Source organism: Lithobates pipiens, unplaced genomic scaffold (genome assembly GCF_037356315.1).
Source record: "Lithobates pipiens isolate NorthernLeopardFrog02 unplaced genomic scaffold, aLitPip1_a1.2 Scaffold_23, whole genome shotgun sequence".
Taxonomy (NCBI): domain Eukaryota; kingdom Metazoa; phylum Chordata; class Amphibia; order Anura; family Ranidae; genus Lithobates; species Lithobates pipiens.
In genome coordinates this window covers 133,003,748-133,247,540 of record NW_027507785.1, presented here as the reverse complement: position 1 = coordinate 133,247,540, position 243,793 = coordinate 133,003,748, and the positions used below count along the sequence as shown (strand labels likewise).

Here is a 243,793-nt window from a genome sequence, read left to right as displayed (position 1 = left end):
GGCCCTCATGGCTGCTTTTTGTCATGGTCTCTCAGATACCATCAAGGATGAGATAGCAGCATGAGATATACCCACTGAGCTTGATCACATTTGCCATCCTCATTGACCCCAGACTCAGAGAAAGACTCCCTTTTAAGGAGTATTTGCGGAAGCCACCTGTACATTTGTCCCCGAACTTTGCAGTCCCACCCTTGCCTCCCTCACCTCCCATGCCTCCTAGTACCGAGTTGGTCTGTGAAGATGAACCCATGCACTTGGGCTTCACATGCCTCTCTGCAGATGAGAGAACCCTTAGGAGGAGGGAGAGATCGTGCCTTTTATTGCAGCCAGGCAGGTCACCATTTGAAGTGTTGTCCTACCCATCCAGGGAACGGCCGAACTTTGAGGTCCTGTCACGGACAGACCTTAGGTGGCGTTGTTTCATCCCTAGTTATCCAGAAGGATAAGCCCGTTACCCTTTCTTGGGCTGAGTCGTCCATCGAGATACAGGCTCTAATCAATTCTGGGGCTGCAGGCCTGTTGATTGATGCTGCCTTTGTATCGAAGCACTCGATTCCATTACAGCTGCGTGACACTCCACTTGCCATTGAGGCTCTTGACAGAAGACCTCTACAGCCTGCCCATGTGAATCATGAGACTGTTCCATTGTCCATGGCCATAGGGGCGCTTCACCATGAGATAATCCAATTCCAAGTTATTTCCTCACCTAAGTTTCCACAGGTTTGGTTACCCTTGGTTACAGAGGCACAACCCCTCTTTCGATTGGCTCCATGCTGAGGTTCTCTCTTGGTCACCACAGTGCAGTAAGACATGCTTCCAGAGGGTAGCCAAGGTCCTGTGCGTCTGTTCACTGTCCTCCCTGCCAGAGGGGTACCACAAAGGTCAGGTTTGCCTCTGCATCGGTCGTATGATTGCAGTATTGAGTATGTTGCAGATGCACTTTCTTGAGGTTTCATCCGCAAATCCTCGTCTCCTGCTGGTGCTGTTTTTTTCTTTGTGAAGAAGAAGAGGAGTGGTGAACTGATGTAAGAAAAAAAACATTTCCATAGCTCAACTCACCAACCAGTCTGCTGACCAACCAAATGAACCTGTCTAACCGTCTGTTAAAAGCAGGGGATTAGTAAGCACGCATTTGCAAATGCATGTGAAAGCTGCAAGGCCTCGTCAGGCACCCTGTATTGCTTGCAGTCCTCACACTACAAATTTATAAGTGTCTCCACAGTGGAAGCACATGCATGGAATGGATAGATGTGGGACAGGTGAGTCTGGAGGCTGCCCAAGCCCCAGTAAAGGAACAGGAGCACACTGGACACCCAGCAAGAGCACAATGACAGCAAAGGTGCCCAGTGTGTCCCCGGACCATATAAACGAACAGTAACAAAAAACTGGTCGCTGCCCACGCCCATAACTGGCCTTCACAGTAAGGAGCACATGAACTGGTGGTGAACTGAGACCTTGTATTGATTATAAGGGTCGCAATTGTTTCATTATTAACCAGTTGCCGACCGGCGCACGCCGATGTACGTCGGCAGAATGGCACGGGCAGGCATAAGGGCTTACATGTACGTCCCTTGCCTCCCGCGGGTCGGGGGCCCGATCGGGCCCCCGCCCGGTGCCTTGCGGCGATCGGTTTTCGTCCGGGAGCGTTCCGGGACGAGGGGGCGGCCATTCATTCATGGCCACCCCCTCGCGATCGCTCCCGACGAATAGAAATCCCCCGTGACATCACTTCCTCTCCTGTAATGTAAACACAGGAGAGGAAGTGATGTATTCTCTCCTCCGTGTCGGTATTTTTCGTTCCGACACGGAGGAGAGAGGATCGGTGAGTTGCACCAACACTCTACACACACAGTAGAACATGCCAGGCACACTCACACCCCCCCGATCACCCCCCCAATTACCCCTGCCCCCCAGTCACAGTGACACCAATGTCATTTTTTTTTTTTTTTTGCATTGGTGTCATTTGTGACTGTAATAACTGTTAGGGCAGTTAGAGTTAGCCCCCTTTAGTTCTAATGTACCCCCCTAACCCCCCCAATAAAGGTTTAACCCCGTGATCACCCCCCGTCGCCAGTGTCACTAAGGCTGGGTTCACATTGCAGCGGTTTATGAGAACGAATGTGATTTGCACCGCACTGCAGTGCAAATCACATCCGATCTCTGTGCGATTCGAGTTCAGCCATTCGCCGCACCCGCCGCACCCGCCACACCCGCCGCAAATTCGCACGGGACCCTTTTTTTGGCCCGCAGCAGAATCGGATCGCATGGGTGTTCACACCATGCGATCCGAGTTTGCAGATCGCACTGCGATATGCGAACTGATCTGGGGGTGTCAGTAACATTTCACTGACACTCCCAGCAGTTCGCATAGGGCAGTGTGAACTGCCGCCGGGAGGCATGCGATGCGGGAACCCGCCGCGGATTCGCGGCGTTTCCGCATCGCTCCAGTGTGAACCCAGCCTAATAAGCGATCATTTTTCTGATCGCCGTATTAGTGTCACAGGTGACGCTAGTTAGGCAGGTAGGTATTTAGGTTCGCCGCAGCTTTTTATAGCGCCAGGGACCCCCATATACTACCGCATAAAGCCCCCTGATTGCCCCCTAGTTAACCCTTTCACCAGTGATCACCATATAACTGTTACAGGTGACGCTGGTTGGTTAGTTATTTTTTTATAGTTTCAGGGCACCCGCCATTTATTACCTAATAAAGGTTTAACCCCCTGATCACCCGGCGGGTGTCATTTGTGACTGTAATAACTGTTAGGGCAGTTAGGGTTAGCCCCCTTTAGTTCTAAGGTACCCCCCTAACCCCCCCAATAAAGGTTTAACCCCGTGATCACCCCCCGTCGCCAGTGTCACTAAGGCTGGGTTCACATTGCAGCGGTTTATGAGAACGGATGTGATTCGCACCGCACTGCAGTGCAAATCACATCCGATCTCTGTGCGATTCGAGTTCAGCCATTCGCCGCACCCGCCACACCCGCCGCACCCGCCGCAAATTCGCACGGGACCCTTTTTTTGGCCCGCAGCAGAATCGGATCGCATGGGTGTTCACACCATGCGATCCGAGTTTGCAGATCGCACTGCGATATGCGAACTGATCTGGGGGTGTCAGTAACATTTCACTGACACTCCCAGCAGTTCACATAGGGCAGTGTGAACTGCCGCCGGGAGGCATGCGATGCGGGAATCCGCCGCGGATTCGTGGCGTTTCCGCATCGCTCCAGTGTGAACCCAGCCTAATAAGCGATCGTTTTTCTGATCGCTGTATTAGTGTCACAGGTGACGCTAGTTAGGCAGGTAGGTATTTAGGTTCGCCGCAGCTTTTTATAGCGCCAGGGACCCCCATATACTACCGCATAAAGCCCCCTGATTGCCCCCTAGTTAACCCTTTCACCAGTGATCACCATATAACTGTTACAGGTGACGCTGGTTGGTTAGTTATTTTTTTATAGTTTCAGGGAACCCGCCATTTATTACCTAGTCTCACTAGTGTACCCCTAAATTCAGGGGTGTCTACTTTCCAAAATGGGGTCATTTGGGGGGGGTTTGTGCCATCTTGGCATTTTATGGCCTTCAAAACTGTAACGCCCTTAGAAAGCCTGAAGGCGGTGCTTGGTTTTCGGGGCCCCGTACGCGGCTAGGCTCCCAAAAAGTCCCACATATGTGGTATCCCCGTACTCAGGAGAAGCAGCAGAATTTATTTTGGGGTGTCATTTCACATATGCCCATGGCATGCATGAGCAATATATCATTTAGTGACAACTTTGTGGAAAAAAAAAAAAAAAAAAAAAGTTTGTAATTTTCCCGCAACTTGTGGCAAAATATAAAATATTCCATGAACTCAACATGCCTCTCAGCAAATAGCTTGGGGTGTCTACTTTCTAAAATGGGGTCATTTGTGGGGGTTTTGTGCCATCTTGGCATTTTATGGCCTTCAAAACTGTAATAGGTAGTGAGAAGTGAACTCAAAAATTTACGCCCTTAGAAAGCCTGAAGGCGGTGCTTGGTTTTCGGGGCCCCGTACGCGGCTAGGCTCCCAAAAAGTCCCACATATGTGGTATCCCCGTACTCAGGAGAAGCAGCAGAATTTATTTTGGGGTGTCATTTCACATACGCCCATAGCATGTGTGAGCAATATATCATTTAGTGACAACTTTGTGTAAAAAAAAAAAAAAAATTTTTTTTTTGTCATTATTCAATCGCTTGAGGCAAAAAAATAAAATATTCAATGGGCTCAACATGCCTCTTATCAATTTCCTTAGGGGGTCTACTTTCCAAAATAGGGTCATTTGGGGGGGTTTTGTACTGCCCTGCCATTTTAGCACCTCAAGAAATGAGATAGGCAGTCGTAAACTAAAAGCTGCGTAAATTCCAGAAAACGTACCTTAGTTTGTAGATGTGACAACTTTTGCGCAAACCAATAAATATACAATTATTGACTTTTTTTTTACCAAAGACATGTGGCTGAATACATTTTGGCCTAAATGTATGACTAAAATTGAGTTTATTGGATTTTTCTAATAACAAAAAGTAGAAAATATCATTTTTTTTCAAAATTTGCGGTCTTTTTACGTTTATATCGCAAAAAATAAAAATCGCAGAGGCAATCAAATACCATCAAAAGAAAGCTCTATTTGTGGGAAGAAAAGGACGCAAATTTTGTTTGGGTACAACATTGCATGACCGCGCAATTACCAGTTAAAGCAGCGCAGTGCCAAAGTGTAAAAAGACCTCTGGTCATTTACCAGCAAAATGGTCCGGTCTGAAAGTGGTTAAGAATGCCTATCCGATTATGTTGATGACGGAGTTATTTGACCACCTCAAGGGAGCAACAGTTTTTTTTTTTTTTTTTCACAATATTTTTATTGAAAAGATTTTTGGTTAACAGAACAAAAGTAATACATACATCAGAGAATAAAGGAGAAACATATAGCCTGTAGTAATTGGTTGTAGTATTAGACAAGTAACTCCACAACAATGTTATTAACAATAGCATTAGGATAGTATAGAACGTTATCTAATGTTGATAGATTACAACAAAATATGCTCAGGACCGTAGAGATTCCGACATATGTAGTGAAGGAGAGAGGGAGAGCAGAAAAGGGGGAAGCAGAAAGAGGAGAAGAAGGTTAAGCAAAAGAGGATGGAGAAGAGTGGAAGAGAGTTGTGTGGGTAAGTATCAGAAAGGTATCGGGGGGGCCCATTTTCAAAATAGACATTTCATCAAAGGGGATATTATTAAATTATAACAATATAATCTCCAAGTTAGTGATAGATGGAACTTAGGCAGGAAACTGATCTAGCCAAACCTTCCAGAGCTGGATGGCCTTTCCCTCCGATCCCCGCTTCCGGGCGAGTAGGATTTCATATGTGGAAGTAGTTTGAAGGATACGGTATAAATCAGATATATTTGGCGCTACGGCATTTTTCCATTGTTTGGTTATAAGTGATTTAGCAGCAAGGAGGATATGGATAACCACGGTGCGGAGATCGGGAGGGAAAAGCTCTATACCTAAGTTTAGAAGAGCAAGACTTATATTAGGAGGGGTGAGCATTCCAGTGGTTGAGGAGATCAGACGAAACACCGAGTTCCAGTAACTGCTCAAGTTTTTGCAAGACCATAGGATGTGCTTAAGGTTACCTATCTCGCCACAGCCCCTCCAACAATGTTGTGAGTGATCACCGGAAAACTTGCTCAAGCGATAAGGTGTCAGATACCATCTCAGGGTAATCTTCTGGTGGAGTTCCCAGTGGTTGATGCATCTAGTGGCCTTATATAGGGTTCTGAATGCTACCTGCCACTGTTGAGTGGTATAAGTGGTTGCCAAATCCCTTTCCCACTTTATATGAGATGTGGTTTTAACAAATATTGTTTTTTGTTGAAAGAGCAGATAAAATATAGATATTCCCTTCTTTTGAGTTTGTGTGGATGTGAGGTAATTCCACGCTGATTCGTGGAGATATAACTTGTGGGATGGAAGCGACTTAAAAAAGTGGGAGATTTGACTATAAGGATAGTTATCCTGAACTTGGAACTCATATTGTTGGGCAAGAACATCAAAGGATTTTAGAGAGTTATCATGGAAAAGGTCAGCAATCGTCTCAATTCCCTTATCCCGCCATCTTTTAGTGGGAATGTTGGGAATAATGTCTGCTAGTGTATCTATGGGGACGGGGATATTGATTAAGTTTTCGCCAGGTGACGGGGCTGCACAGAGAGCCTGCCAAGCCAGCAGAGAGGCTTGTATGGTCAGAGGGAGCTGCTTGAGTGGAAACGGTTTCCACCTGTCTATTAAAAGCATAGCTGACAGCGTACTAGTAGGGCATATCGCTTGCTCGATAGATCCCCAGGGCGAGGACTTCGTATCCCGAAACCAGTGTCGAAGTTGGACAAGAAGCGAAGCCCTATAATAATCTATGAGTATGGGATATCCTACCCCACCAGCATTCCTATGTTTCAATAAGTAAGTTTTGGAGCATCTGGGTCTTTTGGATTGCCAGACATATTTAGTAATTATGGCATCTAGTCTTTTGAGATGTGCAGGGGAGAGAGGAACAGGTAGTGTACGAAAAATATATAGGATTTGTGGTAGGAGGAGCATTTTGAATGAAGCCAGTCTCCCCGACCAAGAGAGTTCTACTTTGGATAATCGGGCAGTCTCTGTAGTCAAGTGGTCAGAGAGCTGGCGGTAATTAATGTCAGCTAGCTCAGTTGGGTCAGCAACTATCCGGAGACCCAAATAAGTTATGCCCACTTCACTCCAGGTGTAGGAAAACAAGGCTTGTAAGATATTTCTAAGATTAGTAGGGACATTGATTGGTAAAATTAAGGATTTGGAAAAATTTATTTTATAATATGAAATTTGGCTAAAATTTTGTAGAATAGAATGAGCAGCGGGTAAGGATTTCGCGGGGTCATTTAAAAATAAGATGACATCGTCTGCAAACAGGTTGATCTTATGGGAGGTATTTTGGAAAGTGAAGCCAATTATGTCTGGGTGTGTTCTGATTTTTTCCGCAAGGGGTTCAATAAGTAAATTAAAGATGGAAGGAGAGAGGGGGCACCCCTGCCTCGTGCCATTCGTAATTTTAAAAATCTGAGATAATGTACTTGACATGTAAACCTGCGCGGATGGAGATGAGTAGAGGGCAAGAATAGCAGATAGTATGGGCCCAGTGAACCCAAACTTTTTAAGAACCTGAACCATATACCCCCAGTGTATCCTGTCGAACGCCTTCTCCGCATCCAAAGAAAGGAGCAGAGAAGGCGTCCGACAGGACTTCGCGTGATGGAGCAGGTCGACAACCCTTCGGGTTGCATCCGAGGGCTGTCTCCCAGTCGTGAATCCAGACTGGTCAGGGTTGATCAGGGAAGGCAGGGTGTCCAAAAGTCTTAAGGCTAGTATTTTTGCGTACAGTTTGACATCAGTATTTAGGAGAGATATAGGGCGGAAATTTGACGGGGCATCAGGAGTTTTACCAGGCTTGGGAATAGTAACTACATAGGCTCTAAGCATTTCTGGGGGGAAAGAGGCGTTTAAAATTGCTTTAGAAAAGACGTCTTGTAATGTCGGGGATAACACCGTTTTAAATACTTTGTAATAATCATTTGGAAGGCCGTCAGGACCGGGAGACTTGCCTAGGGGTAAGGTATGCATGGCTTTTTGTATTTCTTTTACAGATATAGGGGCGTTGAGGGAGGTTAACTGCGAGTGAGACAAGGTTGGGAGATTAAGAGACTGCAAGAAAGACTGGATATCATCTTCTAAGGGTTGGACTGTGTCAGGGTCCTTATCTATGTTATAGAGAGAGGAGTAGTAGTCGGCAAAAGCGTCCGCTATGCCCCTAGGATCTGAGATTTTAGCACCATCAGAAGCTCGCCTAATAAAGGGGATTCTGTTACGGGTTTTGTGGTCTTTTAATTTGTTAGCGAGAAGTTTCCCAGCCCTATTACCATGAGCATAGTGGTTAATTTGCAAAGCCTTAATATATTTATCATGAGAGTCCAAAAGCAAACCCCTCAGCTCGTAACGAAGGGCTGTCAACTTGTCCGCCAAGGGAACCCCAGGAGTGACCTTATTTAGAGCCTCAATGGTTTTAATTTCTTGAAGCAGAGAATCTAATTTGCTCGATCTCTGTTTCTTAAGCCTGGAGCTGAGTTGTAGCAAAATACCCCTCATATACGCCTTGTGGGCGCACCATAGGGTCATAGGGTCGGAGACAGAGTTTTTGTTGATATCAAAAAATTCTTGTAGTGTTTTTGTTAAAGAGGTCACATAACCGGGTATCCGAAGCAGACTCGAGTCAGCCCTCCATACAAAATCTCCCGAAGGGACATCCCTCTCCGCCACCACCACCGATACTGGCGCATGATCTGACCAAGTTATGTCATGGATAGCGGAGGAGGATGTTGCCCGCAATATACCTCTATCCCCAACAATCATATCTATACGGGAATAAGTATTATGCCTGGCTGAGTGAAATGAAAAATCCTTTTCACCAGGATGCCTACTAGACATGTGCATTCGTTTTCGTCCGAATGCATTTTCGTCCGAATTTCAGCTATTTTCGTTTTCGTTTTGACAAACGATAACGAAAGCACAAAATCCGAAAAACGAAAGATCCGACATAAATAAATGCTTTATTTTCGTTTTCATTGTTACAACAGTTCGATATAGAATAGGAGATTCGACATGACTCTGACGATAACAATCTGTCTATAGAACCTGTGGTCGAATGTGCTTAACCTTACCTCTATTAGTCCAAGATTATATAGAGAAAATATTCGACAGAGAAAAAAGATTTGACAGAGAGAAAAGATTCTGCAAGTTACTGTCCTAAAAAGTGTTTGGGGACCCGGGTCCTGCCCCAGGGGACATGTATCAATGCAAAAAAAAGTTTTAAAAACGGCCGTTTTTTCGGGAGCAGTGATTTTAATAATGATTAAAGTGAAACAATAAAAGTGTAATATTCCTTTAAATTTCGTAGGGGGGGGTTGTCTATAGTATGCCTGTGAAGGGGCGCATGTTTCCCGTGCTTAGAATTGTCCCTGCACAAAGTGTCATTTATGCAGGAAAAAAAGTCCTTTAAAATCACTCGCAGCTATAATGAATTGTCGGCTCCCGTAATACAGAGAACACTCATTGAAAGTCATTGATAAATAAATAAATAAATAAATAAAAAAAAAAGCGTGGGGGTCCCCCAAATTCAATTTCCAGGCCCTTCAGGTCTGGTATGGATATTAAGGGGAACCCTGCCTCAAATTTAAGAAAAAATTTGACGTGGGGTTCCCCCTAAATATCCATAACCAGACCCTTCAGGTCTGGTATGGATATTAAGGGGAACCCCGCATCAAATTTAAAAAAAATTTGACATGGGGTTCCCCCTAAAAATCCATACCAGACCCTTTATCCGAGCACCCAACCTGGCAGGCCGCAGGAAAAGAGGGGGGGACGAGAGAGCGGCCCCCCCTCCCTCCTGAACCGTACCAGGCCACATGCCCTCAACATTGGGAGGATGCTTTGGGGGTCCGTGACCCCTCAAAGCACCTTGTCCCCATGTTGATGAGGACAAGGGCCTCATCCCCACAACCCTGGCCGGTGGTTGTGGAGGTCTGCGGGCGGGGGGCTTATCAGAATCTGGAAGCCCCCTTTAACAAGGGGACCCCCAGATCCTGCCCCCCCCCCTGTTTGAAATGGTAAGGGGGTACAAAAGTACCCCTACCATTTCACAAAGAAAGTGTAAAAAATGGTTAAATAAAACAAACACACTTTTGAAAAATTCCTTTATTAAAAATAAAAAAAAGATTCCAGCGGCGGTAATCCACTCTTGCTATCCAGCGACGGACGGTCAGCTCTCCATCGATGTCTAATGTCATCCAGCGCAGCGCAGCATCCTTCTTCTGTCTCCGTGGAGGAGACACTACAGACATTCCGGCGGCTTGACGTTTCTTATATAGGGTGGGCGGGGCCACCCGTCACCTGACCCCGCCCCCCTCTGACGCAAGGGGAAACCCGGGGTTCCCTGTGACGTAGGGGTGACCCGCACCCCTCTGATGTAACACAGGCAGGTTTCCGTTACATCAGAGGGGGGCGGGGTCACCCATACGTCACGGGGAACCCCGGGTTTCCCCTTGCGTCAGAGGGGGGCGGGGTCAGGTGACGGGTGGCCCCGCCCTCCGTATATAAGAAACGTCAGCGCCGGAATGCCTCCAGTGTCTCCGTGGAGGAGACAGAAGAAGGATGCTGCGCTGCGCTGGATGACATTAGACATCGATGGAGAGCTGACCGTCCGTCGCTGGATAGCAAGAGTGGATTACCGCCGCTGGAATCTTTTTTTTTATTTTTTTATTTTTAATAAAGGAATTTTTAAAAAGTGTGTTTGTTTTATTTAAACATTTTTTACACTTTCTTTGTGAAATGGTAGGGGTACTTTTACCCCCTTACCATTTCAAACAGGGGGGGGGCCGGGATCTGGGGGTCCCCTTGTTAAAGGGGGCTTCCAGATTCTGATAAGCCCCCCGCCCGCAGACCTCCACAACCACCGGCCAGGGTTGTGGGGATGAGGCCCTTGTCCTCATCAACATGGGGACAAGGTGCTTTGAGGGGTCACGGACCCCCAAAGCATCCTCCCAATGTTGAGGGCATGTGGCCTGGTACGGTTCAGGAGGGAGGGGGGGCCGCTTTCTCGTCCCCCCCTCTTTTCCTGCGGCCTGCCAGGTTGCGTGCTCGGATAAAGGGTCTGGTATGGATTTTTAAGGGGAACCCCACGTCAATTTTTTTTTTAATTTGACGCGGGGTTCCCCTTAATATCCATACCAGACCTGAAGGGTCTGGTTATGGATATTTAGGGGGAACCCCACGTCAAATTTTTTCTTAAATTTGAGGCAGGGTTCTCCTTAATATCCATACCAGACCTGAAGGGCCTGGTAATTGAATTTGGGGGACCCCCACGCTTTTTTATTTATTTATTTATTTATTTTTTTATCAATGACTTTCAATGAGTGTTCACTGTATTACGGGAGCCGACAATTCATTATAGCTGCGAGTGATTTTAAAGGACTTTTTTTCCTGCATAAATGACACTTTGTGCAGGGACAATTCTAAGCACGGGAAACATGCGCCCCTTCACAGGCATACTATAGACAACCCCCCCCCTACGAAATTTAAAGGAATATTACACTTTTATTGTTTCACTTTAATCATTATTAAAATCACTGCTCCCGAAAAAACGGCCGTTTTTAAAACTTTTTTTTGCATTGATACATGTCCCCTGGGGCAGGACCCGGGTCCCCAAACACTTTTTAGGACAGTAACTTGCAAATTAGCCTTTAAAATTAGCACTTTAGATTTTGAACGTTGGAGTCCCATAGACTTTAATAGGGTTCTAAAGTATGCTATATAGTTAGCTCCGTCGAATCTTCTTTATACATTCGACAGACACCATAAGCCTTCCAAGACAGATTCGACCGTAATTCATGTGGATTTTCGGACGAATGCAATTTTTGAACGAAAAACGAAATAAATAAAAACGAATTTCGGGAGTAACTAAATAAATTAAGTTTTCAGACGAAAACGAAATTCCGAAACGAAATATTTTACTCTGCACATGTCTAATGCCTACATCTCCAGATGTCATACAGTTCTGCGGAATGCAAAGTGGATTGGAGTGTGGGTAAAAGCCTCTTGGACTTAGATGTAGTGTCAATATTGTAGTCCATAGTGATGTTGAAATCGCCACCAATAAGTAAAGCACCCTGTTTAACTTCATCAATTTTTTTCAGTAGCCTTTTCAGAAATCTCAGCTGATGAGAGTTCGGAGCGTAGAGGCTAACTACCGTATAGAGTTTGTTGTTGATTTCTCCAATAACAATGACATATCGACCTCCAGGGTCGGTAGTAAAAGACTTAAGAGTGAAGGTTACAGAAGCACTGATGAGAATAGCAACTCCTTTATGTTTACTTGACACTGAGGCCTGGAAAATATGTGGGAATTTTTTATGATGGAGTCTATGCTGGTCCTGTAGTGTGAGATGCGATTCTTGTATGCAAAGGACATCGGCCTTCAGCTTGCCGGCCTCCTTCCAGAGGGCAGCTCTTTTAGCCGGGTGGTTAAGCCCATGTGTGTTAAAAGAAACAAACTTTACCATTGGCAATCATTATAGGGAAGAGAGTGTAGTAAGCATACCCAAGCGGTCTTGGTCAGATAGAGGTCCTCGAGTATCCTGTTGTGGAAACGATCTTCAGCTGTGAGACTGGGAATCTGAGAAATTAGATGAGTCCATCCTGTGAAGAAGTGAGGGGGGAATAGAACAGAAGGGAGAGAGAAAAAAAGAGAACAAACAGCAAGCAGGGGAAAGCAAAACCAACATGGTTGCACGTAGAGAAAGAGAAACAGTAAAAAAAATAAACTCGGAGCTTTATCTTGCTCCGGATTAAGAAAAGGGCCCTTTCCAGGAGCCCGTGGCAGAATTTCTGCACTAAATGTCATGGGGTGTAGAAAACACTCGGTGGCATACGTGCTAGGGGAGCCGGGTATTGTCGAATAGGTTGGTAGCGTGTGACGGAGAGATCAAGTGCGTCTCCTGGAGGAGGCATTTTTGTGTTTCCTGGATACAACCTGCCAGGTGTCGCTAACATCCATTGAAGCTGGTGGAGACGTGTGAGATTCTGATTGAGCTGGAAGGATGTCCCATGCTCTAAGCAGCTTCAGTCCTTCCTCCAGGGAATTGACCACAGACACCTGCTCATCTTTAGTGATATGTAACTTAGCCGGATATCCCCAGCGGTATAAGATGGCGTGGTTACGCAGAGCTTTAGTAATGGATAGCAGGGCTTTATGTTTCTGCATGGTGTACTGGGACAAGTCCGCAAAAAGCTGAATATGTGCATAGCATTCAGGTGGTTGTTTGTTTTTGCGATGAGCAGACATGAAATTTTCTTTAATGTGGTAAAAATGTACCCACATAAGGACATCCCTAGGGATGTTGTCTGGTAGATGGGACGGTTTTTGGAGTCGATGGATCCTGTCAATCAGTAAATCAGAGTCAGTAGCGTCCGGCAGAAAGGATCTCATCATAGTTTGAGCATATTGCAATAGTTGGCCCGGGGTGATCACTTCGGGGATCCCCCTAATTTTGAGGTTGTTGCGGCAAGATCTATCTTCAAGGTCAGCGACCTTTGACCTTAGCCAGGACACCTCGTCAGCTTGCCCATTATGGGCATCAACTAATGAGTTATAAGAGGTGGCATAATCGCCCATTTTTTCCTCCACATGAGATACTCTGTCTCCCAGCTCCCCCATGTCTGCCTTAAAACTCCGCATGCAGTCCATTAGGTCCGCGTGGAGGGAGCTGCGAAGGGACACCAGCATGTCTTTCAGCGTGGTGTCAGACACCGGCTGGTTGGTGGTGGGGAACGAATGGAGCGTTTCAGCTAATTCCCTAGTATCATCCAAGCCCTCGTGGTCCCCGCTCACCTTGTCGGCGGTCACGTCCACCGTCAGACGGGGTTTAGATTTCGCCGGGCTCCGGGACAGCGGAGATGAGACATCCGGAGGGTCTCTGGACACGCTGGGGCTGTGTTTCGGGCTCGGAGAGGATGTCGCAGACTCGCTGGAGGTAGGCGGCGAGGTGTCTCCGGCGCCATCTTGGAGTAGGCCGCGGTCTTTCTGCGGGAAGAAGTGTTGAAGTTTATGGAGCTGTGAGACTCCTTTCCTCTTTTTGGCCATGTCGAGGGAATGAGGGATAGTTCCCACACAGGTAGTGGTTAGTTAGAGTTAAAGTCCTCTCCGTTAAGCGTCGTTTCCCCGGTCTCCAGCACGGAGCTATCTGCTCACACGTCCATGCAGTAGCTCGGTAGCCGGAGCAACAGTTTTTGACAATGCTTGATTTTAGAGGGGCATACAATCTTGTGAGGATTAAGGAGGGAGACAAGTGAAAAACTGTGTTTAATACCAAAACAGGCCATTATGAGTACCTTGTAATGCCTTTTGGCCTTTGTAATGCCCCGGCAGTTTTCCAGGAATTTATTAATGATGTCCTCCGAGACTTGTTGCAGTTATTTGTGGTGGTTTATCTTGACGATATCCTCATATTTTCCAAGTCCCTGGAGAGTCACCACACAGATGTCTGTTGTGTGCTTCAGAAACGAATGCCGTGTACACACAAGTGGAATGTCCAACAGAAAAAATCAGACGGGAGCTTTTCATCGTATATACCGATCGTGTATATACCCCATCTGACTTTTTACGCCGCAAATTATGATGGACCTAGAAATAGAACAGGTTCTAAATATTTCTGACGGAACCAATTCCTATCGGGAAAACCGCTCATCTGTATGCTGTTCTGATGGCCCAAAAATTATGCATGCTCTGAAGCAAGTACGAGACGGAAGCTATTGGCTACTGGCTATTGAACCTCCTTTTTCTAGTCCCATCGTACATGTTGTATGTCACCGCGTTCTTGATGGTCGGACTTTGGTGTGATCGTGTATACGCAAGACAGTTTCAGTGGAATTCCGGCAGAACTGCGTCGGAAAAACCTTCAGAGTTTATTCCGACCGGAAAATGGTCGTGTGTACAGGGCATAAGAGAGAACAATCTCTATTGTAAAGTGGAGAAGTGTGAATTCCATCATGAACAGGTTAATTCCTGGGTTATGTAATTTCCAATGCAGAATTTTCAATGGACCCAGAGAAACTTTCAGCAGTCCTACAGTGGCCCCGACCTGTGGGTTTACGTCCTCTGCAGTGTTTTCTTTGCTTTGCCAACTATTATCAGAAGTTTATTCGTAACTTCTCATCTCTGGTCAAGCCCCTGACTGATATGACCAGAAAGGACGTTGACCAACGGAGTTGGTCTCAGGAGTCCATTAAGTCCTTTGAGAGTCTCAAGGCTGCCTTTGTTTCTGCTCCTGTGTCGGCACATCCTGATCCTACGTTACCTTTTATCCTTGAGATTGATGCTTCTGAGTCTGGAGTTGGCACCCTTCTGTCTCAACGTCCTACCTCTGAGAGCGCTATGCATCCTTGTGGCTAATTTTCCAAGAAATTGTCACCTGTGGAGTACAATTATGAGATTGGTGACAGAGAGCTGTTAGCAATCATTTTAGCCATGAATGAATGGAGACATCTCCTTTAAGGTACCACTGTGTCAGTTCTTATTCTTACTGACCATAAGAATCTCACATCCTTGACTGAGGCTAAACGCCTCTCTCCCAGGAGGGCACGATGGGCTCCTTTCTTGTCTAGTTTCAATTACATTGTCTCATTCTTACCCGGTACTAAGAACGTAAGGGCTGACGCTTTGTCATGACAACTTTCCTCCACTTCCAAGATGGCGTGCACCATCCATCTGCACAGCAAACTGAAAACATCCAGGGTTGAGTGGTGGTGAGTCTCCTGGAATAATCAACACTTCTAGTCAGAGGGAAAAGCTTGTCATCATACAGGCACTTACAATCACCCCATTCCACTAAAATTATTACAGCCTTGGAAGAATTTAATTTGGTCGCAGACTTTGTAGCAGACTTTGTAGCAGTGGACTTGGCGAGTGCAAGGCTTGGCTTGTTTAATGGCTCATTCAGTTTCAACAAAATGAGCCTTGTGGTACTAGGTTTCTGGCTTGGAAGCAGGCTTTATGTTCAATTCTGTATGATGAGAAACTCCTCTTAGGAAGAACACTTGAAAAAGCAATTAAGAGAGTAACTGGAAAGAAGTTGGATTCCCTCCCTCAGTCAGGTAAGAAGAGGCAACTAGAAAGAAAGAAGATGTGAAGGGGCGAGTGGCGCTACCTATATGTTAAATAGTGCTCTACCAAATCACTCTATAGTGATTAAGTATTAAAAGAACAGTTACCCTAAAGGTAATGGTGTAATAGTTATCACACCTCACCTACCCCAGTAGGTGAGTACTAAAACCCTCTTGGTGTGGACACCAATCCTACACAGGAGAGGTTATCACCAAAAATATAATGGCTTATAAATTAGTGTATAAAACATCCAGACATAAATATCATGATAGTATAGTAAACCTCTGCTTGTATAGTGTCCAAGACCAAAAATACAGGATGTGAGTGAACCCAAAAACCGAATCCATCGCCGCTGAAGACGTCTATGATGAAATGCGTACGGTGTCACTACGCACATCACATGACTTCCAGGAAGCTGAGCGAGTGGGTGGAACACAACCAGAGTGCATGCTGTCCACCTATAGCTCGGTTGCCTATGCTTTATACCGGCAAGTGCAGCCCTTATGGGACTAGGCATTTTACGCTGCATGAACTGCATTTTTTGTCTGTTTGCTTTTATACATTTTTTTTAACTAATCTTTTAATAAATGGAAGTTTTGGTTATACTGCACTATGGGAGCCAATTTCTCTTTTTTATGAGGATTATGAAAATTACATCTATCACAAACTGGATATCCCAAGGCTGCTCGAGAAACTGCAAAGGCTGACACCAGTGGTTACCTGCCAACCTAAGGAGCTATATGTGCATTACCCCTGTAGGGGTAGTAGGATCTGGTAAGTGGGGACCCTTGAGGGGGAGCACGCAAGTCACCTGTCAAGATTATGTGATCACTAAAGTCACCTGATACAACTCCTCTAAACACAAACAGTCACCTTCATTGGGATGAATGCACCTATGTGTTTTCTGTACACGGTGCGATAAACTGCATCTTAGTGTAATTTTTAATTTTGGTGCGATTTTTGCATTTTTTCTGTTCTTTTGTGCGAATTTTTGCATTTTGAGTTTATATACACCTTGATTTCATGATTGGGACACTATATGTATATACTTAGATGTTTTTGTATATGGGGCAATAACTACATTCTGGTGCGACTTTGGTGCGATTTTGTTATAACTTTTTTGTTTTATGGTGCAATTCTTTGCATTTTTATTTGGATTTGTTTTTTTTTTGGTTCACTCACATCCTGTATTTTTGGTTTTGGACACTATACACACTGTTACAAGCAGAGGATAACTATACTATCATGTTATCATGTCTGGATGTTTTATACACTAATTTGTAAGCCATTATATTTTTGGTGATAACCTCTCCTGTGTAGGATTGTCCACACCTAGAGGGTTTTAGTACTCACCTACTGGGGTAGGTGAGGTGTGATAACTATTACACTATCACCTTTATGGTAACTGTTTTGTTATAATTTATTCCACAATAACACTGTGTCTTTTAATACTTAGTCACTATAGAGTGATTTGGTAGAGCACTATTTGACATACAGTTAGCACGACTCGTCCCTTCACATCTTCTTTCTTTCTATAGCCTAGAGCCCTCTTACGGGGGTTTGGTGAGGCTGCAGCCTCCACACACATCCTAAGTGCAGACCTTCCTAATTAATTTGTTTACAAGAAGAGGCAACTGTTCTTTCATCTGAACCAGGCGATTCAGAAGTGATTTTGAGATCCAAGATCCTACAAACCAGGCTGAGAATATAACCATCCTCAATCAAGGGTACACAGAGCTCCTTTCTCCGAGAGGTCAAGACAAGAGCAGCTCAGTCTTCCAGAAACCTTCTATAATTGTTTTGGAGATTTGGGCAGGAAAACATCAGACACATGGGCAGGGGCGGACTGACCATTTGGTCACTCGGGCATTGCCCGAGGGCCCCGTGCCACTAGGGGGCCCCCTCAGGATTGCCAGCCTCAGTAAAACCAGGGACAGTATGTAAAATTCTATTTATTTTACATCTGCTTCTAAAATGTCCCTTACCGACATCCTTTTGGTCTTAAAATCCAGAGATTATAGCTGCCCCACCCCTCCAGTACCTTCTCAGTCAATAGAAACATGTCTGTGCATACTGTGCGATTGTATACTGTGTGTGTGTATACTGTGTGGCCCCATAATGTCTGATTGCCTGAGGGGCCCCATAATGTCCTATTGTCCGGGGGCTCCATGAGTTGTCAGTCCGCCCCTGCACATGGGTCATAAATTTAGTCAAAAAGGGCTACCAGATAAAATTTCTTTACCAGCTGCCAGTGAATTTACTGGAAACAACCTTGCCAAAAATTCAAAGAAATTCTTGACAGAATGCATAGAAGAGCTGCTTTCTGCGAAGGCTATAGTTCCAGTATCTCTGGGGGCTTAAGACTGGTGCTTAACATAAAGCAGTTGAATGCCCTCATAATGGTGAAGAAGTTCAAAATAGAGTCACTTCACACGATCATGTCAATTGTGCAGCACCAAAACTGGATGATTAGAATTGACTTCGTGAATGGCTATTTGCATGTCCCTATAGTCCCAGGGCATCAAAAGTTTCTACGCTTTGCGGTAGAAGGCATCCACTTCCAGTTCAATTGTCTGCCCTTTCTCAAAGGTGCTTCAGGCAGTAGTGAAGGATGATGGAACCCAGAATGGATATAAGGAATGGAGGAGATGACAGGAAAGTCAGGTGAAGGAACCCAGAATGGATATGAGGAGTGGAGGAGTTGACATAGATGTCAGGTGAAGGGTGATATAAACCCAGAATGGATATGAAATTTTGACATAGATGTCAAGTGCAGGGTGATAGCACCCAGAATGGACATGAGGAGTGAAGAAGTTGACACCGATGTCAGCTAAAGAGTGATAGAACCCAGAATGTATATGAGGAATGAAGGAGATGACAGAGAAGTCAGGTGATGGAACCCAGAATGGTTCTGAAGAATGGAGGAGATGACACAGATGTCAGGTGAAGGGTGATGGAACCTAGAATGGATATGAAGAGTGGAGGAGATGACACAGATGCCAGGTGAAGGGTGATGGAACCTAGAATGGATATGAAGAGTGGAGGAGATGACACAGATGTCAGGTGAAGGGTGATGGAACCCAGAATTGATATGAGGAGTGGAGATTGCACAGTTGCTAGGGTAAGAACAATGGAACCCAGAATAGGTACTGGGAGAAGAGGAGGTGACACAGTTGTCTGTGGAAAAGCAATGGAACCAAGAATGAGGATAAGGTGATGACAATAACTTGTCAAGGGAAGAGAGATGGACACAGAAAGGTTAAGAGAAGTGCAAGAGATTGCACAGGGGAAATGTGATGGAATGGGACCCAGGGTGGCTATGAGGAGTGGAAATGATTGACACAGTTTTCAGGTGTGGGTGATGGACCCAGAATGGGTATGAGGAGCTGACACAGATGTCAGGGGAAGAGGGCATGGCAACCAATTACCTTTATAGCTTATATTTTTAAAGCAAGATGAAGCTAGACGCTGATTGGTTACTATGCATAGCTACTCCAATCATTCCTAGTATGAATAGGAAGCGTATAGAGAAAACGTTGAATGTATAAGAATAGGTTGGAGAACGCCTGCCACCTTGTGGCGATAGAATGTCTAGGTAGGCAAAGGCTGTATCTAGCAAATTGTATTCAAATAAGCTGGACGGGGGCTTTCCTTACGTGTCAGGTTTCATAGACTATACTCAGTCGCGATTGGCTGCAGATCATTGTTGTCGTGGTTACTGCGGCCTAGTGCTGTCTGGAGCCTGTAGACTCGGGAATGGAGCTGGAAGAACCCAGCAAGACGATAATTTCTGCCGATGTGGGCGCTGGGGTCAGGGGGGAAGAGCTCTGCCCGTCCGCTGTGCCGGAGCTGCTGAGAGCACTATGGGAGGAACCAGAGAAGCAGAAGAGGAATTTCGGTGGCCGACTGAAGTCTCACCGACAACACCGTTACAGGATGTGTCCTCTGGGGAGGGAGAACTATGGTGAGAAGAGGCTGTGTGTGTAGTTGTGTGTGAGTGTGTAGTTGTATCTGTGTGTGAGAAGAGGCTGTGTGTAGTTGTGTGTGTGTAAGTAAGAAGAGGGGGTGTGTGTGTGTGTGTGTGTGTGTGTGTGTGTGTGTGTGTGTGTGTGTGTGTGTGTGTGTGTGTGTGTGTGTGTGTGTGTGTGTGTGTGTGTGTGTGTGTGTAAGAAGAGGCTGTGTGTGCTCAGCTGTCATCTGTCATCTGTCATCATAGATGATGATCCTTCTGTCATTATCAGTGTATGGGGAGTCCCTGCATACTGATACGGAAACAGTTCACGTCTTTTAGCAAAGTGTCAGGTCACTTACAACTGATACAGGTAGGTACTGGGAGGGGATCCCCCAGAGCATTTCACCAGAGCACGTCTCTGCCTCTGTTCCTGCCATTTCCACACGTTCTGCAAGATTTGTATGTTGACAGGTTTACATGTGTGCACATTGGGGGCGGGAGCGGATCCGGAGTCTAATCTCGGGAGGGGCACTGCCACAATTTGTCTGGAAAATGGCTGGTGTTGGCACATCAGTCATCATGGCACCATGGTTGTTATGGTGTCAGGATAATTGAAGCCCATTATTTCTATTTTTACATTATTGTATAAAATGAAATTGTTCAACTCACCAAAATGCAGAACCAGTGGGAGTCCAGAGTGTGTCACTTATCACCGTCGCCTGCCACCAGATGCAGCTTGTCACTTGCCACTGTCACCTGCCACCAGATGCGGATTGTAACTTGCCAGTTTCCAGTGACAGTGCCCCTGTTGTCCCAGAGTGAGGGTAGGCAGTGATAGATGATTTAATCTCTGTGCTGCCCGCACCTGCACGGTAATGGCAGTCTTCTTCTAGACACAGAACTGTGGTGATGCAGGGGAGCAGTAAGAAACGATGTCAATAATCTCTCTGCTCACCTGCTCAGCAGCCTTCCCACCTGCTCCCTCACCCGCTGGCCCATGGAGTCATCCGCCAGCCTGCTCACTCACCCCCTGAGTCACACCCCCCCAGCCTGCTCACTCACCCGCAGCGCCGGACCACTCAGCAGCCTGCCCGCCGAGTGTTTCGCCTGCTCGCTAAGTCACCCAACAGCCTTCCCACTATTGTCTTGGGGGGGGGGGGGGGTTACCCCGTTGCCTTTTCATTTAAAGATATGCAGGAAAAAGTCCCCAGCCGTTTATTAAAATTGCGTTGCATTCTGCTGCAGGAAAACATGCACGGGTGCCAGTGCATGAGAATAAATGACAGCCTCGCTTGTCTGCTATAGAGCAGACAAGCAAGGCTGCCATTTATTGAAATTTCTGTGCAGGTCTGTAACACATTCAGACCCACATATATGTGAACCTAGCCTAAAAACACGTTCACCGTTACAGAAAAAATTTAAAACTGAGCTAACACCGGACACCCTGCTGTGCCTACCTCTGGGGCTGCAGGGCTGTCAGCATTCCTGCTGCTGATCCAGACTTCCAGGGCTTTGAAATCCCCGCCCTTCTCTATGCAGCAGCAGCTTCTGGGACAGACCAGACTGATTCTAATTGGTGACAGTGAATCAGTCTGGTACATGCTGGAAGTTGCTGCATGGAGAAGAGTGGGGATTTCAAATCCCTGGACCAGCTGCAGGAATGCTGGCAGCTCTACAGCCATGAAGTAACTACGACGAGGATTGGGAGGTACCACCCCCCTCCATCACATCAAAGCTCCTGCCCCCCCCCCCTCACGTTAGAGCTCCTGCTTCCCCCCCATCACATCAGAGCTTCCACCTTTCACATTGATGTGAAAGGGGGATCAGATGTTAAAGGGGGAAGCTTTGATGTGAGGGGGGGTCACTTCAGAGCTCCTGCTTTCCCCTTTAATATCTGATCAGTGCCCCCCTCCCTTCACATCAAAGCCCTCAGTCCTCCTGTCCTACCTTATAATATTCACCGCAGCAGTATGGCACAGGGTGGGAGGCGAAGCAGGTCTGTATGGAAACTGGGAGGTAAAACAGGTCCTCTTCTGAATGCTAGAGTGGTACTTGATCAGTGTCATGCATTTTCATGGTGCAGTTGGTCCATCTGGCCTTGCCATTCAGCGTCATTGGTTGTTATGGTTCTGACTACCTGGTTTATGGCAATGCATTATGTAAATACAGGAAAAGTTGCTGTGGGCTTTAGTTTGGAGACCCCTGGTATATAGGGTATAGGGTCAGGCTTGGACTAGCCCCATCTGTCATAATGGTAGGCATAACAAACGATTCCTCTATCCTAAGCGCCCATACGGACTATGCAGTGAGTGCTTTTTTTGCCATTTAGAAAAGCCATGCCTACCCGATGCCACCAGTGTGGTGCCCATTATGCAGGTTGAGACATCAACGATGCATGCAACTGTTTATACACACTAGTTACAGTACATTCAGTGAAATCATGTCAAACGTTGTATGAAGTCATTGGGTCAAATATACAGTAGCTGCAAAAATGATTTTTCATCCTCCATTACAGCCAGCCTGCAAATGAGATGTGACAACCGTAGACCTGAAAATTAACTTAATGCACTTACTGAAGCAGGGGAGAAAGAATCTTGTATAGATAAATAATTCTGTTCAAAATGTTTCTTCACCAACAGCTCTAAAGAAGTTAAGAGAAGCAGCGAATGGGAATGACATAGATACAGGTAAGATTATTGGTGAAAGTGCTTTTTTTCTAGTTGCTGTTAATAATAATGTGTTCATTATTAAATGCTAGAACTGATCATTAGAGACCCCTTAGGCCGCGTACACACGCGGGGACTGTTCGCTCAACTTTGTCCGCTGAACAGTGTTTCGGCGGACAGTCGGCTCGTGTGTGGGCTTTCAGCGGACAGTTTCAGCGGACAGTCTGCTGAACAAAGTTTTTCGGAAATTCCGAAAAACTGTCCGCTGAAACTTTGTTTCAGCGGACAGTCCCCTCGTGTGTAGGCTTGTTCGTCAAACTAAGTTCCGCGCATGCTCAGAAAGGATTTACACGCCGAAGTTTGCATTGCAGTGTATAGGACATCGTTTTCTAGTCCCGTCGTACGTGCCGTTCACGTCATCGCGCACGGTTTCAGCGGACTGTTCATTCGTCGTGTGTGGGCAAGTCCGTCCATGCTAATTTTGAGCGGACTGTCCGCTGAAACTGTTGGGCGAACAGTCCCCGCGTGTGTACGCGGCCTTAAACAGCCAATTTGAAGATGTATGATATGAATGTATTTGCAGGGAGATTTTAAAATGAAAATAATATTAAAAATATGTTGCCAATTTTTAGACTTGTAACTAGGTTAGGTGATGCAACTTTCTTTAAATTGTAGTTCCACTTAAAAAAATCAATAACTAAAAGTCAGCAGCTACAAATCCTGCAGCTGCTGACTTTTAATAATCGGACACTTCGCTGTTCCAGGGTCCAGCAATGCCGGGGAATGAAGCCCCGCCTGTCTCCTCCTCCTCTCCGTGGCGCCCGCATTGTCACTGTGCTACCCGTCTGTTGCTTCACAGCCAGGCATGCACTGCGCGCCAATCATCTGGGTCCTGTGACGTGTGGCAGATGATTGCTGAGAGGGAGGGGGGAGATGTGAACTGACTTCTGGCACCGCGGAGGCCTGGGAGGAAGTGGGAGAGGGTTTCCGCCCCCCCCCCAAACAAAATGACATGCCAAATGTGTCACCTTTGCTTAAAGCGGAAATTCCATTTTTGGGTGGAGCTCCGTTTTAAAGGATAAGTTCACCTTTACTATGTCGCGTGTTACACCCATATTCAGAGTGTAACATGTTACTAACGCAGCAGCCCCGCTTACCCCCCCCCGATCCCCCATTGTGACAGAGGGTGGGGGATCCTCTCCCTGCACCCACTGTCACTATTTAAAAACAGCATAGTTGCGTGGAGCTCCACCCGCACAGCCATGTCATGCATTTAACAGATCTGTGAATTAACGAACAAAACGTTTAGTTCTGTTTGTATTTCTCAAAAAATTGCAAGGATGTTTTTGAAGTTGCTTGACATTTCCTGCACTTCAGTAACTGTCTGCTCTTATGGGAAGTATGGGCAGACCGCTGTACTAAGTGTCTGCAGGCACCCGACATTTCGCGGGTGCAATATTGTGCAGTCTCCTAAATATATATAATGTGCGCTTTTTTACCTGCAAAAAATGTGCAAATATTATTAATATTTATTTTTCATTTTTTTTTTCAAAAATTGTGAACTTAGCCTTTAAATGATTGGGACAGTGTAGCAAGATCCATGCTACATCACATCTTGGTGATGTAGTCCTCTTTCACTGAACTAAACATCCTGGACTGTATAGTGGCAGGATCATGCTTTGGGCTGGAATTCGGCAAACATTGCAATGTTTATTGCTGGAGCTGGTACTTATAATCAAGGTGTTGTGTAGTGGATGGACAAATACTTGCAGAACCCAGCTGCTGATGATGTCTTCAGCTAGGTAAAAGAAGAGGGTGAATTGGAGACTGGTCTTATACGCTTTACATTAGCGATTCAGTCTCCAGGGTACCCTGTTTGCAGGAGAAAATGCTTAAAAACAAAAAAAAAAAAATGTAAATTATACAAGATTTAAATGAGTTATTGGGAAAAAAAAACACCCATACAAGTACCTATACATGTCTCAATTATGGTTTTATGGTTTCCTTTGTGCCAGGTGTTGAGAGTCTTGGGTAGAGGGCACTTCCTCATTTTCTAAGTGGATATGTTTTTAATCACAGAGAACTACAGTACTTCTGGATATTACTCTCTAAGTACATCGAGGCAGCATGTTTAAGTGGACATGAACTCGTAAAGCAGGGATATGCAATAAGCGGACCTCCAGCTTTTGCAAAACTACAAGTCCCATCATGCCTCTGCCTCTAGGTGTCATGCTTGTGGCTGTTAGAGTCTTGCTATGCCTCATGGGACTTGTAGTTCTGCAACAGCTGGAGGTCCGCTAATTGCATATCCCTGCCATAAAGTGAAGAATTGCTGTCTACAATCTACGTCTTGGGCAGGGTGGATTTGATTTAAATCACTTGTAAATGTAAATTATACAAGATTTAAGGGAGTTATTGGGGAAAAAAACTTTCACTTTAATGGGACGACTGGTGATGCGGCAGTACCACAACAAGGTGAGGGACATGGCAGCAGCAAGGGAGTGGATGCCCGCTAACAGGCGCTGCCATGATGGATCTGAAATGACAGGTGCTCTTTAAATGTATTCTTGCTGGTAGTTAGAATCTTTAAACAAAATCAAGGTTTCCTATTTAGATTAATAAGCTGTCAGTTTAGTAAAACAGCGATATCAGAACCGATTCAATCATACAATTTGTTGTGTACATATATTTGCAATTCCTGAACTTTGCTTTATCTCATGGTTACTGTGAAATTGTGTGAGTGCATCAATGCAGTGCATGTTATTTCAGCTTGCAGAGCTTGGGTTCATTGAATGAGTTTACCAAAAATGTAAATCTTGCAGAATATTATTCATGTATCTTAAATAGAAATCTATCTTTCAATAGATTTTTACTCTAAAAGCATTCTATTAAAATACTTTTTCTCAAAAATAAAAAAAAAATCCTTTTTTTTTTTTTATTATTATTTTTCTTTCATAAAAAAAAACAAAAAAAACATTGATCTTTATCCATCCTGTTCTTGGGCTTGTTCATCCCAGGTGCACTGGGACTGCACTTTGTGGCCTTGGCCAGTGTAGACCCAGTACATGACAAATGCCTTGTTCCCTATGGTGAGCGTTCGCAGCAATCTGTTGTGGCATGTGCTGACAGTGCAACAGGTTTCAACGCAAGCTACCGATTTGCAATGCGAATAGAACTTTGACATTTCAATGTTTGGACCAAAAATTATATTTTTTATTCCTCCTGAGGTACACTTTCTGGCATGTAGTGTTTCTTCTGTACTTCTGTTTCTGCAGCCTCATGGCTGTACACTGACCAGCCATAACATTAAGATCACTGACAGGTAAAGTGAACAACATTGATTATCTTGTTACATTGGCATCTGAAAATGGGTGGGATATATTAGGCAGCAAGTAAACTTGTTGTCCATGAAGTGGATGTGTTATAATTAGAAAATATGGGCATCACAGTTTGTTTTGTATGGGGCTGTGTAGCCACAGACTGGTCAAGCTACCCATCTTGACTCTTGTCCACAGCCAAAACACCTACAACGAGCATGTGAGCATCAGAAGTTCACCATAAAGCAATAGAAAAGGGCGGCCTAGTCTGATGAATCACATTTTCTTTTGCAACATGTGGATTGCCAGAGAAGTGTGCTTTGCTTACCTGGGGAAGAGATGGTACCAGAATGCAGTATGCGAAGAAGGCAAGCTAGTGGAGGCAGTATGATGCTTTGGGCAATGTTCTGCTAGGAAACCCTAGTCATGCCATTCATGTGGATGTTACTTTGACATGTACCATCTACCTAAACATTGTTACTGACCAAGTACAACCTTCATGGAAACGGTATTTCTTGATGGTAGTGACCGCACCCTGCCACACTGCAAAAATGGTTCAAGAATGGTTTGAGGAACACAACAATGAGTTTGAGGTATTCATTTGGCCTCCAGATTCTTCAGATCCTGATCCATCAAGCATCTTTGGTATGTGCTGGAAAAACAAATTCAATCCATGGAGGTCACAACTTAAGACCTAAAAGGATCTGCTACTGACAGCTTGGTGTCGGATACCACAGCATACCTTCATAGGTCTAGTAGTGTGCAAACGGGCAGGGCGGTTTTTGGCAGCAAAAGGGGACTTGCTCAATATTAGAGACATCAAACATTATGGCTAATCAGTGTGTATCTGCAGTGTAGTCTAACAAGTGAGTTTTGGTGATGTCACTACTATGCTACATGCTAGAGAAGAATCTGTACATGAGGACCTGCAGACAAGCATCTTCAGCCATTATTTGCTTCCTGCAGCTCTTCTTCTATTAAATAATTCTCAACCAGTCATCGGATCACTATTCATCAGGGGTGCAGCTCCTGGAGGGGAAGATCAGCTGTAAGGCTACTTTGACACTAAGGCTCGGTTCACACAGGTGCAACACGACTTTCAACGTGACTTTTGGAGGCAACTTGAACACGACTTGGGGCAACTTACAACACGACTTTAAGTCGCCCCTGGCCACGGCAAAAGTCGCCTGGCCTATCAGAGAATGAGCTCTCAAGGGGGAACTCCACGCCAAATAAAAAAAAACAAAAAAAAAACGGCGTGGGTCCCCCCTTCGAGAGCATACCAGGCCCTTAGGTCTGGTATGGATTTTAAGGGGAACCCCCTACGCCGAAAAAACGGCATGGGGGTCCCCCCAGATCTGTACCAGACCCTTATCCGAGCACGTTACCCGGCCGGCCAGGAAAGGGGGTGGGGACGAGCGAGAGCCCCCCCCCCTCCGGAGCCGCACCAGGCCGCGTGCCCTCAACATGGGGGGTGCCTTGGGGAAGGGGGGGCCGCGCAGCCCCCCCACCCAAAGAACACCTTGTCCCCATGGTGATGAGGACAATGGCCTCTTCCCGACAACCCTGGCCATTGGTTGTCGGGGTCTGCGGGCGGGGGGCTTATCGGAATCCGCGAGCCCCCTTTAATAAGAGGGCCCCCGGATACCGGCCCCCCACCCTATGTGAATGAGTATGGGGTACAATGTACCCCTACCCATTCACCTGTGAAAAAAATGTAAAAAAAAAACACAACACACAAGGGTTAAAATAGTTTATTGCACAGCTCCGGGGGTCTTCTTCCGTCTTCAGGGGTCTTCTTGTCGGACTCCTCTGCTATCTTCTGCTATTTTGCTAGCTCTTTCACTAGCGGAGGAGCCCGGCTGTCTTCTTCGCCGCCGCCCTCTTCTTCCGACTTCGGGGGTCTTGTCCCCCTCTTTGGTTCTTCTTGCCGGGTCTTCTGTCGCCGCTGCCGCCATCTTCTGTTCTTCTCTTCTGGAGATGTTGCCTCGTCGCTGTCTCCGGTCACAATGACAGGACACATGGCGTGCGGCGACTTATATAGGGACATCACTGGACTCGCAGACCCCGACAACCAACGGCCAGGGTTGTCGGGAAGAGGCCCTTGTCCTCATCAACATGGGGACAAGGTGCTTTGGGCTTCCCCAAGGCACCCCCCCCATGTTGAGGGCACGCGGCCTGGTACGCTCGCTTGTCCCCACCCCCTTTCCTGGCCGGCTGTGTAGCGTGCTCGGATAAGGGTCTGGTATGGATCTGGGGGGGACCCCTTAAAATCCATACCAGACCTAAGGGCCTGGTATGCTCTCGGAGAGGGAACCCACGCCTAATTTTTTTTTTTTTTATAAATTTGGTGTGGAGTTCCCTTTTGAGAGCTGATAATGCTCTCAGAGTCGCCTCCGTATAGACGGAGATCCGACTTGGAGGCGACCTCCATTGAAATCAATGGGTACCAGTTGCCTAAAAGTCGGATAGAAGTAGTACAGGAACCTTTTCTGAAGTCGGAGCGACTTCAGTAGTGTGCATTAAGACGGCCATCATTCACTTACATTGATTTTTACATGTAGCGCGACTTAAGGCGACTAAGGGTGACCTGAAGTCGGCTCTGAGTTGCCCCTGTGTGAACCGGCTCTGAGGCGCTACAGTGCTAAAAATAGCGCCTGTAAAGCGCCTCTCTTGTGTCTCCAGCGTGAAAGCCTGAGGGCTTTCATACTGGAGTGGTATGCTTGCAGGATGGTACAAAAAGTCCTGCAAGCCTCATCTTTGGAGCACTGTAGGAGCGGTGTATTCACCGCTCCTAAAGCGCCCCTTTCCATTGAAAACTATACCGCCGATGCCCACAACGCCCCAATCTGAAAGTAGCCTAAGGGGGATAACAATACTGGTGACTAATCAATTGTCCTTTACTTGTCATTTTTGGAAATAACCGAGAGCTGGTTCACACAGGGGCAACACGACTTCCAGTGCGACTTTAGGAGGCAACTTGGACACGACTTTAGTATGAATCACAGCGCGACTTGAGGCAACTTACAAGGCAACTTGAAGTTGCCTCCAGGACAGGGAACTTTGCCAGTGGCCAATCACATAATAATCAGCTCTGTGGGAGGGAGGGGTTTGCCTAGAAAACCTATTTTTACTTTCTGGAAAGTATCTTCAGTTAAGACAGGGGATCCAACTTGGAGGAAACTTCCATTGAAATCAATGGGTGCAAGTCGCCTAGAAGTCGGATTGAAGTCATACAGGAACCTCAGAGCGACTTCAGTAGTATACATTAAGACGGCTCCATTCACTTCCATTGATTTTCTCAACCATGCGACTTTGAAGTCGGATCCCAGTCGCCCCTGTGTGAACTGGCCCTGAGAGTTCACATTTTATATTTCACTATTTTTATTGAAAGAATTTGTGAAAGAGGGCGGCTTCAGGAGATCTGCAAATGTTTTACCCCTGTCACTGAGTTGATTTAATTGAAGATTCTAGCTACGAGGGGGCATTGCCACCAGATATGGTGCATCATCCCCAATTGTCCTTTGGTGAGGTGGAAGGATGCATCTTAGCTAGAGGTCGAGCGATATGGGTTTTTCTCTGGCCGATGCCGATATTTAGAAATCATGGCGGCCGATGGCCGATATATGACGCAGATTTTTTTGGGCCGATATGTTAGGCCGCTTTTTTTTGTTTTTGTTTTGTTTTTTTTCCATAAAATCTAACAGACACCTTTCACATTGGGGCATTTTTCAGGCGCTTTTGGGCCTTTTAAAGTGCCTGCAAAATGGCTCCCCTCAGTGTGTGTGTGAACGCCCAAGTGCTTTCACACTGAGGAGATGCGCTGGCAGGATGTTAACAAAAAAAAAGAAAGAGTCCTGCAAGCAGCACGTTTGGAGTGGTGTATACCGCTCCTCCACCACTCCTGCCCATTGATATTAATGGGCACCACTGCCAAAGCGCATGCAATGTGCTTTGGCAGCGGTGCTTCACGGGCGCATTTAACCTCTTCCTCGGCCGCTAGCTGGGTTATATGCGCCCCACTAGCAGCCGAATAGCACCGCTAAAATGATGGTAAAGCACCGCTAAAACTAGCAGCGTTTTACCATCAACGCCTGCCCGCTCCAGTGTGAAAGCAGCCTTCATAATTGATACAGAAAATTTCTTACATTTAAACATTTATTAAACAAAACAAACCTCCAATCAGTTTACTTGTATGTATGATTTATTTAAAAACAAAAAAACTATATATTAAATAAAAACAGGTAGTCAAAACTTTTGGAGGAATAAAAAAATGGGCTAACTTTACTGTTTTTTTTTTTTTTTTTTTTTTTTTTTTTTTTTAAATCATTTGTGTATTTTTTTCCCAAAAAAATTGCATTTGAAAGACCGCTGCGCAAATGCCGTGTGACATAAAATATTGCAACAACTGCTATTTTATTCCCTAGGATCTCTGCTAACAATATATATATTATTTTTGGGGGTTCTAAGTGATTTTTTGCAGAAAATACAGGATTTTTACTTGTAAGCAACAAGTGTCAGAAAAGATTTAGTCTTTAAATGGTTAAACTGAGAACTCTGCACACTGAGTTGAGTTCATTCATTCAAGTGTAGATGTTGTATCTCTTTACTCTTTTCTTGGCAGACTGCCCAGAGAGGAGGAAAGTCCTTACTATGAAGACTCAGGCAACTTGCACTGACTTCTATTACAGAAGTCATTTGCAAGTCTAATCTGCCTTTTTATCAGCACAATCGGCCAATGCCGATTAATTAACCACCTTCAGACCGGACCATTTTGCTGGTAAATGACCAGAGGTCTTTTTACAATTTGGCACTGCGCTGCTTTAACTGGTAATTGCGCGGTCATGCAATGTTGTACCCAAACAAAATTTGCGTCCTTTTCTTCCCACAAATAGAGCTTTCTTTTGATGGTATTTGATTGCCTCTGCGATTTTTCTTTTTTGCGATATAAACGTAAAAAGACCGCAAATTTTGAAAAAAAATGATATTTTCTACTTTTTGTTATTAGAAAAATCCAATAAACTCAATTTTAGTCATACATTTAGGCCAAAATGTATTCAGCCACATGTCTTTGGTAAAAAAAAAGTCAATAATTGTATATTTATTGGTTTGCGCAAAAGTTGTCACATCTACAAACTAAGGTACGTTTTCTGGAATTTACGCATCTTTTAGTTTACGACTGCCTATCTCATTTCTTGAGGTGCTAAATTGGCAGGGCAGTACAAAACCCCCCCAAATGACCCCATTTTGGAAAGTAGACACCCTAAGGAAATTGATAAGTGGCATGTTGAGCCCATTGAATATTTTATTTTTTTGCCTCAAGCGATTGAATAATGACAAAAAATAATTTTTTTTTTTACACAAAGTTGTCACTAAATGATATATTGCTCACACATGCTATGGGCATATGTGAAATGACACCCCAAAATAAATTCTGCTGCTTCTCCTGAGTACGGGGATACCACATATGTGGGACTTTTTGGGAGCCTTGCCGCGTACGGGGCCCCGAAAACCAAGCACCGCCTTCAGGCTTTCTAAGGGCGTAAATTTTTGATTTCACTTCTCACTACCTATTACAGTTTTGAAGGCCATAAAATGCCAAGATGGCACAAAACCCCCACAAATGACCCCATTTTAGAAAGTAGACACCCCAAGCTATTTGCTGAGAGGCATTTTGAGTCCATAGAATATTTTATATTTTGCCCACAAGTTGCGGGAAAATTACAAACTTTAATTTTTTTTTTTTTTTTTTTTTTCACAAAGTTGTCACTAAATGATATATTGCTCACGCATGCCATGGGCATATGTGAAATGACACCCCAAAATAAATTCTGCTGCTTCTCCTGAGTACGGGGATACCACATATGTGGGACTTTTTGGGAGCCTAGCCGCGTACGGGGCCCCGAAAACCAAGCACTGCCTTCAGGATTTCTAAGGGCGTTACAGTTTTGAAGGCCATAAAATGCCAAGATGGCACAAACCCCCCCCAAATGACCCCATTTTGGAAAGTAGACACCCCTAAATTTAGGGGTACACTAGTGAGACTAGGTAATAAATGGCGGGTGCCCTGAAACTATAAAAAAAATAACTAACCAACCAGCGTCACCTGTAACAGTTATATGGTGATCACTGGTGAAAGGGTTAACTAGGGGGCAATCAGGGGGCTTTATGCGGTAGTATATGGGGGTCCCTGGCGCTATAAAAAGCTGCGGCGAACCTAAATACCTACCTGCCTAACTAGCGTCACCTGTGACACTAATACAGTGATCAGAAAAACGATCGCTTATTAGGCTGGGTTCACACTGGAGCGATGTGGGAACGCCACGAATGCGCGGCGGGTTCCCGCATCACATGCCTCCCGGTGGCAGTTCACACTGCCCTATGCGAACTGCTGGGAGTGTCAGTGAAATGTTAATGACACCCCCAGATCAGTTCGCATATCGCAGTGCGATCTGCAAACTCGGATCGCATGGTGTGAACACCCATGCGATCCGATTCTGCTGCGGACCAAAAAAAGGGTCCCGTGCGAGTTTGCGGCGGGTGCGACACGAATTCAGCCATACTATCTGTATGGCTGAACTCGAATCGCACAGAGATCGGATGTGATTTGCACTGCAGTGCGGTGCGAATCACATCCGTTCTCATAAACCGCTGCAATGTGAACCCAGCCTTAGTGACACTGGCGACGGGGGGTGATCACGGGGTTAAACCTTTATTGGGGGGGTTAGGGGGGTACCTTAGAACTAAAGGGGGCTAACCCTAACTGCCCTAACAGTTATTACAGTCACAAATGACACCCGCCGGGTGATCAGGGGGTTAAACCTTTATTAGGTAATAAATGGCGGGTGCCCTGAAACTATAAAAAAATAACTAACCAACCAGCGTCACCTATAACAGTTATATGGTGATCACTGGTGAAAGGGTTAACTAGGGGGAAATCAGGGGGCTTTATGCGGTAGTATATGGGGGTCCCTGGCGCTATAAAAAGCTGCGGCGAACCTAAATACCTACCTGCCTAACTAGCGTCACCTGTGACACTAATACAGCGATCAGAAAAATGATCGCTTATTAGGCTGGGTTCACACTGGAGCGATGCGGGAACACCACGAATCCGTGGCGGGTTCCCGCATCGCATGCCTCCCGGCGGCAGTTCACACTGCCCTATGCGAACTGCTGGGAGTGTCAGTGAAATGTTAATGACACCCCCAGATCAGTTCGCATATCGCAGTGCGATCTGCAAACTCGGATCGCATGGTGTGAACACCCATGCGATCCGATTCTGCTGCGGGCCAAAAAAAGGGTCCCGTGCGAATTTGCGGCGGGTGCGACACGAATTCAGCCATACTATCTGTATGGCTGAACTCGAATCGCACAGAGATCGGATGTGATTTGCACTGCAGTGCGGTGCGAATCACATTCGTTCTCATAAACCGCTGCAATGTGAACCCAGCCTTAGTGACACTGGCGACGGGGGGTGATCACGGGGTTAAACCTTTATTGGGGGGGTTAGGGGGGCACATTAGAACTAAAGGGGGCTAACCCTAACTGCCCTAACAGTTATTACAGTCACAAATGACACCAATGCAAAAAAAAAAAAAAAAAAAAAAAAGCAATTGGTGTCACTGTGACTGGGGGGGCAGGGGTAATTGGGGGGTAAAGGGGGGGTGTGAGTGTGCCTGGCATGTTCTACTGTGTAGTGTAGTGCTTGTGCAACTCACCGATGCTCTCTCCTCGGTGCCGGAACGAAAAATACCGACACGGAGGAGAGAATACATCACTTCCTCTCCTGTGTTTACATTACAGGAGAGGAAGTGATGTCACGGGACATTTTCATTCGTCGGGAGCGATTGCGAGGGGGTGGCCATGAATGAATGGCCGTCCCCTCGTCCGGGATCGCTCCCGAACGAATACCGACCGCCGCAGGCACCGGGCGGGGGCCCGATCGGGCCCCCGACCCGTGGGCAGGCAAGGACGTACATGTAAGCCCTTATGCCTGCCCGTGCCATTCTGTCGACGTACATCGTCGTGCGGCGGTCGGCAAGTGGTTAAAAAATTGGAAATATCGACCTCTAATCTTAGCTACTCTAGTGGGTACCAAGTACCAACGTAGGAGCGTTTTATAGTTGGCCTCTAAGAGTAGTGTTAATGGAAATCTTGGATAACTGATAAGCAATATCTTGCCATTCAGTAACATTAAAAGTTAAATTCAAATCGCTTTTCCACTGGTCCATATAGGCAAGTTTGATTCGGTGAAAGAAGTATATATCGCAGAAATCTGACCCCTCTGGAAAGCCTCTGGCCTGACATGTTAATTCAAATGTTGTAAGCGTAAGACCACTTGTCTAAGTTTGGATCTGGCAAACACTGTGATTTGGTTGTATCTAAATATTTTGTTAGGGGGCATTAGAAACTCGTCTTTAAAATATTGTATCATATGTAGTTGATCCCCATTCAGAAAATCTCAGATTCTCAGCAACCCTTTATTGAGCCACCACTGGAACAATTGTGGAGTCAAACCAGGTGTAAACTCCGGGTTACAGAAAATAGGAGCTAGTGGTGTATGAGGGGATGATAAATATCTGCGGTTGTGTGTCCTATCCCATATTGCTAAAGAATGAGATAAGGTGGGGCATAGTATAGGCGGGTGTCGACGATTAGGAAGCCACATTAAGGATCCTACAGCAAATGGATGACAAGCAAGCTCTTCTATGGAGACCCAAAGAGGGACTGAACCTTTAGTTGTGGTTTAAGCTAGCTGGGCTATCTGAGCTGATTGGTAATATGCCTGTAAATTAGGGAGACCAAGCACCCACCATAGGTTTAGGTGTATAAAGTGTTCATTTTTGTATCCAAGGTCTCTTATTATTACCCCATATGAAACACAAAACTTCAGCCTGTAAACGTTGTATGTCTCCCCTCGGGACTGCTACCGGTAAAGTTCTAAAGTAATAGAGGAGTCTAGGTAGGCACATCATTTTTTTTTTTATTGAATTGACTCTGCCAAACCATGAAAGGGAATAATCTGTCCAACAGCAAAGATCGTCAAGTTTTTTTTAAATAATGTGGGATAATTTGCACATATAATATATTGTAGAGGGTCAGCCTGGGGCAGGGTTAAGAGGGGGTTAATTGAAGAAGGCAGGTACTTCCCCTTCAGGCCTGCTTATTATGAGAGAGAGAGAGAGAGAGAGAGAGAGAGAGAGAGAGAGAGAGAGAGAGAGACGCACGCTGTGTGGAAACGTCCGTCTGTTGCTGGAAGGTGTACCTGCTGCGTGAGCTTAAACCACAAAAATACTTTTTAGCTGTTTGGAGCCATGAACTGTTACCTCTAAGCCTGGGGGCTGATGAACTGATCTGTACCTGTGTGCACATCCGTGTGATAAGACAAGTCTGTCGGGTCTTATGTTTTTGTTTTGCTGAATAAAAGGGAATTTTATTTTACTGGACTGCCTCTGAGCCAGCTCTTCACCCCTCTGATCCCCTACTAATATATATAGACCCCTAGGTACGAAAGAGAACAAGGAGTCCACTTAAAGCTAAATGTATTTTCAAGAGTCTGCACCTCAGTAGGGGGTAGTGATATGTTAAATGCTACTGTTTTTTGAGAATTAAGAAACAGACCGGAGAGTTGTGAGAAATGATCTAGTAAAGACAACAAATTGGGCAAGGTTACTTGGGGATTAGTGATGTACATGAGAACATCATTGGCAAATAATGCACATTATGTTCTTGTTGGCCACAACGAATACCATGAATGTTAACCGTGATCAACCAACCATTTCAGGGTTGGCTAGAACCATTAGGTAACAGATGCATGGTATATCAAAGTTATCAACAAAAGGCAAAAAAAAAAAGAAAAAGCAGCGGCTAAAGTCCCTTGACGGGACCACTGAGAAGCCGCCACACCAACCGAAAAGTCCATTCAATAGGATGAAAAGGGTTTTCAAGGCGCACGAGAAGAAGAGGCTGGTGTCTTTGCCAGTGTATTCGACCTTGTTGACCAAAGAGAGGAGAGTGGAGGAGGGGGGGGGGGGTTGTTGGATCCAGGCCGGTTCTGTGATGAGGGGCTATGAGGAAGCCCAGTTTCAGAAAAGATAATTTCACCTTCAGCAAATGTAGAAAAAGAATAGTACTTGGTGTTAATGGAGAACTGGAGCTTGAAGGGGTAGTTCCATCTATAGCAAATGTTTCATTGGATCAGCGGTAGCAACAAGGGTTTAAATAAAAGCCTCTTTTGGATAGTTGCCTGGGAGATATCGGCCAATATTTGAATCTTGAGACCATCAATTTCCAGATCCAGGTTTTCTCTGGCATGACGCATCAATGCTTTTTTTTAATCTGGAAAAAGTGTGGTTTTACGATAATATCCCTGGGGGGGGCCATCAGGTTTAGGGGTGTTCAGTGCTTTATGAATGTGATAAATTTCCATATGAATGTCATCAATATCAGGTACTTCTGTCTGCATTAGTGAGTAAGTGGCAGAGGTGATATCTTTCACATTTTCTGGAATGCCCCTGATACGAAAATGATAGCACCTGGCGTGATTTTCGAGATCGTCAGTTTTTGAGCATGCTTCCTCAAGGCGATCCTGTAACTTAGTAATCGTATTTGAATTTTGGGACACTATGTACTGCATCATCTACTTTTGATTCAATGCTTTCCAGCCGGTTCCCCAGCTCCTGGAAATCCTGTTTTAAGTCCAGGGCTAGTTTGTCAGTAGCCTTAGCCAGTTCCCTTTTGTAGCAAATCTGCAAAGCGGGCTAAAAGTATTGGATCACCTGAATACTGGGGTTGAGCTGGTGTAATAGCAGTGTCCTGATCTGGCTCTTGGCTGCAAAAAAGGTCTCCAATTTCTCTATCCAGAACAGAGGAGGTATGGGAGTCCTGGCTGCATCCTGTGAGGAAGGCTGTGCAGGGCTAGAGGATGAGCAGCGTGTATTTGTGTGCTCGCCTGAAGCTGAAGAAGGCATTGAGGGACCAGTCTGAGGATTTCACTGACCAGGAGGCTTGGGGGTCTCCTGTGAGGGCAGCTTCTCCTCTCTGGATGCCGGCGTCCCTCATGTAGTATAGCCGGTCGCTAATCTTGGTTTTCCTGCTTGTAGCATGGTGAATATGAATGAGGGGCTGCCCTGGGGCTTACCACATGGCTGATGTGGCATCTGTTATGCTCCCGGTCTTCACCCCAGGAGGAATGGCGGTTAGATGTGGCTGGCGAGGTGTGGGGCTGCTGATTACAACTGTGTCTGCTTGGGGTGTACGGAGCAGCTCAGAGACACATCTGCTCTGGCCGGCTGCACATGCACTCTCTAGCGTTCACATTTTAAAAGAATCATTCAGCAGTTTCATTGAAGCTCTGTAAGCAATCTTTTTTTTTTGGTCAGGAACTTGTTATGCTGATCTTAGGCCTCCATGCATATGGGCGGTTTGGCCTATCTGTGTCAAATACCAGTGTTTTGGGCACCTAGGTTGCACAAGTGTCTCATCCACCCCTGCTTCAGCAGCCTGTCAAAATCTGTTACAGCATGAAATACACTATGACTGGATGCTGTACCAAGTGGTACCAAAATGTATGCCTTGAATGCAGGGATTATGCATTCAGGGCAAATGTTCCTCAATGCATACATTCATGTGAGTAACACTCAGTGTCCAACTGCCACATATTACAGCCTAGCGAAGATTTTTCTGCCAGCATAGCTGGATGCTGCACCTGTGTTTGTTTTTTTTTTTTTTTGTTTTTTTTGGGCACCCAAAAATGCTGGAATTTGATGTGAATGGACCAAATTGCCCCTGTGAATGCAGCCTTAAAGAAAATGTGCTGATGTAAAATTGGAGGCTGGAAATACTGAGCTTTTTTAACCACTTCAATACTGGGTACTTTCACCCCTTTCTTGTCCAGGCCAATTTTCAGCTTTCAGCACTGTCATACTTTGAATGACAGTTGCGTGGTCATGCAACACTGTACCCATATAAAATTTCTATAATTTTTTTTCACACAAATGGAGCTTTTGGTGGTATTTAATCACCCCTGGGTTTTTCCATTTTTGCTAAATAAACAAAAAAAAAAAAAAGACCACAAATTTCTGTTATAGCATTTTTCAAATAACTAATCTTTTTTTTTTTTTTTTTTTTTCATATATTTAGGCCAAACTGTATTCTGCTACATTTCCTTAGTGAAAATAACCCAAATCATTGTTTTATCATTTAGTCTGTAGGAAGTTAGAGTCCACAAACTATGGTGTATAGATTGGAAAATTGTTCAGTACTGATGTGCCGGTCTTATTTCTTGATGCACGAAAACGCCAGGACAAAACAAATATCCCTAAATGACCCTTTTTTGGAAGGTAGACAGTCCAAAGATATTTCGGAAGGGGCATAGCCATTTTTTTTTTTTTTTTATTAAATTTGGTATGTATCTACCAAAGGGTGGTCCTGGGGATACATTGCATAAAACACATGCCACGTCCCGATATTTAGATTTACTAGAAAACGCAACAAATGATGTTGAAAATGATGGACTTTTTAGGTATAAATATAGATATAACAAAAAAGAGTAATTTTAAACAATTTTTATTTCTAAAAACAAACGGATTTTCAATGCCTCAGAGCATAATATTTCACTGTCTAGTATGTTGTAAATGCATCACATTTTACATATATTCCCATATGCATCCAACATGGGGACATTAAGGAAAAAAACCATCAATACAAAAAATACAGTTTATGCAGACAGTGTATCATGGACGAATCAGCTCAGAGATGCTCTACATGTTATGCGTTCACTATAACGCTTCATCAGGAGCTTACAACTTTTTCTAAAAATAGAAAAACACAACATTAAAATAGTTTGTTATAAAAGAAAAAATATAAAAATAATAAATATACTTCCCAACATTCTATAACAAAGCAAAACAGGCAAACTTGCTCCCAGGGTTAGGGAGAAAAAAATAAAATAATTATATTTAAATTGTAGGACTATAGAGGAGTTGGGGGCAACATGGGAACGGGTGTGACACCTTCAAACATAAAATTATTCAAAAAGGGGATAAAATGATACTAATAATTATATAGACAGGAAGATGAATTAATAATTACTTACGTTCCCTATGGATAGCCAGAGAGAAAAAAAGAAGCATCTCTACAGAGGTAAGGCAGTAGTGTAGCCCATATATCCTATAAAAAAGGCACAAAAGGAAACGAAGACTCCGGAAATATAGGACAAGGAAAGGGGAAAAGGTTGTATAAACCAAAATATATATACGTTTATTTACAATCAATTATATTTATATATAAATTATTTAGTGTTGTTACTAACAAATGTTTTGTGTAATTTATTCATATATATATATATATATATATATATATATATATATATATATATATATATATATATATATATATATATATATATATAATTACTTATATTTTGTGTTGTCGCTTTTCCTTATTTATTCAATCATACAAATTTTACTATTATATATTTGAATTATTAATTTATCAAATAAAATAAAAATGTGTATTGTTATTTACTGGGACACCGGTCATTATGTAAATAAATTAACAAAGTGCAATATTAAAAAAAATTATTTGATTTATTATATTTTATATTATTAATTTCAGTGATTTTGCACAAAAAAACAAAAAACCACACAAATAAGGATCAATGGTTACCTTCCAATGTGTAAAGGAGCTGTTTCCTAATAACTTTCGACTTAGCCTTGAGGAAGAAGAGGAGAAGAGAGCCACCCCTCAGTACCTTCGTAGCCACACACCGGGGCTGCTGTGAAAGACGCCAACCCAGCGTGTCCGTCTTATGCACAGCCATCCCGGTAGCGACGTCACCCCGCGAGCGCGGAAGTGACGTTCACTAACTCGGCCACTTCCCATTGACTAGCATCAATACCCCGTGTGTCACGGGCAGCAGTGGGCGGTCCCGGTGTCAGTACACGTGCTGGAAGACAGCGGGAATTAACCCACCTAGCCATCACAGCACATACACTGAAGGAAGAAATACCCCGTGGCCAGCCACGCCCCTGTCCCTCTGGCACCTGGGGACCTCCGAAGTCATGGGAAAACCTAGACCCCAGGAGAGGCAAACCATCCTGGGGCTAGGTAGCGCCGCCTAGTCTGCCAACGGGCCAAAAATAGCGGCGCTTTGTGGCAGCACACTTCCATCCCAGTTCCGCCTACAAATAAAAAAAAAAAAGGGGGGGGGGTATCTTCAAAAATCCAGTTTTTATATATGATTACTACCATACATAAAACGGAATATAATAACCACACTGGGAGCAGTTTTTACAGCATATATCAGACATTAAATGAGAATAATAAACTAAAAACAAAAAAGAAACATAAAATGTAATAATATAAATATATAAACATTCCTTAATGCCATGCCTATTAATTTGAATATCAGACATAACTGTATGGGAAACATATACAAAACGCGCTGGCAATAGGGTTTAATAAACAAACCATAAAAATAAAAAAAGCCCATATAAAATCATTCCTTATAAAAATTATTTATACGATTGTGTCTCATTTTAAGCCTGGAGCTTGGGTGGCATTGTAAGTAATTATTAATCCATCTTCCTGTCTATATAATTATTGGTATAATTTTTATCCCCTTTTTGAACAATTTTTTTAACATATTTTTTAATTGTATGTTTGAAGGTGTCACACCCATTCCCATGTTGCCCCCAACTCCTCTATAGTCCTACAATTTAATTTAAAAAAATTTTTTTCCCCTAACCCTGTGAGCAAGTTTTCCTGTTTTTCTTTGTTATAGAATGTTGGGAAGTATATTTATTATTTTTATATTTTTTCTTTTATAACAAACTATCTTAATGTTGTGTTTTTCTATTTTTAGAAAAAGTTATAAGCTCCTGATGAAGCGTTATAGTGAACGCGTAACATGTAGAGCATCTCTGAGCTGATTCGTCCATGATACACTGTCTGTATAAACTGTATTTTTTGTATTGATGGTTTCTTTCCTTAATGTCCCCATGTTGGATGCATATGGGAATATATGTAAAATGTGATGCATTTACAACATACTAGACAGTGAAATATTATGCTCTGAGGCATTGAAAATCTGTTTATTTTTAGAAATAAAAATTGTTTAAAATGACTCTTTTTTTTTTTTTTTTTTTTTGTTATCTATATTTATACCTAAAAAGTTGTTGTTGTGTTTTCCAGTTTTTTTTTGGAAGTTGTAATTTTTTTGTCACAATTTTTAGAAAGTGTGTGTTTTTTTTTTTTTTTTTTAGTTTTTTATTAGTAATTCCCAGGGGTATATTTTGGGCCCTTTTTTAAATCAATATTGGTGCTACATTGGCTTTTCTCTAATCAGCTGGTACCATTCCAGTCAGTAGACTGTCAGTAAAAATTAGTAACAATGGTCTGGCAATTACTTCACTGAGTTCCCTAAATTAACGTTAATTTTCCCAAGTCTAATTTTAATTCTGGCCTCTGTTAACCATGGAGGTGCTTCATGTGATGTGTCGTGAGGATAAACACTGCAGTTTTGGTTAACCACTTGAGATCCGCGCTATAGCCAAATGACGGCTACAACGCAGATCTCCTTTTCCGGGACGACGTCAATAGACGTAGTCCCGTGTACGAGCGGCCTGCGCGCCCCCTGAGGGGCGCGCGCGGCTCGCTCTGTGATCGGCGAGTCCATGAGACTCGCCTGATCACCGATCCGTGCAAGGGGTTGATCCCGACCCCTTATCACGTGATCAGCTGTCAGCCAATGACAGCTGATCATGTGATATAACGGAGCCGGTAACCGGCTAGTATTCCTCCTCGCGCTGACAGCGCGAGGAGAAAAAAAAAAAGCCGATCACCGGCGGCCGTGATCGGGACATCAGTCCCGATCACGCCCAGCAATACAAGCGACCCCCTGCCAGTGCCCACCTGCCCCCTGCAGTGCCATCCTGAATAAAAGTAAGTACCCCCGTCAGTGCCACCCACAGTGCCACCCACGGTGCCCACAATCTGCCTCAAAGGTGCTGCACCCCAGTGCCGCCCATCAGTGCCCAGCAGTGCCGCCCATCAGAGCCACCTATCAGTGCCACCTATCAGTGCCCATCAGTCCCATCTATCAGTGGTACCTATCAGTGCCCATCCGTGCCACCCATCCGTGCCATCTTATCTGTGCCCATCGGTGCCGCCTTATCTGTGCCTATTAGTGCCGCCTTAACTATGCCTATCAGTGCCCACCAGTGCAGCCTATCAGTGCCCACCAGTGCAGCCTATCGGTGCCGCCTAATCAGCGCACTTCAATGAAGGAGAAAAATGACCCGTTTGCAAAATTTTATAACAAACTATTAAAACATGATTTATTTTTTATTTATTTTTTGCATCTTTTTTTGTTTGTTTAGCAAAAAATAAAACTCCGAGCTGTAACTAAATACCACCAAAAGAAAGCTCTATTTGTGGGAAAAAATGATAAAAATTTCATTTGGGTACAGTGTTGTATGCCCGCGCAATTGTCATTCAAAGTGCATCAGCGCTGAAAGCTGAAAATTGGTCTGGGACTGAGGGGGGTTTAAGTGCCCAGTAAGCAAGTGGTTAATGAAGATCCTTGATTCCCTTGTGAAGACTGAGGAGAAGAATACATTCAATACCTTTGCCATCTCCCCATCCTTTGTAACCAGAAGTCCTTCCTCATTCTATATGGGGCCAATATGGTCTGTCCTCCCTTTTTTACTGTCTACATACTTAATTTATTGGGATTTTTTTTTTTTTTTGCTATCCTAGGCTATTTGTCTTTCCTGTACTATCTTAGCCCTCCTTATTGCACCCTTACATTTCTTGCATTCTTTATAAAGTCTGAATGCTGATCCCTCAACCTTGTATTTTTTGAAGGCCTTCTCCTTTGCTTTTATTGGATGGATTTGTTTGCTCTTTTAAATGTATTACCCAATGGGGTGCATTGGCCATTATTTAATATTCTCTTAAAGCAAACCCACCTCTCTTCCGTGTTCTTTGTTCCTTCGATTTTTATCTCAATTTATGCCTTCTAGCAAGGTTCGGAGTTCAGGGAAGTTGGCTCTTTTGAAATTCAGTGTCTTTGTATTCCCCTTATGTTTCCTATTTGTGTGATTTATACTGAAGCCAATTGACCTGTTAGCTAAATTTCCCAGTATTTCCATATCCGTGATCCGGTCTGTATTGCTGGTAATCCGTAGACCCTGTACCACTTAATTTCTAGTTGGTGCGTCTACCATCTGACCCATACAATTGTTCTGCAAGACATTTAGGAACTGGCGAGCCTTAGATGAATGTGTGGTTCCCTCCACCCAGTCTACGTCTGGATAATTAAAATCCCCCATTATAACACTTCCCATCCTTACTGCTGATCCAAATTGATAGATCTGTCTCCCCTTCCTTTCTCAGTTTAGGGGGCCTATAGCATACTCCCAGTATTATTTTCCCCTTAGCTGCTTCATCCCTTTTGGAGCTCTACCCATAAGGATTCCACTTCCTCCCTAGCTCCCTTAGTGGTGTCATCTCTTACATTCACTTGTACATTATTCTTGATATATAGGCATACCCCTCCCCCTTTTTTACCTTCTCTATCCTTGCGATAAAGGGTATACCCTTGAATGGTTGCCAGCCAATCATGAGAGCTGTTGAACCAGGTCTCTGAAATTTTCACAAAATCCAAATCCTCCTCGTACAACAGTATCTCTAGTTCCCCCATCTTGTCGCATATTATCCTCTTATCGGGTGTTCCAAGATTGCAACTAGGACTTGCTACTATACTTACTTTGGGTTTATGTGCTTTGGTCAACCTACCACTAATGCCCCCAATACTACTCTCTGGAATATGTTCCATGCTGACTATCTCTACCTCTGGACCCCCCTTGCCTAGTTTAAAAACGCCTCTGACTTTTTGGCTCTTTGATCTTCATTCCCAGCTGATCTGTACCCTCCTCATTTAGGTGCAGTCCATCCCTTCTATAGTACTGGTTATCGACTGAAAAGTTGGCTCAGTCTTCCAGGAATCCAGACCCCTCCTTTCTACATCAGCTCCTCAGCCACTTGTTTACTTTCCTAATCTAACTCTGCCTTTGTGTGGCTTGATGTGTATATATAGTTACATAGTTAGTCAGGTTGAAAAAAAGACACAAGTCCATCCAGTTCAACCAAAAAAAATAAATAAAAATAAAATAAAATATACTATACATACACACACACACACATATATATATATATATACATACATACATACATGTACCGGTAGTATTCCTTAGAATACTACCTTGGAGGTCCTTTTTCTCAATTTAGCTCCCCAAAATCATTCTTTAGGACACTCCATCTGCCTCTGACTTTGTCATTGGTCAACGTGCACCATGACAACTGGGTCTTCCCCAGCCCCTCCCAGTAATCTGTCCACCAGATCCGTGATGTGCCAAACTCGAGCACCCGGTAGACAACATACAATTCGGCGCTTCAGGTCTTTGTTGCAGGTCTTTGTTTGCCTCCCACTCCTTCTAAGAATTGAGTCGCCAATCACCAGAATCTGTCTTTGCTTTCCCTTTGCCCCCCCCCCCCCCCACACTCTCACTGGAGGAGTTCTTCCCCCCGCAGCTAGGAGAGTCCATTGGCTCCAGCAGTGCTGGTCCCTAACTGGTTTCAGCAATGTCACTCAATGGAGCGTACTTATTGGGGTGCTCTAGCCCTGGATCAGCCTCCCTGGCACTCCCCCCCCCCCCCCCCCCCCATACCCTTCCTGATTGTCGCCCATCTACTCTTTCCTAGTGCCTGCACCTCTTTGTCTCTACCCGCTTCTGTGCTAGCCCAATTTAACCACTTGCCGACAGACAATGTACGTTCCTTTTTTTGTAGAGGGATATCTCGGTAACGGCAGCAGCTGCTGCCACAACGGAGGTATCCGTCTCTTCAGGTAGCGGTTCGGTAAATGATAATGGTGGTGTTTGTGGCGGATTCGCCACGAGATCACCGTTATCGGTGGCGGGAGAGGTGACACCCCCCTCTTCCCAATCGGGTATGGAGATGAGTGAGGCTAAGATGGCCCCCACCCGTCTCCATACCATAGCAGGGCGGAAGCGACGTCAAAACCTCACTTCCGCCCATACGTCTTGAAGCGGAAGCAAACTCTCACACTGATGCTTCTTTTCATTTAGTCCATTATAATAAGTAATTAAACTATAGCCACTGTAATCAAGCCCAAATCGCATATTACTTACTGTTTAAAGAAACTTTAAAAAACGTATTTCCAGAGTGGAGTGTATTTCCGCCCTTACATTGAGCACTTCCTGTGCTGTTAACCAAGCCGCCTCCTCAATCCGACGTTTCTATGGCAACCCTGCTTTCCTGTTCATAGCTGACTTGTTTTATTTCATAGTATTTACTTGTGCCGATTAGTGTTTTCCTTTGTCAGTCTTATCAGCTTCAGCTGATAAGACTGCAATAATGCTGTCCATGCCCTGCTTTACACTGCATGTGATGTCACAGTCATATGGGGTGTAGGAGGAAGCTCTGAATGATTCTGCAGTCTCCTGCGATTTCAGTGTTGTGTGCCATAGGAAGTCCTGATAATAGATAAAGTACACAGAGTGTGCCGTAAATCAGGGGAGATCTGGGCATGCTCAGTGACGTCATTCTAAAGAACAAAAAGGATTACAACAATACTAAGCAAGTAAGGAGATATCTACAAGCAGTGTTCATTAGGGTTTTTTATGCTGATTTACATGGGACAAAGTTGTGGGGGAGAGTTTACAACCACTTTAAAGGCAAATTTTTTTTTTCAATGTCGTTTTTTTTTTTTTTTTTAAATGACAATTTTTATTTTATTTAAGTCCAAATATGAGATCTGAGGTCTTTTTACGGCACAGTGGTGTAGTGGTTAGCACTCTCACCTAGCAGTAAGAAGGGTCGCTGGTGTGAATCCCAACCACGACACTACCTGTCTGGAGTTTGCATGTTCTCCCTGTGCCTGCATGGGTTTCCTCCGGGTACTCCGGTTTCCTCCCACAATCCAAAGACATGCAGGTAGGTTAACTGGCTTCTGTCCAAAATTGGCCCTAGTATATGAATGGGGACCTTGGATTGTGGGCTCCTTGAGGGTAGGGACCGATGTGAGTGTGCAATGTACGGGGATAGGTACCATTGTAGACGCTCACTCAGGTTGAAGTGGATGGACTGGTGTCTTTATTCAACCTTACAAACTATGTAACTATGAAGATCACATATTTAAGAGGACCTGTCATGCTTTTTTCTATTACAAGGGATGTTTGCACGCCTTGTAATAGGAATAAAAGTGACCCAAATTATTATTATTTTTTTTAAACCGTGTAAAAATAAATACGATTTAAGACTTATTTTTCCTGACGAGCTCGCGCGTAGAAGCGAAGACAAACGTGAGTAGCACCTGCATATGAAAACAGTGGGCAAACCACACATGTGAGGTATCACCGCGGTCGGTAGAGCGAGAGCAATAATTCTAGCCCTAGATCTCCTCTATAACTCAAAACATGCAACCTGTAGAATTTTTTTAAATGTCACCTATGGAGATTTTTAAAGGTAAGTTTGACGCCATTCCACGACAGGGCGCAATTTTGAAGCGTGACATGTTTGGTATCAATTTACTCGGCGTAACATTATCTTTCATAATAAAATATATATATATATATATATATATATATATATATATATATATATATATATGGGCTAACTTTAGTGTTGACTTATTTATTTTTTTTATTCAAAAAAGTGATTTTTTTTTCTAAAAAAAAGTATTGCAGTGACTGTCATTTTATTCTCTAGGGTGTTAGAACCCCCAAACATTATACAGTTTTTTTTTCTAAGTAATTTTATAGCAAAAAAAGGTGTTTTTAACTTGTAAACACCGAGTCTGAAAAAGAGAGGCCCGTTCCTTAAGTGGTTAATGAGTATTGGGGATTTTACCCTGTCCAAATTACCTAACAACCAGCTTCCTGACACTAATACTCGACAAGACGATACACAGGTACTCGCAGACTTGCATGCACCCGCAGACCTACGTGCACTCACAATACACAAGTACACAGTACACAATACACAAGTACTAATGATCCACACACACTACTCATTCAACACTCAGGTACTCACACTACACAGGTACTATGACCCCTGTTATAACCTCCTGTCTTTAACTCACCACTTAGACCAGTTCCACTTGGACCGAGTTCCAGCAAGCTCAAAGATGAGCAGGCTCAAAATGATTTCTACAGAAATTTTATATAGGCCTCAAGCACCTGTGATCAGTTAACCACTCCCCTTAATTAGTAGGAAATGGGGGGGAGGCTGTTTAAAAAGTGCCAGAAGAAGGTGTTAAAGTGCTGCAAGGAAAAGCCCCAAAAATAACCTGAAATGCAACACAGCAATCACCGGCAAAGTCACAGATCTCTTCCCAGTCTTCATCGTCCAGTTCAGGAATATCCACAGTCTATTTCTGGTGTAATAAGGATAGTTCGGGACTGGCCCCAACTAAAAGATAGCGATACAATTCAGAGGTGGGGTTCTCCAAATCCGGTTCCCTAAGCATAGCCTACAGGTCACAGTAGGAGAGAGACATTTGGTGCCCTAAAAATTGGCAACTGAAAGCATGGGAAACCTGCAGATATCTAAAATAATAGTGAGAGACTAAATTACCTTTGGATCTAAGGGTATGGAAGGGTAATAGGACTGCGCTTCCAGCTATATATTCCAGGGTTTTTCAATTCACTAACCTTTACCATGTGCGATTAATGCAATCACATGACTCATTTGCATAAATTATTGCATGTGGTAAATTAAGTCCAATCCATAAAAAAAAAAAAAAATATTATGCTGTATTTACCGCAAAATGAAAAATGTGCCTGTAAATATACTTTAAAAAGCTTCAATTCACAAATGGACCAGAGAGTAAAAAAATTGCGATATTCGCATGCAGTTTTTGTCAAAAAAGTATGTGGGGGTCCCTTGACCCTCACTCACGCTGTTTTTTGACAAATAGCTGGTTGCTAAGAAGCTGATTCAGATGATTCATCAGCTGTCAGCGGGATATGAATGTAAAAAAACCATGCCAACAATTTAAAAATGCTGAAAAAAATAAAAACAGTGGGGTCCCCCCCAGTCCATACCAGGCCCTTCGGGAGCATGCAGCCCGGCAGGTCAAGAAAGGGGGGTGGCTGCTTTGGGGCAGGGGGGCTTTGCATCAAAGCACCTTATCCTTATGTTGATGGGGAGAAGGGCTTAACCTACACAACCCTGCCTGCTGGTTGTGAGGGTCTGCAGGCAGGGTGCTTATTGGAATCTGGAAGCCCCCTTGAAGAAGGGGTGGGCCCCTAGATCCTGGTACCCCTGTCCATTCACCAAAAAAGCATTAAAAAGTAATAAAAATCACAGAGACAGGTTTTTGACAATTCCTTTATTAAAAAAAATAAACAGTGCCCCCTATCATCAATCATGCCGCCTGCCAACCCGGCAAAAAAAAATGCTCCCACTGTCCATGAAGGTTGACTGCTACTGCAGGCTTTGCCATTTTGACAGTTTTTGTTTTTTTTATATAGGTACGGGGGCATCTGGCGACCTGCCTTGTGACACTGCCCCCTTGGGACGTCGCTGATCCAGCACCCACCAATCCGTGACATCACAAGGGGGCGGTGCCCCCAGGTGACATCACTAGGTAGCCCCACCCCTTACCTATACTAAAACTTTCAAATGGCGGAGCCTGTAGTAGGTGGGAGCCTTCATTTACGGTGGGAGCTTTTTTTTTTTTATGGGTTGGCGGTATGCATGCTGGATCAGTGACCTCACAAGGGGGGCTGTGTCACCAAGGCATGTTTCCAGATGGCCCCGCCCCTTATCTATATAAAAACTGTCAAGCGGCAGAGCCTGCAGTAGGCAGTCAGCCTTCAAGGACTGTGGGAGCGTTTTTTTTGTTTTGTTTTTTGTTTTTTTACCGGGTCGCGGGTGGGCAGATTGATAATAGGGGGCACTGTTTTTTTTATTTTTTAATAAAGGAATTGTCTATGTTTTTATTACTTTCTGACACATTTTTGGTGAATTGGTAGGGTTACTATGCACCCCATACTCATTCACATGGGAGGGGGGTCTTGTTAAAGGGTGCTTCCAGATTCCAGTCAGCCCCTTGCTTTCAGACCCCCACAACCACCGGCCAGGGTTGTGGGGATAAGGCCCTTGTCCCCATCAACATGAGGACAAGGTGCTTTGGGGGGGGGGGGGGGAAGCAAAGCAGTGGAAAAGTGGATATATTCTTGAAATATCAAGGCTTTATATTATTTGTGGTCTGGTGGACAGAAGGGGAGATTCTGCCGCACGTGGTGAAGTTTGGGTGGAAGCTTTGTACAAATCACAATAGAGACTCTTCTTTTCTTATGCTTTTCCTCATCTTATTGATTGTACATGTAAAACCATAAGGTGATTGGTCCAAGGAGCGCGGAGGGGTGTGTATTGGGGCATTTTTTTTGCAACATCCTTTATTACTAAATTACAGATAAATCAAACAAACATGCATTTGGTATTTAACGCAAAATTCTTGGTGACCTGCACTTTCACAACTGATTTAACACAAGCTTTATTTTACCACTTTTTTGGGCCATTATTTAATTCTTAGTGAATTGACTCCACTGTGGCCAGAGCAATACAGTGTTCCTCAGAGCAGTACAAGGGTAAGTGCTCAGGATTTATTTTTATTTTTTTACACATTATGATTGCTTATACCAGTGAATTTCACAGTTATTATAAGCAACCATTTTTACTGAGTGATTAATTCAGTGTGTATTGCTGTGATTGGCCACAGCTTATCAAATGGTACAGATGGGTTGTGATTGGCCTTGTCTGTACCATGTAATCATTGACCAATCACAGCTAGCATCACAATTGTGTACAATGAATAGCATGAAAGGAAGCCATCCATTGTTTATATTTGTCACATGAAACCGGCAGCAACCCTATAGTGATCCGTTATCGGATTTGTCAGGTGGACATAGCCGGCGACAGAGTGCGGTATGTGGGGCACGCACAAGTCGTGTTCCGGGAGAACGTCATATGACATCCACACGGAATGGCATAGGTTCCACCCGGCCATCATTTGATTATAGGCCAGGCAGGAACTAGTTAAAGTGCTGTCTGGATGGCTGTGTCTGGCTTCAATAATTTAGCTGTCCCAAGACCCATGCAGAAAGAAATGAAAAGCTTGTGATCTGTACCGTATTCCAGCTCAGTATTTAAGACATCAAAAAAGAGAGAACACGGTGCGGCACTTTTTATGAAGCACGAGAATACAAAAGAGTAATATTGGTGAACCTGCTTGGATATTTATTAACCAGAAGTTACAACCGGATAAAACACATGTAAGCATGTAGTCAAGGTACAATAGTACAATAATAGTACAGTGCATCAAATCTTTAAGACAGTGTCACAAAATATAACAGGTAATATCCTTCCACCAAAAATGGTTGGGTAAAACAATAATAATAGATAATACTTGCAGAACCTATGACCTTATTAATCCTTAAAAAAGGGGTATTGGAAATAAACTTGATATTCAAGTAATATAACATAAATAATGGCAGCTCAACGTGTTTCGTGGCTAGACGGCCCCTCATCAGGAGCAGGCACACGATGGATCTAAGGGTAAAAAATAATAGCTTTAAATAATGAAGTTATACAAAAATTGTATAATGGTGGGGCAGAAACCCCTACAACAAATATGAATAAACCCGCCATAGTTCACATGATGGTGGCATAAGGGCGATTCCCCTAAATTACCCGAACAGAACCCCCACCGGGAGCCGCGGCGAGCATCCCACCAGAGACGCCCAAACAGGCATCAACCAAAACGAGTATGGAAACCACAGGGCAACCTGCATGTAAAAAGAAGTGACGGGTGATCCAAATTGTACTGAGTATGGAAAAGAAGGGGGGGTTTTGAGGAGTGTAGAAAAGTAGTGGAAATCACCATGATGGGAAAGAAACGAGGGGGGGGGGGGGGGGGGCTTCGGATATTGTGAATGGTGAATAGGTGATAAAGAAAAACCACCGTACTGTGGAGGAAACAGAGGAAGGGGAGAAATTTTGCATAGTGAAAGTTAAAAATTGAGTGATGGGTAAGTGATGAAGTGAGAGCTGACAGCCACTGCTGAAATAAGAAGTGGAACAGGGGTGAGAAGCATGAAGATCAACAAGAAACCACAGTTGAGAAACAGAAAAAAGTGAATGCCAATTGAAAAGGATGGGTGGTTGTCTATTTACCTAGATAGATAATGTGGAGTTGAATGAAATCCAAAACCAACATGCAGACCAGTATGCAAGGGAGCCCTGAGTGCCAAAACCCGCTTGGGAGACACATACATAGGCCGAATGACGATGACGCTGCCGACGTCACGCCAGCGCAGCAGAATGGAGGGGGGAGGAGCCAGGTCAGGAAACCAATCAATGCAGCAACGCCCATACGAGCGCCGCACATCCGGCAAGGGGTGCGTGACGCTGATGCAGGCATCAGCATCAGAGAACCAGGAGTGGGAGGAGGCCCGCCACGCACATTAGAGCTCCCGAGGGAAGAAACTGGTGGCAGGGAGCCCGACCAATTAAGCACCACCCCCAAAATGAACCAAAGCAAGTAAAATATTGTATTAAAGGTGATAATATTGTAAATTGAAATATTGTATTAAAATGATGAAATGAAGAGTTGATACTAGAATAGATACTGTAATAGAGACTGGGGACATGGTACAAGAGGTGGTCAGAGACTGGGGACATGGTACAGGAGGTGGTCAGAGACTGCATGCATGGTACAGGAGGTGGTCAGAGACTGCATGCATGGTACAGGAGGTGGTCAGAGACTGCATGCATGGTACAGGAGGTGGTCAGAGACTGCATGCATGGTACAGGAGGTGGTCAGAGACTGGGGACACGGTACAGGAGATGGTCAGACTGGGGACACGGTACAGGAGATGGTCAGACTGGGGACACGGTACAGGAGATGGTCAGACTGGGGACACGGTACAGGAGATGGTCAGACTGGGGACACGGTACAGGAGATGGTCAGACTGGGGACACGGTACAGGAGATGGTCAGACTGGGGACACGGTACAGGAGATGGTCAGACTGGGGACACGGTACAGGAGATGGTCAGACTGGGGACACGGTACAGGAGATGGTCAGACTGGGGACACGGTACAGGAGATGGTCAGACTGGGGACACGGTACAGGAGATGGTCAGAGACTGGGGACGTGGTACAGGAGATGGTCAGAGACTGGGGACGTGGTACAGGAGGCATCCCCCATTGCAGCCAGTGTGCCCCATTGCAGCCAGTGTGCCCCATTGCAGCCAGTGTGCCATTTTGCAGCCTGTGTGCCATTTTGCAGCCAGCCTGTGCAGTGAAGAGAGCCGCCTCCGCCGCCTGTTTGATCACAGCGCCGGGAACATCACAGCTTTCATTTCAACCGGCCACGCGCCGTCACACGCAGCCCCTCCCCCTTGTCCGGGCACTTTGATAGACAGATTATCCATCCAATCCTGCGGATGATCTGTCTATCTAAGTGCCCGGACGAGGGGAGGGGCTGCATGTGACGGCGCGCAGCCGGGAACACACAGCTATTGAAATGAAAGCTGTGATGTTCCCGGCGCTGTGATCAAACAGGCGGCGGAGGCGGCTCTCCTGCGCTATAACACCCCCCATGATGAGCGTCACCAGGGGCGGGGGGCGGAGCCCCGCCCCCACCCAGGCCACGCCCCATTTTCGGCTCCATTATCGGCATTTTCGGCCGATATGTTTCGGCGGCCGAAATTTCGGTGCATCACTAGATTCTAATGTTCAGTATTTAAGACGGTATTGAAGGCATGTCATCAGAATGACGTCTAAGTGACTAACCATTTTTGAACAAGAGCTCAGCAATCTGTTGGACTGAGCTTTGCAGATGATTACTAAAATGGTTACTAAGGGGTTGATTTACTAAAATTGAAGAGTAAGGCCGCGTACACCACGGGCGGACCTGTTCGCCCCAACTTTGTTCGTATCCGACAAACAGTCCGCTCAAAATTTGCATGAACGGACTTGACCACACACGATGAACGAACAGTCCGCTGAAAGCGTGCGCGATGACGTGAACGGCACGTACGACGGGACGAGAAATTCGACGTCCAATACACTGCAATGCAACCTTCGCCGTGTAAATCCTTTCTGAGCATGCGCGAAACTTAGTTTGTCGAACAAGCCTACACACGAGCGGACTGTCCGCTGAAACCAAGTTTCAGCGGACTGTCTTACGGAAATTCCGAAAAAACTTTGTTCGTCAGACTGTCCGCTGAAACTGTCCGCTGAAGCCCACACACGAGCGGACTGTCCGCTGAAACACTGTTCAGCGGACAAAGTTGGGCGAACAGTCCGCCCGTGTGTACGCGGCCTAAGAGTAAAATCTGGTGCAGCTCTGCATAGAAACCAATCAGCTTCCAGGTTGTTTTGTCAATGCTTAACTACTTGTCGACTGCCTAACTGGGAATGTAAGACCCTTCACACTGGGGCGTTTTCCAGGTGCTTTAGCGTTAAAAAAGTGCCTGCAAAGCGCTTGAAAGAAGCCTCATCTGCAGTTCCAATGTGAAAGCCCAAGTGCTTTAAGAGCGCTTTCACAATGTCAGCGCCCGAAAAACGCTTGTAAAGCGCCGGTTAAGCTTGCAGCGCTTTACCAACGTTTTTCAAGCGTTATTGGGGCACTTTTAACCACTGCTAGTGGCCAAATAAAGGGTTAAAAGCGCCCACAAAACGCTGCTGCCAATATCACTTTTCAGGCGTTTTACAGACGCTTCCCATTGATTTCAATGGGAAGGGGCGCTTTAGGAGCGTTGTATTCACCGTTCCAAAAGCGCTGCAAAGAAGCTGCTTGCGGGGCTTTTTTTGTGAAAGCACTCAGGCTTTTACATTGGGATAGCAGTTGCGGCTTTTTTTAAGCTCTTTATAGGCGCTTTTTTTTAACGCTAAAGCGCCTGAAAAACGCCCCAGTGTGAAAGGGATCTCAGTGTGAAAGCACTCGGGCTTTTACATTGGAATTGCAGTTGCAGCTTCTTTCAAGCGCTTTACAAGCACTTTTTTTAACGCAAAAACGCCCCAGTGTGAAAGGGGTCTTAGTCATGATTTTGACATTTAAATACCATGGTTATGGCTGCAGCCAGCTACATGCCATAACTCCGGTATTGTTTTTTCCCTTAAGCGGGGTTCCACTGCCTAAATCGTTTGGTTTTGTTTTTTTGTTTTTTTGCTAAAATTACACCGATTAAGTTATTGAAAATGAAAACTCAGTGGTTCTCAGTTTTTATGTCGTTAAGATGTCAGTTTTCTGTTTAAAAAAGAACTTTAACACCCCTTTCACACCAGGGCGTTTTGCAGGCGCTATAGCATTAGAAATAGCGCCTGCAATCCGCCCTCCGGGCTTTCACACTACAGCGGTGCGCTGGCAGGACGTCAGAAAAAAGTCCTGCCAGCAGCTTCTTTGGAGCTTCTTTGGAGCGGTGAAGGAGCGGTGTGTTTACCACTCCTCCACCGCTGCTCCCCATTGAAATCAATGGGGCAGCGCTGTAATACCTCCGGCAATACGCCGCAATAGCTTTAATGAGAAGTCAGAAGTGAAACTACTCGCAAAGGGAGCATAAACACAAGCATTATAGTAATCCTGCAGCAAAATCCATCAGATGGCTAGAGGAACACCTTGAACCCGGAAGTGACGTCATCTCTGATCGCCCCTGTGTTCTCTGCTGTTCTCATAGGCTGTGAATGCTGGAATCCACCTGCACGAGCTGTCAGCTGCACTTCGCTTTTTATTTTTTTATTTTTTGGCAGGCACTGATAGGTAGCACTGGTTGGCATTGGCAGGTGACACTGGCAGGTGGCACAGGTTAGCACTGATTGGCAGGTGGCACTAGTTGGCAGATGGCACTAATTGGCACTGGCAGATGGCACTGGATGGCAATGGCAGATTTCACAGCCGATAGTATAACTGAAACTGAATGCTCTCTGCAGTATGAAACTGTATGGAGAGAGAGAGAGAGGAGCTGACAAATTCAGTGATGTCGGAGGTGGGTGGGACTAGAGGTCGACCGATATGGGTTTTTCTCTGGCCGATGCCGATATTTAGAAATCGTGGCGGCCGATATATGATGCCGATTTTTTGGGGCCGATATGTCAGGCCGATTTTTTTTTTTTCCTTTTTTTTTCACCCTTCATCTCATAAAATCGAAGTTGGGCACCTTTCACACTGGGGCGTTTTTCAGGCGATTTTGGGCTAAAAATAGCACCTGTAAATTGCCTTCAAAACGGCTCCCCTGCAGTCTGTGTGAAAGCCCGAGTGCTTTCACAAGGAGGAGATGCGCTGGCAGGACGTTAAAAAAAAATAAAAATCCTGCAAGCAGCATCTTTGGAGCGGTGTAAACCGCTCCTCCACCACTCCTGCCCATTGATATGAATGGTCACCACTGCTGAAGCACATGCAATGCGATTTTGCAGCAATGCTTCACTGCCCCCCTAGCAGCCGAATAGCAGGGCTAAAATGACGGTAAATCGCTGCTAAAACTTGCAGCGTTTTACCGTCAACGCCTGCCCGATCCAGTGTGAAAGCAGCCTTAATAAGTGATGCAGAAAATTTCTTACACATTTATTAAACAAAACAAACCTCCAATCAGTTCACTTGTATGTATAATTTAGATAAAAATTTAGATAAAAAAAAAACTATTAAATACACAAAAACAGGTACTCAAAACTTTTGGACGAAAAAAAAGGGCTAACTTGCGTTTGAAAGACCTCTGCGTGGGCCGATGCCGATTAATTAAAAAATGCCAAATATCGTCCAGCCGATATATCGGTCGACCTCTAGGTGGGACCCACGGTGGGCGGGACCCAGCAGCTATACATTCAATGATTGGGCTGTTTAAGATAGGGGCAGGGCCACATACACATAGCAGCACACCCAGATCCCATCCCATTGGCTGGTGTTGGATAGCTGGGTCCCACCCACCCCCGACATCCACCTTCAAATTTGACATCTCCTCTCTTTCTCTACATAGTTTCACGCACTGTGGCACTTCTCTACCAAGAGAGCACTGTTCAATCCATCATCAGAAAATGGAAAGAGTATGGCACAACTGCAAATCTAGCAAATCATGGCCGTCCACCTAAACCAGGGGTAGGCAACCTTGGCACTCCAGCTGTGGTGAAACTACAAATTCCATCACGCCTCTGCCTCTAGGAGCCATGCCTGTGAGTGTCAAGGTCTTGTAATGTCTGATGTGACTTGTAGTTTCAAAATAGCTGGAGGGCCGAGGTTGCCTACCCCTGACCTAAACTGACTGGCCGGGCCAGGAGAGCATTAATCAGAGAAGGAGAAAAGAGGCCCATGGTAACTTTGGAGGAGCTGCAGCGATCCACAGCTCAGGTGGAAGAATCTGTCCACAGGACAATGATTAGTCATGCATGTCACAAATCTGGCCCTTATGGAAGAGTGGCAAGAAGAAAACCATTGTTGAAAGAAAGCCATAATAAGTCTAGTTTGCAAGAAGCCATGTGGGGGACACAGCAAACATGTGGAAAAGGTGCTTTTGTAAGATGGGACCAAAACAGAACTTTTTGACATAAAAGCAAACCGCTATGTGTGGAGGAAAACTAACATTGCACATCACCCTGAAAACACCATCCCCACTGTGAAACATGGTGGTGGCATCATCATGTTGTGGGGATGCTTTTCTTCAGGAGGGACAGGAAAGGTGGTCAGTTAATGAGAAGATAGATGTAGCCAAATACAAGACAATCTTAGAAGGAAACCTGTTAGAGTCTGCAAAAGACTTGAGACTGGGGCAGAGGTTCACCTTTCAGCAGGACGAGTATAAACATACAGCCAGAGCTACAATGGAATAGTTTAGATCAAAGCATATTCATGTGATAGAATGGCCCAGTCAAAGTCCAGACCTAAATCCAATTGAGATTCTGTGGCCACATTGCAGTTCAGATGCTCTCTGACAGAGCTTGAGCTAGCAAAGAAGAATGGGCAAAAATGTCACTCTCTGGATGTGCAAAGCTGAAAGAGGCATACCCAAAATGACTTGCAGCTGTTATTGCAGTGAAAGGTGATTCTACAAAGTATTGACTCAGGGGGGCTGAATACAAATGCATGCCACACTTTTCAAATAATCATTTGTAAAAAAAAATGCCATTTACCATTTTCCTTTCACTTTACAATTATGTGCCACTTTGTGGTGGTCTATCACATAGAATCCCAATTAAAAAAATACATTTACGTTCTTGGTTGTAACATGATAAAATGTGGAAAATTTTAAGGAGTATGAATACTTTTTCAAGGCACTGCAAGTCAACCTCTTAGCCTGGGTTCACACTTGTACATTACAGACACTGCATGTGATCGTGCACCGCATTCCTGTGCACAACACATGTGATGTCTGTGCGATGCACATTGAGTCATACATCGTATCTGCACCAAAATGGTGCAGGACCCTTTTTTTTTCCGCACCTGAATCGCATCGCATGGGTGTTCCGATTCTTGCAATCTGTTTTGGGGTGTTATTTGATCTAACATTGACACCTGCAGCAGATTGCATGGACGCTGTGCGATTGCAATGCGGTGTGGGAAACGCGCAGGATTTGCTGCCTTTTCTGCATCGCATCATTGTCTACCAGGGCTAAATGTCTGCTGAAACTTGCAAAAAGCCGGCTGTATATGATGCTTTTCTGCCTTTAAGCTAAAATTTAAGCTAAATTCTGGCTTAACAGCTGCACAAAGTGGAAATGAATAAAGACATTACCCATACATTTTCAGCTTAAAGCGGGGTTCCACCCTAAAGTGGAACTTCCGCTCATCGGAACCCTCCCCCCCTCCGGTGTCACAAGAGAAATTCCCTTGTTGACTCTTTCCCAGAAAGTGGTCTTTCTAGTGGCCATTACATCGGCCAGGAGGGTTTCAGAACTGGCGGCCTTGTCTTGCAAGTCGCCTTATCTGGTTCCACCTGTCTCGGCAGGATGGAGCAGCTGGGCATTCTCTGGGAGGTCGATTAGGGGATCTCTCACTCTCCCTTTCTCCTTTCCCTGTCCCTTCCCTCCTCCCCATGCTATGGGCCGCTGTGTGACTGGGCACATGGGGGTGCGGTGCACGTACCTGGCCGGGGGTCTTCCGGGGGAGGCTCTGGGCCCTGGCAGGGGGAGGAGCTGGGTGGGCCGCGGTGGGGTATTTGTGCTGTGTTTGGCACGTGGTGAGGCCGCCGTGCGCTCCGCTGCCATTTTCTTGGGGCCACGGACATTTTCTTGGGGCCACAGCCAGTCTTTTGCCTTTCTGCCATTTTCTGGAAGTTTGGCGGCCATTTTCTCTGCGCCCTCAGATGTTTTTGCTGAGGTGGCCATTTTCTAGTAGCCTCAGGTAGTTTTGCCTCTAGCGCTGGATGCTTGTTTCCTTCTATAGCGGCACGCTTTTCACACAGACACCTCGTGGATGACACAGGGGAGAGCAGACAGCACAGTGCAGGACTTGGGTCAGGGTGGTGAGTCCTGTGAGGGGCCCCTCAGTCTGTGGCAGCTAGGTCAGTCCCTAAGTGTTGAGAGGCGAGTGTGGGTCAGCATGGCGTCGGAAGCTTGGCGCTCCTTCCCCAGACATCTCTGTTATTGCAACTGGTTCTCCTGCGGTCCTGGAGGCCTTTGTTGCCAGGGTAGAAGCGGCGTGCGGGTTCTAGGGTGGTTAAAAAAAACATTCGCACCCCCTCACTGTCTTCTGGGGAAAGCTGTGATTCAGACTTGGGGCGGGGGGGGGTTCTTATGTGTCAGAGGATGCGGACCAGGACCGTTCGGACAGTGAGGATGACTCCGTGTCCGGGTCAGTGCAGGAAAAGGCACTTGTAAGGGCACTTATTACAGTGGTGCAGGATACCCTAAAGATGGAGGATACGACGGGGGCATCTACAGTGCTTGTCGGTCCTTTTTTGGGTCCCACAAAGCAGGCCCGCACGGCTAAGGTGTTTCCTTACCTAACTTATTTTGATACGTTTATTTAAGGATTAATTAAGGAGGGAAAACCGCAGCGGGCCTTTTCAGTCCTGAAATGCATGGCGGTGCGTTACCCCTTTTGAGGAGAGTTTCCTGAAGAAATGGACATCTGCTCCGATTGTTGACCCCCCCCCCCCCCCCCCCCCAGTATCCAGGTTAAATAAGGTAACCATGATTCCGGTGGAAGGGACTCCTACTTTCAAGGACCCTGCCGACAGAAGGGCCAAGGCGGTTGCCTGGTCCATGTTTACGGTGGTGGGGTCAGCATAGAATGGGCAAAATTGTTGCACCGTGAGTTGCAGAAGCAACAGGCTTCCCCGGCCTGCGTGGAGCTGGCGGACCAGTTGGTGAAGGGCCTTAAGTATGTCTGTGATGCGGCCTTGGATACAGCCCCCTTGCTCTCTAGAGCCTTTGTATCAGCAGTAGTGCTATGTGGCCTGATGTGTCTGAAATGCTGGTCTGCGGACCAGGCATCTAAGAAAGCACTGGCAGACTTGCCTTTCCAGGGAGAGAGGCTATTTGGAGTCTCGCTGGACGACATTATTAAGAATGTTACTGGGGGTAAGAGTACATTGCTCCCACAGTCCAGAAAAGGTAAGGAGCCACACCGTAGGGCCCTCCTTTTCTGCTCAGAAGCTGATTTTTCGTCCGCCTGGGTCGGGAGGTAAGCGTTCCCAGTCCGACAAGGTGCCTGCTGAGGGACAAAAATGTCCCTGGTTTTGCAAGCCAAACGAGCCTGTGAGCAAATCTGTTACCGCATGAAGGTCTTCCCCTGCCCAACTCTCAGGTGGGGGGTTGCCTTCGGGAGTTTGCAGCCCGGTGGACCTCCCTACTTTACGACCAGTGGGTCTGCGAACTGGTTTCATCAAGATACAAGAGTTTCTTTCTTGTCCGCCAAACAGATTTTTTTCTTCCGGCTCATTGGGAAGCTCTGTTCAGGGCAGTACAGGACCTGCTGTTGCGCGGGGTGATAGTACCTGTACCGACGCCGGAAAGGTTTCAGGGATTCTACTCCAAACTGTTTTGTAGTCCCAATGAAGGAAGGTGTCAGCCCGGTCCTGGACTTCAAGGCCCTCAACAGCTTTGTGAAGGTACAACGGTTCAGGATGGAATCAGTTCGCTCAGTGGTTGCTGCACTCCATCAGGGGGATTTTCTGGTGTCTCTGGACATCAAGGATGCATATTTGCATGTCTTCATATGCATCAAGCATCAGAGGTTTCTTTGATTTGCGGTCAGGGACGAGTACTACCAATTTGTAGCTCTCCCTTTTGGCCTGGCGTCGTCACAGAGGGTCTTCACCAAGGTGCTAGCCCCAATTTTGGCTTTGCTAAGGCAGCGAGGGATCGCAATCGTGGGTTACCTGGACGACCTGCTTCTGAGAACAACTTCCGCTTCAGAATTAAGGGAGGATGAGGCAATCACTATGCAAACTCTTTGGGAGTTTGGTTGGGTACTGGACCTACGGAATTCGGTGTTTGTGCCGAATCAATGCCTGGAGTACCTGGGCTCGCTTCTGGACTCCTCAGAGGCGAGAGTCTTTCTTCCTTCGGACAAGCTGCAGACTCTTCAAGCTGCGGTGAAGTTGTTGGTGTCCCGCAGATGGTTGTCACTGCGTTTTTGCATGCGAGTCCTGGGTCTCATGGTCTCATGGTAGCCATCAAGGAGGAACAAGGAGCTTGGCTGCAGCACTGGAGGTTGCTCACATCCTGTGGTGGGCAGAGAGGCGTGTGCCGCCTCTGTCGACTGTGTACATTTCGGGCATAGAAAACTGGCAAACGGACTACCTAAGTCGTCAGATGCTGGACCAAGGGGAATGATTGCTACATCTGGATGTATTTTGCCTCCTTTGCCTAAGGTGGGGCACGCCAGATGTGGATCTCCTGGCTTCTCGACTCAATCGGAAGGTACAGAGGGGTGTGGCCAGGTCAAAGGATCCCTGGGTGGATGCGGCAGACACGTTGGTGACTCCGTGGGGGGCATTATCGGCTGATCTGTGCTTTTCCCCTACTCAAACTTCTACCAGGTCTGCTTTGCAGAGTGGAGGCCGAGGGGATTCCGGTAATTCTGATTGCCCCAGATTGGCCTTGGCATCCGTGGTACGCCAACATAGTACGAATGGTGGTGGGTGTGCCTTGGTGACTGCTGATGCAAGAGGACCTTCTGTCGCAAGGTCCAATACTTTATCCTGCTTTATCGTCACTGGTTTTAATGGCATGGCTGTTTGAAAGCCAGGTGCTAAGGGGCCGAGGCCTGTCAGATTTGATATCATCCACTATGCTGAGGGCACGGAAGTCATCTTCTCTGAAGATTTATCATTGTACGTGGAAGGCCTACATCTCCATGTGTGAGGAGACGGGGTGGCGTCCGCGCATATACCCTATTTCCAGGATCCTGCTGTTTTTGCAGTGAGGAGTGGATCAGAAACTTGCCTTAAGCACCATCAAGGCGCAGATATCCGCTTTGGCTGTCTTTTTTTTTTTTTTTTTTTTTAGCGACCCTTGGCGACTCATTGATGAGTACGTTTGTTCAGGGGGTTTGACATGTGGCCCCTCCGGTTCGACCACCGCTACCTCCTGTGGGATTTGAATCTGGTGCTCTCGGTGCTTCAGAAACCGCCATTTGAAAACATTAGGGAGATTCCCTTATTGACACTCTCTCAGAAAGTAGTTCTAGTGGCTATTACATCTGCCAGGAGGATTTCGGCTGCCTTGTCTTGCAAGTCTCCCTACTTGATCCTCCACAAGGATAAAGCGGTGCTGCGCCCGCAGCCTTTGTTTCTGCCAAAGGTTGTTTCGGCCTTTCATCTAAATGAGGACCTTGTGCTTCCATTCTTATGTCCTCGGCCGTCACACCCCAAAGAGGTGGCTTTGCATTCCTTGGATGTGGTCCAGGCTCTGTGGGTGCATCTGTCTGCCATAGGTCCTTTTCGGAGGTCTGACTCACTGTTTGTATCAGTGGCTGGTCCGAAGAAGGGACTGGTGGTCTCATCGGCCACCATCTGTCAGTGGATCAGACAGACTGCGGTTCAGGCTTATGCCATAAAGGGGCGGGCGCCTCCCTTTCCTGTCCACGGCACATTCTACCAGGGCAATTGGTGCCTCTTAGGCTTTCTGACATCATCAAGCGTCTGTTTCCCAGGTGTGTAAGGCGGCAACCTGGTTGCCCATTCATGCTTTCACAAAATTTTACAAGGTTGATGTGAGCACATCTTCAGATGCTTGCTTCGGCCACAAGGTTTTGCAGGCGGCTGTTTAAGGTTGCAACTCCTCCGTTGAGGAGCTCTGGTTGTTATGGTTGGAGTTACTTTATTGCTGCTCCCTTCCCTCATTTCTTTGACACTGCTTGGGGACGTCCCTAAGGTCAAGATGAAGATGCTGTGTCCGTCAGTGAACGAAAGAGAAATTAGGATTTTTGTACTCGCCATAAAATCCTTTTCTCTGAAGTTCATTGACGGCACCCACCCCTCCTGTTTGTACTGCTTTTGATGAACTGAGCTGCTGGATGCAGTGTGAGGGGTTATAGCCAATAGGACCGCCCCCTGGGCAGTACTGTGCAAGTGTTGCTATTTTTAACACTTTTTCTGCCTAGTCCTCTCCTAAAGGGGCGATATAACCCTAAGGTCAAGATGAAGATTCTGTGTCCATCCAATGAACTTCAGAGAAAAGGATTTTACGGTGAGTACAAAAATACAATTTTTTTTCTACGTAGTCCACTTCCTAGTGAATTCAAGGCTCTTCTTTTCTCAAAATAAAATGATTTGTCGTAGGTCTCAAAAATAATAAAAAAAAAAAGCCTCCACAGCTTCAGTATCTAGTTGTAAGTCACATTCAGCTAGACCCACTGGACATTGTTCGAATAAGTGTCGGAGTGCAAAGTGGATTTGCCTTTAGTAAATACCACCCATTGTCACAGAAAACAACAACTTTACTACAAATACTGCTTTTGATCATCGAAAAAGGAAGCCACACATTGTTGATAATTTTACATTTTACTCAAAGCACATTCACATGTGCGTTTTAGAAAAGGGTTTTACAACAAACCAACATGTTTGGTGTATATAAAACATTATTTTTGGTAACATTTATCTAACTTGGCGTTTTTGTGTAAATAGGCATGTATCAAAGCATAACATACAGAATATGTGGGGAGTCTAGCCACGTACGGCACCCCGAAAACCATTCACTGCCTTCAGGATTTCTAAGGGTGCAAATTTTTGATTTCACTCCTCACTACCTATCACAGTTTCGAAGGCCATAAAATGCCAAAATAAAACAAAACCCCCCCAAATGACCCCATTTTGGAAAGTAGACACCCCAAGCTATTTACTGAGAGGCATGTTGAGTCCATGAAATATTTTATATTTTGCCACAAGTTGCAGGAATATAAAAAAATGTTTTTTGTTTGCACAAAGTTGTCACTAAATGATATATTGCTCACACATGCTATGGGCATAAGTCAAATTACACCCCAAAATAAATTCTGCTGCTTCTCCCGAGTATGGGGATACCACATGTGGGGGACTTTTTGGGAGCCTAGCCATGTACTGGACCCCGAAAACCAAGCAATGCCTTCCGGATTTAAATATAAAACGCTACCAAAAAAACTGTTAGCGATCGCAGGGATCAGGCCTGACTCTGCGATCGCTGTAGTTATGTGTTTAGTGTTTTGTAAGTGACAGTGATCGATCGATACTGCACTTGGGTGGGCGGGGCAAAACGCAGGTGCTAGCAGGTATCTGGGCTGATCCCGCTAACAATGCGTTTTTTTTTTGGAACCCTAAACTGCTGGGGACGCTAGTATAGATCTGATCAGATCAGATATTAATCTGTTCAGATTCTATACCACTATGGGAGGTGTATGCTTTGCACGTGGGTGTTAGCGGTACTGGCACTAACCTAGCGCTGCCTGGGGCGACGCAGACCCTGACCCTAAAACCTAATTGATATCACCCGCCGGGGGATCAGGGGGTTAAACCTTTATTGAATAAATGGTGGGTGCCCTGATGCTATAAAAAGCAAACTAACTAACCAGAGTCACCCGTAACACTTATACGGTGATCAGTGGTGAAAGGGTTAACTAGGGGCAATCAGGGGGTTCAAATTTTTATTAGGTAGTATATGGGGGTCCCTGGCGCTATATAAAAACCTGACGGGGAACCTAAATAACGAACTGGCTAACCAGCGTCACCAGTGACACTTATACAGTGATCGCTGGTGAAAGGGTTAACTAGGGGCAATCAGGGGGTTAAAACCGTTATTGGGTAGTATATGGGGGTACCTAGCGCTATAAAAACCTGGCGGTGAACCTAAAAAAATAACTAGCTACCTAGCGACACTAATGCAGCGATCAGAAAAATGATCGCTTAGTGACACTGGCAAAAGGGGGTGAAAGGGTTAACTAGGGGCAATCAGGGGGTTAAAACCGTTATTGGGTAGTATATCGGGGTACCTAGCACTATAAAAACTTGGCGGTGAACCTAAAAAAATAACTAGCTACCTAGCGACATTAGCGACACTAATGCAGCGATCAGAAAAATGATCGCTTAGTGACACTGGCAAAAGGGGGTGAAAGGGTTAACTCTAAGGGCAATCAGGGGGTTAAATCTTTATCGGCGGGTGGTAGGGGGCTACCCTGGACCTAACACTAACTGCCCTGACAGTTTTTACTTTTACAACTGACACTGAATGCAGTGATCAGTAAATAAATGATCACTGCAATCAGTGACACTGTGACTGGGGGGGGGGCGGGGGCGATCGGGGGGGGGTGATCGGGGGGGGGGGGGGTTTGTGTGCCTATGTGTTAGTTAGTGTCAGTGTAGTGTTTGGTGCAGACTTACTGTGTCCTCTCCTCGTAGTCTGGTCAATAAGACCGCCCCGAGGAGAATGACATCACTTCCTCCCTGCCTGTGTATACAATACACAGTGGGAGGAAACTTCTCATTCGCTAGGAGCGAAAAAGAGGGGATGGCCAGAAACCAACGGCCATCCCCTCATCCCGGATCGCTCCTGAAGCGATTGGACCCCCCACCCGCTGGAAGCCAAGCACGTACATGTACGTGCTTGTGCCTGTACATGCCATTGCAATGACGTACATTGGCATGCGGCGGTCCTTAAGTGGTTAAACTAAAGAACACCCCTCCGCCCATCGTTTTGGATATAGATATATTTATAACAGTTGTACTCAGAAGTTTACATACCCTGGCAGAATTTATTATTTCTTGGCCATTTTTTTTTTAGAGAATATAAATGATAACAATAAAACATTTTTCACTCACAGTTAGTGTTTGGCTGAAGCCATTTATTATCAATCAACTGTGTTTACTCTTTCTTATTCGTACATCTCGGGACAAAGTGCCATAGTAGTTACTATGTGGGTTATTTAAATCAAGGAGAAACAATCAGCGCTCACATATATCATAAGGACAAATTTTTGCAAGCTGGACACCTCAAGGAGCAATACACAAAACACCTTAATGGCAGATTAAATTATACAAATGGTGCAGCGCAAAATACAAAAGTCCACATATATTGGTCATGTATGACAGAAGAAGAGCATGTAGAGAGGATACACCACGTGGAGAGACAACTATTCGCTTGTATGTGACCCTCCTTCCACCAGTAGGAATAAACTCTTACCAGCTCAAATGGACCTCTGAAATCTCAGGGGATTCCAGCTGCAATCCCAGCCCCCACGGCTTTCTGGGCGGGCGGCTTGTGGCAGGGGATGCACTGGAAATAAACAAAGAACCTGACTAAACGGATTTGAAATTTGCCTCATGCGTACGTGGAAATCAACTAATAAGGCTCCGGCACACCCTGGGTGTGAATCTGCGCTTTTGACCATCTGAGATTTCAGAGGTCCATTTGAGCTGGTAAGAGTTTATTCCTACTGGTGGAAGGAGGGTCACATACAAGCGAATAGTTGTCTCTCCACGTGGTGTCTCCTCTCTACATGCTCTTCTTCTGTCATACATGACCAATATATGTGGACTTTCGTATTTTGCGCTGCACCATTTGTATAATTTACTATGTGGGTTATATAGGCCACCTTTAGGTGATGGACACAGGCACACCCTAAACAGGAAGTTCAACTCCCTATATAACCCCTCCCCCCTACAGGGTGTACCTGATTTTTTTCAACCAGTGTCTTAGGTGTTGGTCAAGAGTAGGGATGAGCTCAGGCGTGTTCGCATGGAACACGTGCAGAGCCCGCCAGGAAGTGAGCGCAGCGCTAATCACAGGCAGTGAGACATTGCCCCGATGCATGGCCGCAGAGATCGGGCAATGTCTCACTGCCTGTGATTAGCGCAGCGCTGCGCTCACTTCCTGGCGGGTTCTGCACGTGTTCCATGCGAACACGCCTGAGCTCATCCCTAGTCACGAGTAAAGATGTGCTGTGCTCCACTGGAAATTTCCTTGCTGGGACAAGCCATGCAACTGGATCTATTCAAAGTATATTTTCCAGGCTGAATTGAATGGTACCTGGGCCTTGTGTCTGAAGAAAATAGTTTTTTTCTGTAACACTTCTCTTTTTTTAAAGCGCTAGACCCCGGGATCCAGTATTTGTTTTTTTCAGCCATATTCCTGGCGGGGTGTTTGACAAGCACAGGGCTGTGGATCCCCCATTTAAAAAAAGGGGACCCCAGTCCCTGAAGGTTTTCTAAACAGAGCCCACTGTGAGAGGTAAAGATTGGGTCTGTTACCACAGAACCCTGCAGCTGGATAAGGTAAGGGAGATTCCTAAGGAATTTTTCTAATTCTTGAGGGTTTTCTCATTTTAAATAAATGTTAGCAATGCCTAAAGTCGCCACCGGGGGCTTTAAAGAGCACGTACCTTTCCGTGCTTGTCAGTCTCGTCTGTGTACAAGCTGCACGCTCCTCCGAGCCCATGCTCCAGGTAGGATGTGGGAAGGGAGGTTTCCTTTCAGGAATGTTCCCCCACAGCTTCCTTCAGGCTAGAGACCATCGGGCAGTCGGCAGTATGCCGCACCGCCTCCCACCGACATTACGGCGGCTCTGCATCCACCGGCCCTCCTCTCTCCTCCGCTCCAGCCTCCCGTCCATGTGTGATCAGGATCGGAGTCCTCGTCTCGGGTGGGAAAAAGCAGTCTTTTAAAAAAAAAAAGACAAGGGGGGCGGAGCAATAGCACGACAACGGCCTGGTTTGGCGCCCACAACACGGGCTATAGAAAGCTATAAAGTGCACTCTTTTGCAGGTGCACACAGCTCAAGGAGGGACACAGAGCAGATGGATGGCATGTGAGTGGGGTGACACAGGCATTCCCAGGCAACATCTACTTGGCATCAGACTGAGCGTTGATAGCAGTGGCAGTTGCTGGACTATTTTGCTCAGCAGTGGGTGCATTTCTGGTAGTACCTCTGCATTTTTGCTTAGCACTATAGGCAGAAGGGGAGGTACAATTACCCTGAGAAATAGGGGCTCAAAGGGATCTCCCTCAGCCTCTGAGGACCTTCCCTCCTGCAACGCCACCTCCCCCTGAAAAACCTAGGAAGGCTGATCAGAGTGAGCAATCTGGGTCAGGGGCTGCAACTGCTTCTCGCATTTCAGCCCCTGTATATATTACTCAGGAGGTTTTTTTCCTCAGCCATGAGTTGATTAAAGGAAGGATTAGTGACCTTAATCACATCTTAACAAAGTGGAAGAAAATGCATTAAGGCCCCTTCTATCACCCAGGACCCTCAAACAGAGAAACTCTGGGAGAAGGAAGATGAATCCCCCTTGGGACCGGGAAGAGACCGATGAATTCTCTTCTGAGGAATCAAGTGGGGAAGGACCTTCTTCAGCTTCACAGGCTGAGAAATTACTGGTGCAATTTTACTGAAATGGTCTGTTGCACGTTTAAGTTACCTGTAACTAGGGATGCACCGAATGGGTTTTTTGGTGCCGAAACCGATACCGAAAATGAAAAATACACTAGGCCGAAAACCGATACCGAAACAGCACCGATACCGAAAATGACTGTTTTAAAAAAATATTTTTATACAGGAGATGGTCAGAGACTAGGGACATGGTACAGGAGGTGGTCAGAGACTGGGGACATGATACAGGAGGTGGTCAGAGACTGGGGACATGGTACAGGAGGTGGTCAGAGACTGAGGACATGGTACAGGAGGTGGTCAGAGGCTGGGGACATGGTACAGGAGGTGGTCAGAGACTGGGGACATGGTACAGGAGGTGGTCAGAGACTGGGGACATGGTACAGGAGGTGGTCAGAGACTGGGGACATGGTACAGGAGGTGGTCAGAGACTGGGGACATGGTACAGGAGGTGGTCAGAGACTGGGGACATGGTACAGGAGGTGGTCAGAGACTGGGGACATGGTACAGGAGGTGGTCAGAGACTGGGGACATGGTACAGGAGGTGGTCAGAGACTGGGGACATGGTACAGGAGGTGGTCAGAGACTGGGGACATGGTAAAGGAGGTGGTCATAGACTGGGGACATGGTACAGGAGGTGGTCAGAGACTGCAGGCATGCTACAGGAGATGGCCAGAGACTGCAGGCATGCTACAGGAGATGGCCAGAGACTGCAGGCATGCTACAGGAGCTGGCCAGAGACTGCAGGCATGCTACAGGAGCTGGCCAGAGACTGCAGGCATGCTACAGGAGCTGGCCAGAGACTGCAGGCATGCTACAGGAGCTGGCCAGAGACTGCAGGCATGCTACAGGAGCTGGCCAGAGACTGCAGGCATGCTACAGGAGCTGGCCAGAGACTGCAGGCATGCTACAGGAGCTGGCCAGAGACTGCAGGCATGCTACAGGAGCTGGCCAGAGACTGCAGGCATGCTACAGGAGCTGGCCAGAGACTGCAGGCATGCTACAGGAGCTGGCCAGAGACTGCAGGCATGCTACAGGAGCTGGTCAGAGACTGCAGGCATGCTACAGGAGATCAATGCAGCCTCACTGTGCCCAGCAGTGTACCAGTGCCCGCCATGTAGCCTGCCTGTGCCTCACCAGTGCATATAAACATACACATATAAAAACGTGCACACACACATATATAAACATACAACACACATATAACACATACATGCGCGCGCACACACACACATAGAAACATACACACTTAACACACACACATAGAAACATACACACTTAACACACACACATATAAACATGCACACTTAACACACACACATTTTTTATATATATATATATATATATATATATATATATATATACATATATACATACACAAACATGCACACATATAACACACACATATATAGACAGTCTTTTTAAAATTGGCAGCTGCAGCTCTGTACATTAATCTCCATGCTGGGTACTGCACTCTAGGGGGAGGCAGAGAGCACAGCACACACTGCTAGACGCCTCTCCTTTGGTTTCACTTTCACAGTAAACATCGTGTCCGAACTCCTGCACAGCCGATTTACACATCGGCTGAGGAGACATATGCAGCCACCGCTGTGGAGAGGGGGACTTTAGAGCGAGACCCCACAGGCTGACTGCAGCATAGGTGAGGAGGGAGGGGAGGAGGAGAGCTAAAGACAGAATGACACCCCCGTGATGGGCGGCACCGGGGGCGGGGCCAAGCCCCGCCCCATTTTCGGCACCAGTATCAGCGGAAATTCTCTTTCGGCTTTTTGCCGAAAGGGCCATTTTTGGCCAAAATTTCGGTGCATCCCCTACCTGTAACGGAGTCGGTTGAAAAGCCCACTTCTGGTTGGGTTCACTGAGGCCTCCTCAAGCTGTGAGTGCCTTTGCTGTTCATTCATTGCTGGGAAAGCATATTTATTCTGGGTGGGGCCACCCAGATAAGCATTCTTTGCCTCCTAAAAAAGTTTTCACACATTATCCTGTAGAGGGAAAAAATTTACTAGGAGGTGGAATATACCGGCAATTGATGCTGCTATATCCTGTAAATTAAAATTTGACTTGTCCGGTTGACAGCGCTCAAGTGATTAAGGAATCCATCTGATGGAAAAATTGGAATTCCTGAAAAAAAAAAACATTTTCTTTGGCAGGTTCATTAACCACTTTCAGACCGGACCATTTTGCTGGTAAATGACCAGAGGTCTTTTTACACTTTGGCACTGCGCTGCTTTAACTGGTAATTGCGCGGTCATGCAATGTTGTACCCAAACGAAATTTGCGTCCTTTTCTTCCCACAAATAGAGCTTTCTTTTAAAGGTATTTGACTGATTCTGCGATTTTTATTTTTTGCGATATAAACGTAAAAAGACCGCAAATTTTGAAAAAAAATGATATTTTCTACTTTTTGTTATTAGAAAAATCCAATAAACTCAATTTTAGTCATACATTTAGGCCAAAATGTATTCAGCCACATGTCTTTGGTAAAAAAAAAGTCAATAATTGTATATTTATTGGTTTGCGCAAAAGTTGTCACATCTACAAACTAAGGTACATTTTCTGGAATTTACGCAGCTTTTATTTTATGACTGCCTATCTCATTTCTTGAGGTGCTAAAATGGCAGGGCAGTACAAAACCCCCCCAAATGACCCCATTTTGGAAAGTAGACACCCTAAGGAAATTGATAAGAGGCATGTTGAGCCCATTGAATATTTTATTTTTTTGCCGCAAGCGATTGAATAATGACAAAAAAAAAAATTATTTTTTTTTTTTACACAAAGTTGTCACTAAATGATATATTGCTCACACATGCCATGGTTATATGTGGAATTGTACCCCAAAATACATTCTGCTGCTTCTCCTGAGTACGGGGATACCACATGTGGTCGACTTTTTGGAAGCCTAGCCGCGTACGGGGCCCCGAAAGCCAAGCACCGCCTTCAGGATTTCTAAGGGCATACATATGTCATTTTACTCCTCACTACCTATCACAGTTTTGAAGGCCATAAAATGCCAAGATGGCACAAAACCCCCACAAATGACCCCATTTTAGAAAGTAGACACCCCAAGCTATTTGCTGGGAGGCATGTTGAGTCCATGGAATATTGTATATTTTGCCACAAGTTGCGGGAAAATGACAAACTTTATAAATTTTTCACAAAGTTGTCACTAAATGATATATTGCTCACACATGCTATGGGCATATGTGAAATTACACCCCAAAATAAATTCTGCTGCTTCTCCTGAGTACGGGGATACCACATATGTGGGACTTTTTGGGAGCCTAGCCGCGTACGGGGCCCCGAAAACCAAGCACCGCCTTCAGGCTTTCTAAGGGCATACATTTTTAATTTCACGCCTCACTACCTATTACAGTTTTGAAGGCCATAAAATGCCAAGATGGCACAAAACCCCCACAAATGACCCCATTTTAGAAAGTAGACACCCCAAGCTATTTGCTGAGAGGCATGTTGAGTCCATGGAATATTTTATATTTTGCCGCAAGTTGCGGGAAAGTTACAAACTTTTTTTATTTTATTTTTTTTTTTCACAAAGTTGTCACTAAATGATATATTGCTCACGCATGCCATGGGCATATGTGAAATGACACCCCAAAATAAATTCTGCTGCTTCTCCTGAGTACGGGGATACCACATATGTGGGACTTTTTGGGAGCCTAGCTGCGTACGGGGCCCCAAAAGCCAAGAACCGCCGTCAGGCTTTCTAAGGGCGTAAATCTTTGATTTCACGCCTCACTACCTATTACAGTTTTGAAGGCCATAAAATGCCAAGATGGCACAAAACCCCCACAAATGACCCCATTTTAGAAAGTAGACACCCCAAGCTATTTGCTGAGAGGCATGTTGAGTCCATGGAATATTTTATATTTTGCCGCAAGTTGCGGGAAAATTACAAACTTTTTTTTTTTTTTTTTTTTTTTTTTCACAAAGTTGTCACTAAATGATATATTGCTCACGCATGCCATGGGCATATGTAAAATGACACCCCAAAATAAATTCTGCTGCTTCTCCTGAGTACAGGGATACCACATGTGTGGGATTTTTTGGGAGCCTAGGTGCGTACGGGGCCCCGAAAGCCAAGAACCGCCTTCAGGCTTTCTAAGGGCGTAAATCTTTGATTTCACGCCTCACTACCTATTACAGTTTTGAAGGCCATAAAATGCCAAGATGGCACAAAACCCCCACAAATGACCCCATTTTAGAAAGTAGACACCCCAAGCTATTTGCTGAGAGGCATGTTGAGTCCATGGAATATTTTATATTTTGCCACAAGTTGCGGGAAAATTACAAACTTTTATTTTTTTTTATTTTTTTTTCACAAAGTTGTCACTAAATGATATATTGCTCACACATGCCAGGGACATATGTGAAATGACACCCCAAAATAAATTCTGCTGCTTCTCCTGAGTACGGGGATACCACATGTGTGGGACTTTTTGGGAGCCTAGTCGCGTACGGGGCCCCGAAAACCAAGAACCGCCTTCAAGATTTCTAAGGGTGTAAATTTTTGATTTTACACCTCACTACCTATCACAGTTTTGAAGGCCATAAAATGCCAAAATAGCACAAAACCCCCCAAAATGACCCCATTTTGGAAAGTAGACACCCCAAGCTATTTGCCGAGAGGCATGGTGAGTATTTTGCAGCTCTCATTTGTTTTTGAAAATGAAGAAAAAAAAAAATAATGTATATTTTTTTTCTTTTTTTTAATTTTCAAAACTTTGTGACAAAAATGAAGGTCTGCAAAATACTAACCATACCTCTCGGCAAATAGCTTGGGGTGTCTCCTTTCCAAAATGGGGTCACTTGGGGGGATTTTGTGCTATCTGGGCATTCCATGGCCTCCGAAACTGTGATAGGCAGTGAGGAATGAAATCTAAAATTTACACCCTTAGAAATCCTGAAGGTGGTGCTTGGATTTTGGGGTACCGTACGCGGTTAGGCTCCCAAAAGGTCTCACACTTGTGGTATCCCCGTACTCAGGAGAAGCAACAGAATGTATTTTGGGATGTAATTTTACATATAACCATGGCATGTTTGAGCAATATATCATTTAATGACAACTTTGTGCAAAAAAAAAAAAAAAAAAAATAATAATGTATTTTTTCCACAACTTTTGTCAAAATATAAAATATTCCATGGACTCAACCTGCCTCTCAGCAAATAGCTTGGGGTGTCTACTTTCTAAAATGGGGTCTTGAACTGTCCTGGCATTTTATGCACAACATTTAGAAGCTTATGTCACACATCACCCACTCTTCTAACCACTTGAAGAAAAAGCCCTTTCTGACACTTTTTGTTTACATGAAAAAATATTTTTTTTTGCAAGAAAATTACTTTGAACCCCCAAACATGAAGTGTTTTTTTAAAGCAAAAGCCCTACCGATTAAAATGGTGGGTGTTTCATTTTTTTTTTTCACACGGTATTTGCGCAGCGATTTTTCAAACGCATTTTTTGGGGAAAAAACACACTTTTTTTTATTTTAATGCACTAAAAATCACTATATTGCCCAAATGTTTGATGAAATAAAAAATATGATCTTAGGCCGAGTACATGGATACCAAACACGACATGCTTTAAAATTGCGCAGAAACGTGCAGCGGCGACAAACTACGTACATTTTTAAAAGCCTTTAAATGCCTTTACAGGTGACCACTTTAGATTTACGGAGGAGGTCTACTGCTAAAATTAGTACCCTCGATCTGACCTTCGTGGTGATACCTCACATGCATGGTGCAATTGCCGTTTACATATGCCACCAGACCAACGCTTGTGTTCCGCGTTGCGCCTTAGCAGGGGGGGACAGGGGTGTTTTTTTTTATTTATTTATTTTTTATTATTTTTTTTGCTTTTTTATTTTTTTTTAAACTGTTCCTTTCATTTATATATATTTTATTATGATTTTTATTGTTATCTCAGGGAATGTAAATATCCCCTATGATTGCAATAGGTAGTGACAGGTACTCTTTTTAAAAAAAAATTAGGGTCTATCAGACCCTAGATCTCTCCTCTGTCCTCAAAGCATCTGACCACACCAAGATCGGTGTGATAAAATGCTTTCCCAATTTCCCAATGGCGCTGTTTACATCCCGCAAAATCTAAGTCATGAAATGCTCGTAGCTTCCGGTGTCTTAGGCCATAGAGATGATTGGAGCCATTCTGGTCTCTGATCAGCTCTATGGTCAGCTGGCGGAACCACCGGCTGCATTCTCAGGTTCCCTGTTGGGACAGGAGAGCCTGAGAAAACCATGGAAGATGGTGCGGGGGGGGGGGGGACATTCCCTCCCACTATTGTAAAAGTAGTCTAGAGGCTAATTAGCCGCTAGGATTGCTTTTACATAAAAGCCGACCGCTGGCTGAAAAGAATGATACCAAGATGATACCTAAACCTGCAGGCATCATTCTGGTATAAGCACTCAAAGTCCCGCAACATACCAGTATGTTGCTGGAACTGGTTGGGCATATATTGTATTTTTTTTTTCATGCAGCCTGTGGGCTGAACGAAAAAAAAATATTGATCGGTGGGTATGCCCACCATTAGATACCACCCTTCATCCACCCACTTTCTAATGGTGGGCATACATGCACCATTTATATATGCCGAAGCATGGGGGCATCCTCCCGCAAAAGGTAGGAGCAGATCGCTCCTCCACCCCTTATGCCCCCATGCTTCGGCATATATGCTCTTTTTTAACTGTGGTGGTGAAATCACCCCCGACAGTGCTAGAGTCGCGGCTTTATGTATCATGGGAGCAAACGCTGTTGCTGTCAAGATAAATAAATCCGCTCTGCAGCAGAATGGCGTACCTGCTAAGCAAATGATGGTTAACAATAAAACAAAGTAACATTACAGTATAACAGTAGGACTTACCATACCTGCAAAGCAAATACAAAAAAAATCGCAAAAAATAACACATTTAACACAATCTGTGCCTAAAATATATATATGCCGAAGCATGGGGGCATCCTCCCGCAAAAAAGTTATGCCGCGTACATACATTCAAACTTTTCCTCGGGCAAGCCCTCCGTCGGAATTTTGACTGTATGTACGTGGCATTAGGAACGAAATCGCTCCTCCACCCCTTATGCCCCCATGCTTCGGCATATATGCTCTTTTTTAACTGTGGTGGTGAAATCACCTCCGACAGCGCTGGAGTCGTGGCTTTACGTATCGTGGGAGCAAACGCTGTTGCTGTCAAGATAAATAAATCCACGCTACAGCTGAATGGCGTACCTGAAAACAAAAAATGGTTAACAATAAAACATTGCAGAATAGAATACAGTACAAAGGAGCAGAACAATAGAGAGAGAATAGAGAGAGAGAGAACAATAAAACGACAACTATTTTTGGTTTTTTTATTTTATATTTTTTTTGGTTTTTTTGGTTTTTTTACTTTTTTTTTTTTTTTTTAACACTTTTTTATGTAACTTTAACACTTCTGTTGTAACGGTTCCAGCGGTTTGGGTCTCTCAAAATGTGATGGCATCTTGGGAGACCCTGTGAACGTGTGCCTAGCTTGTGCAATGCTGTACCCTACGCTAATACTCAACTAGTTCATGGTAGCGTTCAAAACACTCACCCTGACAAAGACCAGGCTGGCCAGGACAGCGGGGACAATAAGAACGGGTGTCACGCCTAAATCCGCGCTTTCTGCAGACACGACATTTTCTTTGGGGGGCTCGTTGGGTAGGGGTACTCGGGAGGACATAAGAATAATGCCTCTCATGCAGCCGGCTTACTGCATCTGGTAGGGGAAGGTGAGGTGGAGCACCGCCTGGATACAGAAGGGCTCTGACGATATCCTCCTGGAATTTGAGGAAGGATCCAGTCCGTCCTGAAGCTTTGTGTAGTACATAAGCATTCAGTATAGCCAATTGGAATAAATAAACAGACACTTTTTTGTACCAGCGTCTGGACTTACGGGCAACTAGATACGGCGCCAACAACTGGTCATTGAGGTCCACCCCTCCCATGTTAAGGTTATATTTGTGGACACAGAGGGGTTTCTCCACAATACCAGTCGCCGTAGGAATTTGGACCGTCGTGTCTGCATGAAGGGAGGTAAGAACGAAAACATTCTTATTATCCCTCCACTTCATAGCGAGCAAATTATTACTGCGCAAGCAGGCTCTCTCCCCCAGCCTAAGACGGGACTCTACAAGCCGCTGGGGAAAGCCCCGGCGATTAGGTCGCACGGTGCCACATGCTCCAATCTGATGATCAAACAAGTGACTAAACAGTGGCACGCTTGTGTAATAATTGTCCACGTACAAGTGGTACCCCTTTCCGAATAAGGGTGACACCAAGTCCCACACTATCTTGCCAGCGCTTCCTATGTAGTCAGGGCAGTTCTCCGGCTCTACGTGACTATCTCTTCCCTCATAAACCATGAAACTACGTGTATAGCCTGTGGCCCTGTCACAGAGCTTATACATCTTGACCCCGTATCTGGAACGCTTGTTGGGGACGTATTGTTTGAATGACAAGCGACCAGAAAATTTAATCAGGGACTCATCAACGCAGACAACTTGATCGGGAGTAAACAAGGCTGCAAAACGTTGGTTGAAGTGGTTTATGAGGGGCCGAATTTTGTAGAGCCGATCGTACTCAGGGTCTCCACGAGGACGACAGAGTTCATTGTCGCTGAAGTGCATGAACCGCAAAATCATCTCGTATCGTGCCCTGGACATGGAAGCAGAGAACACGCGCATATGGTGAATTGGGTCAATGGACCAATATGACCGCAACTCACTCTTTTTGGTTATGCCCATGTTGAGGGAGAGGCCCAGAAAGATTTTAAATTCGGAAACCGTAACTGGTTTCCATTGTCTGGCAAGGGCGGACTGGGGAATAGTGGCGATGTGTTGAGCAGCGTACAAATTGGTTTGGTCCACAATAGATCTATAGAGATCTTCGGTGAAAAACAGTGAGTAAAAGTCAAGTGTCGTAAAATCAACTGTTTCCACGTTAATGCCAGGTTGGCCAGTGAATGGGGGAAGTACGGGTTCTGCAGAAGTGGTGGGCACCCAAATAGGATTGGCGAATTCTGCAGGAAGGGCACTATGGGTACGACGGGCCTGTCTTTGTTTTCTTGGTGGCAGCGGGACACTACTTGTGCTTGCCACCTCGCCAGCTTGAACTGCACTTATGGGACTCGCCACGTCACCACGTGTTACTGCAGTGCTGGATGTAGGTCCAGGGTGTACTAGGCCGCTGGTGCTTGCCAGTTCACCAGAAGGATGAGCGGCTCTAGTACGTCTCTGCTCCATACGAGTGACCTGCGGTTCCTGCACCTCAACAACAGAATACATACGGGATTGGGCACACCTGTTCTTAGCAGCGGCCTCATCTCCGTCGTCAGAGCTATCTGTCATGGAGCCGCTGTCCTCTACAGGATCGTATTCTGAGCCTGAATCTGACAGATGAGTGACGTCCTCTTCACTATCTGTCATGCTCAGAAACGTGTAGGCCTCATCACTAGTGTACCTTCGCTTTGCCATTTTGGGCTCTAAATTTAGGGGTACACTAGTGAGACTCACAGGTAAAAAAGCACCTAGCCTGTCAGCGACTGTTTCAAAACGCTACAAAAAAAACTGTTAGCGATCGCAGGGATCAAGCCTGACTCTGCGAACGCTGCAGTTATGTGTGTTGTGTTTTGTAAGTGACAGTGATCGATCGATACTGCACTTGGGTGGGCTGGGCTGGGCTTGGCGGAGGGGCTAAACGCAGGTGCTAGCGGGTATCTGGGCTGATCCCGCTAACAATGCGTTTTGGGAAACCTAAAATGCTGGCAACGATAATATATATCTGATCGGATACTATATTACTAAGGGAGGTGTATGCTTTGCGCGTGGGTGTTAGCGGTACTGGCACTAACCTGACGCTGGGGCGACGCAGGCCTTATCTGACCCTAAAAAACTTATATCACCCGCCGGGTGATCAGGGGGTTAAACCTTTATTAGGTAATAAATGGCGGGTGCCCTGAAACAAAAAAAAAATAACTAACCAACCAGCGTCACCTGTAACAGTTATATGGTGATCACTGGTGAAAGGGTTAACTGGGGGGCAATCAGGGGGCTATGCGGTAGTATATGGGGGTCCCTGACGCTATAAAAAGCTGCGGCGAACCCAAATACTTACCTGCCTATCTAGGGTCACCTGTGACACTAATACAGCGATCAGAAAAAAATCGCTTATTAGTGACACTGGTGACGGGGGGTGATCACGGGGTTAAACCTTTATTGGGGGGGGTTAGGGGGGCACCCTAGAGCTAAAGGGGGCTAGCCCTAATTGCCCTAACAGTTATTACAGTCACAAATGACACCAATGCAAAAAAAAAAAGAAAAAAAAAAATGCACTTGGTGTCACTGTGACTGGGGGGGGCAGGGGTGATTGGGGGATGATTGGGGGTGATCAGGGGGGTGAAAAGTGTGCCTGGCGTGTTCTACTGTAAGTGTAGTGTTGGGTGCAACTTACCGATCCTCTCTCCTCCGTGCCGGAACGAAAAAGACCGACACGAGGAGAGATTACTTCACTTCCTCTCCTGTGTTTACATTACAGGAGAGGAAGTGATGTCACCGAGCATTTTCATTCGTCGGGAGCGATCGCGAGGGGGTGGCCATGAATGAATGGCCGTCCCCTCGTCCGGGATCGCTCCCGAACGAATACCGACCGCCGCAGGCACCGGGCGGGGGCCCGATCGGGCCCCCGACCCGCGGGAGGCAAGGGACGTACATGTAAGCCCTTATGCCTGCCCGTGCCATTGTACCGACGTACATCGGCGTGCGGCGGTCGGCAACTGGTTAATGAATAAGCACACCTGTTAGTTTGTGAAATGCGTCTACCATTTGTGCTGTCTGTAACACTTGGGATGTTCTTTATTAAATAAGAATTTTGATGGATCTTGGAATGCAGCCATTTCTTCAGTGTCCATGCTAGATCTCAAGGATCTAAAGTGGTTACATAGTTAGTAAGGTTGAATAAAGACACCAGTCCATCCAGTTCAACCTGAGTGAGTGTCTACAATTGTCCCTATCCCTGTACATTGCACACTCACATCAGTCCCTCAACGAGTCCACAATCCAAGGTGACCATTCATATTGTGAGGGGTTAGCTCGGCAGCGGGTGTGTGTGACCCCTGGATGGGTTCACAACACAAAATCAGGCACAGCAGACAGCGTTGTAGGTGCAAAAAACAAAAGATGCGGTTTATTTATGCTACATGCAGTGAAACATATAACAGCCAAACAAAAATAAAACATGAAAATAAATCCTGGTCAGCTTGACCTCTAATTACACACTTAGATTCCCTGTCTAACAACTGAGTGCAGCCTTGTGCTGCACCAGTCCCTGTCTCTGTTGTAGAGGTTTGCCACACAGGCGTTAACTCACCGCACAGAACAGGTGTCACACTCCCCAGTCTATACAACACAAAACTGGTTCCAGGATGGAGCATCTCCCTAAGCATGCTGGGGTTTTTTGGAGAGGTCTTAATGAGCCCACTTACTTCAGCTGGGCTCATTAACTCTTCCCCTCTAGTTGTACAAGTCTGCATAAAGCCTGAATCTAGGGCACACATATTTCCCATCCTGGATACAACCAGGTGACTTTACCTGCCTGCTGCTACAATATACAGTGCCTTGCGAAAGTATTCGGCCCCCTTGAACTTTTCAACCCTTTGCCACATTTCAAGCTTCAAACATAAAGATATAAATTTTTTATTTTTTGTGAAGAATCACCAACAAGTGGGACACAATTGTAAAGTGGAACGAAATCTATTGGATTTTTGAAACTTTTTTAACTAATAAAAAAATGAAAAGTGGGGCGTGCAAAATTATTCGGCCCCCTTGCGTTAATACTTTGTAGAGCCACCTTTTCCTGCGATTACAGCTGCAAGTCGCTTGGGATATGTCTCTATCAGTTTTGCACATCGAGAGACTGAAATTCTTGCCCATTCTTCCTTGCAAAACAGCTCGAGCTCAGTGAGGTTGGATGGAGAGCATTTGTGAACAGCAGTTTTCAGCTCTTTCCACAGATTCTCGATTGAATTCAGGTCTATCTTTGAGAAATGGCTTTCTTCTTGCCACTCTTCCATAAAGGCCAGATTTGTACAGTGTACGACTGATTGTTGTCCTATGGACAGACTCTCCCACCTCAGCTGTAGTTCTCTGCAGTTCATCCAGAGTGATCATGGGCCTCTTGGCTGCATCTCTGATCAGTCTTCTCCTTGTCTGAGCTGAAAGTTTAGAGGGATGGCCAGGTCTTGGTAGATTTGCAGTGGTCTGATACTCCTTCCATTTCAAAATGATCGCTTGCACGGTGCTCCTTGGGATGTTTAAAGCTTGGGAAATCTTTTTGTATCCGAATCCGGCTTTAAACTTCTCCACAACAGTATTACGGACCTGCCTGGTGTGTTCCTTGGTCTTCATCATGCTCTCTGCGCTTTCAACAGAACCCTGAGACTATCACAGAGCAGGTGCATTTATACAGAGACTTGATTACACACAGGTGGATTCTATCACCATCAGTCATTTAGAACAACATTGGATCATTCAGAGATCCTCGCTGAACTTCTGGAGTGAGTTTGCTGCACTGAAAGTAAAGGGGTCGAATAATTTTGTACGCACCACTTTTCAGTTTTTTATTTGCTAAAAAAAGTTTAAATTATCCAATAGATTTCGTTCCACTTCACAATTGTGTCCCATTTGTTGGTGATTCTTCACAAAAAATTAAAATGTTAAATCTTTATGTTTGAAGCCTGAAATGTGGCAAAAGGTTGAAAAGTTCAAGGGGGCCAAATACTTTCGCAAGGCACTGTACTAGGGCCAATTTTGGAAAGAAGCCAATTAACCTACCTGCATGTCTTTGGATTTTGGGAGGAAACCGGAGTACCCGGAGGAAACCCACGCAGGCACAGGGAGAACATGCAAACTCCGGCCAGGTAGTGTCGTGGTTGGGATTCGAACCAGCGACCCTTTTTACTGCTAGGCGAGAGTGCTAACCACTACAACACTGTGCCGCCCTGACACCACTGTGCCGCCCAATATCCACTTTTTCCACGTGGAATCAATCAAATCTGTTGTCTCCATCCTATAAGGAGGAGAACTTCTGGCATCAGTCGACATCAGGGATGCATACCTGAATGTACCTATTTTCCCCTGCTTGCCAAAAATATCTGCCTTTTAAAGTATTAAAACTTCACTTCAGTTGTAGCATTGCCTTTTCGGTCTAGCTACTGCACCTCGGGTGTTCACAAAATTTCTGGCCCTTCCTTTGGCCAGATTAAGGACTCTGGGTATAACAATTGTAGCCTACCTACACGACCTGCTCTGAATAGACAGGTCAGTAGCCCACTTAGACCAAAGCATGGTCTCCACAATCAGCTACCTGGAATACCTAGGTTGGGTACTCAACCTAGAGCGTTATTCTTTAAAACCATTAAGAAGTCTAAGAATACTTGGGTCTGGTTATAGATACAGCCCAGAAGAGGGTGGCTTTTACCCTAGGCAAAGATAAGTTCCATAAAGGAGCTGGTTCAGGTGGTCAGGGCAAAGACAGGTCCTATTCGCCTTTGTATAAGGTTGTTGATAAAAATGGTGGCTTCATTCCAAGCGATTCCCTACGCTTGGTCTCATTCAACACTGCTGCAAAACAGTATCCTGTCTACCTGGAACAAGAAGGTCCAAGCGCTAGATTTTCCAAAGAGTCTGTTCCCAAAGGGTGCTCCAGAGCCTCAGTTGGTGGAAGATATCCAAGAGTCTGCAGAAGGGGAATTCCTTCTTACCAGGTACAGCTGCCTGCCTTGCGGGTTGATGAGCAGTCTTGGAAGACTGTCCAAGGGAAATGGTCCAGAATTGAAGGACTTTGCCCATCAACATTTTAAAGATTCGGGCAGAACCCCTAGCTCTAAGGGCCTGGGTATTCAGGTTGTGGATTTGTCCTGGTGGATTCAATCTGACAAATCCACAGCAGTGGCTTATGTCAACCACCAAGGGAGTACCAGAAGTTATGCAGCCCAGGGAGAGGTAAACCATATCCTAGCCTGGGCAGAAAAGCAGGTGCCGCAGGTATCAGCAATTTTAATTTCAGGGGTAGAGAGTTGGCAGGCAGACTACTTGTGTCGCCAGCAGTTGTTCCTGGGGTAGTGGTCCCTTCACCCCAAAATCTTTCTGCCTATATGCCAAAGATGGGGGATTCCAGACATATGTCTGTTTGCGTCCAGGTTCAACAAAAGGTTGACAACTTTGTGTCAAGAACAAGGTATCTGCTCGCATATGTAACAGATGCGTCGGTGACCCCGTGGGATCAGTTCTCTTTGATTTATGCATTCCCTCCTATTCTACTGCTACCATGACTTCTCTGCAGGATCAAGCAGGAAAATAAGTTGGTCCTTCTGGTGGCCCCAGTGTGGCTCAGAAGATCTTGGTATGCAGAAATGGTGAAGATGGCGGTAGGGTCCCCATGGGCCTTACCACCACGTGCAGACCTGCTATTGCAGGGACCAGTATTCCATCCTATCTTACAAACGCTATATGTAATGGTTTGGCTATTGAAACCTCCCATTCTGAAGAATCAGTGATATCTACCTTGATTAATACAAGGAAGCCAGCTTCCAGAGTCATTTATTATAGAGTCTGGAAGGCATATATGTTCCTGCTGTGTGTCCAGGGGTTGGCATCCTAGAAGGTATATTCCTTGCTATATATTCAAGCTAGCCTTGAGTACCATCAAGGGCCAGGTCTCGGCCTTATCAGTATTATTCCAGCGACCACTTGCTTTGCATTCCCTTGTCCGGTGACATGGCTTAATTTGCTGGTTAGGTCACCCTTAAAGCCTTGGGACTTGGTTTTGTCAGGTTTACAAAGACAGCGATACGACATACTCCCTAATTATTCACAAGGATAAGGTGGTATTGCATCCTTATTCTAGCTTTTTGCTGAAGGTGGTTTCAGGTTTTCATCTAAACCAGGATATTGTTCTTCCTTAATTTATTTTATTTTTTCCCAGAACCCTGTTCTACGGAAGAAAGGTCGCTACATTCTCTTGATGTAGTGAGAGCAGGCAAAGTCTATTTGAAGCTGACTACTCATTAATAAAAAAAACAAAAACAAAAAAACTGCTGTTTATGTTGCCTGAAGGTCCTGGAAAAGGATAGGCAGAGTCAAAATCTACTATTTCTGAGTGGATCTGACAAGTAATTATTCAAGGGAAGGTAGTTCCACCTTTTCAAATCACAGCACACTCCACCAGGCCTGTTAGTGCTTCATGGGCAGTGCATCACCAAGCCTCCATGGCTCCAATCTACTAGGCCACAACTTGGTCTTAAGTCCATACATTCACCAAATTTTATCAGGTGGATGTTATAAGGCATGAGGATATCGCCTTTGGGCGCAGTGTACTTGCAGGCAGCAGTATAGGTCCTCAGGTCTGATGGCACCCTACTTTTGTTTGTGTCTCCCTCCCCTCAGTTGGCATTGCTCTGGGGCATCCCACATAACTACTATGGCTATGTGTCCTGTGATGTATGATTAAGAAAATTGTCTTACCTGTAAAATCCTTTTCTTTGAAGTACATCACGGGACACAGAGGTCCCTCCCCTCTTTTTGGGTATACACGTGTATTGCTTTGCTACAAAGCTGAGGTACTTCCCTGTAGGGGGAGGGCTTATATAGGGAGTTGAACTTCCTGTTTAGGGCTTGCCAGTGTCCATCAACCACCTAAAGGTGGCTTATAAAACCCACATAGTAACTATTATGGCTCCTGTGTCCCGTGATGTACTTCAAAGAAAAGGATTTTACAAGTAAGCTGTTATAAAAAATCCTATTTTTTAAATCATCACAACAGAAACTACCCAAATGACCCTTATCAAAAGTTTACACACCCTGTTGGCTTGATTACATGCACACATGTTTGAATGAGTTTCTGGACTCCTGACAGACCCTTGCATCTTTCATTCAGTTCTGCACTGGCATTTCTGATTTATGGGGAAAGCAACAGAATTGCCAAAGCATCTGCGGGAAAAGTTAGTTGAACGGTATAAAACAGGAAAGGGATATAACAAGATATCCAAGGAATTGAGAATTCCAATCAGCAGTATTTAAACTCTAATCAAGAAGGATTAGAACTGGAGGCAAGTCACATGGCCACTCATTAAAATGAGAACAGAGGTTTAACCTTAAACTAAATAGAAGGTTCTTTACTTTAAAAGCAGCAAGGATGTGGTATTCCTTTCCACAGGCGGTGGTCTTAGCAGGGAGCATCGCTAGTTTAAAAAAAAAACTATTAGATAAGCACCTGAATGACCACCACATACAGGCATATACAATGTAATACTGACATTATCACACATATAGGTTGGACTTGATGGACTTGTGTTTTTTTTTTTCAACCTCGCCTACTATGTAAACTATGTAAGTGGAAAATTAGGGGTTCTGTTGAAACCAAACCACGGTCAGGTAGACCAACTAAAATTTCATCCACAACTGCCAGGAAAATTGTTCAGGATGCAAAGAAAAACCCACAAATAACTTGGCCACAACCATAAACACTACATTTGGAGAGGCGTCAACAAGGCCTATGATGAAAGGTATACCATTCCTACTGTGAAACACGGAGGTGGATCGCTGATGTTTTGAGGCTGTGTGAGCTACAAAGGCACAGAAAATTTGGTCAAAATTGATGGCAAGATGAATGCAGTATGTTATCAAAAAATACTGGAGGAACATTTGCATTCATCAGCCAGGAAGCTGTGCATGGTAACGTACTTGGACATTCCAACATGACCATGATTCAAAAAACAAGGACAAGTTGACCTGTCATTTGCTACAGCGGAATAAAGTGAAGGTTCTGGAGTGGCCATCTCAGTCTCCTGACCTAAATATTATTGGGCCACTCTGGGGAGATCTCAAAAGTGCAGTTCATGCAAGACAGCCTAAGAATTTACAGGAACTGGAGGCTTTTTGCCAAGAGGTATGGGTAGCTTTACCATCTGAGAAGATAAAGAGCCTCATTCACAAATACCACAAAAGACTTCAAGCTGTCATTTTATTAAAAGGGGAAATACACGGTATTAAGAACTGGGGTATGTAAACTTTTGATCAGGGTTATTTGGGTAGTTTCTGTTGTGATTACGATTTTTAAAAAGAGTAAACACAGTTGATTGATAATAAAAGTCTTCATCCAAACACTAACCATGAGTGAAAGAAAAGTTTCTGTTTTATCATTCATATTCTCTGTAAAATGGCCAAGAAATCATAAATTCTGCCAGGGGTATGTAAACTTATGAGCACAAATATATATATTATATTATATAATTAATATTTATGCTCATAATTTCACTTTCTTTCATACCTTTTTAGAAGTACTTCTGTCCTAGCTTGGCTGCAGCATAGAACATCATGTCCTCTTCTGCGGCGAGCCCTCCTACTTAACCCCTGCTGCCTTCTGGAACCAGTGTGTCCCAGAAGATGGGCTGGCCATTCACAAAGCGCTGTGAGATTCATGCATGTCCAGTAGGAAACGGCTGTGAAGCCTGAAGGCTCCCCTGCCGGTTTACCTTAGTTGGAATGGTGGCTCCTCCACCCGAGCCGGGGATGAATCGGCCTCATAGGGCCGACATCGCAGGCTCCCTGGACAGGTAAATTTCCTTATTAAAAGTCAGCAGCTACAGTACTTGTAGCTGCTGACATAAATTTTTTTTTTTTATGTGGCTGGAACTCCGCTTTAACCCTTTGTTAGGACACACTGTTCAAATCTCGTTACAATTGATAATGTAGATGTGCCTGCACAGTACAGACAGGTTTAATTATGGTAATTGCAGCTCAGCCCCCCATAAACAAAAATAACTATCTAGGTTTTTTTTCTTGCTGGAGGGTCCAGAATAGAGCATCTAAAAAGGTAAGCTGCAGTTTTAATTTTTTTTTATTTATTTTTTTTAAGGTTATGCTATGTGATAGGGGACCTTTAACAAATCTAAGGTAGGCATTATCCCAGTTTTGCTCTAACAGTGGAAATATATTTTTAATTGTTACTAAACCCGAACATGGGAATGCAATTATTTTAGTAAATATATACTGCTAAATACCTTTTCTCATTGGCTATAGCAGTCTTGTGACTACTATCAGTGTCTGCTTAAAGCTTGTAGGAGGAATTTCACTCTACTCTGAATATCCTATGAGGCTGCAGGACTCCTGACCCTCTGTCTGGACAGTGCTGATTGGCCCTGTGCTGATGTGCTGGCCCTTTGCTGATCGCATGCACCCTCCCAGTAAAAAAAATAAAGCTCTCTAGCAATACACACCAAACTGAGCATGTGCAGAGTGACTCCAAATGCTCTGGCTTATCAGGAGATGTATTGGGGTCAGTGGAAGAAGGGGAGGATTAGGGAAGACAGGATCAAACAGCTTTTTTTACACAATGCGGAGGATTAACCCCTTAGGTTCCACCGTGCGTATACCAAGCATGCTTTACTGCATACTGACTGATTTCAGTGTTGTGGGTTTAGTAACACTTTAAGGCTGATTTCCTGGCAGATGAAAACCTAATTTAATGCTGTTATGCATTCATTAAAATTTTATTTTAAATGCAGTGTAAGCACTCTTCATATCAGTTTATTACAACCCTTGTATTGCAAGGCTGAGAATGAAGGCAAGTACAAGGAGCCCATCAGCCATGTTTTGACAGAATTTCTGATCAAGCTGTGCTGATGGCATACCAGAAAACTTGAATCCAAAACCACTTTTGTGGCAATACTCCCCTCTTCTCCAATGCTTCCCCCTGCAGGAAATCAGATCCTGCTGCTTTCACCAATCTTACTGTTAGGCAGCCCAGGATCTTTTTTTTTTTTTTTTTTTTTTTGTTCAACCGGTGGGTTGAACAAAATAAAAGCTGACTTGATTCCCCCATCCACACACTCGATATGAATGGAATCCTCCCTGATGAGCTATTGTTTTCTGACAGCGCGGAGAATTCCCTGTCATCAGAGTACACTAATCAGCGCTGCTGGCTATAGCATTGATCAAGCAGGAGAAATCTGACTGTGTGGTTGTACAAGTTCCCTGTCCATACATGGATCAAAATTTGGCCAGTCCCTGCTAAACCGGTTTAAATTTCAATCCATGTATGGCCAGCTTTAGCCTAAACTGTAAAGAACTGGGCTTCCTGCCATCCTGGGCTCACTGTTCTGCTTTATATCATTATGTTAGTGTTCAAAACAACAGAAATGACCACCATCTGTTGGAGGGGAGAAGACCTGAGTAGAGCTGTAGAATTAATTTTACTAATTTTATTTTATTTTTTTCAGTCCGGCATTTGCTAGATGAAGGCGCAGATCCATGTGCGGCTGATGACAAGGGGCGTACAGCACTGCACTTTGCTTCCTGCAATGGAAATGATCAAATTGGTAAGATAATATTGTGAATGGCTAAGATTTCTTTGGTGGCATTACAAAATGTCTTGTATCATATTTTGGTTACATTCAGTTTTAAAAGGAGCGTCTAAAATGGCAAAATACTTGTATTAAAAGCTGCTTTTTATATCTGACTACAAACTGGTTTCAAGGAAATTAATTTATTGACAAAGGAGTTTAAGCTTCAACGCCCTGCAGCTAACATGAGTCGGTGATTGGCTATTTTAATCAGAGGCTTATGAGATGGGTATTTGTCAGGGCTGGGCTCAGCCCTTCCTTCCTTAAATCTGGCCGCTCAGCTGTTGGATAATTGCTAGCTCCTATCTCTCCACAGTGACTCGCCTGTTGATATCCTGCTTGTCAGTCCTGCCTACTTAGCCATCCAGTCCAGATGATCTCTACCTTTGTCTTGGTCACATCTCTAGAGACGCTCCCCTATGTTCCTGCGAAGACTTGCTTGGCTGACATTCCTTCTGGCTCCAGATCCTGCTTGGTGTTCTACTACGCTCATCTCTGGCTCCCTGACGTTTTGGCTTGTCTGACTATCCGTTCCAGTTCCTGAATTCTGGCTCTGTGTTGACTATGTTTACTCTGTTTACCTTTTTTTATTATTATTAAACAAGTGTGATTTAACTGTACTTCTGTCTCAGTCTGATTCATGGTTTCTGACAGTAGACGAAGGCCATGAATTCAGAAGATGCAGTCAATCCACTTGTTGGTAATATTTTTTCCAGATTGTATGAGCAGAATCACTGCATGGATCGATTTGCCGTGGCACATGGCTCACCTGCAATCGTCCACAGTGTGACTGCTCCGGTACAACCTGTGTTGCAGGCCGTCCCTACTACTGCTCCAGTCTCTGTGCAAGCACCCACCTTGAGTGTTACTTCTATAAGAGGTGTGTCTGGTTCCGCTCCACTTCCTCAGCGACTTGGGGGTGATCCAATCCAATTCAGAGGGTTTCTCGACCAGGTTGAGATATACTTTGAGGTGCTTCCCCAGGCATTTCCCATGGACAGAAGCAAAGTAGGTTTCGTGATATCTTTGCTTTCTGAGAGAGCCTTGGCCTGCGGAAACCCTCTATGGGAGACCCAAAAACCTGTTTTCTTGAGTTACCCTGAGTTTGTGGCTTCTTTTAAAAGGGTATTTGACATTCTCGCATGCTCCGCTTCTGCTGACAAGTGCCTCATGTACATCAGAGTACAAGAACTGTTGTCGATTTATGCCATTGAATTCCGTACTCTGGCAGCAGAGATTGCTTGGAACAATGAGGCCCTCGTGGCTACTTTTTCTCATGGTCTCTCGGATACCATCAAGGATGAGATAGCAGCCCGAGATATACCCACTGAGCTGAAGAAGTTGATCATGTTTTGCCATCCTCATTGACTCCAGACTCAAGAGAGAGACTACCTTTTAAGCAGCATTTGCGGAAGCCTCCTGTACATTTGTCTTCAAACTTTGCAGTCCCACCCTTGCCTCCCTCACCTCCCATACCTCCTGGTACCGAATCCATCTGTGAAGATGAAACCATGCACTTGGGCTTCACGCATCTCTCTGCGGATGAGAGAACCCTTAGGAGTAGGGAGAGATTGTGCCTTTATTGTGGCCAGGCAGGTCACTTTTTGAAGTCTTGTCTTACCAGTCCAGTGAACACCCAAACCTTGAGGTCCTGTCATGGACAAACCTTAGGTGGCGTTGTTTCGTCCTCAGTTATCCAGAAGGATAAGCCCCTGGTTTTGGTTACCCCTTCTTGGGCTGAGTCGTCCATCGAGATACAGGCTCTAATCGTCTCTTGGGCTGCAGGCCTGTTCATTGATGCTGCCTTTGTATCGAAGCACTCGATTCCACTGCAACTGAGTGACACTTCACTCGCCATTGAGGCTCTTGACAGGAGACCTCTACAGCCTGCCCATGTGACTCATGAGACTGTTCCATTGTCCATGGCCGTAGGGGCTCTTCACCATGAGATAATCCAATTCCAAGTTATTTCCTCACCTAAGTTTCTGCTGGTTATTGGTTATCCTTGGTTAAGGAGGCACAACGCCTCTTTTGATTGGCTTCATGCTGAGGTTCTCTCCTGGTCACCACAATGCAGTAAGACATGGTTCCAGAAGGTAGCCAAGGTCCTGAGTACTTCTTCGTACCTTTTCACTCTCCTCTCTGCCGGTGGAGTACCACGATTTTAGCAATGTCTTTGACAAAGGTCAAGCCGGTAGTTTGCCTCCACAGCGGTCATATGATTGTGCAATTGACCTTCAACCTGGTGCCGTACCCCCTTTGTTAGTCTTGGAGGATAAGGCCATGGAGGAGTATGTTGCAGACGCACTTTCTCAAGGTTTAATCCGCAAATCCTCATCTCCTGCTGGTACTGGTTTCTTCTTTGTGAAGAAGAGTGGTGAACTGAGACCTTGTATTGATTATAGGGGTCTTAGTCATTTCACGATTGATAAACGCCTATCTGAGTCCATTGATTACGGAGTTTTTTTGACCGCCTCAAGGGAGCTACAGTTTTCACGAAACTTGATTTGAGAGGGGCATACAATCTCATGAGGATTAAGGAGGGCGACGAATGGAAAACTGTGTTTTAATGCCAGAACAGGCCATTATGAGTACCTCGTTAAGCCTTTTGGCTTTTGTATCACCCCGGCAGTTGTCCAGGAATTTTTTAATGATGTCCTCTGAGATTTGTTGCAGTTATGTGTAGTGGTTTATCTCAATGATATCCTCATATCTTCTAAGTCCCTGGAGAGCCACCACACAGATGTCTGCCGTGTGTTTCAGAAACTAAGAGAACAATCTCTATTGTAAATTGGAGAAGTGCGAATTCCATCGTGAACAGGTTAAATTCCATGTCATTTCCACTGCTGGTTTTTCGATGGACCCAGAGAAACTTTCAGCAGTCCTACAGTGCCCGGACCCATGGGTTTATGTCCTCTGTAGTTTGCCAACTATTTTCACAAGTTTATTCGTAACTTTTCGTCACTGGTCAAGCTCCTAACTGATATGACCAGAAAGTTCGTTAACCCACAGAGTTGGTCTCCGGAGTCCACTAAGGCCTTTGAGAGTTTCAAGGCTGCCTTTGTTTCTGCTCCTGTGTTGGCACATCCTGATCCTACGTTACTTTTTATGCTTGAGCACCCCTCTGTCCCAATGTCCTACCTCCTGAACACGCTATGCATCCTTGTGGCTACGTTTCCTAGAAATTGTCACCTGCGGAGTGCAGTTACAAGATTGGTGACAGAGAGCTGTTAGCGATCATTGTAGCGCAGTTTTCTCACAATAGTGTCTTGAATTCTGCTTCCCGATTGTCCCCGTTTATGGCAAACTATGGTTTCCAACCTTGCATGTTGCCTGACTCATTTGTTCCGCAGAGTATTCCTGCGTTAGAACAGCATCTCCATGGTCTTAGTTCCACTTGGGCACAAGTCCAGGAGGTTTTGTGACATGCTAATTATAGGTACAGACTCCATTGTGGCCGCATATGCCTGCCTGCGCCTTCCTACCAGGTTGGGGGCAGGGTCAATCTGTCATCTCGCAACCTCTGACTTCGTGTACCCTCACTGAAGTTCGCAACTCGGTTTATTGGGCCTTTCCGTATTCTTCGCAGAATTAACCCAGTGGCTTACGCATTTAGGCCTTCCTTCTAATATGCGTATTTCATGTGTAATTATTAAAACCTTTGGTCTGAAACCGCTTTACCACCTCGTTTCCTTGTCCTCACCCTGTACAGGTTGAAAACCATGAGGAGTATGAAGTACAGTCCATTGTTGAATCCCGTAGGTGCATACAGTACCTGGTGCATTGGAAAGGGTACTGTCATGAGGAACGCTCTTGGGTCTCATCCTCAGACTTACATGCCCCTGTCCTCCGAGATTTCCATAGACCTTTTCCCCTCAAACCTGGTGGTCCTCCGAGGGGGGGGAGGGGTCATTGAGGAGGGGATACTGTCACGGCTGGGCTCAGCCCTTCCTTCTCAAAGCTGGCCGCTCAATTGTCGGCTAATTGCCAGCTCCTATCTTTCCACAGTAACTCACTTGTTGATATCCTGCTTGTCAGTCCTGCCTTCTTAAGCCGTCCAGTCCAGATGATCTCTGCCTATGTCTTGGTCACATCTCTAGAGACGCTCTCCTGTGTTCCTGTTTAAGACTTGCTTGGCTAACATTCCTTCTGGCTCCATATCCTGGTTGCTGTTCTAATACACTCATCACTGGCTCCCTGATGTTTTGGCTTGTCTTGCTATCCGTTTGGGTTCCTGAACTCTGGCTATATTTTGATTAACTTTTTACTCTATTTACCTTTTTTTATTATTGATAAACAAGTGTGATTTAACTGTACTTCTGTCCCAGTCTGATTCATGGTTTCTGATGGAGCTGCACGATTCTGGCCAAAAAGAGAATCACAATTTTTTTCTTAGAATAAAAATATCACGATTCTCTCATGATTCTTGCAACGTAAAATCTTTAACATTGTACAAAAAAAAAAATGGGCTAACTTTACTGGTTAGTTGAGTTTTTTTTTCTTCATTCATTAATGCATTTTTTTCCAAAAAATAAGACCACTGTGCAAATACAGTGTGACATAAAATATTGCAACAACCACCATTTTAGTCTCTAGGGTCTTTAATAAAAAAATATATATAATGTTTGGGGTTCTAAGTCATTTTCTAGCAAAAAAAAAGATTTTAACTTGAAACCAACTAATGTCAGAAAAAGGTTTAGTCTATGTTACAATGTTTATACTTGAGTTCCACTGCTAAAGAATGTTGTGATTCTTGGCAGACTGTCCAGTTTTTTCTTCCTTTCTTTTGACAGCTTTGGCTTCAGAAGAGCAGAGAGAATTCTTTGCATAGACAGAATCGGGAAACACTTTTGTCAAGATCACAATGGGGAAAAAAATTGCAATAACGGTTCTTGACAATTAATCGTGCAGCTCTAGTTTCTGACAATATTTTACTTTGACTGGTTCTCCATAAAGCCTACGCGTTTGCTACATTTTAATTCTTTATTTTTGCTCTGTTAGGCCCCTTTCACATGAAGGGTCTGATCAGGTCCACTTGCCAGTTTTTCAGAGCGGACCTGATTGGATTGTCTGGCAGGTATAAACAGACGTGTACTTTTTATTATTTATTTATTTCAGGTACTTGTATAGTGCCGTCATTTTACGCAGCACTTGTATATATAATATACATTCACATCAGTCCCTACCCTCAAGGAGCTTGCAATCTAAGGTCCCGCATTCTAGGGCCAATTTAGACAGGATCAAATTAACCTACCAGCATGTCTTTGGAGTGTGGGATGAAACCGGAGTGCCCGAAGGAAACCCACGCAAGCACAGGGAGTACATGCAAACTGCAGGCAGGTGGTGTCGTGGTTGGGATTCGAACAAGAGAACTCTTTACTGCTAGGCCAAAGTGCTATCCACTACACCACTGTTACCACTCCGGTCTGCTTAAAAAAAAAAAGGGGGGGGGGGTGGGGGCTGGGGGAGAGTCCGTCTCCCTTCTAGGCAAATCGAAAGGAAATTGAGTGTAAATGGACAGTGGAGTCTGTTTACTTCTGGCCATCCATAGAGCAGAGCAGGCTGTGTCCTTGTCCACTCTGCAGACAGCTTCCCCGCTGATCTCGGTGGAATCCACCCAGTGTGAAAAGGGCCTTATAGAACTTTCTTGTCAGTTTTATTCACTTCTGAATTTGGATTACCAGAAATTAAATATACATAAGAAATAGGAATGAAAGTGCAGACTGCCGATAACTAGTCCAGCTGAGAAAGTGAAAGTTGACATCTAATTTGGTTGGTTGTAAAAACATCTCTTTCCTTTTCATACATCATGAGCCACAGACTTGGGCTAATATTCAGTACCTGGTTTATACTTCATCTCCAGGTGAATGGACACTGGTAGACCAAAAGTCTTTAGACAGGAAGTGCTTCAGTTTTTTACCAGTGTCTGCAAGGGGGATGGCATGGTTGTTTGAGCTCACTGAGCTCCAGGTCTCTAGTCCCACAAACGGTTCTTAACCACTTGCTTACTGGGCACTTAAACCCCCCTCAGTCCCAGACCAATTTTCAGCTTTCAGCGCTGATGCACTTTGAATGACAATTGCGCGGACATACAACACTGTACCCAAATGACATTTTTATCTTTTTTTTTTCCCACAAATAGAGCTTTCTTTTAGTGGTATTTAATTACAGCTGGGAGTTTTATTTTTTGCTAAACAAACAAAAAAAGATGCAAAAAAAAAAATCATGTTTAATAGTTTGTTATAAAATTTTGCAAACAGGTCATTTTTCTCCTTCATTGAAGTGCGCTGATGAGGCGGCACTGATAGGCTGCATTGGTGAGCACTAATAGGCTGCATTGGTGGGCACTGATAGGCTGCACTGGTGGGCACTGATAGGCATAGTTAAGGCGGCACTGATGGGCACAGATAAGGCGGCAAAGATGGGCACAGATAAGATGGCACGGATGGGTGGCACTAAGGGGCACTGATTGGTACCACTGATAGATGGGACTGGTGGGCACTGATAGGTGGCACTGCTGGGCACTGATGGGCGGCACTGCTGGGCACTGATGGGCACTGGTAGATGACACTGATGGGCACAGATATGTGGCACTGGGGTGCAGCACCTTTGAGGCAGATTGTGGGCACTGCTGAGTGGCACTGTGGGCACTGCTGGGTGGCACTGTGGGCACTGCTGGGTGGCACTGTGGGCACTGCTGGGTGGCACTGGCGGGGGGCACTTATTTTTTTATTATGCTCAGTGATGAGGGGGCAGGTGGGCACTGGCAGGGGGCAGGTGGGCACTGCCAGGGCTGGCCGTGATCGGGACTGATGTCCCGATCACGGCCGCCGGTGATCGGCTCTTTTTTTTTCTCCTCGCGCTGTCAGCGCGAGGAGGAATAATAGCCGATTACCGGCTCCGTTATATCACATGATCAGCTGTCATTGGCTGACAGCTGATCACGTGATAAGGGGCCGGGATCGACCCCTTGCTCGGATCGGTGATCAGGCGAGTCTCATAGACTCGCCGATCACAGAGCGCGTGCATGGGACTACGTCAATAGACGTAGTCCCGGCAAAGGAGATCCGCGCTGTAGCCGTCATTCGGCTATAGCGCGGGTCTCAGGTGGTTAAAGGAATCAGGGAATCAGGGGATTGACCGATCTGATCAATTTGGTACAGGCTCTATATGCTTACATAAATGATACCCGAGCCTCACAAAGAAGACTCAAGATCCTTTGAGGTTTTGCCTGTAATGCGGCCTCCAGGCGCTGGACCCTACCATGTGGAATCTTGGACACCAGAGCGCTAAGTCATTCCTGCTTGGTGCTGTACAGGTCTAAGGGAGTGGGCCCGAAACACGAAAAGGTTACCCAGTTCTTGAAGGTCCTCAAGTGACTGGAACCCGCTGTGATGGGTGAAGATTGGGCTCTTAGTTTTTTAAGCTGCCCTGCTCCTGAACGGGTAAGTGAAACCCCTTTACTTATTGTGGGATGTCCCAGTGATTGTAACAATCAGTCAAGCTAGCTAGAGGCTGGACATCTGTGTGCGGTGACCATACAGGGGGGTTTTTGGTTAGCTGTGGGTGTTTGCAAAGTGAACCCTTTTTTTTTTTTTCTTGTGTCTGGCTGTTTTTTACCTGTATGATGGCGCACGATGGTGAGCCATTTTGCCTTCCACAGAACGTTCCGGTGCACAGCCATCTTATTTAGGCTGTGTATGCCAAGCAGGCGGTGCTTTCAGAAGGCAGCTGTGGGACACAGCAGGCTCTGAACCAGGCATTTGCAGCAGTTCATTTATCCTTACCCGGGTCACGTGAGTCACCAGGTGTTGCTCGGCAGGCTAAAGGTGCTTAGCAGGATTGTTGCATAGGGGCTTGGTGAGCCCTATTAAAGGGTCTCCCTTTTGAAGTGTGTTAATACTACACCCAGATACTTTTTTTTGTGGCTATTAAATGTCTTCAAAAAGAGGAGCGGGACTTACACTACAGGGAAAGGCACACCTATGTCATCAGTAGTTCCTGATGAACCTAGTCGTATGCCTAGTGTTGTATCCCCTGAAAGGCCAGAGGTTCCGGGCAATCTGAGCCGCTGTGCCTATCTGGTATTGAGCCTACAGTCAATGCTGCTGCTTTACACTTTATCACCAAGGATGAACTGTCCTTGACCCTAGCCGGGTTAGAGCACAGGACTGCTGGCATGATTGCCTGCAACCCGCAGGGTGGCAAGAAGCGTGACAGAACCTCCTCCCCGAAGCCTCCTAGTTTGGAGCAGGAATGGTTTGAGGAAGGGAAAGAGCTAAAAGCTCAAGTTTCTGTGGAGGGCCTGGCAGATGAGACTGCTTCCGAGCAACCTAGACAAGAAGATATCCAGTTGATGTCTGCCTCTCAGTCATGGAGGCTTTTGATCCTGACTCATGACCAAAATAGTTAATTCTGCCTAACTTGAGGATTATCTGGCTGAAAATAAGACAGATATTCCTCGAGCACTGTGCTTTACTGTTTGTCTTAAAGGATTAATACAGCGGGTTTCTTGTTTTGCTCTGTTTGTACATATGCGTAGACTTTTGTGGCTTAAGAACTGGTCAGCCAAGCTTCCTTGTATAGACGTTATTGGTGGTTTCCTTTTTCATGGGGAACTTTTTATTTGGTGATTATTTGGACAAATATATCCAAAAGATTTCCGGAGGGAAGAGTTCTCTACTTCATGGGAAGAAAAGCACCAGGCGTCCCTTGAACCTCCAGGGACTGCTTGCTCAAGTATCTCAATGCCAAGGCAGTTCTGCCGCCAACAGGGCGCTAGAGCCAGAGGTAAGCCGCAAGGCCAGTGCCAGAAAAAGCCCTGGGTCCAAAACTCTTATAAATCCAGCACTAAGCTCTCCTTTTGAGGGGATGCCCCCACTCTATCGGGTAGGGGGAAGGCTGCTGCACTTTGCAGAACAATAATTCTGGATGAGTGGGTCACCTCAACTATATCCTGCGATTACAAGCTGGAGTTGCGGGGGATTCCCCCCAGAGTTTTCAAAGATCCAGAATTCCCTTGGATCCTCCAAAAAGAGATTTATTGATTCAGGCACTACATCCTTTACTGCATCAAGGAGTGATTGTGGAGGTTCCTGTATCTGAAAAGGGGCACAGGGTTTTACGCAAACCTTTTTATGGTTCAAAATGGGGACACAATGCTCATTTTGGACCTAACATCCCTGAACTATTATCTACTAGTCCAGTCCTTTCGGATGGAGTCTGTCTGCACAGTAGTGAGCTCACTCCAGATGGGAGACTTTCTAGCCTCCATCGATATAAAAGATGCGTATTTACACATACCTATCTTTCAGCCTCATCAGAGGATCCTACGATTTGCAGTAGAGGAACGTTATTTTCAGTTTGTGGCTCTACCTTTTTGGGCTTGCTACAGCTCCCCGGTGTTCACAAAGGTCCTAGCACCAGTACTGGGTCGCTTAAGGGCCCAAGGGATCTTGGTGCTCGGGTATCTGGAAGACCTCCTGCTCAGAGATCACTCATTACAGGCTCTAGAACAGAGCATAACATGCACAGTGCACTACTTGAAAAGCAGGATCATAAATACTGAAAAATCAGCCTTGAAACCAGCTCAGTCTAAAGTATTATTTAGGTCTGATCTTGGATACGGTCGAAGCAGGTTTTTTTTTTTTTTTTTTTTTTTGTCACCCGCAAGGATCTGTGCCCTGAAGGATCATGTGCATCAGATATGGGGCACCAGACAACCCTCCATTAAGCTCTGTATGAGTCTTCTAGGGAGGATGGTGTCCTTCGAGGCAGTGCCCTATGCCCAGTTCCATTCCAGGCCTTTACAACAGGACATCTTGTTGGCTTGGAACAGAAGAGGACAGGCCCTGAATTATCCAATGTTCTTATCGCCTCGGGCACGCTGAAGCCTAAAGTGGTGGTTACAGGATCAGAACCTACGAAAGGGAAAAGCCTTCCTCCCGGTAACTTGGAGAGTAGGAATGCACCGAAATTTCGGCCGCCGAAACATATCGGCCAAAAATGGCCTTTTCGGCAATTTACCGAAAGAGAAAAACAGCCGATAATAGAGCCGAAATGGGGTAGGGCGGGGTTCTGCCCCCACCCCTGGTGCCACCGATCATGGGGGTGTCCTATAGCACAGGAGAGCCGCCTCCACCTGGTTGATTAGAGCGCCGGAAACACCACAGCTTTCATTTCAATAGCTGTGTGTTCCTGTGCCATGCGCCCTCACATACAGCCCCTGCACCCTTGTCCGGGGAACTTTGATAAACAGATCGCCTGTCCCAAGATTTTGCGCGATTTTTGAGCTCTGGGCGGCTTTCAGCCGCCTTCGCCCATTCGTGACGGCCTTTGGCCGTTCTCAATGGCTTTCGGCCCTTTGCGGCGGCTTTCGGCCGCCTTCGGCCCTTCTCGGCGACCAAAAACCGCGAGAAAGGCCGAGAGCAGCCGAAAGCCGACAACAACGGCCAAAGGCGAGCGAAAACCGCGAGAAGGTCCGAAGGCGGCCGAGAACTACCGGGCACTGCCGAGATGCACAGGAAATCTCTGCGGCGCCATTTTTAAAATCTGAAATGAACGCTGACAAGGGGACAATGATGGACAAGGCTGCAATGATGGACATGCTGCATGACAAGGCTGCAATGATGGACAGGCTGCATGACAAGGCTGCAAATGACACTGATAAGGCTGCATTGATGGGCATTTAAATGTAAGTTTTGATGTATAGAATACCTCTGCGCCAACCAACCAAACAAAGAAACGGAAAACTGCTGCGTACGCTAGAAAAGAGCTTTACCTACTCCATAAGTTTTGTCAATTATAAATGATAGTGTCGCGCAGTATGAGCCAAGATAGAAATAGAAAGAGAGAAAAAGGGGAAAAGAAAGGAAGGGACAGGGTGGGGGGGGGGGGAAGCAAACAGGGGGATAGGTAATGGAGCTATAGATGAAAGGTAATGGAAGAGAACTAAATAAATGGATATGGACTTAATATAAAAAAGTACCTTTTAACTTATATGTTACGTGATGAGCTAGGTAAATAAATAGTAATAGCAATCATAGGCCAATATCTGGACAACAGAAATCTATATACGTTCACTCTAGTAATAGTAAACACAACTGTGCAAAAAATGCAATATAGCATGCCAAGTGAATAAATAAATAAATAGTAATAGCAATCATAGGCTAATATCTGGACAACAAAAATCTATATACGTTCACTCTGGTAATAGTAAACACAACTGTGCAAAAAATGCAATATAGCATGCCAAGTGAATGTGCAAAATATAAAACAAATCTGAATAAATCAAGTAAATTGACTAAAGAGAAGTAGTGGCAGAAAAAAAAATATATATATAAAGCATGGACTTCTAGTTCATAAAGTGCATTACATTGTGCAAATACTGCTAGCAGCAAAAAAACAGTGCATAGCTTTGTGTAAACATTGCAAGTGGCAAAAAAAAAAAAAGGGGGGGAGTTAAGTGCTAATAATGCAAATTAATAAGTCCTGGAATATTGAAAAATAGACGTGCAAAATTCTGCAAAATAAAAGTTCTTTGTTTCAAACTCAAGTGTTGGTGTTATCATGCAAACACATAAGTGCAGTGGTTGTTTCTTTCTTTCATCCAATAGGTGAGAGGATGTGCCCTTACCTCACGGCTGTGAGGTTACAGCCTTATTATAGTATAGGTGTGTATATCCTATCGCTCCAGTTCTGAGATCTTAGGATGGGTATACCTCACAAGATATAGAGATGATAATCCCATAGTGTAGTATTTCAGCGAAACCAATTTTTATTAAGATATAACATCAGGGTACTCACATTATGGAGCACACATAAACAGCGGTATATGAATGAAAACGAGCGCTGCACTCCAGCGTTCTTTCCGGTGTCCCTCTCTCTTTCTCCTTCCTTACGCGTATTCGTCACCGTCACGTGACTTCATCAGGGAATGAATAGAGAGAAGGAATTTGCCTTTATATACTAAAATTTAGTCATTACGGCGGCCATTTTGTTGGAGTCCGGAGACCAGAAGTCTCATTGCGGCCATTTTTTGTGTGTTATGTCGCCGGAAGTAAGCCGGTAGACATCATTTTGGAGGTTTTTGTAGCATAAAGGTTTACTGCGCACTGGTTAGAGGAGTAATGACACCGGAAGTCTACTCGAGCACCTAGATCTATTTAAAATGAATGCTGGGATAAGTTAAAATTACAGATGTAAACCAAATATTAAATAATCACATAGCTATATATTTCATTCCAATATTTTGCCATAGATCACTAATAATAATATTAATAAAAGAGTGTATATTAAAAAAGGAAATATAGAATAAAATATAACAAAAAAGATAATATATATAAAACAAGAAAATATAAAATGGGGAAAAAAAAAAAAAAAATATATATATATATATATATATATATATATATGTAAAATATATAAATGAACCCCTAGATGTTACAACTAAATTATTAAAAAAATGTGTTAAAAAAAAAAAAAAGGGGGGGGGGGGTAATGGAGGTGAAAAACTGTTTAAAGAGACAGCCGCAGGTGTGATAGGAGGAGTCTAAAAAATAGCAGATTTATAAATAACTCATATAGATGTTAAAAATCACTAATAAAACAATTCAAACCAAAATCTATGTTTAAACCTTGGGGTGCGAAAGTGTCCAAAATAAAAATCCATTTGGATTCCGATTGGCTCAGTGTTCTTACTTTATGGCCACCACGCCAATGTTTGACATAAGGTTCTACACCCCAAAATTTTAACTGGGAAGGGTCTTTGTTGTGGACAGAGGCAAAGTGTCTCGACACAATGTGCTTGTCAAATCCTTTCATAATATTCTGCACGTGTTCTTTCAGACGTATTTTCAGGGGTCTTTTTGTACGGCCTATGTATTGGAGGCCACAATTACATTCCAATACGTAGACTGCTCCCTCAGTATTACAACTTATAAAGTCCTTTATCTCATATGTATTCCCGGTAGTTGTAGATGTGAAGTCCTTCCTTTTCTTATTCTGGCATCCAGTTTTTAAGCAAGCATAGCATCGTTTACAGGGAAAAAACCCTTTCCAGAGAAGAATGAAAAATTATTTTTGGGGGGGTCTGGGATGTTTTTTACTATCTTATCCCGGATAGTTGGGGCCCGTCTATATACAAATTTGGGTTTTGAAGGAAGTATTTGCTGTAGTTGTATGTCTGCTAATAAAATGTTCCAATTTCGTCTAATTATTCTTTCTACATCCTTAAATTGGGTATTGTAGTCGAGGATGATCGGTACTAGGTCATCTGTAGGTATTTGTTTTGGTTTATCTTCTAGTAGTATTTTTCGATCAATGTCTGCGACTTCCATAATTTTTTTATTAATAAATTCATTATCATAGCCTTTCTCCAAGAATTTGTGTCTTAGAGTCTCTGCTTGTGCTTTAAATACTTTATTATCAGTACAATTTCTCCTTATCCGCATTATTTGTCCTTTTGCTATATTGAACAGCCAGTTGTTATGGTGGCAACTTCCTATTGGGAGGTAGCTGTTACTATCTACCTCTTTGAAGTGTGTTTTAGAAGAGATTGTGTTGTTGTTCTGCATAATTTCTAAATCCCAAAAATTTATATATTTATCACTAACCTCCCAGGTTAGCTGAATATTTCTGTTGTTGACATTCAGGCCTTCCAGGAAATTGGTAAGTTTTCCTGGAAGGACTTCACATCTACAACTACCGGGAATACATATGAGATAAAGGACTTTATAAGTTGTAATACTGAGGGAGCAGTCTACGTATTGGAATGTAATTGTGGCCTCCAATACGTAGGCCGTACAAAAAGACCCCTGAGAATACGTCTGAAAGAACACGTACAGAATATTATAAAAGAATTTGACAAGCACAGTGTGTCGAGACACTTTGCCTCTGTCCACAACAAAGACCCTTCCCAGTTAAAATTTTGGGGTGTAGAACCTTATGTCAAACATTGGCGTGGTGGCCATAAAGTAAGAACACTGAGCCAATTGGAATCCAAATGGATTTTTATTTTGGACACTTTTGCATCCCAAGGTTTAAACACAGATTTTGATTTGAATTGTTTTATTAGTGATTTTTAACATCTATATGAGTTATTTATAAATCTACTATTTTTTAGACTCCTCCTATCACACCTGCGGCTGTCTCTTTAAACAGTTTTTCACCTCCATTACCCCCCCTTTTTTTTTTGTTTTTAACACATTTTTTTAATAATTTTGTTGTAACATCTAGGGGTTCATTTATATATTTTACACACACATATATATATATATATATATATATATATATACATATATATATATTTTTCCCCATTTTATATTTTCTTGTTTTATATATATTATCTTTTTTGATATATTTTATTCTATATTTCCTTTTTTAATATACACTCTTTTATTAATATTATTATTAGTGATCTATGGCAAAATATTGGAATGAAATATATAGCTATGTGATTATTTAATATTTGGCTTAGATCTGTAATTTTAAGTTATCCCAGCATTCATTTTAAATAGATCTAGGTGCTCGAGTAGACTTCCGGTGTCATTACTCCTCTAACCAGTGCGCAGTAAACCTTTATGCTACAAAAACCTCCAAAATAATGTCTACCGGCGTACTTCCGGCGACATAACACACAAAAAATGGCCGCAATGAGACTTCCGGACTCCAACAAAATGGCCGCCGTAATGACTAAATTTTAGTATATAAAGGCGACTTCCTTCTCTCAATTCATTCCCTGATGAAGTCACGTGACGGTGACGAATACGCGTAAGGAAGGAGAAAGAGAGGGACACCGGAAAGAACGCTGGAGTGCACCGCTCGTTTTCATTCATATACCGCTGTTTATGTGTGCTCCATAATGTGAGTACCCTGATGTTATATCTTAATAAAAATTGGTTTTGCTGAAATACTACACTATGGATTATCATCTCTATATCTTGTGAGGTATACCCATCCTAAGATCTCAGAACTGGAGCGATAGGATATACACACCTATACTATAATAAGGCTGTAACCTCACAGCCGTGAGGTAAGGGCACATCCTCTCACCTATTGGATGAAAGAAAGAAACAACCACTGCACTTATGTGTTTGCATGATAACACCAACACTTGAGTTTGAAACAAAGAACTTTTATTTTGCAGAATTTTGCACGTCTATTTTTCAATATTCCAGGACTTATTAATTTGCATTATTAGCACTTTACTCCCCCTTTTTTTTTTTTTTGCCACTTGCAATGTTTACACAAAGCTATGCACTGTTTTTTTGCTGCTAGCAGTATTTGCACAATGTAATGCACTTTATGAACTAGAAGTCCATGCTTTATATATATATATATATATATATATATTTTTTTTTTTTCTGCCACTACTTTTCTTTAGTCAATTTACTTGATTTATTCAGATTTGTTTTATATTTTGCACATTCACTTGGCATGCTATATTGCATTTTTTGCACAGTTGTGTTTACTATTACCAGAGTGAACGTATATAGATTTTTGTTGTCCAGATATTAGCCTATGATTGCTATTACTATTTATTTATTTATTCACTTGGCATGCTATATTGCATTTTTTGCACAGTTGTGTTTACTATTACTAGAGTGAACGTATATAGATTTCTGTTGTCCAGATATTGGCCTATGATTGCTATTACTATTTATTTACCTAGCTCATCACGTAACATATAAGTTAAAAGGTACTTTTTTATATTAAGTCCATATCCATTTATTTAATTCTCTTCCATTACCTTTCATCTATAGCTCCATTACCTATCCCCCTGTTCGCTTCCCCCCCCCCCACCCTGTCCCTTCCTTTCTTTTCCCCTTTTTCTCTCTTTCTATTTCTATCTTGGCTCATACTGCGCGACACTATCATTTATAATTGATAAATGTAAGTTTTGTTTTTTGTTTTTTCCTTAAATTTCCCTCCTAAAATTTTTTCCCTTAAAATTCTCTCCTAAACTTGGGGTCCGTGTATATGTTAAGATTTTAAGAGTACATTTCTATATGTGCTTATTTGTGATGATATTATTATTAATAATCTTTTTATTTAAAAAAATTTATTTTGTTTACCCTCTTTCATGTTGTTATGATTTAAATTCATAAACCATATGATGAATGAACATCTTCAATCCATACGAGTGTGTATGTACACACACACTGCTGTGAAAAATAATTTGCCCCCTTCCTGAATTTTTTATTTTTATTTTTTTGCATATTTCTCACACTTAAATGATTCAGATCATTAATCAAGTTTTAATATTACACAAAGATTGAGGAAAAGGGGACATTTTGGGACTTTGAATGAGATGTGCATTTGCAAAAAATAAATATATTACATGATCAAAAAAAGTTTATTCATAAAAATGCATTGGATAAGGTACATAGCAGATACGACCAGCTGATAAGCATATAATACATATAGAAAAAATATATTATTGCACAGGCTTAAAATCCAAAGAGCATTGTAATATACAAACATGATTGAGTAAAAACTGCATTAATAAGCTTGATGCGTTTCGTGGATACATTCCACTTCTTCAGAAGCAAATGCAGAATTCATGTCTATAAAAAAATACATATATCCAAAATTACTCTGATGAATTAAATAAGGATGTAGGGGAAGGAAAATAGCCAAACATCCCAAATGACTTGCTTAACAGCTCTAAAAAATGGTCATGTGATGCTAAAGCCAGCTGGTAAATGAAGGCCGGGACAAATCCCTACCGGGAGCTGGGAGGGCGTCGATCTGCAGGCAGCCAAGGCGGAGGACACCACACTCCAGGGGAGCAAGGAAATATGTAACAGGGTGAACTGCAGGAAGATGTCTGCGACAGCTCCAATATATGTGAAATATAACCATGTGATCAATAGAGACAATGTGGTGTAGCTAACAAGGAGCAGAAAGCCCTAGAAAAAAAAAAAAGCAATGGTAAGACATCCTGGAATCACAGCAGACCAATACTGTCCAGGATTTCAGGACTAACCAAAAATGAAACAAGAAAAAAAAGAGCAAGAAAGTGTGATAAAGACAACCATAAAAAAACCAAAAGTGATGAAGTAATGAAGTGCAGCGTCCAAGAACCACAACAGACCAATCCTGTCCAGAGATTCCATGACTGACAAAGTAACATAAACAAGGGGGAAAAAGACAAAATTTAAATGATGAAAACAGGGAGAGAACCCCCCCCAAAAGTGTGGGGGGGAGAGAGAAAAAAAAAGAAGAGGAGTGGAAAGGGGTGTACCTGATGATCTGGGTATGGATATCAAGACTTGCCATGTGTGATCCAAGGAGTATCAAGTGTAAGAGGAGAGATTGAAACCTCCCCCAGGACTGCAATATATACCCGCCAGGGCCGCCGCACAAGACTCCCCCAGCATCACGCCGAGTGTGTTTAAATAGGGTTCTCCCACCAGATCAGCTGACACAATGCGCCCAGCGTCGGCGGGGACACCTAACGCACGCTAAGCCACCAGAAGTGACGTCATATGCAGCGGCGCAGTTTATGAATAAACTTTCCCAAGGCGTCTTTCAGGACAGCACCTGAGAGATAGGGACTCCTCCCTCCTCCTTAGGAAACACCTTCTTCCTCCAAACTTTAAAGGGAGGCACCTCCCTACCACACCTCAGTTCTTGTGTTTCCTCCGGCCTGGAGGGAACATCTTTTTGGGAGGGAGTCAAGGTCTCTTGGGTGTTCCTGAGGGACAAGGCTTCCTTCCCTTTTCTCCTCCTTTAGGGACCCGCTGTCCTCCAGACCTACCCAGGCCTCGGCAGCGGTAGCAAGTGGGCTCCTCTTCTCCTCTTAGTGCTCAGGGAGCCTGTTAGAAGTTTTTGAGTGAATTCATATTTTAAGTGATAAAAGTTTCTGAAAATATATGTAAGTTATATGTACGGTAATAAGTTATGGTTTCTGAAGGTCACAGAACAACAGAGAGTATAGGGAGGAGTGGTTTGGCTGAGTAGGTATATCTATTTTTGAGTTATTATGTCAGGACAATGGGTGGAGTTATGCTACTTATCTATAGACTGAACCATATTAGGTATATATGCAAATATGGGTGTTATTAGCATATGCTGACATAACATCATGAAACAGTATAAGAATGGAGTAGGATTATGAGAGTAGGAAAAAAAGAGATCGGTGGGAAGAGAAGGAACGCTATACTTTGAAAATGTATAGCCAGAAGTACCACCTTAGAAGCCAAAACCATGCCATATGTTACCAGATGTCAATCTTGTCTTTGCTTATCTTTCTGAACAATAAACCAACTATTGAACGAATGAAGGATTCTTCAATTTCTACTCCTGAAAGTACGTTCGAAATGCCTTGGATGAAGACATGCATATCTCCACTACACACCCTTTAGGAAAAGGGATACTGATTCACATATTACACAAAGACTTTGCTATTCATTAAGAAACGCCCCTGTGAGTATAGTAGAATACTAGAGTTAATATGTATTTTACTAGGAAGTGTAGAGTATGTAGAGATTCCACTACATTTACATTTCTACTACTCTAAATCACTTTTCTTTCAGAGCCGAAGATTCAGTGGCCCGCACGTTCATAGGAGTTTGCGGTCGTGCCGGAAACGACAAAGCAGGTCACTGGGTCGGCGAAAACGTTCGTTTCTGGCACGGGGGAGGAGGGAGGACAGGAGCTGGTGCCTATTTCCGCTTCCGGTGCAGATGCATTATGGGAGTCCGGAGGCGGCGTGTGAAGCCACAAGTGGAATTCTGCACACCTGCTATGGAAGAATCAGCGTCTGCAGCAGTGGGGACAGGCACAGGCACCAGCAAAGTCCAGGTAGGAGGCAGCGGTTAAAGTCTGCCTTTTTCTCCTATTTCCTGGCTTTTGGTCTCTCTCTTTTTTTCTTTCCCCCCTGGTGGCCTGTCTGGGCACTAGAGGCTGACTGGTTTCTTCTTAGTGCACCTGTGTGGTGATCCTTATCAAAACAGAGACTAGGTCTCACTAAGGGTCCCCTGTTTTTTTTCCCTTTTTTGTCCTTTTGGGAGAAAATTGGAAGAAAACCTTATGCAGTGCCTGCACTACTTCTTTAGTTAAAGAGGAATCAGCCTCTGTATGTGAGGATCTGGTTGCCTCTGTAAAGAAGGAGCTATACTCCACGATTCAGAATTTTCGTGACTCACTAGTAAACCCGGCTGTTAGTCAGCCTTCCACTTCAGAGTCCTCCCAGGGGTCGTTCTCTATCCCAGTGTTGGAATCTCTGCCTGAAGACCCTTCAGATAGGAAAAAGCAGTCCCCTGCTCTTTCCGTTAAAGATTCAGAAGAGGAGTTGGAGGAGACTGAGGTGGTCCCCTCTAAATTTAAACTGTCCCTTGAAGAGGTAGATGGGCTCCTTAAAGCTATTCATGCTACGCTTGGCTTAAGTGAGGAAAGAAAGGAATTATCACTCCATGACCGCATGTATGCTGGGTTGGACGAGCCTAAGGACCAAACGTTCCCAGTTCATCCGGTCATCTCTAAGGCCATTAGGAAAGAATGGCAAGATCCAGAGAAAAAGCCCTTTTTCTCCAAAGCCCACAAGAGGCGTTTTCCTTTCGAGGAGGACCCTGCAGCAGGGTGGAACAAGGTGCCCAGGCTGAATGCCGCCTTCTCCCAGGTCTCAAGGTCCACGGATCTGTCTTTCGAAGACATGGGAGTTTTGAAGGATCCGATGGACAAACGCATGGATCTTTTGCTCAAGAGATCATGGCAATCAATTATGAGCAATTTAAAGCCAGCAATGGCCACAACATGTGTAGCCAAAAATTTGGAATACTGGGTCAACCAGCTAAAGTCGCATGTAGCGGCAGATTCCCCCAAACAGGAAATCTTAGATTCTTTTCCTACCCTGACTGTGGCAGTTGCTTATATTGCAGACGCCTCAGCTGAGGCAATTAAGATGTCAGCCAGGTCAGCAGCTTTAACTAATGCTGCAAGAAGAGCCTCATGGCTTAAAACCTGTCCCGGTGATTCAGCATCAAAGAACAAGCTGTGTGGGATACTCTTTTCGGGTGACCTTCTTTTCGGCCCTGACCTCGATAATATTCTTTACAGGACAGCCTTCCCGGTCAAAAAGAAAAAACTGGTACCAAAACGTCTTTTTCGACCTCCAAAAAACTCAGGATCAAGACAGCAAGTTGCAGGGGAGAAGGAAAAATTTGTCAGCCCTGAAACCGAAAGGTAGAGGCGGAATTCTCTTCCGTCCTACACAGGCCGAAAAATCTCAATGACTCGTCTCTGCGGGTGGGCGGAAGACTACAAGAATTTCTTCCGCAGTGGTCAAGGATAACTTCAAATCAGTTTATTTTGACCACTCTCTCGCAGGGTTACACACTTGAGTTTGCCAAGACTCCCCCAAGAAGGTTCTTGATTACAAACATCCCGCGGGACTCGTTAAGGGCCCTGGCCATGAAGTCCTCTCTCTGATGCAGCAGGGTGTAGTAGTCAAAGTACCGCTACAAGAACAGCAGGAGGGGTTTTATTCGCATGTCTTCCTAGTAAAAAAGCCAACAGGTAAATTTCGGTTGATTCTCAACCTAAAGCCTTTAAACGAGTCCATCAGATACAGAAGGTTCAAGATGGACTCGATTTTCTCAGTCAGGAATCTTCTGACGCCAGGTTGTTTTATGGCGTCGGTGGATTTAAAGAATGCGTACCTGCATGTCTCGATCTCGCCCCAGTCTTAGAGGTTCCTCAGGCTGGCAGTGAGGTTGGGGGGTGTGGTTCATCATCTCCAGTTCAGAGCCTTACCCTTCGGTCTGTCATCATCACCCCGAATTTTTACCAAAGTGATGGCAGAAGCTTTATCTCCGCTGTGCCTTCAGGGAATCGCAGTTATTCCTTATTTAGACAATCTGCTATTTTTCGCCCCATCCAGCGAAGAATTGCAGATCAATTTAGGCAAAGCTCGCAACCATTTGGAGGCTCTGGGGTGGATTTTGAACCTCCAAAAGTCTTCCCTAAACCCATCCCAGGAGATTCGGTTTTTAGGACACTTAATCAATTTGGTGGATCAAAGGATCTTCCTTCCCTTAGACAATAAGGACAGTATTTACTGTGCAGTGTCTTTGCTGCAGACCAGTCAATGTCTGACGGTAAGACAGGTTATGTCCGCTTTGGGGGTTCTAACCTCAACAATGCCGGCAGTCCAGTGGGCAAGGCTGCATTTCAGGTGTCTGCAGGCTTTTCTTTTAAAATCTTGGGATCACACAGGGGCATCCCTAGAGGCAGAGGTAAGAGTGCCAACCCAGGTGAAAAGGTCTCTATGATGGTGGAAGAGACAGGATGTCCTATCAGAGGGGTTAGTCTGGGCTTTTCCAGTCGAGAAAAGACTAACAACCGACGCCAGTTCCTGGAGGTGGGGAGCCCACCTAGGAACGTTTTTCACTCAGAGAACCTGGGCCAAAGAGGAGGCAGTAAGGTCCTCAAACTGGAGGGAGCTCAAGGCGATTGCCTTGGCTCTGAAGTCGTTTGTTCAGGATCTTCAGTCCCAGCATGTTCAGGTCCTAACAGACAATGCCACGGCGGTGGCTTATTTAAACAGGTAGGGGGGTACAAGAAGCAGGTCGCTCCAAGTGCTGGCCATGGAGATCCTTCGGTGGCATTTGTTGTCGCTATCAGCAGTCCACCTAAAAGGGGATCTAAACAGGTTAGCGGACTTCCTAAGCAGAAACCCTATTCAGGAAGCGGAATGGTCTCTAAACCCAGAGGTCTTCACAATGATTGCCGGGAAATGAGGGCTACCAGAGGTGGACCTGTTTGCCTCAAGGGAAAAAGCCCAGGTCCCCCTGTTATTTTCCCTGGACAGTCGCGATGGGTCGCTGAGCACAGATGCGCTGGCATATCCATGGGAATTCCGTCTTTGCTACGCTTTCCCCCCATTTCAGTTAATCCCGTTAATTTTAAGGAAAATTCAGAAGGAAAATGTGCCAGTCATACTAATCACGCCCAGTCATACTAATCACGCATCTAAAGAACTGCAGGGCTCTGACTTGCATCAGCTTAGGTCAGTGTTCATGATTCAACAATAAGAAAGAGGCATCCATGGGAGAATTCCAAGGTCAAAGCCACTGCTGACCAAAAAGAACACAAAGGCTCATCTCACATTTACCAAAAAAAAATCTTGATTATCCCCAAGACTTTTAGGCAAATATTCTGTGGACTGATGAGACAAAAATTTTACTTTTTGGAAGGTATGTGTCCCGTTCCTCCAGACATATAACTAATACAGCATTTCATAACAAGAACATCATACCAACAGTCAGACATGGTGGTGGTAGCGTCATGGTCTGGGGCTGCTTTGCAGCTTCAGGACCTGGACGACTTAACATAATTGAGGGAACCATGAATTGTGAGCTGTACCAGAAAATCCTGAGGGAAATGTGGCCATCAGTTCGTGACCTCAAGGTCTAGTGCACTTGGGTTATGTAACAGGATAATGATTCGAAACACAACAGCAAATCCACCTCCAAATGATTCAAACAAAGCAAAATTTAGGTTTTGAAATGGCCTAGTCAAAGCCCTGACTTAAATCCAATTGAGAGGCTGTATCATGACCTTACACAGGTCGTTCATGCTGGGAAAACCCTCCAGTGTGGCTGAATTAAAACAATTCTGCAAAGAAGAGTGGGCCAAAATTGCTCCACAGAAATGTGAAAGACTCATTGCCAGTTATTGCAAACGCTTGATTGCAGTTGTTGCCATTAAGGGTGGCGCAACCAGTTATTAGGTTAAGGGGCAATTACTTTTTCACATAAAGGCAGGCAGGTTTTGGCAGCTTTTTTGCCTTAAAAAATGAAACCATCATTTTAAAAACTGCATTTTGTATTTACTCGGGTTATCTTTGTGTGAGAATAAAATGTGTTTGATCGGAGTAATTTAAGTGTCACAAATATGCAAAAAATTACAAATTTAGAAAGGGGGCAAATCTGAGTGGGTAAAATAAGTATTGAACATGTCACCATTTTTCTAGGTAAATATATTTCTAAAGGAGCTATTGACATGAAATTTTTACAATGTCTGTAACAACCCATGCAATCTATACATATAAAGAAACCAAAAAATGTAATTTCTGAACTTAATGGATGTGTAATGAAATGGAATGACACAGCGAAAAAGTTTTAAACACGCTAACTGAAGTTTATTTAAAGTTGTAGTAAACCCCCATGTAAAATGTGTACCTATAGGTAAGCCTATAATAAGGTTTACCAATAGGTACTGTAAATGTCTCCTAAACATGCACAGTTTAGGAGAGATTTACTGCACATGCTGCCAGTTAGGTCACTGGGGCATGCGCTCTGAAGGAACAGCCACCCGGGCTGTTGAGTCCTGTGCCATAAACAGTAGCTCCCACACGCAAGCGTCATCGTGGCTCCGGCCACTCAAAGTTGTAGTCTTGGAACCTAGAAGGAAGACAGGTGAAGATGGAACCCTTGTCAGCGGTGACAGCTCGCAACTGGAAGGCTTCGTTCTAAGGTAAGTTTCACATGCAATGCATGCTAGCACATTATGGCTTTACCTTGCAGGTTCCAGACAAAAAAAAAAAAAAAACACAGCGGTTTCCTACTGCCTTAATACTTCGTACAAAATCGTTTGTTGGTAGTGACCACTTGAAGATGCCTCCTGTATGGAGAAACTAGTCGCATGCATTGCTCGGGTGTGATTTTAACCCATTCTTCCACACAAACAGTCTTCAAATCCTGAAGGCTCCGTGAGCCTCTTCTCTGAACTCCTGATCTTTTAGTTCTTTCTGTAGATTTTCTGTTGGATTCAAGTCATGTGATTGGCTGGCTGGGCCATTCTAGCAGCTTTATTTTCTTTCTTTTGAAACCAATTTAGAGTTTCCTGGCTTTATGTTTGGGATCATTGTCTTGCTGAAATGTCCACCCTCGTTTCATCTTCATCATCCAAGAGATGGCAGCAGATTTTTATCAAGAATGTCTTTTGTGATTTTTCCATTTATCTTTCCTTCAATGATATAAAGTTTGCCAGTACCGTATGCTGAAAAACCGCCCCACACCATATTGTTCCCACCTCCAAACTTCACTGTTGGTATGGTGTTTTTGGGATGAAATGCAATGCCATTTGACATCCAAACATGGTGTGTATTATGGCATCCAAGGAGTTCAATTTTGGTCTCATCTGACCAGACTGTATTCTCCCAGTATTTCACAGGCTTTTCTAAATGTTGTGCAGCAAACTTTAAACAAGTTTCAACATTCTTTTTCTTTAGTAATGTAGTTTGCGTGGTGAGCGTGCATTAGCCTGCTAATTCCAGGTCTTTTTGAAGCTCTCCACAAGTGGTCCTTGGCTCTTTGACAACTCTTCTGATAATTATTTTCACTCCTCTGTCAGAAATCTTATGAGGAGCACCTGGTCCTGGCTGGTTTATGGTGAAACAATGTTCTTTCCATTATGGCCCCAACAGTGCTCATTGGAACATTCAGAAGTTTAGAAATCCCTCTGTAACCAATGCCATCAGTATTTTTGCAACAATAAGGTTTGTGGAGGTCTTGACAGAGCTCTTTGCTTTTACCTGTTTTGAGATTTTTTTTGTGTGACACCTGAGTAATGAGACACCTTTTTATAGGTCATCAGTTGAGACTGAACCAGCTGCTATTGATTTGCACTGACAAGGGGCAGGATTGCTTTCTAATTACTAACAGATTTCAGCTGGTGTTTTGGCTTTGCATGCCTTTTTGCACCTCCCTTTCTTCATGTGTTCTATACTTTTTCCCTGTGCCATTCCATTTTATTACACATAACTTAATTTCTGAATGTATTTGTTTTGGTTTGTTTGTATGAATGGATTGCATGGGTTGTTACTGACATGTGGTGAAATGTGTTCAATACTTATTTTACCTACTCTATGTATCATTTTTTTAATTTATTTTTTGCTTTGTTTTTCAGTGCGCATGCTTTTGGACCACGGTGCTGATCCAAACCAGAGAGATGGACTAGGGAATACTCCATTACATTTAGGTACGACACATCCAATAGTTCTCTCATATGTCTTTGTATTTCATAGCTAGCACTTATACTATTAATTATTCTTTAACCTCCCCCAGCTGCATGTACGAGCCATGTTCCGGTAATTACAACCCTTTTACGTGGAGGTAAGATATCTTTTTGTATGTTTATTGTCCAAAATCTCCATTACAGGGTATAAAATATAATGCATTAAATATCTGGAATATGCCTTTTTCTTTTGCTTTATCTCAAGGTGCCAGAGTGGATGCCTTGGATCGTGCAGGCCGAACCCCACTTCACTTAGCCAAGTCAAAGCTGAATATCCTGCAGGATGGAAAATCACAGACCTTGGAATCGCTGCGATTAGAGGTGAAACAGGTGAGATGGCTTAAAGCTGAATTCCAGACAAAAACTTTTTTACATGTAATTATTGCTGCTTCCCTACCTTCACTGAGTATGCTATCCATCCTTTTTGGTTCACTCAGTAGTTGCTCTGAAATTGTCTGTTTATTTTTAAATCAAACTATTATTTCCTAGCGGTTTCTTGTTTGACCACTGGCTGCTTTGCCTGTTATTTCCCCAACCACCGGTCTTGTCACAGACTACTTGTAGTTCTTCCTTCAGTAAGCAGTGTTTTTTTTTTTCCTCTGAGCTAGAAGTCTCTGCATCGCCTCCACTAGTGTGTGTGTGTGTGTGTGTGTGTGTGTGTGTGTGTGTGTGTGTGTGTGTGTATATATATATATATGTATATATTTTCACAAAAGTGAATACACCCCTCCACATTTTTGTAAGTATTTTATTATAGCTTTTCATGTGACAACACTGAAGAAATTACACTTTGCTACAATGTAAAGTAGTGAGTGTCCAGCTTGTATAACAGTGTAAATTTGCTGCCCCCTCAAAGTAGCTCGATGCTCAGCCATTAATATACCAAAAGTGTGAAAAATGGGAATCCTACTAATGAAAAAATGTAGTACTAGTAACAGTTGAGTGGACTTTATTTACATCTATCCCACTTGGAGATTAGCATGAACGAAAGTCTGTGAGAGTATTCCTGACACCCACACATGGGAGTCAGAGTTCTACTGTGTTACCACTGACAGGTTGAGGTTAACTGATTTATTTTGGGAATCTCCCTGTCCAATCTCACTGTCTTTATTGCTTGCCTCTGTCAGCTTCCAATCTCCTGACACCAGTGTGTTCTGTTGGAATGTATATTATGCTGTTTTAAATTGTTACATGTCTGGTCTCTCCACTTATTCCTCAACGGATTATTCAATCAGCAAGGCTTTATTACCAGAACAGTAGCTGGTTATTTGTTTTTTGTTTTTTTTTTTAGCTTTGAGCTTTTTGCAGCCTATTGGATCCCACCCCTTGCCATTGACTGACTCCCTCTGCGACTGACTGCTACACTGGTTATGTGTGTACATGGCTAGCTGCCACTTTGGTTAGACTTGTATCTCTGTCCCATTTAGTGTAGGACACTGCACTTCAGTGGACACGAGTGTAAATCCTGTTTTTTGGTGGGGTGGGACCGGCTCCCCTTTTTTGGTGTGTGTTAGGGGAGGGTGGGCTCAGCTATATTTGGGACTGCATCCTCATCCCTCTGTATACATACGAGGGTGGTCATGGTTCCAGTCTAGATGGGGGAATTGGGTGGCTTTTAGGATTACATGGGGATATTTAGGTTTCATATATGCTTGAATACTTTTTGAGCCTACTGCTCAATAAATTTGTAGGTAACTCAGATTGGTGTGTAGAGTCGTCCTGTTTTTTGTTTTTATGTTTGTTATACAGCCATTAATGTCTAAACCGCAGGCAACAAAAGTGAGTACACCCCTAAGTGAACATTTCCAAATTGGGCCGAAAGTGTCAATATATTGTGTGGCAACCATTATTTTCCAGCACTGCCTTAACCTTCTTGGGCATGGAGTTCACCAGAGCTTTACAGGTTCCCACTGGAGTCCACTTCCACTCCTATGTGACGACATCCCAGAGCTGGTGTCTTTTAGACACCTTGCGCTCCTCCACCTTCTGTGTGAGGATGACCCACAGATGCTCAATAGGGTTTAGGTCTGGAAACATGCTTGGCCAGTCTATCACCTTTACCCTCATCTTCTTTAGCAAGGCAGTGGTCATCTTGGAGGTGTGTTTGGGGTCGTTAAAATGTTGGAATACTGCCCTGTGACCAGGGAGATGATCATGCTCTGCTTCAGTATGTCACAGTACATGTTGGCATTCATGGTTCTTTCAATGAACTGTAGCTCCCCAGTGCCCGCAGCACTCATGCAGCCCCAGACCATGACACTCCCACCATGCTTGAATGTAGGCAAGATTACACTTGTCTTTGTACCCTCACCTGGTTGCCGCCATACATGCTTGACACCATCTGAATCAAATAAGTTTATCTTGATCTCATCAGACCATAGGACATGGTTCCAGTAATCCATGTCCTTAGTCTGCCTGTCTTCAGCAAACTGCAGGCTTTCTTGTGCATCATCTTTAGAAGAGGCTTCCTTCTGGGATGACAGCCATGCAGACCAATTTGAGGCAGTGTGCAGCATATTGTCTGAGCACTGACGGACTAACCCCCCCCACCACTTCAACCTCTGCAGCAATGCTGGCAGCACTCCTATGTCTATTTCCCAAAGACAACCTCTGGATTTGACGCTGAGCATGTGCACATAACTTCTTTGGTCGACCATGGCGAGGCCTCTTCTGAGTGGAATCTGTCCTGTTAAACTGGTGTATGGTCTTGGCCACTGTGCTGCAGCTCAGTTTCAAGATCTTGGCAATCTTCTTATAGCCTAGGCCATCTTTATGTAGAGCAGGGGTGGCCAACCCACGGCTCCCGAGCCGCATGCCGCTCTTTGCCCGGTTCCGTGTGGCTCTTACGTTACTTACGCTACTGGCTATGAACTTCCTTATTCGAGTCGAGTCGTACGTCATCATGTTCGAATCCGTCGGAGTTTGGTGTGATTGTGTGTGGCCAAGTCCGCTCATTCGGAAAGTCCGTCAGAATTGCAAAACATGCTTCAAATTTTTCGGCCAGAACTCTGCCGGACCCAGTTCCTACCGAGAAATTCGCTCGTGTGTGTGCTATTCCGACAGACTAAAACCGACGCTAGTGCAGCTATTGGCTACTCCTGACTATGAACTTCCTTATTCGAGTCGAGTCGTACGTCATCACGTTCGAATCCGTCGGAGTTTGGTGTGATTGTGTGTGGCCAAGTCCGCTCATTCGGAAAGTCCGTCAGAATTGCAAAACATGCTTCAAATTTTTCGGCCAGAACTCTGCCGTTCGCCATCCGCTCTCATACACACCTCCGCTCACCCCTCACTCTCACTACCCCGCCCCCTTGCTCTGTATTTACGTCAAATGCACACGTGGGCAGTTTTTCAGTAAGAGCAAAATGGCAGGGAAAAAATGCACAGCAAAACGAAAATATGAAGAAGAACACAGGACGTTTTTAACAGAGTGGGAGAGTTTATATTTTTTTGTTGAACGTAATGGAAAGCCATTCTGCCTTATATGTCAGGTGTCCTTGTCGCATTTCAAAGCTTCAAACCTTCAGCGCCACTTCAGCTCACTCCATGCTAACATCGACCAGGAATTTCCAAAAGGGACTGAACTTCGCAAGCACAAGTTGGTTACTTTGAAAAGTCAGACAGAAAAGCAGGCAAAGTTTTTCAAAAAACTTACAAAGCACACAGAGACTATAACGCTTGCATCGTATCAACTGGCTTGGAACATTGCACGGGCCAAAAAGCCATACAATGAAGGGGAGTTCATTAAAAAATGCCTCTGTGACATTGTTGAAATCTTGTCTCCTGAAAACGACAAACTAAAACGAATGGTATCAGACCTCCAACTGTCCCGCCACACTGTTGAGCACAGAATATCAGACATTAACACGTCTATTCAGTCAAAGTTGCACTCTGATCTTCAAGCTTGTGAGTATTTTAGTGTCGCATTGGATGAGAGTTGTGACATACAAGACAAGGCTCAATAGGCAATATTTGTACGGTCTGTGTCAAACGATTGTTTGATCAAAGAGGAACTCCTCGATATTATGCCTTTAAAAGACAGAACCCGTGGCATAGATGTGAAAGATACAATGATGGATGCATTTGTGAAAGCAAATCTGCCCATAGCGAAACTAACTGCAATAGCCACAGATGGAGCGCCAGCCATGATTGGATCTGTGAATGGGATTGTGGGGCTGTGCAAAGCTGACCAAACATTTCCAGAGTTTTGGAATTTCCACTGCATCATACACAGCGAGCAACTTGTGTCTAAAACATTGAATTTGGACAGTGTCATGAAGCCTGTGATGGCAATCGTCAACTACATCCGTACACGTGCGCTTCACCACCGGCAATTCAAGAATCTCATCGCTGAGCTGGACCAAGGGCTTCCAGGTGACCTGCCGCAACACTGCACTTGTAAGGTGGCTGTCAAAAGGCCAGGTACTCTCTCGCTTCTTCCAGCTTTTGGATGCTGTGAAACTGTTCATGGAAGAGAAGAACAAGGACTATCCACAGCTCTCGGACCTCGAGTGGGTTATGGATCTGGCCTTTTTGGTTGACATGCTGTGTCACTTGGACAAACTGAACCTGACGTTGCAGGGTAAGTTAAAAATGCTGCCTGATCTGGTGCAAAGTGTGTTTGCATTTGTCAACAAACTGAATTTGTTCAAGGCGCATATTCAAAAGGGAGATTTAACACATTTTCCCACTCTACTAAAAGCCAGCGGGCAGGTCACCAGCGCCGTCCTGAACAAGCAAAGTGCCAGATATGCAACACTGGTTGAAAAGCTGCACGAAAGCTTTGTGGCCCGGTTCCGTGATCTACAACTGAAAAGGCCACAGATTACGTTCCTTGTCGACCCATTTAACGCTGAGACGAACTGTTTGAAAGCCCCGCTAGTCATAGATGAGGGTGCGGCTGAGATGGAGATGATTGATCTTCGTGAAGAGGACAAACTGAAACCTGCTTTAAAGGAAGGGACCATTGAGTTTTGGAAACTTGTGCCAATGGAAAAATACCCCAATGTCAAACGAGCTGCACTTAAGATACTGTCAATGTTTGGGTCAACATATGTCTGCGAGTCTGTGTTTTCCACCCTGAAACACGTGAAATCGAAGCATCGGTCTGTTCTGACCGACAGTCATGTGAAAGAATTGCTTCGAGTTACAACAACGGAGTACAAGCCAGATTTGAACAGGATTGTTCAAGACAAGGATTGCCAGAAGTCCCACAAAATAACACATATAATGCACATAATAAAAGGTAAAATGTTTTGTAAATTGTTCTATTATTCTTGTTATGGATTTGGTTAAACAGAGTTTGTCTGTGTGAGAGTGCACACAGTGTTCATTGTTGAAAATGACTGGCCTGTGGTCTTTGTAGTGTTAAAACAGTGTGTGACATTTACAATAAATCCAGCTGAGCAAACGTATGTGTGTATGAGGAAGGGATGGGGTGATGTTCATGTGTGCCCATGCGTATGATGTGGCTCTTTGCGGTAACTTGGTAAAAAATGTGGCTCTTGGTCTTTGTCTGGTTGGCCACCCCTGATGTAGAGCAACAATTCTTTTTTTCAGATCCTCAGAGAGTTCTTTGCCATGAGCTGCTATGTTAAACTTCCAGTGACCAGTATGAGAGAGTGAGAGCAATAACACCAAATTTAACACACTTGCTCCCCATTCACACCTTAGACCTTGTAACAATAACGTGTTACATGAAGTGGGGGAGGGAAAAGCGGTTTAGACATTAATGTTGAGTTATTTTGAGGGGACAGCAAATTTACACTGTTATACAAGCTGTACACTCACTACTTTACATTATAGCAAAGTGTCATTTCTTCAGTGTTGTCACATTAAAAGATATAATAAAATATTTACAAAAACGTGAGGGGTGTACTCACTTTTGTGATACTGTATAAGTACAAAGTAGACAGAAGGTTTACCTCTTTAAAGTGATTGTAAAGTCTTTGTTATAAAAAAAACACCAAAAAAAAAACATGCTGCTCTATGCAGTTTATTTTGCACAGAGCAGCCTGGATCCTTCTCTTCTCTGGTCCCTCTTCTGTGCTACTGGTCCCCTGTTGCGTGCTCCCACAGCAAGCAGCTTCCTATGGGGGCACCCAAGCCGAGTCACAGCTCTGTGTGTCCATTCAGACATGGAGCTATGACCCAGCCCTGCCCCCTCTCTCTCCTGATTGGCGGAATGATTTTCATTGACAGCAGAGGGAGCCGATCGCGCTGTGCTGCTGTCTCAGACAATGAAGAGGGGAGTCCTGGGCAGCTTAGACACTCCTGCAACATTTCTGGATAAAGACGGGCTCAGGTAAGTATTAGGGGGCTGAAGGATGCATAGAATATATTAAGATAAAAAAAAACCTTCGGCACCCCAGGCTTTACAGGCCCAGAGCTGTGGATCCCCCGATAAAAAGGGGGCCCCATTCCCTGAAGGTTTTTCTAAACGGTGAGAGGTGAACATTGGGTATGTTACCACAGAACCCTGCAGCTGGATAAGGTAAGGGAGATTCCTAAGGAATTTTTCAAATTCTTGTGGGTTTTCTCCTTTAACCACTTGCCCACCGGGCCATAGCCGAAAGACGGCTACAGCGTGGTCGGCTTATTCTGGGAGGACGTCCGTGGAAAAACCGTGAGCATCACGGTAAATGGCCGCTGGTAGCGATCACTTGTAAACAAACCGGCATCATGTCATGCTGCTGGTTCCTCCCTCTCTGTACTAATCTGTACAGTGAGAGGGGAGAGATCGTTTGCAGCAGCGCTGTGGGCTGGGACAGTAGTACCCACAGCGCTGCTCAGTACCCATACTCTGCCAATAATCTGCAATACTCTGCCAATACTCTGCAAATAAGTAAATGTTTGCTATACCTAATGTCACCACCGGGGGCTGTTAAGAGCACATACCTTTTCATGCTTGTCAGTCTTGTCTCTGTGTCACAAGCTGCACACTTCTCCAAGCCCATGCTCCAGGTAGGATGTTGGGGGGGGGGCGTTTCTTTTTGGGAATGTCCCCAACAACTTCCTTCATGCTAGAAGCCATAGGGCAGTCAGCGGTATGCCACACTGCCTCCCGCTGCTGCCGCCACTACGTTTGCTCTCCATCCACCGACCCCCCCCTCTCCTCTGCCCCAGCCTCCCCTCCATGTGCAATCCGATCAGGATAGGAGCCCCCGGGTTGTGCGGAAAAAGCGGTCCTTTTTGAAAAAGACGAGGGGGGGCTGGAAGGGGTGTCAGAGGAGGGGGGTGGAGCTTTAGCGCAACATCGGCGTGGTTTAACGCCCACAGCGCGGGCTATACAAAGCTATAAAGTGCACTCGTTTGCAGGTGCACACAGCTCAAGAAGGGACATAGAGCAGACAGGGGCATGTGAGTGTGGGTGGCACAGGCATTCCCAGGCAACATTTAATTAGCATCAGACTGAGCTTTGATAGCAGCGGCAGTTGCTGGACTATATTGCTCAGCAGTGGGTGCATTTCTGGTAGTACTTCTGCATTTTGTGCTTGCCACTATGGGCAGAAGGGGAGGTACAAATTCCCCCGAGAAATAGGGGCTCAAAGGGATCTCCCCCAGGCTCTGAGGACCCCCCTCTGCAGCACCACCTCCCATTGAAGGACCTGGGGAGGCTGGTCAGAGTGAGCCATCGGTGTCAGGGGCTGCAACTGCTTCTGGCATTTCAGCTCCTGTATATATTACTCAGATTTATTCCTCTACCATAAGTGGATTAGAGGAAAGATTAATTGCCTTAATCGCATCTTCACAAAGTGGAAGAAAACGGATTAGGTAACCGTATACCACCCAGGACCCTCAAACAGAGGAACGCTGGGAAAGGGGAGATGAATCCCCCTCAGAGGACTGGGATGAGACTGATGACTCCTCTTCTGAGGAATCAAGTGGGGAAGGACCCTCTTCAGCTTCACAGGATGATAAATTGCTGGTACAATCTCTTGCTGAATGGTCTGCTCCACATTTAAGTTACCCGTAACTGAGTCGGTTGAAAAACCCATGTCTTGATTGGGTTCACTGAAGCCTCCTCAAACTTACCTGGAAGGTGGTAACAACAGATGCCAGCCTTTGGGGTTGGGGAGCAGTTCTGGAGGAGATGACTGTCCAAGGGAGATGGTCCAAACCCGAGAGGACCTTACCCATCAACATTCTAGAGATTCATGCAGTCTACCTAGCCCTAAATGCCTGGACATTCAGCTTGCAATGCCACAGCAGTGGCTTCTATCAATCGCCAAGGGGGCACCAGGAGTCTTGCAGCCCAGGGAGAGGTAAACCAGATCCTAATCTGGGAAGAAAAGCATGTGCCATGCATATCGGCAATCTTCATTCCAGGGGTAGACAACTGGCAGGGGACTACTTAAGTCGCCAGCAGTTCTTCCCAGGGGAATGGTCTCTTCACCCCGACATCTTCCTGGCTATATGCCAAAGATGGGGATCTCGTATGTAGATCTGTTTGCGTCCAGGTTCACCAACAAGAACAAGAGATCCACTTGCATGCAGGACAGATGCATTGGTGACTCTGTGGCATCAGCTCTCACTGATTTACGCATTCCCTCCTATTCTGCTGCTATGGCTGCTATGCCATGACTTCTTCACAGGATCAAGCAGGAGAAGAAGTCGGTGCTTCTATTGGCCCAGAAGTTCTTGGTATACAGATATAGTGAAGATGGCGGTAGGGTCCCCATGGACCCTACCACCACATCTAGACCTTCTGTTGCAGGGACCAGTGTTCCATCCTACCTTAAAAAAACGCTAAATTTAATGGTTTGGCTATTGAAACCTACATTCTGAAGAGTCGTGGGCTTTCAGGCCCCGTAATTTCTCCCTTGATTAATGAAAGGAAGCCAGCTTCCAGAGTAATTTATTATAGAGTCTAGAAGGCATATGTCTTCTGGTGTGAATCCAGTGGTTGGCATCCCAGAAATGTCATAGGGAGAATCCATCCTTTTCTGCAAATGGGGTTAGAGATGAAGCTGGCCTTGAGTACTATCAAGGGCCAGGTCTCTGCCTTGTCGGTATTGTTTCAACATCCGCTTACTTCGCATTCTTTGGTCCGAAGCTTTACACAGGGGGTAACACGGCTTAATCCACTGGTTAGAGCACCCCTGAACGAACCCCTGGGACTTGAATTTAGTTCTGTCTGCATTACAGAAACAGCCTTTTGACCCGATACGAAATATTCCCTTGGTCCTTTTGACAAGGATGCTAATTATTCTGGTAGCCATTTCTTCTGCATTAAGGGTATCAGAATTGCCAACTCTTTCTTATAAAGAGCCATATTTAATCATGCACAAGTATAGAGTAGTATTGCGTCCTCATCCTACCTTTCTACCGAAGGTGGTTTCAGGTTTTCATCGAAACCAGGATATTGTTCTGCCTTCATTTTTTCCAGATCCCTGTTCTGTGGAAGAAAAGTCAATACATTTTCTGGATGTAGTGAGAAGAGCGGTCAAAACCTATTTGGAAGCGACTGCTCAGATTTGCAAAATGGATGTTTTGTGTTGCCTGAAGGTCCTCAAAAAGGACAGGCAGCGTTGAAATCTACCATTGCTCAGTAGATTTGACAGGTAATTGTTCAAGCTTATGGTTTGAAGAGGAAAGTTCCACCTTTTCAAATCAAAGCGCACTCCACGAGGGCTGTAAGTGCTTCATGGGCAGTGCATCACCAGGCCTCCATGGCTCAAATCTGCAAGGCCGCAACTTGGTCTTCAGTCCATACATTCACCAGATTCTATCAGGTGGATGTGAGAAGACACAATGATATCGCCTTTGGGCACAGTGTGCTGCAGGAAGTGGTACAAGGTCCTCGGGTCTGATTGCACCCTACTTTTGTTGTCTCCCTTTCCTCCGATAATATTGCTCTGGAACATCCCATCAGTAAATACTGTGGCTCTGTGTCCCATGATGTATGAATAAGAAAATAAGATTTTTATAACAGCTTACCTGTACAATCCTTTTCTTCGAGTACATCACGGGACACAGAGGTCCCTCGCCTCTTCTAATACACATATATTGCTTTGCTACCAAACTGAGGTACTCCCAGTTAGGGGAGGAGTTATATAGGGGGCTAAACTTCCTGTCTAGGGTGTGCCAGTGTCCATCACCTAGTGGTGCCTATATAACCCATCAGTAAATACTGTGGCCTTGTGTCCCGTGATGTACTCGAAGAAAAGGATTTTATAGGTAAGCTGTTATAAAAATACAGTTTTTTAGGATATTATATGTTATTGGACTGTAGAAACCTGTAATGTTCATTGAATTTTTAGATCATACAGATGTTGCGAGAGTATCTAGAGAAGTTGGGCCAGCAGGAGCAAACCGAACAGTTGGATCAAATTTGTTACAGGCTACAGAGGACAAGCACAAAGGAACAGGTGATGGTTTGGGCTTGCTGTCTTTTATGCATACTAGATTATAGGCATCATTTATGAAAGTAAAAAGCAAAGTTTTGTGTTTACAGTACCAACTGGTCAGATTTTTCCTTTCCTTTTTTTCTTAAGCTACATTATAAACATAATACCTTATTTGTTTTTTGTATAGGGATCACACATATTTAAAGCTGAACTTCAGTTACAGTACTACAGTAATCACTGAGCCTTATAACCCACATGTGAATTGCACAGGAACCATACCACCTTCCTGTGCAATTCACATGTGAATCAGTGCAGTGCAGTGCAGGCACCTTTTTCTCTTATATTCACCGACCGACACAGCTCCTCTCTGTAACAAAATAGGTTGCCAGCCCTATTACTGGAGATACTAGGCAAAGTTGTAACACAACACTTCAGAACTTTCAGTTCCGCCCAGGGGGCGTCCCCCAGGCTACAACCCCCACAGCCTGCCCTAGCAGACTCAGTTTTTACTTGCCTAGTGAGGAGATAGACCTAAGAACCCTGCGGGCCCATAGGTCCGTGTTTTTTTTATGCTGAAGCTTGGCTTTTTGCGCAAGATGAATGATCCTGTGATCTTCTGTCAACAGCCGGCTGGCTGACAGGCTGGTTCACTTATCCTTGTAGTCTCCCCAGTCCGGCCATTAAGCGTGTGCAGGTCGCAGCTACGGCTCAGCAGGTCACGACATACCTCAGCTCCAGAGGTGTTCGGTGAGCTTTATGCTCTGGGGCATACATATGACCGGGCTACTGATGTCTGCATCACCATATGCCGGGCCAGTAGTCTTCCCTGGACTGATCAGGAGTTGACTACCATGGAATGTCCCCCAGCTCTTTAGGACTGGTAAGTACAGCTCTCCCTGCCTCGGCAGGGTGGAGCAGCTGGGCATTTCCTGGGAGGTCGATTTGGGGGCCCTCCTCACCCCCCTCTCTTCTCTCCCCTGTCCCTAACTCCCCTCCTTTCCCCCTCACGGGGGGTGGGGCTGTGATACTGAGCGGTGTGTGTTTGTGTGTGTGCCCTGGGTTCTCACCTGGGGGTTTGGCTGTACTGGGTCCTGCAGCTTAGTCCCGCTGGATGCCTGTGTAGTCTGCCCCTGTGTTGGTGCAGTGCTGTGTCTGCCACATGTTCTCTCTAGGCCCTCATAGCGCTGTTCGGCGGCCGTTTTAAGTATGGGCAAGGGTCAGACATGCTTCTGGCTTCAAGCGCCCATTTTCCTAGTGATTCTCTATTAGAACGCTGGTGGCCATTTTCTTGTAGCCGGACCGCGTTTTTTGTGCTCTAGCAGCACCCCCTGTGCCCTCAGCTTCCTGTTTGGTCATCACGTGTGTCAGATCGCTCACCGATCATGCGACCGGCCGGCCACAGACACAGTTTTGCTATCTCAGCATCTGGGAGCGCTGGGGATCATCAGGCATTGTGGTAATACAGCGCGGAACTTCCCAATGTGGTGAGTCCAGTGGGTTAGAGCCCCTCAGTCAGCGGCAGCAGGAGGGTGGGACTGTCACTGTCCTAAGTCCCCTTCGGGTGGCAGAGTAGGGTCAGCATGGCTTCAGAAACTGGTGTCTCTTCCCCCGAAATCCAGGCAATTGCAACCGGGTCACCTGCGGACTAGGAGGAATGGGGTCACCCGCAACGGACCTTTGTGGTCCCAAAATACATGGCGGTGCGTTACTCCTTTGAGGAAAGCCTTCTAAAAAAGTGGTCGGCTCCTCCGGTCGTGGACCCCCCAGTATCCAGGTTAAAAAAAGTAACCACGATCCCGGTTGAGGGGACTCCTGCATTCAAGGATTCCACGGACAGGAAGGCCGAGGCGGTGGCTCGTTCCTTGTTTACGGTTGTGGGGTCAGCCGTGCGACCTGTACTGGCATCCGCACTGGTGTCGCAGGCACTGACTGAGTGGGCAAAACGTTTGCACTGTGAATTGGGAGAGCAACAGGCCTCCCCTGTCTGCGTGGAACTAGCAGACCAACTAGTGCAAGGCCTTAAGTATGTCTGTGACACGGCCCTGGATACTCTCCCTCCCTTATCCAGGGCTTCAGCGTCAGCTGTGGTGCTGAGGCGCTTGATTTGGCTAAAATGCTGCTCTGCTGATCAAGCATCCAAGAAAGCCCTGATGGAGCTTCCCTTCCTTGGCGACCGGCTCTTTGGAGCCTCGTTAGATGACATTATTAAAATTGCCACTGGTGGCAAGAGTACTCTACTCTCACAGGCCAGGAAGGCTAAGGAGCCACACCGCAGGTAAGGGCCCTCTTTTTCCGCTCACAAGCGGCTTTTTCGTCCGCCCGGTGCTTCGACAAAACGTCCCCAGCCCGACAGGACGCCCACGGACGGTCAATCACGTCCCTGGAACCGCAAAGCCTAACAAGCCTGCGAACAAAAGTGCTACCGCATGAAGGTTTGCCCCCACCCATGTTTTGGGTTGGGGGTCGCCTTCAGGAGTTTGCAGCCCGGTGGTCCTCCCGGTTATCCGACCAATGGGTCCGCGATCTGATTTCCACAGGCTACAAGATAGAGTTCCTCTCTTGGCCGGCAAACAGATTCTTCCCCTCTAGCATACCTGTATCCCCGGGTGGCCGGGAGGCCCTGTTGGGGGCTGTAAGGGACTTGCTGAATCGAGGGGTGATTGTACCTGTCCCGAGCCGGAACGCCTCCAGGGATTCTACTCAAATCTGTTTGTGGTTACCAAGAAGGAAGGGGTACGTCCAATCTTGGCCTTAAAAGCCCTCAATCACTTTGTAAAAGTGCAGAGGTTCAGGATGGAATCAGTTCACTCAGTAGTCGCTGCTCTCCATCAAGGGAACTCCCTGGCGTCCTTGGACATCCAGGATTTGTACCTGCAGGTACCCATATGCCTTCGGCATCACAAGTTTCTGCGTTTTGCAGTCAGGGCAGCCCATTACCAATTTGTGGCTCTTCCTTTTGGTCTGGCATCAGCCCCCCGAGTCTTTACCAATGTATTGGCTCCAGTATTCGCATTGCTGAGACAACGTGGGATCGCAATCGTGGGCTACCTGAACAATCTCCTCCTGAGAGCATCTTCCGCCTCAGAATTAGAGGAGGATGTGGCGATCACCATGCAGACCCTGCAAGAATTTGGGTGGCTGTTGAACCTAAAGAAGTCGGTGATTGTACCGGCCCAGCGTCTGGAGTACCTAGGTTTGCTGTTGGACTCCAGGGAAGCGAGAGTTTTTCTCCCTTTAGACAAATTGCAGACTCTCAGATCCGCGGTGAAACTGCTGATGAACCGCAAGTGGTCATCGCTCCGGTTTTGCATGCGAGTACTGGGGCTCATGGTAGCCTCCTTCGAGGCAGTACCTTACGCCCAGTTCCACACCAGAGTGCTGCAGAAGGAGATCTTGTTAAAATGGGACAGGTCTCAGTTGTCCCTGAATCAACAGATCCAAGTGAGCCAACCAGTCAGGGATTCTCTGATCTGGTGGTTGAGGTCCCCAGTGATTCAGTCCGGAAAATCGTTCCTTCCTCTGAAGTGGACGGTGGTTACTACGGACGCCAGTCTATCCGGCTGGGGTGGAGTGATGGGGGTTCAGTCGGCTCAGGGCCTCTGGTCGATGGTAGAATCCAAGTTGCCGATCAATCTGCTCGAATTGAGAGCGATCAGGCTGTGTCTCCACACATGGTCGGTGGGTCTTCAAGGGCTTCCGATCAGGATTTAGTCGGACAGCGCCACGGCGGTGGCATACATAAATCACCAAGGGGGGAACAAGAAGTGCAGCCACTGCTCGGGAGGTCGCTCACATACTTCGGTAGGCAAAGCAACACGTTTCGGCCCTGTCGGCCATTTACATTTTGGTTGTGGAAAACTGGCAGGCGGACTGAGTCGGCAGATGCTGGACCCAGGAGAATGGGCATTGCATCCGGAGACATTCAGGCTGCTGTGCTTGAAGTGGGGAACACCAGATGTGGATCTATTGGCCTCCCGTCTCAATTAGAAGGTGCCAAGATTTGTGTCCAGGACGAGAGATCCGTGGGCAGACACGTCATAGTGGCCCCGCCGTGGGATCAGTATCAACTGATCTACGCTTTTCCTCCACTGAAAATGTTGCCACGTCTGCTTCGCAGAGTGGAAGCCGAGGGGATTCCAGTGATACTGGTTGCCCCAGATTGGCCTCAGCGTCCCTGGTACGCAGATCGGGTGCGTCTGGTGGCAGACTATCCCTGGTGACTGCCGTTGCGAGAGGACCTTCTGTCTCAAGGTCCGATTTTTCATCCTGCTTTACCATCGCTGACTTTAACGGCATGGTTGTTGAGAGCCAGGTGTTGAGGAACCGGGGTCTGTCGGACCCGGTGATTCCAATTATGTTGAGGGCAGGGAAATCTTCTTCTAGGAAGATATACCATTGTACCTGGAAGGCTTACATCTCCATGTGTGAGAATGGTTGGCATCCGCGTTCCTTTTCCATAGCAAGGATCCTGTTGTTTCTCCAGCGAGGACCAGAGATTGGCGTTGAGCACCATCAAGGTATTACCATCATTGTGTCCTAAGCCGAAGCACCCTAAAGGGGTGGCCCTTCACGCTCTGGACGTGGTTCCGGGCTCTGAAGGTGTATTTGTCTGCCATGGCTTCCTTTCAGAAATCAGACTCACTGTTTGTTTCGGTAGCTGGTCCAAAGAAGGGTATGGCGGTCTCGTCGGCCACCATTTCCAGGTGGATCAGACAGATTGTAGTACAAGCCTACGCCTTGAAGGGGCAGGTGCCCCCTTTTCCGATCACGGCCCACTCTACAAGGGCAATCGGAATGTCTTGGGCCTTCCGACACCAAGCGTCGGTCGCTCAGGTGTGTAAGGCGGCAACCTGGTCGTCTGTCCATACGTTTACCAAGTTCTACAGGGTAGACATCAGTGCATCGGCTGATGCCTGTTTTGGCCGCAAAGTTTTGGCCGTGTAGTTGCAATTGGATATGCAAGCTTTGTTTTTCCTGGGTTTTCGCAGTACTGTTGTGTTTATGCACTGTTGCATTACTTCCGCAATGTTGCAATCTTGGGGATCACTCCTGTTGAGGATACCCGGTTTTATGGTGGTGTTTTTCCACACACTGCTGCTTTTTTGTGGGTTTAGTGTCACTAGTTCCCACTTGCTATTGTGGATGACGTTTTTATGCTGTTTTCCCACCCCTCGTTTGCCACTGCTTGGGGACATCCCATTTTGTTACAGAGAGGAGCTGTGTCGGTCAGTGAATATAAGAGAAAATAGGATTTTTTTGTACTCACCGTAAAATCCTTTTCTCTGTAATTCACTGACCGACACAGCACCCTCCCCTCCTTTTTCTCTTTACGTTATACTGTTTGTTGACATACTGAGGCTGCTAGGGCAGGCTGTGGGGGTTGCAACCTCGGAGCCACCCCCTGGGCGAAACGGAAAGTTTCATAGTTTCATAGTTAGTAAGGTTGAATAAAGAAACCAGTCCATCCAGTTCAACCTGAGTAAGTGTCTACAATTGTCCCTATTCCTGTACATTGCACACTCGCATCAGTCCCTACCCTCAAGGAGCCCACAATCCAAGATCCCATTCATATACCAGGGCAAATTTTGGAAAAAGCCAATTAACCTACCTGCATGTCTTTGGATTTTGGGAGGAAACCGGAGTAACCGGAGGAAACCCACGCAGGCACAGGGAGAATATGCAAACTCCAGGCAGGTAGTGTCGTGGTTGGGATTTGAACCAGCGACCCTTCTTACTGCTAGGTGAGAGTGCTAACCACTACACCACTGTGCCACCCTTCTGAAGTTCTGAAGTGTTGTGTTACTACTTTGCCTAGTATCTCCAGTAATAGGGCTGACAACCCATTTTGTTACAGAGAGGAGCTGTGTCGGTCGGTGAATTACAGAGAAAGGGATTTTACGGTGAGTACAAAAAATCCTATTTTTTGGAGCTGCATTGCATGGTCACTTTGGACCATGTGATCCGTTGCGGGCAAACTGCACTATATTTGCTATCTATTTGGGGTGCTGATATCTTTGTATTGACACCACAGTGGATTGCAAACACAATGCAATGCGGTGCGCAAATGCTCAGTGATTGCTGTTTTTCCCACACACGTGTGACCCTGGGCTAAGTGTTCTATATATGTAGCAAACAGTATGCAATTAAAATGTTAAAATATTTGTTATGTTTACTACCTATTTTGGCTGTAATGTAACAAATGTAACATTTTCTCACCACACCCCTTTCACACTGGGGCCGTGCCCGCATCAGCGCTAAAGCGCAGCTCGTTTTAGCAGCGCTATAGAGCTGTTTAAGTGGTGCTTTTCGGCTGCTAGCAGGACTCTTAACACCAAAGAAGGGGTTAAAAAGTCCCGTGTTGCGGCGCTTCAAAGTGATCGTCCGATAATCTGATAATTAGTATATGGCTTTCAAGAGCCAATCACAACAGTTCATAAGAAATTATCCGAAGGGACAAGTACAAATGTTGTTTTTCCCATAACAGAACAAACGCTTTACATGTAATTAGTATAGTATTTGTATAAAAACAACTGTGTGACCAAGACCACGCATGCTTGGAAACGAAAGAATGCAATGCAACACATTACGTCACTTCCAAAGTTGTGTTCTGTCCTACGAGAATTTTCATAATTTATTAACCTATTGTTTTTCGATGAGACTGGCAGAATCACCGGGTATTTTGCATAATAGTACAAAATAAAAAGATAACAGATAACAATCATAACCATTCACATAGAGACAAACACACACACTGACAAAAAGTAATACACTTTAATGCAAATTATAAAAAAATAAATAATTGGATTTTTTGTACTCACCGTAAAATCCTTTTCTCTGTAATTCACCAACCGACACAGCTCCTCTCTTAGCCATTGGGTTGTTTGCCCTATTACTAGGAGATACTAGGCATTAGTTGTAACACAACACTCAGAACTTAGTTCTGCCCAGGGGGCAGTCCCCTGGGGAACAACCCTCCAGTCTGCCAGACAGACCTCATTACATCAACAAGCAATATAACGTAAAGATAAAAAGGAGGGGCGGGTGCTGTGTCGGTCGGTGAATTACAGAGAAAAGGATTTTACGTTGAGTACAAAAAATCCTATTTTCTTTTATATTCACCGACCTACACATCTCCTCTCTTAGCCATTGGGACGTCCCCAATGTAAGGTGTTCGTCTTCTAGATTCCCCTGGATAGTCTAGGCTGGAGTGGCTCAATGGAGGTCCCAAACGCCAGCGGATAACCAAATACACATACTCGTGGGTACGTGGTAACTGATTACGAGGTTTAATGGAAAGTGGACCGTCTTTTATGTGGTAATTTACAAAGCCCTGCCCTGTGAGGGGCCCATAGGGTGGATTTTACACATACATCAACAATTTTCTTAAACTCATGACATTATGTAAGTCAAAGGTTAAATACAATCTTCTGATAGTTATTTTGCCTTTTCAGCATCTGCTGACTGACCATATTCTTGCGTAACCAGTCCTATCTATCCCTGTGCCTCTTACCACAGAAAGATGTTTCCTGATATGTCAACATCTTGCATCTTATTTCTGAACCTATTGAAATGCACGCCTAAGCATATTATCTTAGACCTTTGACTTAGTACATCTTTGGTAACCTCAATAGGTATTCCCTTATAATCCTCCCTTTGATCATTCTGTGATTTACATAATGATCATTCCTTTTCTAATTTAATAGCACAGGCTTCATACTCCGAACCCTCGTGCTCTAGGTTTTTATACCATACCGTTGGACCTTTAACAATGGAAGTGAGTTTCAGATCCTCCGGAGCGGCCGTGTTTCCCTTTTTACATAAACATTTGATTATCTTATAACAGGCATATAAGAATAGAATGAAGAGAATCACAGTGGCAATTGTCATGGCAGTATTTCGGAGCCAAGATATTAATCCCCCAAAACTAAAACTGCTCGAGAATGGATCCCAGTTTTTTCCTATGTTTCTTGCCTCTTTCTGTAGTTTATTTACCTCTTCCCTGTGTTGGGCAATAACGTCATAATAGTCTGGGACTTCGATGCTGGTATTATGAATCCAGGTACAGCACTCATAATCCTCAGTAGTCTCACAGAGGCCAGTAAGGGCTGCACTCATACTTTCTATAGCCAACTCATGTAGTTCTAGTTGCTTCCTAATTGCCCTAGTTTCTAGATTTAGTTTGGTTATGTCATCAGAATTTTCCTCCAGAATCTCATCAATTATGCCAGTGTAGTTATTTATTCTTTTCATTAGGTCAATTCCCCACCCTGTCCAGGAAGGGAACCATGCCCAGGCCATATCTTTTTCTAAAAACAATTCTCGTTTATTATGGTGTCTAAGGGGATATCTAGGATGCATGCTAGCTTCAAGGAGGTGACTTCCCTTGTTATCCCCTAATACCCCCATGATAGGAACCAGGGCTGCAAGGTAACACCACCCCTGGGGTTTGGTTGGGATCCAGGGGTGACAGAGTTTTCCGCAGCATATATATATGGTATTTCCTAGAGCTAGGGGCCGTTTATGGAACACGTTCCTAAGAGTATCAGAAAGGCCAGAGAGCACCAGAATTGACATTAATTGGTGTATTGTAGACTTAGTACTGGAGCTAAGAAAGTCTAAAAAGGTGGCATTTAGGGTGGGATCTGAAGTATGGAAGAAAGAAGGACTGTTAAGCGATGTCATTGAAATGTTAAGTTTTGCTTGTTTGCAAACCTCGGCTCCATCTGTGGTGTTTCCCAGTTGGAAACACCAGTCTGGGAAGTGGCTTCTACCTATAATTTGGAAAGTGAGGGTTTTATTTGAAAGGGTCCTAGTAACTTTCGTTAAGACGATAGGGGGTGTTCCATTAAGGAGGGGGGTAAAATTCAAGGGGACTGCCATGAGAGGGATTCTAGCTGTACTGGGATGTAGCTTGCTGCAAATCCAGCATTTCTCAAAACCGGATTTTTGAGCATAGCTATATTTGAATTTTAGTAGTAACATCTTGTCAGTCAGTCCCTTAGGTGACTCATTAACGGGTACAATACTTCTACTATGTCTTTGGCCGGGGGTATTATTCATCTTAGGTGGTCCACATATCCCTTTTAATAGACCTAAATCTTCTGGATGATATATACAGTTGGCTATAAACCATGTGGGCAGGAATACAAATAGTACCAGACTACTTCAAAGGCATACAGCCTTCCCTGACACTGAAGGTAAAAACATTTCTACAAGTTCTTATGCTTGTCCTTCTTCCTCGCTATCGTGTAGGGTTTCAAGGGTTAATTGTCCAATGCCTTCCTGAATCTCTTGCAGTTCCGGTAGCTGTTCGGGTGGGTCGGGTTCTTCTTCAATAGGTGGGGGGTCGGGGGTTGTGGGAAGCGGTGGGCACTTTTTCAGCCTGCTGGCGTGGATCCAGGTGTTTCCTTGGTCAGTCAGGACCGCAGTTCTGGACACCTTTTCAACCTTCCAAGGTCCAGAGTAGATTGGTCCGATCCTCTTTTTGTGGGCCAGTTGCTTAACTAGCACTTGATCTCCTGGGATGAAGGGGTGTGTTGGCTCTGTGGAGAGAGGAGAGAAGGTGACAGAAACTTGTTCGTTTATTTCATGAAGCATACTTACCAGGTTTTTCACGTACATTTCCTGTTGGGAATAAATGTCAATATCAGTGTCTTGGTCTAATGGGGGTAATTCTATGTTTGCGGGGACTCCCATCAAAATTTCAAAAGGTGAAAGTTTCGTTCTGGCGTGGGGTGCCGTCCTAATCTGGAATAGCACAGAAGGGAGGTGATCAAGCCATCCCTTCATTGTGCCCCCTGTGGCCTTTTTCAATTTATCCTTTATATTTCTATTCATTCTTTCCACTACCCCTGCGCTTTGAGGGTGATAGGGGATGTGTAGTTTCCATTGCAGCCCTAACAATTTAGCCACAGCCTGGGTAACGGAAGAGCTGAATGCAGGTCCCCTATCTGACCAAATAGATGTTGGTATGCCAAACCTACAAATCCAGTTATTCAGCAAGCATTTTGCTGCTATATTGGCTGTCTCACCTGCACAGGGAGTGGCTTCAACCCAGCCTGAAAATTTATCTATGACAACGCACAGGAATTTTAGGTTCCCCTTTTGTTTTGGCATGTGTGTGAAGTCTACTTGTAAATCTGTAAGGGGACCTATTGGTGGGGGTAGATGACCATGTAGGCCATGCCGTTTGCCCTGCACATTGTTTTGAGCACAGGTAAGGCAACTTGTGGTCAGGAGTTTGACTTGTTTGTTCAAGGCGTTTGTGCAGAAAGATTTGGTGTACATAGTGGCTAAAGGGACGGCACCTATGTGTCCTGGACCATGAAGGTAGGAGAGAATTAGAATACTGCTTGCCTCAGGTATTCCCAATATCTTCCCCTCTTTTGACCACAGACCCTCTGGGTCTTTGGTCAAGCCAGCCTTCACCCAATACAAGACATCTTCCTCAGTGGCTAATGATTGCGTTTGTGCCACTACAGATTTAAAGTTAGGACAGGTGAAATGATCCTTAAAGTACATGGACGTGGGGGTGGGCTCCTGGGTGGAGGACTGGGCTGCCTTTTTCGCTTCTCGGTCAGCTAAGGCATTTCCCTTGGAAAGTCTGCTATTATCTGAAGAATGTGCTTTTACTTTAATTATTGCCACCTCTTTTGGGAGCAAAATAGCCCGAAGAAGTGCCTGAATCTGGGTAGCATTGGAAATAGGTTTATTATCTGCTGTTTTAAAACCTCTTTTTGCCCATATTACTCCGAAGTCATGCACCACCCCAAATGCATATCTACTGTCTGTGTAAATGTTCACCTTCTTATCTGTAAATAAAATGCAGGCCCTGGTGAGGGCTTCTAGTTCAGCCACCTGAGCCGAAGAGGGGGGCAGTGGTTTGGCTTCTAATACCTTGTTTGGCAACTGGACTATTGCATATCCTGTTTGGAAGGTGGAATCGGAGGGACGGGAGCAACTACCGTCCACAAAAACATCGTCTGCATTGGTAATCGGTACGTCGGTGAGGTCTGGTCTTGGTGATGTGATAGACTCCACTCGTGTTATACAGTCATGAAACTGGTCTGGGTCTTGTGGTAGGCGTAACATGGAGTGCAAGAGACGGACGGCAGGGTTGTTGGCGGGAACATATTTGAGAGACAGATTGTCTGTGTTCATGAGGGAAATCTCATATCCACTGAGTCTTTGTGAGGTCATGTGTTGGGTGTTCATGTTCTGTATGAGGTGGGTGACAGAATGTGTGGTATAAAGCGTCATCGGGTGTCCCAAGACCATCTTGTTGGCATCTTGTACGGCCATAGCACAGGCGGCTAAATTCTGAAGGCATGATGGCATGCCTTGAACCTGAAGGGGGAGTTTTTTTAGATAGGTAGGAGACAGGGCGGTAGCCTGTTCCATGCTGTTGTGTCAAAACCGCGGCAAAAGAGGTCCCCGAGACTACACAGTATAGTTGAAAAGCTTTACCATAGTCTACCAACCCCAGGGCGGGTGCACATGACAAACTGTTCAATAGGGCCTGGAAGGCTTTAAGCCGTTCCTCTGTCCAATCAACCTGCCTAGGGGCTGTTGAGGCGGTGGCCTCTCTTAGTATGCCATCATAATGAGAACAGTCGGGGATCCACTGGCGGCAATATACCACAGCGCCCAAGAATGAGAGCAGGGCTGCCTTGTCTTTTGGGGGGCTCAGAGCTTGTAGGGCTGCGGCGCGTTTGGGGGAGACCATCCTTGTCCCCCCTTTCAGTATGCACCCCAAGTATTCCACTTGTGGCATACACCACTGTATCTTCTTTCTGGATGCTAAATGCCCGATGTGGGCTAGATGGTTCAACAGAGATGTGGAATCGACCGCACAATCTTCAGCAGTGCGACTGCACAAGAGCAAGTCGTCCACATACTGTATTAGCACCGACCCTCGCTCAGGCGTCCAAGATTTGACAGTCTCATTGAGTACCATAGAGAAGGCAGCAGGACTATCAACATACCCCTGAGGCAGGCGTGTCCAGGTTAACTGACCCGTCAACTGGCCCTCCGTCCAGGAGAAGGCAAACATAGGCTGGGCCCCTTCCGCAATGGGAATGCTAAAGAAGGCATTTGCTAAATCAATCACTGTGTAGCATAGAGAATGTGCCGGTATACATGAGAAGATAAAAGTGATGTCTGAGACTAGGGGCGGAAGTGGAATCACTTGTTTGTTAACTGCCCTTAGGTCTTGTACAAGTCTCCACTCCCCACTGGCCTTTTTTACGGGGTAAATGGGCGTGTTCCAGGGACTGATGATTGGTTTCAGGATACCTTTTGATATGTAATCATTAATTTGAGGGGAGATGCCTTTGACTTTCTCTGGGGGTAGGGGATACTGTTTTTGATATTGTATCCCCGCATCTGATCGCATTTGGGCTGCATATGGTGTGCAATTAATAAAGCCCACACTACCTTTGTTTTCTGCCCAAATTGTGTGATGGTCAAGGGAGGAAGGTATCATTAGAAAGAAACTCCTGTGTGCATGTCTTTTTGGGCTGTGTAAGTCACAAAGAGGGGAACTCGCAGTGAGGGAGCCGTCTTTGTCAAACTTAATGGTAATGTTCAACTGGGATAGTAAATCTCTGCCCATTAGGGACACTGGACAGGAAGTCAGGACAGCGAAACTCTGCATACATAGCTCTAGTCCATCCGGGGTAGAGACTGGTAAAGGCGGGGTGACGGAATGAGTAACCGATGTCCCATTTATTCCAATAGAGTGTCCCTCAGTACACAGTGGTGTGTCATACCTCTCATCATTTAATGAGCTAAAAGTAGCACCTGAATCAAGCAGGAAACACACTATGTGGTTGTCTACGCGTAATATAACTTGTGGTAGACTCTTCCATGATAGGTTGTGGCACACCAGACTGAGGGAAGGGACATACTCTAGGCATCCCTATTGGGGGTATGTTTGTCGGGTAGACGGCCACTGCATGGGGATTCGAGGGGGAGGTCTGTTAGAGGTTGGGGTGTAGGGTGGCTGTGCAAGCGCATGGTTTTGAGATGGTGTTTGGGGAGGTGGCGGATATTGGGGGTACCTTGTAGTGTGAGGGGGGGGGGCGATTAGCAGCATTGTACCCCCTTCCCCTGCCCCTTGGATAGCTCGCCCTCTGTCTATATGGGCACTGTGATTTCCAATGTCCCTGTTCCCCACAATTAAAACATCCTTGGTCAGGTGGGTAGGGCTGCATGGTCATGAGGTGCGGTGGTGAGGATGAGGTTTCAGGTGTGACTAGGGTTTGTGTTTGTGTCAAGGAGGGGAAAATTCCCCCTTTTTGTTCAAAGACCCCTGAAGTCTCTCTGGACCTGGCGTCCTTCATAAATTCATCTGGTGCTTGCTCCGCCCATTTGGGGTTTGTGAATTTGAGCAATTGCGTCACTTTGGGATCGCCTCCCGACATGATGGTAGTGGTAAATAATTGTGGTGTGGCCCCATCTACAGCTTTCCATAGGGAGTATACTCTGGTACAGTAATCATAGAATTTCTCTTTAGGTCCCTGCTTGGCTAGGATCAGTTCTTGGAGTGCAGATGATCCTTGGTATAATTTGGACCAATGACCTCCCATGCCTTTCCAAAAGGATATCCAATCCTTATCAGTCTGGATATGGGTTGTCCATAGGTTGTCTACAGGGGCTTCTTCTGGGCTGTCTGGGTCTATAATGCTAAGAATACCTTTTATGTCATCCTTGTCAAGCCCTGTGCCTGCACTATATTTTGCCAGAAAGGTACCTGCATCTCGTGGATACTTCTTGGGATTGGGACATAGTTCTTTTATTTTGGAGAGTGTACCCAAAGGTAATGGTATATGCACTTCGGTGTCCCCTATGGTCATCAAAGGTGCTTTGAATGAAGCCCCTACTGCTTCTTTCTCAGTTTCCTCTTCTATGGATAATGTCCCTTTTTTACTAATTGGACCTGACTCCTCAGTTTTGGGAATAGGTGTCTCTTTTGTATGGCTTCTTGTAGTGGTGGGGGGCAGCGCTATAATCCTATCCTGCGCTTCTTTTAACATTTCCTCCTTCTTCCCTAATTGCCTTCTTAACTTTTCTAGTTCCTTTTGTAAGTCCTCCATCCTATGTTCCTCTCTCTCTTTTCCCTCCTGGAATTCCTTCTCCCTTTTTTCCAAGTCTTTCTGATACATTTCTAACACTATTTTCCTATCCACTTCTGCCTTTTCTGCCTCATCGAGGGCTATTTCTTTTTGTTTTTTAGGTCTTCCATAAGTGTTTCTAACTCAGTTCTCCTTTTCCCTATTCTCTCTTCTTCCTCCTTTTTCCTCTCTTCAAACTCTTTTATCTTTCCTCTAATTCCTGCTTTTCGGGACTACCCACCTCTTCTTGTCCTGTAACTTCTTCCTGTCTCCCCTCTTCCTCTCTGCCCCTACTTACTTGTTCCCATTGGGCCACTTGTTGTGGTGTTGCTGTGGTGTGTGCTATGGCGGCTAGGACTACAGGATCCAGTGAAGGATATAGTTGAAGGTATGGACCTGGCGTCCCATCTTCGTTTTTTACCATAACATAAGGTGGGGGTGGACATTGAGGCTGGGGAGGGGGAGGTGAAGGGGGTGCAGTGGCTTCAGCCATAGCACTGGGTCCTATATTTGGAGTAAGCTTTGTAGTTTTATTAATATGCTTCTTTTTATATTTGTGTAGACATTTATCCCATGCATGGTAACAATCTTTCATATATTGAATATTTTCCCACTTCCCTGGAGGGTACGAATTTTTGTGGATTTGGCATATTTTACTTACTTCCTGCCAGTCTTCCTCAGTACAAGGACCATATGGCCCTGGGTCATGTATCCCCAATTGCTGACACCTTTCTCGGACTTGTGTCCAAAATGGTTCTACCTGGGGGCCAGGGATCATATTACTGACAAATTCATAGGGTGATGGGGTGGCCATGGTTTGGGTTGCTGCAGAATTCCCCATCTAGTAGTCTGGGCAGTGTGTGTCTAGTGGCAGGACACAGGTGATAACACCCGGTTTGTTCAACAATCCGGTCTCTGGTCTGGGAGTAGGATCCCTGATCTTTTTTGGGGCAGATGGACTTATATAAAACTATGAAGATTTACCCTTAATATATGATGAAGGGTAAATCTTTCCTGGTGGCGGGATATACCCCTCTTACACCAAGTCTGCAAGAGAAGCCTGTAGGTCTAGTGGTCAAAAGAATCTACCTTTCATAAATGCTAAGAAAAAATAAACCTAGCGTGCAGTGTGAACAGGCGGGTGCTACCTTACTACAATCTGGTTCTTAATACTCTGTATTCATTTAACAACATTTGGGTTTATTCAAACAGATATCCACTCTATATAATTATATCTTATACAACGTTAATACTCTATATACTTACGCTTGCACCTAAAGAGAAACAGACATATTTTTATGGTTTAAGATTTCAGCTTTAAAACGTTATATGTACATTATCAAGTAATCACATCATGATGCATTTCATTATTTATAGTGCACTTTAAAAGTTCTCAAGTGGGCGTCCATTTAGCCAATCCTTATGTCACGGGCGTATATGATACCTCCCGTGTTTAGAATATAATCATAAATATCTCTCTTAGTTTATAGTCGGACCAACCTAGTCAGACTCCTCAGTACCTGCGAACCCTTTTCACCCCCCAAGGGACCAGCCTAGTCCGTTGCGAAGGCACAGTTTATATATATATACAATTAAATTTCTTATAATGGTTGTTTGGACAGGTCAAGCATAAACGCCAATTACCATAAAAAGAGGTAAAAGGTGTAAATATGACTTACCTGTGCAAACCCCACTTTCTGGTACCAAAACTGTAAGGTGTTCGTCTTCTAGATTCCCCTGGATAGCCTAGGCTGGAGTGGCTCAATGGAGGTCCCAAACGCCAGCGGATAACCAAATACACATACTCGTGGGTACGTGGTAACTGATTACGAGGTTTAATGGAAAGTGGACCGTCTTTTATGTGGTAATTTACAAAGCCCTGCCCTGTGAGGGGCCCATAGGGTGGATTTTACACATACATCAACAATTTTCTTAAACTCATGACATTATGTAAGTCAAAGGTTAAATACAATCTTCTGATAGTTATTTTGCCTTTTCAGCATCTGCTGACTGACCATATTCTTGTGTAACCAGTCCTATCTATCCCTGTGCCTCTTACCACAGACAGATGTTTCCTGATATGTCAACATCTTGCATCTTAATTCTGAACCTATTGAAATGCACGCCTAAGCATATTATCTTAGACCTTTGACTTAGTACATCTTTGGTAACCTCAATAGGTATTCCCTTATAATCCTCCCTTTGATCATTCTGTGATTTACATAATGATCATTCCTTTTCTAATTTAATAGCACAGGCTTCATACTCCGAACCCTCGTGCTCTTGGTTTTTATACCATACCGTTGGACCTTTAACAATGGAAGTGAGTTTCAGATCCTCCGGAGCGGCCGTGTTTCCCTTTTTACATAAACATTTGATTATCTTATAACAGGCATATAAGAATAGAATGAAGAGAATCACAGTGGCAATTGTCATGGCAGTATTTCGGAGCCAAGATATTAATCCCCCAAAACTAAAACTGCTCGAGAATGGATCCCAGTTTTTTCCTATGTTTCTTGCCTCTTTCTGTAGTTTATTTACCTCTTCCCTGTGTTGGGCAATAACGTCATAATAGTCTGGGACTTCGATATCTTAGACCTTTGACTTAGTACATTTTTGGTAACCTCAATAGGTATTCCCTTATACCCAAGCAGTGCCAAAAGAGGGGTGGGAAAAACAGCATAGCAACTTCATCCACCATGGCAAGTGGGAACGAGCGAAACTTTACCCACAAAAAACAGTGCGTGGAAAAACCACCACAAAAAACAGGGTACCCTCAACAGGAGTGATTACCCAAAACCGCACCAAAAACTGGAGAAGTAATGCAACAGTGCATTAACTTAACAGTACTGCGTTTTTATCGAAAAACAGGAAATATAAATTGCATATTCAATTGCAACTATACGGCCGCCTGCAAAACTTTGCGGCCAAAACAGGCATCAGCCGATGCACTGACATCTACCTTGTAGAACTTGGTAAACGTGTGAACAGACGACCAGGTCGCCGCTTTACACACCTGAGTGACAGATGCTTGGTGTCAGAAGGCCCAAGATGTTCCGATTGCCCTTGTGGAGTGGGCCGTGACCGGAAAGGGGGGGCACCTGCCCCTTCAAGGCGTAGGCTTGTACTATAATCTGTCTGATCCACCTGGAAATGGTGGCTGACAAGACCGCCATGCCTTTCTTTGGACCAGCCACCGAAACAAACAGTGAGCCTGACTTGCAAAGGGAGCTGTGGCAGACAAATACACCTTCAGAGGCGGAACCACGTCCAGAGCGTGAAGGGCCACCTCCTTAGGGTGCTTCAGGTTGGGACATAGAGATTGTAATACAATGTCCTCATTGATATCAAAAGCCGAGACCACTTTCAGTAGGAAAGACGGTTGCGGACGCAAAACACCACCTTATCCTTGTGGATAACCAGATAGGGCAACTTGCAGGACAAGGCCGCCAGTTCCGAAAACCCTCCTGGCTGATGTGATGGCCACTAGAAAGACCACTTTCTGAGAAAGTCAACAGGGGAATCTCCCTAATATTTTCAAACGGCAGTTTTTGAAGCGCCGACAACACCAGGTTCAAATCCCATGGGGTTAACGGTGGATGCACTGGTGGGACTACATGTCGTACCCCCTGAACAAAGGTACTCACTAAGGAGTGAGAAGCCAGGGGTCGCTGAAAAAAGACAGCCAAGGCTGAAATTTGCCCCTTGCTGAAGAAACAGCAGGATCCTGGATATAGAAAAGGAGCGTGGATGCCATCCTTTCTCCTCACACATGAAGATGTAGGCCTTTCAGGTACGATGGTATATCTTCCGGGAAGAAAACTTTCATGCTCTCAACATAGTTGGGATCACCGAGTCCGCCAGACCCCGGTTCCTCAACACCTGGCTCTCAATAGCCATGCCGTTAAAGCCAGCGATGGTAAAGCAGGATGGAGAATTGGACCTTGAGACAAAAGTTCCTCTCGCAACGGCAGTCACCAGGGAGCATCTGCCACCAGATGCACCAGGTCTGCGTACCTAGGACGCTGAGGCCAATCTGGGGCAACCAGTATCCCTGAGATGGACTCGGCTTCCACTCTGCGAAGCAGGCGTGGTAACAGTTTCAGTGGAGGAAAGGCATAGATCAGCTGGTACTGATCCCACGGAGCCACCACCATGTCTGACGCGTCTGCCCACGGATCTCTTGTCCTGGACACGAATCTTGGCACCTTCTGATTGAGACGGGAGGCCAGCAGATCCACGTCTAGTGTGCCCCACTTCAGGCACAGTAACCTGAATATCTCCAGATGCAATGCCCATTCTCCTGGGTCCAGTATCTGTCGACTCTGATAGTCCGCCTGGCAGTTCTCCACTCCCGGGATGTAAATGGCCGACAGGGCCGGTACGTGTCGCTCTGCCCACCGAAGTATGTGAGCGACCTCCCATACAGCAGCTGAGCTTCTTGTTCCCCCTGATCGGATGCCCTTGCAGTCTCATCAACCATGTGGAGAGGCACAGCCTGATCGCTCTCAATTCGAGCAGATTGATCAGCTACTTGGATTCTTCCGTCGACCAGAGGCCCTGAGCCGACTGAACCCCCATCACTCCCTCCCAGCTGGATAGACTAGCATCCATTGTGATCACTGTCCACCTCAGAGGTAGGAATGATTTTCCTGACTGAATCACCGGGGACCTCAACCACCAGATCACTGAGTCTCTGACTGACTGGCTCACCTGGATCTGTCAATCTAGGGACAACTGAGATTTGTCCCATGTTGTCAAAATATCCTTCTGCAGGACTCTGGTGTGGAACTGGGCATAAGGTAATGCCTCGAAGGAGGCTACCATGAGACCCAGTACTCGCATGCAAAAGCTGAGCGATGACCACTTGCGGTTCATAAGCAGTTTTACCGCAGATCTGAGAGTCTGCAGTTTGTCTGAAGGGAGAAACGCTCTCACTTCCATGGAGTCACAAACTGGTCATGGGCTTCCCTGACTGCAAACCGCATAATTTTTTTTTCCGAGGGCATGTGGGTATGTGCAGGTACGCATCCTGGATGTCTAAGGACGCCAGGAAGTCCCCTTGATGGAGTGCAGCGACTGCTGAGCGAACTGATTCCATTCTGAACCTCTGCACAAAGTGATTGAGGGCTTTTAGGTACAAGATTGGACGTACCCCTTCCTTCTTGGGAACCACAGACAGATTTGAGTAGAATCCCTGGACCTGGAAGCGTTCCAATTCCGGAACTGGTACAATCACCCCGCGATTCAGCAGGTCCCTTACTGCCCCCAAGAGGGCCTCCCGGTGAGCCGGGGATACGGGTATGCTGGCGGGCAAGAATCTGTTTGGTGGCCAAGAGAGAAAACTCTATCTTGTAGCCTGTGGAAATCAAATGGCAGACCCATTGGTCAGATAACCAAGAAGACCACCGGGCTGCAAACTCCCGAAGGCGAGCCCCCCACCTGAGACATGGGTGGGGGCAAACCTTCATGCGGTAGCACTTTTATTCGCAGGCTTGGTAGGCTTCGGTTCCAGGGATGTTTTTGACCGTCCGTTGTCATCCTGTCGGGCTGGGGACGTTTTGTCGAAGCTCCGGGCGAACAAAAAAGCCGTTTGTGAGTGGGAAAAAGAGGGCCCTTGCCTACAGCGTGGCTCCTTAGCCTTCCTGGCCTTTGGGAGTAAGGTACTCTTACCACTGGTGGCATTTTTAGTAATGTCATCCAAAGAGCCGGTCGCCAGGGAATTCCTGGTCAGCAGACCAGCATTTTAGCCAGATCAGGCGCCTCAGCACCACAGCTGACACTGAAGCCCTGGATAACAGAGGCAGAGTATCCAGGCTCGCGTCACAGACGTACTTAAGGCCTTGCACTAGTTGGTCTGCAAGTTGCACGCAGACAGGAGAAGCATGTTGCTCTCCCAATTCACTGTGCAAAAGTTTTGCCCACTCAGTCAAGTGCGGATGCCAGTACTGGTCGCATGGCTGACCCCACAACCGTAAACAGGGAAGGAGCCACTGCCTCAGCCTTCCTGTCCGTGGGATCCTTGAATGCAGGAGTCCCCTCAACTGGGATCGTGGTTACTTTATTTAACCTGGATACTGGGGGGTCCACGACCGGAGGAGCCAACCATTTTTTAAGAAGGCTCTCCTCAAAAGGGTAATGCACCGCCATGTATTTGGGGACCGAAAAGGTCCGTGGCGGGCAACCCCATTCCTTATAAATGAACTTGTCAAAATAAGTCAGATACGGGAACACCTTAGGTGAATGTGCTGGCTTGCGGGACCCAAAAGGGACCGGTACATCAGCAGAGGGATCCGCTGGCTCCTGAATCTTCAGGGTATCACGCACAGCTGTGATAAGTGCTCCAACAAGCACTTTGTTGTGCCCGGACCCAGACGGGGACTCATCCTCACTGTCCGAACAGTCCTGGGCAGACAAGGACAGATCAGGGGTCACCAGCCTCAGCAGGACCTGAGTCTGTGTCAGACCTCTCCCCAGAGGACGGGGGGACGCTTTAGTGCATCTTTCTTCCCACGTACCGCCTCCATCTTGGCAGTTAACGAATTGAGGACCGCTGTCGGGGTGTCCATGGGCACTGCGCAGTCCACAGGTGACCCAGTAGCAATTGCCTGAATTTTGGGGGAAGAAACACCAGTTTCTGAAGCCATGCTGACCCTACCCTGTCTGCCACCCGAAGGGGACTTAGGACCGCGACAGTCCCACCCCCCTTGCTGTCGGTGGCTGAGGGGCTCTTTCACGCCGGACTCACCACCCTGAGGAGTTCTGCACTGTCCCACAAGTATTGCCTGTAGTCCCTGTGTACTCCCAGGTGCAGAGGAAACAAAAGCTGTGTCGGTGGCAGCCGCTGTAATTAGCGCTAAACCGCTCTGAAATGTGCTCAGGCTTCAATAAAGTGGCCGCCTAGCGTCCAGTACAAAGACAGAAAACACAGGGAAAATGGCAGTGAGAGTACATGAACCATGCTACTGCTCTAGAACACTGAAAAACGTGTTCAGGCTTCCAGAAAATGACCACCAGTGTCCTGAATAGGAGAGCACTAGGAAAATGGCCGCTGAAACCCAGAAAGGTATGCTGCCCTCACCCACACCTAAAATGGCCGCCAGCAGCACGATGAGGTACAGAAAGAAAAACAGTGGCAGAGAACACAGCGCTGTACCAGACAACTGCAGACCCTCACAGGCACGTTCCAGGGGCATAAAACACAGGACCCAGGACACCGCTAGACAGCCACCCCCCCATCCCAGGTGAGAGCCCACCAGAGAGCCCCTGTATATGCACACACACACCGCTCAGCAGCCACATGCAGCATCCCCCCAGGGGGGGAGGGAAGATAAGGACAGGGAGAGAAGAGAGGGAGGTGAGGGACCCCCGAATCGACCTCCCAGGGAATGCCCAGCTGCTCAGCCCCACCGAGGCAGGAAGAGCTGTACTTACCAATCCTGAAGAGCTGGGAGACATTCCATTATAGACCCACTCACTGATCAGTACAGGGTGGCTGCTGGCCTCGGCCCACTGTGACACAGAAATCAGTAACCTGGTCATATGTGGGCCCCGGAGCATAAAGGCTCACCGACCACCTCCTGGAGCTGAGGTTTTGTCGTGGCCTGCCGAGCACGTAGCTGCAGCCTGCACACGCTCGATGGCCGGACTGGGGAGACTACAAGGATAAGGGTATCCAGCCTGTCACCCAGCCCGACTGTTGATAGATCACATGATCATTCATCTTGTTCAAAAAGCCAAGCTTCTGCATAAAAAAAGCATGGACCGATGGGCCCACAGGGTTCCTAGGTCCTTCTCCTTCACTAGGCAAAATTAAACTGAGGTCTGTCTGGCAGACTGGAGGGTTGTTACCCAAGGGACCGCCCCCTGGGCGGAACTAACAGATCTGAGTGTTGTGTTACAACTAATGCCTAGTATCTCCTAGTAATAGGGCAAACAACCCAATGGCTAAGAGAGGAGTTGTGTCGGTTGGTGAATATAAGAGAAAAAACGTTTTCAGGCACACTTTCTAGAACTGTTTTTTTTTTTGCAAGAGATCATTGGCTTTTCAGATTTTTTTTTCTTAAAGAACAAAGGATAAGTTCACCTTTTGAAAGATGTTACACCGATATTCAGGGTGTAACGTGTTACAAATGTACTGGCTTTCTACAACCCCCAATCCCCCTGTATTGGCAGCGAGTATTGACACCCAGCTGAGTCATTCATTCAATGAATGTACTACAACTACAAGACAGCCTATGTGGCTGTCGGCTTGTAGTCTTCAAAGAACTACCACAGCGTTGTTGAGCGCTGTGGTAGTTCATTGATTCTTCCTGTCGTGTAAAACTGCCTGCCCGTACTATCTGCAAGAAACCTGCATAGCATCAGCTATCTGCAATGTTTTCCTGGCTCTTAAAAGGAAAAAATAGTAAATGCACATTTTTGCACCTGCAAAAAATGTGCATTTATTATTTTTCTTAAAAGGTTAACTTCTCCTTTAAAATTTTGCTAAATGTTTTTGTCTCAGTACTGCTTAGACCACAAAGGAGAGATTAGACCTCTGAAAACAACATAAAAACTTAAAGTGGTTGTATGCTCAATTTTTTTACTTTTACCTACAGGAAAGCCTATAATAAGGCTTACCTGTAGGTAAAAAAAAATCTCCTAAACCTGTACGGTTTAGGAGATATTCCCCTCGGTATGCGCCGCTGACTGCAGCGGCGCATGCGCACAAGGGGGTTCTCGGCCTGAAAATCCGGCAGTGGCCGACCGGCCGGAATGAAATCTCCCGCGCGCATGCGCAGGAGTGACGATATCGCGGCTCCGGCCACTCACAGCGCCGGAGCCGCGATACCCGGAAGAAACGCTGAGGGAGCATGTCAGCTCTCTCGGCGTGGATCGGGCCAGATGTCGGGGCCTCGTTCTAAGGTAAGTATTTCATAATGAGCTAGTATGCGGTGCATACTAGCTCATTATGCCTTTTGCTTTGCAGGTTTAAAAAAAAAAAAATGTATGGGTTTACTACCGCTTTAAGCACCAAAGAGGTAAAAGAAACAGGGAAAATTGATCAATGTGTTTTTCCCTAGAAAAATTTAAAATAAAACAAAAAATTAAAACAAATTGGATACAAGGTAAATACCAAACTATAGTGAGCGGGCAGCCCTAGACATTAACCACTTGGGGACCGCCCACCGGGGATGTACGTGATTTTTTTGAAGAGGGATATCTCGGTAACGGCAGCAGCTGCTGCCACAACCGAGATGTCCATCTCTTCAGGCGGCGGTCCTCTGTACGATAACGGTGGTCTCCGCGGCGGATTCGCCGCGAGATCACCGCTATCGGCGGCGGGAGAGGTGCTCCCCCCCCCTCCCGCCGCCCTCCCGCACCTTCCGCCGCTTACCGGAGCCGTCGGTAGCGGCGGAGGCGATCGGGTCCTTCCATCTGCTGGGCATAGAGACAAGTGAGGCTAAGATGGCCCCCACTCGTCTCTATACCATAGCAGGGCGGAAGCGACGTCAAAACGTCACTTCCGCCCATACCTCTTAAAGGTATATTTTTTTTAAAATGTCAGATTTTCTTTCTTTTTTTTTTTTTTTTTTTGCATTTTAGCCCAAATATGAGATCTGAGGACTTTTTGACCCCAGATCTCATATTTAAGAGGACCTGTCATGCTTTTTTCTATTACAAGGGATGTTTACATTCCTTGTAATAGGAATAAAAGTGATCCATTTTATTTTATTTTTAAAAACAGTGTAAAAATAAATAAAATCAATTAAAATAAATAAGAAGAAAAAAAAAAATTTTTTAAAAACACCCCGTCACGACGAGCTTGCGCACAGAAGCGGGCACATACGTGAGTAGCGCCCGCATATGAAAACGGTGGTCAAACCACACATGTGAGGTATCGCCGCGATCGGTAGAGCGAGAGCAATAATTCTAGCCCTAGACCTCCTCTGTAACGCAAAAATGCAACCTGTAGAATTTTTTAAATGTCGCTTATGGAGATTTTTGAGGCTAAAAGTTTGACGCCATTCCACGAGCGGGCGCAATTTTGAAGCGTGACATGTTGGGTATCAATTTACTTGGCATACCATTATCTTTCACAATATAAAAAAAAATTGGGCTAATTTTACTGTTGTCTTATTTTTTTATTCAAAAAAGTGCATTTTTCAAAAAAAAGTGCGCTTGTAAGACCGCTGCGCAAATACGGTGTAAAAAAAAGTATTTCAATGACCGCCATTTTATTCTCTAGGGTGTGAGAAAAAAAACAATATAAAATGTTTGGGAGTTCTAAGTAATTTTCTAGCAAAAAAAACAGTTTTAAACATGAAAACACCAAATCTGAAAAAGAGGCCTGGTCCTTAAGTGGTTAAAAACGGACAGTAAAAGCATGGTGCTGTCAACCATGTAGAAGAGTATCCACCTGTGTGAAGACAGAAGATGGGGAAGGAAAAATCATGTCACTGCTCTGGTTTAGTATATCGATGTAAGCCACTTTAATTTTCTGTAATGCAATGCAATTTGGCAACTTGGAGGCGTTCTGTACACAGATTGAGTACAGGACAATAAACCCTAGTATCTGGTTATTATGCATAGCTGCATTGCATTCTGTGTGCTCCAGTTTTAGCACCCCCCCTCCCCCTTAGTTTGCAGACAGGCTTTCCCAGAAATCTCATGTATCTGATTAAAAAAAAAAATACAGTAGGCCGACCCACATAGAATATTTTTCAGATCATTATTAGTGTGCTGCCATGACCTTGTTTGTTATCTTTAGAAAATTATCAGGTAAGAATCTGTAATCTTAATATCAGACTGTGTATTCATTATAAATATTATTTTAAGCCTTGATTAATCTTATTTTTGTTTGGGGCTGTTCAATGAGTAAAGAGTAATCTTTGAATCCCATAGATTAAAAAAAAATCTATGTTTTACAGGTGGATGAGGTGACAGAGCTTCTGGCCAGCTTCACATCTCTTAGCCTCCAAATACAGAACATGGAAAACAGGTAGCCACACTCGTGACTGCTGTACTATATCAGGAACTCCTGGAATTTTCCAGTCACCTATTTACTGCCATACAATCTTGGACTATTGGCTACCTTGACTGTCATCTAGGTCTGTCAGTCCCTAATGGGAAATCTTAAATCCGAACTTCAGAAAACAAAATTTTTAGAAACTTTACCCCGACCTACGTGCATTTGAAGTTTAGCACTTAGCTTGGTTTCACATCTGCACATTGCAGTAATATATGGTAAAATGCACTATTCACAATGACACCCTAGTGCACAAGAACAGTAGACTACAATGCTCCCTTCCTGCAGCGCACTAAAACACCTGTTATGTGTGCTCCATTAAAAAAAAAAGCTTTTTGTTCATTGCCAGGTGATGGCAGCCTGTTCAAAATGAATTGGCCATCTGAAAACAATGCATGTTTATGTGCATGTGGTAATGCCTCCCATGGACCCCAAAGGCCCGAAGAGGCCCTTAGTAATCTTGAAGTAGGTTAATTTCGTCTGTAATTCCTCCCAATGCAGTGATGTCAGCAGCCACCTAAAAATGATTTATCTGCTGGTATGGGGGTAGTCCCATTATGAGCTATGGGTTGGTTAACCATTGAATCCATATATAACCGTGAAGCACTGATGTGAACTTACTAGGTTTACAGGCATACAGCATACAGGCTGTTGGAGAGGTAAGAGGTATTGCCTTTGCCTGCCTTTTCTAACAACAAAATACCTGGACTTCAGATTTAAGGTTTAGCCATTCGAACTTGCCTTCTGAAAACGTACATCGGGAAACCATTAACACTTTGACTACAAACATGGTACGATGACAATCTACACCAACGTTTCAACTCAAGGAGCTACAGATGTTTCTTTGTATTCTATTCAGTCACTTGTCAAGACCCTGTTCTTTTTACCCTTGGCCAGCGTATTGCCTTGAGTTGTGCTTGTTTACTCCATGATATCTATGTTCACTGGGTTGCTGTTAGGTGTTATTGATATTGAGTCCTGAGATCCATGGGAATTGGTAGGGTTATGCAAATTGTAGTAACCTACAGCGACCAATCAGATTTCACCCATTTCCATATTTAACTACATTAAACTGAAAGCTAATTGGTTTCTGTTGGTTACTGCACTTTGTACTGCCTTACATGTTTTCGTTGTGTCATTTGTATTATATGTACGTAAAGGTATTTGCAGTAGTGCAGTCCAGTTTAAGAACTTTCAGTGTAATTTTGTATGTATTGCACATTTAATGCAAATCCAGTGCAAAACTGCTGTTATTCTAAGGTGTCAAAAACCTACTTCATTACTGTTCTAACTTACCAGGACCCTGCATTCACTATATCTGGTTTCCCACAGTACACAAAACAACTGCTAAATACCTTTTCTCATCAGCAGTATATAGCAATCTTGTAACTTCTATCAGTGTCCGGCCAAGCACTGGTTAAACCTTGTAAGAGGAGTTTTCGTTCTCCTGTGACTGTCCAATTAGGCTGCATAACTCCTAACCCTCTGTCTGGACAGTGCTGATCACATGCACCCTGCCCCAAAAAAACTCTCTAGCATTACGCCTCAAACGGAGCGTGTGCAGTGTGCCTTCTAGGGCTCTGTACTATCAGGAGATGGAGTGGGTACTGTGGAAGAAGGGGAGGATCAGAGAACAGAATCAGACAACCTTTTTACACAATGCACAGGATTAATCCCTTAGGTTCCACAGTGAGTATAACAAGTGTGCTCTACTGCATATACAGACTGATTTTACTGTTGTGGATTTGGTAACACTTTAAAGTGATCGTAAACCTTCACTTTGTAATACAACCAATTTAGTTTAAAATAGAAATGAAAGGCAAAACATTTGTGTATAGCTATAAAAAACATTTATATACACTCCCCATCCCTTCTTTCTTTCTTTTTTTTTTTACGTGATCACATACCATCTGCTCTCATCTGCATAAGGGTTGGGGTGGAGAAATGGCAGCACACTCATCTTCACAGTGAAAGGCGGTGATGGTTGGGGGGTGCGTCACAACAAATCTGATCATTGGAGCAGAGCAAGCTGAGTTCCCAGCATAGCTAGAGAACCGACCACACTGGGCTCTCATGCCTAGTGTAGTCAGTTTTTAATAGGAAAGCAGAGTAACTGGCAGAAACGCCAGGTATTTCACACAAAGAAAGCAATACAAAGAACACATGATACTTTTTTCTTTCTTTTTTTAATAATTTTTTTATACATGTACATTGTACAGCAAGCACATATTCGGAATATAAAAAGTGGGTTTTACATACTCTTTAATTCAATCTTATTTTTCCTTACACAATAGAAAGCCGTCTTTCTCTGTATGATGGTGAATAAAAAATAAAATAAATAGCCCTATCTTGAACTGAAAGAATTATTAAATGTGCAGCTCGTTAAAGTGGAGTTGCAGCCCAAAAAAATAAATGCACGAATGTTCCTAAAAAAAAAAAAATAAATTGGGAAAAATTGTTTGTTCTTTTTCTCACCTCTAAATGGCTGTTGCTAGGGGGTCCCTTGTAGTCTGCCTCCTTCAGTGCCTGGGCTTGTGACATCAATTCCCCTTGGCGCAGGAAGGGCACAGCTTTGCCCCCTCCTTTTTGTCAATCATCTGGGACACGTGACAGATCCCAGATGATTTTGTGGCATGCGCAGTGCGCCCACAGTTACAGTGAACGGAGGGGGAGACAAGCGGGGCTTCGATCCCCTGCATAGCTGGACCCTGGGACAGGTAAGTGTCCAATTATTAAAAGTCACTAAAAGGTTAAAAGGTACTGACACATTCATTAATAATATATGCACAACTTTACCATCTCTTCCTCTTTCCTGTATTTTAAATGTCAAATCTCTCATTCGTTGTGATCTTTCACGAGGGTGAATTTTATGTAAAAACAAATCCCTTGCATGGAAAGATTATCTTCTGTTTTTGTGATGTGCATAATGATGGACTACGTCTGACAAGAAAATTTTAGTCCTACTAGATTGTCTTCTGTTGTGGTGGCTCCATGTATTAACACATCATCAATTGCAATCATAAAAATGTTGAACATCATGGTACAGAAAGACGCAGCAAAGCCGGAAAGGGAAATGGAGGACAGTCGGATATAAGGAAATGCAAAACAAGCACAATATAGTAAGAAAACATTAAAAGGTGCTTAAAAACCCACAGAGATTTCACAAGAGACATACAAAGCTGTTTAACTCCAGAATTCATCAAAAAAAAATGTCAGTTTTAGGTGGGCCAATTTATATTTTGCACTGGAATTGCGCTAAATATATTTTATGAGATAATCATGTACAGTTCTTTATCTATATAAGATTGTGGGTGGTTTCTTGTTGTCTGCAATTGTGTATCAATCTTAATCTCTCCATTTCACTAAGAAAATACAATACTGTCTTATTTGTTGTACTGTGACAACAACATTGTGACTCTTTTTTACAGAGCTGTAAATGCGTTTTCATTTTATGATTGAAACTCTGTTATTAAAAATGACATTCATTTTAAAGTTCTGCTTTGCGTTTGTCTCAGTCAGAAACATTACCATGGCTGAAACTTCCTTTGTTCTTTCCAAAAACAAAACAACTGTAAGGAACAAGTCAGCCCTAAACTTGTGTGTGTGTGGGTATATATATATATATATATATATATATATATATATATATAATATGACTTTGGTGTAGTTGCTAGCAAGTTAAATGTTAAAGTGGTTCTAAAGCTAAAACTATTTTTTTACCTTAAAGCATTCCCTGCATTAAGGTAAGAAACATTTTCCCACTTGCTGTGCCGCTGAGCAAACACCTGAGCAATTCATTTCTGTGCCCATCAGCAGTTCTGCTCTCTTGTCTTTCTCTTCTCACAGTAGGATTGGGCAGCAGTAGAAGCCATTGTCTCATGCTGCTGTCAGTCAAGCCCTGTAAGCACAGAGAGAGGGTTGGGGCTGAGGCACACTGTGTGTGTGTGTGTGTCTATGGACACACACCGAGCAGCTCCGGAACAAGCCTGTACATCTGCCCCCAGAGCAAGAAGCTTGCTATAGGGGCAGACGCAGAAAGGGAGCAGCGAACAGCTGGCACGGGACTCCAAAAGATGAGGTTCTGTGCCACTCTGTGCAATAACATTGCACAGAGCGGTTGAGTATGACTGTTGTGTTGATGTTATTCTCCTTTTTATTTTTCAATTGCTTTCAGAATACTTTAAATTATTGTCTGATTTCTTATATCTTTGTAGGGGACAGTAGTGGTAAGATCTGAATTTTTTGGTGCACCCAACTGTCATGGCCATTAGGCATTGGGCCTACTTTTCCTGTCACATAATAAACGCATTGCTATTGGTGAGGGAGACTCTCTGACCCAAGGGATGGAGATGGATTTCTGTGTGCCGTTTTAGTTTTCAAGAGATATGAAATGCCAGAGAATTCAGCCTACTGGCATTCTCTGATAACTAAAGCAAGTCCAATCTGTTGAAAGTCCAGCTCACCAGATTTCTCTCCAACGCTTAGATGTAGTTCAGGCTGTTTAAGTGTATCTCTCTAAGTGTATCATTCTGCAAAAGATTCTCTTCTCTCTTCCATACATTGAAGAGAATAGCTAAGATCTATAGGGTTATAGTTCCACCTTCAAGAAGAGGACACTATTTTCCTCTACTCCCGTGTTATTTGTGATGCTTGGTGCACTATAGTTTCTGCTGGGCCAAATATGGCCTGTGGTTCTGACCAGCTTGACAGCATCCCCAGATAGGCAGGTGCACCCCTGGTTTTCCCCTGAGATGGCCTACTGACCCCTGGGAGTTCCTAGTGGCAGCATGGAGTCCCCCCCCCCTCCTTGGGCTGTATGTATGCACCTGAGAATGTTGGAAGCACATGGTGGCCCTGTGATGGCTCAACATGATATAGCCATTGTTGTGAAAATGATCAGCTACAGAATAACTTTTTTTTTTTTTTTTTTTACAAATTCTATTGAGTTTTACAAAGTGAAATGCACAGAATACGTGCAGGAATCCTCTTATGATACAGAATTTCAGGTGATGCAGCTGGATGAAACAAAAACTGTGTCTGTCTTAATTTCGGGCCCCAAAGCAACAAAATTATTATTTTAAAGGGGGGTTATTATTTTCTATGCCCACATAAGCAACTTCAAAAGAAGAACAGGGTATTGGAGACAGCATTCTTTGTTATCAACCATATATAAATCCAGGGGGAATGAATATTAGATGGTTGTAGTAGGAGATAGTGGAGAATGAATTTGATAGATATCTGCCTTTTATAGATTGCCAAAATTTGCTTTGGCTTACCACCCCATATTTTGGAATGAGGACAGAATAGATTTAATTTCTGGTTTCCTTCCACACTCCAAAGACATGCTGGTAGGTTAATTGGCTCCTACATAAATTGGCCTTATTATGTGCATGTATGAAATGGTTAAGGACCTTAGACTGTAAGCTCCATGAGGGCAGGGAGGGCTGATGTGAATATATAATATAAATATGTGAAGAGCTGCATAAATTGATGGAGCTATACAAGTACCTGTAATAAATTGATTTGAGCTTGTTAAGGTAGAGTCCATGAAGGCCTGCCATCTGGCAATAAACTGTTTAATTGAAACATCACATCAGGATTTTCATCTCTACTTTTTTTTTTTTTTTTTATCTTTATTTAAGGAATGCTGAATACACAAGTGTGCAAGAAAAACATGACTATCATCTGTATCTATTATTGGTTATTCATATGAACTCAAACAAGTCTATGTATATTAATATGACCGTAAACGAGGACCAGTCAAAACTTACTGGTGAAGTTGTGTCTAAAAGAATACCACCAGAATTATCTAGCAGATCCACCAGGACAGTAGGGACAACCATCCGTCCAGCATGAAATATAAAAATAAACTGAACATGGTATCCATAGACCTGTGCTGCTTGTTTAGTGTTACCAACTAAGTGAACGGGGTCCCTCCGGGGAGCAAAACTAGCTTCACCCTATAGGTCAGGTATCAAGGTGGTATATTTAATAACCTGAGTCTAAATGTCGTCTTTTGTTGAGGATATGGGGCTCAATCCTAGCAACATGGGAGTGGTACCAAAATGGGGTTCCACAATCCATGGGATTTTCTTATTTATTGGAAAAAAAGAGTGAGTGACACCATTGGTGCTGCCGAAGACAGGAAGGGATAGCGGTAAAGAAGAGCAAGAGGGTGGAAGTAAGAGGAAAGGGGGTTGTGAATGAAGCCCTGGTGAGGCCGACTGCCCACAGCCCCAAACTGCCCCAGAACAGCCTGGCTAAGTGTAGGACCTGTGTTCATCTGAAAACTGAAACAGATCCCAATGTGTCCAACGAGTATTGTGATCCTCCTCTTCCCCCAAAGCTGCCGTAAGGCGTCCCATCCACTGAATGACACTAACCCTAGCAAACCACTGTACAACTGTCGGAGGGGGACTGCTGTTTCCACATACTGGGAATAGACGCCCTGGCTGCATTCAGGAGGTGCTTTAATAGGGATTTACAATGGCGCTTACTGGACATTGGGGTCAGGTTCAGTAGTATTGCCGCTGGGTTGTCCTGGAGATCAACATCTGTAAGTTTGTGGATGATTCCCAATATCTGTCTCCAAAAAGAGGTCAAGACTGCGCACTCCCAAAAGATGTGAAGTATTGTGCCATTCTGCGTGCCACATCTTCAACATAGGGGACTATGTCCTGGGAATGTGGACGCTAACCATCGTGTCAGTACTTTGTAGGTGATTTCTTGATATTTGCTACATAGGGAGGATTAATGCGCAAAAAAGAGGATTTGATTTTTTTGATCTTCTGTGAACGTAGTATTGAGATCTTTCCCACTTCCTCAGGTATGGGGGGTCATGGAGGGACTTATAGGTCAGCAACATATTATAAGAGTAGGAAAGGGTTTTCCGTATTTTGGTTCCTCTCCCAGGCATAGCTCTTCAAAGGGTGTAAGTTGTCTGCTGAAACCTTCCATTTCCGGGAGGGATCTGAGAGAGTGCGAAAGCAAGATCCTCCATCTTCCCAAACTAGAAGACGTAAAACTAGGATATATGTTTGAAGGGTCACTCCACTCTGAGGGACCGCAAAAGGAGGAGGCTCTGACCACTCTCTGCCCCGGATGGAGCCGGAAGGACCTATCAGAGAGACCCGGCAAAAAATCTGGGTATCCAATTACAGGCGTCAGTGGAGAAGGAAAACTTGGCATCTCTCCTATTCTAAAGTATCTGTGAAGCTCTTGTAGAGTTGGCTCAATTAACGGGTGGGAAAAGAAGAATCTTGAAGACTCAGTTCCGCACCAGGGCAAGCCCTCAAGAGGAAGCGGTACTGATTCCTGTTCTAGTCTGACCCATAATTTGTGTGATACATGCCTGCACCAGTCCACCACCCTGTTCATGTGGACCGCTGTGCAGTACAAGGCTGGATCGGGGAGACCTGTCCCTCCTCTGAGTTTTGAACGTTGCAATAAGGAACTTTTGATGCAGGGTTTGCCATGCCAGCCGTATTTAATAAAGATTGTACACAGCTTACGGAAGAAGTCCTGCGATATGCTCACTGGTAGAGCTTGTAAAATGTAAAGCAATCTCGGCATGATATTCATCTGTAAAACATTGCATCTACCAAACCAGGAGATTGCCAGGCCCTTCCACCTGTCGAGGTCTGAGGAGAAAGTGTTCAGAAGTTGTTGAAAATTGAGTTGGTAGATGAGGTGCAAGTCAGAGGGGATTTTTGTGCGTAAATACTTGATGGCTTGAGGCGACCACCAGAAAGGAAGGTTGTTGCTAAGGTAAGTCCGGGAGCTAGGAGTTAGATGTTCAGTGCCTCTGATTTTTGGAGATTAATTTTAAGATCTGAGAGAACCCCGTATTGGCGTATTTCTGACGATAGGATTGGGAGCGAAGTATGTGGGTTTGAGATATAAAATAGCAGGTCATCTGCATACTCAGCAATTTTATGGTGGCATGTGCTAGTTTCAAGTACTTTGATATCCGGGTTAAGCCTAATATATTGTAACATGGGTTCTAAGGAGATTATGAACAGAAGTGGGGAAAGTGGGCACCCCTGTCTTGTGCCGTTACTTATCTTAAAGGGGTTGGAGGCCACCCCATTTACTCTAACTGATGCGGAAGGGGAGGAATAAATGGCCGATATCCATGACAGGATGGGGGCTGGCATTCTAAGTAAAAAATATATACAGAATACTCAAGCGCTGATGCAGAAAAAATTTAAATATATATATATATACCAAAAATTACTTAACGAAAAAAGCTGCACCAAAAAAAAGTGATCCCTCACACAGCAATGTTAAATTTTGTGAAATATATTAGTGCGCTAAATTCAATCCTAAATTTTTAGATCAAATCAAATATTATTGTAATTTATACTCAATATAAATACTCAATGATCTGAGTCCTCACAACAAAATATTGTATCCCTGTGCATATGGATGCCTTAATAATAAACCAAATTAATACCTGTGATTATTTACATATAATGATGCAAATATAAACTGCTTACGTATATACAGTGCCTTGCGAAAGTATTCAGCCCCCTTGAACTTTTCAACCCTTTGCCACATTTCAGGCTTCAAACATAAAGATATAAAATTTTAATTTTTTGTGAAGAATCACCAACAAGTGGGACACAATTGTGAAGTGGAGCGAAATCTATTGGATAATTTAAACTTTTTTAGCAAATAAAAAACTGAAAAACTCAAAATTATTCGGCCCCTTTACTTTCAGTGCAGCAAACTCACTCCAGAAGTTCAGCGAGGATCTCTGAATGATCCAATGTTGTCCTAAATGACTGATGGTGATAAATAGAATCCACCTGTGTGTAATCAAGTCTCTGTATAAATCCACCTGCTCTGTGATAGTCTCAGGGTTCTGTTGAAAGCGCAGAGAACATCATGAAGACCAAGGAACACACCAGGCAGGTCCGTAATACTGTTGTGGAGAAGTTTAAAGCCGGAATTGGATACAAAAAGATTTCCCAAGCTTTAAACATCCCAAGGAGCATTGTGCAAGCGATCATTTTGAAATGGAAGGAGTATCAGACCACTGCAAATCTACCAAGACCTGGCCGTCCCTCTAAACTTTCAGCTCAGACAAGGAGAAGACTGATCAGAGATGCAGCCAAGAGGCCCATGATCACTCTGGATGAACTGCAGTGAACTACAGCTGAGGTGAGAGAGTCTGTCCATAGGACAACAATCAGTCGTACACTGCACAAATCTGGCCTTTATGGAAGAGTGGCAAGAAGAAAGCCATTTCTCAAAGATATCCATAAAAAGTCTCGTCTAAAGTTTGCCACAAGCCACCTGGGAGACACACCAAACATGTGGAAGAAGGTGCTCTGGTCAGATGCAACCAAAATCGAACTTTTTGCCCACAATGCAAAACGATATGTTTGGCATAAAAGCAACACAGCTCATCACCCTCAACACACCATCTCCACTGTCAAACATGGTGGTGGCAGCATCATGGTTTGGGCCTGCTTTTCTTCAGCAGGGACAGGGAAGATGGTTAAAATTGAGGGGAAGATGGATGCAGCCAAATACAGGACCATTCTGGATGAAAACCTGTTGGAGTCTGCAAAAGACCTGAAACTGGGACGGAGATTTATCTTCCAACAAGACAATGATCCCAAACATACAGCAAAATCTACAAAGGAATGGTTCACAAATAAACGTATCCAGGTGTTAGAATGACCAAGTCAAAGTCCAGACCTGAATCCAATCGAGAATCTGTGGAAAGAGCTGAAAACTGCTGTTCACAAACGCTCTCCATCCAACCTCACTGAGCTCAAGCTGTTTTGCAAGGAAGAATGGGCAAGAATTTCAGTCTCTTGATGTGCAAAACTGATAGAGACATACCCCAAGCGACTTGCAGCTGTAATCGCAGCAAAAGGTGGCTCTACAAAGTATTAACGCAAGGGGGCCGAATAATTTTGCACGCCCCACTTTTCATTTTTTTATTAGTTAAAAAAAGTTTCAAAAATCCAATAGATTTCGTTCCACTTCACAATTGTGTCCCACTTGTTGGTGATTCTTCACCACAAATAAAATTTTATATCTTTGTTTGAAGCCTGAAATGTGGCAAAAGGTTGAAAAGTTCAAGGGGGCCGAATACTTTCGCAAGGCACTGTAAGGATATGTGCAAATCAAATTAATCCATATAAAGTGCTTACGTGCATGGGGATTTCTGCAAACCAAAAGAATCCTTATAATTAGCTGCATATACTTAATGCAAATATAAAGGGCTATGCGTGCTTAAAAAATGGTGAATATACACCAAAAATGAATCCATATAATTATTTGCATATAAAATTAATAATAAAGTGCCTTAATTTGTGCATAGAAAACCTATTGGTCGATAATTGATTGTACCCAATATGCAAGCAATACCAAATGAATCGAACAAAATCATTAATCAACACTTGAACATCCAATGTTTCTGCAATCGGGTGCAATTCTTTTCCGTGCACTAGTCTCTTTATAGAATAGTGCGCTGATCTCTTTAAAACTTCATATATACTTTGCAATTGCTAATATGTCTTATCAGCCTCAGTCATTTCAAATGTATCCATACATTCTCATCGCTGCCTATGGCTTATATAGCGTTTTTTTTCTTCCTCTTTATCTTAAACTCCACAATTCGGACATGTAAAAAAGGAAAGAGAACACATTAAAATATTCAATAAAATGGTGACCCAGGATATTGCAAGATTTAAAATCAAAAGGGTACAAAACCCCCAGACAATCAAGAGCGGTATTAAAGAACTTGAAGAAAATAAGAAAGTGGTAATACAACCGGCAGACAAAGGGGGAGCTATTGTGGTGCTATTTTAGGAATATTATAATGTTGAATTATTAGGCCAGCTAAATGATACAAGGACATATATTAAGCTTAAGTATAATCCCACGAATGAATATAAATGTGAATTGAGTAAATTAATACAAAAAGGAAAAATGAAAGGAGAGGTATCTGATACCAGAGGCCTGCAGAGTACCTGTGATCTACACGATACCTAAAATTCACAAAAATCAGACTTCACCACCGGGTAGGCCCATAATTAATGGAATTCAATCCATTAATTCAAGGGTTTTCTCTCTTTTTTCCTTTTTTTTCCTTCCATAAATTTTATTGAAGTTTTACCAAGTATCTACATACAATGGTTACAAAAGTAAGTATACAGTCAGCGTACAAAGTACATAAACATAGTGAACAGGTAGACTGTAGGGCATATGTATAACTTTATATAACACAATATAGAGCAGAAGAAGTAAATAGATGCTGATATATGTTTATATAGGCCGGCTAAATGTATAATTGGTCATACCATCCATGTATGAGGAAAGATATTATGAGGGCCGGTTAATATTTTTATGTTTATAAGTGCATCAGCAGTATAAGGCATAAACGTTAATGAAAATAAAAATATAAAGATATAAGCTGTACAGGGCTGAGTCAATATTTAAAATCCCATCTCCGGTCACCCCTACTGGGCTCTGACTGTGACCGGCGATGGGAAATAACAGGGATTCCCAAAAGAATGATGGTCAGCGCTGTACTGCAATTGGGGGAGCACCGTTCTCAAGTCTAGAGTTATTAAGGACAGCAGTTCTCTGGAAGGGAAGGGGTAGGAAAAATGTAAGATGATCCCTGTGTAGGGCATCGTAAATATGGGGTTGAGTGGCATTGAAAGGTACCGGGTGGACCGTATCCAAGGTTTGGACTACTGAGTTACGGGCCAGGTATAGGAAGGGTAAAACTAGCAACTATTAGGAAATGTGTGTCTGCGATACACAGTTAGGTTCTGATGTTGTTGGTGGGCGTGTATCAAGGTGGGGGTTTTGCGTTGGGTTAAGATGAGTTTGTCCAGATAGCATAGAAGATCTGAAGTGTTTCCAAACAGCCCAAGTTTGCCCGTAAACGTTCGGGGTGTCCTTGGCCTGGTGAATAAGTTCTTCCATCTCTGATATAGTATCTACCCTTTTTATCCATTAAATCAAGGTTGGGCGAATATGTGGATAGGTTCATCCAACCATTAGTTCCGTATACAAAATCGTATTTGAGGGATACGAAGCACCTATTGCAAATTTTGGAGAAAGTGGAAATTTTACCAAAAGAAAAGTATCTAATTGCAACCGCGGACGTGAAATCTTTGTACACGAGTATTACGCATGCCGATGCAATAGAAGCTACTAAATGGGCCATGGATACATATGGAAATCTCGAAAACAGAAAAGATTTATTCTAAGGTGCTTAGCATATGGATTAAAGCACAATTATTTTTGGCACAATAAGGAGTACTATCGACAACTAAATGGAATAGGGATGGGAACAAAATATGCTCCAAGTGTTGCTAACATTTTTATGGGGAAGTGGGAAGAAGCACTATACGCGGATCCCCCAAGGCAATTGGTTTTATTCAGGAGGTATATAGATGACTGTATTGTTATCTGGCAAGGTGATGATGAGAGTTTAATACAGTTTTTTGAACAACTCAATGAAAACCAAAATAATATAAAACTCACATATGAAATAAGCAACACTAGTGTCAAGGTTTTGGATTTGGAAATAACACTGGAAGACAATGGTTTTTCTACACAAAACATATTTTAAACCAATAGAAATAAATAGTTACATCCCAACTGACAGCTGTCACTATGATCCATGGCTAATCAATATCCCTAAAGGACAAATGATTAGGATTAGAAGAAATTGTAGTAGTATACAGGTATTTGCGGAACAGGCGGAACAAATAGCAAATAAATTCATTGAGAAAGGGTACAATGAGGAATTCATAAAAGAACAAATCAAAAAGGTGTTGGAAACACCAAGAGAAACCCTAGGTGTGGATAAAGAAAGAAAAGTATTAGAAAATAAGTCGGGGCCCTCCAATGATTTTTAGTTATAATGCACAATATAGGAAAATTGAACAGATAATAAAGAAGCACTGGCCGCTTTTGAGAGTGGATATAGAGTTAAGTAAAATCTTAATGGAAAAACAAGATTTATTTACAGGAAAGCCCCCACATTAAGAGATCTGATTGTCAAAAATTTACCGGATCCACCAAATAGTCAAAATATGGTCTTTTTTTCAAGGAAAAGGTTTTTTTCCCATTCAGAAAATGCTATGGATGTTGTAACACTAAGCAGAATGGGCAAAAGTGCAATAAATTTATATCGAACACCACTAAAAAGGAATATGAGATAAAGGATTTTATCTCGTGCCGTACAGAAGGGGTGGTGTACATGCTGGAATGTTCCTGTTCCCTACAATACATAGGTAGAACGAAACGGTCTTTATGGAAAAGATTACGTGAACACGTACAGAACATAAAAAAATGTTTTTCTGAAACATAGTGTTTTTTTTTTTGTTTTTTTGTTTTTCTTTCCATTTCCATTTATTTATTTATTAGTTTCATTTTTATTTTATTCTTATTTTTATTTCTATTTTAATTTCTATTTTTTTTCGCATTTTTTTTCTTTTTCTTTTTTTCATTTATTTCTTTCATGTTTTTTCATTTCTTTTATTTTACATATTTAGGATGAAAAAAGACACAAGTCCATCCAGTTCAACCACAAAAAAATAAAAAATAAAATAATAATATCATACAATCCCATATACCCAATTCTATACCCACAGTTGATCCAGAGGAATGCAAAAAACCCCAGCAGAGCATGGTCCAATTTGCTAAAGCAGGGGAGAAAATTCCTTCCTGATCCCCTGAGAGGCAGTCGGGTTTTTCCCGGATCAACTTTACCTATAAATGTTTGTTAGTACCCAGTTATATTATGTACACTTCGGAAATAATCCAGGCCCTTCTTAAAGCAATCCACTTAGCAGGCTAGAACCACCTCTGCAGGGAGTCTATTCCACATTTTCACAGCTCTTACTGTGAAGAAACCTTTCCGTATTTGGAGATTAAATCTCTTTTCCTCTAGACATGAAGAGTGACCCCTTGTTCTCTTTGTTGACTGTAAAGTGAATAACTCGACACCAAGTTCACTATATGGACCCCTTTGTATATTTGTACATGTTGATCATATCCCCCTTTAATATCCTCTTATCAAGAGTGAATAAATTCAGTCCCTCTAATCTTTCCTCATAGCTGAGTTCCTCCATGCCTCTTATCAGTTTGGTTGCCCTTCTCTGCACGGTCTCCAGTTCCCCGATTATCCCTTTTGAGAACTGGTGCTCAAAACTGAACTGCATATTTTATTAATGAGTTGAACAGGGGCAAAATGATATCTCTCTCTGGAGTCCATACCTCTCTTAATACAGGAAAGGACTTTGCTCGCATTGGAAACCGCAGCTTGGCATTGCATGCTATTATTGAGCTTATGATCTACCAAAACCCCCAGATCCTTCTCCACTATGGATTCCCTCAGTTGTATTCCCCCTAAAATGTATGATGCATGCATATTCTTAGCCCCCAAGTTTTACATTTATCTACATTAAACATCATCTGCCACATAGTCGCCCAATTAGACAGAGCATTGAGGTCGGCTTGTAAAATGGAGACATCCTGTAAGGACGTTATACCACTGCATAGCTTGGTGTCATCTGCAAAGACGGAAATGTTACTTTTGCTCCCAGACCCAATATAATTTATAAAGATATTAAAAAGTAAGGGTCACAGCACTGAACCTTGGGGTACACCACTGATGACCTTAGACCATTCAGAGTAAGAAACATTAACCACTACTCTCTGAATTCTGTCTTCTAGCCAGTTTCTATCCATTTACAAACTGATATTTCCAAACCTGCAGACTTTACCTTAGCCGTGTACGCGGAACTGTATTGAACGCTTTTGCAAAATCCAAGTATACCATGTCCACTGCCACCCCTCTGTCCAAGGTTTTACTTACCTCCTCATAAAAAGAAATCAGGTTTGTTTGACAACTTCTGTCTTTCACGAATCCATGCTGTCTGTTGCTTAAAATATTTTTTTCCTGCAAGAACTCGTCTATGTGGTCTTTTATTAATCCCTCCAGTATCTTCCCAACTATAGAAATTAAACTAACAGGTCTATAGTTACTTGGTAAAGACTTTGTTCCCTTTTTAAATATAGGCACCACATTGGCCCTGCGCCAATCCAGTGGTGCTATTCCTGTCATTAATGAGTCCCTAAAAATTGGATACAATGGCTTTGAAATTACAGAGCTCAATTCTTTTAGGATCCGTGGGTGGATGCCATCAGGCCCTGGTGCTTTATCCACCTTTATTCTGTCCAAATATTTCTGTACCATATCACTTTTGAGCCATTGTGGATTTGGGGCTTTGTCACTACCACCCCTATTATGGACATGAACTCCCCCATGCTCCTTTTGTATACACAGAGCTGAAGAAAGTATTTAATAAGTTAGCCTTCTCTTTGTCCCCAGTCACCCACTCCAGAATATTTTGTAAAGGGCCTACATGCTCAGACTTGACCTTTTTACTATTAATATATTTGAAGATTTTTTGGGGGTTTGTCCTACTATCTTTTGCAATCTGTCTTTCAGTTAGAATTTTTGCATCCTTGATTTCCTTTTTACATATTCTGTTATATTCTTTGTAACATTTAAATGACACTAGCGTTCCTTCATTTTTATATTTTTAAAAGCTCTTTATAGATTATAGCTAGTTTATAGCTTTTTTAACTTTGGCCGTGAGCCACATCGGTTTTATTTTTAGCCTTTTAAACTTATTGCCCATGGGAATATACTTTGCAGTGAGATCACAAACAGTCTTTTTGAAGAATTCCCATTTCTGTTCTGTGCCCATTGATGCCAATATTCTCTCCCAGTCTAGGTCCTGGAGAGCAGCCCTCATCCTTGGAAAATTTGCTCTCTTGAAATTATTAAGTGTTTTTATCTTTCCCGTATATGATTTTTGCTTACAGCTAACATCAAATGAAATCATGTTATGGTCACTGCTACCCAGGTATTCCTTTATTTGAACATTAGTAATACGTTCTGCATGGTTTGAGATTACCAGGTCCAACAGAGCATCATTCCTAGTTGGGGCCTCAATAAACTGGACCATAAAATTGTCCTGTAATAGGTTTATAAATTTTTGCCCTTTAACTGTCCCAGCAGTGCCATTACTCCAGTCAATTTCTGGGTAGTTAAAATCCCCCATTATTCCAGCCCTTGCAGCCCTTTCAATCTGTGCAAGGAGCCGAGTCTCCACCTTCTCATTAACATTGGGTGGTCTATAACAAACTCCAATGATTAACTTTGAACTACGCACATCTGTATGCAGTTCCACCCATAATGCTTCAGACTCATCACACTCTCCGTCCACCAGGTCCTCTTTCTCACTCGCTTTGAGATCACTTCTCACATACAGACGGACCCCTCCACCTTTCCTTTTTACTCTGTCTTTCCGAAAGAGTGCATAGCCAGGAATATTAATAGCCCAATTATGTGAGGAATGAAGCCAAGTTTCAGCAATAGCGATTATATCATAGCAGACTTCTGGCATTGGTGAACAAACATTTTAATGCATTAACCACTTAACAAGCGTCCCATAGCTGATTAACGGCTACAGGGCGGTTGTTTAACTCTGAGAATTCCGCTTTCGCGCACCCCCTGGGGCGCGCACTCGAGAACATCCGTGACCATCACGGTAAACGGCCGCTCATTGCGGCCGTTTACCACGTGGTCACTCCGTCAAATGACGGAGCGATCACTTGTAAACAAACCGGCATCATGTTATGACACCGGTTCCTCCCTCCCATCTCTGTACCGATCGGTACAGCGGAGGAGGAAGAGATCAGTGTCAGCAGCGCTGTGGGCTGCATCTGCAGTGCCCACATCACTGCTCACCGAAATGTAACCCCTCAATTCCCTGCCAATACTCTGAAACACCCAATACCCTGCCAATACCTTGCCATACCCTGCCAATACTCTGCAATATCCAATACTCTGCAATACCCTGCCAATACCCTGCCAATACTCTGCAATACCCTGCCAATACTCTGCAATACCCAATACCCTGCCAATGCTCTGCAATACCCTGCCAATACTCTGCCATACCCTGCCATTTTTTTATTTCAGGCTTCCCAGCCTAGAGGTGAGATGTGGGGTCTTATTGACCCCATATCTCACTGTAAAGAGGACCTGTCATGCCTATTCCTATTACAAGGGATGTTTACATTCCTTGTAATAGGAATAAAAGTGATTAAAAAAATTATTTTTGGGTAAAAAATGTCAAACTAAAATAAAGTAAAATGAATAATAAATTTTTTTTTTTTAAAGCGGCCCTGTTCCCATGTGCTCGCATGCAGAAGCGAACACATACGTAAGTCCCACCCACATATGAAAACGGTGTTCAAACCACACATGTGAGGTATCGCTGCGAACGTTAGAGCAATAATTTTGGCCCTAGACCTCCTCTGTAACTCAAAACATGTAACCAGTAAAAAAATTTTAAGCGTCGCCTATGGGGATTTTTAAGTAGCGACGTCTGGCGCCATTCCACGAGCGTGTGCAATTTGGAAGGGTGACATGTTGGGTATCTATTTACTCAGCGTAACTTCATCTTTCACATTATGCAAAAACTTTGGGCTAACTTTACTTTTTTGTTTTTTTATTTAAGCACAAAACAGTTTTAAAAAAAAAACACATTTGAAAAATTGCTGCGCAAATACCGTGCGTGATAAAAAGTTGCAACGACCACCATTGCATTCTCTAGGGTCTTTGCTAAAAAAAAATATATATATAATGTTTTGGGGTTCTATGTAATTTTCTAGCAAACAAATGATGATCTTTACATGTAGAAGAGAAATGTCACAATTGGCCTGGGTGCTCCAGAACGCTTGATAGTGCTCCCTGCATGTTGGGCCTCTGTATGTGGCCACGCTGTGTAAAAGTCTCACAAATGTGGTATCGCCATACTTGGGAGTAATAGCAGAATGTGTTTTGGGGTGTAATTTGTGGTATGCATATGCTGTGTGTGAGAAATAACCTGATAATATGACAACTTTGCGGAAAAAAAAAAGGGAAAAAAATCTTGATTTTGCAAAGAATTGTAGGAAAAAATGACAACTTCAAAAACCTCACCATGCCTCTTACTAAATACCTTGGAATGTTTTCTTTTCAAAAAGGGGTCATTTGGGGGGTATTTGTACTTTTCTGGCATGTTAGGGTCTCAAGAAATTCGACCACGCCTTCGGATGTGATCAATTTTCAGATATTGGCACCATAGCTTGTGGACTCTAACTTTCACAAAAAAAAAAATAATATCCACCAATTTGTACTTATTTTTACCAAAGATATGTGTCAGGTCACCTTGAGGCGAGGTGACAGGTGCACACCGTAGGGATCCGGAGTGCACCGCAAGACTGCAGACGGGGGACAGATCCCACTGCGGATAGAGCGTGAGATTTCCTGGGGCGCGGAGTCTAAGAGCCAGCAGGTGTTCACCAGAGCCTCGAGTGGTGAGGATGGACTTGGCTGCAACTGGCTCCAGGTTGCGACCCCCAGGGTCCCCCAGCTCACACCCACAGTAGGCAACAGGAGGATAGGGATGGTGAGGGACAAAGCCTAGGTCGGGGCCACAAGCAGACAAGGATAGTCGGGTACACGCCAAAAGGTCAGGGTCACAGGCAAGCAGGGATAGTCAAGACACGCCAAAGTCGGTAATGGAAAACAGTAGCAGAGCACACGGCAGGAAACAGGAAGCTAATACACAATGGTTGATCAGCACTGAGGCCTGCAGTGCACAGGTTAATATAGGGCTCCCTGATAGGGCCTGGGGTGGAGCCATGCTTAGAGGAGAGGTTATAAAAAACCCCAGGTGGAAGTGGCTGGCTACTTAGTCTGAAGACATGGGGGAAGGTAAGCAAACACAGGAAGATCACTGCATAACCATGACAGTACCCTCCCTCTTACGAGGCCTCCCCCTCCCCCGCCTGGGTCCAGGTTTAAAGGGAAACTCCAGATGGAACCTCCTAAACAGGGAGCAAAAGACCTCAGATGCAGTGATCCAAGACCTCTCCTCAGGACCCAACCCTTTCCAAAGTACGAGGTATTGAAGAATGCCTTTACGGAGCCGGGAATCCAAAACTTGACTAACCTCGTATTTTAGATTATCCTCAGAAACCAAAGCAGAGGTAGGGAGAGGACGAGAGGACTTGAGGACTAAAGGCTTTTTAGGAATGGGTAAGGGCATGAGAAGATCAGGAGTCTGAGCAGGGACCCCCACACCCTTAAAGTTGAGTTGGGCATCCATAACAGGACCACCAGACTGGGCAGAGGTCAGTGGATCCCTGAGGTCAGGTTGGTTAGAGGGTGACATGTCGCAAGAGTCAAGCTGGATAGCTGAAACACAAACAGAACCCTGAGAAAAAGATCGAAAACCCCTCCTGGCCGAATGAGGTATTCTATCCAAAGGATGGATTGAGCCTCTTAAATGGGTTTGAACGGACATAGTAGTAGTAGGGTGAGGCTGGGTCACAGAAGGTCCTGAACAAGAAGCAGGAAGCTCATTGGGCATGGGCTGGACTGGCATAAGTGGTGTGGAGGCCGACTGAATAGTATTGTCAGATGTAGAGACCATCTCAATCGCATCACAAGGCATAGCGACTCTGGAACTTACAGACAAGTTAGCCTGGCTGTGCGTCCAAGGGAGATTAGGGACAGGCAGAGGTAAATGGTTATGCGAACTGGAGTGAATGATCGAATCAAGTTCATAGGTGGGCTCCTCATCCAGAGTACCACTACCCAGAGAGTGCACCAGTCCGACTATTGCAGGACGCGTCCCAGAGATCGCCATATACAGCAGGAAAAGCAGAAGATACTGGGATGGTGGTAACGGGAAGTCTCTCCTTTGGGGTACCCTTGAGTAGGCAGGAAGAGGAACAGGAGGAACCCCAAGCCAGGATCTGTCCAGCAGACCAGTCAACGTGTGGAGAATGAAGCCGTAACCAAGGAAGACCTAATATGATAGGAGATGAAGCCTTAGGTAAGACAAGGAAGGATATCCACTCCTGGTGGAGTGTCCCTACTGACATCTTAACAGGAATAGTCTGGAAGCGGATAGGACCCCCTGGGAGAACCGTGCCATCAATCGCCAAGACCCCCAATGGTGTTGTAAGGGGCAAAAGGGTAAGTCTCATGGAGGATGCAGTTTCCCAATCCATGAAATTGGCAGCGGCTCCGGAATCCAGATGTGCTGAGACCGAACGAGAGGAAGCACCGACATGAAGCAACACAGAAAGGAGAAGACGAGAAGGTGAAGGTGATATTTCAGGGTCTAATACTCCACCTTCCAGATGTATTAGCCCTGAGCGTTTATCCGGACGAAGAGAACAAGTGTCACGGAAATGACCTTTGGCCCCACAATAGAGGCATAGGCCCAGAGTTCTGCGCCTAGCGCGTTCTTCGGGAGATAACTTAGTCCAGCCCAACTGCATAGGTTCCTCCGTAGGCAGGGGGTGCTCCTCGGATCGAGGAGAAGGGACTGGGGACTCAGGCTGCCTAAAGAACGGGGAGTGCTGGCGTCTTTGTTCCAGGGCCCTCTCCTGAAAGCGAATATTGATCTGGTTACACAAGGTGATGACACTGTCCAGATCAGCAGGAAGGGATCTTCCTGCTAATTCATCCTTCACTCTATCAGAGAGGCCATGTAAAAAGGTTGCAACTAGGGCCTCATTATTCCAGCTCAATTCAGCTGAGAGGATACGGAACTGAAGAGCATACTGTCCCACAGAAGCGGACTCTTGACGGAGACGTAAAAGAGCGCTAGCCGCTGAGGAGACATGACCCGGTTCCTCGAAGATATTCCGAAAAAGTTTCAAGAAATCAGACAGGCTAGAAACCACTGGATCATTCAGTTCCCACAGGGGGGGCGGCCCAAGCTAACGCCTCGCTGGACAGGAGGGATATGATATATGCGACTTTTGCCCGATCGGACAGGAAGTTTTGGGGCTGAAGTTCAAAATGAATTGTGCACTGGCTAAGGAACCCCCTGCAAGCCTTGGAGTCCCCAGAGAAACGGACCGGAGCTGGTAGTTGTAAAGAATGTGTGGCTGCGACTGATGCGATAGGTGCAGCGGCAGATAGTGGTTGAGGTTGTTGAACCGGGGGTCCTAATGAGGCCTGAACCTGTTCAAAACGGGACGCCAAATCCTGAAGGAATTGCATCACCTGGGTCTGATGCGATTCTTGGGTCTCAAGTCGCCGAACTATGCTCTGCAATGGATCATCCGCAGGAAGCAGCACGTCAGCCGGGTCCATGGCTGATCAAACTGTCAGGTCACCTTGAGTCGAGGTGACAGGTGCACACCGTAGGGATCCGGAGTGCACCGCAAGGTTGTGGACCCTACGGCTGACTGCTGCAAATGGGGGACAGATCCCACTGGGGATAGAGCGTGAGATTCCCTGGGGTGAGGAGTCTAAGAGCCAGCAGGTGTTCACCAGAGCCTCGAGTGGTGAGGATGGACTTGGCTGCAACTGGCTCCAGGTCGCGACCCCCAGGGTCCCCCAGCTCACACCCACAGTAGGCAACAGGAGGATAGGGATGGTGAGGGACAAAGCCTAGGTCGGGGCCACAAGCAGACAAGGATAGTCGGGTACACGCCAAAAGGTCAGGGTCACAGGCAAGCAGGGATAGTCAAGACACGCCAAAGTCGGTAACGGAAAACAGTAGCAGAGCACACGGCAGGAAACAGGAAGCTAATACACAATGGTTGATCAGCACTGAGGCCTGCAGTGCACAGGTTAATATAGGGCTCCCTGATAGGGCCTGGGGTGGAGCCATGCTTAGATTAGAGGTTATAAAAAACCCCAGGTGGAAGTGGCTGGCTACTTAGTCTGAAGACATGGGGGAAGGTAAGCAAACACAGGAAGATCACTGCATAACCATGACAATATGTAGTAGTATAAGTTTTGGGCAAAATTTATGAAGAAAAATTACTAATCTGCTAAATTTTATAACCGAAATGAAGAAAAATTCCTTTTGTTTTACAGAATTTTCAGTCTTTTTTTCTTTTATAGCACAAAAAATAAAAAACCCAGCGGTGATTAAATACCACCAAAAGAAAGCTCTATTTGTGTGAAAAAAAGGACAAAAATGTCATATGGGTAGAGTGTTGCATGACTGAGTAATTGTCATTCAAAATGTGAGAGCACCGAAAGCTAAAAATTGGTCTGGTTATTAAGGGTGTTTAAGTGCCCAGTGGTCAAGTGGTTAATATATTTTGACCGGTCACATACTATCCTCTTGGGTGTTCCGAGATTACAACTAGGACTTGCCACTATATTTACCTTTGGTTTATGTGCTTTGGTTACCCTACCACTAATGCCCCTAATATTACCCTCTGGAATATGCTCCATGCTGAATATCTCTATCTCTATCTATCTCTCTATCTCTAGTTTAAAAACCCCTCTAACTTTTTGGCCTATTACTATTTTTGGAATAATTTATTTTATTATTATTATTATTATTTTTGTGAACATATATATTTTTTGAAATTATATCCTTTTTGGGCTGGTCAACCCTAGTATGATTGTGATTCGTTTTTATTTATTTTTAATATACATAATTAAAAGTTTTTAATATAAGCATTATTATTGTCAGGAGGGACTTCGTCCTGTGGGGGGGATGTGATGAGATTCTTTGCAATGTTTTTTTATAATGATTGTATCCTCACTCACTTGCATGTACAATTTGTATATTTGTATATCCTTGTGTCTCTGTCCCAGATAGTAGCTTAAGCTGTCAGGATGGGAGTATGATGATACTATGATTCCGTCAAGTCACTATGGCAACCGTAAACACAGAGCGCCTTTAAAATCCTCCACAAGCGTCACTGGGCTCATTTCCCTTGTAGAATGTCACGTGACCTGTGATGCAACGTGTCGGGAGGAGGAACCAAGTGGCGTTGAGCCTTCGCTGTGCAGGGAGGCTATGAGGAGGAGTACAATCTGATGCTCTGAGGCTTATGTTTCAACTGGTTTCGTGAGTAGAGTTACTAAAGGCAGTGGAGTAGTATCCCGTGTTGCAATAATACACTATCCTGTGTTCTCTTTCCTTTTTTACATGTCCACGAATGGTGGAGTGAGTTTAAGATAAAGAGGAAGGAAAAAACGCTATATAAGCCATAGGCAGCGATGAGAATGTATGGATACATTTGAAATGACTGAGGCTGATAAGACATATTAGCAATTGCGAAGTATATATGAAGTTTTAAAGAGATCAGCACACTATGTTATGAAGCTATAAAGAAACTAGTGCACAGAAAAGAATTGCACCTGATTGCAGAAACATTGGATGTTCCAGTGTTGATTAATGATTTTGTTCGATTCATTTGGTATTGCTTGCATATTGGGTACAATCGGTTATTGAGCAATAGGTTTTCTATGCACAAAAGGCACGTTATTATTAATTTTATATGCAAGTAATTATATGGATTAATTTTTGGTGTATATTCACCATTTTTTAAGCACGCATAGCACTTTATATTTGCATTAAGTATATGCAGCTAATTATAAGGATTCTTTTGGTTTGCACAAATCCCCATGCACGTAAACACTTTATATGGATTCATTTGATTTGCACATATCCTTATGTATGTAAGCACTTTATATTTGCATCATTATATGTAAATAGTCACAGGTATTAATTTGGTTTATTTATTATTAAGGCATCCATATGCACAGGGATACAATATTTTGTTGTGATGACTCAGATCATTGAGTATTTATATTGAGTATAAATTACAATAATATTTGATTTAATCTGAAAATTTAGGATTGAATTTAGCACACTAATATATTTCACAAAATTTGGCATTCCAAGGCTTCGCAGAGTGGCAATTAGGAATGTCCAATTCACCCTGTCAAACGCCTTTTCGGCATCCGTGGACAACATGATGAAGGGAATGTTAAGGTGTTTGGTCCTTGCCACCACATCTATCGTCCTTATAGTGTTGTCCCGCGCCTCTCTGTTGCTGATGAAGCTGACCTGGTCTAAGGGAATTATGCTTTGGGAGGACCAAGCCTATTCGTTCAGCCAATATTTTTGTAAATAATTTCAAGTCACAATAGGGAGATATGCCTATAACTTGTGCAGAGAAGCGGATCTTTCTCAGGTTTAGGTATAACTGAGATGCTGGCTTGCAGCAGGTCTGGAGGTATGGCATGATTGTCTAGTATTGCATTGAAGGCAGTGACAAAGTGTGCCGCCAATTGAGTTTGGAAGGTTTTATAATAAAAATTTGTGAAGCCGTCGGGTCCGGGATCCTTACCCCTCAGAGCTCCAGCTAGAGCATTTGTGAGCTTGTCTGTAGTTATGGGCCTGCGAGAGTAAGCTTGCCTCCTCTTCGTTCAGTGAGGGCAGGTCTGCCGCTGCCAGGGTGCGAATGTAGATTATAGAGTTCCTCATAGAAAACCCAGAAGGACTCTGCCATTTCTGCCGAGTCATGAATTCTTGCTCCTGTAGAGGAAGATAAGGCATAAAAGATTCTGCGTACCTTCAAAAGATTATTCTTGGAGTGAAATAGAGAATGCTCTTTAATTTGCTCTCAGAGGGTAGTTACTTCTACCTCTAATGCTCTGTCTGGGTAAGTTTTATTGCATTTTTCACAATCATGTAACTTTGCAAGCAACTCGGCCAATGTTTTCTCTCTGGCAACTTTGAGTCTATGGCCATGGAGGAGTGGGGAGTAAGGGGGGGGGGGCACATGTAGCAGAAAGCTATCTCTAACTAGACCTAAGTCCCTATGTCTTATAGCTGGGAACAAATAAAACGGCCATTGTGCTAGAACTCTACTCCAGTGGAAGGGGGAACCTCCGATGAGCTGGGACTGTGTCGTGAGTAGGGGAGCTACCACCTGTCCCCAATCAGTGAATATCCAGCCAAATCTTCCCCGGAGGTCCCCCCACCACAGCAGCAAGCACTAGAGATGGGCGACCTCCTGACTAAGGCACACTCATGTTTACCCCTTTGTGGAGCAGGCCCATATAAATTATAGGGCCCCAAAAGGTAGGAGGTCTCAAAGCAAATTTTTAAATAGTCTGCTTTCTCCAATCTGTAACAAAAAACAAAGCATAGCAAAGGAGAAAAAGCAAAAGAACCAGGCATATACCAATCCCACGCTGGTGGCTCATGGTGCATTGTCCTATATAATCCTCTGCGGGGAGGGTTCGCTGCTGGATTGTTGTACCTGGTATGCAGGGCAAACACTAGCCAGTTGGGTAGAGTCATTAATGGTAGCCCAAGAAAGTTTGAAAGTTACCAACATTATGATCTTTGGTCAGCGGTAAATGATGCAAACTGATAAGTCTGCCACAGACATCACTTACGTGTAACACAGGCATTCCAGGTCTCGACTAGACTCTTACCTGGGAAACGGAGAAAAAGACAAAAACTGAATCATGGCTTATTGTCCTGGGGAGCTTGCGGTCTTCTGCGTTGAGGGAGCCGGTTGCGTCGGGACCTCAGGGGTCTAGCCGAGGTGCTTGCCGGTGGATTATCATTGCTAGCAGGTAGGGCATACGTCAGCCAATTGGGTAGCTGTAGCAAGGGTAGTCCAGGAGACCCGAGGAAGTCGGACATCTGCTGGGTGTCGGAGGGTATATGATCTGCCATCCTTACGTGCGATCAGATGAAAAGGATGCCCCCACTTGTAGGTAATCCCCCATTTGTTGAGTCTCTAAAGGAGGGGTTTCGTGCAGCGATACATCCGAAGGGTCCTCCGGGAGACATCCGGCAGGAGGTTAATTTGGGCGCCATCAAAGTTGATATTCCCTCTGTGCTATGCCTTTTGAAGGATGTCCTCTTTGACAGTGTAGTTATGTAAGCAACAAAGGACATCCCTGGGTCTGTCTTCAGTGGGACCCAGTGTTCTATGGACCCTGTCAATTGCCACTGGTGTCTCCGGTGGGCGCTCCAGGCAGTTATTAAATATGCCTGTTACAATCGCCTTGAGGTCAATCTGTCTGTTCGCTTCTGGTAAACTGCATATTCTTATGTTGCGCCTACGGTTGCGATTTTCTAGGTCATCTATTGTGAGGTAAAGCTGTGCGATTTGTTCTGTAACCTCTTCTTTGATATTTTGTAGGTCGGAGACCTCTTGTCGGATGGCTGAGGTGTCTGTTTCTAGTGTGGAGACTCAGGCGGTCACATCCGTCATGTCCTGCCTGATCAGCGCAATCTCCCCTCGCAGTGCCCCCTCAATTCTGGATGCAACTGAGTCCAAGTCTTCTCTGGTGGGCAGCTTTTGCAGAAGTCCCCAAATTGCGTGTTCCGTACGCCTCATGCGTGAGGGCTCCTGTAAGGGTAGCACCTGTGACACTATTGTGGCTTGCTGCTGCTGCATATGGGACAGCTGTGTACTTGGTAGGGAATGCTGAGAGGCCAGGGAACCTTGCGGGACCCACTCTAAGGACCTACTGTGCTCTCCCTCTGGGCTGCCGAGCGGTGTTAAGGATAGTGAGCCAGGGGAGCGATCGCTAGGCAGGGAAAATGACGGCATATCGTTGCTAAGTTCTGATCTCTCACCTCTCCCCGCCGGTGGTCCAGGCTCCGTCCTCATGTCTGATGCCGACACCATCTTGGCTGGGTCTGGGGTTGAGGCAGGCGGCTGGATCAGCACAAGGAACCTTTCCATGCGGGCTGTGGAGGTCCAAAAACCGTGGTGTCGCTTCTCCTGTTATAGGGGCTGCGCTGGGAGGCTAAAATACTATGTAATTCTGCAGTAGAGAGTTGCTAGGGAGCCGCGGACTGGGAGCCCCAGAAATGTGCGACCTCACTCTTCACTTTTTTTTTTTTTTTTACATCTGAAATGGTTGGTACCATGGAGGATACCCAATTCTTGAGGATAGCCCTGCAAGCTACCAGCAGGCAAAGAGAAATCTATTGAAGGTATTGTGGAGGTCTCCTAGGTTAACCTGATGTATAACCTAAATTATAAAATCTATATAGAAACAGAATGCAATGATTTGTAAATCTCATAACCCCATATTTTAGTCATAATAGAAAACATACCAAATGTTTGAACTGACAATGTGTACTATTTTAGAAGAAAAATAAGATAACTTTGAAATTGATGGCAGCATGTCTCAAAAAAGTTGGGACAGGGCCATGTTTACCACAGTGTAGCACCCCCTCTTCTTATAATAGCACTCTGTAAACATCTAGGAACTGAGACCAGTTGCTGGAGTTTTGGGAGAAGAATGTTTTCCCATTCTTGTCTGATACAGGATTCTAACTGCTCAACAGTCCTGGATCTTTGTCTTATTTTTCGTTTCATGGTTTGCAAATATTTTCAATTAGTGAAAGGTCTGGACTGCAGGCAGGCCAGATAAGCACCCAGACTCTTCTACTTCAAAGCCATGCTGTTGTCAAAGACGCAGTATGTGGATTTGCATTGTCCTGCTAAAATATGCAAGGCTATTAAAAAAAATAAAAAAAAAAGCATCACCTGGATGGAGGCATATGCTGCTCTAAAATTTGGATACATCTTTCAGAATTGATGGTACAATTCCAGATGTGCAAGCTGCCCATTTCATATGCACTAATGCACCTCCATACCATCAGAGATGCAAGTTTTTGAACTAAGCACTGATAACAAGCTAGAAGATCCCTTTCCTCTTTGGTGCAGAGGACGTGGTGCCCATGGTTCCTAAAAGGAATGTCAAATTTAGACTCATCGGACCACAGAACAGTTTTTCACTTTGTAACAGACCATTGTAAATGAGCTTTGGCCCAGAGAAAATGGTGGCGTTTCTAGATTATGTTCAGATATGGCTTCTCCTTTGCATGATAGAGCTTTAACTTGCATTTTTGGATGACATGGTGAAGTGTGTCCACAGATAGGGATTTTTGGAAGTATTCCTGAGCCCATACAGTGATGTCCATCACAGAATGATGCCTGTTTTTAATACAGTGCTGTCTGTGGGCCTGAAGATCATGCTCATTGAATATTGTGTTTCAGCCTTGTCCCTTGTGTACAGAGATTTCCCCAGATTTTCAGAATCTTTTGATGATATTATGTGCTGTAGATAATCAACATTTTTTTAGAAGCAGCTTTTCACAGATTAGTGAACATCTGATTCTCTAAGATGCTCTTTTTATACCAGTAGAACCCTCTAGTTAGTGAGCTGCTGGAGTGAGGTTTTTCTCTGGCAGTGTAGGTAAATTTAGGCAGGCCTAGCTGGCTGATGGGCCTGTTTGTTTTGTTTGCATTCTGGGCTGGGAGTGGCTCAGGGCAGCAGCTGATGACTCACAGGCAGTATCACTTCTTGCTTACCTCCCTCTTCCTTCTGGCATTTTCTAGAAGGAGAGGAGGGCAAGAGAGGTGGAGCTGTCTGTGGTATCTTAAGGTGCTCTGACCAATCCCCAACTTGGATTGGCAGGGGGCAGGCCTACTTAAATACCTGGAGTTAGCCCAGCTTGGGAGGAGTGGAAGAGATGGAGTGAGAGGTTGTGGAGGCTGTTGGGCCCACGGGAAGTGACCCTGGGCTGGAACTCTGGTACATGCCGGAGGAGTGAAGATATCCCAGAGCAAGAGAGAGGACAGCAGGAGAGAGGCTGGTGAGTGAGCACAGTCGGGAGGACTGTGGAGACATGCCTGAGAGAACTGGGAGATTGCAGTTTGAGAGATGGGTGCAGAACCAGTGGAGAGAGGACTGTGGAAAGAGGTCTCTGCAGCTAGGCTGGCTGGCAGGGCCTGAAGCATGGTAGCTGAGCAGAGGACAGCTAGAACCTGAATTATTCTACACCACAAGGGCCTGTGGCCCCTGCCCACAAAAGGCAGTTCATTGAGGCCTGGCTGAAGTAGTGTCAGGCCTGCCCATGCTTTGCTAGCTAGTCTGGAGGAGTGACAGTCTGCAGCAAGTGTTTGTGCTGGAGAGAGAAGAGTGAAACGTATAAACAGGAGTGTATATAGGAGTCCTAATGTCATGTACCTTCTAGTAGCGAGCCCGGATTGCGGAAAGAGGCCTCCCTTACGACTCCCACTACCGGTCTCCTGGCAATGTAACAGGGAACACAGGAGTAAGGAGGGGTACAGGTGCCTGGCAGGATCAACAGATGAGTAGAATGGGTAGGTGAAGTTCAGTGGAGCAGGTAATCACAGCGAATGGAACAGCAGGTAATTTACAGCAGAAAGCACAGTTCAATGGAACAGGTAACTTGCAGCAGATGAAAAGCAGTGCAGGGAAGTGGGCACTTGCAGCCGGTGAACAGTTCAATACAAGCAGGTTACTTGTAGCAGATGACACAGTTCAATATAGGCAGGTACTTGCAGTAGGTAAACAGTTCAATATGAGCAGGCACTTGCAGCAGGTGAACAGTTCAATACAAGCAGGTTACTTGTAGCAGATGACACAGTTCAATATAGGCAGGTACTTGCAGTAGGTAAACAGTTCAATATAAGCAGGCACTTGCAACAGGTGAACAGTTCAATACAAGCAGGTTACTTGTAGCAGATGACACAGTTCAATATAGGCAGATACTTGCAGTAGGTAAACAGTTCAATATGAGCAGGCACTTGCAGCAGGTGAACAGTTCAGTTCAATACAACCAGGTTATTTGTAGCAGATGACGCAGTTCAATATGAGCAGGTTCACCTTAAGCAGACGGATGGTCAAAGCAAGCCGGGTCAGATATCAGATTGGAAGTGAAGTACAAGGCAGGAGAATCGTCACAACAAGCCGGGGTCGGGTGCAGGCAGATAGCAGATGGGTCACAGGTAAGCCGGGTCAAACAGGAACAAACACTACGGATCAGGTCTCATAGGTATAACGCTGTAGAGCAGACAGCAAAGACTATTGGCAAGAGGCTAGTTTAAATAGGCCGTTTGGCACCAACACGGACGCACGCACGCGACCGCGCACGTGCCTGCGCACGCGCACCTGTGTACGAACGTAAGGGCGTTCGTACGATCGTGCGTACCCGCGACGATCGTAAATCAGAAGACCTGGAGGACAATCTCTTCATGCGATTTTCATGACATTGCCCCCTCCCAAAGGGCAGCCTCCGGATGCCCTTTCGGGCAAACTTTTCCGGATGGGCCCTTTTAAAGGATTGAATCAAGTTTTTCGCATGAATGTTGTCCTCGGGCTCCCAGGAGTTCTCTTCAGGGCCATATCCTTTCCATTTGATTAAGAACTGGTTCTGGTTTCCTCTTCTTCTGAATTTTAGGATGGCTTCTATTTCAAATTCTTCTTCACCATCAACCAAGATCGGATCAGGAGGAGTGGTTTTTCGGTTAGGAAATGGATTGGGGGTGAAAGGTTTCAATAAGGATACATGGAATACCGGATGAACCTTTAGTGAGTCTGGAAGTTCTAGTTCAAAAGCAACTTCGTTAATCTTCCTTTTGACTGAGAAAGGTCCTAAAAACTTGGGACCTAGTTTCCTTGAAGGACACGCCATCTTCAAGTTTACCGTGGATAGCCACACCAAATCACCAGGTACCAGTACTAACTCCCCTCGTCTCTTCTTGTCAAAAGTTGCCTTGTTGTGCTCTTGAGTTCTAGTCATTGTTTCTTGCAGAAGTTTGTTGTTGGTTGAGAAAACGTTCATCTTTTCCTGAACCGCTGGTACTGAACATTCAGGAAGGGAGTTGGGTAAAAATGAAGGGTGGAAGCCATAATTGGCAAAAAAGGGTGTCTGTTTGGTGGCGGAATGGAGAGAATTATTATACTCAAATTCAGCTACTGGAAGCAGGGAGATCCAATCATCTTGTGCAAAAGAGGAAAAACAGCGTAAATATTGTTCGAGAGTTTGGTTCGTTCTCTCAGTCTGCCCATTGGACTGAGGATGATAGGCGGATGAGAAAGATAGCTCAATATTCAAGGCCTTGCAGAGGGACTTCCAGAATCGAGAGGTGAACTGTACTCCTTGATCCGAAACTATATTGGCTGGTACCCCATGGAGCCTAATTATTTCCTTGATAAACACTTGTGCAGTTTCAGAGGCTGAAGGGGTACCCTTCATGGAAATAAAATGTGCCATCTTTGACAGACGATCGACCACCACAAAGATAGTGGTATGATCGTCTGCCGGAGGCAATTCAACAATGAAGTCTAGAGACAGCATTTTCCATGGCCTGTCCGGAACAGACAATGGTTTAAGGAGGCCCCAGGCCTTAGTTTTACAGTTCTTACTTCTAATGCACGTAGTGCAGGTGTTCACGTATTTCCTGCAATCCTCCCGTAACTGAGGCCACCAAAAAGTACGCTGTACCAAATCAATGGTTCTAGTGATACCAAAATGTCCGGCGAGTGCGTGGTCATGACACAGCTCTAGAACAGATACCCGCAGAGTTTCGGGGATGTAGATCTTGTCTTCATACCACAGTAACCCACCTCTGGTTTGTAGTTCTGGTTCTGAAAAAGGTCTTTGTCCCATGGAGGCTTGTCTAAGCCGGGAGAGAAGATCTTCCTGAAGCAGAAGGAAATTCCCAGGAGCGAGAATGGTATCTGGAGGAGAATTTTCCTGGGACTTGTGGAACATCCGTGACAAGGCATCTGGTTTTATATTCTTAGACCCTGGGCGATACGTCACATGGAAAGAGAACCGGGAGAAGAAGAGTGCCCACCTGGCTTGTCTTGGTTTTAGTCTTTTTGCAGATCTTAAGTACTCCAGGTTTTTGTGATCGGTAAATATTAGAATTGGATGAGAAGCTCCTTCCAACAAATAACGCCATTCTTCTAATGCAGATTTAATCGCCAACAGCTCCCGGTCTCCAACATCGTAATTTTTCTCGGCTGCTGATAACTTACGCGAAAAGAAAGCCACAGGATGAAGCAGGGCCTTAGTTCCTTGTCTTTGGGATAATATAGCTCCTACGGCGATTTCGGATGCATCCACTTCTAAAACAAATGGCAGGGAGGAATCTGGATGTCTTAAAATAGGAGCGGAGGTGAAAAGTCCCTTGAGAGTCTCGAATGCTTTTTGAGCTTCAGAGGTCCAATGAAAACGGGTTCCTTGTCTAGTTAGTTGTCTGATGGGTGCAACAATAGCTGAAAAACCTTTAATAAATTTGCGATAGAAGTTGGCGAATCCAATAAAACGTTGGATTCCTTTCCTGTCTACAGGAGTCTGCCAGTCCAAAATCGCAGCAATCTTCTGGGGGTCCATTTTTATACCCTTACTAGAAATGATCAGCCCCAAGAATGGTATACTTTCCTGTTCGAACAAACACTTGTCTGCTTTTGCATATAGTCCGTGTTGGCGGAGCCGACCCAACGCGCTTTTGACGTGCTTGCGATGGGTTTCAAGGGAGGAAGAAAAAATCAAAATATCATCTAAGTAAACGACAGCGAATAAGTCCAGAACGTCCCGGAGCACATCATTGATAAAGTATTGGAAGGTGGCGGGAGCATTACACAAACCGAAGGGCATCACCAAATACTCGAAGTGTCCGAATCGGGTACGGAAAGCAGTCTTCCACTCATCTCTGGCCTTGATACGGATCAAGTTGTAAGCCCCGCGGAGATCGAGTTTAGTGAAAACCGTAGCAGTTCCTAGTCTTTGGAATAACTCTGGAAATAGAGGGAGAGGGTACCGGTTCTTTATAGTGATGTTGTTTAATTCACGGTAGTCCACACAGGGTCGGAGAGTGTGGTCCTTTAAAAAAAAATACCTGCACCTGCTGGGGACGTAGACGGGTGAATGAACCCCTTCTTTAAATTTTCTTCGAGGTATTCTTTGAGTTTCTCCTGCTCTACCTCTGTTAAGGGGAAAACCCTTCCAAACTGAATTTTGGCTCCAGGAAGTAACTCAATGGGGCAGTCATAAGCTCGGTGGGGCGGAGCACCTCTGCCTTTTGTTTACTGAACACGTCCAGGAATTCATGGTAGACTTCGGGAATGGCTTGACGTAAATCGATCTCTGAGTCAATAGATAATAAAGTTGCTGGTCTCAGAAAACCGGATGAACCACAGAACTTCTGTCAATAAGGTGAAGAAAAGGTAATTTCTCCTGTAGCCCAATTTATGGTTGGATTGTGGGCCTGTAGCCAGGGCATCCCAAGGATTACAGGAAAAAGAGGGGAGGTGATAATGTCCATCCGGAGAAGTTCTCGATGCGAACCAGAGATAACAGTAGGTAGAGGTGCAGTTTCTCGAGTTACAGGACCAGATTTAATAGCGGAGCCATCGGCCAAATGAATAGAGAGTCCACGGGTCTTAGGTAGGAGAGGAATCTGATGTTGGGCAGCAAAGGATGAATCCATAAAACAGCTGCATGCCCCGGAATCAATAATGGCGGGTGTCTGTAAAGTCTTTCCTGGGAACTGAAAGGAGACAGAAATGATAAGGTGAGATGAAAACTTTATTAAAGAGTCTGGGAGATCAGGAGGCATGGATGGACACTTACGAAGTTTAATAGGACAGTTCCTGACGTAATGTCCAGATTCCCCGCAATAGAGACATAAATTGTTATTCCGCCGACGTTGACGTTCTTCGGGGGTAAGAGATGGCCGCAAGACTCCAAGTTGCATAGGCTCAGGTGTGTCAGACGTGGGTCGGACGGCAGGTGCTGGATGTAAATGGCTTGGGGCCTTTGGAAGCATCCAGGTTGGACGAGAGAAACCAGTGGCCCTCTCAGCTCTCCTCTCTCTCAGACGACGATCGATCTGTATCGCCAAGTCAATTAGTGCGTTTAAGGTCTGTGGAACACCGACTCTAGCAAGCTCATCCTTCAAAGAATCAGAGAGTCCCATGCGGAACTGATGACGGAGGGCAGCATCATTCCAGTCCGTATCCCCGCCCCATCGCCTGAACTCGGCCACATAATCTTCCACCGCCCTTCGTCCCTGCTGGAGGGTCCGCAAGGCGGTTTCTGCAGTTGCTGAAAGTTGGGGATCTTCGTATAATTGAGCCATTGCATCAAAAAAGGTAGTAAGATTAGCCACGCTGCGTCCTTCTGTTCTAACAGGCGGTGGGCCCAGGTCTGGGGGTCTCCAGAGAGTAAAGATACCACAAAACCCACCTTGGTAGCCTCTAAAGAGAAGGTCCGTGGTTGGAGGGCGAAATATAATTTGCAGGAGTTGTGGAAGGCCCTGAAGCCACTGCGATTCCCAGAAAATCGCTCGGGTGTGGGAACTTTAGGTTCTGGTGGTAACATCACAACTGTAGGTGCTGGACCTGCTTCAGCTGCAGAAACTGATGGTTGAGGGGCCCCCAAGGATCCGGAGGGGTTGGAAAGAGCAATTACCCGTTCTTCCATCCGGGTGTAGCCTTGCTGAAGGCCCTTAACTGCCTCAGAAAGTCCTGCCAGGTGTTGACAAAGTTCTTCCATGGCGGAGGCTCCCCGCTCGGGCTCAGACATTGGCTGTCTGCTACTGTCACGTACCTTCTAGTAGCGAGCCCAGATTGCGGAAAGAGGCCTCCCTTACGACTCCCACTACCGGTCTCCTGGCAATGTAACAGGGAACACAGGAGTAAGGAGGGGTACAGGTGCCTGGCAGGATCAACAGATGAGTAAAATGGGTAGGTGAAGTTCAGTGGAGCAGGTAATCACAGCGAATGGAACAGCAGGTAATTTACAGCAGAAAACACGGTTCAATGGAACAGGTAACTTGCAGCAGATGAAAAGCAGTGCAGGGAAGTGGGCACTTGCAGCCGGTGAACAGTTCAATACAAGCAGGTTACTTGTAGCAGATGACACAGTTCAATATAGGCAGGTACTTGCAGTAGGTAAACAGTTCAATATGAGTAGGCACTTGCAGCAGGTGAACAGTTCAATACAAGCAGGTTACTTGTAGCAGATGACACAGTTCAATATAGGCAGATACTTGCAGTAGGTAAACAGTTCAATATGAGCAGGCACTTGCAGCAGGTGAACAGTTCAATACAAGCAGGTTATTTGTAGCAGATGACACAGTTCAATATGAGCAGGTTCACCTTAAGCAGACGGATGGTCAAAGCAAGCCGGGTCAGATATCAGATTGGAAGCAAAGTACAAGGGAGCAGGCAGGAGAATCGTCACAACAAGCCGGGGTCGGGTGCAGGCAGATAGCAGATGGGTCACAGGTAAGCCGGGTCAAACAGGAACAAACACTACGGATCAGGTCTCACAGGTATAACGCTGTAGAGCAGACAGCAAAGACTATTGGCAAGAGGCTAGTTTAACCACTACAGCCCCGGACCAATAAACACCTTAAGGACCAGAGGTCTTTTTCCAATTTCGCACTGCGCTGCTTTAACTGGTAATTGCGCGGTCATGCAATATTGCACCCAAACAAAATTTGCGTCCTTTTCTTCCCACAAATAGAGCTTTCTTTTGATGGTATTTGATTGCCTCTGCGATTTTTTTTTTTTTGCGATATAAATGGAAAAAGAGCGAAAATTTTGAAAAAAAAAAGATATTTTCTTCTTTTTGTTATAAGAAAAATCGAATAAACTAAATTTTAGTCATACATTGAGGGCAAAATTTATTCAGCCACATGTCTTTAGTAAAAAAAATGTCAATAAGCGTATATTTTTTGGTTTGCGCAAAAGTTATAGCGTCTACAAACTAGAGTACATTTTCTGGAATTTACACAGCTTTTAATTTATGACTGCCTATCTCATTTCTTGAGGTGCTAAAATGGCAGGGCAGTACAAACCCCCCCCAAATGACCCCATTTTCCATTTTAGAAAGTAGACACCCCAAGGAAATTGCTGATGGGTATGTTGAGCCCATTGAATATTTTTTTTTTTTTGTCCTAAGGGATTGAATAATGACAAAAAAAAAAAAATTTTACAAAAAGTTGTCACTAAATGATATATTGCTCACACATGCCATGGTTATATGTGGAATTGCACCCCAAAATATATTCCGCTACTTCTCCCGAGTATGGGGATACCACTTGTGTGGGGCTTTTTGGGAGTCTAGTTGCGCACGGCACCCCGAAAACCAATCACCACCTTCAGGATTTCTAAGGGTGCAAATTTTTGATTTCACTCCTCACTACCTATCACAGTTTCGAAGGCCATAAAATGCCAAAATAGCACAAAACCCCCCAAAATGACCCCATTTTGGAAAGAAGACACCCCAAGCTATTTACTGAGGCATGTTGAGTCCATGGAATATTTTATATTTTGCCACAAGTTGCGGGAATATTACAAACTTTTTTTTTTTTTGCACAAAGTTGTCACTAAATGATATATTGCTCACACATGCTATGGGCATATGTGAAATGACACCCCAAAATACATTCTGCTGCTTCTCCTGAGTACGGGGATACCACATGTGTGGGACTTTTTGGGAGCCTAGCCGCGTACGGGACCCCGAAATCCAAGCACCGCCTTCAGGATTTCTAAGGGCATACATTTTTTATTTTACTCCTCACTACCTATCACTACCTATCACAGTTTTGAAGGCCATAAAATGCCAAGATGGCACAAAATCCCCCCAAATGACCCCATTTTGGAAAGTAGACACCCCAAGCTATTTGCTGAGGGCCATGTTGAGACCATTGAATATTTTTTTTTGTCCCAAGGGATTGAATAATGACAAAAAATAAAAAAAAATTTTTTTTTTACAAAAAGTTGTCACTAAATGATATATTGCTCACACATGCCATGGTTATATGTGGAATTGCACCCCAAAATATATTCCGCTACTTCTCCCGAGTATGGGGATACCACATGTGTGGGACTTTTTGGGAGTCTAGTCGCGCACGGCACCCCGAAAACCAATCACCACCTTCAGGATTTCTAAGGGTGCAAATTTTTGATTTAACTCCTCACTACCTATCACAGTTTCGAAGGCCATAAATGCCAAAATAGCACAAAACCCCCCAAAATGACCCCATTTTGGAAAGTAGACACCCCAAGCTATTTACTGAGAGGCATGTTGAGTCCATGGAATATTTTATATTTTGCCAAAAGTTGCGGGAATATTACAAACTTTTTTTTTTTTGCAGAAAGTTGTCACTAAATGATATATTGCTCACACATGCTATGGGCATAAGTCAAATTACACCCCAAAATAAATTCTGCTGCTTCTCCCGAGTACGGGGATACCACATGTGGGGGACTTTTTGGGAGCCTAGCCACGTACGGGACCCCGCAAACCAAGCACTGCCTTTCCGGATTTAAATATAAAATGCTACCAAAAAAACTGTTAGCGATCGCAGGGATCAGGCCTGACTCTGCGATCGCTGCAGTTATGTGTTTAGAGTTTTATAAGTGACAGTGATCGATCGATACTGCACTTGGGTGGGCTGGGCAGAGGGGCAAAACGCAGGTGCTAGCAGGTATCTGGGCTGATCCCGCTAACAATGCGTTTTTTTGGAACCCTGAACTGCTGGGGACGCTAGTATAGATCTGATCAGATCAGATATTGATCTGTTCAGATTCTATACCACTACGGGAGGTGTATGCTTTGCGCGTGGGTGTTAGCGGTACTGGCACTAACCTACCGCTGCCTGGGGCGACGCAGACCCTGACCCTAAAACCTAATTGATATCACCCGCCGGGTGATCAGGGGGTTAGACCTTTATTGGGTAATAAATGGTGGGTGCCCTGATGCTATAAAAAGCAAACTAACCAGAGTCACTCGTAACACTTATACGGTGATCAGTGGTGAAAGGGTTAACTAGGGGCAATCAGGGGGTTCAAATTTTTATTAGGTAGTATATGGGGGTCCCTGGTGCTATATAAAAACCTGACGGGGAACCTAAATAACTAACTGGCTAACCAGCGTCACCAGTGACACTTATACTGTGATCGCTGGTGAAAGGGTTAACTAGGGGCAATCAGGGGGTTAAAACCATTATTGGGTAGTATATCGGGGTACCTAGCGCTATAAAAACCTGGCGGTGAACCTAAAAAAATAACTAGCTACCTAGCGACAGTAGCGACACTAATGCAGCGATCATAAAAATGATCGCTTAGTGACAGTGGCAAAAGGGGGTGAAAGGGTTAACTAGGGGCAATCAGGGGGTTAAAACCATTATTGGGTAGTATATCGGGGTACCTAGCGCTATAAAAACCTGGCGGTGAACCTAAAAAAATAACTAGCTACCTAGCAACAGTAGCGACACTGATGCAGCGATCAGAAAAATGATCGCTTAGTGACACTGGCAAAAGGGGGTGAAAGGGTTAACTAGGGGCAATCAGGATGTTAAAACCATTATTGGGTAGTATATCGGGGTACCTAGCGCTATAAAAACCTGGCGGTGAACCTAAAAAAATAACTAGCTACCTAGCGACAGTAGCGACACTGATGCAGCGATCAGAAAAATGATCGCTTAGTGACACTGGCAAAAGGGGGTGAAAGGGTTAACTAGGGGCAATCAGGATGTTAAAACCATTATTGGGTAGTATATCGGGGTACCTAGCGCTCTAAAAACCTGGCGGTGAACCTAAAAAAATAACTAGCTACCTAGCGACAGTAGCGACACTGATGCAGCGATCAGAAAAATGATCGCTTAGTGACAGTGGCAAAAGGGGGTGAAAGGGTTAACTAGGGGCAATCAGGATGTTAAAACCATTATTGGGTAGTATATCGAGGTACCTAGCGATATAAAAACCTGGCGGTGAACCTAAAAAAATAACTAGCTACCTAGCGACAGTAGCGACACTATTGCAGCGATCAGAAAAATGATCGCTTAGTGACAGTGGCAAAAGGGGGTGAAAGGGTTAACTAGGGGCAATCAGGATGGTAAAACCATTATTGGGTAGTATATTGGGGTACCTAGCGCTATAAAAACCTGGCGGTGAACCTAAAAAAATAACTAGCTACCTAGCGACAGTAGCGACACTGATGCAGCGATCAGAAAAATGATCGCTTAGTGACAGTGGCAAAAGGGGGTGAAAGGGTTAACTAGGGGCAATCAGGATGTTAAAACCATTATTGGGTAGTATATCGGGGTACCTAGCGATATAAAAACCTGGCGGTGAACCTAAAAAAATAACTAGCTACCTAGTGACACTAGCGACACTGATGCAGCGATCAGAAAAATTATCGCTTAGTGACACTGGCAAAAGGGGGTGAAAAGGTTAACTAGGGGCAATCAGGGGGTTAAATCTTTTTGGGGGGGTGATAGGGGGCTACCCTGGACCTAACACTAACTGCCTAGCAGGTTTTTCCTTTTACAACTGACACTGAATGCATTGATCAGTAAAGAAATGATCAATGCAATCAGTGACACTGTGACTGGGGGGGTGGGGGGCGATCGGGGGGGGGGGGTTTGTGTACCTATGTGTACCTATGTGTCAGTGTAGTGTTTTGGTGCACTTACTTTTAGTCTTCTCCTCGTAGTCCGGTCAAAAAGACCGCCCCGAGGAGAATGACATCACTTCCTCCTTCCTGTGTAAACAATACACAGTGGGAGGAAGTTCGTCATTGGCCAGGAGCGATCGAGAGGGGGTGGCCAGAAACCAACGGCCATCCCCTCATCACGGATCGCTCCTGGAGGGAAATGGACCGCCGTATCCAACGGGAGGGGGTCCGATCGGAACCCCCACCCGCTGGCAGGCAGGCACGTACATGCACGTGCTTGTGCCTGCCTGTGCCATTGTAATGACGTACATTGGCAATACGGCGGTCCTTAAGTGGTTAAATAGGCCGTTTGGCGCCAACACGGACGCACGCACGCGACCGCGCACGTGCCCCTGTGTACGAACGTAAGGGCGTTCGTACGATCGTGCGTACACGCGACGATCGTAAATCAGAAGACCTGGAGGACAATCTCTTCATGCGATTTTCATGACACCTAAGCTTTGCAGTAAATTTCCTTGGGCTTCCCCCATAATTCCCAAACCCCTATCCAAGTTAATTCCTCTTAAAAAAACGAAAAAAAAAAAAACAAGCAATGGACTAGTTTTTTGTCTCTGAGTGACTGGAATGTATGTCTGGCTGGGCAGGGTGACTGTCAACCACTACACACAGTAACCCCTAAGGGGGCATGGCTACGTACCCAATCATGTTACTGACCTGTTGCCAGTTAACCTAATTAGCTGCAAAATGTTCTTCCAGCTCTTCCTTCCTTCCAACTTAATTTGCATGCTTTTTTGAGATGTGTTGCTGCCATCAATTTCAAAATGGTATTTTCTTTATCGTACATCATAGGACACAGAGCCTCAAATATTTCCTTAGTGAGTTATGGGCCTACCTTCAGGTGTTGACTCTGCTATAACCAATACAAGAAGTTGACTCCCCTATATAACCCCTCCTCCTTCTAGGAGCACTCAGTTTTTTCGCCAGTGTCTAAGGTGTCACGAGTGAAGATGTGCTCTGAGGAGCTCCAGGGAGGGATCCATGCTGGATTTAAAAGAACCTCCAGAACCGGATCATCCTCGCCACTGAGACCATAGGATGGTACCTGGACCTCGATTCAAGAATGAGGTTTTGCCTGTAAGCTTCTCTCTGAGAGCTGGACCCTAGGAACCAGGACTCTCTTTGGTCTTGCTACATTACCTAAAGTTGTCCTGAGGGGTGCTATACAAGGCCCAAGGGAGCGGAACCTATTAAAGGAGCCCCAGTCTTTGAAGGTTTAAACTACGCTGCCTGCCGTGATGAGTGAAAGTTGGATCTGTCTGTTAAATCTGCAGTATCCTGCAGTGAGGACAAGATAAGGGAAGAAGCTGTGCTTTTTCCTTCAATATACCTTATATGCCTTAAAAATGTCTCCTCTATAGGGAGTAACGTACACTACCTATGTACGATGTCTTAGTGCAGCTCTGTCTCAATATGTGTGTGATCCCAGCGGCAGAGGGGGTTCTTAGTTAAAGAAATCTTGTGGGATTTGGTAAAAATACAGCAGTTGCTAATACAGAGATGTGTATAAACTTCTATATGGGCGGTGGCTGAATGGTTGACGCAGCTGCTTTAGCTGCATGGTTTAATTACAACCCAGCACTTCCACCTAGTAAGGGGAAACTCCCTGTGCCTCTGTGGTTTTAAAGACTATAAATCTGCTGACAGAACCCCTTCCCCCTCCCCTCTTGTAGAGGTGTATAGTACGTCCACAAGTTACAGGTACTCACCTTTGTGTTGGCCATTCGGGTCCCTAGCAGGGCCTGAGGATGCAGAGGGGCATGTCCACAAGGTCACGTGGCGCAGTGTATGGATGTAATGTCCGCACACACAGCACTTGCCGCATAGCTGAAGGGGAAGCGCTGAGGATGCCAATCAGGTTCCAGCTGAGGCTTTATATCACGGACACTCTCATTTCAGAAAGACTTTTTAACTGAAGAGAGGCAGTCTGTTACACTAATGCCACGTACACACGATCAAACTATCTGGTGGACCAGAGTCCGCCGGACAATCCGCCCGTGTGTGGGCTCCGGCTGACTTTTTTTCTCAAAAGTCCGGCGGACTTAGAAAGAAGTTTTGACTCAAAATTAACCACCGGCCGTCTGTGCACTAGCCGGACTTTTGAAATGAACGGAGTAAAGTCCGTTCATTTTAAACGCAGCTCCAGGTAGACGGGACTAGCAAAGGAAGTCCATGTCACCACCTCAATCGGTGAGATTGACACGTCGCTGGCCCCGTCACCTGGCCCCGTCACCTGGTATGGACTTTATATCACGGACACTCTCATTTCAGAAAGACTTTTTAACTGAAGAGAGGCAGTCTGTTACACTAATGCCACGTACACACGATTGAACTATCTGGCGGACCAGAGTCCGCTGGACAATCCGCCCGTGTGTGGGCTCCGGCTGACTTTTTTTCTCAAAAGTCTGGCGGACTTAGAAAGAAGTTTTGACTCAAAATTAACCACCGGCCGTCTGTGCACTAGCCGGACTTTTGAAATGAACGGAGTAAAGTCCGTTCATTTTAAACGCAGCTCCAGGTAGACGGGACTAGCGAAGGAAGTCCATGTCACCACCTCCATCGGTGAGATTGACACGTCGCTGGCCCCGTCACCTGGCCCCGTCACCTGGTATGGACTTAAAGGGGAAGCCGGAAGCCCTACGCTGAAAAAACGGCATGGGGTCCCCCCCAAAGTTCATATCAGACCCTTATCCGAGCACGTAGCCTGGCCGGTCAGGAAAGGGGGTGGGGATGAGCGAGCGCCCCTCCCCCTCCTGAGCCATACCAGGCCATGTGCCCTCAACATAGGGGGTGCTATGGCAAGAAGTACCGAAGAGGGGGACAAGACCCCTTAAGTCCGAAGGATACCCCCGGATGGCGACGACGAAGAAGCATAGGGTGGGGGGCCCAGGTTCCGATAAGCCCCCCGCCCGCAGACCCCAACCAACGGCCAAGGTTGTCGGGAAGAGGCCCTTGTCCTCATCAACATGGGGACAAGGTGCTTTGGGGTGGGGGGGCCGCAGGGCCCCCCTTCCCCAAAGCACCCCCCCATGTTGAGGGCACACGGGCTGGTATGGCTCAGGAGGGGGGGCGCACTCGTCCCCACCCCCTTTCCCGACCGGTCAGGCTACGTGCTTGGATAAGGGTCTGATATGAACTCTGAAGGGACCCCCACGCCGTTTTTTCGGCATAGGGCTTCCCCTTTATGTCCATACCAGGTGACGGGGCCAGCGACGGGTCAATCTCGCCGATGGAGGCGGTGACATTGACCTCCTGTGCTAGTCCCTTCTACCTGGAGCCACATTCAAAATTAACTGACTTTTCTCCATGTGTGCAAGTCCCTTCATTTCAAAAGTCCTAGTCTGCCGGAAAAGTCCAGTCGTGTGTGGGCAGTTCCGCTCGTTCGGAAAGTCTGGCGTGTCGTCCGCCGGACTAAGTCTACCGGACTAAGTCCGCCGGATAGTCCGATCGTGTGTACGTGGCATAAGAGACACCAGAGCGCTGGGCACGTAAGGGTGTAAACAGGCATTTCCAGACGGGAAAAACTATTGTTACTTAGCAGCAAAAGAACTGTTATTTTGGTGACATTGTGTTTGGTAGAATTGTCGTTAAGCAAATATTTTGTGTGTACCTCTGCTTTGTGCTTTGCACTATGTCTTCCAGACCTACCGTAAAGGTACCTAAGGTGTCACCCCCAGGTGCTTGGAATCCCAGTTATGCCTCCATATACTGTCTTCCTCTTTAGAGAGATCAGACATGGCAAGCCAGGGTGAGTCATTGGAAGCTAGCAGTGGTGCAACTGCTTCACAGACTTCAGCCCCTGTATATGTGACTGAAGATGCATTTTCCTCTGCCTTGCAAGGCTTAGAAGGAAGATTAGCAGCTTTAGTTGCATCCTCCATCCAAATGTATAGGATGCGTCCTAGATCCCCCTCCCCACCTTAGACTCTTTACAGTCAGTGGAGGGTCCAAAAGAATTATTGGGTATTGCCCTCAGATCCGGAGGAAAGACATGCTGATTATTCCTGAGGGGGAAACAATACTTGAAGTTCCTACTTCACAATCTGAAGTACAGAACCTTACAAAGATGGTTCGCTCTACTTTCATGCTACCCCTAACAGAGTTAGCTGAAGGTCCGGTCTCCTCCTTGGGTTCCTTGAAGCCTTTACAGCCTTTGTATGCGTTTCCCATCCACGCATTACTAAAAAAAGCTTATTTATACCGAATGGGATCATCCGGATAAGCATTTTTCCCCATCCAAAGAGACTCTCAAGTAGACATGTGCAGAGTGAAATATTTTGTTTCGTTATTTCGTTTTCGTTGGAAAACTACATTTATTTAGTTACTCCCGAAAATTCGTTTTTATTTATTTAGTTTTTCGTTCAAAAATTGCATTCATCCGGGGGCGTGGCCTGACCATGGAGGAGTGAAGACGTGTGTCTCCTCAGCTCCGTCTCACCGCCGCACGATAGCAGCACAAGGAGGGTGAATCCTTCCCCATCCTCAAGCAGCGATGTCCCACAAGAGCCGGGTTTTGTCCCAGCACCCGCGGGCGGACCACTCGAGGCAAGCCCAGCTGGACAACTTCTTCCCGGGGCAGGAGGAGAAGGGCCGGGAGGCCTCCAAAATGGCGCCGGCCACCAAGGCCCTGAAAGCTGGCAAAGCCGCGCCGGCCGCACCCGCGAAGTCGCACCGGCGGGATGCATCACCTATACCTTACCCGCAGTCGGTGAGTGACTCGGCTCCACCGATCTCCCCAGGGTCCCCCGGGTTGATGGCAGAAGCCCCTGACGAACCGGACCCCCTGGCTGACGCAGACATCAGGCGCCATATTCTGTTCCTCCCCACCAAGGCTGACCTGGAGCGCTTTGCTGATAGAGTGGAGAGGGCGTTTAAAGAGGACATTGCACAGCTTAAGACAGACACAGTACACCTGGGGGCCAGGATGGAGTCCCTGGAGCAGCGGTTTGAAGAGACCCTCCCTGTTATAACCATGCTACAGGACAAATGTGATGCACAGGGCCATCAGATTGAGGCCCTGCTTTGTCAGCTAGACGACACCGAGAACCGCAGTCGCAGAGCCAACATCAGAATCCGGGGCCTCCCCGAGGACACAGGAGCTAAGGACGTTATTCCCACCCTGGAAGGCGTCTTTAGAGAAATCCTAGGCCTACCTGCCACAGCTACTGTAGAAATTGACCGTGCGTATAGGGCCTTAAAACCCCCCTCTCAAGATGTGAATAATCCAAGAGACATTATCTGTAAGCTGCATAAATATACGCTTAAGGATCGCATCATGCAGAAAATGAGAGGAAAGCCCTATTTTGACTTTGACGGCGCACATCTGGCTTTTTACCAGGACATTTTAAGGCGCACTCTTATGCAACGCAGGGCATTGCGCCCCCTCCTGCTGGCTATCCAGGATGCTGGCCTGTCATACCGGTGGGGGTTTCCCTTCGCCCTTCAAGTTACCAGGGGCGGTAAGACCGTGACTCTCCGCACTAAAGATGACCTCCCACACTTCATAGCTTCCTTGGAGCTGGAACAGGTTGATTTTTTGGACTGGAGAAGCCCCTCGGACTTTGCGGCTTTCAGATTGCCGACACCGCAACCGTGGCTACCCGCTAGAAGTCAAAATCTTAGACGGCGCCATAGGAGACAATCCATGGACCCTTCCACGGACTACCACGCTCAGACCTATATTCACAAATTGCACACCTCTGCGGGGGTTCCGGTCGTCCAATCTTCTAAAATAGCAGCAGGGTTCGGAGAGTACTACACAACACTATATAATTTAGACTCTACACTCCCCCCCGTGGCCCGAGCTAATAGACTCAAAGCGACTCGAGACTACTTAGCGGCGGCTGACCTACCGACACAGAAGAACAATCCACAGCCTTGGAGCTCCCAATTACTGCGGAGGAGCTTGGGGCCACGGTGCTTTCCTTGCCTAATGGGAAGAGTCCTGGCCCTGACGGATTCACTAAGGCTTACTATAAAGCTTTCCTGCCCCAGCTGCAAGCTCCCATGTGCGCCTATTTTAATGCAATAGCTGGAGGTGGTGCCATCCCCCCAGAAGCCCTTCTGGCTCACATTACAGTGATACCGAAGGAAGGCAAGGACCCCACTGTCCCCCAGAGCTACCGCCCTATCTCCCTTCTTAATTTGGACATAAAGATTTTGACAAAAATTTTGGCAAACAGAATGAAGCACCTTATCACTGATCTTGTCCACCCTGACCAGACGGGCTTTGTAGCCGGGAGAGAGGCCAGGGATAACTCCCTTCGGGCGGTCCACCTTATCCACTGGGCCCGCTCCCGTCCAGTCCCGCAACCATATATTGTTTTGTCCACAGATGCAGAAAAGGCATTTGACCGCATAGACTGGTCCTACCTGACAGAGGTGCTTTGCTCAATACAACTAGGCTCACGGATGTTGACTACGATTGCGGCCCTATATTCCACACCTTGCGCTCAGGTCAAGATGAATGGGACTTTATCGGCCCGGTTCCCCATTAGAAACGGCACGAGGCAGGGGTGTCCTCTTTCGCCCCTCTTGTTTGCCCTGGTGCTGGAGCCTTTTCTCCACATGGTGAGGGCTAGCCCTGATATCAAGGGCCTCCAAGTTGGTAATACAGAACACAAACTCTCGGCCTATGCTGATGATGTGCTGTTTCACCTTACGGACCCCCTGCTCTCTCTGCCAAATCTGATGAAGGAACTAAAATTTTTTGGGTCGTTATCCAACTTTAAGATACATTTTTCAAAGTCGGAAATACTCCCCATCCAATTAGCCCCTCACCTGACAGCGACCCTCAAGGCAGCCTTTCCCTTCGTCTGGACTACGTCGTCCCTGCGATACTTGGGTGAGCACTTAACAAACCGCTTTGATACCCTATACCTAGCTAATTACCCACCTTTATTGGATGCGATCAAGAGAGACCTCTTGCAATGGACGGGGACGGCGTTTACATGGTTTGGTCGGGTGAGCATTATAAAGATGAACGTTCTACCCCCTTTACTCTTCTATTTACAGATGATTCCGATCCCTTTACCCAAGTGCTTCTTCGACCGCTTACGTAGTATAATGTCTCGCTTTATTTGGAACGCTCGTAAACCTAGGATAGCTCTACGGGTGATCAAAGAGGAGGGGTGGACTCGGTGTCCCAGACATCAGACAGTATTATCAAGCTATAGCCCTCCAGAAGATTCTTGACTGGCGTTTCCACTCTCGAACGAAGCTCTGGGTCCCTCTAGAGAAATGTCTGGCGGGTAGGAACTTATCTTACGCGCCCTGGCTGCCCTGGGAATATAGGGGCTTTGCGGAGATGACCTCCCCCTTGACGACCCATGTGTTTTCGGTTTGGGACAGGATCAACCCACTCCTAAAGCTGGCTCCCCCTATGTCCCCGTTGGCCCCACTGGGAGGCTTCTTGTGGTTCCCACCAGGAGAACAGATGGCTTTCTTCGAGACTTGGGTAGATGATGGGAACGCTAGTTGTGGAAAACTCATGAGGGACGGTCGGTCTTATGCCATACGAAGCCCTGCCCGTAGGTAGTCGAGGCTCACGAATTAATTTCTGGAGATACAGACAACTACACCACTTTTTCCAGGTGCATGGTCATACTATTAGGGACCCCCTGTCCCTCACCCCATTTGAACGTATTTTTATTGCAGAGGAGCCGACTCCACACCTGGTTTCTGAGTTATACCGGCTGTTGGATTCGGCTGGCCCCCTGGCCACCCCTGCCTATATCAGGCGATGTGAGACCGACATAGGAACAACGTTTACAGAGACGCAGTTATCACACCTCTATTCCCTCACCCATTCGTCCTCCAGAGACTCCAAAACCCAGGAGACCAACTTTAAACTACTGGCACGTTGGTACCGAGTACCAGTGGATTTGGCCTGCATCTACCCCTCCACGTCGGAGTTCTGTTGGAGGGTGTGTGGGCACCGAGGGACCCTACTGCATATATGGTGGGATTGCCCCCTAATTCGACCCTTCTGGGAAGACATACAGGGCCAAGTGAAAATAGTGAAAGGGATAGAGGTCCCCCTCTCACCGTTGCACTTCCTTCTGCAGGTACCCCCGGTCCCGCTGAGTGTATATAAAAATACTGTGTTGGCACATTTGCTGAATGCAGCAAAACGCCTGATTCCGATATACTGGAAAAGGCCTGGAATTCCCACTCGAGAGGAGTGGTGCAGAGGAGTGAATGCTGTGAAAGAGGCAGAGAATTGGGTTGCAACCTGTAAGGGCCTTGAAGACCGATTTCATGATATCTGGAGACCCTGGTCGGCATATGCATCGGACCCTAACCAGGTACCCTCAAGCTTAGACATAGCTCTGCTAGAGTTGGCAGACCCTACCCTTAAAACTTTCAGGCTGGCTGGGGCTCGTGGGGGGACTGGATCTCCCCCTGGGAGCTCTTGGCAGGAGAATACTGCTTACAGAACTTTACGCTCAGGAGTGGTGTGCCCGGTGCGGACAAAGCGGACATTTGGAACTTATACTCAGGTAATTTGACCTATTCTACCTGTCATTTCCTTCCTTCCTCCCTTGTTCTTTCTTTATACCCTCTGTTATCTTTCCTTCCTCTCCTCCTCTCCCTCCTTTCTTATATCTTAACCCTTCCTCGGCCCGAATGTCGTGGAAGCCTGATACACCGAAGCTGGTAGATGGTGGGCTGAGATCCCTTCTCTAATCCCGGAGCTTCTGGGCGGGATTCTCTGTAATTAGAAAGTTGAGACGTTCTGGCCGACCCTTTGTGGTGACGACGGGACTCCCGGGATACGCAGGCGGTGGAGGGCGGCTAGCTGGAGGCCGTTGGGCCCCTCCCCCCTCTACCCCAGCGACGGGATGGTGTCCACACTTCAGATAATTCTTCATGCCAGAGCAGTCCCAACGCCTACTAAGCTGTTATCGCCCCTTGCAACTATTTGTTTATCACCAGTCTACCCACTATAAGTACGCCCACGACATTCTCCCTGATTTAGTAACCTCCCTCCTTATGTATGTCTGTCTGTTCAACCTACATGGTGTCAAACTGACCCTTGGGCGGCTTTTCTGAGGCCGAAGGGTCTTGCACTTAAAAGAGATGTTGAATTTGTCTTGTATTTCATGTTTCTGTTTCTGTTATTTTGCAATAAATACTGATTATACAAAAAATAAAAAATTGCATTTGTCCGAAAATCCACATGAATTAGTCGAATCTGTCTTTGAAGGCTTATGGTGTCTGTTGAATGGATAAAGAAGATTCGACGGAGCTGCTAAACTCTATATAGCCTATAGGCAGAGCATTTGGTTTCTGAAATGTACGATTGCAGTGTCGTATAGTTGTGATGATCCCATCGAATATTATTATAAACGTGTATGTTTTAAGTAGCTTTGTCGAATCTGCATCGTTCATTTCGAATGAATACTCTACGTGCGTCTCGCCCCAGCGTCCAGGTGGTCAGTGTCGAATTGACAGACTGAGGACGGAGAGAGCGAAAATGGCGGCGACAGATAGTGATACACATATCTGCTCGGAGGCATCACAGGAGGAGGAAGTCCCTGGGCCATCTACTGTGGCAGCAGGGAGTCCGGGACAAGAAAACCACAGGGCAGGAGGGGGAAACAAGCTGCATCCAGCAGGAAGCGGAACATTACCTGGACTCATATTGAGTCCAAGGTCCTTATAAGGGAAACACTTCCTTGCTGGATGCAGCTGTGTGGCCCCCGCTCCAGGGAGACCACGCCTGAGTGGAAGAGGCGGAAGTGGGAGGAAATCGCCAGGAAGGTGGAGGAGATGTACCACCACCAGCGTGACCCGACTGCCTGCTGTAAAAAATTCAGTGACCTAAAACGGTAAGTAACGTGTCTAATTTTTTTTTTTTTTTTTAATTTATATTTTAACCACTTCAGCCCCGGAGGATTTGGCTGCCAAATTACAGTGCCAATTTTTGCGATTCGGCACGGTGTCGCTTTAACTGAAAATTGCGCGGCTCCCAAATAAAATTGGCCTTTTTTTCCCTCAAATAAAGCTTTCTCTTTTTCTTTTTTTTTGTCTTTTTGCTATATAAAAAAAATATTAAAAAAAATGTTTTTCCTCAGTTTAGGCCGATACGTATTCTACATATTTTTGGTAAAAAAAAAAAATCCCAATTAGGGATTATTGATTGGTTTGCGCAAAAGTTATAGCGTGTACAAAATAGGGGGTAGTTTTATGGCATTTTTATAAATTTTTTCTTTTTACTAGTAATGGTGGCGATCAGCAATTTTTATTGTGACTGCGACAATATGGCGGACACATCGGACATTTTTGGGACCATTGTCATTTATACAGCAATCACTGCTATATAAATGCAGTGATTCCTGTGTAAATGACACTGGCAGTGAAGGGGTTAACCAGGTGGTGGCAGTGTAGGGGTTAAGTCTGTCCTAGGGGCGTGTTACTAACTTGGCTGTGTGTTAGTGACTGAACACTGATCTCTGCTCCAATCACATGGAGCAGAGATCAGTGTCACTTGTTGCTAGGCAGAATGGGGAGATGCTGTTTACAATGGCATCTCCCCGTTCATCCGCCCAGTGAGACGATCGCAGGTATCCCCACAGCGATGGAGCCCGCGGGACCCCCGACCGGACTCATGGGGGTCTCGACTGGGGCACGAGATGGCAGGGTGGCATATAGAAATGGACGTATCTGTACGCCAATATGCCTGCCCGTGCCATTCTGCCGTCGTACATTGTCGTGCACCGGTCAGGAAGTGGTTAACTGACAATTGCACGCTCCTGCGATGTACTACCCAAATTAAATGTATGCCCTTTTCCCGCCACATATAGAGCTTTTATTGGTGGCATTAGATCACCACACTGGGTTTTACATATTTTGTTATTGAAAAAAAGATTTAAAAAAAATAAATGAAACAAAAAATGTTGTTATGGTGTCTGGACTTAACCAGCTTGCGGACCCGCCACCATATGTGGAGGGGTCCAAATCCACAAGTGGTTAATGCAAAAGAAACAAGAAAGGAAATTTACACCATACACAGTTCACACAAGCGCCTAATTAGAAAGGTGGACTGGACAGTGGACATCTATATTAATATTTATTTACTCGGCACAATCCCAATCCTGTCTCTTATATTTTATTATGGACCAAAAAAGCATACCTTTTTCTTAAAATGAATTTGGTTAATAAAAAAATGTGAAAATCTTGGGCTAAATTAAAAAAAATGTGCCTAATCCAAAAATGCCATTTGCATTTCATACTACGGGTTCATTCTACAATTGTTTCATGTGTTGATGTCATTTTCAGATTACAATTGTAGTTTAATTATGGAACCCGTTTCTCTTCTCTTTTTGTTTTGCAGCTCCATTGCACGTAAACGCAGGCAGTCAGGGCACAGAGGGAAGCAGGTGCCTCTCCTCCCCCATGAGGCGGAGCTGTTAGAGGGCATATGGGAGGAGGAGATAGAGCAGCTCCTGTCTCATCAAGGTTGGTGTCAGCATTACATTGTGCAGGACGTTTTTTTGTTTGCCAAGCATCGGACATTTACCATGTTGTGTTTGATTTTATTTAAAGATCGTATCCAGGAGCGCCGCCGGAAGCAGAGGGCGGAGGAGGAGGAGTCCTCCGCATCAACATCCAGTAAGTACTGTAGTAGTGACACTAATACAGTGGGTCCTTTTCCATTTGTCCAGCCTTCCATTGTCGATTCCAATGTCATTGCTTCTCGCTTAAGCAGTGACAGGTAGCGCCTCTATGACGTTCTGTCAGGTAACGCAAGCGCTTGTGTAACTTACGAACGTCGCCGCTCTGAACTGAGGCGCATGATCAGTGTCGTGCACCTAGCACTCGCCGCTGGAACCAGGACAGGTAAGTGCCTCCTTTTTTAATTTTTTTTTACTGTTTTTTTATTTTATTTTTGGATTGCCATGCTAATGGATAATTAATTTTATCTATATACAGTATTTATTTATAGTAATAATATCTTTGGAGCTTGAACATTGTAACGTTCATCATTTCTCCTTTATTATTAAATAGGTCTCATCATCCAGTCACAGGGGGAGACTGAGGAGGAGGAGGAGGCTGAGGCGGCAACACCCACATGTAAGTTAGTATAATCTTGCTGGTATCTGCTGCTGAGTGATCATACATGTTTCAATGTTTTTGTACTAATGTGTGTGAGATTGTTGTACACTGCAGATTGTAATCGCCTTTTCTATATTAAATTGATCAACAGCTGCTGAGGCTGAGCAGGAGGTGGAGGAGCCCTTAGAGGCTGCTGGGGATGCGCCAGAAGGTGACTAGCCAGACGCGTCAGATCCAGGGAGTAAGTACAACTTTTTTAGTATTTTCCAGGCAAATAGTATTTTAAATATGAAATGCTGGTGGCATACCTTGTCTAGAAATGGTTCTGCTTTATTCTGCAAGGCTTTGGTTTAGCTGGAATTATTAATTACATTAGTCCCCCTCTGCAGCCGATTCCAGTCTTCCGGTTAGCGTGACCTGTGCTTGTCACTTCCTCAATGTCACTTCCTTGATCACGCCACCTTCTTGCTGCAGTTCAGATTCCCAGTCTGAGACAATCACTGTTAATCATAATCGTCAATCAGCGTGAATAAAAAAGCAGGCTGGAGGGGGTGTGTAAGACAAGAATCTCCAGCTATTGTCCCTGGACATGTTCAATCTCTGGCATGCTCCTAATGCATGCATTAACACTTTCCTCATGATGTCTGATTATCTGGTGCCTTCTCTTTGTCATCATCTAAAGCAAAAAATTGTAAATGACCTTGTGACCTCGTAGATCTTTGTGCAGGCAAATGTCTCTAAAAATGGAGTCTTTAGGCTATAGTTCAGACTCCAGAGTGTATTGTGTTGCACATTGGCAACAGGCTGTTTGTTTTGTTTACTGACATATTTTACATGTACCCTGGAGTTTTTCTTTAACTGATGCTCATTTTTGTCTAGTGGTTTTTGTTTTAGAAGTTTTAGACATACTGATCCTTAAATCCCCATTCCCCAGTGGTCGGACACATTTTCCATGCCCCCTCAGTTATTAACCACTTCAATACCGGGCACTTAAATACCTTCCTGCCCAGACCAATTTTGAGCTTTCAGCGCTGTCGCACTTTGAATGACAATTGCGCGGTCATGCTACACTGTACCCAAATGAAATTTGTATCATTTTTTTCCCACAAATAGAGCTTTCTTTTGGTGGTATTTGATCACCTCTACGGTTTTTATTTTTTGCTAAACAAATAAAAAAATACCGAAAATTTTGAAAAAAAAAATGTTTTTTTTTTGTTTCAGTTTCAAAACTTTGCAAATAAGTAAGTTTTCTCCTTCACTGATGGGCACTGATGGGGTTACACTGATGGGCAATGATAAGGCGGCACTGATGGGCACCGATGAGGTGGCACCAATGAAGTGGCACTGATGAGGTGGCATTGATGGACACCGATATGTGGCACTGATAGGCGGCACTGATGGGCGCTGATAGGTGGCACAAATTGGCATGGATTGGCATGGATGGGCATGGATAAGTGGCACAGGTGGGCATGGGTTAGGTGGCACAGGTGGGCATGGGTTAGGCGGCACAGGTGGGCATGGGTAGGCGGCACAGGTGGGCATGGGTAGGTGGCACAGGTGGGCATGGGTAGGCGGCACAGGTGGGCATGGGTAGGCGGCACAGGTGGGCATGGGTAGGCACTGATAGGCGGCACAGATGGGAACTGATAGGCGGCATTGTATTATAATATATTGCACTAATGGATGCCAATCAGTGCCAATTAATAATGCATGCCAATCAGTGATGCCCATTGTGGGCACTGATTGGCATCCATTATGGGCACTGATTGGCATCCATTGTGGCACTGACTAGAATCCCTGGTGGTCTAGGGTGGCATACCTTGTCCTTGGCATCCCTGGTGGTCTGGTGGCGTCCCTGGTGGTCCAGTGTGGGCATCCTCGGGGGGACTGTGCTGATAATCGATCAGCACAGACCCCCCCCCCTGTCAGGGGAGCAGCCGATCGGCTCTCCTCTACTCGCGTCTGACAGACGCAAGTGGGGAAAAGCTGATCACCGGCTTTTCCTATTTACACTGTGATCAGCCGTGATTGGACACGGCTGATCACGTGGTAAAGAGTCTCCGTCGGAGACTCTTTACCGAGATCGTAGTTGCCGGGTGTCAGACTGACACCCCGCAACAACGATCGCCGCGATGCGCGCCCCCGGGGGCGCGCAGCGGCTCATAATCCTGATCACGTCATATGACGTCCGGTCAGGATTATGAAACCACTTTGCCGCCGTCCATTTGCTATAGGGCGGGCGGCAAGTGGTTAAGACCTGCATAGGTCTTGAAGGCTCAGGGAGAGACCAGACCACTGCAGTAGCAGAGGGGAGCAGATGAAGCACTGGGATATCGAAGGTTCAGTAATTGTAATTCATGTAATCTCTGTTATACATCCTAACCTAGACCAGCAGTAATAATCTACTTAGCCTAGAACAGAAGTGGGGCTTATTCAATCAGTGGCCACACGAAAAGTATATCCTTTAAAAAGTAGCCTGCTATATTTTATGAAAAATTTTTATTTTAGTAGGTCATCCCTAATGCAATGGCTTCTCTTTGGTGAGTGAGTGTAATGTAACTCGATATTAATAGCTGGTTATAAGTTTAGTTTTCTATATTTTTGTATGTTGGTTTTATTTTTCAAAATTAAAAATTTGTTGTTCAGAACTACTTGTTTTCTTGAGTTTTGCTTTCCTTGTAAGGCCGCGTACACACGAGAGGATTGTCCGTCCAACTTAGTCCGCTGAAACGTGTTTCAGCGGACAATCCGCTCGTGTGTGGGCTTCAGCGGACTTTTTCAGCGGACAGTCTGGCGGACTAAGTCTTTCGGAATTTCCGTAATATTGTCCGTCCAAACTTGGTTTCAGCAGACAGTCCGCTCGTGAGTAGGCTAGTTCGACGGACTAAGTATGGCGCATGCTCAGAAAGGTTGCATTGCAGTGTATTGGACGTCGAATTTCTAGTCCCGTCGTATGTGCCGTACACATCATCACGCAAGCTTTCAGCGGACTGTCTGTTCGTCGTGTGTGGTCAAGTCCGTTCATTCAAAAGTAGGACGGACTGTCTGTCGGATTGTCTGACGGACTTAGTTGGACGGATAGTCCGCCCGTGTGTACGCGGCCTTAGATTCCTTATGTATGTGATGTTTATCTAAATTAACTACTCCATTTATTGTTACAAACTTAGTAGAGGCTTTATAATTGTGGTTTTCCTACATTTAACCATCAGGCTGAACTTAGAAAATTTAAGAGATTTCTCTCTACACTATTTCACTGTGCAGAGGGTAATCCCATGTATAATGTGTCCAGCAGTGGCGGAATTATCAGGGTCGCAACAGTCGCAAGCGTGACTGGGCCCTGTAGTTCTCCACCACTTCAGGGGGCCCACTGGCCGCCCGCCCGACACGTGAAGGGCCCACCTGCCTGTCCGGGGTTTGTGTCTGTCGGGTTCATGCCACGGGGAGGGGGGCTTTCACCCACTGCGAGGGGAGAGACCGTGAGAGAGAAGCGCTTCGTCCCCGCCTGTCCACAGGCAGAGAGACTGTAAGGGAGGTGGAGCAGACACTGAAAAAACTGAGCAGACCAATTCAGTGAAGGCGGCGGAGGAGCTCTCCCCTCTGCAACTGCGCAGTGTTTAGGGATGAGATCGGTGGTGGGGGGATGGGATCAGTAAGAGGTCCCCCTCCAGTACCACCATTGCCCCCCTCCAGTACCACCACTGCATTGGTGACACACGCTGCATTGGGGACACAGGCTGCACTGGTGGACACACGCTGCATTGGGGACACAGGCTGCACTGGTGTCACACGCTGCACTGGGGACAGAGGCTGCACTGGGGACAGAGGCTGCACTGGTGTCACACGCTGCACTGGTGTCACACGCTGCACTGGGGGACACAGGCTGCACTGGGGGACACAGGCTGCACTGGGGGACACACGCTGCACTGGTGGACACACGTTGCACTGGTGTCACGCGCTGCACTGGTGTCACGCGCTGCACTGGTGGACACACGCTGCACTGGTGGACACACGCTGCACTGGTGTCACAGGCTGCACTGGTGTCACAGGCTGCACGGGGGACACAGGCTGCACGGGGGACACAGGCTGCATTGGGGGACACAGGCTGCATTGGGGGAGACAGGCTGCACTGGTGGACACAGGCTGCACTGGGGACACAGGCTGCACTGGGGGACACAGGCTGCACTGGGGGACACAGGCTGCACTGGTGGACACAGGCTGCACTGGTGTCACGCACTGCACTGGTGTCACGCGCTGCACTGGTGGACACATGCTGCACTGGTGGACACACGCTGCACTGGTGGACATACGCTGCATTGGGGACACACGCTGCACTGGTGTCACAGGCTGCACTGGTGTCACATGCTGCACTGGGGACACAGGCTGCATTGGGGGACACAGTCTGCACTGGTGGACACAGGCTGCACTGGGGACACAGGCTGCACTGGGGGACACAGGCTGCACTGGGGGACACAGGCTGCACTGGGGGACACAGGCTGCACTGGTGGTCACATGCTGCATTGGGGACACAGGCTGCACTGGTGGACACACGCTGCACTGGTGTCACACGCTGAATTGGGGACACAGGCTGCACTGGTGGACACACGCTGCATTGGGGACACAGGCTGCACTGGTGTCACACGCTGCACTGGGGACAGAGGCTGCACTGGTGTCACACGCTGCACTGGTGTCACACGCTGCACTGGGGGACACAGGCTGCATTGGGGCACACAGGCTGCACTGGGGCACACAGGCTGCACTGGGGCACACAGGCTGCACTGGGGGACACAGGCTGCACTGAGGGACACAGGCTGCACTGGTGGACACAGGCTGCACTGGTGGACACAGGCTGCACTGGTGTCACAGGCTGCACTGGTGTCACAGGCTGCACTGGGGGGACATAGGCTGCACTGGTGGACACAGGCTGCACTGGTGGACACACGCTGCACTGGTGTCACGGGCTGCATTGGGGGTCACACGCTGCACTGGGGTCACACGCTGCACTGGTGGCACACACTGCACTGGGGGACACAGGCTGCACTGGGGGACACAGCCTGCACTGGTGGACACACGCTGCAATGGGGACACACGCTGCAATGGGGGACACAGGCTGCATTGGGGGACACACGCTGCACTGGTGGACACACGCTGCACTGGTGGACACAAGCTGCACTGGTGTCACGCGCTGCACTGGTGGACACACGCTGCACTGGTGGACACACGCTGCATTGGGGACACAGGCTGCACTGGTGTCACAGGCTGCACTGGTGTCACAGGCTGCACTGGTGTCACACGCTGCACTGGGGACACAGGCTGCATTGGTGTCACACGCTGCATTGGGGGACAAAGGCTGCACTGGGGTCACACGCTGCACTGGTGGACACAGGCTGCACTGGTGGACACAGGCTGCACTGGTGGACACAGGCTGCACTGGTGAACACACTGCACTGGTGTAACAGGCTGCATTGGGGACACAGGCTGCACTGGTGTCACACGCTGCATTGGGGGACAAAGGCTGCACTGGGGTCACACGCTGCACTGGTGGACACAGGCTGCACTGGTGGACACAGGCTGCACTGGTGGACACAGGCTGCACTGGGGGACACAGGCTGCACTGGGGGACACAGGCTGCACTGGGGGACACAGGCTGCACTGGGGACACAGGCTGCACTGGTGTCACACGCTGCATTGGGGACACAGGCTGCACTGGTGTCACACGCTGCATTGGGGACACAGGCTGCACTGGTGTCACAGGCTGCATTGGGGGACAAAGGCTGCACTGATGGCACACGCTGCACTGGTGGCACACACTGCATTGGGGGACACAGGCTGCATTGGGGGACACAGGCTGCACTGGGGGACACACGCTGCATTGGGGGACACACGCTGCACTGGTGGACACACGCTGCACTGGTGGACACAAGCTGCACTGGTGTCACGCGCTGCACTGGTGGACACACGCTGCACTGGTGGACACACGCTGCACTGGTGGACACACGCTGCATTGGGGACACAGGCTGCACTGGTGTCACAGGCTGCACTGGTGTCACACGCTGCACTGGGGACACAGGCTGCATTGGTGTCACACGCTGCATTGGGGGACAAAGGCTGCACTGGGGGTCACACGCTGCACTGGTGGACACAGGCTGCACTGGTGGACACAGGCTGCACTGGGGGACACAGGCTGCACTGGTGAACACACTGCACTGGTGTAACTGGCTGCACTGGGGACACAGGCTGCATTGGTGTCACACGCTGCATTGGGGGACAAAGGCTGCACTGGGGTCACACGCTGCACTGGTGGACACAGGCTGCACTGGTGGACACAGGCTGCACTGGTGGACACAGGCTGCACTGGGGGACACAGGCTGCACTGGGGGACACAGGCTGTACTGGTGTAACAGGCTGCATTGGGGACACAGGCTGCACTGGTGTCACACGCTGCATTGAGGACACAGGCTGCACTGGTGTCACACGCTGCATTGGGGGACACAGGCTGCACTGGGGGACACAGGCTGAACTGGTGGCACACACTGCATTGGGGGACACAGGCTGCATTGGGGGACACAGGCTACATTGGGGGACACAGGCTACATTGGGGGACACACGCTGCACTGGTGGACACACGCTGCACTGGTGTCACAGGCTGCACTGGGGGACACAGGCTGCACTGGGGGACACAGGCTGCACTTGTGCACACACGCTGCACTGGTGTCATACACTGCATTGGGGTCACACGCTGCATTGGGGACACAGGCTGCACTGGTGTCACAGGCTGCACTGGTCACACACCCTGCACTGGGGGACACACGCTGCACTGGGGGACACAGGCTGCACTGGTGGACACAGGCTGCACTGGTGTCACACGCTGCATTGGGGACACAGGCTGCACTGGTGGACACATGCTGCATTGGGGACATAGGGCTGCACTGGTGGACACACACTGCACTGGTGTCACACGCTGCATTGGGGACACAGGCTGCACTGGTGTCACAGGCTGCACTGGTCACACACGCTGCACTGGGGGACACCCGCTGCACTGGGGGACACCCGCTGCACTGGGGGACGCACGCTGCACTGGGGGACACAGGCTGCACTGGTGGACACACGCTGCATTGGGGACACAGGCTGCACTGGTGTCACACTCTGCATTGGGGACACAGGCTGCACTGGTGTCACAGGCTGCACTGGTGACACACCCTGCACTGGTGACACACCCTGCACTGGTGACACACGCTGCACTGGGGACACAGGCTGCACTGGTGGACACAGGGTGCATTGGGGACACACGCTGCATTGGAGACACAGGCTGCACTGGTGTCACACGCTGCACTGGGGGACACACGCTGCACTGGGGGACACACGCTGCACTGGGGGACACACGCTGCACTGGGGGACACAGGCTGCACTGGTGGACACACGCTGCATTGGGGACACACGCTGCATTGGGGACACAGGCTGCACTGGTGTCACACGCTGCATTGGGGACACAGGCTGCACTGGTGGACACATGCTGCATTGGGGACATAGGGCTGCACTGGTGGACACACGCTGCACTGGTGTCACACGCTGCATTGGGGACATAGGCTGCACTGGTGTCACACACTGCATTGGGGACACAGGCTGCACTGGTGTCACAGGCTGCACTGGTGACACACCCTGCACTGGTGACACACGCTGCACTGGGGACACAGGCTGCACTGGTGGACACAGGGTGCATTGGGGACACACGCTGCATTGGAGACACAGGCTGCACTGGTGTCACACGCTGCATTGGGGACACAGGCTGCACTGGTGGACACACGCTGCACTGGGGACATAGGGCTGCATTGGGGGACACAGGCTGCATTGGGGGACACAGGCTGAATTGGGGACACAGGCTGCACTGGTGGACACAGGCTGCACTGGGGACACAGGCTGCATTGGGGGACACAGGCTGCACTGGTGGGTCACACTCTGCACTGGTGGACACACTCTGCACTGGTGGACACACGCTGCACTGGTGGTCACACGCTGCATTGGGGACACAGGCTGCACTGGTGGACACACGCTGCACTTGTGTCACACGCTGCATTGGGGATACAGGCTGCACTGGTGTCACATGCTGCACTGGGGGACACAGGCTGCACTGTTGTCACACGCTGCATTGGGGACACGCGCTGCATTGGGGACACGCGCTGCATTGGGGACACGCGCTGCACTGGTGTCACAGGCTGCATTGGGGGACACAGGCTGCACTGGTGGACATACGCTGCACTGGTGTCACACGCTGCATTGGGGACACAGGCTGCACTGGTGGCACACGCTGCACTGGTGTCACAGGCTGCATTGGGGAACACACGCTGCGCTGGTGTCACACGCTGCATTGGGGACACAGGCTGCACTGGTGGACACATGCTGCATTGGGGACACGCTGCATTGGAGACACACGCTGCACTGGTGTGACACGCTGCACTGGGGACACAGGCTGCATTGGGGGACACAGACTGCACTGGGGGACACAAGCTGCACTGGAGGACACACGCTGCATTGGGAACACAGGCTGCACTGGTGGCACACGCTGCATTGAGGACACAGGCTGCACTGGTGGACACAGGCTGCACTGGTGGACACAGGCTGCACTGGTGTCACGCGCTGTACTGGTGTCACACCCTGCATTGGTGTCACACCCTGCTTTGGTGTCACACGCTGCTCTGGGGACACAGGCTGCACTGGGGGACACAGGCTGCACTGGTGGACACAGGCTGCACTGGGGACACACGCTGCACTGGGGGACACAGGCTGCACTGGGGGACACAGGCTGCACTGGGGGACACAGGCTGCACTGGTGTCACACGCTGCATTGGGGACACAGGCTGCACTGGTGGACACATGCTGCATTGGGGACACACGCTGCATTGGAGACACAGGCTGCACTGGTGTCACGCGCTGCATTGGGGACACAGGCTGCACTGGTGTCACACGCTGCACTGGTATCACACCCTGCACTATGGACACAGGCTGCATTGGTGTCACACGCTGCATTGGGGGACACAGGCTGCATTGGGGGACACAGGCTGCACTGGTGGACACAGGCTGCACTGGTGGCACACGCTGAACTGGTGGCACAAGCTGAACTGGTGGACACACGCTGAACTGGTGGACACACGCTGAATTGGGGGACACAGGCTGCATTGGGGGACACAGGCTGCATTGGGGGACACAGGCTGCGCTGGTGGACACACGCTGCGCTGGTGTCACACGTTGCATTGGGGACACACGCTGCATTGGGGACACAGGCTGCACCGGTGTCACACTGGTGTCACACGCTGCACTGGGGACACAGGCTGCACTGGTGTCACAGGCTGCACTGGGGGACACAGGCTGCACTGGGGGACACAGGCTGCATTGGGGGACACAGGCCTCACTGGGGGACACAGGCCTCACTGGGGGACACAGGCTGCACTGGGGGACACAGGCTGCACTGGTGGACACACGCTGCACTGATGGACACAGGCTGCACTGGTGGACACATGCTGCATTGGGGACACAGGCTGCACTGGTGTCACACGCTGCATTGGGGACACAGGCTGCATTGGTATCACACGCTGCATTGGGGGACACAGGCTGCACTGGTGGACACACGCTGCACTGGTGTCACACGCTGCATTGGGGACACAGGCTGCAATGGTGGACATGGGCAGGCTGCATTTTTTGGGCATGGATAAAGTTGTTGTTCATAGAAGCTTCCTCTTGACAGTTATGGTAAGTTTAAATCAGAAACAGAAATGTTTTACTTTGTTATACATTGTAAAAAAACATAGTATCAAAATAATGCTTTTTGGGGGTGGGGGGGGGGGTTAGGGGGGGCCTTCCTGATTTCTTGCACCGGGGCCCTGAGGTTTCTAGTTCCGCCTCTGGTGTCCAGTCACCCCTTTCAACTTTTCCCCCACCAGAATACACAGCAGATAGTTACAGCAGGGGTTAACCCATACAGCCCTCAACAGTTTACAGGGCATAGGTTGAAGGCTTGCAATCATGAGGGCAACAGTTAACTGGACAGAGGTTCACAGGCTGAGGCTAGCGCAATCACAAGGGGCTCAAAGGGCAGGCATCATTTCCAGGGCTTGAGTAACATGGCAGCAGGGTAGATTACTCACACCGGTGACTTCAGACAATTGCAGATGGTCATGAAACAGGCGGTGTCATTGTTATGCAGTAATCTTCCTCTGTCTGCTTACCTCCCCTCGTGTGTTCAGACTAAGAGGCCAGCCACTTCCACCTGGTGGTTTTTATAACCTCTCCTCTAAGCATGGCTCCACCCTAGGCCCTGTCAGGGAACCCTATATTAACCTGTGATTATCAACCACTATCCAAGGTGTGTTTGGCTTTCTGGTTCCTGCTTGCTGCGTGCTCTACGTTTGTCTCAGTTACTGACATTGGTGTGTTCTCAGCGATTCCTGTCTGCTTGTGACCTTGACTTTTTGGCATGTCCACAACCATCCCTGTCTGCCTGTGACCCGGAACCTTTGGCGTGTACTCTGTTGTTCCTGTCTGCTAGTTGCCCTGAACTCTGCCTTATCCCCTTACTATCATTGTCATTCCAGCCTGCTGCTTCCTTCTCCTGTAGTCTACTGAGAGTGTGAGCTGTGAGACCCTAGGGGCCGCGACCTGGAGCCAGACTGCAGCGAAGTCCATCCTCACCACTGGAGGCTCTGATGAACACCTGCTGGCTCTTAGACTCCGCACCCAGGGGGAATCTATGCTCCAGCTCCCATTGGGATCTATGTTAGTGATCCTGTAGACCTGTGTCCTGAATCTCCCTGGGTACAATCCGCAGCAGTCAGTCCTAAGGTCCGCTACCTGTACCTAGCGGTGCACTTCTGACTTCTACGGAGTGCATCTGTCACCTGGTCTCAGGTGACCTGACAGGCGGAGGATCAGAGAGGGCCCTGGTGTCCCCAGGGTCAGAGATGGCAAATAGGAGGGGTCATGGGCATCTGGGTGCAGCTCAGCAGTGACCAACTAATATATCTTGCATAGAATCACGTTTCCAGCTGTATGTTTCTTTGTTCTATGATGTGTTGGTAACATATTCTGATCCTTGAGTTGACAGTCGCTCCATCAATAATAATCATTGTCTCTTATTTCCAGACCATCATACAAAAAATGGTTAAATTAGCACACGTTACTATTTGTATGTACAAAGACAGCAACACGTGAGCAGTAGTGCCACGTCAAGGCTTCAACCCTTGCTACTGTCCATTCACACAACATTCATACATGCAATCACACACACTCTAGTCACTCTACACATACACATACATTACAAAAAAGGGTGACGGAAGGAATAAAGGGAGTAATTAGGATTGTTTGAAAAAATCGAATTCTATTTAAATCTTGGGGTCACACCAAAGAGAACTGCTATTGTCAATATCAACTTCAAGTGGTAAGAAAATTATTTTCCTCAACTTTTGGATGGTTCCTCTGAGTCCCATGTATCTTCTTCACATGGTGGCAATGATTCGGGTCTCACAAGTTAAGGGTAGGGTAACCCAGCTTGGGGAGGTTAAATTTGAGGAAAGTTATTTGTTCCATCAAATTGGGTGTTAGTTGTGCACGGTGTGGATTAAGGATGTTCCCAGTAATAGAGAAAACTCTCTCACTTTGCACACTGGTTGGAGGACAGGATAGTAGTTTCTGGGCAACCAGGCAAAGACCAGGCCACACACTTTTCTTACCATCCCAATAGGTCAAAGGGTCCTCTGTAGCAAGCAAAGGGGCTTCATATAGGTAGGCCCTGACCATTTCAGAGGCACTGCTTTCCTCTCGATTACCTGCTGCTTGACCTGCATCCACCAGATTGTCAAGTGCCTCTACCCAACATGCACATGCTCCACTCAGTTGTTTTTGAGTGATGGTGCCAGGCCTTGGAATAGCAGACATTGCAGGTGAATGTTCCAAATCGGCCTCATTCAGCATACCTCTTTGTTGCTGCAAATTATGGACTCTTTCAATTAGTTTTTCTTTCCAGTAGGAAAGGCTGTTGTCTCTGAGTGCCAGTTTACCTTTGATCCTGGGATTACACAGGGTAGCCAGCATGAGTTCAGGGCTTTTGCGGACACGGTCATTTAGCCGATCTTTAAAATTGTCTTGTAGCTTTCTGATGAAAGACGCTACATCGGCATGAAGTGGGCTGCTACAAACAGGCTCACTGTTTTCTAGGAATGATCCCATTTTATCTATGAGATAGGTAAACAAGGGTATGACCTGTCCTAGGCTGGCATTGCTCTGACTCAAGTTTTCCGACACATTATGAAAAGGTTTTAAGACAGAAACAAGCTGCCCAATTATACACCAGTCATCACGTCCCAGTGTAGAATCAATCCCAATGCTGTGGTGAGATGATAGATTGTGGATGGCTGTCTTTTCCTCCAAAATGCGTTCCAGCATTTCCAGGGTATAGTTCCACCGGGTGCTGACATCTTGTTTCAGGCGATGTATGGGGAGCCCTGATTTTTCTTGCTCCTCCCTCAACAGTTGACTAGCAACTACACTGCTGTGGAAATGCCCTGCAATTTTCCTGCAAAGGTCCAAGATTTGAACAATCTTGTTGTTTTTCTCCACTGGGATTGCACCCTTGACCACTAAATGAAGTATGTGTGCAGAACATCGCACACCGACAAAAGATCCATCTTGGAGCGCTTTGACCATGTTTGAACCTCCGTCTGTTACTATGAACCCAACAGAAACATTGGTGACTGCCCGCTCTCCAAACCAATTGGCCAACATCGCTCTAATTGCCCGCAATATGTTGGCAGAGCTGTGTCTATCATCACGGACTTCTGTGTGGAGCAGGAAAGTTTGATAACCCTGCTGGTCTTGAGCTGCAGACCTGCTTCCTGATGAAGTTTAAGCTCTTGCAGTAGTGCCACCACCAACAGGCACAGTGGCCTGCCACCAGTGTGCAGTCAAAGACAGAAAAGCATGTTGACCGCTGGGAGCTGTCCACAAATCAGTGGTCAAATGAATTGTCTTACCCTCAGCTTTGGCCATTTTTTCCTTTAATAACGCAACACACAAATGGTATAGTGCTGGAACAATCTTTCTGCTGAAAGTTGTTCGTGCAGGAACAACGTATCGTGGAGCAAGGGCATGCATCAGCTGTTTAAATGGCTCCCCTTCAATCATGCAAAAAGAGGCTCCTCCAACAGCAATGAATTGGCCAATGAGGCGGGTGATCTTGTTGGCCTGCTGTTTTGATATGCCCTTGGAACTAAAGCCAACAAAACTGTCTAGAGTAGGCTGATAATGTCCTTGGGAGGATGAGGAGCCTGATTGGGCCTGCAGTGGAACTACTGCATGTGGACGGTTTGTCCTAATTGAACCCTCTCTATGGGCTGTGCTGTGGTTGAGGAGGTACCACCAGTACAGTCAGAGTCTGTTATGCTGCTTCCTGCGCTACCATCTTTTTCTGCCTCTGCCCGCAGTAAACTAGAACTGTGGTGATTTCTGAGATGAAGGTTCATGCCAGCATTTGTTAAATGTCCCAACTTTTTACCCCTGCTGACTTGCTTCCCACACAACTTGCACTTTGCAAAGAACCCGCCTTACAATGTTTGGAAGTATTTCCACACATTGCTGCGGCGGGATGCAGCCCCTTTACCCTGATCACTAGTACTAGTAGTATGGGCTGATATAGCTGCAGCAGGTAGCACACCAGTGGTGGAAGCTGTTGCCACTACAGTTACACTTGGATTGTGGGACTTTAAATGAGGCATGGATATGTATTTGAAATGGTCTAGGATACCTGAAATGTTATTCATTGTCACTGTCCCTGTGGGAAAATCTGTATACCCATAAAGAATTGCTAATGAATCCAATAAATTAAATACAGATACTGAATAGTAGGTATATATAATGATGAATTTCTTTTATTAATTTATTGTTATATTTATTAGGATAACCATGTTCACCTGCTCTGTATGTCCATTCAATTTTTTAATTGTGATTGCTTGTACCAATTATGTCTATCCATTATATACATTAAATATGTCAATATGATTATTACTACAATTAATTATGCTTTTTGTTGCATGATCCATGTATTATATATTATGATACATTATATATACCTACTATTCAGTATCTGTATTTAATTTATTGGATTGATTAGCAATTCTTTATGGGTATACAGATTTTCCCGCAGGGACAGTAACAATGAATAACATTTCAGGTATCCTACACCATTTCAAATACATATCCATGCCTCATTTAAAGTCCCACAATCCACTTTCATTTTTCTTTTATCAATATAGGGATGGAGGCATGCTTATGTTGCATTGGGGTCCAAACAGGTCACGCGCTTTTTAGTATACAGTTACACTTGGTGAACTAGTGCTAATTGCAGGGGTGCTGGGGAGGTCGGTGTTATCATCCTCACAGGATTCTTCCTCCATAATAACAGAGGGAGAAGGGGAGTTAGCAGCAGATGAAAAATGTGGACTGCTACCTGTCCTACTCCTCACAGAATATTCCTCTTGCACATTCTCTACCTCATGCTGCAACTCTTGTGGGGTAAGAGTGTATAAAACGTCTGCAGTGGTTGGGGAAAGAGGAGCATCACATTCAGAATCATTCTCCTGGGCCATTGATAAAGTCTCACACTCTGTCTCTGCTGCTGTCTCCCTCAATTGCTGCTTTGGGGAAGCCATGACACCTGTAGAAGCAGAAGGAAGCACTGCACTGGCAGTGGAAGCGGCAGCAGATGGTGGTCTGGCAGGAAAACTCCTAGTAGAACTGGTGGTGGTGGTGTAACTAGCTTTGCTGGTGGCAGTGGTGGTGGCACCCACTGTTATAAACAGCATGTTTGTGGTGGCAGAAGTGTCAGAGACACTAGTAGCAGAGACCTTGCCACTTTTTTTTAGCAAGGCATCCACCGCGACCACGACCACTACCTTTTACCTGCCTTTGCGTTTCCAGTAGAACGGTACATTGCTGTTTCTGTATATATATTATATACTCGTTCAAACAGAAACTGGTGGACTGGTGATAGCGATCGCTGAGCAGACAGGTGACAAGTCTAATAAATCCCCACATGACACAGGCAGTCTCTGAGGCTATCACAGCAACACTAGCAGCAACACTAGAATCACTAAGGTTCTCACACTAACACTATAGCATCAGATTTTTAGGAAAAAGCTAAGTTCAACTGTTGCTTGCTTCACTATTGTTCTGCTGCTGTGCTTATGCTTGATTGCTAAATGATTCAGGAACACAAACGGACTAGCTAAGATTGACTGTCTTCTGAAATAATTCAGTGTGTGTCTCTCTCTGCTAGCAAATCGTAAGTGAATGTAAGTTGGCTGTACACGTGTACTGTTAGTTTCGGCTATTTTACTGCTCCTCCTCTTTGGTTACAATCAGCCAATAACATTCATCATCATCATTATTTTTTTTATTTTACTTCCCCCACCCAATTCCAGAATCGTTTCTCTCTGTCGAATCTGTTCTCTCTATGTCGAATATTTACTCTCTGTCGAAGCTTTTCTATATAATCTTGGACTAATAGAGGTAAACGAAACTTAGGCACATTCGACCACAGGTTCAATAGACAGATTGATATTGTCGGAGTCACGTCGAATCTCCTATTCTATATCGAACGGTCACGTCGAATCTCCTATTCTATATCGAACTGTTGTAACAACGAAAATGAAAAAAAACATTTATTTATGTTGGATCTTTCGTTTTTCGGATTCTGCACTTTCGTTATCGTTTGTCAAAACGAAAACGAAAATACCTGAAATTCGGCCGAAAATGCATTCGGACGAAAACGAATGCACATGTCTACTCTCAAGTCTCTTATCCTATGGAAGAAAAATTCACTAAAAGATGGAAAGTTCCAGCAGTTGACGCTGTGATTTCCAATGTGAAAAAAATAAAAAATAAAGTTTAACTTGCCCAGTGGACAATGCACTTATGCTTAAAGATCCAACAGATAAGAAGTTGGATGGTCTGTTAAAGTCCTCTTTTCCTTAGCAGGTACTGTTGCTTAGCCTGCAATTGAAGACCTGGGGCCGCAAGTCTGCAAAGCAGAATACAAGACCTCTTTATGAAGAGGCATCTCCCCTAACCAAGGTGGGAGGGGAAGACTTCTGATGTATTCAGAAATCTGGCAAAGGGAGATTCAGGACAAATGGACTCTCTCCACAGTGTCTCTAGGATACAAGCTAGAGCTTCAAGAGTTTCAACTGTCTCGTTTTCTGAGATCAAACGTTCCCAAGGATCCAGGGAAAAGGCAATCCCTGTTACAAGCATTAGACCAATTATTGGCTCAAGAGGTGATCAGACCAATTCCCAAACAAGAGCAAGGTTTGGGGTTTTACTCAAACCTATTTATGGTGCCAAAGCCAAATGGGGATATCAGACCAAGTCTAGATCTATGAAATCTAAATCAGTTCCTGAAGATCCTCTCCTTTTGCATGGAGTCAATCAAGTTAGTCATTTCCATCCTGGCAGGAGGAGAACTTCTGGCATCCATCGACATCAGAGATGCAAATCTGCATGTCCCTATACTTCCTCCTCACCAGAGGTTTCTGCGGTTCGAAGTAGAACAGAAGCATTTTCAGTTTATAGCCTTGCCCTTTGGGGTTGCTACAGCACCTCGGGTATTTACTAAGGTATTAGCCCCAGCTCTAGCCAGGTTTAGGGCACAGGGCATAACTGTTTTGGCATACTTAGACGATCTATTGTTAATAGACCAGTCAGTGGCTCGCTTGAAGCAAGGTGTAGCCATTACAAGCAGTTACCTGGAAGGTTTGGGTTGGATTCTCAACCTAAAGAAATCCTCCTTAAAGCCACTAAGAAGGCTGGAATATCTGGGCCTGATCATAGACACAGCCCAGAAAAGGGCATTCTTGCCTCCCGCAAGGACCAGCTCCATGCAAGAGCTGGTGAGGATGATCAGGTCGAAGAGAAATCCTTCAATTCGCCTTTGCATGAGATTGTTAGGGAAGATGGTAGCTTCATTCAAAGCAGTTCCCTAAGCCCAATTCCATTTGAGACTGTTTCAAAACAGTATCCTGTCTGCTTGGAACAAAATGATTCAAGCTTTGGACTTGCCAATGTGGCTGTCCCCATGAGTGTCCCAAAGCCTCAGTTGGTGGTTACTATCTTGGAACCTGCTGAAGGGAAAGTCCTTTAGACCAATTATCTGGAAGGTAGTAACGACAGATGCCAGCCTTTCAGGCTGGGGAGAAGGAGCCTTGCCCATCAACATCCTAGAGATTCCGGCAGTGTATCTGGCTCTAGAAACCTGGACCTCCAGGTTAAAGAATTGTTCTGTCAGGATCCAATCCGACAATGCCACGGCTGTGGCATATATCAATCACCAAGGGGGCACCGAGAGTCTCTCAGCTCAGAGAGAGGTGAACCAGATTCTAACTTGGGCAGAATAGAATGTCCCATGCCTATTGGCAGTTTTCATTCCGGGAGTAGAGAATTGGCAGGCGGATTATCTAAGTCGCCAGCAGTTATTCCTGGGGGAACGCTCTCTTCACCCCAAAGTGTTTTAGGCTGTTTTGCCAAAGATGGGGGACTCCGGACATAGACCTTCTAGCGTCCACATTCAACATGAAGCTAGTCAACTTTGTGTCCAGGACAAGGGACCCACTCGCATACGGAACAGATGCGTTGGTGACCCCATGAGATCAGTTCTCACTGATCATTGCATTTTCCCCTGATTCAGTTGCTACCTCGAGTTCTTTGCAAGATCAAGCTGGAAAGAAAGTCTGTAATACTGGTAGCACCAGCATGGCCCAGAAGGTCATGGTACACAGAGATCGTAAAGATGGCAGTGGAGGGTCCATGGCCCCTCCCACTAAGGCTAGACCTGCTATCTCAGGGGGCGACATTCCATCCTACTTTACGAACGCTAAATTTAATGGCTTGGCTATTGAGACCCACATTCTGAAGAAACGTGGGCTTTGCAGGTCAGTTATCTCTACTTTGATTAATGCTAGGAAGCCAGCTTCTAGAGATATATATTAGAGTCTGGAAAGCTTACGTTTCCTGGTGTGAATCCAAGGGTTGGTACCCTCGGAGATATATCATAGGCAGAATTCTTGCCTTTCTACAATTAAGCGTAGAGATGAAGTTGGCCCTGAGTACTATTAAGGGCCAAGTCTCAGCCTTATCAATTTTTATTTCATGCAAGGAGTGCTGCGGATTAATCTGCCAATTAAATCACCCTTAAGCCCTTGGGACTTACATTTTGTTTTGTCGGTGTTACAAAAACAGCCATTCGAACCGTTACAGCATGTTCCCTTAGTCCTTCTGACTAGGAAGCTGATATTTTTGGTTGCTATATCTTCAATAAGGAGGGTTTCAGAATTGGCTGCTCTTTCTTGTAAAGAGCCATATTTGATATTCATAAGGACAGAGTGGTGTTACGCCCTCGTCCAGGCTTTTTGCCAAAGGTAGTTTCAGGCTTTCATCTGAATGAAGATATTGTCCTGCCATGGTTTTTCCCAAGACCATGTTCCAGGGAAGAAAAGTCACTACATTGTCTTGATCTAGTGAGAGCAGTGAAAATCTATTTAAAGAAAACTGCTCAGATTCGTAAGACTGATGTCTTATTCTTCTGCCAGAGGGTCCTAAAAAAGGACAGGCAGCGTCAAAATCCTCTGTCACTAAGTGGATTCAGCAAGTTGTAATTCAAACGTATGATTTAAAGGGAAAGATTCCCCCTTTTCAAGTTAAGGCACACTCTACCAGAGCGGTTGGTGCTTCTTGGGCAGTGCGTCACCAGGCCTCCATGTCTCAGATCTGCAAGGCCGCGACTTGGTCTTCAGTACATCCACTTGATAACGTTTTGAAAATGTATGTAAAATGGAATGAGGATATTGCCTTCGGGTGCAGTGTGCTGCAGGCAGCAGCATAAGTCCTCAGGTCTGGGGGTTAACCTACGGGTTGTGTCTCCCTCCCCTCAAGTAGCATTGCTATGGGACATCCCACTAAGTAAATACTTGAGGCTCTGTGTCCTATGATGTACGATAAACAAAATAGGATTTTAAAAAGGCTTACCTGTAAAATCCTTTTCTTGGAGTAAATTATAGGACACAGAGCTCCCATCCCTCTGTTTTATGGGTTGAGAGTATATTGCTTATATTGCTTGGCTACAAAAACTCAGTGCTCCTGGAAGGAGGAGGGGTTATATAGGGGAGTCAACTCCCTGTATTGGTTATACCGGTGTCAACACCTGAAGGTAGGCCCATAACCCACTAAGTAAATACTTGAGGCGCTGTGTCCTATGATGTACTCTAAGAAAAGGATTTTACAGGTAAGCTGTTTTAAAAATCCTATTATTTTTTTACTTAAAAATATTTTTTTCAGTGTAAACATTTGAGGTTTTCTATTGTGAAAAAATGTGGGTTTAGGTCATTTGCAAATCATTGCATTCTGTCTTTATGCTGATTTTACACAGCCCCCAACTTGTCTGGAATTGGGGTTGTAAGTTAAATTGCTGCTGTACCGTAGTGGAATAATAATAGCGGATCTTTGGAGACATGACAGTTTGAGACCCAAATATATACTGTATAGATAGACACTTGGTCCCAAAAATTTGAGATTGAAGGGTAGAACAACAAATCATGAGAAAGAGGGATCAACAGGTGCCACAGGGAGGGCAGACACCTGAGGATTGTCCTTTTGCGGAGAGGAAAGGAAAGAGAGCTCTGTGGATTAGCTTGAATTGGGATTCTCTCCGGGTCCCATTGATCGCCAGTCTCTGAATTTTATTGTAGCCCTCAAGATGCTTAACAACAAGAGCATTATCTGGAAAGTCTTTATTTTAATTCTTCAAGGATGTGGAAGCAGCCAGTTTTGTAAAAAAAAAAAAAAAAAAAAAAAAAAAAGTGGAATTGCTGATAGATATCTGAGATGGAATAGGATCGTTTTTTAAATTTGGAAACCTATTGGGGAAAGCTGGAACCTTTCATTCCTATCTGGGCAGCAAGATTTTGAATAGTCTGTGAACTGTAAGTAGTATATGAAGTGGTGGCTTGGTAGGCTAAATTCAGGAGCCAGATCTTACATAGATTTTAAGAGTCCATGTCATACAGAGGGATGTAGCCTTTAAGACCCCTTTGGGTCTCCGGTAGAAAGGACCTTATGCTGCATGCTTTAAAAAAACATGGGATAGGCTAACATTAGGTGGAAAAAATATATAAGGGGAGAGCCCTAGCCTTTTCTATATTTCCTTCCAAGCAATTGGTGTCCCAGATTAATAGATAATGTTGTAAATTTGAAGGTAATCCTTGTTCAACTGCGTAATAGAGCCGTCAGGCTGCATGGAAGTACCATTTCTGATTCCAAAGTGAAATTAGTATGAGAGGCCTGTGACACCCAATCCAGGCCTATATGTGAATGACTGGCTTTACAATGAGGTGAATCGATTGTACCAATATGTGAGCATAGTAAATGATTATGAAAGACCTGTGGCCCCCAGGGATAGAATACAGAAACAAGATTTGCAGTGCACATAGCGCACTGTGGCTAACAATGGCCATAGCCAGATTGCACTTAACAGTGCTAGTAACTTAAACTGGAAGAATAAAAAACACAGAACCACCATGCTTTTGGCCACAAAAATACTCTTTGTTACTATCCCACAGACACACATAAACCTCAGGACAAGGAATAATAAAAAAAATATATAATTAACTATATTAAAACCAGCAACTGTTGACATAGTAAACACTTTGGTCAGGACTATGTATGGAACATAACAGCATAGTTTATAGCGTGTAGGGGTCAGGAGTGAGTAACATACAACACAATGGGGGTTATTTACTAAAGGAAAATCCACTTTGCACTGCAAGTGCACTAAAAGTGCACTTGGAAACAAAGTCGGGACATGCAAGGAAAATAAAAAACAGCATTTTAGCTTGCACAAGATTGGATGATAAAATTAGCAGAGCTTCCACTCATTACAGATCTACCCCTCAGATTTAGACCGACTGCACTTCGAAGTGCAAAGTGGATTTGCTTTTTGTAAATAACCCCCAATGTACATAGTGCAGCAATCAGGATGATGGGGGGGGGGGGGGGGGGTAGTCCAGGATGGAGAAAGACAGGAGGTCAAAAGACAGCGAGAGGGGAGGAGGGAGCAGGGGGAGAGAGAAAGGGAGAGAGAGCGAGAGGAAGGGAAAGGGCATGAGGGAGAGAGAGGGGAAGGGCAAGTTAAGACAGTGATCTGAAGGTGGGAGAGATAAATAACCACTAGTTAATCCAAAGTAAATGAAAAATTGCTTCAGCTTTGTTCCCCACCCATAGAAGAACCCCTGTAATGGGTTTTTACCCTGTGGGGCTTTATTATAGAGGGGTTCTCCGCCTGACATACAGGAAATTTTGGGGGATGTGTGATCTGATGATGGGGTTGTACAGACCTTGCTAGTATGTGTGGCTCTGTCCAACGCCAGGGGACTCCCCGAGGCACCCCAGGACACATCCAGGAAGACATCAAACATGGACAGCCACCTCAAAATTAGAACATCTAGTCACCCTATTATTTTGGGAAGATTTCCCTTTGCTTCCTTTCTTAGATACACAACTGGAACCAAGAGAAAATCTCTCCAAACTAAGAGGAACTGCCTGCTTTACAGTTGTTACTGAAGTCGTTTTTCCCACAGTACCTGCCACGCATCGCACCAGTGTCATGACCCTAGCAGTAACCTGATTTTATCCAGTGAGGAAAAATACTGGTCACCGCTGATATAGGGAACAAGGCCAAAGGCTAGGTTTAGACTGGAATTTTAACTGTTCCTCTGAAAAGCAATCCACATTTGGATCACAGGTGATTAAGACTAACAGACTAAGAAGGAGACATCATGTCATCTCCTCACCACTTGTCAAATGGCTCTGAAAAGTGATCCAAATGTGGATCGCATTTCAGGGGAGTGACTTGCTGCTCGCTGAACAAGAGATGAGAGATAATTTTTGAGTGCACATTTGATGTTTATTGCGAGTGCACGTAGGTCTGCGAGAGGTCTGCCAGAGGTCTGCAAATACCTGTGTATTGTCTTGAGTATTAGTGTCAGGAAGCTGGTTGTTAGCTAATTTGGACAGGGTATAATCCCCAATCCTCATTAAATTTAATAGGGTTGATGCCCGGCGGGTGTGGAGAGGCGACTTGTTGTACATCTTGCAGCATGTATGCATTCCTTGATCATCTGATCGAGGGTGAATACAACATGTAAGCACATTGTTTCCCTGGAAGCCCAGGTTCTGAATCTGGGAAGCAACTGTCAGCACTAAGAAGTCCCTCCATACTAAAAGAGAGCCAGGAACATACACGGCAGGTACAGACAGGGGCCAGCACAGAGGTGGGTGGAGACAAAGAGGTGCAGGCACTAGCAAAGAGTAGATGGGTGACAGTCAGGAAGGGTAGAGGGGCAAGTGCCAGGGAAGGCCAATCCAGGGCTGGAGCAGCCCAATAAGTATGCTCCATTGACTGACATTGTTGATCCCAGTCAGGGACCAGCACTGCTGGAGCTGAGGGAGTCTCCTAGCTGCCGGGGGAAGAACTCCTCCAGTGCGAGTGGGAGGGAAGTGAAGGGAAAGGAAAGACAGATTCTGGTGGTAGGGTACTCAATTCTTAGAAGGAAAGAAAGGCCAAACTGTAACAAAGACCTGAAGCGTCGAACAGTATGTTGTCTACCCGGCGCTCAGATTCGGCACATCACAAATCTGGTGGACAGATTACTGGGAGGGGCTGGGGAAGACCCAGCTGTCATGGTGCACATTTGCACTAATGACAAAGTCAGAGGCAGATGGAGTGTCCTAAAGAACGATTTTAGGGACTTAGGAGCTAAATAAGGACCTCCAAGGTAGTATTCTCAGGAATACTACCAGTACATCGAGCCACACCAGAAAGGCAGAGAGAGATTAGGGAAGTAAACAAGTGGAGGAAGAGCTGGTGTAGTAAGCAGAGGGTTTGTGTTCCTGGAGTACTGGGCCATCTTCTCAGTTGATAACCGGTACTATAGAAGGGACGGACTGCACCTAAAATGAGGAGGGTGCAGATCAGCTGGGAATGAAGATGGACGAAAAGTTAGAGGGGTTTTTAAACTAGGCGATGGGGGGGGGGGGGGGGGGTAGGTAGAGATAGTCAGCGCAGAACATATTCCAGAGAGTAGTATTGGGGGCATTGGTGGAAGGTTGGTTGACCAAAGCACATAAACCCAAGGTAAGTATAGTAGCAAGTCCTAGTTGCAATCTCGGAACTCCTAATAGGATAATATGCGACTGGTCTAAACTACATGGCATGTTCACCATTGCCAGGAGCCTGGCGGACAAGATGGGTGAACTAGAGATACTATTGTACGAGAAGGATTTGGATTTTGTGAGCAAGGATAGAGAGGGTAAAAAAGGGGTAGGGGTATGCCTATATATCAAGAATAATGTACAAGTGAATGTGAGAGATGACATCACTAAGGGTGCCAGGGAGGAGGTGGAATCATTATGGGTAGAGCTCCAAAGGGTTGAAGCTAAGGGGAAAATAATACTGGGAGTATGCTATAGGCCCCCTAACCTGAGGGAGGAAGTGGAGACAGATCTCCTATCACAATTTGGATTAGCAGCAAGGATGGGAAGTGTTAACAGAAAGGGGGATTTTAATTATCCAGACATAGACTGGGTGGAGGGAACAGCACATTTATTTAAGGCTCGCCAGTTCCTAAATGTCTTGCAGGACAATTTTAGGGTCACATGGTAGACGCACCAACTAGAAATAAAGCGTTACTGGATCTACTGATTACCACGAATACAGACCTGATCACGGATGTGGAAATACGGGGCAAATTAGGGAACAGCGACCACAGGTCAATTGGCTTCAGTATAAATCACACAAATAGGAAACCTAAGGGGAATACAAAGACACTGAATTTCAAAAGAGCCAACTTCCCTAAACTACGAACCTTACTAGAAGGCATAAATTAAGATAAAATATTAGCAACAAAGAACGCGGAGGAGAGATGGGTTTGCTTTAAGAGCATATTAAATAAGGGCATTAGCCAATGCATCCCATTGGGTAATAAATTAAAAAAAAAAGTGAACAAAAGTCCTGGATGGCTTAACTCTAATGTAAAAATGAAAAAATGTTTCTGATAAAGACTGCTTAAAAGGGGGTGACCAATAAGTAGTCCAATCGTGAATAGTATAGTGAAATATCACAACCAGATGCAAATAGTGCAGGTGTGTGTTCACAGTGCCAAGCCAACTCTCTCCGTTTGGGTGATCTCAACGTGTTAATACTGGGCACACCAGGTAATTACCTTACTGCTATAAGGTATACAGCAAAATAGCCTCTAGTAGGGAACACTTGGATTTGGGAGAGAAACAGGGGGAGCTTCACACTTCTCTAGCGTCACCGTCATCCATCAAATTCCTCCGTGGATAATGTCAGCATATAGACTCAGGGAATAAATGTCTAATTGTATATTAGACAGACAGTATTCGTCTAGCTGCCATTTTTTTGGTGTCAGCATATGCTAAGCTTGGTTAACGTGATGTTTTATCAGTTATTAAGCATGACACCATTTGGAGATAATTCCAAGAGGCAAATTAAAAGGTAAGCAGGTGCAAAACATATAATGAAATATAAAAAAAAGTTATGTAAACCCCCATAATTTAAAAAAAATATTTCAGATATAAAAAGCAACAAAAAATATTTATTAAAAAATATTTTTTCTTGATAAAAAGTGTAAATGTAGAAACAACGATAAAATAATGCTCAAGGAGCATTACAAAATATCCTAAAGGGATTCGACAAACATAGCGTTTCCAAGCATTTCGCTACACACCATAAAAAGGATCCTAGGGACCTTTTGGAGTTTTGGGGTATTGTACCGTATGTCAAACATTGGAGAGGGGGGCATAAAGTGAGGACTTTAAGTCAGATCGAATCAAAATTGATTTTTTCCCTTGATACTTTTGCCCCTAGACGTCGTAATGTCGAATTCGATCTGAACTGTTTTATTAGTAATTTTTAATGCCCCCCCTGGCGTATTATCTCTCTCTCCTAGTCCCTCCCCATCATATTTCTGTTTTTATACATTATGAGATTTGTAATGTATACGTCACTTCCGCGATCCCATTTTATCGTTGTTTCTACATTTATACTTTTTATCAAGAAAAAATATTTTTTAATAAATATTTTTTAATAAGTATTTTTTAGATTTTTTATTGCTTTTTATATCTGAAATATTTTTTTAAATTATGGGGGTTTACATGACTTTTTTTTATATTTCTTATATGTTTTGCACCTGCTTACCTTTTAATTTGCCTCTTGGAATTATCTCCAAATGGTGTCATGCTTAATAACTGATAAAACATCACGTTAACCAAGCTTAGCATATGCTGACACCAAAAAAATGGCAGCTAGATGAATAACGTCTGTCTAATATACAATTAGACATTTACCTCCAAAATAATGGCCACTCTCACCACTGTAGAGACATACATTTAGTCTCCTAGAAAATGGCTGCGAGCGTCTTTCAATACACTAATACATTATTAACTTATAAGGTATTGCCTAAGTTAGGATTCGGTTTTGCATAATAAGCGGTGCGTTCCTCGTATATGTATTGTAACATTTTATCACCAATTTTTATTATATATTACTCGCTCTGTGTCCCCTCCCGTTTGTTTGGCCGCTCGCTCTTTCCTCTAGTGTCTTCAAGCGTGACGCTACATGTAAACAATGGACGGGGTATACCCGCCCAGTCCTCTAAAAGCCGCTTCCGGCAGTCATCTAAACATCCCAGTTGAAGTCACGGGAAGTGACGTAATGCGTAGGATACCGGAAGTGGCGTCTACACCCGAGCAGTGCGCTCGTTGGCTTGTTTGCTGTGTGCTCTGTCCCCCCCCCCAAGTTTTGTGAGTAGTTTGATATTGTTTAATAAACTTGACATTATTTAAATCTACTACACTATGGTGGACTCTATCTATTCCCTGAGTGTATATGCGGACATTATCCACGGAGGAATTTGATGGATGACGGTGACGCTAGAGAAGTGTGAAGCTCCCCCTGTTACTCTCCCAAATCCAAGTGTTGTTTTGGATCCCAGACAAATCTCTGGCCGAGTTATCTGCACCTGGTCTAATTCAAGTGTCCATGCATGCATGTTTAGAAGAAGTACGCTGACACACACTGTTCAGTGAAAAAGCTTTCTTTATTGCTCTGGGCATATAACCCCTTTATAGTAGAAGATGACTCATTGTTTGCAAAGCATCATCTCAGGTGTATTCTGTGCTGTCAAGCAGAGATTGGAGGACCCTTATCTAAGGGGTCCTGGCCAGTTTCATCCAGGTTTTCTGCTGATGGCTTGTGGACTCCTGGACTCACTCCGATGGGAGGGGGGGTCTCTAGGTGAGGCATTTTGAGTAAGGAGATTCAGCATATATCTTGACATAATAGAAAATAGTCATTTAATCAAAGTATTAAACAATCCATAACAGTCCCCCCTTGAAATGTCTATTTCCTATTCTGTCCCTAGTAGGTGGTCTAACTCATCTGTCCTCATGTGCCTTGGAACTTTTTTCTTGCTGTACGTTAGACGGGTGATGGCTAACCCATCACCCCCCTTGCCACAGTCTTTGCACATGTGGAAGTCAGATGCTATCCCTATGGCTGAATGATCTTATAATTTGTAGATATGGGGAGGGACTGTAATGGGGCATAGGGCTTCTCATAGTCCTCATCTTCTGCATCCTGCTGCATCATCACTGGGGTCGCTTGGTCAACTGTTTGCCTAGGAATTTCTTTACACATGTAATAACATAACATACTATAGTAGCTAGAAATACCAGAATAACTAGTATTACAGTACCTATCCGAGCCAAGGTCTTCTGCCAACCACCCAAACCACTGGTCCCTTGGCTGATCTATACCCAAATTCTTCTTCAGCTCTACTGATAGGCTTTCCAACATTTTATGGCCAGGGTGACCTTACCATTTGGACCGGTGTTGTCAGGTATGTATGTATAGCATGTCCCTGTACCTTCTATAATGTCCAAGGCCATCCTATTCTGAAATGTCATGTAAGATGTGGGTGCTAATTGGTCAGCAATCCCCTGTAGGGCATCTCTAGTGTAATTTACAAACCACTGCTGGTTGTAATATATTTAATTTATACAGTCTACATTTTTGTTGACAGTGGTTATGGGAATCGAAGACTCAAAACCTGCCTTTACTTGGTCTCGGGCTTTAAATTCATTCAGGACCCTTATGGCATCTATATACACATGTGGGTGAAAACTTCCCTCAGGAGCACTCCTCTTAGTGATAGCCACCTGTTGGGCCCTCCCCAGATTTAACAGAAAAAGGATATACAATGTAGACATCATGGTGCAGTCAATGTCTTGTCCTCTGGACTTGGGACTTTCTTACAGTGGAAGGGGCGGATTCAAGTGTTTTCCCAGCCAACTTTACAGATTTGCTTGTGGTCAGCAGCACCCGGAAGGGACCATCATATCTGGGTTCAAGAGACCTTTTTCTTACAAATGTCTTTACCAGCACCCAATCTCCAGGTAGTAGTTGGTGTGTTCCTGTATCTAATTCAGGATCTGGAATGGAAGAAAACACCTGGACACATATGCGGGTTAATTCTGATAATGTGGTTACATAATTAGTCAACACATCAGACTGCAGTTATAACTGTGGAAAATAACAACCAAGCCTAGGGGCTAAATCAAACAAAATCTCATAAGGGGGTAGGGGAGTGTTCTCCCCTTGGTGTGTATCTGATGCTGAACAGGGCAATGGGCAGGCTGTCCAGCCAATGCATACCAGTCTCTTGGGCCATTTTTAACATTCAAGCCTTTAATGTGTCATTAATTCTTTCTACCTTCCCGATACTCTGGGGGTGGTAGGCTGTGTGAAACTACTAAGGTGTACTCAAATCATTCAATCTTTGGCATTTGGATGTGGTCAAATTGTATCCGCTGGAAAGGGTACGAGGGCTTTGCCAGGCGTTTCTGCGGCATCTTCTCTGTGCATCCCGGGTTACACTTTGCACAAATGGTGCATGACTTACAGACGTTGCTAGTCAGTGGAGTGATTCCTGAAGCTACATTCATAAGAGTCTTTGACAGATGGGCAGCTCCATGTGCCCCTTGTACCACACCCGAGTACATATTCCTGGGTAAGCAAGGCTTCTTGTTGCACTCGAATAGTCCATCCTTGAGGGTTGCTCCCCTCTGCTTCCAGCTTTCCTTCTCATCAGGACTTGCTGCTTCTTGTAGTTCTTTCAGATAAACTCTGTCCACTGGGACAGTCTGTAGGGCAAGCACGGGGTGGTCTTCTACCACTCTATTTCAACTTCTCGTGGACCGCTGGTTGCCTGTTTGGCAGTTGAATCGGCTAGATGATTGCCTCCGGCTTCCTTCGAGTTCAGTTTGCCGTGTGCTTTTACTTTCAAATTAGCCACTTGGGTTGGGAGAAGTAAGGCGTCCATCAGGTCATTGATAGCTGGACTGTGTTTCACAAGTGCTCCTGCAGCTGTCAGGAATCCTCTGGCCTTCCAGATAACACCAAAGTCATGGCCAACACTAAAAGCATATCTTGAGTCTGTATGAATGTTGGCTCTTTTTCCCTCTGCCAGTTTATATGCTGTACTGAGTGCTTGCAGCTCTGTCTCCTGTGCAGACATCCCCGGTGGTAAGGTTTCAGCTTGTAGAACCGTGTTAGACCTGAATTTATGCAGGGGTATTTCACTCACATTGGTAATATGTGTGGTTTCCAGCCGCATTAATTGAAAACAGTCATGGGGTGGCTCCTCCTCTATTCCCCCCTCGGGAAGTGGAAAAAGGGTTGAAGGGTTCAGTGTTTGACAATGTAATAGAGTAATGTTGTCCAGTAGAAGGAGGGAACATTGGAGTCTCAAATATCTGGCAGTGGACAGATTTTTCGGCTGGATCTGGTTGAGTATGGCAGCAATGTTCCAGACGTTCGGATACAAAGAGCTTGAACGTTTTTTCGTAGTCTGGAAGCCCTAAAACTGAAGATAATGAAATGGCTTGTTTGAGGGCCTCGAAGTTGGATATTACCTCTGAGGACATTTGGAAGGGCTCAGACTTCAGGGCATCATAAATGGGTTACATCAGTAAGGAGGCTTCCGGACCATAGCTTCATTATCTGCTCGGAGGTCCTGGACCATTCTGTACTTGTCTGGTTCTGCCTTGGGGATTCTCTTCTTCACAGGGAACAGAAGTGTGTTGTATGGAGATGTACAGGGTATCAGGGCGCCATTTGACATGAGGGCTTTGACATGCTGTGAAATAGATTTGCAGATTGGGATAACTTTAGAGGGTTTCCAGGGCAGGGGAGCTCCAAGTTTCAACAGCACCATGACTGGTGGCACCTTTAGGTGTCCTACATCCTCAGCTCCTGTGGACCATAGCGGAAATGTCCTTAATGTCCAGTGGAGAAGAGACAGTAATAGATCCATCTTCAAAGAAGACAATAGAAGCCTGAAGTCTGGACAGTACATCTGCTCCCAAGAGATTGAGTGGACAGGTGGAAGAGACAAAGAATCGAGCCAGAAGGTCTGGGTACTTTCCAACTTGTAGGGGGCGGGTCAATGGGTTAGTTCTGGGAGTTCCATCTATGTCCACACAAGATATGTCAATATCAAAAAGGTATGAGGGGGCAGGTAAATCCTCTTCTCTAATCACGCTTCTGGCTGCACCTGTGCCACTTAGGAAAGTGGTTGGATGTCCCTCAATGGGTAGGGTAACCCTCGCTAATGGGCCTTCTGAGTTCTTTGAAGAGGTTGCCCTGACATGGGTTAGTGACACAGGCTTGCCCAATTCCTAGCATAGGAGATCCAGGTGTTCCGAGGTGGGATGTCCAGGGTTTTGATATTGTTGCTGCTGCTGCACACAGTACTCCGGTTGGGCCATGGTGAGGCCTTTTCAGATTGACTCCTTGAGGCCTGCCACAAAGGCTGACGACAGCATCTGGCTGTGTGCCATATTATGGGTGATGAATACCAAATCTGAAAAAAACTTGTGACAGTCCGGTGTAAAACTTTTCTACTGACTCCGTTTTGTCTTGAGTAACATCTTGGATACTTGTAGCTTGATCAGCCAGTCTGCCCTCCGCCCACTCGCACAGCTACTCACAGAATTCCACACCAGAATTAAAGGTATTGTCATCGACAATCCTCACATCACAGAGACTTTTCTCCATGATGGGCCAGTAAGCATCTCCAGCTTTAATTTCACATAAACTGACTAGATTTCCTATTACTGCTAAGTAGGGTTTTTTCCACTGCCTATTACTCGGCAACTTTCATCAGGAGAATCGTTTTCCTGCAGAAAACTCTCCATCTCTTCTATTGTTTCCTGTGAGTGGTCTTTGCTACATTTAAAGTAATCAAAACATTCTCAGCCTTTTCTTTCATTTACATTTACATATTTCTTCATAACATCCATTCTAAACATATATTCTCTTTTGTACTGTTTCATTGTCTAACTACTGTTTTCTCAACTTGCAAAATTCCTTTAATATTCTAGCCTGCTAGAATAACTAAATCAACCGGTCCTGTATATCCCACACATGCAAACATCACATTATACCAGTAATCTCACAGCCTTTCAACCATTAACATCCCTACAGACAGTCTCTCACACAGGGATCTGAAGGGAGGGGCACCTCACTCCTTGCAGTGAAGCGTAAGGATGGGGGTGAGGAGCACAGCTGCAGAATGCTTCTGTCATGTTCAAAAAATGAGTCTTCAGGCTTATATTTCTTTTAACTCAGAGATACTTCTCAAACATATGCATTGCTTGATATAATTCTATTTTGCTAGACCCATCAGTGATATGCATTATAAAAATGTTGACAGGCTCATAACTAGAGTTTCATCATATTGCATACTTTCAAATAAATTCCAATATTGCACACATTATACTAGGCTTCTGCAGTTTTCAGTAAACCATTGTCAGGTAACACTTCTCATTTTTCTTTCAGTATTTTCCACCATTCCTCTGGCTGCAATCTACCCCCTGGAGGAATGGTGATGCTACAAATCTTCACAAATTTTTTTGCTTTCTTAACATAATTCCTCCCTCTCTCTCGTGTTTCCCTTTCTCTGGCTTAACCAATTTCTGCCCCATTATTTTCTGTCTTGATGACTGAGATATTTATGTGTCTGCTCAGGATTTTAGACGGGTCACGAGGTTGCCTTGGATTCTGAAAGGGTCTGGCAATTCCTCTATTCGTCACCTGGTACCGGTTCAGACTATATCCCAATCTCAAGTTAACGAGGACAAAACAGATAGTACGACAGAGAGAGGTTTTGTCTACAATGCTCGACTGCCACCTGGGTCGCCCCTGGTGCGTCTTCCCAAAACGTAGACACCACAGAATAGGGGTCGGGTAGTGCGTGACCACTCACTTCCCTCAACAAGACATTTAACAGACAGATATGTACAGCAGTTAATATTCAACAATGAGATCCTCAAATTTTCACTTCCCTCTGTTTCTTCTAAATCTCCCACTTGTTCAGGACGCCTTATCGGTTCCTGTCCACGCTTTCTACATTCACTTTCTATAGACCCAATTGACCTTCCAACCACCTTCAAAAATGCTGAACATCAATCCACAAACACAATTATAACATGACATTTGTATGATTTGTAATAGATGTGTATGCTTGAATTATAACAACCACGCTACCTGCGTCCCTGACGCCCCCTTCTGGGTGACGTGCTTTACCACACCATCACCTTTACCAAAGGAGTTTATCCACGTCCCTGACACCCCCCTTCTGGGTGAAGTGCTACACCGCACTAACACCGGTACCAAAGGAGTTTGTCCCTGTCCCTGACGCCCCCCTTCTGGGTGAAATGCTACACCGCACTAACACCGGTACCGAAGGAGTTTGTCCATGTCCCTGACGCCCCCCTTCTGGGTGAAATGCTACACCGCACTAACACCGGTACCGAAGGAGTTTGTCTATGTCCCTGACGCCCCCCTTCTGGGTGAAATGCTACACCGCACTAACACCGGTACCGAAGGAGTTTGTCCAGGTCAGCTGGGACCCAGCTGTGTGGCAATCTCTTTCAACATCATACATCACAGACCCATACAACACAACAACACAGACTCATACAACACAACAACACAGACTCGTACAATACAACAACACAATGTTCTTACAGGCTGCAGATAATCGGAATACAGGTTCATATAATGGACCTCGGGCAAGTATTATCTGTCTTTTGGCGACCTTCGGCAGCCGACGCGGATACAGAGACGGACCCACACGGGAATGGGATATACTAGCAAGATATGAATGTGATATCTTACTGTATTTTCAGAGTTGATCAGTCTCTGTCCCTCCTGTGGTGATTCCTCCTCAGTGGCCTCTTGGTCGGCTGTTCCTCCGGTTCGCAACCCGAGAGCCTCACGTTGAGCTGCCAGCTGTTTTGGATCCCAGACAAATCTCTGGCCGAGTTATCTGCACCTGGTCTAATTCAAGTGTCCATGCATGCATGTTTAGAAGAAGTACGCTGACACACACTGTTCAGTGAAAAAGCTTTCTTTATTGCTCTGGGCATATAACCCCTTTATAGTAGAAGATGACTCATTGTTTGCAAAGCATCATCTCAGGTGTATTCTGTGCTGTCAAGCAGAGATTGGAGGACCCTTATCTAAGGGGTCCTGGCCAGTTTCATCCAGGTTTTCTGCTGATGGCTTGTGGACTCCTGGACTCACTCCGATGGGAGGGGGGGTCTCTAGGTGAGGCATTTTGAGTAAGGAGATTCAGCATATATCTTGACATAATAGAAAATAGTCATTTAATCAAAGTATTAAACAATCCATAACAGTGTTCCCTACTAGAGGCTATTTTGCTGTATACCTTACAGCAGTAAGGTAATTACCTGGTGTGCCCAGTATTAACACGTGGAGATCACCCAAACGGAGAGAGTTGGCTTGGCACTGTGAACACACACCTGCACTATTTGCATCTGGTTGTGATATTTCACTATACTATTCACGATTGGACTACTTATTGGTCACTTTGATTAAACCCAATTGGTTTTGAAGCTGTTTTGCTACATGCACTTTAGCACCTTGTAATATTTTTTTTGTGGATCACTGTTTTACCACAACACTATTGTCGTTGATATATGAATTATTCGTTTATTATTTTTAGGTCTAATATTAACATCTAGATATGTTATGCACATATGCACTTTACTTAATTTGCTTTTGACCTCAGTATCTAGATATGTTATGCACGTATGCACTTTGCTTTATCTGTTCTTAGTTTTTATTTACACTATTATTTACACTATTTTATTCACGATACCTGCCTTTAAGATATAGGTTGTGTATTCAGTAATTGTTTTGCTCTATTTGGGAGCGCAACACCATTTTTACTTCTTTATTCAGATTAGAGCCAACTCATAAAGTGTTTGCCGCACCCATTCAGATAGAATTTTGCTTTCTATTCTTTATATACAGTGCAGGAGCCCCCATATATACATTTAAAAGGGGGTGTGCCACATCACATAAACAAATATAAATAAAGACCCCCCCCATGAATGCGACATTATAGGCACTACCACATTGAGTATATAGAAATAATATATATAATTTATTATACAAATAGAAAATACATATAATACAAAGTACAGGATGCATATGATATACAAGCAGAAGCAAAAAAGACAAGATACAGCTGCCTGAACCCAACAACGTTTTGGAGATGAGTTGTATTCTCCTTCATCACAGGTTGTCCACAGGGCGTAGACTGTCTATAAAATTTAAATGTATAGTAATAAGACAACAATTCTCCCATATAATGTTGCATGGTCATTTGAATTGAACATACAAGGCTGTACAGGATTAAACAAAAAATTCTCTTACTGAGATTTATAATGTTGATGAAAACCCACCTACGTCCCAAATTGGTGGGCAGCGCAGAAGGGAAGAAAAGCTGAGCGCCCCATGGATCCAAACATTCAGGGACCACTGCCTGGAAGAGGTACTGTCAAAAGACAGAAACCCCCAAACAGAGCATGTGAAAAACAGAAATTATAGGTAAGAAAACAAGGACAGGCCAACATGGTCATATCCATAGTATAAAACAGAGGTAAATTTACCCTGGAGTGAACCAATGATTTAAATAGCATTCCAGTGTCCAACTGAGCCGCAATTAAGCCAACCAGCTGGACGCTGTTAAATCCCCTACAGAGCTCCATGTAACTCCAATGTAAAAATGCATATAAAAGCAAAGGAGAAGGCCTTCAAAAAATACAAGGTTGAAGGATCATCATCAGCATTCAGACTTTATAAAGAATGTAACAAGAAATGTAAGGGTGCAATCAGGATGACTAAGATAGAAAAAACTATAGCGGAGGAGAGCAAAAATAATTCCAAGAAATTCTTTAAGTGTGTAAATAGTAAAAAAGGGAGGACAGACCATATTGGAACATAAAGAATGAGGAAGGACATCTGGTTACAAAGGATGGGGAGATGGCGAAGGTATTGAATTTATGCTTCTTTAGTAATGAGAACGGTATCATTAGCAGTAATCAGCATGGATTCATGAAGAATTGTTCTTGCCAAACCAATTTACTAACCTTCTATGAGGAGGTGAGTTGCCAGCTAGATAAAGGAAGGCCCGTAGACACGGTGTATCTGGATTTTGAAAAAGCATTTGACACAGTTCCCTGTAAATGTTTACTGTACAAAATAAGGTCCGTTGGCATGGACCATAGGGATTGAAAACTGGCTACAAGGGCGAGTTCAGAGGGTGGTGATAAATGGGGAGTACTCAGAATGGTCAGGGGTGGGTAGTGGGGTCCCCCAGGGTTCTGTGCTGGGATCAATCCAATTTAATTTGTTCATAAACAACCTGGAGGATGGGGTAAACAGTTCAATCTCTGTATTTGCGGACGATACTAAGCTAAGCAGGGCAATAGCTTCTCCGCAGGATGTGGAAACCTTGCAAAAAGATCTGAACAAATTAATGGGGTGGGCAACTACATGGCAAATGAGGTTCAATGTAGAAAAATTTTAAATAATGCATTTGGGTGGCAAAAATAGGAATGCAATCTATACACTGGGGGGGAGAACCTCTGGGGGAATTCTAGTATGGAAAAGGAGCTGGGGGTCCTAGTAGATGATGGGCTCAGCAATGGCATGCAATGCCAAGCTGCTGCTAACAAAGCAAACAGAATATTGGCATGCATTAAAAAGGGGATCAACTCCAGAGATAAAATGATAATTCTTCCGCTCTACAAGACTCTGGTCCAGCCGCACCTGGAATATGCTGTCCAGTTCTGGGCACTAGTTCTCAGGAAGGATGTACTGGAAATGAAGCGAGTACAAAGAAGGACAACAAAGCTGATAAAAGGTCTGGAGAATATTACTTATGAGGAAAGGTTGTGAGCACTGAACTTATTCTTCTGGAGAAGAGACACTTGAGAGGAGTTATGATTTCAATAAACAAATACCATACTGGTGACCCCACGATGGGGATAAAAAATGTTTTTCCAAATGGGAATTTAACCACTTAAGCCCCGGACCAACTTGTAGCCAAAGGACCAGGCCCCTTTTTGTGATTCGGCACTGCGCTAACTGACAATTGCGCGGTCATGCGACGTGACTCCCACACAAAATTGGCATCCTTTTTTTCCCACAAATGGAGCTTTCTTTTGGTGGTATTTGATCACCTCTGCAGTTTTTATTTTTTGCGATATAAACAAAAATATAATGACAATTTTGAAAAAGATGCAATATTTTTTACTTTTTACTATAATAAATATCCCCAAAAATATATATAAAAAAAAAATTTTCCTCAGTTTAGGCCGATACGTATTCTTCTACATATTTTTGGTAAAAGAAATCTCAATTAACGATTATTGATTGGTTTGCACAAAAGTTATAGTGTTTACAAAATAGGGGATAGTTTTATAGCATTTTTATTAATATTTTTTTTTGACTAGTAATGGCAGCGATCAGCGATTTTTATTGTGACTGCTACATTATGGCGGACACATCGGACAGTTTTGGGACCATTGTCATTTATACAGCAATCAGTGCTATTAAATGGCAGTGAAGGAGTTAACCACTATGGGGAGAGGAGGGGTTAAGGGTGTGTGTGTTTTTTTTTTAACTGTAAGGGGCGTGGCTTGGCGTCTGAAATCACTGATCGTTTTGTTTTTCCCTATAACAGGGAACAGACGATCAGTGAAAGGCTCAGTAGGAAGCACGAGGAGAGGTTTGTTTACATTGCGGGACACCAGCAGCGATCGGGTTGGGAGCGCACCGCCGGTGGCTGGGCACTTAAAGAGCAACGTACAGGTTTAACCTTAAACTATGTAGAGGGTTCTTTACTGTAAGAGTGGTAAGGATGTGGAATTCCCTTCCACAGCCGGTGGTCTCAGCAAGGGGCATTGATATTTTCAAGAAACTATTAGATAAGCAACTGAACGCCCGTAACATACAGGGATATACAATGTAATACTGACATATAATCACACACATAGGTTGGACTTGATGGCCTTGTGTCTTTTTTCAACCTCACCTACTATGTACTATTTACATCTCAACTGCAGCATGTGAAAACCCCTGTTCCCTGCCTTTGAAGGATAAGGTGGGATGGTAGCGCTAAAAGCCAACTACATGTCTAAGCAAGCCAAAAGAGCTTGCTTTCCTCTAGATTAGGGGTCTCTATACTTTCTACACAAAGGGCCAAGTAACTGTCCTTCAGCTAGTGAGAAGAGACAACGTCTCAGGCTTGGTGGTCAGCAGGAGTAAAAAAAATGACATTGCACCTGTGGTCAGTAGGAGGTGGAATAGTGCCCCATTATTGGGAGGAGTAGTATGCCATCATTGGTGTCAATAGTTATAATAGTACCCCACTGTTGGTGTTAGTAGGAGGAATAGTGCCCCACTGTTGGTGTTAGTAGGATGAATAGTACCCCACTGTTGGTGTTAGTAGGAGGAATAGTGTCCCACTGTTCGTGTTAGTAGGAGGAATAGTACCCCACTGTTGGTGTTAGTAGGAGGAATAATGCCCCACTGTTGATGTTGTTGGAAAGACTGGAGCCTCATCCTTTGTGTCAGTGGGAGAAAAGGTGCCCTAGGGACCAGATAAAGGCAAAGGACTGCATCCAGCCCACGGGCCACAGTTCAGAGATCACAGCTCTTGACTAAGGAAGGAGCCCGCCAGGAAGTCGGCACTGCGCTAATCACAGGCAGTGAGACATTTCCCGGTCTCTGCAGCCGCCCATCGGGACAATGTTTCACTGGGACATACTAAAAGGAATGACAGAATGGAATGCCCATAGACTTTAACAGGGAGATGGAATGCCCATAGAGAATAATGGAACAAAGTGGAATGCCCATAGAGAATAATGGAAAAAAAAATCTATTTGTGACAGACTCTTTTGACATATAAATGTTTTTTTTTTTAAAGACCTACTTTTAAATATCAGTGGCCATGTTTAATATTGAGATTAGTTGGGATTAATGTTGTTTTTTATGGCATAACAAAGGTAAATGACAGAGTGGAATGCCCATAGAGTATAATGGGATGTAAAATATAAACTCATTTGCAGGCAAATCTGAGAGACATAGCAATTTATCCTTTACCACAGCTGTTCCTCAAGTAGAGTAGAAGATTGTAAGATTGGGATTATTTGGGATCACAGCTGTTTTCTATGGAATGACAAACATGACAGAATGGAATGCCCATAGAGTATCATGGGGAGCAAGATGTGACCTGGAGTCAAAACCATTGGTCATATCAGATCAATCTTTAGCAGACATACTCTCTATGTTCAGCAGTGATGTCCAAATTTGAAATTAAACGGGATTATTATTGTTTTATATGGAATGACAAGACATATGACAGAATGGAATGCCCATAGAATATAATGGGAAGTAAAATATAAACTAATTTGCAGGCAAATCTGAGTGAGATAGCAATTTATCCTTTACCACAGCCATTCCTCAAGTAGAGTAGCAGATTGTAAGATTGAGATTATTTGGGATTACAGTTGTTTTCTATGGAATGACAAACATATGACAGAGTGGAATGCCCATAGAGTATAATGGAAAGCAAGATGTGACCTGGAGTCAAAACCATTGGTCATATCAGATCATTCTTTAGCAGACATACTCTCTATGTCCAGTGGTGATGTCCAAAATTCACATTAAGTGGGATTATTCTTGTTTTCTACGGAATGACAAGGGTGAATGACAGAATGGAATGCCCATAGAGTATAATGTGAAGCAAAATATAAACTGATTTGAAGGCAAATCTGAGACACATAGCGATTTATCCTTTCCCACAGGTGTTCCTCAAGTAGAGAAGGATATAGTAATATTGAGATTATTTGTGATTCCAGCACAACTCTCTATGTTTAGTGGTGATGTTCAAAATTGAGATAAAGTGGGATTATTATTGTTTTCTATGGAATGACAAAAGGTGAATGACAGAATGGAATGCCCATAGAGTAGGGGTGCAACAAATCAAATAACTCACAGATTGGATCGTTCCTTGGATCAGAGTCACGGATCGGATCATTTTTGGGATCAGAAAATAATAATTGAAATTGCAAAAACCTGTGAAAATTCCATCGCCATATAGTCCCCACTGTAATATCCACAGTCTCCCCCACTGTAATATTGGCTGAGCAAGGCTGGGTATTGCTGAGCATGGCTGGGTATGGTTGGGTATTACAGGGTATGGCAGGGTATTGGCAGAGAATTGTCAGGGTATGGCAGGGTATTGTCAGGGTATGGCAGAGTATTGTCAGGGTATGGCAGAGTATTGTCAGGGTATGGCAGAGTAGGCTGTCAAAGAGCAGCGCTGTTGGCAGTACAGATGCAGCCCACAGCACTGCATCCTTCCGATCTCTCCCCCTCCACTGTACAGATCAGTACAGAGAGAGGAGAGAGGAACTGGCGTCATGACATGACGCTGGTTTGTTTACAAGTGATGACGGAGCGATCACATTGTAAATGGCCTGGGTGTTGAAAGATGGCCGCCGCTTCGTAGATAGGCCTAAGCCGCGGCCTCTCCTAAGGCCGTGACTGCAAATCGCTCCGTGGATCGCGGTGTGTGCCGATCCGAGCGGGGTGACCCATTCAGATCACAGATCGTTGACGATTAGGGATGAGCTTGGTGTTCGAGTCGAACGCATGGAACGCATAGAGAGTATGTCTGCTAAAGATTGATCTGATATGACCAATGGTTTTGACTCCAGGTCACATCTTGCTCCCCATGATACTCTATGGGCATTCCTTTCTATTATTTACCTGTCATTCCATAGAAACCAATAATAATCCCACTTAATCTGAATTTTGGGCATCACCACTGGACATAGAGTATGTCTGCTAAAGATTGATCTGATATGACCAATGGTTCTGACTCCAGGACACACCTTGCTTCCCATTATACTCTATGGGCATTCCACTCTGTCATATGTATGTCATTCCATAGAAACCAAAAATAATCTCGTTTAATGTCAAATTTGGACATCACTGCTGAACATAGAGAGTATGTCTGCTAAAGATTGATCTGATATGACCAATGGTTTTGACTCCAGGTCACATCTTGCTCCCCATGATACTCTATGGGCATTCCTTTCTATTATTTATCTGTCATTCTATAGAAAACAGCTGTAATCCCAAATAATCACAATTTTACAATCTTCTACTCTACTCGAGGAAAAACTGTGGGAAAGGTGAAATTGCTATGTCTCTCAGATTTGCCTGCAAATGAGATTATATTTTAATTCCCATTATACTCTATGGGCATTCCACTCTGTCATATGTATGTCATTCCATAGAAACCAATAATAATCCCACTTAATCTGAATTTTGGGCATCACCACTGGACATAGAGAGTATGTCTGCTAAAGACTGATCTGATATGACCAATGGTTTTGACTCCAGGACACATCTTGCTTCCCATTATACTCTATGGGCATTCCTTTCTATTATTTGTCTGTCATTCCATAGAAAACAATAATAACCCCACTTAATGTCTAATTTGGTCATCACTAACAAACATATAGAATATGTCTGCTAAAGATTGATCTGATATGACCAATGGTTCTGACTCCAGGTCACACCTTGCTTCCCATTATACTCTATGGGCATTCCACTCTGTCATATGTATGTCATTCCATAGAAACCAATAATAATCCCACTTAATGTGAATTTTGGGCATCACCACTGGACATAGAGAGTATGTCTGCTAAAGATTGATCTGATATGACCAATGGTTTTGGCTCCAGGTCACATCTTGCTTCCCATTATACTCTATGGGCATTCCTTTTTATTATTTATCTGTCATTCCATAGAAAACAGCTGCAATCCCAAATAATCACAATCTTACAATCTGCTACTCTACTTCAGGAACAGCTGTGGTAAAGGATAAATTGCTATGTCACTCAGATTTGCCTGCAAATGAGTTTAGATTTTTTTTCCCATTATTCTCTACGGGCATTCCACTCTGTCATATGTCTTGTCATTCCATATAAAACAATAATAATCCCGTTTAATGTCAAATTTGGACATCACTGCTGAACATAGAGAGTATGTCTGCTAAAGATTGATCTGATATGACCAATGGTTTTGACTCCAGGTCACATCTTGCTCCCCATGATACTCTATGGGCATTCCTTTCTATTATTTATCTGTCATTCCATAGAAACCAATAATAATCCCACTTAATCTGAATTTTGGGCATCACCACTGGACATAGAGAGTACGTCTGCTAAAGATTGATCTGATATGACCAATGGTTCTGACTCCAGGTCACACCTTGCTTCCCATTATACTCTATGGACATTCCACTCTGTCATATGTATGTCATACCATAGAAACCAAAATGAATCCCACTTAATGTGAATTTTGGACATCACCACTGGACATAGAGAGTATGTCTGCTAAAGAATGATCTGATATGACCAATGGTTTTAACTCCAGGACACATCTTGCTTCCCATTATACTCTATGGGCATTCCATTCTGTCATATGTTTGTCATTCCATAGAAAACAAGAATAATCCCACTTAATGTGAATTTTGGACATCACCACTGGACATAGAGAGTATGTCTGCTAAGGACTGATCTTATATGAACAATGGATTTGACTCCAGGTCACATCTTGCTCCCCATGATACTCTATGGGCATTCCCTTCTATTATTTATCTGTCACTCCATAGAAAACAGCTGTAATCCCAAATAATCCCAATCTTACAATCTGCTACTCTACTTGAGGAACAGCTGTGGTAAAGGATAAATTGCTATGTCACTCAGATTTGCCGGCAAATGAGTTCATATTTTATTTCCCATTATATTCTATGGGCATTCCACTCTGTCATATGTTTGTCATTCCATAGAAAACAATAATAATCCCACTTAATGTCTAATTTGGACATCACTAAAAAACATATAGAATATGTCTGCTAAAGATTGATCTGATATGACCAATGGTTCTGACTCCAGGTCACACCTTGCTTCCCATTATACTCTATGGGCATTCCACTCTGTCATATGTATGTCATTCCATAGAAACCAATAATAATCCCACTTAATGTGAATTTTGGGCATCACCACTGGACATAGAGAGTATGTCTGCTAAAGAATGATCTGATATGACCAATGGTTTTGACTCCAGGTCACATCTTGCTTCCCATTATACTCTATGGGCATTCCTTTCTATTATTTATCTGTCATTCCATAGAAAACAGCTGTGATCCCAAATAATCTCAATCTTACAATCTGCTACTCTACTTCAGGAACAGCTGTGGTAAAGGATAAATTGCTATGTCACTCAGATTTGCCTGAAAATGAGTTTAGATTTTATTTCCCATTATACTCTATGGGCATTCCACTCTGTCATATGTCTTGTCATTCCATATAAAACAATAATAATCCCGTTTAATGTCAAATTTGGACATCACTGCTGAACATAGAGAGTATGTCTGCTAAAAATTGATCTGATATGACCAATGGTTTTGACTCCAGGTCACATCTTGCTCCCCATGATACTCTATGGGCATTCCTTTCTATTATTTATCTGTCATTCCATAGAAAACAGCTGTAATCCCAAATAATCACAATTTTACAATCTTCTACTCTACTCGAGGAAAAACTGTGGGAAAGGTGAAATTGCTATGTCTCTCAGATTTGCCTGCAAATGAGATTATATTTTAATTCCCATTATACTCTATGGGCATTCCACTCTGTCATATGTATGTCATTCCATAGAAACCAATAATAATCCCACTTAATCTGAATTTTGGGCATCACCACTGGACATAGAGAGTACGTCTGCTAAAGATTGATCTGATATGACCAATGGTTCTGACTCCAGGTCACACCTTGCTTCCCATTATACTCTATGGACATTCCACTCTGTCATATGTATGTCATACCATAGAAACCAAAATGAATCCCACTTAATGTGAATTTTGGACATCACCACTGGACATAGAGAGTATGTCTGCTAAAGAATGATCTGATATGACCAATGGTTTTAACTCCAGGACACATCTTGCTTCCCATTATACTCTATGGGCATTCCATTCTGTCATATGTTTGTCATTCCATAGAAAACAAGAATAATCCCACTTAATGTGAATTTTGGACATCACCACTGGACATAGAGAGTATGTCTGCTAAGGACTGATCTTATATGAACAATGGATTTGACTCCAGGTCACATCTTGCTCCCCATGATACTCTATGGGCATTCCCTTCTATTATTTATCTGTCACTCCATAGAAAACAGCTGTAATCCCAAATAATCCCAATCTTACAATCTGCTACTCTACTTGAGGAACAGCTGTGGTAAAGGATAAATTGCTATGTCACTCAGATTTGCCGGCAAATGAGTTCATATTTTATTTCCCATTATATTCTATGGGCATTCCACTCTGTCATATGTTTGTCATTCCATAGAAAACAATAATAATCCCACTTAATGTCTAATTTGGACATCACTAAAAAACATATAGAATATGTCTGCTAAAGATTGATCTGATATGACCAATGGTTCTGACTCCAGGTCACACCTTGCTTCCCATTATACTCTATGGGCATTCCACTCTGTCATATGTATGTCATTCCATAGAAACCAATAATAATCCCACTTAATGTGAATTTTGGGCATCACCACTGGACATAGAGAGTATGTCTGCTAAAGAATGATCTGATATGACCAATGGTTTTGACTCCAGGTCACATCTTGCTTCCCATTATACTCTATGGGCATTCCTTTCTATTATTTATCTGTCATTCCATAGAAAACAGCTGTGATCCCAAATAATCTCAATCTTACAATCTGCTACTCTACTTCAGGAACAGCTGTGGTAAAGGATAAATTGCTATGTCACTCAGATTTGCCTGAAAATGAGTTTAGATTTTATTTCCCATTATACTCTATGGGCATTCCACTCTGTCATATGTCTTGTCATTCCATATAAAACAATAATAATCCCGTTTAATGTCAAATTTGGACATCACTGCTGAACATAGAGAGTATGTCTGCTAAAAATTGATCTGATATGACCAATGGTTTTGACTCCAGGTCACATCTTGCTCCCCATGATACTCTATGGGCATTCCTTTCTATTATTTATCTGTCATTCCATAGAAAACAGCTGTAATCCCAAATAATCACAATTTTACAATCTTCTACTCTACTCGGGGAAAAACTGTGGGAAAGGTGAAATTGCTATGTCTCTCAGATTTGCCTGCAAATGAGATTATATTTTAATTCCCATTATACTCTATGGGCATTCCACTCTGTCATATGTATGTCATTCCATAGAAACCAATAATAATCCCACTTAATCTGAATTTTGGGCATCACCACTGGACATAGAGAGTATGTCTGCTAAAGAATGATCTGATATGACCAATGGTTTTGACTCCAGGTCACATCTTGCTCCCCATGATACTCTATGGGCATTCCTTTCTGTCATGTTTGTCATTCCATAGAAAACAGCTGTAATCCCAATCTTACAATCTTCTACTCTACTTGAGGAACAGCTGTGGTAAAGGATATATTGCTATGTCTCTCAGATTTGCCTGCAAATTAGTTTATATTTTACTTCCCATTATACTTTATGAACATTCCCTTCTGTGGTATGTTTGTCATTCCATAGAAAACAATAATAATCCCACCTAATCTCAAAATTAAACATGGCCACTTATATTTAAAAGTAGGTTAGCAAAAAATACATTTGGTATGTCTAAAGACTAATTGCTTTTTCTTTTCTATTATTATCTATGGGCATTCCACTTTGTTCCATTATTCTCTATGGGCATTCCATCTCCCTGTTAAAGTCTATGGGCATTCCATTCTGTCATTCCTTTTAGTATGTCCCGTTTCACTGCCTGTGTTTTGCGCAGAGCAGACTTCCTGGCGGGCTCTGCACGTGGGGTGTGCAAATACGCTGGAGCTCACTTAGACGATCAGCAGGTTTAGGGTTCTACTATTATCGTGTTAAACATGCAATACACAGCTGGCATGAACAGATTTTGGAAGTAAAATACAATTCTCTGTCTCTCCAATAGTTCACAGTCTTCAATCATCTCCTAAGTCAGTGAGAGCAGCACATCTCTTATCCGGGCAGACGCACACCTCAGCTCCATGTGCTTCCCATGGACAATACTACAGCACAGCTGGACCATGTGACCGACCACCACCAATAAGCTCCTCCGTGAGAACCAATGGCCAGGACATTGAGTGTAAAAAGACACCAATGATTGGAGTAGCCCCGTAGCGGAAATGAGGTAATAGCTGATCGCCGGAAGTGGCTCTCTCTTTCCTGCTCTGTGTGGGGTGTAGGTGCCGGGATTCGGCTTGCGTTGTACTGCAGCCAGTGACCATGTCTTACGCGAAAGAGGAATACGAGGTGAGTCTGGTCATTAGAGATAATGCAATGGCTTTGCTTCCGTGTGAGGTACCGAATAAC

At 45.1% G+C, this 243,793-nt stretch overlaps 3 protein-coding genes across 5 annotated transcripts in view; all 3 read left to right on the top strand.

Moving 5' to 3' along the window:
* Positions 1-19,399: 19,399 nt before the first annotated feature.
* On the top strand, positions 19,400-151,020 carry ANKRD54 (ankyrin repeat domain 54). 3 transcript variants are annotated; one of them, XM_077452394.1, is made up of 9 exons: positions 19,406-19,714; positions 22,342-22,389; positions 86,909-87,007; positions 111,947-112,018; positions 112,105-112,152; positions 112,260-112,384; positions 122,317-122,424; positions 128,258-128,303; positions 147,431-151,020. In XM_077452394.1, the coding sequence occupies exons 1-9, from the start codon at positions 19,507-19,509 to the stop codon at positions 147,436-147,438; spliced, it is 762 nt and encodes a 253-aa protein (XP_077308520.1). In that variant the 5' UTR covers positions 19,406-19,506; the 3' UTR covers positions 147,439-151,020. The 3 variants fall into 3 exon arrangements, with proteins under 3 accessions (XP_077308521.1, XP_077308520.1, XP_077308519.1); XM_077452393.1 differs by lacking the exon at positions 128,258-128,303 and having other exon boundaries at positions 19,422-19,714; XM_077452395.1 differs by lacking the exons at positions 122,317-122,424; positions 128,258-128,303 and having other exon boundaries at positions 19,400-19,714.
* Positions 151,021-197,963: 46,943 nt separating this feature from the next.
* On the top strand, positions 197,964-243,532 carry LOC143927912 (uncharacterized). The gene is made up of 5 exons (XM_077452392.1): positions 197,964-198,197; positions 198,285-198,350; positions 198,747-198,812; positions 198,946-199,035; positions 243,393-243,532. Exons 1-4 carry the CDS (start codon positions 198,005-198,007, stop codon positions 199,011-199,013), a joined length of 393 nt encoding a protein of 130 aa, XP_077308518.1. The 5' UTR covers positions 197,964-198,004; the 3' UTR covers positions 199,014-199,035; positions 243,393-243,532.
* A 56-nt stretch (positions 243,533-243,588) lies between these two features.
* The window catches only part of EIF3L (eukaryotic translation initiation factor 3 subunit L), a 42,813-nt gene continuing 42,608 nt past the window's right edge, over positions 243,589-243,793 (top strand). Inside the window, exon 1 of the mRNA XM_077452391.1 lies at positions 243,589-243,733. Within this exon, the coding sequence (XP_077308517.1) occupies positions 243,707-243,733 (27 nt within the window). The 5' untranslated portion in view covers positions 243,589-243,706. The remainder of the gene's footprint in view (positions 243,734-243,793) is intronic.

Excerpts from the sequence above, each read along its gene's own strand:
- LOC143927912 (XM_077452392.1), top strand. The coding sequence starts at position 198,005 with ATGTCATTTTCAGATTACAATTGTAGTTTAATTATGGAACCCGTTTCT. Across the intron at positions 198,351-198,746 it reads GTCCTCCGCATCAACATCCA|GTCTCATCATCCAGTCACAG; the intron begins GTAAGTACTGTA and ends ATTATTAAATAG. Across the intron at positions 198,813-198,945 it reads TGAGGCGGCAACACCCACAT|CTGCTGAGGCTGAGCAGGAG; the intron begins GTAAGTTAGTAT and ends ATTGATCAACAG.
- ANKRD54 (XM_077452393.1), top strand. The coding sequence starts at position 19,507 with ATGGAGCTGGAAGAACCCAGCAAGACGATAATTTCTGCCGATGTGGGC. Across the intron at positions 112,385-122,316 it reads TGCGATTAGAGGTGAAACAG|ATCATACAGATGTTGCGAGA; the intron begins GTGAGATGGCTT and ends TTGAATTTTTAG. Across the intron at positions 122,425-147,430 it reads GGACAAGCACAAAGGAACAG|GTGGATGAGGTGACAGAGCT; the intron begins GTGATGGTTTGG and ends TATGTTTTACAG.